Genomic DNA, 288358 nt, shown 5'->3' with positions numbered 1-288358 from the left:
ATAGATTGAGTTCATATCCGAGATAATACTTAGTTAAATGCTCAACAAAGTAGTGTCAGAAATACTGAGGACGCTTTAAGTCAATTACTCAAGTCATTGAATTGTTTTGGGGAATGTCCTTCACTGCAAGTCTCTCAGCATTCAGCTTCAGTTTTGATCATCTTTTTCAGGCCTGAAACATATATGAAAATTTAGCGATTATTTTATGACAAAGCAGGAACCTCACACTCTTCTATAAACTTGTGAAAGTTGGAGTAGTTTGGTAATTTCTCCTCCTCGGTCTCCACCCTTATTTGTAATAAATAAACCAACATAACATTTCAGGCTAAACCGGAAAAAGAGTCAATGAGCAACTCTTGGACTATTTCTTACCCGACCCAAATCTAGAAGTTGAATTCTTTGTCCTTACTAAAGAGATTGCTCAACCTTTTGCCATCATAAGGAAACTCAAATAGAGGAAAGCTACACTTTAGACTGTGGGTGGCTATCCTGTTCATAGGAAAAATTGGCAGCAAGAGTTTTCTTTCTTTTACTCATTAAGACGCCAGATGGCTGCAAAAGATTTTGCATGGGAAGAACTTGTTAATTTAATTAATTTTTAAGACAATAAAGAGAAGGAAATAGCATTGTGTTTATCAGCGTTCCACAGAAGTGCTAACTGCAACATCTACAGGCAGAGGAATACCTGGTCCCAAACTCAGACACGTTATCCCCACCCAAGAATGCAACTAACAATCTTCAGAATCAAAAATGTGCTTTTCTATCTGTAAGCATTTTCCTTTGCCCCTTGTGGGCTACCATGAGTATCTGTGAGACATCCTCCATTTTGGTGTCTAGTGGTCACGAAGTAAATGTAAGTCTTCAGTAGAGAGAAAACTCAAGCTAAGACTCTTTAAGTGAACTGCCTACCACCAAACTATTGCACCTGTTGGGTTTTGCATATTTTCTATTTTTCTTCTTTTAAAATTGATGTTCCTAATTATTTGCCAAAGGGAATTTAACTTCCCCGTGTCCCAACATATGCTTCACTGGATTTCATTCTTCACATACCTGTTTTTAACTGCCATCTGAGGCCCTTGGCAAGCAATATACTACTGAAACTTTCTAATCATTATATTAAATAATAAGTTTTTCAAGACCCTCTGAATGCACATAATTAACACAAGGGTGTAGAAAATAAAAATCATGATAACAGATAAAAAGGTATTATTTAACATGAAGAAAACCTCTTAGAACAAATAACTCGGAGCAGAGACAGTTCACACTGAAGAAGATACCTAGCTAGCGGTAATGCTGGGAAAAGCTTTGGTAAAAGAGGCAAATGCAAATTCAGTGCACATTTACAAGGTTATATGGCTGCAACAGAGGCAAATACAGCTCTGAACTACATATATAGAAAAAGAAATGTTCTTTTCGCTTTTATCTCTTGAAGTTTTCTGTGGTCCTACCTCCCTTGGTCCTTGGAAGTTACTGACAAATTGGAGGGAACTCACAGGAAAGTACATAAATTGTCCAAGGTTTTATAGCAGCTGATTCAAAATGAATGTGTGAACTTCAGACAGGTAAGTGCTAAGTAAAGAGAGAACATAATAGCAACGTACATATATTTCAAAGTCCTAAACACTGAAGTTGTAACAGAATTATTTAAGATGGCAGCAGGAAAGTGAGAATTCAGGCAAAATTAACTGAGAGACCTATTTAAGCACAGGATAGTTTACAAAAGAAAGTAAAGGATCCGAGTATTTAAATGGGGCAGTCTAATGTGTTCAACGTTATTCTTCAGAGAAGGATTTAATTTTTGCAAGGGAATAAATTAGATCACTGGTGTTTAACCATCCTGGCTGGGTAAGCCACATCATCTTTCATCAACATTTGGAGACACATAGGCCTTACCACAAAAGTCTTGGTTCACATGTTCCATTTTTATGTGTGTATAGGTGCAGAGCTCCCAGAAAGCAGCAAAGGTACTGCAAGTCTGTAAATCATCTGAACTGCACATGCATTACTTCCACATACCCGAGTCCTGGATTCATGCTGGTCTTGGAACCAGCACGCTTACCCCACGTACATTACCTAACACAAGTCCACCCAGAAGTCTCTCTGAGTTCTTAGTTGGCTGTCAAAGACAGACATCTGCGAATGGGTTACTTCCACTATTAACAGTTGGACAGATTACTCCTGGTTGCCTTTTTCTTCTCAAGGCAACTTGGGGGTATAAATGCTTTGAGGGCAACCTCAAAAAGACTTTATCCTCCCAGCTGTAATGAGAAGAACATTGCTATTGCTGCAGTAGATCAACTGAAATATTTATTTTTGTTTATACTATCTATCAGATTTACATATATCTCTCAGAAGCCATATCTTGTCAAATCTGTCTGCTAACGAGATCATTGTTGTTTATTTCCTGTATGCTGTCTTTTTTATTCACTACACCAAGAAAAGCAATTGGCAAAGAGCAGACACAACAAAGATAATGCAACAGTAGAGAAGATAACTGTAACTGATAGGCATTATTTACCAATTTACCATAAAAATATTTTAAGTGAAATATGAACTGAAATTTTGTCTTGGAGATAGTTGAAAATAGTCCCTTAAGACAAAGGAGTAAGAGATTGTTTATAAGAGCTGGTTCTCAGCAGAGGTTTTGGGAAGGAAATAAGCATTCTTCACCAGTTGCACAGTATATTGCCTTAGGCAGAGGACAATGATACTAAAACAGTTTGTCTTATTATTCATCTGTGTTCATTTCTGCAGTTGGTTTTGGTGTTGACATGAAAATAAATGAATAACAGAGTATCTAAACAAATGTTTTGTCTAATGGAGATCTTATAAATGACATGCCAGTTACATAAAATGTCAGATTCTCTTCTGTCGCTGTGTTTTGCATCAAAACAAAGTATGTGATTTATGAGGAAAACAATTAAATACAAGAAAAAGAGCATGGAAGGACTCTCCCTAAATTCCACAGAGCTACAAAATGGATTTTATTTTTTTTAATAAGAAATAAAAGTTACTGACAAAAAAAAAATTAACCTCAGAAGGCCCATGGGGATATTAAGAAAATTACACTACTCTGAAAAGAAAGACCTAGTGGAAGCTCCACAAAACACTTATAAAGAGGGATGGCAAAGCAAGAAAATCAAAAAAAAGACGCATACAGTAGATGTAGATTAGATTACCATAATGTAATCCATTAATATTTTGTACAGAAGACTACAATTCCCCCCAAAATATAATTATAAATACAAAAAGTTTCAAAGTGACCAGTATTTCTGTCACCTAACTTACAGATTTCTTATGGTGCCAACAGAAGGAAAGAAAGACTACCAAAAAGAATGATTAAAAGCATCTAAGTGAGGTTTCTGCCCTGAATTCTTCAGTGGAGTCTAGAGAAGGACTTGCAGGGTCACGGATTTGCAATGCCTAGTCCTACGTATCTCTCCTCTTGCTACAGCTAGGAGAGTAAGCACCTGTGTCTTTCCATAAAGCTTCATAATCATCTTGTGGAATAACTTCAAATATTCATCAGACTTGAAGTGGAATGGTACAAATTCCTCCAACAAAGACTTGTTGAGTGTTCTTCCCAGGTCTTCATTTCTGACTGGTCACAAGCTGCTTTTTCTCACCATTGAGTATGAATATTACCAATACTCCCATAATCCTACTCCATCATGACAGCCCATGGTGCAACTTACCCACTGATTAATTACCGCTTCAGAATGCATTTCTAATTCCTCTTGTCTTCTGGGGACTCACGCTTGCCCAGACACACGACTACACTGCACACTGTGTGAGTTACAAAAATTGTCACACAGCTTGGTGCCTATCGTTAGGTCTGAATTCCTTCTGTGAGAACATAAAGGAAATACTTTTTTTTTGACAAAACTGTGACACCTACAGATCTATACATTTTATTCTATCGGTTCCTTTCAGATTATTTAAAGGAAGGGGACAAGAAGACCACCAACGGACCAAGTCAGAAAAACATTCTGGACCAAGTCAGGAAATGCGGATCAGTCACGTCAGTCCTTGAGTCAGTCAAGGATGCTGAAAACTCTTCTTGGGATGAAGCAAGGATTGTTTATCAACACTTTTATTGGAGCACATATCTTAGGTTCCAATGTGACTTGATTTCAAACATCTGACATCAGGGCCCTGATTGGCCTCACTTGGGACTGTCACCCTTACCTCCTGCTGACAGGACCAGGAGCTCCATCTCGGGCCAGTGCCTTCAGTTCCTCTATGAGCTGTGTCATAGATGTCTCCATGCCTGACCATGTACCCTGTTGATTTGGACTCAGACCTGTGGACCCAGTTCCTGGCTTAACCTTGGACCAACCTGGGGATCACCGGGCTGTGTCTGATCCTAGTTACCGTTACCCAACATGATCCTGACCCTGATTCATGCTCCTGGCTTCACCCTGGCCTGCCTTGTCACCAGGTACTTGCATGATGATCTGGACTCTTGGCTGATCCCAGCTGCCATCACTAGGCCTGCCTTGCTGTCTTGCTTGGAGGCAGTGGGACGGGGCTGGCAAGGCCCCTGCCCTGCCCGTGGCTCCCAGCTACCCACCCCTTAGGGAGGAGTTGACCCTCACTTGCATCCTGATACCTCGCCTTGGAAGAGTGATCCAGTCATCCCAGTATAAATGCCTAAATTCCTCTTCGTGCAGGCTCCACTCAAGGTATTAAAAACAAGGCACTCTTTGCACAATAGGTCAACAGTAGCTGTATTGTTCTCCCCCGTGCTCTACACCCTGCTTGCCATACACAGAATTGCCCCCTGTACAGAAAATTCACCCCCATGTTAAACTTGAGGGGGCTTGATGCCTCATCTTCTGCATTTCAAGAGAACTTTCCTCAAGCATATTGTTCAAGACTTTCCTTGTCTACCTTGGAGCTGACTCAATGTACATGCAGGAATTCAAAAGCCACAAGCCCAGAAGGGCAGAGGAGGAGATGACCATCAATCCCCTTGGAAGGGGCACATGTGGGGTCCTAGACCCAGTTCCTCAGAACAAGCATTGCATTAGGCCATCTCTAGATAAAAGAAATGGAAGCAGTTCAGAGATCAGACATTATGTGTGTTCCCTGTTCCACTCATATCCTAATAGCTAGATGAAGGTTGCTTTTGCCTTTTTTCTTTCTTTTCCTAGACATCTGCATTTACAACCACACAGCCAACCAGTTTCAAACATCTTCAACCTCAAGAAGAGGTGAGCTCCCTAAGCAGCACAATGTTATGAAAGAGACTCTCTAGTAACCGGGTAGGGTTTGAATACCTCTGTTCTGTGCAGGGTTAATGCGCTTATTTTAAGACAGATGCTATTTAGAAACTGCAGAAATGAATTTATAATTAATTTATAAGTAGCATGTTAATTTAATAAGCTGAAAAACTGGAGAAAAATTAGTGCAGAAAATGTCTTGCGCATTCTAAATAACACTTTTTAACTCTAAACTGTACTTGCATTCAAAGGCACATGACAAAAATTATACCATGCAAATATAAGGTAGAACCCCTCCACACACCTGTAGAGTCATCTGAAACTGAACCACCTCTCAAAGTAAAAAGAATCTTGAACTAAGAAGGGTATGAATTATAAACTAACGCATTCCCAGTTGTTTTAAAATTCTGTCAAATAAAAGAAGAATTATACCAAATTAAGATGTGGGTAAATTGCTGTCAGTTATACCTACCAATGAGTTATGCCAAAGCAAAACAAAATTTAAAAAGCTGAATTTAGAATTTTTAATCACAAAGTGAAAATATGGATTTGTTTACCTGGGGAAATGAAGGCATATTCTACTATAACTACTGAACAATGACTCTACCGAGGTAGTTTTAAGAAACATAGTGTTTTTATTCTTAAGTAATTTGTAAGAAGATTCCTTTATTCTAGAATCATTTTGACCAAAGGGCTTTAACTAAGTTTCTACTAAGCAGTTGCAAAAGAATACTAACTAGACCTTAGAACAACTGTGGGATTTTGTGTCTACCGGAAAAAAAAAGTCATGGCTGTCTATTCTTACTAAGGAAGAATGTACATTTGCACTGATTTAGGTAGTTTAAATTTCTAATGTTCAATTATGAGACTTCCCTTTGATTGAACTATTTATGGGATCATTGTTAGTCTCATAAACTCTAAGCACATTAAAACCCTGCTCACAATCTGAAAAAAATCTGGATGGAAGAGGCCAGATTTCAAGTTTCCTTTTAATATAAAACTGTTACTTTAGAATTCTATAGAATCAGAATAAATACACCATTGAGCCCTATTGTTTTACGTAATTTGATTTACTAAAAGATCTAATATAAACTTTAAAAAAAAAATCTTAATATTGCTTTTATTTAACTTTAAACTCTGCTTTGAATTCATAGAGCTCCACATTTCTTAAGTTGCAAAGCAAGTAAAAATTAAATAACTTCATAAGAAACATGTTATGGATAATTGCCTAATTAAAATTCCTGAAGCAGTATTGGTGTTTTGTACTGCACTCACCCTAATATTTGCCCATTGCGTATGTGTTTATTAATCTTCTTTTATTTGACTGTGTAGTTTCTCTCCTTTTCTGGGTTATATATTGCGAAAATAATATTGCTAGTTCTCATTTACGTAATCAGAATATACTGTATTCTCTTAATTTGTGCATTTCTCTTCTCTAGCTTGATACGGTTATTAACATTATAGGCCAGAACATGGCATGGTTGGTGAAGTTTTTTCTGAAAGACTGTGTGCTGGTTAGAACTGAAATTACCATTTGTTTCAAAATGTTCCAGGGAATGATTGCCCACTGAGATAATGTAAGTTAAGTAAAGAAAACTTCAAACAGAGTTTAACAATGAAGTTATATCATTTGTATTTAAGGGAAATCTGATGTATTTAATACAGTGCCCTGTGTTGCAGAGTGCAATACTAGTCTTTTTAAAAAAGCTTTTTCTTCCTTTTTTTCTAATAGTACCATAAAAAATCATTGTTACAATTCATCATTCCAAACAGTCAAGGCTAGCATTTTATAGAAGCACAAGTAATTATAAGGAAAGGATATGTTATAGAAATAATAAAACCCCAGTATAAATGTCAAGCTATGTGAAGCAAAAAGCTTTTATTAAAGAACCTCTAGTTCTGACCTAGAGACCCTCAAAATCATTATGATCATCCCTACCTCTGTTAAAATTAAATGGTTCGGTCAAGAAACATATTTTAATACCTTCAGCATAACTTACTTAGAATGCATTCTTGAAAGATCAAATCGTAGCAATGCCAGGGGGATATGTGTACAGAATATCAGCATTTACGAATAGCAACTGCACCCAGTCTGTCTCCTACTTTATTTTGCTCTTCCTTGTGCTTCTGATTCTTTACTTCCAAGAAAAATTTGGAGCAATATTTAGTTTCGTCTTAGTCTAAAAACTATTGAAGCAAATTCACTCTGGATTAACCTTTTTATATACTGTTACTAGAGCAGCCAGAAGGTCCAGCTTCGTCAGCCCAAATATTATGAAATCTTGTAAAAACTACAATAACTGTACAAAAGTCTTAGACAGGAGGTGATAAATTCATGAGCCCAAAAGGCAGAAAACATAAAATAACAGTGAGAGGATTATGAACAGCAATTGCTCAGTGACCATTCATAACTGTTCTGCAAAAAGGCATGCGACCAAAGAAAAAAAAGGGGGATACAAACGTGTATTTGAAGAGAACACAAATGAACACAGTTCTCCGACTACAAAGGATAACTCATTGACAGCTCATTGTAATATACTCTACATGATTTTTCTGCCTTCCAGTGTCAACTCTTCCGCAAAGTATTTTCAGATTTTTTTCTTAGCTATTATTTTAGCTTCACTTGTTTCACAGTAAAAGGCAAGGGAAAAATATTTGCAATATAAGCTATAAAATCTAAGACACACGTAACAGGCAAGTGTCATTCAAACACGATGGAAGATGCTGAATGAGATAGAACCACATGGATAAGTGAATAACTGTGAACTTGTAGTCAATTTTTTGCTAAGCTCCTGGAAAAGCAACACTGTTTAGGAAGTCAGCTGGATGTCAATGAAGCGCACTCTGCTCTGTAATGGATGTAGAAAACTCTAAGGCTAGGATTTTTTGAACAGTGCCTAAAAGGTTCAACAGTTGATGAAATTGATGGGAATTCCATGTCTCATTTTCAGAATTGGATTTGAAAACCGTTACTTTAAGTGCACTTTTCAACTGGAAATATGAAGCATTTCTATGATGGAGAATGAAAGTCTTTCAATGTTCTTCCACAGACCGCCCAGGCACTGACGAGAACATCCTTCGTATTCTTCCCTTCTCTGCATCCACTTCATTCTTCTTCTCCATTCATAGAAACTCTTCTTCAGCATAAACTCCATGTTTTTTCTATTTTCCCCATCTTTTTAACTCTATTGCTTATTGTATTCATTAACAGGTGAACATATATTTTAATTGAACACACATGTATAAAAAATAACATTAAAAAACCTTTTTAAAGTCATATGCAAAAGTGAGAGCATGCCAGAAATAAGCTTGCCACGCAACCTCAACTGATTTATTTGGGCGTATGCATTTTGATACAGGCTTTAATTACACGATCACAAACTTTTTTCCATAGTGGCCCAGCCATTTCAGTGCTCAGATTAGATGGTGTTTACTTAACGAACAGCTGTTCAATATTTACTTCATTGTTCAATACATGGTCACATTGTTCAATGGATGGCCTCGTGCCATCTTTGTTGCACACTATTCAAACCCTTCTCTAAAGACATTTATTAACTTCCCCATGAGTTTTCTCTTATGATGCTCATCAGTGTAGTTTTGAAAGCTTTAAAAATATTAATTATATCCACAATATCCATATGAGATGATGGGTTTCAGGCCCATCCTACAAACGCGGAACTAAAGCAGGGAGGTTACAGTTAATATCCATGAATTTTAAGTTTCCAGTCTGAAATACCTTGGGTTTGATTTGCAGCTCCCATTGACCTAAGTTGCAGCTGGGAGTCCTCAGCACTTCTTCAAATTTCTTTCCACAATCTCAGGCTGGGTACCAAAAAAATGAAGCACATTCTGCTAGCAGAAATGTATGCAAAGTTGGCTTTAAGTTACTTTCCCAGTATCTCAAATCTAGCACTGAGATGGGAAGAGAATTCAACTGTGTAGTCTAGCATCAGCATCTTCATGATAAGGCTCTCGCTTACTGAAATCTCTTGCTTCAGCTTTACGTTCCTTCCCACCACTGCAACAAACGGGTAATGAAGACAACCTTATCTGTCATACACACTCCAGAGAGATAATCTCCATCCTCTCGTTGGGACAGAGATCCTAGAAGTAAAAACATATGGATCTATAACTAAAAGTTGTATCTTGATACATAGGCAAACTTTTAAAGTAGAATTTCCTAATCTTGGATGCCCTGAATTTTCAACCCAAATAATGTCTCGCTTCCCACTTCCAGCTTTCCCTATTATTGACTCTTTGCCCAGGTAATCTCAGTTTCCTCTCTAGTTTCCTCTTTGTTTTCCTTTAGCTCTCCCCTACATCCCTGAGTCCTTGTTGCTCTAGATATGTTGTTTCAGTCCAGCCCTTCTCTTTCTCAAATTCACCTCCTGTTTCTATTGCATCTACTCAGGCAGTTCCTTCTTTTCATGATAGAAGCAGGGTTATAGCTGACAACTGATAATTGTCATAAAGAGCATAATGCAAGACCAGTTCCCTGCTCTCATTTTAGTGTCCATATAAACCAGAAAGTCTGTCTTCGTCTCCATCACGGTGAGCTAGGGCACACTCAGTCACTCGGTGAGGGTTGGTGCCTACCGAGTACAGAAAGATCTAGGGATATTGAGACACCTGAGGATGCTTTGGAATTTTTAGTCCTTAAAACTCAAGGGTTTTTATCTGCATCTTTAATGAAGTACCAAAAAAGTCACCAAAGGCATATCTTTTCTTGCCAAACCAATCCCCTGAATATTTTCATATTTCTTTCCCTAGGTTTAGGAGCACTGGCACATTTCAAAGCACGGATTTCAAGAACGTCAGTGACATGGGCAAAAATACATATTTTTTCCTTGCATCATTCCTAGAAATGGCCGAAGTATTTTGTCTGGAGCTTTCCAGAAAAGTACAGCCTGGGACAGCTACTTGGCACAGAAAACTTCAGTCAAAACAGTTACAGTTTGGCACTATTATAAGTAGACAAAATCAAGGTTTCATAATAGGAAGCATTAGGTAATTTTAATAATAGGCAGTTCTACCACCTATAAAACCTTTAAACATAACAAAATATTATGTGTGTAAACAAATATCAAGAAAAGACCTATTAAAAAGTGTCCCAGTGCAATGAAAAGGAGAAAAAACAAACATGCAAAAATATGAAATATCACATCCTGACCCTGAAAAATAGACACATACACTTCTCCACCTTAACACAGCAAGTGTCTTGAGCTTTCTTCACCTCAGTGCAAAAACAGAAGAACACAAAACATAACTTTAATCTGCCAGGAAAAAAAGAAAAGCAAATATTAAGTTAGAGTCCTTGAGCTTCCTTGCTTCCCTGAACCAAAGCATGGCTAGTCTAGGGCCTAACCTCTGACATTCTTCTGGCTGCTTTAATGTAACACAATGAATCTGCAGATGTATTTTCATTTTCTCTGTGTATTACAATCTGGTGAACCTTCTTTTTTCATATCTCTCTCTCATTTTCCCATTCTGTCAATATCCAAAATTTGAAGAACACCCGATTGCCCTAGATTCCAGTCTCGTGGGCCAGGACTTACCTCAAAACATTAAAATGTCTTTTACTGACTTTTTAACAATTTTATTACAAAACACTGTCCTGGAATGAAACACAGTAGTGATACTGAAGGAATATCAGTTTGGAGTGCTTAAGATGGTTAAAAATCACATTTATTCAATAGTTCCTACCATTTAAAGACAAAGAGGGTTTTATGACTCCCTAATCTGTCTTGCATAACATACTATAAATCTCCCACAATATTTTCTGCATTATTCGTATAATTTTTTTTATTTGCTACAGAACATGATTCAGAATCATATTCACTCTGGATTTAAAATCTTCCTGTAATAGCAAATATATCACATCTTTGGAATGGTGGATTTAGTCATGAAAAGTAGACGATCCAGCACCAGCCCTACGTTGAAAGAAACCCCCCAAAGTCTGTTGTACTGAGTGCAGCAAAGGATTGACTTGAATAAAACTGATCACAGGCTATGCGGATAGTTCAGAATTCATATCAACTAGCACAAAATCCCCGGGATGAAAAGAGTTATCTAAATTAAAGGGTTATACGGAGATATACAATGCAATATAACTTGTAAATATTGCTTCTATTGTTTACCATAATCCTAGGCAGTAAACTCACAGGACCTTGCTGGTTTAAATAAAATGCAAGAAGGAACTGACTGAAGGATACATTTTAATAGCCCTCTGTCAGAGGGAGTTAACACACTTGCACCTCTAACAACAGCATTTTTATTAAATCTTTATTATGTTGTATTAAAAAAAGTCCCCTTAGCCCGCAGGTAGTTGGTTGATGCTGAGTTTTCAAATGAAATATTTATGAAGTTCTTTGTTTAGAAGTTTAATTGTATCTTTAAATGACTTTCATATGTTTATATGCTTTACCCTCCAATATAAATGCCATATGATGCTCTATCATACTGTCCGGAATAGTCATTATGCATTTCACCATCACAACTGTTACATAACAATAAGCAGAAAAAAAGGACAAAAGGATAACTAAGTTAAACCAGATCCTATACATACTTATTTTGTTGGTAACACAGATCGTATCTCCAGGAAAATGTGCTTCTAATCATGTAACATACCATAATACTGTAATACTTTCCATATTTAAACTTTTGGTCAATGTCTGATACTATAAAAGATACTAAGATGTACTCTGTACTGACCTTTCAATTTCTCTGCCATGGGCAGGGGGAAGGAGAAGACTCTTACGGATAAAGAACAGCGGTGGAATGATGAGACCTAAGGTCTAGTCCTTAAATGAAATTCAGGTTTGCTTTTTATAAGGGCTGTAGAGATCCGTCACTCTTATGGTACAACATTTAAAGGAAAAGCATGGGTTAGGACATTTGTTATCTTCCAAAGTAATGGACGACAATTTTGAAATCACCTTCCTGATTTAGGAGTTAAAGGGACATTCTCTAAAGTGAAAGTGTGCTAGGGATCCATGTCACTTCATATGGAAGCGGTGCTGCATTAACTCTGATCCCACTGTCTTCTACAACGCTCTTTGGGTGTTTCCTGTAGAACAGATTTTGGACATCTCCAGGCAGTCTCTGTGGCTAGTCTTCAAGGGGTTTAGGCCAGCTAGATGACATGATAGGAGATCCCAAATAAACCTGTCCAAAGTTTACACATGGAAGACACTCACCCGTCCACCTATGCAGCCCTTTTCTGACCCACAGCCAGGGAGTCATATCATGAAACCATCTCAATTTTCTTGTGAAAAGTGACACCCTTCTCCATGACCTGGACAGGCTGGAGACTCATTCCAGGCAGAAAGCAGAGGAAAGAAAAAGATGAGGCAAACTTAAAGGAATAAAGAAAATTATAGATGCCATAGGTGGGATACTTGCTTTGGTAGTTGTCAGCGGGGATGGTGAAGGATATGATAACTATGTTTTATATTAACAATACATTACTATTATACAATTATAGATCCTAATACAGTATGTTAGCTCACAATGCTACTTAAATACACTTCGCAGACTTTTTTGTTGCTCAAGTACTATGTTACAACCCTTTGAGGGAAGTATCAGTTCACAGCTCATGAAAGACATTAGTTTTGCAAAGCCAGCATAAAACCCCCTGTTGATCCAGAGGACTGTCAGTGTACGACTGAATAACATTCCCTGTCTTTCTAAAATAGCAAATTCTGTCTTGCTAAATTTTTTCTCTTGATGAAAATTTTCATTGTAACAAATGCCCCCTAAAAATCTGTCTGTCCCATAGAAGGAACCTACTACAGTTATTATACTAACAGCCAACATCAGCTGAGAAATAATCTCACTTATCATTTAAGGTAGAAAACAGGATTTTCCTACATAATACATTAGAATAAAGTCTATTTTAAAAAGGAAAAGCTGTGGAAAGTACCTATGAGGACCACTGGTTTCAGAAATGAAGTTAAGGAGCTTTTTTTAAAGCTGCTGCTAGTCTATTGCAAAATCCACCTGCAAGAACTGACAGTTTTGCAAGTTTTTATAAAATTGCTCCGGCACGATGTATGCAGCTTTTCAGTTCCGCATGTTAATTGCATTAGTTGAAAATTAATGGAACTCTTCACATCAAAATGCCTATTTTGGAAAGACAAACTTTAAGCCAGACATGATCAAACCCGGTAACCTTTTATGTCACACCAAAAAAACTAACTGCAAGTTTTTTCAATATTTTATAGTGTGAACACCATTTTCTGCTATGATTTTACACCCAAGTGACAGAAGTATTTACCCAATTTCAGCAACTAGTTAGTTAAATGTATCACACATAAAACAGAGACTTTTCCCTATTTTGTTCTCATACAAAGGCTGGATTTTATTCTAGTCTCATTGATATAATTCTATTTATTTCACAGTCATTGCTTATTAACACCAAGAGGAAGAGAAACAGAGCCATTAAATCTGAGTTTCCTCTTTTTTCCTTGATGCAACCTGATGCTTTTTGGTTTACCATGGAATGGTTGCATGGTGAGACAGATTTGCTTGTGTTTTTAATAATGTGTTCTCTTCAGAGAGAGTCAATATTTGTCCTGCCTAATTTGGCTGGCTTCACTTTAAAAATCATTATCTCTGGTTTAAGAAGATTGGAGATGGTAAAGAACGTGTTCATTAGGACTTGCTACCACTGGGGACATGTGACTGAGAGGAACATCCATTTTCGTCAGAGAGAATTATATTATGCAATTTCTTTTGCGAAGTGAGCAAGTTCTGCCCTAAAACTAAATAAAGCCCTTTACATCCACTGGAATGTCATCCAAGAACGTGACGCTTAAAACCCTTTCAATAATTCTCCGTGTCAGACTTCGTAACCATTTCATCTCAATTTGTTCCTGGGCCAACCCTGTCCAACAGCCATTCCTTGTGTGTATTCATCCCTTTCCGATCCGCTACTCGACAGCAAGTGTGTACCCCTTGCCTCTTTTTTCCTGCACTGAATTAGCTTGGTACTTCCATCTCATCTGATAAGAACTTAATTCCCCTTATTGTGCTGGATTTTTCTGCTTTCTTGAAAATGCTTACCAGAACAGTACACGCTATTCCAGATAAGGTCTTATCAGAGAGCTGTATCAGGACAAATAGCCTATCTTTATGGAAGAACTGTTTTGGAAGGATTTCAATTGAAATTTAATGGAAATGCCATTAAGCTTTGTTTGGCTTTGTAAAAGGTGATACAAAATACTCTGAATCAGTGCAGCTGAAAAAATACAGCCCTCACTGATGCTCACTGAGAAAAAAAGATAATTCCCTTTTGAGAGGACTTGGTTAATTATTTTGCTTATTTGTGACCCAAAATGAAAAGAAAAAGCAAAAAGCGCTGTCATTACTCATTAAGTACACAATTTATCACAGAATACAGTTCTGTCCCTCTGCTTATTAAGCCTCTCCCAGACATTCTTTTGTGTTCTGGGCTTCTGTTAAAGCCTTAAGTAAAACCGATGCTACCTAACTGAATCACTGCAGTCTTCTGCAAACCTCTGAGCTCACTGCTGCTTTCTCACTAGTATACTGAAGCTGATTTAGGATTTTAAATATTTCATGTGCTGCATGAAATGAAAGAACATGATTATTCAGGCATCATATGGGTTACTTTCTTTTTTACTACGAAAAAAAAACCACCTCAACAATTTGTACTAGTTATATTGCATTGTGCTCAGGCTGGACTCTACCCTGCTCATCTCTCCAGTGCAGCCTTCTGTGAGTGAAATATTATACGTGGCATGAAAGGGCGAGCAAACGTACCCCTCGAGAATGAGAAGGATCACTTTGCCTTGCATTTCTTTCTCCTTCTCTGACCGATCTCTCCTTTGAGAAACTCTTGCGGGCATTTAGACAGGCTGTCCAGGGAAGTGGTGGAATCACCATCCCTGGAGATATTTAAAGACGGGTAGACGTGGTGCTCAGGGACATGGTTTAGTGGTGTTTTTGGCAGTGCTAGGTTAATGGTTGGACTCAATGATCTGAAAGGTCCCTTCCAACCTAGACAATTCTATGATTTGCTGGTGCAGTTACAGTCCTCTGCTGCCCCAACGGCGTGTAGGTCTGTCAAAAAGATCCAGGTGGGTTGTGTTGATATTAGCTCAAGAGACAAAGGCTAATTGCCTGGTGATCCTTGGAAGCCATCTGGAGGGAGTCAGCTCCAGCGGTTAGCCAGGAGTGGTGGACAGGAACAGCCCGCAAGTGTTTCTCAAAGGAGAGATCAGTCAGAGGAGTCTGCAGCTGTAGAGCAGGGAGGTGCTCTGTTATTGCTCCTCTTTTTCTTTTTTTTTTTTAAAGTAGATTATTTTTCCTTTAAGTAAATCAGGCTCACCCATGTTAGCCTTTCGGTTCAGCTCTGAGTGTTACATTGGAACTCTATGCTGAAAATAAGGTTGTGATTTTCAAAATGCCTATGGACTTTGGACCGACAGAACTCAAATAAAAGCTGAGATATTTTATGTTGGCATCTTTTGAGTGAATTTCACGGTCTGAATTTGCAGTGAGACCTATGCAATAACTGAACCGCATTCCCATTCCTCTGGAATGCTGCTTCTCCCTTGTACTGCAGAGTAGAAACAGAAGGGAAGGATCAGGCTGTGCTGTATCAGGCAATGGTCTTCTTCATTCTCTTCCTTCTCCCACCTTTTCTCCTTTGCCATTGCAAGAATGAGAGGGAACGTAATCCCAACACCACGTCCGGGGTGGAGCAGTCACAACCCAGTTTTTGCCCATGGTAGACAGGAAAGGTTTAGTGACAAACCATGAAGTCACAGGCCAAGATCATGCCTCTGCACGTGTTCAAGCAGGTTTATGAGCTTTCTTCACCTCAAAGTCCCTGGCCATGCCCTCCTGCCTGCCCCAGGGAAGCCCTGCTCAGCAGCTCAGCTGCAAAAAGCTGCACCGCTCCAACACATCACGCCTGTCAGACTGTATTTCTTCGGGAACAGATTTGCAGGAACAGATGCTGGAATCTAAACCTGAACTAACGCCGAACACTAGAGGTGGTATCAGGTATTGGTGAATTGCTATTAGTAGTAAATAAAATTTAACCAGGTAGCTTGACTTTACGGTGCCTCTGTCTACTGTAAGAACTTTTCCTGGGTGTAGGTGTATGGATGGCACAACGGACTCCCCCACGGCAGGTGACACTAACAGCCAGCAACAGCTATTCAATTTCTAGCTTCTTAACAAAAACGCAATGAACTTTCCTAGTTAAACTTTTACGCTCATTTTTGCAAGCCCCAAACCCCTCCCCTGCCCCCAAAGCCCAAATCTTTTTACCGGGGGTGGAGGGGGAAGAAATAGAGAGGAAGAATATTTTTTTGATGGGCTTGTACAGTTAAAAATCATAAACAGTAAAGAAATCCACGTGCTAAGGTTCCAACAGAAACAGAGACTTGGCTGACTTCTGTAACGTGAACTTTTCATTAATTAAGTGTTTTGAATTTGATTAGAATAAATTAGCCATCTCGTTTGGTCCAGCATTTGCCCCTTTCCAGCCGTTTTAAAAACCATATCCAAGATGATCTGGGATCCTAACCAGAGGAAGGAGAAGGGAGGGAGGAGGAGGGGGAATTGAGGGCAGAAAGATACGCAGGGACCAAACTGAAAAAACAGTTGCCATCTGCCTAGGATTTGCATTTGGATTGTGTATCTGTCTTACCTTGTGAGTGCTGCACTGACAACACTCCCACCTTAATACTGAATTCACATATTTTATGCATGCATTTTTTATTGGAACATAATTATTTTATGAAACTAAGAAACGTCAAATAAACATGGTAACAATTATTGGTGCTTTGTTCCTGCTTTTGTTGGATCTTGGAGAGGCACTTGACAACCCAGACGAGGGCTACTTTGACAGTGTTTGAAGAACCAGTTCAGTTCAGCCATAGGTTGATGTCATCTGCGCTAATCAGAACTCTATCAGTCGATAACTGTATTCATATGTTCCACTAGACTACTCAGATATGCGTGGCAAGCTCCATGGTGGACACGGGCTATTTGACTTTAGCTTTCTTTTTCAGACAATTTATTTTGAAATTATTAATTCAGCTGCGGTGTCACTATAATTTTTCCTTCAAATACAGATTCACCCATTCCTGTTAACACGCGTCGAAGCGTGACCGCCTCGCTTGTTTTGAAACCTTGGAGGAGTTCACTGCTGCAATGCCTTGCAAGGAGAGCGCAGGAGCAGCAGGAACATACCTGTAGCTCAGTTCCCCCTTCAGCTACAGAGAGCCTGAACCCTCAGCCCCCATTCCCTGCTGCCCTGACCAGCCGGTACGCGCCCCGCGCTGTTTGTGCAAGGACGCGAGCGTGTCCGCCTAGGGAGGAAAGGGGGAAGGTGTTGAAATCTGTTCTGTGCCGCAGCCAAGAATTCAAGATTCCTGGGGCCAGACAGACACTTAACCGAGTTCGATTGTGTAATCTGCTGGGCAACCCACCGTCCTGGGAAGCAGAAGCAGAAGCTGCTAATCTGAATTCCCCATCTTCTCCCTCGACTTTGTACTTTAAGTGTAGCTGTGTCTGTTATGCTCCATATTGGATTTAACATTGCCTACGCATCAGGCAGCTCAGGGACCATGCGTTGTTTCCTTGTGTAAAAGCTACGCCTGTATGGCCTTCTGAGGACGTGCTTTCAAAACATGCAGATGCAGCAAAAGGTGCCTTAAAGCACACGCTGCAGCTGAACTGTAGACACTTAAAGATTTTAGCAGAATATTTAGACCCTGTATTCCGGTTATTATTCTTGGATTTAGATGATTCACATCAGTTGTGTTCCGGGCAACTTTGTGTTGTTCTGGATCTCATCTTAGACATCCACAACTTAAGAGACCTTTAGCTCCCGCTGTTAACTCCTGCAGTGCCCCAGTGCTTTTGGTTTTCTACTGAGTTGAGCAGGGAGATGTCTGAACTGAGTCCAGTAGTTCATTACTGTGCCACTTAGGATGTATGTGTTTCTGCTCAGGAATTCAAACACTGGTAGAATAATTGGGCACGCTGAAATATTTCACTTGTCTTTTGATCATCTAGAATATTTTTCCAAGTGCTATATGTAGTTCGAAAAGCAATTTTATGCTAAAACCTGCTGCTTTTTTAATGCAGAAGTGAAAAAGAGAACCTGCAAACAGTTTCCTTTCCAAATACATGGTGAAATGGTGTGTTGTCAGAAATTTGCTATTCAGTTGCATCAGGATCTTAGTCATGGAGTTTTATCACTTGAAGACTCATCTCATGGGAAGCACAAGACCCATGTTAGTAGGGGGAATGTATGCTGAGCAGAAACTGGCAATACCATGTCTGTTGATCCAGGAAGTTGCCAGTTTGGCCCCTCCAATACTGCTGTAATAGTGGCAGTAGAAACAAGGTTTCTTCCAGGTTTCTGACCCAACCATGCCCTTTACCCCTCTGTGTGCACCTGGAGCCTGCAGCCAAAGTCCGTGGTCCCAGGCATTTCAAAGAACAGTTTAGTTTCTATAAAATTATCTAGAGCTACTGTTTCGTATTGCAAAATACATTTCCTTTTGTAACACCATGCCTTTGGCATGGCACGGTCCTAACTACAGCCCTTGTCCTGGCCCAGGGCTTATGTATCAGCAAAGCTCTGTTTTGCTCGGTAGGCCTTATTCTGCTGTATCTCACTTGGAATTTTGTTCGCAAGACAAAGCTCACAACCCCAGTGCTCCACTTATCTGTATTAAGTTACTCGCCCTGTTGCTACACAATGAGGAAACTTGGTATCAGTCAGTTTTAAATGGATTGCTCTACAATTGTAAGAGACCACAAAAGGATTTCTGAATGCTCTGTTTATAATAACAAACAGGAGTTTTGTTTCCACCCCATATTTTCCATGATGTCTACAAAACACTTAGCGCTAGTGAGAATGCTAGAGTGCTGAGATCACTGTTTGTCATCATGACCAAAATTATTTTACAGTTTCCCTGTGCTCCCCATTCCCCTTTAGCTCTCTGCTGTCTCTTGTCTTATAACCAGACTGTAAATTCCTCCAGGTATCTTTTTCTTTGTTTTTACAACACTTAGCACAACAGGATCCCAAATGTTTCAGTAATACTGCAACCAACAATGAAATCTTTGGTGTTCAGTCCAGTGTGTTTTAGTTGCAAATCTGTAAAGATAGGGAAAGAAAAGAATTATCTTTACAGTTCATCTTTTCCACTTCCTTTCAATACCGTTCAGACAGTTTGTACTGCTAGGGCTGGGTTGGCTGTGGGGTCAGTCCAGCAGTACAGTTTTCTCCAGCCAAGTCCTCTGTCTGCTGTACAAAGCTGAGCTCAATGGGCATCGTTATCTGCAATGACACGGGCTACGGCCTCCCCCGCCGCTCTAGTCATGTTTGTATATGTTGGGGTTTTTTCAATTTACTTAATTGAGACTACTACATAATAAATCAACTCAAAGTCATTCCTAAAGACCCTCTTCAGTACCAGAAGTGTCAGATCACACCACCTAAACCGACAAGAAAGCATCCACTAGCTATAAGCAGATTTCTACATGGAGTAGCCTCCCGAGAAGTTAAATGATCCCCTCTCTTCTATTACAGAGGAGATGTCTCACTTTCGAGACATCAAGTGGCCAATGCTTCAGAACAGAGAATCCAGAAAAGACTGAGGTTACACCCGAGGAGGAACAAAAGACATAGGTAGCATCTGTGCAATAGAACACTTCCACTCCCACTGTCTCACTGCTCAGATTGGACACAAAGATTATTGGGAAATGTATTTGGAGGGGCTGCTGTGAAGGAAAAGGAGAAGAAAGCAGGGCTGATGTAATATTTTGGCAATTGGATGAAGAGGTAGGAATGGTTTCTGAAGTCACAATGGAGAAAGTAATGATAATAATCAGAAGAGAATTAAAAAAAAATAAGAAAAATAACATCCATCGTGTAAATATAGACATCAGTGAGCAGGTGCTATTGCCGGTGCTGACAGGTGGGAAGGAAAGCGAGTGGTTGTGCTTTGGTTGATTCTGCTGTAAGGATGAAATGTTTCACCGCACGCATAAAAAACCAAAGTGGGTCAAAGAGAGGGAGATGGCCAAGGAAGAAGGCTCTGCGGTGCTACCCGGAGAGCTGGGAGGCAGAACAGAGGAAGGAAGAGGGGAAAGGGGAAAAGGAGAAGAAGGGAAGGGAAGGGAAGGGAAGGGAAGGGAAGGGAAGGGAAGGGAAGGGAAGGGAAGGGAAGGGAAGGGAAGGGAAGGGAAAGCAGAAAACAGAGAGAGAGAGATGATCAAGCAGCACACCAATCAGTAACATCAGTGGCCTCAGGAACTCACTATTAAAAATCACACCTGTAGATGCAAAGAACTGAAGAAAAAGCTTAAAAAGCTTTTCATTTTAGGTTTGCTTCCATGTATTTAAGTCAGATTTTTTTCTATGTTTTTTCCATATGCCCAAAGTGAGTTTCTTAAATTACTCTGTTTAGAAATAAACACATGGAAACAATAAACATTTAGAACATTAGCTTGCATATTTCCTTAATATATGCATATTTCTCTCCAATTTTCCACATGAAATGAGACTAATTCACTTAAATTTCTTGGGATCCACCCTCTGTCAAAGTTTCCATGATTTCAGAGTTAGCTCAGCAGTTAGTTAATACCTTTGAGAGGTAATACGTAGAGTTGTGGACTTACAAATTTTAAGTCAGCTGCTCAGCTGGCACATAGCAAAATATTTACACTGAATTCAAGTGACCTCTGTCAATTTACACAGATGAGAAATGGCCCATTATTTATTTTTCTTATCATGAAAAAATAAGGAGAATATTATGCATATAGAAGTCACTCCTCCTAAAGTAATACAATCAAGGTTTCCTCAAAGGTTTTTCTACTTTGGGATTATTTTGTGCCTCATTTTTTATATATTCTTGGAAATTTAAATGTGCTGGTTTACATTCCACAGTTATTTGCAAATGTAAAATTAACTCACCTCTGCTCTCGTTCACAGTCTTCCTCTGGATTAATACCGTAAGCAGAATTTTACTCAATATGAGCGTTCCTTCACTACTTTTTTCTTGCATTCCTGGAGCAGAGAACTTGTCCTCAGACCGTTTAACCCTGCTGTCCCAGCAGCGGCAAAAGGAGATGCACATGACAGCGCATGATCTTGGCTACTTCTTGTACTACATTCCCTTCAAAAACTCCTGTACCCCATAGCCATCATAAGAGGGATGCCAGAGAACACATACCTGCCCTTTTAATATCTGCTGATGGACTGTTGTCCATTAATTTGACTAATCCAGTTTTGAACCTGCTGACACTGCCTCCACAACATCCTGGCACGGCACATTTCAGAATTTCATTACCTCTTTTATAAAGAATAACTTTTTCTGGTCGGCTTTCCCTTTTTTTCATTATTATGCCCTGTGACAGTTTAGATTCTGTATAGGTGACTCATGCCAAATTCTCACTGACTACTGTTATGAGTTACCAGACCCAATTCAACCCAGAGAGGCTATGGCTTGTTTTGCTTTTAATATAGTAGTGACAACAAATTCCCTGGCTGGAAGGAAAGCCTGGCCCAGTTTGCAGGAAGGGTAAAAGAGAGAGGATGTAAGCACAGCGACACGCACTCCGGGTACCATGAACAAAGACAACAGGTCATGGGCAGCTGAGGAGATCTCTTAATACATTAAATTATTCTCAAGGACTAGTTTAACATATGGTTGGGATCAAGCAAAGACAAAAAAAAATAAATCCAGAATTTGTGTGTCCCTCCCCTGTCACTTATATTTTCACAGAGTTCTATATGTTACCACTAAAGATTTTATGCCGTTCTAACCCAGTGGTCCCCAACCATTACGAGCTCATATGCCATTAATACTGATTAGAAACAACCTCTGTGTACGCCCTCTTTTGGACTTTCTGTCTGATTTACTTCAAATGTCTTACTGTCCTGCAAGCATGAACAATACCAGAAGACAGCATGAACAGCATGAACAATACCAGAAGACAGAGTCCATCATCTTCCAAAGCATGGCATTAAGATTTCATCTGTTGAATAGCACAGGCCAAATACCTTAGCATGCTGTCATGGAGCCCCAGAGTTTATCAACTGTCAGCTAGAGTTTATCTGTTAGAAAGACTTCCATTATTTATCTATTTGACATGATGTCAAACCCATCGCAGTCCTCACTGCACAACACTCACTGTGAACTGCATCACTGTGAAAATCAAGCTGCATGCTTCCATTTTTTACCTGGTCTTCAAATTCTGTGCTATTGTATTCTTTCATCCCTTTTCTTTGTTACACTGAAGAATGCTGGAATATTAAATATTTTGTTCTCTGTACACACAGATGTGTTTTAATAAATCTGTTAATTTGGTTTATATATCACTGAACTCCTTTGTGCTTGTGAACCATGCTGTTCTGAACCATGCTTTTGCTTCTTCTTAAGTCTTTTAGTTTTATAAAATATGGACATGGGTAATGGACAGAGCATGCCAGAAGTGGCTGTATTAAGTGTAGAAGTTACACGCGTGACAGAAAGACAGAATACTGTCCTCACTTCTGCCCGCTATTAGCCAGTCTCCATGTCACCTAAGGGTGTGCAACTCCACGCTTCAGCTGTCCCCGGGATAGCTCACTGCTTGTTGCTACAGATTCATCGTTATGTATACAACTACTTCAGCGGTGATTTTTCATGTAGGAGATTCCCATTGATGTTTATTTTTAGGCATCCCGTTTATTTTCTTATGCTCCGTTTAAACCAGCATTTTCTTCGTATGATACCTTCTTTTTCTGTGATCAACTGCCAGTGGTCCTCCCATAGAATCTTATCTCTCTTCTCCACCATACCCTTAAAGGTTGTTTCATGTAAAGGCTATAAAAATGTCAACATGGATTAGCTACATTCATATTTTTAATTATCCAATCATTTGTGAAGGACCCGCTTTCAAATGAATGGCTCTGCAATTGCTTCATTCCCTTCACTCATTGCTTTTATTAAAACCGACACGCTGTCCAGCCTCTTTGGCAGCCACGCAGGAGTCGCACCAACAGAAGACAAGGAGCTGACAGACTTTCACCCAGGTGTTTTGACATCACCCCATCATGTACACCTCTTTGGAACACACGGTTATGACTTTCAGGCCTACTGCAGGATAATCAAGTCTGTCAGATGATGCTCTTTTTCCCACTGCTGCCTGTACTCTCATAAACGGATAAAAGATTTGCTCTATTTGAGAATTACTAAGTGAATTTTAAATCGGGCAGATAACAATTTTCTATAACTGAGCTACAGCTGAACTTACGAGAATGATCCCACTCTCGTATGAGGTTTATGACTTTTATTTTATTAGATACCATCGTTAATGTCTCAAAATTTAATATTTCAAAAGTTGCCAAGTCCCAAAGTCAAAAAGGAACACTTGAAACTTTTAATAGGCAAGCTTTTGTATGACAACATACCTACCTACCTACCTAGATATAAGTACAAGTCTGAGGCAGAAAATTCAAAGTAGGAAAAAGTACTCATTTTCGTAAGTATTTGCTGGAACAAATTACATGGCAACAAGATATCTTTTTTTCCTCTTAGTATCTTCTGATCAAGATTCTTCCTGCAACTACAGGTTAACCAACTGCAAGGTATCATATGCAAGAAGGAGTAATTGTTTGAAATTTACCATATATATACTGCATAATAAAATTATATTGAATAATATAACATTATTCTGGCCATGAACTCCGTGAACTTTTTAGGATGTACGTATTGCAGTTGCAGTCTATGATAATAGCAATTCATTTACTTTGAAGTTCACATGTCATTCTTATTCAGTAAATCTCTATTTTCAAATTTTTGGGGAAAATTTTCTATACAAAAATGTTGTACTTCTTGACACAGCCCAATGACGTTCTGCCAAGATGTTAAGGTAAAAAAAAATTTCCAGTTGGGCAGAGGTACATGAAGCATTCTCAGGAGAAAACTTGCTTCTATGAGAGTAAAAGCATTCATTAATTCCACACTTTGACCCTTCTATAAAAATAAAACTTTCCCATTTTTTTCCTAAACTTTCTAAAATCCATTGAATATGCATTTTTTTCTGTAGTCAGATTTATCTAGCTATCTGCCGATTTTCCATCCAGCATGTTTCTCTGCTCGGATTGTTTAACTTCTCAGCTCTTCCTCAGAGAAGCAGGAATGGGAGACCTCGGCTTTCCCTATGGCCTCCAGTGAGGTAGTGGTTTGATGGATAGGATGGAGACGGACAGTAAAGGTAGGTCTACTTTACTGGACGGTCAGATGGAAAACATGACTTCTTTTCCTCTTGCAGCATTCATGTTTCTCCTGTTTGCAGGAATAGGTCCTGTTGGCACTCAACAGGTGTGGTGATATGGAAATAGCAATCCCCTCCTGACCTATTAGTGAAGAAGCGTGTTCCCAACTCTCATCACATTTTAAGCTCCGCAGACCCCAGACTGCAGTGAGGTACAAGACTCCTTGCAATTGCTCCTCCTAGGAGCTTTGGTTTCTTTTGTGAGATGCAGCATTTATTTTATGGATGTCAAGAAGCTGGAGAGGATGGTTTGTTAACAGAGACTTTTTCTAAGATAGGCAAGTTGAATCTCCGCTGAGGAGGAGCGAAGGCTGGATGCAATAAGGGCTGCATTCCTATGTACGTCTCAAGGGAACTGCAAACAATACTCACAAAGGTCTGATAAATTTCAATGAGCAGAGGATCCGGGGCACAGACAATGAATGATTTTTTACCACCTTCCTCCAAATGTATGTCCTGTTCCACAACTACAGACTTGAAATCAAGCCAGACCAGGGGCTGTGAATGTATACGCAATAAGACTTGGTCAGCTCACGCTGCATGAAAGGTATATGTGATGTGCCGTTGCCTTCCCCTCCCAATTCTAGCTGGATGTTTTCTTAATTGTTAGCACGCCACATTTTGTTTTGTTTCTCTTTTGACTATATTTTATAGTTTATTTATAATATATTTTATTGGGAAAATATTCAGACTTTTGCCCTGAAATAGAAGCTGGAAATCAACATGAGATTCGGTGAGGTGAGTCCCTGTTAGCAGGTGATCCCTCCCAGCCCTTTCACATACTCAAAGTAAATGCTGGAGTTGGAGTGGAATTCTTTGTTCCCAGAGGTTCAACACAAAACAGATTTTAATCTACAGTTTGTGCTTTTGCTGGTAACACACATTAAGACACTTGATATCTTAATGAGTTGCCATACTCAAAGTACAGAATGGGGAAAAATAGATTTCAGATGGAAGCTAAGCCCCTTGTAAGCACCCTGAAGCACAACAGCCATTCCGACTGTATGTTTTCCCTTTCAGAGAGGCACACATGCAAACGCATCATTTAGGGCCTCCTCCGAAGCAGTACAAACCTCAGGAACTTCAGCCGTGCCTCTCTGCAGAAAGCATCTTAATGGCCCTATTTCCAGCAGTAATGAAAATGAATCAAGACTTATTCTCTGCCCAACTGACATAGTAGAGCTTTCATCCATACAACTGACCCATCTTACTCCCCAAACCAGGTGGTACCTCTGAACTGCTTTCTGGGAACCACCTCTGGTACAGGCCACCCTTCAGTCTCTGTTCAAGCATCACCTGGAAGACACCTTCTTGGCAGAAGTGAAAAGCACGGGCGGGACTGTGTGCTGACAAACAATATGGATGACCATGCGGCAACGCCTGGATCCACGCCAGCACTGATCATTTTATTAGCAGAGATGGAGCCAAGGTATCTATCTAGCTCTAATTATTTAACGTCAAAGTGTTCAGCAGCCAGGAGAGCCTAGCCTGGGCTACCTTCAGTGCTGCTTTTGGGTGCCTTATCCTCTAACCCTCCAAACAAACATGCTGCAATGAACACATAAGCAATGTCTAGGAAAACGCTCATTTATCAGGATGAGAGGCCAGGGCAGCTGTGCTTCCAGTAGTTTTTGTTGTCATAAGTAAACCCAGCGGAGCTGTATTGGTCAAACTAACAGACCATCCATCCAGTCTGCTGTAGAGAGAAGAGACTGAGCTATCTTTTGTCCCTGGCAGTAATTCTTCCATAGTAATACAATGCAGTTGTATGGGTGCTTTCCAAACACAGTCTACACTATTCTCACAAGCCTGGAGGGCTTTTATTTATCTGTGCACAATGTTTGTTTTTTAATTGGACATTATGGAAACTCTGACAGTAATGTAAAAGATGATTAGCAATAAAACAAAGTATGAACCAATGGCTTCTAAATTTAATAATAGGCTAAATGTCTACATTCAGACATGGTTAATCAAAACCAGTTTGTAAACTTCATTTTATTCAGGTCAGCCAGTCAACAGTACATGTAATGCATACTATAAAACTGATTTAGGGCTTTTGGACACCCAAGCATCTACATAAACCAAGCAAGGATTAACTAGGTCTGTCTACTCATAAATTACAGCACATTGTTTTTAAGTGAACAGGATAAAAAGCAACATGCCGTGAACCATCTACATCATGCTTTTTTCTCCTTTGACCAATTTCCCAGTTACTCTCTCAAATTATCACTCCAGTTCCTCCTTTGTTCATCCCTGTATTGTTTCCATATAACTGTCCAAATCCGCCTGCAAGGCAACTAATCAAAAAAGGCTGAAGCAGAAGAACATTGACCACTTGATAGTTTGCCCAGCTTATTAAAAATATGAGTTTGACATCCTGCAGCATGTTTTAACAATTGGTTCGCAAATTACAGCATGGCTAAATACAATTAAATTCATTCCATTGTACACAATAACTATTTAACATATGCTGTGAATCTTGTACACAGATCAGGACTCTGCAGTGTTTTTCTACAGCTGTTAGTCAAGCCTTGTTGCCTTGTGCTACAGACTCATCAGATCTCATAACATAAACAGGCTTGGGCTGGGTCATAGCTTGGTTGCAATTTTAACAAAACAAAACAAAACAAAAAAACCCTCAAAACCCCTTTCAGATGGTTTTTAGATGCAGCGATGGCCTTCCATAAGGTGATGGCCTTCAATGCTCTGTACTCACTGAAAATCACTACTGGGCTCAGTCACGGCTGTACTTGTAGAGGTGAACCATCCCCAGCAACTGGAGCAGTGCCACGACTCCTTATCTCAAATACCTGACCACGTGCAGAGCTGTAAGCGCTTACCGCTTATTCCAATAGCAGGTTTTGCATAACTTTATAGTACTTTACCTCCCCTTTCAGAGGCTGAACCTGCAAAGGACATATTTTACCCAGCACAATATATGTGATAATATATTGGCTCATGTGAACTAACATGATATAGTATCTGTCCCACAGAAATTACATGCCACTCCATACGCACCAGATCTGAGAAGCACGTGATATACAACTCTCGGGGGATATGAAACACATGTGGGTCTGATTCGCCACTTTGTTATTCCAACTGTACACCGTTGCAACTCTAACGAAGTTACACCCGTGTAAAACTGTTCTACTGAAGTGGAGGATTAAGCCCATATGTCTTTCTATATAAGCCAAATTTATGGGACAAAGTTATTCAGATACATTCAGTAAACTTTTCAGACCTCAGTCCTATACCTGTTTAGTCCTCAGACAGTACTTTTCCCGCTTCAGGAAAAAACTTTACCTTAAAGACAGCAACTGCTGTTTGTTAAAAGGATGTCAGTAATAATCTGAGTTATTAAAAACAACAAAACAAAACAAAACAAAAAGATTGCGAAGATTTGCGATGCACAAAACATTTAAAACAAGACGGCATTTCCTCAAACTCCCTCAGCTATGATTAAACCCCCCTTTCCCTGCCTATATGCATACCTCTTTGCATAATTAAAAGCACGACACATCACCATTTGCAAATTCTTGTGATTTCACTGTGCAACTTTTCAAGTGTTTTTTCTGGCCTCTTTCCAGAAAGTACACCTGCATAGTAGTTTAGCAACATTTTACTGCAATTGAAAATTAACTAATTCTGTTTGATTTGGATTTGTATAAAATTCTGAAAACTATATGTTTATATACTAAGTTGGATACATTTATCCAGCAACAGATAAAGATATTAATAAAACAAATATCAGACTGACTCTCATAAAGTGCTAGGGATCTGTGCTGGTGCTCTGAGAGTACGTGATTAATTTAGTTCAATGGACAAACCAAAAAATTCAGATTAACTCCATATATATTCTTCACAACATTGCACTGTATTCAAAAAGTTGAAATTTCCTTATGGTTGAAGAAAAATTATTCAATCAGCCTAAAGAATCAGGCTTCATTTCCCCCCGCAATTTTGATCGCTGTTTTAATGCTACACAAAAAGTACTGACGTTATGTAATAATTATAATAATAATAAATAATAGTAGTAGCACGGTACTACTACCACTAGTAGTAGTAATAATAATCATAGTAATACTTTATTTGGAAGACATGACAAATAGAGTGGTAACTTTTTCTGCTTTAAACTTATTTATACAATTCACAAAAAATACACTTTCAAGAAGTTTCGGTCACTTAAATGCTACATTTTCCGAAAGAAAAAGCTTTTTCTGAAAAAAAAAGAAAAAAAAATCCATCCCCACTCCCACTATGTTCGATTCCATTGCTACTGAACTCGATTACTTAACGAGCAATTTTTATGTCATATATGTGGTGACTGCAAGATCAGTTTTTTATACCATCTTCTGGGAAGTTTTACTATTAAAAACATTCAGCGATATTGTTCCAGTGTCAACCAAAACCATTCTAAAATAATACAATAAAAAAAAATCCTTATGTATTTTAATTTCAAACACTTATAGCTCAATTCTGACTGTATGTTACAAATTCTTTTCCTCCTGAAAGTGTCTTTGATAAAGGCATCGGTGTATTTGTTTTGTTAAGTATTTAAAAACTATTCTATACCTCACCACTTAAACCTGTAATGTGATTAGATATGGCAATCAATAATTAAACTTTCTGACCGGTTTTATATTTAGTTATTATAAGATTACATATTTATATAGTTATTAACATGGTAACAAAGAAACAGTAGTGACTTCAGTTATTGAAGAGCATAAATAATATCTCGCAGAAATATTATTCATGAAGTAAGTACGTTAGAGCCAGAAGGGCATATCTAAATACCAAAATTTCTATGATATAAATACTTCTCTCTTTTTAAAGAATTATGTCTAGACGCTTCTTCAGGGTGTGATTCCTCTCACCTAATTCTAATACTAACAAATGTTAGGGAGTTGATTCAGTCACTTAAATGTAGGTGTCGTGTACTCAGGTGAAGGTGCTGAACACCTAGGGGGTGAACAGTAGGGGACCCAAGGCACCCACAGGGCTGGTAGCTCTGATGGACCATTTGCAGTCTTCTGGAGCAGCAGCTGGCGGTCAGTCAGGAAACAATTATATTCCCATTATAATCTGAATTTCCAGTTTCAGCAGTACAGTCAGTACTGCCATTCAACTCACCTGGAACACTCAGGGGAGGATTCAGTTACTTAAACGCAGGCATCTGCTGCCATTGGGAAGCATGAGGGTCCTCTGAGATGAGCATCCATCCACTCCATTCTAATAGAGATGTGTAAAATAGGACAGAGAATGTGACCATTCTTCTTCATTGAAAATAAAGAGACTTTCGTAAAGCTGAATTAGATGGTGATCCCTGGGATTCCATTCATTTGCCTACACACAAGTGCCTAGTGTCATTTTAGATTCCCTACTGTGTCTGAGATGACCACATAGTGATGGACATTCTGCAGCCTTCTTCAGGCCTTCTGCAGCAGCAGCTAGGATGCAACGGAATCAAGGTCTTATGGTGGGATCTAGGCGTTAGGAGCCATTTTAGATGCCATTTTAGGTATCTGAAAGTTATGCATGAGACCAACAGGTGTTAAACAGAACCTACAGAAAAGCCACATCTTTCACCAACTGAAAGCCAGGTGGGATCTCACATGTGATGTCTCATGAATCCCACCCATACAGTCTAACACCATTGTTTCATCACTTCTTGGGATTTGATTCAACATCCATTAGCTGGTAGAAACACTTGGATTGTTGGGAGGAGCTCTGCTGTATGGGAATTTACTTAACATAATTGACCAGCGAATCAATTTCACCTCCTCCTTAGTCTCCTTTATGCTCTCTCTGGGATCATTCCTGTTTCTAGCATAGCTTTCACACAGCTTTCTGGAGGATGACTGGTCACTTCACGTGCGCTGCTGTTTCCCAGAATATCAGTCTCAGTAGATGATATTTTGCAGTACTGTGTTCTCATGGACAAGATCTTACAACTAATGCTGCTAGAAATGCACAGTTTTTGTGTAGGTTCACCTCTAAATCCTGTAAACACCAAGTCCAGGATTTGGGTTTTTTTCCCTACATTTCTGAGGCTTCAACATTTTTTTACATAAGACGATTAAGCACCATTCCAAGCCTCAAATGTTACAGAAATGGGTAAAGATGGCAAATCTTTGGGCTAAACCCAGCTAGGAAAACAGAAGGAAATATTATGACAAAATTCTTGTATATCTGAATATGTATCTAACATCTGAATCAAAATAATTTCTACTTAAAGGAGAATTACATTACAGGTGCCTCTAATAATACTGCATACAGCAAGAGACATCGCAAAATACAAAAGCCTCCGTGATGCTTTGGAAATGCATGCAAATTTAAATGAGATAAAAACCAGACATCTTTTAATCCTTCTTCAAGCTTTGTCCCATCTTTTCTTCCTGTTCACAACATGACTCAGAGGGGCAGATCCTCACCCGATATAAAACAGTCAGGCCAGCTTTATCAAAGCCAAAGAAGTTACAGTCACACCAAAGGAAAATCTGGCATGGTGCACCTAAACTGCAGATAGAACATTAACTGTGAATAATTGTGAGTGCTGTAGATGTTTCCTTCCTACGCATGGTTATGTCTTTACCTGAATATCTTTCTGCTTTTTATTATTAGGCTTAAATAGGACATCAAAGGTTATTTTTTTAAAATCTGCATGGAAAAACGTCGCTCATTTCCATACCATTCTCTAAACTTCTCCTTCTTACTTTAATATGCTTCTGAGGACTTCAAAACATCTTACTGTCCGCAGTAGAAGAAACATCTGTTGAAGTCATACATAGTTTATTGGCTGGAATCAGTGATAAAAGACAGCATAGAGACTCACCAAAACATTTCATTGCTATCAATGTAAACCAAAATATTACAAAAAGCAAGCGTCTTTTTGTGTTTGGTTTTTTTTTTTTTTTTTTTAATAAGAGAAACGTGGTGGAAATTTTGCAAGCCAAATAGACAAGAAAAACTGTGACTTTAATTCATCAAGCCTCACATGACTGGATTTTGTATCCCAGCCAGCTAAGGCCTAACCGCGCTACAAAAAATGGTTTTTAATTAGCTAAGAAAGAGAAACAATTTATGGACAATGATACTTCTCTCCACAGAATTTCCTGTTTAGAGGAATTGCTTTCCACACTACAATTGATTTTTGCTCTTTCTACCTACTGATCTGTTTTACCACTTGCCTTCTGCAGCCTGAAATTAATTACTGCTTCTTTTTTTTTTTGCATAAAACACCAACAAGGCCCCAACATCGCATTTCAGATCTCAGCCAGCCTCCTAGGAGGTGAGGTGGGAAGTACATGCAGTGAATTTAGCACTGGCATATTTTTTTTATCCTTTTTATTAGTCTTCTCCAATTAATCACCTCTCTGCATCAGGCAGAGAGAATTCGAGAATGATGCCCGCCTGGCAAGCTTACTGAAACCCCACTGTCTTACTGGCATGAGAATACACAGGCAAATCATTTGGATAACGCCTCTGGTAATGAGGAGGAAGAACTGCAAGATGGTACGTCTGAAGTTTCGTTTCCCAAGTTACACTTCTTGTGTGGGAGCAAGGACTGATACTTAGCAAGTGTGATCCCCTTTGGATATTTTGGCAATTTGATACACTTGTCTATTCAATTTCCATCTACTCGCAGGTCTTCAAGGAGGTTCTAGTTCTAGTGCTTTTGCTCAATTACTCTTTACTCGTTTGTATTTTGATATTCCATTTCCTTTTGAATGGTACCTTACATGTTTTTTGCTTTACCTGTTTTTTTTTCTGCCTTACACCCTAGAAAATTAAAATCTGCCTGTTTTCTCATTATATAGTTTAGTCTTTTCCTTTGGCAGATTCCACTTTCCATCACCTTCCTTACTCGTGAGCACAATTTGATGTGATTCACCTTTTCTCCCTCCTGATTCCTACCTTTCTTCCTTTCCTCTTAGCACTACTTATTAAATTTTATTTTCCTTCATGTTAACTTTTGTCTAGTTTATTTTATTTTCCATTTCCTTCTCTGGCTTTTTTTGAGGCTCTCCGTTGTACCTCAATCTCCATTGTACACACACATTAGCATTAGAGAGCGTGGAATAAGGCAACAAATGCAATGAAGCCTACTGGTCAAAGCACTGGGGATCCGGTTGTCTCTTGCATTTCTTTTCTGCATTTTTCTCCAGCTTGGTGATCGTTTTGTTCCTCAATGTCCTTCACACTTTTCCAATAGCATCAGTTGTTTTTGCTTGAGGTAAGCACTGTTTATTCAACAAAAAATGTTTTGCTTCTGCATATACAATTGTGGAAAAGGCGCAACTATTAACTATGGATGAACAGATAGGTTTTGCCTTTTTGTGCCAGATTTCTTAATTCCAAGGTTCAGAGGTTTATGACTTGTTTCTTGTAGTTCCAGATCTGCGGTCAGGATGCCCTAGCATTCAGTTGGAAGGATCTATGGCTTCTTTAAATATTTTTTGCATTTTGCTATTTCAGACAACTCTGTAACACTTATGTCAAGCATCAATATCTTAATAAACGCACAGTAGCCATGAAGATCTTCTTCATAACCTTTTTTCTAAAGCAGGTAAGCATTCTTTCTCCTTCAAGGAAGCTGCAGAATATCAGAAAGATATGAAATACAGAAGGATAAGGCAGTGTAAATGATTCAGAGCAGAATCTTTACAAAATATAGTTTAGCAAGGTAAGAAGTAATAAGTTATAGATATCTACAAAGCAAAAAGTAGAATCTGTAGTAAACAGTCCTTGCTACTTGCTTCTACTCTGAAAAGTTTGTTTATGCACTTGGCTGTTTCTAGAGATGTTAGAAACAGCACAGAGCTGTTCTGTTTCTACACCTGAGTTTCTAATCTCTTCCCATAATTGTGGAAAAGAAAAAAAAGTCTTAGGATACTACTGGTTTAAACATAACAAGATTATGTTTCTCTGCAAAGATGCACACTTTAATGGATCTTGGGTTTTAAGATGCTCATCGATACTTACAGATTATGTGATGAGCAGAAGCTCCGAGATACTATCAAGATTCACGGAGTCAGAGAATGGAGCTGTATTGTAACTTAACAACGAGATTTTTAAAGTCACACTATTGTTTTTCCTTTTCTAAAAAATGTAGTAAAGCTTGGCATAACAAGCAGTACGCCATATTTTCCAGTGTAACATCTTGTTGAATTTCTGTAGATGACCTACCTAGAGCTCTACTAACTAAACTGAGCAGCCACACAAACTTGTTTCTATAACCTTAGTCTTGTATATTGTAAGTTCCTGAGAATACAGACCTACTATATTTGTGTCTGTTATAGTGATTATCAAGCCCATGAGCAATCGCAAATAGATTGGGTCAGCATTCAAGAGGTAATCTAAAGCAACCCCCCCACTGGCTGCTGCAACAGAGAGATATATTTTTGCTGAAGAAACCAAATCCTGAAGGGACTGTATGAAGGTAACAATAAAGGGAGAAGTTATCGTGAAATGCCAATATATAATTAAACGCCACATTATTTAAAAAAAAACCAAACAAACACAGGATCATTTCACCAGTGCTAAAGAGATCTGAGAATATAAACTAAGTAATTTTTGGCTGCTGGTTATTACCACTTGACATTTTTTCTATAGCCTGTGTAAAATGGAAAGGTAGTCTTAGCCACCTCCTTAGGACTGCAGGCCATAACAATTCTTTTTGTGCTAAATATTCTTTCCATAGGAACTAAAGGTTCCATAGGAACTAAAGGGAATCTTAGATACCCAGTTCACATGCAGTTGCATAAATACTGACATATATTCAAGTTTAGACTCTAAATTATGGAGGATTAATCCTACCCTTCATGTTATTCCCCAGCATTTATGTCGCACAGAAAAGATGCTGGTTTTTAATGCTAGAACGTTAGCTATTGCTATGTCAGGTACTAGTTTGCAAGCTCTTAGTATTGAAGGCTGTTGCCTAAACTTAAAACCCTGAGATGGCCTGGAGTATCTGAAACACCCACGTGGCACCGGCAGATGCAGCTTAGGAGCGAGAGGAGATCCATGCCTTTCTGAGGTGTCAATCTGAGGCCACGTGGGGATCTCAACTGGCATGCTGGAGCAACGGAACTGCACCACAAGCATGATTAGTTCACTGCTGGGAGTGTCTCTTCAAGATCAGAGACGATGCACAGTAACAAGGCGACGCCTATTGAAGTTTTTGATGCATTTCATAGAATCATAGAATCATAGAATGGTTAAAGAAGGGACCTTAAAGATCACCTAGTTCCAACCCCTCTGCCATGGGCAGGGACGCCTCCCAGTAGACCAGGCTGCTCAAAGCCCCATCCAGCCTGGCCTTGAACACTTCCAGGGATGGGGCATCCACAGCTTCCCTGGGCAACCTGTGCCAGTGTCTCACCTTTCTTCCTAATATCTAATCTAAATCTACCCTCTTCCAGTTTGAAGCCATTACCCCTCGTCCTATCACTACATGCCCTTGTAAAAAGTCCCTCTGCAGCTTTCTTCTAGGCCCCCTTCAGATACTGCTATAAGGTCTGCCTGGAGCCTTCTCTTCTCCAGGCCTAACAGCCCCAACTCTCTCAGCCTATTTTCATAGGAGAGGTGCTCCAGCGCTCTGATCATCTTCGTGGCCCTCTTCTGGACCCACTTTCATTTACTGTATAAAAAGACAACTGGAACATTTCTGTTCCGCTGGCAGTGTATTGGCCTCTGTGAGATTTACACTCCCTGAGAAAACAGAGGGGAAAAGACAAGCATAGTTGCCAGGCATCTCAAAGTTGAATAAAAAGTAGGCTATAATAGGAAGGAATATTTGCATCCTTTGAGTTTGAGATGTGTTAAAACAGTCAAAATAGTGAACAGATTGTATCAAAGGCTGCTTTCTTAAATTTGTTTCCTTAATTATTCTCAGTAGTTTTGGTCAAATAGTGTGTGTATTTTTCAAGTAAGTGCAGCTGATCTTCGGGGTTTGCAGCCCCTTTATAGCTGGTAGCCTCCACTAACTCTCTGGTTATATAGACCTAAAATGCCAACTATCATTAAAAGGTATATTATTTTTATTACAGAATGATGGAAGTGGACTCTCATGGAAGTTTCCGTGAGATATACTGCAAAAATAAACAGTTCAGAAAAAGTAAGATAAAACTTCCAGAATTTTCAGATCATTCATCTAACAAGCTCCATACGTATGTCAAAATATGATGAGAAAGTTGGCAGATAATAATATGGCAAGGCACTCTGTTATGTTTAGTTGCATCACACAATGCTTGTTCAAAGAATTAATAGTAACAGTTGCTGTGTTTGATCCGGAGCAGGTAGCCAAAAGGAAGATTCGCTTATGTTATGCTCTTAAGCTAAAGTCTCCCCATATTTAAATTGTTTCAATTATTTACATTATTAAAATTAATAAATTATTGACTCTGCTTGGGTCAGAATTATGTCTTTGTTCATGAGGATTTATTATCGGTGTTTCCCTGATTACTGATGGTTGCCTGTAACAACTGAACCATCATAGGTAGTTATTTCTGCATTTAAACAAGTTAACAATTCCAGTGCTTTATACGATACTGTGCAACAAACTACTAATAATGCTTGAGGGTAGGAAGGCTCTACAGAGGGACCTGGACAGGCTGGATCCATGGGCCAAGGCCAACTGTATGAGGTTTAATAAGGCCAAGTACCGGGTCCTGCATTTCGGTCACAACAACCCCAAGCAGCGCTACAGGCTTGGGGAAGAGTGGCTGGAAAGCTGCCCAGCAGAAAAGGACCTGGGGGTGGTGGTGGATGGCCAGTTTAACATGAGCCAGCAGTGTGCCCAGGTGGCCAAGAAGGCCAACAGCATTCTGGCCTGTATCAGAAATAGCGTGGCCAGCAGGAGCAGGGAAGTGATGGTGCCTCTGTACTCGGCACTGGTGAGGCCTCACCTCGAGTGCTGTGTTCAGTTCTGGGCCCCTCTGGACAAGAGGGACATTGAAGTGCTGGAGCGTGTCCAAAGGAGAGCTACCAGGCTGGTGAGGGGTCTGGAGACCAGGGCATATGAGGAGAGGCTGAGGGAGCTGGGCGTGTTTAGCTTGGAGAAGTGGAGGCTGAGGGGAGACCTCATTGCCCTCTACAACTCCCTGAAAGGAGGTTGGAGAGAGGTGGGTGTTGGCCTCTTCTCCCAGGTGAATAATGACAGGACCAGAGGAAATGGTCTGAAGTTGCGTCAGGGGAGGTTTAGATTAGATATTAGGAAGAATTCCTTTACTGAAAGAGTGGTCAGGCCCTGGAACAGCCTGCCCAGGGAGGGGGTTGAGTCACCATCCCTAGAGGTGTTTAAGAAACGTCTAGATGTGACACTTCAGGGCATGCTCTAGTGGCAGGGATTGTAGGTTGTTTGGTTGGACTTGATGATCTTAAGGGTCCTTTCCAACCATGAAGATTCTATGATTCTATGATTCTATAATAATATTTGGCTTTTCTGGTAACCACTGAATTCAGGGAAGTCAAAGAACTATAGATAATATTATTTTTGGCTTCTCAGTGGACATTTACTTCAAGTTCATATAAGGTGCACTAATTAAGTGATAAAGGCTTATCTATCTAAGTGCCTCAATATTCATTAATCTCACAAGTAAGCGCTGTAATATTCAGAGCTGAATAAATGCAGGGCAATACAGGATACACATAATTCACTGAGTTTACTTCTCTGCTTTGGTCAGTCTGCATCAGCTTTAAAGGCTATCCTGAACTGATCAGCCATGTTATCAGGATTATTTGCTTTCTGGTAATGTCAAAGAGATCAATGAGGACTGAAACCCCATTACGGCAGGCACTGAGCCTCTTTTCCTTTAATAGCTGATCTCTGCAGCAGTGCTTCCAGACTTCAAAGGCAAGAATCATCCAACTCTTCTTGTAAAATAGGCCAACGTCTACCCAGAGAGTGCAAAAACATGTGTAAAATTGGATACAAACTGACAAGGTCTTCAGATGTACTGTAGGTAGTGAAAGAACTCTAAAAACATGAAATACGTGACTGAGGCTGGAGCCTGTAAAATCACTGCGGTTTTGCCAACATAACATTCTCCTACAGACTTGGAAACACACAAGAAATTTAAACATTACAGAAAAAAGCTGAGAGAAAATGAACCAAAAAAAATCAGGATTTTATGCACTTTATAGTGAATTATATTTTTATGATCAATCCAACTGATAAATTTCCAAGATTATACAATGAAAGGGTTCCTACTTAATTTGAGTACTTAATTAGCCAATGTGGTGGGCTGACCCTGGCCAGCAGCCAGATACCCACCCTCCCACCCACTCTCTTGCTCCCCTCTCCCGTGGGATGGGGAGAAAGAAGAAGGAAGGTGAGAAGACTCGTGGACTGAGATAACGACAGTTTAACAGGGAAAACAAAAGTTGCACATGCAAGCAAAGCAAAATAAGGAATTAATTCACTACTTCCTATTGGCCAGCAGATGTCCAGCCTCTTCCTGAAAGCAAGGCCTCTGCCCATGCAATGGTTAATTGGGAAGACAAACGCCATAACTCTGAACATCCTCCCTTCTTCCTTCTTTCCCCCAGCTTTTCTTGCTGAGCACAGTGTCACATGGCATGGGATATCCCTTTGGTGAGTGGTGGTCAGCTGTCCTAGCTGTGTCCTCCTGCCAACCTCTTGCCCTCTCCCAGCCTATCCACTGGCAGTAGGGATGTGGGGGGGGGAAAGCCTTGACGCTGTGTAAGCACTGTTCAGCAAGAGCCAAACACTGGTGTGTTACCAACACTGTGACAGCCACAAATCCAAAGCACAGCACCACACAGGGTGCTGGGATGAAAATTAATTCCATCCCAAGCAGACCCAGTCCAGCCAAACCAAAAAGAAATTAGTATTTGTCTGAGTGGCTGGATAGTAAATACATAATAAAGACTAATTCAAGTATAACTGGATTAATGAATTGTGGAAGGAAGGATCTAGAAAAGTCACCAACTACCAGTAAACAAGGACTTAATTGAGGATTCCATTGTCCAACACCACATGCTGCAAGCGCTTCAGTGACCCCACAAGAAGGAAGGAGAGAAGAAAGTAAAGTGTTTCATGAAGGTGAAGGATCTCATCACCATGCAATAATATACAACTGGCAATTACACCCATTCTGTGAGGAGAAAAAAGGGGGCTGTAATGCAAGAAGGGTAATTAGAACAACTCTAATAAACATTTTCTTGAAAACATTGCAATATGAATAGTACGTGCAAATTCTTCCTTATGATGAAAAGGAATTATCAAGCCAGCAATCAGACAAATTATTTCAAAGTTCTTCCAGTTTTGAGCAATTTCCATAGATCTAGGCACACTCCCTGCTTTTCACACTGTTTTACGAGAGAAAGTGGTGATTTTCTTTACATTAGCGTTTCCCACAGACCCAACCACAAGTGAGCTCACTCGCCCACTTGTGCAAATGGAAGTGGGATTGCAAGCCTGGCGTTTTACGCAAAAAAGTTTTGGAACCCTCCTTTGGCCTGGAATCCATTCAAGTGTCGCAGAGGACAAAACTTTTGCCATTAAAAAAAAAAAACACCAAAAAACACCCAAAATCATCTTTTCTTTTGACGCACTGCTCTGTACCTCGGCTCATTCTCTTCAAGAACTTGGCTTACCCTGTTGTCAATGCAGATTAAGTTTGGTCACTGTTTTGGACTTCTTGCTATGCACAAGAAGTTTTCTCACTATTTTTTGTATACTCTTCCAAGAATTAATCTGGCAGGGTGCTGACCATTCTGGCCTGATCCAGAAAAACACTTAAGCCTGTCTTTAAGCACCAGAGTAGTTCTAACCAGATTGAGCTCATAATACTATTGTTTTACAAGATGTTGAAATATCTGTTTACTCATTAAAGTCTGAATATTAAGATTCAAGATTGCTCGTTATATCCATTACAGATGTTTTCTCCTCATAAATGACAATCAAAATTTCATTTGTTTGATGTTTATATCTTTGTTCAGTTCTCTACTCTATTGGATAACTCACAGTGAAAAATTCCAGGCTCTTCTTGAACAATTTATTGTTCTTTTCTCTTTCTTCATTATTATTAATGGGAAATTCCAAACTTTGCAGATAAGATTTATATAGTCTTTCAAATGGGTCAGAACAAGACAATATCAGAAATGCTTAAAAAGCCTGTTTTGCAATTTATGGCTTTATTAAAAAAAAACCAAAAGCTTCAACTCCTTTAAAAAGTATAAAATTGCCAAAACCTCTGAGACTGATGCACCACAAAGGAATCTGTCTTGCAAACGTTTATGTGCCCAATTAATTTTAAGCACATGAGTAGCACACCACATTGTATACTTTCATTAATGACCTAGATAATAGGAGACAGAACATGACTATTACGCTTTTAGATGACACCGTGAGAGGAGAATTAACAATGTCATGTCGTAAAAAAAAGTTAGGCTTTATATTTGCTGCATAATAATAGATTTATTTCCGCTTTTAAAGGGATTTTTCTGCTTTTAGTTTTAAATTAAATGTAATTAAATTGGGGACCATAATGATCTTTCAACATGAAAAACCTCAGATTGAATATTTCCAAATAGCTCAGCACTGCATTTAGCACAAATCTATTAATCTGAGAAGTCTTGCCCAGCTCTAATCTGCAATGCCTATTATTTCTTGCAGCAAAAGAGTTACCTCTACATCCTTATTCTCCCTCAGGATCAAAGCCTGTAGGGTCCTGACTGATACAAGAGATGACAGCAATAAAGTCTTTCTGCCTTTTGCAAGACTTTTCTGACTATTTCTCCGCATTCAGGATTATTCATGTTTATTCATAATTTCTCATCTAGAAATTAAGTTGCTGTTTCTCAACAGAATACCACTTTCAAGTACAAGTTCCATATCATGAAGTCATCTCACACCATTTGAGGCTTAACGGCTGGAAGAACACCCTGAGTAACCCCATCCAGTCACTTGTTGACAGAGGTTGAATATCACAAATTCCTTCCACAAACTTTTTAAAATCCATAACAGAAGGGGTAAATTTAGTTGCCCTTGCAGGCTGTTTTCTATTCTTGACTCTTGCAAAGGCCATGGGTCTCTTTGCAATGCCCAACCTAAGTTAGTCACGGCTTCTTTATATCCATTTCTCCTTATGCTGTTCTTTAGTTTAACTAGCTCTTTTCCCTCTCTGGTAGTCACATTCTTGATATAGCTAGAGATAACAATTATGCCCTTTTCCAAACAATCTATTTAGATGCTCCCGTAATTCATCATCTTCTCATCGTGCTGATTTTTCTTAAACACACATGACTCAAACTGCACAGTGTATCAAGCAAGTCAAGCATTTTCTTTCTCCTGTGACATTCTGATTCTCCGTGTCTTGGTATACTTCTCAGCTTTGTGTCAGTGGATTTTGTTAGAAGTGTACATATATTTCTTCTGTACTCATGAATATTTTTTGCCTTGGAGAGTCCATTTAGTCAAGGGAAAATTCATTCAATCATTATTTTTTCTGAGTCCTCGAGCTTAATTTTGTCTCTGGAAGGAATTGAAGGTAGTGGCTTCTGGATACAAAACCCAATGTGATTTTGGTCATATAAAACTGATAGATATTACCGCTCTTTATAAACCATTATAACAGTCCAGCTTACTTGCATGGGTCAACATTAGAGCATACAGATTAAAACACTAAAGTCTATCAATAGTATGGTAGCCTCAGTGATATTTTATGTTCTAGGATCCTTCAGCTTTTTTAATCACTTTTGGGACAAGGTATGACTTTTCATAAGACTTTGCTCAAGATTTTTCTCAAGCTTTTGGCTGTGCCTTTTTGAAAAGATGAGTGTTCATATTTCAGCAGAACTACAATAAATTTTAATAACCTTAATATCTAATATCTTAGTATCAATCTTCTCAGTGTCACCCAGTGACAGGATAAGAAGCATTGAAACACAAGAAATTCCATTTCAGAAAAAGAAAAAACTTTTTTTCTGACTGTGAAGTTGATGCAACACTGGAATGGGTTGTCCAGAAAATTTGCAGAGTCTCCATCCCTGTAGATGTTCAAACTCCAACTGGACGCAAACCCCTGTGCAAGTGGATCTAATTGACCCTACTTTGAGGGTCAACCTCCAGAGATCTCTGACAACCTCAGCCGTACTGTGGGTTAATGATTCTATGAAACTTGACTCTTCTTTGACGATGTTCAGGTCCACTCAACAAGGACGTGGACAACTGTCTTCCAAAAACTACAGCAGTAGAACATTTGGTCATCTTACAAATTGAAGCCACTCTAACAATAAAGGTAGATAGGAAACCCAACAGCAAAGAGTAAAGGTCATTCTGCTGGGATTGTAGATGCTGACCCTAGGACTGTTTATATGTTTATGTCAGACAGTCACTGGATAACATAAAACCAGTTTCTGTATTTCTTAGCAGTCAATATTGAGTAAACTGCAAACTCGGGCTTCCTCTCCTTCCAGCCACTGTTAACTTCCTCGTTCACAGGTGTACAATGTTTTAGCTTCACCAACAGAGATAAGGTATGAATCATCTTACTTCTTCCTTCTCTCTTGGTGGCTAGCATACTTCTCTCTTCCTTCTTGGTGGTTAGCATACTTTCTTAGACTGTGAGATAACTTTCCAGTCCCTCCAATCCTATCTCTTAGGTAAATACCTTAACTGTGAAACTTCTGTATCAAAGACATTGCTGCTGCTCCACTGGCTGATGCATAGGGCCTTAAAATCTGAGTGCTGACTAAGGAAGTCTTAATTCGACCATGACTAGATGTTTAATATCATAGCCAAGTGCTCTTGAGCTTTGTTCTGAGCGATAAGCATAAAAGCTTATAAATCAGTTAAGGGGTTTTTAAATCATTCTTTACTGAACTTATATAATACAGCAAAGAAACTAAGAGTTCAAACACCAGTCATAAGTAAATGATATAGGAAATATGTGTATATATAATTATAGTTTGTGTCCCGTAAAGATAATCTTTGTTATGCAACACTGAAAACAAATATAGAATCAAAACCACAAAAAATGGGAAAGAATGGGCAGAAAGGAAAAGAAAACAAGTGAGATTAATGTAATCTGCAGTATATTATTCTGCTATCTGATACTCAACCTGAGAGTGTGTTCTGTAACACTGAGCTATGACTCGACTGATCTGATCGGAATAAATTGGTCAGTCAGTCAGTTTGTGAAAACCAAAAAGCGTAGCCATAACCGGTCTTATATATTCAACTTATTTACTCTGATCAGGTCTTGTTCTGTACAAAGCTTCTCACCTCTGGTAGCAAATGTTAACATTGCATCATAAGATAGTATAATAATAATAAAGGATATTATTTTGATCATATTTCCATCGTACACTTAATATTCTTTACAAACGGGAAAGTAAAATAAAAAGAAAAATCAATTTCCCAATTACTATTTTGTAGGTGTCACTAATCTTCTTGTAGCACAACATTTTACAGAAAATATTTATCTTTTTCAGTTGTTAACTTTTCTTTACTCAAGAATATTTGTCAAAATGTGTCTGGCTAATGTCACAAGACCAAGGGTATCAGTTTTCAAAAGTGCTGTGCTGTACAGGCCTGCCAGCTTATTTGGAAACAACTCAACAATGTCTTATAGGGCAGAGTTTAACAGCGACAAAAACCTTAACCTAAAAGTGCTATGTCACCTTTGAAAATAGGACTAAACTCACTTGGCTGGTACCACTAGAGCCCTTGGTGGATTTTTTTTTACATTGCAAAACTATAGTGCAGATACTGAATTCTGTGGTTGATAGGACTGTTATTCTGCTGGAGAAACAGTGAAAATTCACAGGTTCCAATACAACTGTCTCATCTAAATAGTATCATCATGACATACTCTCTTGAGTACCTAAAATATTTTTCTCTGTGTGCAAGGCTTTTCACCACTTACTTCCAAGTAACCTTTCACACTATGCTCAGGTTTTGAGGGAAGACTCTATGCCTTTGTCTGGAAACTGAAGCTTTGATGACAAAAACATGCGTCTTTATTATAAATATAAGGAGCCAGAATCAGCTGCATACACATAAACTGCTCAGGTTATTTTAGATGAAGCAGGATTTACACTTACAAGCACGTAGATGCTGCTTGAGTAAAGCACCTTTTTTCCCTACACTACGCCAGCCTAATGGAGATGTCTCGGATATTGTAAAGCATCTCAAATAACGATGTACACATATGTAGGCAACAGAAAGGAGCCTAAGCGATGGGATTCAGATCCAGACATCTGAACTTAGATGTCTACCACATAAAGTATCTACAAGTGAGCTATATGTTTTAGCTCCTATTATAACCGGTGGAGATCTACTCAATACAATCACTGCAGCCTGGAGTGCTCTCACCTTACAGTAGACATCTAGTTCCTTATGTACAGGCTGCATTTACAATGCCCAGGGTGTTCATCCGGCTCCAGCCACCTCCCCAGAAGGTGAAGAAGCTCCTACAGATCCTGCATCACATCTGCCATAAGACGCAGTTGTCTCGAATGCCCAAGGGCACCTCAAGTGGCAGTAGACACTTAAGTGAGGACAGTTGAATCAAGTCCATATATTTTGTTACTTACCTAGGTCATACATAGATACCTATATTGTAGACATCTTCATCCAGATGCCTGCATCTGAATCTGACTCTAAATCCCAACAGGGGTGTTGACTTGGCATCTAATATTAAGCATAAATTTCCATAACTAGAAAGAAAGTATTTTCCAAACCAGCTTATTAACCAGAAGTCTACTACAAAAAGCTTAAAGAAAGCCAGTGGTAAAATCCCTAGATTTTTATTATATACTTAGAAGTAGATACTTAGAAGCTTTGCAAAAACCCATGCTGCACATCTATGCACTTTGGTACTTACATATTAAGTGATGACATCAAATGACATAATACGTGAGAGTCTGCAAGCGCAGGACTCCAAAAAATCTTCTGTATTCTTCTGAATAAAATGAATTTTACAGTAAAATAAATACCTTGGCAGGAGTAGAGGATTTTGGTGAAATACTTCAGAATTTGTAAGCAATATTGACATGATGACTGCACAGTACCACTACAATATGGTGCAATTACATGCAAAATGGGTTTTGTGCATCTTGGTCGTTATATTAAATGGGCACATTTTCTCTTAGATTGATTTAGCATATTTTTTAAAAATCGTTAATGGTTTCTTATAGTACATCAAATTATCCCAGGAAATGCATGGTCACGTTTGGAAGCATGAAATCTATTTTGCAAAATTGCTTTCACATTTTAAGAAAAGATTTCATTTTACTTATTGTGTTTTAGAGCAATTAATCGCAGTAAGAAGAAATTTGTGATTCTTCTTCACATGTCAGTGGCTGGCCACGGTTTTAGTTTTTAAAGCAGAAAAGCTCTAATTAAGAAACAACTGTGCACCTCTAAATGATGGATAAAAGCTAGCAGGAAAACTGAAAAGGCAGCCTACTGGGTTTTTTGGATTTTTCTTGGTAGATTTCTTTGAGGATTTTTCATTTTGGAAGTTCATCACTTAATCTTTTTTTTCAGCGTACATACTTTAAACAAAATCACCATGATTTTCAACAGTCTATTTATTGTGCTACACATCACAATTAGTAATTTAGAAAAATTAACAGTTTCTCTAGAACACATTATCAAAGAACATGTATAAGTCTTATTTACCAGAAGGATTTTTTCTCCCACAAAATCCACTGATGCACATCCAAGAAACCCCTGGATAGAGCCTGCTGAAGATCTTTTGCACTTCATGTATAAGACTACTCAATTCAAATAATGTGTGCGATGCCGAACCTAAAAGGCATTAATGCCAGAAACAACAACTGCACTATATCAAGCCCAGGAAAAAGTAATGGGACTAGAAAGGGAGATTTTCCAAAAATCAGAGTTTTTATTTCATCTGTAATATCGTTGATAAATGGAAACGCTACCATGCAAAATTTCAGCACTTTTTTGGCCGGAAAGGCACTCATGCTAATATAATGAGTCTGGATTACAGAGGTTTGCCAAGCTTAGATCATGTATAGATTAATAATGATGTCTTTTAATGTCTTAATGATCTCTTAATGAAATACATTTATAATGCTACAATTTGGTGAGGACTCACTAAACATTTTTCATATCAGAACACGATGTTCAAAGCCAGGTTCTTAATAATAATTAACACATGTACTGCGCTTTTTCTCTTCAAAGTGCTCTAGGAACATTAGTAATTAGTTAAAAACTCATGTGCTGAGTGTACACTATCTGTTTAGGCTCTAAGAGGCCCACAACAATCAAACTGGAGCTAGCCAGGAAAGTCCAAGCAGAAAATAGTAATTTCTTCTGTGTTCTGAAGAATTTTAGATCAAGGCAGGAAAGACATGTCACAAGTTAAATTAAATGCAGGTGGCGGCCACTTCATACAAATACTATTAAACAAATAATATAAACATGGACTACACTCTAAAAAATGTATACAGAATATTAAGCCCTAATATTTTCTTTTCTAAAAGAAGTGAAAGAGAAGGCAACCTCTGAAACAGAAGACTCCCCCAGACCATCTGAAACTTCTTATTTTGCTAATTTCTGTTCTCAGCATCCAAAGTGAGGATTTTAGCATAAGCAATCTGAGGCTTGCGGTGATGAATCAAAACTTGCTAATACTCAGTATTGGCAAGCTATAAGAAAACCCTATATAAATCATACCCACTTGCTCCTGTGGCTGTTACCTGGCAGCACAGGGGTTAATTGACCAAATAAGAGATTGCAGCTGGCTCATTTGCTAGGGTTCATCATCTGCCAGACAAGTACAGATAGGAAAAGAAATCAGAGATCAGTTGTAGCCAAGCAAGACTCGTTTTGTGTACTCAGAAAACATGGTAGCTTGGGAAGAGAGGCTTCCCTTCTCAGGTTTACCACGTCCCCCAAACCAGGCAAAAATTTATGCTGAGAAATTCCCTTCCATGCTAGAATAAAAGAATTGTTTTGCACCATTGTATTGCTTTGGATGGAAGAATTAACTAACTCATGATAACATTAATTGAGAGACTTTGTTCTATATTTGGGAATATTAAAGAATTTTGATTTCCACAAATATTTCAAATACATCTTTGAAAACTCATGCAGGAAGCTAGCTGTATTTACAAATCTGGATTTTCTGTTCAAGCTAGATTTTAAGGTTTGAATACCTAATGCAACCAATGTGCTTTTTTTCTAAGTACAGACAACAGCAATTCCTACATTCACAGGGATATTGTGAAGATAAACATATAAAATATTCATCAGTAATAGGGTTATGTGCTTAAAATAAATCTGTACCTAGATTTAGTCAGCTGAAGTTGTGAAAGATTTGGTTATCTGCTCATGATCTCAGTCTCAAGGAGAGAAAAAAAAATCTGAAGTGTTTGTATTTAATTGAATTTGAATTTCAGCAGTGTTAATTTTTATCACTTCTAATTTTCTTTGTCATTTTTCAGCAATGTAAGATTTAAAATACACAAGAGATACTGCCAGCTTAATTAATATGAAGCCCTATGAAAAAATTCTAATAGTAAAGCCAATATGTTTTAGCAAAACAGGTTTTTTTTTATTTAATTTGAGAAAGGAAGAAGTTGGGGGAGTAGAGAATTTGGCGATCAAAAGAATGGCAAGAGATATTCAAACACTAAAGAACTGGTTGTAACAAAGGAAACACCTTTAGTAAAGGGCAGAAGCTGAAAGACTGATTATTTACACATTGCACTCTCTTGGACTTCTTCCAGCCATATACTGGAATTTCATTTTATCTTATGTTAATTTTTTGGCAAATGGCAGCATGATGCTTGTGAGGTCTTCAGAAATATGACCCCGAAAAAGCTGATGGCAAATTCTTGAACACACTTGTTTTATTTAAATCATACAGACAGCACAGGAGAAATACAAAGTAAGGGAAGACGGTTGAAAAATGCAGAGTGAGGCTATGGGATCTCAAGCTGCTGACTTCTGAGTCTGAAGAAAGAGGTGACCAATTTCCATTCTTTTTTTTGGAAGCCGCAGTGTGGCCAAGTTTCATGGAGCAAGCCTTGCCCTACGTAGCCACCTCCCTCCTGCCTGCTGAAGAGTCAGTCTACCCAGTAAGGCAAGTGATTCTGATAGATCTCTGAAACCTAAGGCAGGAAATTCCTTTCAGCACAGCTTTCAGCAATGAAACAGACTGTCAAAACATCTTCCCAGAGGATTGCAGGGCTCCTGCCCAGGAATTAGCAGAGAAAGTTCGGCCCTTACATTAGTACAATACCCCCCAGCTCCACTTCAGCCATAACAAGGGCAGCTTTAACATACATTTATGCTGAGGCTAGTTAACACTTTCAAGCTCAGTGCAGGAATGTCACTTTTGTAATATAGGCTATTAAGAACTTCTAAAAATACATCAAATGTAAGAAAATGCTTCTTCTTGTCTAAAGTACAATCTAGTGCATGTCCTTCCCAGCTTGTAAATGGAGTTGTTTTCTTAATGAAATACGCAATCTTTCTTATTTATGTCCCATGTCTTACATAATTTTATTAAAGACCTTTTTATAGTCCTCCCAAAAATCCCCAGCCAATCATATGCCATCACATTCTGCATGTACAGGTGTCAGAGGAGGTATGCATATATGTGTCTTCTGCCCTCTTTCAGCCATAGTAAGGTGGTGAACTTACTGGCCATTGGAAATGTTGTTAATTATAGAGGCTTTTTTAATTCAGTTGATAACATGGTGCTACTCACTGGAATTCACTCAATGATGGCTGCCTGCCAGGATAGGATTTGGTTCCATAAACATACATGGAAGTGCCAGCCATGATGTCGTAGTGTATGTTGCTGTGTCCTGAGATGTTCGGACACCAGCTGCCAGACCACAAAGTGCCTGATAGGTCCTGTCTCATCTGTGCCAGACTCCTGCAGATGTCTTAGATGCACAAGAACACCTCAAAAAAGCACTAGATGCCAAGGTTTAGATGCCAGCTGAATCCAGTTACCAATGACTATACAAATAGAATGAACAGCGTAACTGCCACAACGGCAAAACAGCTGAGAGCTCAGTAGCTGTGGTAACAGCCCAACCCCAGCTCTGTGCTACTTCAAAAAATCATTGTCTTGAAAATAGCACCCCCCCCCAAGAAAAAAACCAAAACCAAAACCCAACAGGTTCCCCAAGACTATAATGGAATATAACTGTAGAACATTACAGAGTATCACTGAAATAGAATTGTTTGGTTTTATTACCATAATATGCTTTGTAACTTAACAGGAGTTTCTTGACAGTCATATGCTAGTGAGCCGCAGAGTAAAATTTGTATCATTTGCTATATTTTTTGTATTTTTAAATAGGTAAGTATCCCAGGGAAACAAACAAACAAAGATCACAACCCCTGTCCTCGTCCCCTCCCTTTCTCCAAATTACGGAGTAAATGCACCTGCCTTGGACCCGAAGGATAAAATCAATAGAAACTGGAGAGATGTGTCTGTCTGTAAGCCAGAAGGAAACGCTGCCATCTTTTAGAAACTTGTCAGGGAAAAAGTGGAGTAACGTTACAGAAAGATAGAGCCTTGCTGGAAAGTCAGTGCCCAGACAGCGTTCTGGAGGGAGGCATATGGGAAAAGCTTCTCCACTATTGCTAAATGACAGAAAATATAAATCAGCCCAAATGAGATTCCCTTCTTCTGTACAGGGGAAAAAGATACCCTGTGAAGTCAGAAACAAAGGGACAAGGAAAAGGCAGAAGAATTTACCCAGGAATAACAGATGAGTCATTCTAGGTGCTTTCATTCAAACTGTAAGGAAATCTGAAGCACTGCATATTGGGAAACTGACAGAAGCCACCGCAAAATATCAACAACTGTATTGGGTTTGGGTGGCAAGGTTTTGGTAGCAGGGGGGCTACAGAGGTGGCTTCTGTAAGAAGCTGCTTGAAGCTTCCCCTATGTCTGATAGAGCCAATGCCAGCTGGCTTCAAGATGGACCCGCAGCTGGCCAAGGCCAAGCCCATCAGCGATGGTGGTAGCACCTCTGGGATAACATATTTAAGAAGGGGAAAAAAACCTGTGCAACTCTGGCAATTGCAGCCAGAGAGAGGAGGGAGAATGTGTGAAAGCAATAACTCTGCGGACACCAAGGTCGGTGAAGAAGGAGGCGGAGGCAATGATGCTCCAGGCGCTGGAGAAGAGATTCCCCTGCAGCCCACGGTGAAGACCGTGATGAGGCAGGCTGTCCCCCGTGGAGGTGAACAGTGGAGCAGATATCCACCTGCAGCCCATGGAGGACCCCACGGTGGAGCAGGTGGATGCCTGAAGGAGGCTGTGACCCTGTGGGAAGCCGTGCTGGAGCAGGCTCCTGGCAGGACTTGTGGACCCAAGAAAAGGAGCCCACACTGAAGCAGGTTTGCTGGCAGGACTTGTGACTCCATGGAGGACCCATGCTGGAGCAGTCTGTTCCTGAAGGACTGCACCATGTGGAAGGGACCCACACTGGAGCAGTTTGTGAATAACTGCAGCCTGTGGGAAGGACTCATGCTGGAGAAGTGCATGGAGGACTGTCTCCTGTGGGAGGGACCCCACACTGCAGCAGGGGAAGAGTGTGAGAAGTGAGAAATCCTCCTGAGGAGGAAGGCGCAGCAGAGACAACATGTGAGGAACTGACCACAGCCCCCATTCCCCATCCCCCTGCACCATTTGGGGCAAGGAAGTAGAGAAATTGGGAGTGAGGTTGAGCCTGGGAAGAAGTGGGGGGGAGGAAGGCATTTTAAGATTTGTTTTTATTTCTCATTATCCTACTTTGATTTGATTGGTAATAAATTAAACTAATTTCCTCAAGTCAAGTCTGTTTTGCCCATGACAGTAATTGGTGAATGATCTCCCAGTCCTTATCTCAACCCAAAAGCCTTTTCTTGTTTCTTTCCCTTGTCCTGCTGAGGAGGGCGAGTGATAGAGCGGCTTTGGTGTCCAGCCAGGGTCAGCCCACCACAACAACCAAGAGCCAGAACTAGACAATGGATAAGCTTCATTTTGAAGAACTGGCTGGGAATTTCAGGAGGGCAAGTTCATAATCTCTGCAAAATGAGGCTCAAATGCAAGGAGCTTTGCTTTAGACAGGATAGAGTCAGACGAGAGATTGTAGAAATGGATCAGAGCGGGTGTCAACACAGGAGACATCATAGCACAAATCTGCCACCAGCTCCCTTGTTGAGAGCACCTCTGTAAAGCTTTTGACACAGTTTCCCATAACATTCTCATAGACAAACTGAAGAAGTGCAGGCTAGATAAATACTGGCTGAACTGCTGGGTTCAAAGGGCTGTGATCACTGGCATGAAGTTCAGTTGAAGGCCAGTCACTAATAGTGCACCCAGGGGTCGATACTGGGACCAACACAGTTTAACCTCTGCATTCATGACCCAGACGACAGGGCAGACTGCACCCTCAGCAAAACTGAAAGGAGTGGAGGTGGACGTGCTGCCATTCCGAGGAACCTCAACGGGTTGCAGAGATGGGCATAGAAGAACCTCATGCAGTTCCACAAAGGAAAAAAAAATATGAAGTCCTGCACAGGGAAAAGGAATAACCCCAAACACCCATGCAGGCTGGGGACCAACTACTTGGAAAGCAGTTTTGCAGAGAACGACCTGGGAGTCCTGGTGACAATAAGCTGACTGTAAGCCAGCAACGCACCCTTGCAGCAAGGAAGGCCAACAGTACCCTGGGCTCTGTCAGGAAAAGCATCACCAGCAAGTTGAGAGCAGGGATCCTTCTCTTCTACCCAGCAGTGGTGAGGCCACATTTGGAGTGCTGTGCCCAGTGATGGGCTCCCCAGTGCAAGAGAGACATGGACTTACTTCGGCTAGTCTAGCAAAGGGCCAGAAAGAAGACTGAGGGATAGAAGCATCTGACCTACAAGGGAAGGCTGCAAGAGCTGAGACTGTTCAGCCTGGAGAAGAGAAACCTCAGGGGGGATCGTATCAACGGGTGTAACTATCTGATGTGGGGGAGTAAAGAAGATGGAGCCAGATTCGTCCCAGTGGTGCCCAGTGATGTGACAAGAGAAAATGGGCACAAAGAGAAACACAGGAAATTCAATTAAAAAAACCCAAACAAACCAACCAACTTTTTTACTGTGAGACTGGTGAAACACTGGAAGAGGTTGCTCAGAAAACTCGTAGCATCTCCATTCTTGGAGAGATTCAAAACCCAACTGGTCACAAAACCCTGAGCGACCTGCTACAGCTGACCCTGCTTTGAGCGGGGGGGGGTTGTCCTAGACTATCTTCAGAGGTCCCTTCCAACGTCATCCATCCTGTGAGTCTGTGAATCTAGAAGTGTAGTTTAAAAGTGCAGATGAAAATGGTGAAAAATAAACATTTTGTTTTGTCTGTCCCATGCTTTACTTTAAGAGTAAAATTGTATCTACCTAACTACACTTGTCCGGGTACTCTATTCCCCATTTGTGCAAAACTCAGGAGCAGACAGGTTGTCCTAACTTTATTTTGATGTCTAAAACTCATGTTTATTTTGGAACTACATCTCTTTCCAAAATTACACAACGAAGTAGAAAATCAGTCACCTACTCCACCCTATAAAGTTCTGCACCAATATAATGGTGGCAGGGAAGGGCGAACGAAGATTATAAGATGTCACTAAATTAAAAGGCTGTGGTCAAAGTATTAGCAACAGGACACAGTTTTAGAATATGAAGAATATTGCATTATCATCAAAGATGCAGACACAACATATATAGTTTTTTAGGGGATTTAATGTAGCTAAACTTGGGCAAAAGCTGTTGTAAAAGAGAAAAATTTCATATATTTAAAATGGCTGAAGCAGAAAGAATTTTCATTTACTATCTGCTGAGGGACTAAAACCAAAACATTACCACAGCAGGTCTTTGCTGCATATTGACCTCAAAGGAAAAGTAGTTGGTCACATCAATAACAAGAATGAAAAAGTGTAGAAAGGTGTTTGGAAAGCTCAACACTTTCTAGTGGTTTAGATTTCACTGTCTCCCTCTAACTCTGCATATGGGTCTATGATTGCTTAGTGGTAGACCATGTTCAGGTAATCATAAATAACAGTTGAGAATAAAACTCACTATTTTGCAGAGGCTAAGCAGAAAAGTGATTCATGGGCCTTAGGCAATGGTTAGGGATAGAACTGACATTTTGCAACAGACTGAATTCTACACCTGAGCTGAAACCTGCACCCTCTGAAACACCAGAAAATCTCTGATGAAGACTCTTGGCCAAACCCTGGTGTGATTTACGACTTACAGTTCTCATGGTCAGTTTTAGATAGCAACAGGGGAAGGCAAGGGAAAAAAACCAACAAATTATTTGACTAGTTCTCAAATGTACTTATAAATGGAATTTACTTTCATGAAATTCAATGTTTTATTTCATATTACAGTTTGCAGCTATTAAATATGAGGCAGTTGCTGTGTGAGTTGTTCCAGTACACACAGCTGCATTAACAGCTAACTACAAATACATTTTACACTGGTGGGTACTTTCAAGAACCAAATGTCTCTTCAGGAAGTTTTACCAGCAACTTTTTTTCATGTATTTACGCACTTTCAGCTAATTCTGTATGTTACTTTCCACATATATGCACTTTTTTTTCTGTCTCTGCTGCCTGAAAACTAATTTCCACTCATCCGTGGGGCAAAATTAACAAAGACATTACCATCTGTTCCTCGACAGGATTTGCTATCATATAACTGTTGACATGTAAAGGGTATTTTATATTTTGATTGGACATTAATTGTGCTTTCTTTGGATTAAGAATTTTAAACCAAACTATGAAAATAGCCTTAAATATATAGGTCATAGCAATTATTGTGTTATTTACATTACTAAACAAGTACGCAGCAGATGGCCTCCAGGGCCCTAGCCAGAAGAACCTATCTCCTGCAGATTTATTTGGTGCTTGGAGATAGTACCAACTAACTTCTCAAACCTGTTTGAATGCCATTGTGCCTCTCATTTGTTGCCAGCAAAAATATTCCAGGCTTGTTTGTTTCAACACCAATATTTCTCAAGGCCTTCCTGGTACCTGGCTATATAAAATGTTCATACTTGGGCCTTGTCAGAGGCCATGCCCCTGCAGTTAAATGAAATAGCACCAGGCACCCTTAACTAGTCAAATGGCCATGGTATGGCCACATTGACATTTCTTAGTACTTGGCCCAAGCCCCGGGTGGTACCACTGTGGCCATTAGGCATAATTGTTATATTGTGTAGGGTTTTTTTTTTCATTAATAAATGCTGAAAAATGCAAAGACTGTACTGCAGCCCTCCACTGTGATTTCTCCATTCCACTGTGATTTCTCCAACTTAGGTTGTATGCAGCGTGGGAGCATATGATGTTTGAGAGTGCAAAGCCAGCTAGGACAGCTTTGGAAGACCATGTGAGGTGGACAACACCACGTTTGGCGCAGTCTTGTCCATGCTGCCTACTGAGCATGGCTTCTGGTGCAAGCCTGTACCCTGAACTGTGCCCAGGATTGTTCACAAGAGTGTTCACAGGCCCAAAACAGGTTAGTACTTAACCTGGACAATCAGTGGTACGGCACTGGAGGACGCTCACTGGTCCTGTTTTACATCACAGTAAAAACATAACCACGGAAATCATGTGAAATACTCAGGAATATCTGACCTTATAAAGCACTACCCAAGCTTTCATGACATAAATTCCTATCCCTGAGTTAAACTGGCCCTTAAACGTACTTATTCTGTTCCACCTTGATCTATCAAAATTTTTATGCATGTGAGCTGCTTTAAGCTCACTGTTTTCAAGGGGGCTGTTTGTATAAGCAAAATCTACGCATGCTCAGAAGCTCTGGGACCATTGCTTTATGTGAGACCATTCACATGCTCCAAGTTTTGTGTTTGCTGTACTCCAACTTTATATACTTAAAAAAAAATCACATGAGAGCAATACTATATATACAATATATAAAAATATACAACCTCCAATTAACTTCCATTTCCAAATGCCTGCAGTTAGCTTATTTAGTCTTATAAGACAGGAATACATACTAAAATATTATTGCTGCCATTTACAACATGAACATACTCAAATGCATACCACAAGGTCTGCATGTGCCCACACAGAAGGGCACAATGAGCCAATCAATAGTATGTCAAGTCCATTTTTTTCCATAGAGATGTGGAATAACAACCTTTTCTTACTTAAAGTTTCTCTTTCTTACATCTTCTTTCACCTGCAAAGCCAGCTTAGTCCTTGGAAGACCTTTACTCATTTGCAATGTCTGTTTCAGTTGTTTTGGGAACTGACAATGCAACTACTTTTTGAAACATTTCACTGTCTCTTGGACATCACTTCTAACTCATCACGTAAAAATACACGTAAAAATACTGCTATGCAGTAAAAAAAAATAATTCGAAAAGAACAAATGATTTATTTACGTAATTATGAAAATTCTCTTCAGACAAAATGAGTATGCACACAATAACTGAACTGTTCAGTGTTGAAATCTACTTCCATGAGAAATCTAAATCTTTATATCAACCATGTATATTTTTTAATTCTTAATATCTTGGTTATATAGAGGTTTGTGATATTTAATTCTGAGGGAGTGAATAGTTCCACTGAGAATCTATTCAGGATCCAAATGTTGAGATCTATTGTTTGCCTTCCCTGTGCAGTCAAATATCTCCATTAGTGCAGTGTGTGTTTACAGAATAGGACACATAGGTTAAAAAAAAAAAAAAAAAGGAAGAAAACAGGATTGTATATAAATAAAAAATTGTAATGGAAGCTGGACATGAAGATGCAGGGAAACCCCTTTTTTTCCTCCCATTGATTAAACACGTAATTTAAAATATTAGTGACACTGCAGACCTATGGACTTCTTCAAAGAGAATTATATCAGTGTCCTGTGACAGATCCTATTTATCATTATTGTAACTCTACCTTTAGCAAACTGTCTCCAAAAATTTTATGCTTTAGCAACATGAAGACTCATGTTTTAACTGTAAAATAATCACCGAATTATTTTATCTTGACCATAGGTTACCCTTTTGGCATCGCCTTTCCCTCTGTCACCTGTAATTCATTACATTTTTTCCTGTGAGTCCATCAAAGAGGAGTCACACAGACCAGAAACACCTTTCTATTGCGTTCAAAGCACCAGACAATAGAAGAAACAAAGAGCTGGAGAGTAAAGGCATTTATATAATTTAGTGACTATTAAAGATGACTAGTTTTCATATTTACAGATAATCTACTGAAAATAATAACTACTTAGGTGTGTCTTATTGATACATATGTATGAATTCATAGAATCATAGAATCATAGAATGGTTTTGGTCAGAAGGGACCTTAAAGATCATCTAGTTCCAACCCCCCTGCCATGGGCAGGGACACCTCCCACTAGACCAGGCTGCTCAAAGCCCCATCCAGCCTGGCCTTGAACACTTTCCGGGATGGGGCAGCCACAACTTCCCTGGGCAACCTGTGCCAGTGCCTCACCACCCCCATAGTGAAAAATTTCTTCCTAATCTCTAATCTAAATCTACCCTCTTCCAGTTTGAAGCCATTACCCCTTGTCCTATCACTACATGCCCTTGTAAAAAGTCCCTCTCCAGCTTTCTTATAGGCACCCTTCAGATACTGGAAGTACAGTAGCAGAAAGCTGCTAAAAGGTCTCCCTGGAGCCTTCTCTTCTCCAGCTGAACAATCCCAACCCTCTCAGCCTGTCTTCATAGCAGAGGTGCTCCAGACCTCTGATCATCTTCGTGACTCTCTGGACTCGCTCCAACAGGTCCATGACCTACTTATGTTGGGGGGTCCAGAGCTGACACAGTACTCCAGGTGGGGTCTCACGAGAGCAGAGTAGAGGGGGGGAATCACCGCCCTCAACCTGCTGGCTACGCTTCTTTTGATGCAGCCCAGGATACGGTTGCCTTTCTGGGCTGCAAGCGCACATGTATTCATATATACTGTCCCACTTTACTGCTAAGCTTATAAATTATACAGTCAGAAATTGGGAAAAATTTGTGATCTGTTGAAAATACATTCTCTGGACTGAATGACAATGAATCTTTGAAGAAATATTTGAACACTGAAAAGATTCTAAATCTTTGATTTCTACCTCACATAGAAATTTAGCTAAAGAAATACAATCATAAATTGGAGAACTGATGATTTTAAGGGGTTAAGGAGAGTTTTCCCCTTATGTGAGGATACAAGTGATGAAAACACGTATCTAAAAATCAATTCTGGAGATGAAAGGAATGACTGCCCAATGTCACAGCTGAGTACACAGTGGCTACGCAAGTGATGAGCTGAGATGGTGGGCTATTAAACAAAACATGTTGCCCTCAAAACACCCTGCTTTATTGACTTACATTCCGCCACTACATCACTGAGTCTTTAGCATAGACACTGGTTTGATTAACCTCTATTTTCATTACTTGTTTACTACATTAAAGCACCCAGATCAACTACAAGTCTGTAATCCATAAAGTTAGTTGTAAATTCACAAAGAATACCTACCAAAAAAAGCACATTACAAACATCAAGACGGAAAACAAATCAACAAATAGCTAGCTTATACTGAATTATTATTAGTAGTAGTACTATTCCTATTAAAATATTGGTGCATATGGGCAATGTCTTGATCAATGCAAATGCACCACAGAACCCTGTCTGAACAAAGCACACATGAGATGCTTTAAGTCACCCCTCTGTGGATCACGCCCAGTGAGAGTTGTTCATGCAGTCCCTTCCCTGAGGAAAACCACTGTAAAAATTCATGCTGATCAGCAATTTTATGGTCTCACACAATTAAAAGTCACTGAGAACTAGCCCTCTAAGAAACATACACCAACCACACATAAAATCATGGCTTATACTTTTCCTGTGAGGACAACTACCAGTTTTCTCAACTATTAAAAAAAACCTAAGAAAATAAGCCCAGCCAAGTTACAACGCAGCCACTGAAAACCAGAATATTGGCCTGATCATACTGCGGTGACCATTCCAACCCCCTCCTCCCACTTTCTGTCATCTGCCCTCATCACAATTAGCAATCAGATCACAAATTGCTGAGCAAAAGCCTAATGTTGATCCTCTTGCAGGGAAGAAGGTGATGCCAGCAACCTTGGAATTTACATCTAACCATTGTGATTTAGGCTGCTGTTATTAACATTTTTAAGTGGGGAACCTGAATGTCAGAACATTTAAATGATTTCTTCAGGAACAGAAATTCATGTGTAAAATCCAGGACAAAACTGAGGAATTCTGATTCCTTTGAGCATCCATTCAGAACAGACCAGGGAAAACTGCCTCACTTTTCCACAAAGTGAAAGAAAGTATTTTTTGTGACTTCACTGCAGGAACTTACCAACTCCACTTCATATCAAATGTAATACACACAGTCATTGTTTTGATATTCACCCAGAAGCTTACCTGCTGCTGACAATTAAGTTTTATAAACAGTTTAATAAAATAGTGTAGTCTGATCAACAGTACCTCAGGCATCTTTTGATATTTTAAACACACATTAGGCAAACTGAGTTCTGGAATAAGAAATAACCTGCAGGACTTGACATGAATTTCAGGAAAAAAAGCAATGTTCATTGCAAATAGGAACATGAAAACTGTATCAGATCAGGCCAACAGTCCATTCTGTCTTTGATAGTACCCAGCAGTAGGTGCCGAGGAAAGGGCAAGCACATTGGGCTACTTCCCTGGTACAACGTCCAGAAGACTGATGGCCTTCGGGCATCACTGAGCCTTTAAGCAGCATCTTCACATGTAATAGCCCCTGATGGATTTGCCTTCCATAAATCTGCTTTATCTTTTTGCAAACCACTGTAAACTTTTAGGAATCTGTGACATTTCCAATGGAGTTTATGACTACATTAAAATACTTTTTTTTGTTTTGAAACTGCTGCCTATTAGCTTAATTTGCTTTCCACAGGTTTTGCATTAGAAATTACAATGAGGAATCACTGTCCATTCAACTCAGTTTCGCAAAGCATTGTATAGGCTTTTGTCGTTATTTCCCCAACATCCTTGTCCTATGAGCTTGTCTTCCGACTTCCATTTTATTTAGTGCTCCCTATGTGGAAGTATTTCAGACTTGTGAAAACCTTTGTCACACCTTTCTTTATCTTTTGCAGCTTTACTGTACCCTTTCTGAGAGGTGGGAACTGCCAGACTTGGCAGTCGCCATCCAAGCAGTGAGCACATCACCGTCACACAGAGTGAGAATTACGGCACCGATTTCCAAATGGTTACTAAATGTTACTTGATTTTGACCACTGGAAGCACAAAGCACTGAGATTTCACAAAGCATCTGTTGTGACTCCAAGGTCTTGCTCACAAACGGGAATCATTTGTTGAGAGCCTATTATTCCATCTAAACACTCAGTTTCTTCTCGTATGTCAACACGTCTATCATTTTACTGCTCTCAAAGGAATTCGAAGGTCCTTCTGAAACCTGAAAATGATTTTTACTAACCTGAATTAACTCAGTACGAACAACAGATTTTACTACTCCACTATCCATCCCTTTTTCCAGACTATTTATGACTTTGTTTAACAGTACTGATCTTCACACAAATTCCTGTACAACCCCACCTGTTCGCCAATCCATTGAAGAAGATGGTAATTGATTCCTACCTTTTCTTTCCTATCTTTTCATTGGGTATCCATCCATCTGAAGGTTGTAACCTTTCTCTTGACTGATGAGTGTTCTAAGAACCTTTGATGAAAGCTCTTGCCCAAATGCCTTTTGGAAATCCAAGTTCATCGATCTGGCTTGCCTTGGCCAGGTGTGACCACTTGGCTCCTCCAAAGACTCCCACAGGTTTCTGAGGCACAATGTCCCTCCATAAAAGATGATACTGGTGGTTCTCTGGTGCATCATATTTATTCCTGTTCCACTCGCTCTTGTCTTTGTTATTCTTCCCACTGATTTGATGAACATGCACGTTGACCTTAGGGGCTCCTCTTGGAGCCATTCAGGTTTTGGCTACAGGCGGCACCCCCCCAGTCCCCCAACACCGTGGTTACATGGTACGCTCAGCAGCCCTAATCCCTCTGTAACTCCTGGATAAACACCATCTGATCTTGCCAATTTCCTATGATTTATTTGCTTATTACCTTCTACCCTAACTTCAACTGGAAACACCTCCTCCAACGCTTTTCTCCAAAAAGCAGCATTTCAGCATGAAAACCTCCCTAAGGCCTTCTTTGACAACCAGGGGGTTTAGTTTTTTCATTACAGCCTCATCTTCCCTGAGCTCCCCTCACACCGCAACGAGCGGACATTCAGACTCCATGGCAGGATGCTGGTGGGTTGGGACAGGATTTACTGCTACTTTTTCTGTCTTTTGCGAGCTGATCCTCAAAATCTTTTTTTTTTTTTTTTTTTGAGGGGAGACTGCTTTACCTTGGTGTTACACTCCAGCTGCCCAGGTCCAGTTTCCTCCTTTAGATGCAACTTCAAACTCCCTGAAGGATGAGTCTGTGATTCTGCTACCCCTTTCTCTGCCTTTTTTTAAGCACCCCACCTCATTTTGCTCCTGCGAAAATACCGATTTTTTTTCTTTCTTTGCCAGAATTCCCAAAGAAACTCTGAGATTTGGGCAAGCGTGAATGACAGAAATGGAAGGAAACTCCCAAAACGTGCGTCTCTGAGGAACTTGGCTCTTGCTCCCGCCTTTCCCTACCGGGCGATGGGCCTCCTCCGGGCGGCCCCACCGGCCACCGGTCCGTCGGGAACGGCCTCCCTGTCGCCCCAGGGTAGACGGCCGCCGGCGGGGGAGGCGCTGCTCGGGGCGGCGGCCGGCCTGAGGGAAGGGGCGGCCATTCCCCGGCCACCGCCCTCAGGGAGCGGGGCGGCGGGAGGCGGGGCTGCCCTCAGCCCACCCCGCGCGGTCCCGGCGGAAGGAGCGGCCTCACCGGCTGCTTCCGCCCGGTTTAGGCAGACGCCGCCGCCGCCGCCGCCGCGCTGGGTGTCGGGGAGCCTGCGAAGGGGGAAGGTACGTGCCTCAGCGATGGCGGCGGCGGTCGCTCCGCTGTCCGCCCCGCCGCCTTGGGGCGCCATGTGGGGCGGGGGCAGCGCGGACCGGGCTGCGCTCCCGCCGAGGGCGGGTGGCGGGGCCGGCCGGGCCCCTCACGGTGTGCCGGGCGGGCCTTCCCCTCCTTTCCCTCCCCTCCCTTTCCTCCCTTCCCTCCCTTCCCTTCTCTCCCCGTGCCCGGCGGGCGGTGTCGGGTCCGAGACGGCCGTGCTCCTCGGGCCTCGCCGCTCCCTGAGGGGCGGCAGCCGGCGGCGGGGCTGAGGGGGGCGCCTGGCTGGGCCGTGAGGGGAGGGGGTGTGTGTGCCTGTGTGCCCCGGGCCTCATACAACGGCCGTGGAGAAATCAGGTTTATACCTCATACACTCGTGTTCCATGTTGGCGATTTCTAGGCGTAAGGTTAAGGATGGAGTAACACATCCCACGCAGTAAGCAACGCTTCGTACCTGCTCCCTTGACTTGTTTTTCCTTGGGTTGGGAGGAGGCTTGAGGAAAAAAGACCTTAAGCAGCGTCTCCTTGTCTAAAAAACAACTGCGATGATACTACTTGTGGTGTTTTTGCTATATGTCAGTAGTTGTTCCTGTGAAGCATCACTTGGAGCTGACTGATGCTCATTATCTAAGCAGCAAGTTATAAAACAGGTAGGAAGAAAAAGTCCATGGTCTGAAGGGTCTATAAATGAAGAAAATAAGGTAGTGAATGCTTATAAGTTAAAAGTGAGGTGAGATTTGTAAGTAGAAAGCAGCATGTTTTAATAGAGGAACTAATTGGTTTGGAAAAGCCGAGAGTCTGGCAGGCGTACACAGCCCGCCTTCAGGAACCCTCTGTCTGTCAGTTTTGCTCTTCGTGCTGATCCCCGAGTATCACCGCTGTTAGTAAATGCAGGCTTGAAGGCAGCTGCTAGGAAAGAGAAAAAAAATGCCTGTGCCAGACAGGAGGTGAGCAGCCGGTTCAGGACGCAGTGTGAACGGTGATATGGAAATGAAATGATGATAACGATGAGGCACTATTGAGTCATGACAGTTGTCACGGGCTTTCTCACCGGTAACTTTTTCATTGTGTTTGCAAAAATGATGAAACGGCTTCTTTTCGTGCAACTTAAGTATAATATCAAAGCCTTATCATCAGAAGACTTGAACGGCTTGAATGATGCAGACCCTGATTTTTTTAAGGTGCAGTATACTCCTAGCCCTCTGGGATTTTATGATAGCCAATTAAGGTCTGAGAGTCCATCTGCATGGACCTGTTGCAGAATCTGGATATGAATTTGTATTTTATGTGTCTCAGAGACTAGAAGCCTTCAATTATTAATTAGGATTATGGCAGTTTCCTATTTTCTTGCGGCGCTTGCTTATGATGTCAGTGAGGGAAGTGGTCACACGTTTACTGGGTAAGCGACAGCACTAGCATTTAATATTTTCCATCATGGAAAGCTACTAGAAGGATTGTGTAAGATCAGTTGAAGTCAGTGATCTTTCAAGAATCTTTGACACTACCTTAAGCAGATGCTTGTGAAAGAGGCAAGCATTTTTCTTTACCTCGTCCTGCTATGTAAGTATCTATCTACTCTGCCTGCAACAAAGTGCAGCCCAGGAGCTTTCTGGAACAGATGTACTGAAGACTTAAAGCTCCGCAGTAGATTTCTTCTCTACCAACTCCTCCCTGCCTTGCATCCGTGTGGAGCTCTAGTGTTCACAATATCCAGCCTCAAGTAGTTCAGTGCGTCAAAGGTACACTATCTCAGGAGGCACCTCTGTTGGTTTTGAATATGCTTTCTGCTACTTCTGTTTTGTATTTCCTACTTTGTAAATTAGATGAGACACTGATGGGTTATTACCTATTTATCTGCCTCATGTGAGTCACAGAGGCAAATACAATAGATTGTGTATGGGTAATGGTAAATCAGAATTTCCAATATGACTGCCAAGCCAAAGAATTTAACAGTATATTTGACAAGATTCACTCTAAAGCTTCCTCATAGCACTGTTCTTACTGTTTGGTTTTGTTTTTGGTTTTTTTTGATAGCTTTGATTTCTTTTAAATTACATTTTTGCCATCATTATAATGAGGGCACCTGGGCTGGAAAAAGGGGTAGTCCCCATTTTGGATAATGTCTAGGTTATACTTACCACGTATTAGGAGCTGAATTTCAAGGTTTAAGCCTTAGTGATGCTGTACATTGGTACAGATAACACGCATGCAGGATATGAAGGACAGGTAGATTTTGCTTATTTAAATCAGGCATGTTCTTAATAGAAATGTGTTGTGATATTTTGTCTAGCGAGGTTTTGTCTGCTTTTGACAAACCAGTGTGTAATACCGAATTTTCAGTAAAATGTTTGACTAAATTTCATTCCAGCTTACACTTTGAACGATAACATTTAGTTGTCCAGTAAGGTTTGTGAACAGGTTACTCTGGGGGAAGTCAGTCATTCTGATGAAAGAATGTTCATAATAGGAAACAAATGTGTAATATGAAAGGTCTGAGCTTAAAAGAGTCTTAAGCTTAAACAAATTCAAGTTTTTACATAGAAATACTAGCCTGAGTACATAGCCAAAAGAGTGAAATGAAGGAGAGAACTGTTGATTTACCTAGCTAAGATTGCCCAATCACCTAATGCAGCTGTGCATTGGGTGGTAGGTGCCTTGTTATCATATGTTAGGTAATCCTGATGTGCCAGAACAATGTCTAAATAGAGATATTACAACTCCAAATATGGCAGGATTTCTTTCATCAGTATCCTCATTTCTTTCCTCAGTCTCCTTCCTTCTTCCTACTGCTGCTGGTAACTGTGCTGTTCTTCTGGTACTTTCCTTTTTACTTCTCATCTCCTGCTTCTGTTTAGATCCTGTTCCTGTTGTCCTTTGTTTAGATAGATTCTTTACTCAAATTTCTCGTTGTTTTTTTTTTTTTTTTAAACCTAATAGAAAAAAAACTAATAGAAAAAAATAGAAAAAAAAAATAGAAAATTCTTGTGGAAATCCAACCCCCCCAAATTTTACCTCTCAAAAGAAATTGTAGCACTAATTGTAAATAAAAATAGTATCAGATGATAACTGGATTACTATTTGCACCTATGATGAACACAGGCTTTGTTTATGTATGTATTTGTATGTTAGCATGTGTTGTCAGGGTTTGGCAGGATTGTTTTGATGGGAGGAGCTGGGTCCCTGCGCACAATAGTGGTACTTCAAGGGTTATCCTCCTTTTGAGGAGCAAGCTAGCAATGTTTCCAGCATGGACTTGGATCCTCTTGTTACTAGAACTGTAGGTCTGTATATTGGAGCACTGATGTGCACGTCTTCCAGCAGCACTGTTTCTGGGAGAAACCTTTTGGCTACTGCAGCACTTTCTCCAGCCTGACTGTTCAACTCCCTGTCCCATCCCCCCTGATCAGCAGAGTGATGAACATCACCATTGCTTCTTTCTGGGAAGGGCTTGGACTCCAGGCCTCATATTAATAGTATAGACAATTATATTACTGTAGTGACTCAGAAAGGGATCTAATACTATCTGGTATTATTCTTTGTAGTCTCTGGTTTATGTCTGCTGTTTGATTCTCCTGTTTGATTTCCCTTGTCTTTTACACAGAGCTGCATACAGTCTATTTGTTTTCATGTTTCTGCTTCCAGTGCCTTCCTAGCCTGTTTAGGTTAGTAAATGAGTATCGGAATGTACACCTGCTGCAGTAAATATAAGAAGGAAGTGGTAAGCAGCAGACACAGGTTAGTGATTACTGGAGAATGCTGTTGTAACCAGTAAGTTGGTCTACTGTAAATAAATGCTATTTTGACTAATCCTTTTATATCCTTATTAGAAAGCTAGAGAGCTAAGTTGAAAGTGAGATAAACAGTTGATGTAAGAACACATATAAGTCGAAATAATAAAATGTGAAGAAAAGAAAAAAAAATGAATTCAGAGCATATGTTAGGAGAACAGCTAATGTGGAAATATGGAACAAACATATAGAAATAAGAGATAGTTCATTAGGGAGATTCATGCTGAACAGCACAGTGAAAGATGAAGGAAGTTAAATCAAGGACAGCATGATGCTAATTGGATTGGTGTATGGTGTTTTTTTTTTTTTTTTTTGCTTTGATAGCTACTTCTTGCTAGTATTTATTATGCTCTTTGAGCTTTCCTTTACTTAACAAGAACAAAGAAAGAATAGTGCTCTCCATTGAGTAGTGAATCTTATTCTGATAGGAGGTAGAAAAGGAGTTATTTAACATAAGATGAAACAGCAACTGCTTTTTACTGCTTTTGCCTGTCAATACAGCTCCTGAAAGATGGAAGTTTCTGCAAATGTTCAAGTGATTAACTTTTGGGTGCGGTGGTTTAAATACACAAATAGGTTACTGTTACTTTAAATTCTTGCATTTTTGTGTTTCACTGAATGTTGTCCGGATTACCTGCATGACTTAAATGGTTGTCCAAGAGAATTGTAGGGCTTGTAGGGTTTTTGATGTAGTAGAAAAAAATAAGAATATAGAACGCATGGTTGCAGAGCCAAATAGTTCTTTGACTGTTTTTTTCTTTTGAAAAGGTGCAAAGTTCTTGTTTTCCCTAGATATAGTAGGGATCAAAGGTCAAAGAAGCATCATCTTTGTTTAGTGAGCAAGCATTTTTTCAAAACCCTTAGGCCACAAGCAAAACTTTTTGCATGTGCATGTTTTCTCTCTCTCAAACGCGTTTTCAGTTTCTTCTTGTGCATGTGTCCTTGATTATCTGTTCTTTCACTTTTTTGTAGTCTTTCTGCTATTTCTCACTCTTCTATTGAAGCAATACCCCATGAAAGGCTGTGTCGACTCTTCTTGCACATAAGTCACATACCTGTTCAATTTTGAACATGCTCTGTCTTGGGTGGTGATATGTACCGAAGTTTGAAGGCCACTGATGTTTCTTTTCTCTGTATCCAGACATAAGCATGATGGGTTCTTATTCATGAAGTATAACATTCCTACCTCTAACTTCAGAAAGATTTTAGCCCAGTGTGTAATCATGGTGTTACATTTCAATTTTGCCCGGTAGATCCCAAAATACTGATGTTAGACATAATCCACGTTCAAATAAACAATTAAAAAAATTGCGTATTTTGCAGACTTTACTGTATTTGTAGCAATTTTCTCATGGTATCCATTCCAAACCACGATTTATTTCCCTTTGATTTTCTAATGTAGAATTTTTGCTTTTTGCTTGATTTTCCTGCAGGCAGCTGTGAAAGTTCATTTACAAGAATCTCTTGATGTGAGTCTGCTGTTTCTGTGAAATTTGCTGGTCAGAGGAGACCTGGCATAGTTTTCTCCCTGGAAACCTTCTTTACCATGAAGATGATGTACTTCAGCAGCAGCTTTTTATATTCTCACGTAGAAATTCCACCTTTACTTGACTGAGGCTTTACTAACATTGCAGCCTAATCTCAGAACATATATTTAAAGTGTATTTATTATACCCACCTGCTATTCATGCTCACCACCTTCTCTTTATTTATCTGTCAGATTTCAGTTTTAAACTCCCTGAGATTTTCCTTTAGGTCTAATACTTTAATGCAGTATTTGGAGGGAAAGCTGTCTGAAAGCTACTTCATGTGTCCCGTAGATCTTAATACTATGTGCAAAGGAACAACTGTTTCTTCCCTTGGGGCTAAAATGTTTCCTGAGATCCCACTTTCTGTTCTGAAAAACACGCCATATTACACCAAATTAAACCATTATGTTTGTTTTCATGCGAACTATCACCACTTCCTCGACTGCACTTGTTTCTTTAAGTGATGAATTTCTTGCTTGCTTCTTTTCAGGCTTGCATATTAACTGGAAAATGGTGGAGTTGCTAGGAGTATGTAAAGTAAAGTATTACTTTAATGTGATCTGTGGGATTCCCCACCTTAATTATGCTTATGAAGTTACTTTAAAAAAAAAAAAACAACAAACCCTCACAGTCTTTTGGGATAATTTTTATGTTGGTAGCTCTGAACTGTTCACAAACTATTTGTGATGCTTTAGCTCCTTTGAAAAAGTGAAAGTTACCACCTGGGTGTGATTAAATAGATTGACAGGACATGATATGTAGGACCTCTTCCACAATGCTGAAATGTGTTCAATAAAACATTTAGAATTTCATGTGTGTGGTTTTTTTTTTTTTCTTTTGGATCCATTTATAGTTGCTGGTATTGTATGAAGCCGCAGGGGATCCTCAGCCACACCAGGGTGACTTCTGGGCTTTTTCTTCTGCTTGCTATGACTCCAGTGCTACATGTTTCTAACTGGGTGTTAAAAGTTGCAATGGCAAATGGAGGATCTCTTCATCTACCTAATAATAAGGGATGTGGACTCTGCTATTTGAGTGCTGGGCAAGCATAACTGGGTTTTTGAGACCCTTGTGAAAGGAGCGTCAGCACAAGCAGAAACTGAGGTCTGTGATAGCCAAAGCGGAAAGAGAGACAAGACATAAAACTTAGTGTTTTGTTGCCAGAACTGCAATGAAACATCAGATCTGCTTGCCGACTATGTTGAGTGCTGTAGGCCAACAGTTGATGCTTTCAAGCTTGTGACTGCTTTCATAAACATTGCCACTGTGCCTGATTCCCTTGGAAGCCTTTCATTTGCTGTTTCATCTTCTTGCAAGTAGTGTGGAAATCAAGATCAAGAGTGCTGTAATAGTTCTATTATGATAATTAACAAGAGCTCCATTTATTTATTTATTAATTTGTCAGTCATTAGGGCATGCTGAACTCTTTAAAGCCAAAACTCTCAGTGGGTTGTTAAGATTGGTTAAAAGTTATGGTTGGCCTTCCTAATCTGTTTCCCCAGGGTTTTGACCACCCTCTCTGTTGAATAAGTTTGTACCAGACCAATGTAGACTTTATCATTGTGGGATCTGAAAATGTTTTTTGATTTCTTGATTCCTTACCCCTGAAACTCTTCCAAGTTGTTCATACCAGAGCAAAGCACCTTGTTAGAACAAGGTTGATGAGGGATCCAGCCATTCCTGATTTGAATCCACAAAATCTGGACCTTTCCAAGCTAACACTTTTTTTGATTTGCGAGTGCTCTGCTGCTTTGCTGAAAAGCTGTCTCAATAACTGATTTTATAATGTTTGACACTGACAAGGGGCCACTTGTCCAGTACAAAATTGATACCCATAAGTTATTTTCCCAGCTTCCCTTCCACCAGGACAGTACGTGCTTTCTTGGTGACTGCTACAAGGTTATTAGCGGTAATGAAATCTAAATTTAGTGATGATACTGTAGGTCCAAGTCTTAAAACTAAGTTTCTTCCTACTTAGGTCTATGCACAGTCTCCTGTATGGTGTCTTTGTACAAGGTTCAGAAATGAAAACTGATTCCCACTTTCGTTCTGCACTTCAGCTTTTTATCATTACAGCTCTAAGCATGAGTAAGCTGTACCCCATTTCTATGCATTTCCACAGATATTTTTGCACGGTCATCAGTGAAATTCTCCTAGCTTTTTTTTTTTTTTTGCTTGAGGGAGGGGCATGGGGGGAATGACACAGGAACAAAACAAATTGAAGGCATCAGATTGCTAGGTCATTGAATGATCCCTGAAAATAAGGCTGCCTCATTTCTTCAGTTGTTTTAGACAAAAACAGCCTGCTGCTCTGAACTGCCTTAGGTAAAGATGGTTGAGTTTTATTGGGATATTTTCTATAACTACATTTCTTTATTTGAAGTGTCCATAGTGTTAACTTTTTAGTTTTGCTCCCTTTTACAAATAACACCTAAGAGTTTTTATTTACTAATTCAGAACTAAGGTGAAAGGGGCTAGTGGGTCCTTGCCATCATACGACTTTGACAGAGAATTGTACTGTAAAGTACAATGAAGAAATGTTTCAGTTTTATGTGCTACTGGCTGCTGCTGCTGCTTTTCTTGTACAGAACTGGTCAAGATTTGTGACTGATGTCACAACAGCTTACAAAGTCTTTGGCCTACGTTTGGTGTTTTTCTGTAGAAAATCTGGCATCCAGTGTTTGTCTGTAGTTTGTCCAAAGAAATCCTTGATGAGATCTAGGCATCCTGTGTTCCCCCCCTCTTCCCCTTGTTCATCGTTGCAGGTTTCCTACCAGGTCGGTCAGTCTGTCCCTTCTGCTTCTAGTTCTCAGCTATGAGCATGTTCGTTCCAGTCTGCAAATCAAGGAGCTTACGTCAGGTCGGGATGATTCTCTTCTGGGGATAATGGTGCAGAAATTGTTAGAGCCTTAGCATAGCAGGCAGCTGAAGGAATCTTGCTTTCTGTTTTTCCAGTTATTCTTTTGCATTGTGATACTGAATTCAGTCACATAAGCTCACCAGTTAGGGCAGCGTTTCTTTTTTATTTAGGCCAGTACAGATAATCCATGAAATACATCTACTTCAGTTTCCTATGGTTCGTGAAGCTTTTCCTTAGAATTTGTGTGCTCTAGGCTGCTCAGCCTCTGGGTAGTTATCGACTTGACCCTCCTACATTTCCCTGTGCCTTTCTTGATCTGGTGGGGTAAATAAAACTAGGCGCAGTATTGCAGTTATGTCTTCGTGAGACTGTTGAATAGAGGGGAAGGGTAACTTCCCTCAAACTGCTGGCTACGCTTCTTGAATTTCGGTCTGGTTCATAGATTGCCTTACTGTGCGGAGATTGCATTGTTGTCTTTCAGTTTGGCATCCATCATGACAAACATATCTTTTTCAGCAGGGCTGCTACTCAGCCAGTTATTTCTGAGCTGCTTCTGAAACATGGTGTTCCACTCCAGGTGTGGATCTTTGTGCTTTCCACTGCTGAGCATCATGAGGGATTTGTTGGCCCAGTCCTTAAGGTTCTCAAGGAAACAGCTCTCTGAATTAGAGCTCTGCTCTGGCTGTAACCACTAACCCAGATGATTTAGCATTGCTTGCATTTTTTGTCTCATCGTCTCCAGCTTTCTGATGAAAGGCTCCAGTATTGACCCAAGATTACTTGACTTGTTTGACATTCAGCTGTCAGCCAGTAGTTGACTATCTTTTAAGCTTGTTCAGTTAGTTTTCAAACTGTGTGAGTCAGTTTATTCAGCCTGTGTTTCCTTAGCATGGAAAGGAGAATGCAGTGGGCAACAGTGCCAAAAGTCTTGATAAGGCAGTGTGCATTACATCTACCTCTTTTCTTTCATCCTTGTAGCTAGGTATTTTATCATTGAAGGCAGTGGCATTGTTTAAACATGATTTGCCATTGGGAAATTGGTTTCCTATTCTGGATTAACGCCTTTTCCTTTATGTGATTAGAAGAATACGTGCTCCTGTGATTTTTTTCTGAGGATTCAGCTAAGCCACATCAGCCTATAGTGCCTTGGGTGCTCCTCCTTACCTTTCTTGATTGAAAATGGCTATGATTTTCGACAATTTTTTTTCCTGGCTTCCCCCCACCACCAACCGTGAAGAGCTTCCCTGATTTACCGTGATTCTGTGAAAAGCAGCAGCCTGCAATTGCATCAGCCATTTCTTTTGGCACTTCCCAGGTGTATCTATTCCAGTCTCATGAATTTACATACAGCCAACTTCTGTAGGTCTTCCCTGAGCTGTAGTCCAGCTCCTTTCTCAGAAAGAGCTAAGTAGGTCAGGTTGCTGGAAGCATTGTCCAGTCAAGCATGAATATCGCCAAGGTTAGAGTTTCTCTGGGCAACTTCTTCCATTTTTTAATAATCCTCAGTGTGTGTGTGGGGAAACCTCTTTGTCATTAGAATTTCCTTCATTGCAACTTTTGACTGTTTGTTGGTCCTTGTCCTTTGGACATACATCACATGCTTCAGCATTCATATCATCTAATTGATTCTCTCCAGTATATTGATATCTTCCTTGTACTGAGGAGCCCAAAACTGGACACAGTACTCCAGATGCAGTCTCTCCAATGCCAAACAGAGGAAGATAATCACGTCCCACAACTTGCTGGCTACTCTTGCTAATGCAGCCTCTAGTGTTCTTGGTCTTCGTGGTTGCAAGGACACACTACTGACTCATTTTTTACTTGTTATCCACTAGTGTCTTTTTTGCAAAGCCACTTCCTAGCCCTCCAGCCCCAGCCTGTGTTGCTGCATTGGGTTTCTGAATTCTAGATACAGGACTTTCCATTTGCCTTTGGATTTCATGTGGTTCCCATTTTTCCAGCCTGTCAAGGTCCATTTGGATAGTAGCCCTGCCCTCCAGTGTTTCAGTTGCTGTGTCTTCCTTGCCCTCTCAATCTGGTATGATGTACAAACCTGCCGAGAGTACATACTGTCCCGTTGCCCTGGTATTTAATGAAGACATTGAACAGTATTGGCCCAATACTGGTCTTTGAAGGACACTGCAGCTAAGTTAATGGTTTGGGATTTTTTCGTGTTGTGGGTTGGGTTTTTTTTTTTGCATGTGTGTTTTATTTTTTCTTTTTCATCTTCTCTTTTTTTTTTTTTCCCCCAAGAGCTCCTCATAGTCTGCTCAGTCCACATCTCACTAGCTTAGCTACAAGAATACCGTGGGAAACAGTGTAGAAAGCCTTGCTCAAGTTATGTTAAACAGCATCTAGTGTTCTCCCCTCATCCACTGAGCCATTCATCTCATCACAGAAGGCAATGAGGTTATTCGAGCATGATGTGCCCTCATCAAATCTATGCAGGGTGTGCTCCCTGTTGCTTTCATGTGCTCAGGTACAAATTTGGGGGATTTTCTTTGATAGCTTTCTGAGAACTGAGACGAGGCTGACTGACCGGTAGCTCCCTGCACACTTCATCTTTAACATGTGCATGATGGTTGCCTTTTTGCGGTTTTCAGGCACTTCCCCCAGTCACGGTGACGTATCAAAAAGGGCAGAGTGTGGCCTCACAGTAACTCTGGCGATGGGCACCCTGGGTTGTATTTCTTACAGCTTTGTGGAATCCCGTATGTCAAATCTGCTTAAGTGCTCCTTCTCCTTTACTTTGGTTCCACCACTGTTTTGTGCATCTTACCTTTGCCCCTGTGATTTGCTATTGCATCTCTCTAGCATCGCTCTTCAGATCGGGTACACCAACCTGTTTGTCCTGTTTTATGATTGGGTAGTTTGTAGGCCATATCTCAGTCACTTACTCTGGTTATATTATGCGGTGCTAGACTGAGTTTGTGCCAGTTCTTCCATTAAACACTATTTTGGGTGCAGATCACAAATTTTGTTATTCCCAAGTTATCTTTCAAATAAAACGACAAGTCCCAGTAATAGTGTAGGAAGGAGCAGTTAATACGCCATCAGGGCAGTTGCATAAATAATAAAGCACAATATGTGCAAAGGAAACTTAGTTTTACTATCAGCATTTTACTTTGGAGTCAGTTGAACCAAAGATGAATATGAAGAGACTTAGTTGTGTGGCAGAAGTAATCTGCTCCTTGTGGATAATTCTGTTTCCAAATGTTCTTATCTGAAACAAAGACAGTAGGTCATTGCCAGATCAGTGGCAAGACACCTAAATATATGTGTTTGTTTGTAAGTGCAAGTGTATGTCTAAGTTCTCATTATAGGTTTTGCCAACTCGGGGATGATTTGCCTCATCCGGAGGCAGAAGCCTAGTGGCTGGTGCCATGGTTGTTCACTAGTCAGTCCGTGTACTGTCACTTAGATCTTTGTGTCCTGTAATAGGAGTTTGCGTTCAGGTAGGCACCTACATTAAGGGTATGTTAATCTAGTGCTAAAGCCCTAAGCTGTAAATCAAAGCCCATGTTTATGTATTCTAGCAGAAGGTTTGTTATTGGATTAAGTGTTGTTGACAGAAGCTGCCTTTCTTGTAATATTTTTCCATGTATGTTTAGAGAGTTTACAGACAGGGGATGGAGAGGAAGAGGAAAACATTGCATGGGATGTAATAAGGCCTGATCTCTTACATAGAGCAAGAGAAAGAAATGTAACTATTACTTTCTTCTGTGATGACTCATATGAAACTCCCACCGGTCAAGTTTGTGGGTCTGTCTTCTCCGTAGCTTTCTGGTGCCCTCTCCGCAAGCTGACTGGGCTGGTAGGAGTCTCATCTCTCGAGACGTCTGCCCATTAAATGTGTTTGGAAATTGATAGGCCATCTTAAGGTATTTCTAGGGGAAACACAGGCAATTCATGCCAAAGATAGATGCCTATAATGAAATTACTGTTCTTCCAAGCTTCATTTATGGAGAAGGAAGGAGATCCAGAGGTATTTTACTGATTTAATCTTAAAGCAGGTCTGAACAGTATCCTGGGAATATATCCACTCCCTTTTCTCTGTTTTTCTCGTCAACCCATTTCTATTAGTAAAGGCCATAAAGTTGCAAATTAAAAACCCAACCATAAATAAATAAAAATCCCTCAGATGTTACATAGTGCTAGTCCTAGGAAGCCTTTTAGGATTGTCTCAGATGGGAAGTGTTTCAGAAAACCTTTTCTTCTCTAATGTGCAGTCTTACTTTCAGGTACTGCAACACTGTGCATATTATAAGTTAAGATAAGTTAAAAACTGGATAAAAACTACTACAAGAGTCTGTGTGAGCCTGAAAAGCCTACCACTCCAGTCCAAAATGTGTTGCTGAGCTTCCTTTTTTCATTGCTTAATTTATGACCTTTTGTTGCAAGTGCTGCTTGTGAATGGAGAGTTGTCAGTGGGATTTCCATTTGGAATTGCTCAGTGAAATCAATTCAAAATGAAATTTTACAACTGATTTTATTGGTTCATGATCGGAAACATTGTATAAAACCTACTTTGTTGGGTAAGGACTTGCAGCTTTTGCTTTTTGGATCGTAAACACCTCAGAAATCGGATGACAAACTTAATGTTTACTTTGGTTGCTGATGTAACTGGGTTTCTCTGTCAGAGCTGCTCTTGACTTCTTTCAGCTTTGAATAATGAAGAAATGAAAGCAGGAATAATGCATTGCAAAATATACCTTATTGTATTTTGACAATATTCACTTCAATTACTTATGTTCCAGTCACTGTAAGTTAAAGATGATAACACGGCGAATAATGAATGAGTAAAGATGTCTCCTTTGGCATTAAATGAACTTTTTCTGGGGCTGAAGGAGGGAGGTGGGAAAATAAAACTTCATCCAGAGAATTGTGCTGTAATTGGAAGCGTTAAACAACACTTCTCCCTACAGAAGCGTTTTATTTTTGCATTATACTAGATTTTTTCCAGATACTTCTTGCTAGTCCAAAATAGAGCATTATCTGTCTCTTCTGCATTGCCTGTTATTTTAACTTGATGTGACAGCTTCATTCAGATCTGTTCCTTTCAAATTGTGTAGCACTGAGAATTTTCCAGTGACTATTTGTGAAGGTAGTGCTCCCACCTCATGGTCCTGCAAATTTTGTAGATTTTAGGCTTTAGTTTACATGTTTAAAACTTCTTAAACTGATTAGGAAGTAGGATTTGGGTCCTCGTACTCAGAAATGAATGCTCCTTTTTCGCTAAACAAAAGCATTTGAAAGGCCTAATGTTATCCTTAACTAGATGCTTCTGATGTTTTAAAGATCATGGTAGTAGGCAACAACACACAGTTTTACTGTAATGTTACTTTTTTTTTTTGTTGGATCTTTTTTTATCATCTTCTCATTTTGTGTGAATTATTTGTCCTAATTCCATGTGCTGATGTATCACTGGTATATAAGTTATACATGAAATAGTGGCTTTCGAACTCAGGAAAGATCATTTTCTTGAATAACATTAAAGGTGGTTGCCCCTTTTGCTTGTTAATTTCCAGATGAGGCTTATCTAAAATGTTTTCCTTGGCTGCATGTGAAGTCCTTGAGAGTTGCTTTTGAGAATTGGTGGCCTATAATCTTGGGATTTTTTGCTTGCTGTCTCGTTATACTTTTTTCTTTGCATAACGTATTTCAGTCAACTTTCAGGGTGTACTAGGTAGAGACAACAAAGACTAATCTTTTAGATTAGTCATTAGACTTAATCTTTTTTTTTTCCCCTTGTGTGTGACTTGAATTACGATTTAATTAAATTGGAAACAGTTAAGTGGGCAGCCTTCTCCGTTATAGACAGTCATGTATTGGATAAAGAATGCGTAGTCATTCGTGTACTGATTTAGCCAAGTTTTTCAACTCTATTTAAGCCAGATCTGTTGCTTCAGAAGCCTGAAATGTGGTTCTTATAAGATTTGAAATATTTCGTAGAGCTCAAATAGCCCTTGAAGTTGATACAGCTTTGTGGACTTACCAAGCACCAGTCTCTGTTCCAAGTGATGCACGTGTGTGACTGTACTCCAACAAGGACAGGCTTCTGACTCTGCGTTTGGTAGATAGGTTTTGCACCTGTAGTTGCAAATAGTAAATGGTTATTTTGGCAGATGCTTGTGTATGTCTTTGTTCATCTTGATGACATTTTAATTTGTAAGTAGTCACTTGATGAAGTGGCTTTTTTACTGAAGGAAAGATATGGGAGTTTGGTCAATCAGCCAGTTCCAAAGTGCTAGCCTATTAGGACATAATGATTTCAGACGTGATAAATACCTGAACTGATGAGCATGCCTTGTTTATTTGGCAGCATGCTGTTTTATTTCCCATTGCTGCATTCAGATGATGAAATAATTTAAGGAAAGTTATAAAGGTGAGCATAAATATTTGCCTGAACTGATCAAATCTTGATTAGCTTTAACTGACAAAGACTCCTCCTTTAATCCTTTGAAAATTTCTGGAGAAGTAAGTTATGCTGCACTGAAAATGAGGAGCCCAGCTAGTGCTGGAAGGCAACGTAGTAATTAGCGTGTTCCTTTTGGTGTCTGGTATTTTCTTTTGGGGTTTTTTTTTTTTGTTGGTTTTTTTTTTGTTGGTTGTTTTTAAGTGATGCCGTGTTCCCATAGTTGAAGCACACAGATCTTGCGAAGGCATTTGTGCAGTAGTTCTGTTTCTTTGGTATTTTTTCTTTTGTTTGCATCAAATAGGTTTCAGCTGAATCTTTTCAGTGGATATTGTGGATAAGAAATTTAAAATTATTTGCTTTCAAGGTAGAATAGATCTTATTGTCCAATTCACCATCATATATTTCTGTGACAAAAACTGATATACACTGTCTGTCATATAGTAGTAATATGTATGGACTTCTATGACCTATTTGAACATCAAATACTGAATTGGGCCTCTGTTTACTGGAGATGACAGCTGTTTGGGGAGTTTGGGGTTTTTTTTCCAATTATTCTATGGGAAGGTATAATAGCAAAGAGACAGCTATGTAAATATTTGCTGATCTGTTATAACTGTATCTTATTCTGTCTAACAGCAAACATGAGGTCGGCGTCAGAAGAGCCAGTCCCATTACATGAAGAATTTATTTACTGTTGCGGAGCTGCTACCCATGTCTTAAAGTGTGGGCCCTGGAAGGACCTCTCCAAAGATGAAAGTAAAAATCTACCCAGGCTCTTATTCATGATTATTCCTGGTAAGAGTTTTTTTGTTTAAGTCTAGAAGTGCGATGATTGGAAAGGGTATGTTAAATTGCAAAAATCTAACTAGATGTGGTAGAATTTGGCCCATGCATATGGCCAAAAAATCAGTAGTATTGCAATGGTGACATTTCTTTGTTATATTTGTTATCTGTATTCGTAACGGTGCCATAAGGTAAAACTGAGAAATTGGGATATCTCACTCATTTACTCTGTGGTGGTGGTTTGGTGACAATATTGCGTTTTTTATGCTCACTTTCCATTTATTTCTTGCATGTTAAAGTGGTACTGCGATGTCAGCTGTGTGCTAACTGAAAGGTGCAAGTTACGATATTTGAGGGAAAACTCTGGATACAGTAGGGTTTTTTTAAGTTCTTTTTTTCATAGTAGATGTTTTTTAACTTATCTTTTTGCACATCAATTTTTATGGTAAGCCTCTTGAACTCAATGAGAATTCTATAGTTCTGAGTTATATCTAAATCTGGTCATTTTAAAATGCAAGCTTTAAATTTTCATTTAGCATACGTTAAAATTAATGGAGAAGTACTAAATTATTTGAAGTCTGACAGTGAACTGTAGGAGTTCTGCCATTAGCAAAAGTAGCTTGAGCCCTCTCAAGCACAGATATTGGGACTCTTTCACTGACTTAAGAGTTTGCAGATTTCTAATACTTCCTATAGTTTATTTGAATGTTTTGGATACTATTGTTACTTCCCCAAAATCAGTGATACAAATAATGTCTCTTCTGATTATCCACATCTTTGGCTTACTGTTTCTGTTAGAGCATACTCTGTTGCTGTTTATGTACCAGTGTGTGGGTTGGTCCTTAATGGTGAAAGAGAGCATACTATTTTTGTGGTTCCTTTTTTTATTTTTTTTAAATTTTTTTTTTTTTTGCAAGGTTTTGGAACCCTCGTAGAATATTTTATGTTAGTTTCTCTGGGCACAATGATTTTATGCCCTTGCCTCCTGGAGTTAATAATAGTGTAATTTCTAACCCAGTGACAGTGAAGTTTAAATTCTTTCTGTAACTGAAAAGAAGAAATAAACCTCCTATGATTACATCTTGCTACTGTTTCGTGGGAACAATTTTTTAAGCCAGATACTGCATAGTGTAACTCTTTAGTAAAAGACTATCTGTATGGATCTACATCGTCAAACAGTTTTCCAGAGGTACAAGAACGATTTGATGCTTTTCAATTACTGCTTTCTTCCAGTTAAGGCATTTCTGGAAGTCTTAAGTGAACAGCAAAGTGTTTCTTTTTCACCCAAGTTCTGGAGCTTTCACCTGTCTTGAGGTTGTGACACCCTTGTGTTTGAGTTGGTATTAGAGCCTGTAACTAGGGTAAATCTGTAAAGCTAACTTACATCAGTAGAAAGATTTATAGGGGAAGAGCAAAAAGTCAAACATTAGCATCCAAGGCAAGGTAGTTCTGCAAGGCATGTAAGTTATTCTGCTCAAAATATACCGAGTGGCACAGACTTTATGCTCTCTGTATTCATGAAAGGAAAATTTTTGTGCAAGAAAATGTAGTGGCAGGGCTACATGGAGCTTATTTCCTGCGGAACAGTTCTGTGAAGACTCCTTAATAACATCTTACATTAAGTAGATAGGTAACCAGAAATAGACATCCGTGAAATATTCAGAGTGCTTCTGTCATGGTCTGCAAGCTTTTGCAGGCAGCTGATTTATGGTTTTGCTCTTATTTCAGAATTACCTTGGTAACAAGCAGGAAGTTCTCTCACTGAGAAAACAATTAAAAATCACAGCAACCACAATAATGCTATTTTCATTTTAGATACCCTAATTCAATAGTGAATCAAGTTACCCAAGCTCCTTGCTGTAGCTGGCAGGGAGCTGACTAGGACCTGGCATAACATAATGCAGTTTTGCTTCTCATAAATCAAATGTCTTTTTCCTCCTGGTATATACCTCATTTTTAGCCTTCAAGGGAAATGCTGTCTGCCAACACAAAAAACACAGCCTTAGGAGAGATCCGGACATTTGGGTCATCTGGCAATGTGTTCGTGTACCTAAACAGTTAGGATTAGATAGCATTCCCCTCATGCTTTTGTAACTTCCTGTGTATGAAATGCGGAGCCCTTCTGGAGTCCAGCAATTTTCACACTTGAAAGGCATGTATCCTTAGTTGAGATTCTTTATGGAATGAAATAGAAGGGCAAAAGGATAGCTTGATACAGGTCAAGGAAAGAAATAGCCAGACAAGGGCGACTCTCACTCAGAAAGGAGAGGAGGCACAGCGGAGTGTGCAGTGATCTGAACTGAACGTGGTTAGTCCTACAGCATGTGATACATCGTTCTGCACATTAAACTGCTCTGGTACATACTTTTCCAGTCTTGATGAAATTCATGCATACGCTTTTGTTTATAGGTAATCAAACAAAATGGGGCTGGGAGGTGCATATAGAAGAGAAAGACGGTAAAATTCTCAGCTTCTGCTGGAATCTAATTGTTGCAAGAGATTTGAGGAGAAAATCCTGTATACTTATTTTATATTTTTTTTTAGTCAAATTTGTTTGTAATGGGGAGGATTTCTCTCTGGTCTGACATAGCTTCCTCCCCCTTCCCCCTTTTTTAAAAAAAATTGACTCCAAAACATTCTTCTACTCTGAAACTGATGGCAAAATTCCCATTGACTTTAAATGAGGCAGGATTCTGCCTCCTGAGGACTGATCGTCCGCTGTGTTTGAAGCAGCTGGAATACAGAATGTGCAGCAGAGTTCAATCTCATTTAACTACAACAAGCTAATGTTTTTATTAATGGCAGACTGTGTAAACTTATCATTTGAATAAAGTTTTGCTATATTAGTTGAAATATTTAATGTATACTTTTTTTGTTCCGCAACATTTTCTCCTTGTGTAAGCAAAACCTCTGTATAAGAGTAATAATGTGTTTACTGTAGTAATTAGTGTGTAAAAGGCCCACATTTTCTGCAGTCCAAAATATACGCATACACTTGTTTGCCTTTCTTAATGTAAATTATTTCCTATTAAAATCTATGAGATTTACTCATGAGAGTAAAATTAAATGTGTACTATTGAAGGATCAGGCCCATGGTTTTCTGGAAATGTAGGCGTTATGGAAAGGACAGGAATTACGTTTTTTTTCCTCTTGTGTCATAAAGGTCTATTTTCCTTTTTGCAGTGTTTGTTTAGTGTAAAATTAGCAGTGAAGTATAAACTCTACTATAGCAATATTTAACATTGCTTGGGTTCATTGAAAACCAGGATCCACAAAGTGTAATGGAATATTTTTTTTTTACTGTTTTAAGAGTATCTGTCTATTTGTGTCTGTGTATTTATGAAACATTTAACTTTGTAAATAAATACAGTACAAATTTTAAAACCGCCGTGCTGTTTAGCTCATGAAGTTTTGCTGCTCATCAAATTTTTCTTGCATCTCATTGCAAGAGTGCATTGCGATACCTTATTTCTAGGCTTCGGAATTTTTGTTACCATTGCTGTAAACTAGGCAACTTTTTTATTTGTGGTCTTTTACAGGGGAAGCTTAGTTCATGGTTGATGATGTGTAATGTAAATAATATTTTTTTGTGGTAAAGCATGCTACAGAGGTTTCGTTCATTAATTAATACACAGAAATAATTTCAGAATTCCGTTCTTTGTCACGCATGCAGAGTAGTCCCTACGCTTGCCGAGTTTCTTCATCTGCCTGCTTGCAGTTGGATTGCTGCTGGGTTATTGGATCATCTTCTTGTTTTACTTACTTTTTACTTACTTGTAAAGGCTGTACTTGCTTACTTTTACTTGTTTTACTTACTTACACCAACAGGACTGTTGTCACTTGCAGACTACTTAACTGTTTTTCAGCAGTGAAAATAGTGCAAACAATTTGCCTGGATTATGACAAGCCTTTAATGTGTTCTCCATTGAAGTGAGGCTTCCTGTTAGCTTTAAAGTCTTTGAAGTTCTGTTTTTTATTGTAATGTAGGGACTCTGAAAAGCTTTCAGTAAATCAGCTGGCTTTGTCTTCACCTGCTGTTTTGAACAGTCATCACCCTCAACATTTGCATAAGAAAAGTCACTATATAATAATACTTTACTCTAAAACTAATTGTATAGCCCTGAAGCTTACTTCTGTTGTATTTTGGGTTTTTGGCTCCCACTAAACCAGTTTTTTGTTTGTTTGTTTGTTTTTTTTTAAGTTGTTAATCATTCCCCCTGCTTAGCAGTCACTGGAATGAATAGTTCTTCAGAGGTCTACTGTCACCACTGAGACCAAGGGCTTTCCTTAATAATAAAAGAATCTATTTCCTCATTTTACAAACTGTGTAAAGCATGTTTACTCCAATTCTCTTCAATTTCGTTCTAGAATGTGCTTTGATACAAAATTTATGTGATTAAATGTGCTTGTTGGTATGTAATCTGTATGTTATAACCATTTGTCTACAAGAACTGCATTGGATCCAGTGAGAACTCACAATATTGACAGATTAGGTTGTAGTATGTAGCTTCTGTCAACCTTGGCCAGAATGTAATCCTGTATGTGAATCTTAGTACTTAATGTGTGACTAAATCAATAAAAAGAAGATAGATCCAAACTGTTTATGTGAAGCAAAATTTGATTTTGGAGTAGAGACCACCGAGTTACTCAAAGAAGATACTTCCATCCTCTCATGCTACTTTTTAAGTCAGCAGCGGGTGTCTCCTCCCCCAGGGCACAGTAGTGTTCACTGTTTGCCTTTGTAATACAACTGGAGGAATGGGGAACGCTGCTGGCAATAGGCAGCCAGGTTAAGAGGAAAGATGACTTTTTACCTCCTGGGCAAGGGGACCTCTGGCTTCTGGCTCATGCTCTGTTCCATAGGCTTTGTGCTCACTGTCACTGAATGAGCTCCAGCAACAATTCTATGAATGAAGTCGAGAACCTGTTCTACCTGAATACATTAGGCAGTGAAAGCTGCTTTTTCCTCTTTCTGGTTTTGTGGTTTGGTTGTTTTTTTGATGGAATAGTGACAGAGCATCAGCAGTAGGAAAAAATGACTGTCCAGCCTCACCTCATCTCGTACCTCTGCAGTTTTGTCACTGTCAGCCTTGTTATGAGAGCTCTCCTGTGGTGTGGTTTCTTTTGGTTTTTTTGGTGGTTTTTTTTTTTGGTGGGTGGGGGTTGTTTGTTTTGTTTTTGTGGTTTTTTTCTGGTTCTGGCTGGGTCCATGTCACCTAGTTCAGAAATGAACTCTAAGGCCCAATTTCATCCAGCCGAATATTAAACACCTAATTAAGATGCTAAAGTAAGGAACATAAATTCCCAGGTATTTTGTATAATCAGTAGCTAGAGATGGGCACTGCCATGAGTATTTCTGCCTACTGAGATGTTAGGTTGTCCTGAGATGTTGTGAAGTCTCAAGCTGTGGAGATAATCAAGACTTGACTGGGTGCAAACCTGGGCAACCTGCTCTAGCTGACCCTGTGTGGTCAGGGGCTGAGCTAGGAGATCTCAGGTGATCCCTTCTGACTTCAATGATCCTGCAAATGTGACCCAGAGGCTGGCCATCCAGGCTTCTTGTCCAGGTGTGGATCCTGATTGGGATTGATTTTTGGGGTACCTTTTGAAAAAGGTAGTAAAGATAAGTATATGGATAATCTTAGACAAATACTTGATTAGAACTAGCCATTCATTCAAGACCTGTAATTTAAGGTGCTCTCTCTTTGCCTTCACAGCTGTACTGCATAGTAAGTGCCTTAACACTGAAATTGGATTTGTTGAGTGTTAGGAACCAAACAGAATTAAAAACTGGTAAGGAATGAAGTATGGTACTTAAACAGCATAGAAAGAGTATGCCAGAAGAGGGAGCTGTTTTAAAGATTAGAAAAAAATACAGTGTTTTTTGGAAAGCTTATTGCTGTAATAGCCACCTGTACCATGTACTAGTATGCTATGAATGCTTAGGTAAGAACTGACTGTTTCTCTACTGTATGTGTATCACAAAAAAAAATAGTAGTTTTATAAGACTACTCATGTGACATTGATTATGTTGGCTGTTGAGGTTCATAAAAATACCTTTTATTTGCATTAGGAGGAGTGAAATAAAGGAAGTCCAGTTAGAGCAGAGAATATAAGGATTGGAGAGCTGTGGCTTCTGTTCCCAGCCTTTCCACTGGGTTGCTTTTCAATAGATGGCCAGTCATCCTCACAAATTGTGTACTAAACCACCAGACAAATCTTCATTCACGTATGCAAAATTTATATGATCTATCACCCAAGTATCTAAACTAGCATTCAGTTACAACCAGCTAACAGTGAGTAAATAAGTTAACAATAAAAGCACAGCTTCATAGAGTGAGACAACAAATACTTCCTCTCCTGGCATGTTTAAATCATTGACCAACTCCATGGGCAGCTCCGCTTTTACTGATTGTGTGGATTTCTTGTACAGGGCATATACCATCTTCTGATGTACAGCAGTAAATACCCAAAGGACATTAAGGAAAATATCTAATCTCATTTAAGTACTTCAAGTCTTTATTAAAGGAATAATTCATTTAACTTTGGAATTCAGTGGTTTGATTTAAGTAATACTTTTAGATGCAATGAGAATTTTTAGATGAAAGTCATAGAGTGTAACTGCACTGGTGCTAACATTGAAACAAGCTACATAGGACTCCTGTTTACACACTAACTTGGGCTTTATTTTGCTTAGTCCTGTATCAGAGAGTTTTGATGACCTAAAGGTGAGGCTGAAAAGCTGTTTCCTATGTGGATGTATATTTTCCATCATATTAACACCATGCTTCATGTATTTGTCTCTACTAGTGTAAGATAAAAGAAGTTGCACGGGTTCTATTACTTTTGCTTATTTTGAGCATACCTTCCCAAGTAGAGCAGTGCTGCTATTGTCCATCCTCAGCTGAAGCAACAGAGCGGAGAAGAAGGGAAATTTAGGTGTTAAAAAATGGAGATGATATTATTTAACACACTTGGTCCAGGGAATCAACTTAAGAATCTTGTTTGGTTGGAGTCTTGGCTCCCTTGACAAGGCACGTGGAGGATGACACAGCTCAGAATGGCATCTAGTCCAGCTGGCACACTTGAGTCACATGTGGCTAATCAGCAGGAACCAAAAAAGTCTCAATTTTGCATCTAAAGTTCTGTCCTGAGATACATGTTTATATCCAAACAGCTGAGGAGGTTTCCCTCTCTGTGTGTACACAGATACTCCATTTATTTATTTGAGAAAGGTTCCTCTCTTACATGTTAGCTTAGCAGCAGCCTTCATCTCTTCTGTGGTATTTGCACTGTTTGAAATTAGTCCTGAAGATAATATACTCTGCTCAAGTATTCACTGTAGAACATCATGCCCGAGTGCAAGTTAGCCAGGAGAGAATGGCAGTGAAGCTGCAGCCCTTTGATGGAGAGAGGAAGAGAAACACTATGCTTTTTTTATCATGGCTTCTCCTGCACAACTACAGCGTAGGATGTGAAGCAACCCCTTGATGCTTTGAATGTATTACTTGCCTGCTGGGCTGCTCCTCAGGCTGCCTTTGGGAAAGCTAGCTGGTGTTCCTAAAATTTTCAAGAGCGTCTTTCCCTGTATCCCACCTGTCTGTGTTATGACCTTATGTGATCAACATCATGTAATCAGAGTCTTACTGGAAAGTCTCTGCCATTCCTTGCTTTATTTTTAAGCAGGTGAGACTGTGTTAGGATTTGGGCAGCGTGTAAGGAGGCTGGGGGGCAGGACTGGGCTGTTCATAGAGCTCTTGCCTTCAGGTAGCTTTTAGAACCATCAAGTAAGAAATAAAGCAGACATTGCTGAGTTTAAAGTAGTACGGAAGTTAGAAACTGTTTGTAGAGTGTATGTTAAGACCCACCAGGCACTGGAAGTCTAAGATCTTAGTGCTTGAAGCACTTAGAAAATTTGCTAAGGCCATTATTTCACAATCCAAAATGTTTGTCAACAATACTGGCAAAAGGTATTCCTGTTCCCACCACACTGTGCCACTCCACCCCTCGGTTATGCCAGAACAATAGTTTGAGAGATCATGCTGTGAGTTAAATAAATACATACATTTATTTCTGGGGTCTTTTTAAAGCTGGAACAGTTCCCTGTTTGGGTTCACAGCGTGGCCCCATAGAGTTGTGCCAGTGTAATTCAGGGGCTGGTGAGCCATGGCAGGGGGGTGGGAATGACAGTCAGGGGAGAAGGTGGGAGTTCCTTCAGCTGGACTTGCTGCTGAACTTCCTGTTGTTAAGTTATGGTGTCAGTCCACAACACGCAGCACATACATATATGTGGGTTCACACGGAACCTGCTCAGGCTTGAGACTGATCTGGAAGCAGTTGGTACCCCACCAGTCACACCAGGTGGTAGCGATTCGCTGAGAATGCCTCTCCCTTGAGACTTCAGCTCTTGTTTACAGCGCAGCTCCAGAGGAAGCTGCTAACTCTTTATATTTGACCCTGAATTCTCAGATTTTGACATGGAAAAGTTGTGTTTTACATTGCTTTGAAATTTTTATTTTTTTTTCCGAATAAAAAAAATGACAGTAGAAGAGGAGAGCAGATAAGGTAGGAGAGCACAGCTTTCTATTTCAGTGAAACACAGCAGAACGCTTCCGATTCCTGTTGGAACAGAGGAGGGCCACGAAGGTGATCAGAGGGCTGGAGCACCTCTCCTATAAAGACAGGCTGAGATAGTTGGGGCTTTTCAGCCTGGAGAAGAGAAGGCTTCAGGAAGACCTTATAGTGGCCTTCCAGTACCTAAAGGGGGCCTACAGGAAAGATGGGGAGGGACTCTATTAGGGAGCGTAGCGATAGGATGAGGGGTAACGATTTTAAACTGAAAGAGTGGGGACTTAGATTAGATATTAGGAAGAAGTTCTTTGCTGTGAGGGTGGCAAGACACTGGAACAGGTTGCCCAGGGAAGTTGTGGATGCCCCATCCCTGGAAGTGTTCAAGGCCAGGTTGGATGGGGCTTTGAGCAGCCTGGTCTAGCAGGAGGTGTCCCTGCCCGTGGCAGGGGGGTTGGAACTAGATGATCTTTAAGGTCCCTTCCAACACAACCCATTCTATGATTCACATGCTTGCGTGGGATATGTATTATACATGACCACGTTTTTTAAGGTTGCTGCTGAGCAGGAGCAAAAGCACATGACACACACACCCTGCCCCAACCCCCCCCCCCCGAACCCTATCTTCCCTATGCTTTTCAAGCCACTTCTTCCAACTTTCCTAGACAGTTCTTTATCTCTAGTGTGAATATTCATGGCTTAATTATGAGATCAGTCTTATTTTCATCTGAGCACGTATTTTCTCAAATGGCAATGCATATAAGGTACTGTTAACTGGTGGAGTTCTTAGTGGTTGGTAATGCTTTAATTTTCATGCATAGATTTGCATTGTTTATTATTTCTCATAAAGTGGGAATAATGAAATTTGAGTCAAGTGCTTGAGGACTTGTCAATGGGATGTGCTGTCTTGACTCATACCACAGTTCTTTGAGGGCTCTCCCCTTTATTTCACTGAGCCCAATGGTTTTACCACTTGAGAAAATTATTCTTAGAGGATAACGCTGGTTTGTATCTACCTGTCTGATTTTACTTCTTACCCCAATGAAATGTCAAATCCATCAGTCATTTTTCCCTGAATCTTTCTGAGAGGTAGAGGGCTCAAAGTGATTAAAAATAAAATAATGAGGAGTTTGGATAGAAGACACACATGCTGGTAGGGTACCCCCTGCAGGAAAGCTCTAAGTGTGTTGTATCCCATATTAGATATTAGAAAACTCAGTTCTTAGGACACTGTGCTCCAATATTTTTGCTGCTTATGGACTACTTGTTTGTGACTAATATTTTAAGATACGCTGACAGTTGTTGTGCTTTGTTTACTGGGTCAGCCCACCAGCTTCCATTGTCTTTAGAAAAGAAAAAAAAAATCATTAAAAATAAAAACTTCCTCATGCAAAGAGCAGCCTGTACGTCAGATCTAGGCTTGAAATATGCCACTTTGTTGAATTTCCCAGTGCTCCAGAAGTACCTCTGGTGGGGGCTTGGCACATTTGAGCTGGTTAAGTTTGAGGAGGCAAAGCAATGACAGGATGGTTGAACATCCAGCTGTGCTTGACAGCATTTCCCTCCGCTAAATCTGGGTGGCAGATGTGACTTACTGAAGTGACTTACTGAAATGTCTCAATCCGCAGCCTTCTCTTGGTGTCCTCTCCCTGCTAATGAGGTGTTGTTTTCAGCACGGATCCGTCCTGCCCGTCTGTGTGTAGCATAATCAGGAGAGGAAGCGATCCTTCTCCTACAGCATGCAAAGGCTTGTGTTGTCCATAGTTATGGAAAAGTTGTGTTCTAGGGTATTTTGCTTGATTTAACCATTTTAAAAAGGATCTGTTTCTTTTCACATGATCTCTGAGGCGGAAGAGAAGAAGAAATTACCTACTGAAGGACCTGTCTATGAAGGAAATCCAGTGTCTTCGCGTGCATCCTGTACAAATAATGCAATTAAATTGTTTAAAGTTACAGCACCAGTGTATAATGTACTTTCTTTCTGGCAGCTGCTGCCAGAAGTACCTGAACTGATACGGATTTGCCTTGATATTAAATATTTTGACCTAATTATATCTGAAAATAATAAAAAATAAGTATCTCCTTTCAGATTTTATTTAACACGTGGCCTCATTTCTGTCCCAATAGTAACTCCTATGGATCATTGAATCTATATTAGAAATAAATTTGACCCATTATGTTCAATATCTATGGAAAATAGTAGAGCCAAAAATTCAGTAAGTCATAGGTCTTGGTCTTGTTTTTCTGTTACAGGCATGATGGAAGATTTTGATCACTGTCCTGATTTCCATTTTTGAAAACAATTCTTGCTCATTCTTGATGGATTTAAAAACTCCCATAGGAATGAATAAATATGTAGTAACATACTTACATAGTGCCTTCCACCATTAAGTTTTAGATCTTTTTTATCTCTTATCTCAGCCTTCTCTTAAGAGGCAGAACCTTTTCACAATAGGTCCTAAATGGCTAAACATTTGTGTTTGTGACGTACCTTGTGTTTATGAACGAGGAAATTGTTCGCTTGAAGTGTTTGGGTTGAAGTCTTCATGGAGCAGCTACTCAGGACCAGGACTAATATCCTAACTGCACAGCCTTTTGCCTCTGTTAGAGATACACTGATGTCAATGCAACAATTTTTTTCCTAAGGTTGTGGATTGGTAAATCTTGGTTTATCCATATGCAGAACAGTTTGGTTCTTTGTCTTGCATTTCTGAAGACTGATAACAAATGCATAATTCGTTTGCAAAATTACCAGAGCATATTAATTTCAAATATTACACTCCCTTGACAGTCTTGAATACATAAAAATTGCAGAAACACGTTTTCAGTCTTTTTTCTGAAATTAGCTGTCTTTGTATTCCACATTGCTATTTTTTGTTTCCTGTCAGTCTTTATTCTAAAAATTGTCTTAAAAGCAAAAAACAAACCCCAAAACCTAATAGCCCCAAAGCCTCCAAATCTGTGCCTTTCTTTTTCATAACTCTGACTAACGATACAGCGTAGAGTGATCTGTAATACAGATTTGAAAATGCACTTTCTGGTGCCTTTTGAATGTATTGTTTGCTTCTTCCTTGTATACTATTAAAAAGTGATCAAATCTGCAGAGCTGTTTATCTGCACGAAACAAATAATTTGTGGTTATCTTGGGGTTGAATTGTTTGTTTTTCGTGTCTTTGTCTTTTTCCTGCTGGTGTTGTCTCATCAGGGTTGTTGTTATTCAGTTGTGTTGCATAGGCTTGCTTGTGAACCCATTTGACACCAAGTCTCATGTTCCTCTTCTGCACACTTCCTTTGTTCTCCCCCGTTCTTTCAGAAGGAGGTTTGTTTTCTGCTGCTCCAATTCTGCTTCAGCCCCTGAAGCCGACTGAAAAATTCCCGCTGGGAGTTCTCGGCCCTCTGCAGAGCTCACTGCAGCCTCTCTGCCAGCGTCGGTTGTAGTACAGATTGGATCAGAGAGACCAACCGCATCTGGGGTGTTAAAAGTAGTTAAATTAGTAGTTAAATCTGTCTTCATCTGCGTAAGCAGATGCTTAAGAGAGTCTGTATGTTTAGGTGTGTACCAGGAAACCCAGTTAGGTGTGTTAATTTTTCATGTACTGTGGAGAAAACAGAACAATTTTTTTTCTTTAATTTTAAGCACTAGAAAATTCTGGTTTCTACCTTTAAAAAATGTAGTGAAAAATTCACTATTCCATTATGAACTCCGTTTTTTTCAGTTTTATATCTCAATCTTAACTCCCTTCCAAGAACCATTAGTTTAGAGGCATATTAAAAAAAAAAATAAAATGAAGGCTTTTTTGTATTTGTGTGCCTATCTTACCTGGTTGAGACATTAGAGGTAACTATTCAAACACATCTGTGGACTTTATAACCCTTGCGATATCACTTAATCACAAAGTCCAGTAGGTTTGCAGTGGGCAAAATCAGGATTTCAGACTTTGTATCTTACATGTCTGGATAGACGCGGTTAATCATTCGTATGAGAAAACAGGCAAGTACTGTCACAATTTCTAGCTGGGAATTTTTATTCACAGGCTTCAGGCACAATTGTCACTTGGGCAAAAGCAGCTGTGTTAGGTTAATTCAGGTTTATCAGGCTGTCCATGGGATTTCTTTAGAGGTAAATGAATCCACATTTGTCCTAAAGGTAGAACAGTGTTAGAGAACAGCAGGCAAGCTTATTTGCTCTGCAAAACGCGTATAAAGAATGCCTATTATAACATCCTATATGTAAGTTTTATAGCTGTTTTAAGCTAAAAACTGTGTGTGTATATATATATCTCAGGGAAAAATGTGAAATGTTCTTGAAAAACCTCTCTAATAAGCTGTGTTACAGGCACCTGGCTGAATCCTTCTGAGATTTCCTATTTTCACAATCCAAGCAAATATATTAAGGTGCTTTCTAGCCAAATTCATGATTCCAGAGTCAGAGAGGATCAAACAGAGTTTTCACATGTGTTTCTGCATAACGTCCTTGTAATTGTTTGCTCTTTGGCTGATGCTGCTCCCCTGGTGTATGGACTATAAAGAGAATGCTGCACGAAGAATGCCAGTCCCCTAGACGTGCAAACAGGTGAAAGCTTAATTGACGTGACTTTATGATGATCATTCAACTGTTATTTGACATGTTTTATTTGAAATCCCTTGACCCTGCGCGTCAGAGAAACCTGTGTGTTTCCGTTTAAGGCCTGATCATCAGCCACGGTGTCAGTTCTGCAGTTTTCTCCCAAGTGTGAGAACACCATTGTGTTTTTTACATGCTCCATTTAAATCCTTATGACATCTGCGTGGGCTGCTTTCCATTCATTAACATCGGGGAGTTGCATCTTCTTCCATGGTGGCTGGTCAGACGCCAAAGGCAGATTAAGTTTCCCTGAGCGAAGAACTTGTCATTTAGGCTCTTCGAGCTGGAGCTGGGACCTTTGGCAGCTCTGTGAAGAGGCAGTGAGAATCATTGCCACAAAAATGATTTTTGTGTGGTCCTGCTGTGCACCCCTGGATTTCAAATTTGATTTATGGCTGCTCATTTTTTTTTAAAAAAAACACAACAGCCTGCATTTGGTTTTGTTGCAGGAGATTATCATGTAAATACTGTGGCATACATACTTAATTCTAAAACTGTGGATTATTTCTAAAATTAAACTCATGGTAATTGCTGGCATGTTTTCCAGTTCCTCAAAGTTCTCTGTAAACCCACTCTTGGCTGTGTATTTCCCTTCTTCTATTCATGTAGCTGCCTTTATTCTTTATAGTCCTGCTGAGGTCCCAGAGCAGACAGAAGGCAACTGCTAGAGAAGTGCATGAAGCTGAATGCCAGCTCCTGCTCCCACAGATGGTCAGACTTCTGGAGACATGGCTGAAAACACCGGGGAACGTCTCACAGGACAGTGCACAGAACCCAAAAGCTTGTTTCAAAACAAGGTGCAAGAAACCTCATCGCTGTTTGGGATGATTTAGCTACACATAAATTTTGTCTCCTTCACTCATCACCACTCTTGGCGTTTATTATAGGCTGCTTAAATAAATCCTTTTCAATTTAGATATCTCTTCCAGAACTGCTAAGAATTATTTTCACTTTGAGTTCTAGTCTCAATTTCATTTGAATAAGCTGTCTATATTTTTGACCTACCCCTTTCTGGAAAGAAGGCTTTTGCCTATATGTTTTGGTGTATATTTTTGTTTCTAACCTGAAACATTTTGCTGTTGTGGTTTACGTTGTACATTCCTCAGTATGTCTGGGAATTATTTTTGCACAGGGTTTTCTAATGCTAGTGCTCTCTTAATTATAGTTTCCATTAATATTTTCTGTTGAAGAAGAATTCAAAATGCTCAACAATTTGTAAGCCACAAAAGCTGTCATTGCTTGTGGGGAGTAGCTATGGTCTGTGACTTTTTAAATGAGCGTTGTATGTTTATTGTTTTGCATTTGTAATTAAGCAATTTGATTGAATTGCGTTGATGGCTGCACTGAGTTTATGATACTGTAACTGAGTTTAAACTTCCTGAGTTTGGGTAACATCTTTTTTGTAAGTGTAGCATCTCAAATATGTATTTCATTTTAAGACAGGCCAAGTTTGACTTTATGTCACTTTGTATAGGAAATCATGTGAAATCAGGATAAAAGTTGTTCTTTGTCAGTGATACCCTGGGGCAGATAGGTAGTTTGTACAAATTGTTCCCTCTCCACTGCTAGCTGTCTTCATAAGAAGGAAGTGGTTAGCTTTTAAAATTTTTATTTGATGGAAAAAGCATGGTTGAAAGTGAAAGGCAGGCAAATGCATATTTATCAATAAGTTTCATGTTTTTAAATATGTGGGTGATTAACGAGTAGTAGTTCCTGTTCTTGAAAGCCTGTATCTACAGTATATGTATGTGGAGAATATTTACCTCCTAATATAGTTCGAAGTCCCACCTCTGCACATTCAGTCGTTCTGTACTGTTTTGCTTTAGCTGTGGGTGGAACAGATCGGAAAATGAAGAAGTGGATTCCTGTCTTCAAATTAAAGATGGGAAGACTTTGGACTTAATGTAGAATAGCTGGGTGAAATGCCGTACACTATGGAGAAGAACAGAGAAGGTGCCAGGAGTCCTTTGGTTATTGAAACTGATTGGTACACCAAATAAAGTGGCCCCATCGTGTTCCAATTCATTGTGCAAATTGTCCATTTGACATATTCTTCCCATGAAATGCTTAGAAATCTTTTGCAAATTAAGCTAATATGCAGTGTATTGTAGTTTTGTGTCTTTTTCTGTTATGGTCACCATTTACAGCTATTGTTTAAAAGTTTTCTGAAACAACATAAACACTGTTGAAAATTAAGCACAGTTGAAAGTAACTGCTCGAGATGTGCTTCTTGGTTCAGATGACTGCAATTTGAGATTTGCTGGCATGCACGAATGATTCAGGTGCCCGGAGGTGTCTGAGGATTGATGTGGTATTCAAATAACTGGAGTAACCTTCAAATCATGGAGGTTAACATTGCATTTACTTATGGTTTCCATTTTTCGACGCTTAGATGCTGAGTGAAAGAACATAGGCAGTTTTGGTGTGATGTACTGGGAAATCCTTAAAATACACAAAAGAGCACGGCGTTGCCTGGGTGACTCTGTGATGAACCTAGCTATAAAATATCTCTATATGTCTATACAAAATATCTATATATATCTATATAAAATATCTATAAAATAAAAGTTTCATTGAACAATATTTCAACTGTAGTAGATGAGCCCAAAATATTGTTGATCGCAGACTGTTGTGCATATTAAGCCCCAGTTATTTCCATTAGCTGTTACTGTAACTGTTGTACGAAAAAAAATCTTTATCCATTCAGGTTTTTTGTTTGGTCCCCTTAAAGTATTTTGACAGATAGTAGCTAAAGTAAAAACATATAAAATGGCTGAATTTGCAGAGACGCAAGTTTGAGCTTTATTAGGAGATAAACGTTCTCCACTTATTGTAGATGCAAGCTTTCAAGAACAGGGACTATTAATCAGCATTTACTTAAGTCAGTGCAAATCTGGAATAACTCCATTGACATTGCAAGTTCAATAAGGAATAAATTTATTGCTGCTTCACACGTGGCGATTTCTCTGTAGAAATCTTTGCTGTTAAAATCGTTGCTGATTTTCCTTAACATTTGTGCCAGTGGTTCTCATTCATACCCCTTCAAGGCATTGTAAAGTCTCAGTAGCAGTTCTAACAGCTGACCCCTCAGAATGGCTTTTACCACGAGCAGATGTTATCAAGAGTGGGGAAAGGGGCTTTCCTTTTCATTTATGGATCTTCTCTTCTACCTGCCTAAAATCCACACCCCGTTTGTCACATGCTAAAAATCCCCTTTCCCTCAAAAAAGTGTTAGAGTGCCTTGAGTTTTGTACGGTCTTTGATACAAAACTTCACTGATCATAAGCTGTTCTTACTTCACTGCTCTTCAGCTGATGACTGAACCCGGGTTCACCTGGCTGATGATGGGAAAGAGCACCAAAATGTGGACAACAGCTGTTGCCATTCCTTCTCCTTTCCTTGTTTTGCGTTATTAAATAAGAGAGTTAATTGAAACTGATATTCAGAAAGATGTAAAGACAAAAGGCTGTCTTTGAGATTAACTTGGTGATTCCTTGATCTCGGCATGACCATTTGTACTACAAATGATACACTTTATTTTGGATTGCTGCTACTTTCATCTTCAACCTTGCTGAAAGACAGGTTTCCTCTATGCAACGTCAATCCAAGGAGCTTGACAGATAACGGCTGTATTTTATTTTATTGTCTCTGGGGCCCTGTATATGATATATTTTTGATGTATGAAAATGAAAAAGATGAAAATGGCATTGGGGGTGTGGGAGGGGTTGAAACATACAGCTGCGGTACAGTTGTGGGGATGTGTGACCCCTATGAATTTTAAATTTTTTTTCTGGAAATCAGTTTGCAAAAATTTGATGATGCATTCTTGAGTCTGTATATACAACAGCTGTTGTTCTTGAGTCTGTATGTACAACGGTATCTAACGTCAGGCTTACAAAGAGATGCTTAGAAACATGAAGTAACTGATATTCTTTTTTTTTTTTCATTTCCAAATCCATGTACTTCAGTAAAAATAATACTGTTTTAAGATCAGGAATTTTATTAAGGTTTAAAAACTATTGGAGACACTTACATATGAGAGAGAAATGAAGCATGTGCAATATGTTAGCTAGAGTGGAAGGTTTCCGGGCTCTGCCCGTGTATCACCACTGGTGTGAGCAGCAGCAGCAGCTCCTACTTGCGTGTCTGTGCTGGAGGTGGCTATGGGTACCTGGCGCACGGCTGCTCTGCGGCGAGTGGGCTGTGTTTGGCAAGCACTGGACTGACCTTTTGGGAGAGCAATGAACTTGTTACCTGAAGAGCAAAAGGGTTGAAGTAAAAGATGACGAAATGAAAACGCCCACTATAGAAAGGGCAGAAGTGGAATAAACCTACTTTTTACCTCCATGCACCATTTCTACAAGTACTAATTTGATTACTTCTCTGTCCTCTCGAGAGGCATGGAAGAGGACAGAGAGCATATGAAGATGCAAGCGGAAAAATTTAATTTAGTCCAATAAGTTTAAAATAAAATAATTTTCTCTTTTAGGATCAGTAAAGACCTTTGTATTGTCAGGATCATATCTATTCTGAAGTGGTAACACTGATATTTTCTGGAGGGCAGACGTATGGATCAAGTGATATATACTGCTGTGGCTGTGATATTTTTATAAAATCTGGTGGTTTTTTGTATTTGCCCAATTTTCCTGTGTCTGTAACATGATGGGATAGATAAGGAAGCTGCTTGACCTTTAATGTCAAAGGAGATTTTTCTCTTGTGTTGGGCTTCAATTTCAGCTTCTGCAATTTCAAATTAATTCAGTAAAATGCTTCTTGTGGGTGCCATTGATCAATGGAATTAAACCAGTTCCCTGAAATTGGGAAAATAAAAATTGGAAACGTACTAGAGAAAAGAAATTAACAAATTTCTGTGTAATGCTGTTAAGTTTACTTTGAAGCAGATTGCTTGCTGATGAAAGGTTAATATTGACTGTGCTTGTATGTTTTGTTTTTTGGCAGGTAACCCTGGACTGGCAGGTTATTACAGGACCTTTATACAGGCCTTATATTGTGGACTAAATCAGCAGTATCCTGTTTGGGTTGTGAGCCATGCTGGACATTGTAAGCCTCCTAGTGGCATGGAAATGATAGAAGGTACAAAACTGTAACTTGTACATGCAAATATTTATATCCCACCTGATTTTACTAGCAGAATTTGTGCCTATTAAAAACAGCACGACGTGGTTTTTAAATGTCTCCATTATACTTCCGCAGAACAGTTGTATGAGAAGAGAAGTTACTGAGGAAAATAGTCTTTTTAGGTAAATTAGATTTGCCAGTCAAATAGGTGCTATTGAGAGAATAAGAGAGTTTGCTGATTGCAGTCTTTAGAGACAAGTTATAGAAAAGAAGGTCTAGAATGTGTTTTTGTTGAGTAGATTAGAAAAGTACATATTTCAATGAAATGTCCAATTCAGAGATCGAGTACTTGAGAGGCTAAATTATCTCTGAATTTAAAAATAGTTGTACTGAATGAGCGAAATTCCAGGGAGCAAGTATATGTTTCTGAGATGGGGGTATGGGGCGTTTGCAGGGTTGAGGTTGCTCATTTGTCTGTGAAAAGTCTTTTGACTTGCAAATCACCAGCAAGACATGGCAGCCAACTCTAAGTAGATATTCTTAATGTGCAGCATCATAAGATGGGGGAACCAATAGCGAATCCTGTCCTGAAAACTGCTTAGTGTCAGAAGACCTCTGGACTTGGTCAAGCTGCAGTGATGTAGCAGTAAATCAGTGCAATTCCATAGGACCCAAAGGTTCAGCAATGGGAAGCAACGTGAAAATTCTGAAGAAGAAACTGTTTTAGCTGTTTAGCATAACTTTTCCTCACTATCCTTTGCACCCGAGCTTTTAAGCATTTTTATTGGTTTATTTAATCTCAGGTTTGAAACTGAAACCTTTATTTCTTTGGTAAAATTCTTTCCAGTCATCGTCTTTGAATGTCAAACTAAAAAATGCTAGTAATTGCCTCTCATAGGTAAGAAATCCCTAGGTTTGTGATTTCTGGTACAGTGTTAATCATGGGATACAGGTAGAAGTCTGGCAACTAAAGGAGCTGAGTTTATTGCAGAGAACATTTGTAGGTCTGATAATCTGTAAGTGTGCATTTAGTGAAGAGTCTTTGACAGTGAGAGGTGTGTTTGGTGGCTCGAGATGGCAGAGCTAGTTGAAATGCAGAGGTTTTTAGATGGGGCCAGCAGGGATGTTGAACGACTGTCCCACTTCCACTGTGACGGGCCCTGTGCTGGTAAGGAAAGTGTAAATCTGTGGGAAGGAGAGCATCCAGTAGGAAAAAGGGAGCTGATATCTAAGTTGAAACCAAACCTCCAGCTGACTTCACTGTGTCCTTTTGCACTGACAATGCTCCTGTGAGAGGGGGGATTTTCAAGAATGTGGTAGTTTGTTAAGATGGACAGGTCGGAAGTGAAATACCATAAGGACTGGTGCTGTGTCAAATTTTATTCAATGTATTCACCCATGACCTGCAGAATGGGAGTAAACAGGGAAATTTCTCAGTTTGTGCATTGTACTTCATAGCATTTAATTACTGGGAAGATATTAGTTGTCAGAGAACTACAGAAGTATCTTACAAAATGTAATTAGTGGACAAAAAGATGGTAGACAAGTGCCAGGGTAGATAAATATGAGTTAATACATCTGACAAAAAAGATCTCCTTTAACAGTGCCTGGGTGATCCTGAACTTGGAATTAATTTTTAAAACTCAGGAAAGATACTGGCATCATCACTGACAGTTCTCTAATATTATCTCTCATTGCACAGCAGCGAACAAAATTTAAGTCAACAAAATGTGGGACGTAACCAGTGTTACAGACAAGGCAAGAGACATTGGTTTATTACTGTACTTATCCGTAGTGGACCTGCATCTTGAATATTAGAGTGCAGTTCTGGTGGGCATCTCAGGGTCAACATTTCAAGAGTGAAGTTGGTGAGTGTATGGAGAAAGGCAACTAAAACAACAGGGAGGAAGCACCTTCCTTGTTATGAGAGGTTATATGTCTCTGGTTTGTGGAGCAGAATGCTTCTCAGGAGCGTGACTGAGGTTTCCAAAATCATGACAGTAAATACAGAATAAAATCACTTAATGGTACTAGCAGATTTAAAACAGACAAAAGAAAGTATTCTTTATGCGACAGGTAAAAAATTTAGGGAACTAGCAGCCAAAGCGCTGTACTGTGGACAAATTATATTAGTAGACTTAAAGTGATAAAACAGCTTCAGAGACAACTGGTCCATAAATGGTTGCTGAGAGAGCCAGCTTCTTTGTTGTGCAGGTGCACTGCTGTCCTTGCTTTGGACACTGAGGTCCTTGCTTTGGACGCTGGCCTTCTCTACACTTCTGCGCTGCTTCTGGTCCCAATACCATCTTGTGGCAGGGTTGTGAGCCTGAGGGATTCACCGCAGGGAGAAGGGGTACGGCAAGTGGCCAGACTTGGTTTCTCACTGAATAGCATCTATTCTTGCCGCTGCTGAGCTTGGGGGACTCACTTTCCTGACCCAATAAGGTGTTTTGTGTGTTCTCAGTATCATGTGCCAGGATTTGTACTTACTGCTGCACTTACTGTAGCACCATGGAGCTAAGAAAAGCATAGAAAGCCACTGATGGATCGTTTAAAAAATAATGAAGAGACATTTATGAGATTGTTTTCATATTTATTTTATTAGGAGCACAGGAACAGGAAGCTCACGTCCTGTCATTAGTATACATTTAGACAGTATTCCAGAATATTCCATAGGGAGCCTTTTTCAACGTAGTAATCTAAGGAAGCCCTGAAAAGTTTAGTGACCTTTCTATATAATGGTGTTACTGCAGTTGCCATGGGTAATACGCTGTGCTTTGCAGGAGCTTTGAATGTAACGAAAGAAATATGGTTGATTTGATAGAAACTCAAGGGAAGGCACAAAGTGGTTGGAAGGCCTTATATTTTGCCATTTTATGACAATGTAAGTTGTCTGCAGTGGGAGAAGAGATTTGGGATAATTCTCCCTCATCCTTACGATGCAAAACATATTAAAAGCAACTTTTAGTTATTGGAAGCTGATTCCCTTTCTTTTATTTATTTATTGCCAAAAATGTAATTTTCATTAATTAAAGGTGTCATCAAAATCACTAAACAAAAAAATTGAGCACCTTTGCAGTTTCCCAGGTGACTGACTGAAAGGAAAAAAGTGTCATGGATTCGTTGCTGATGTCCTGCTCCTGTATCCCACAGGAGTTCTTAATTGATGTTTTGTGGCATTATAGCAAAAAAAACCCCAGAACTCCAAGGACCAGCATGCATAGGGACGGATAATTTTGTTCTCTGCAGCTCTTCATTGCCTTCTAGGTTCTGGATTTCTAAGGCAAAGTTCCTGTGTCAAGGACCACTATATAGGATTGTGAAAACCATGTCAAGTATTACTATGCAGCATAAAACTAGGAAAAGGGCATATTTTGGCAAAGAACTAGGCATGGAACTTTGTAAAAATTCCGTGTATTCTTTTGTGCTTCTGATGGGCATTTCATAATTCTTCGTTTGAAATAGCCCCCTGCAAATCCTCTGAGGAAGTTCGGTATTTCTTGATAAGAAGGATGAGGGCATAAATTGACAAAGACAACATTTCAGTCTCTGACACCACTGATTCTTGAGGTTTTTCTGGTTGGAGTCTAGCACATGAAAAAAAAGGAGGGGGGGGAAGCTACTGTGAAAGACAAATTCATACTGATTCATTAGAACAAGCTTTTTGATCAGGCACTCCTATCAATAAATAATTTGTGTCAGTAAACAATTTTTCAGCATGCACCCTCAATGTATCTTTTTGTAATGAATACAAATTGCATACATGTGTTACTGAATTTCTGATGTTTTCTTCCTGCGCCCCTATGTGCGTGCACCTCACTTTGGAGACCACAGATTTAGAGTGTGAAAGTATGTAAATAGTACACTTAACATGTAAATGGTGCTGCCTGTAAAGTAATAAAGGGTTAAAAACGAAAGAAACTGTTGGAATAATGTGCTTGGTTACATTTAGATCAAGTAGATTTTGAAACTCTCAGAAAGACAAAAGCAAGGTTTCCAACAGCAGCCATCAATCAGAGACTACTTCCTAATTTACTGGAGGCATGTCACAGAGTGATGTGAGAACCAAACAAAACTGCACCTTTCATTTTTCCTTCTGTTTGATATCCTCTATTCAGAGAGCTCTTGCAAGCTGTGCTGCACAGAGACACGCAACATTAATTGAACTTTTCATTGCCGTAATTCTGTTCTAGCAATCAATCCACGGTGCAAAAAGATTTGAAACTTATTTTTACTCAGTGAATGCAAAAAGTTATACCTCAATTTCAACTTCTTTATCCTCTTCCTTAGCTTTTAAAAAAGCAGTTGTTTTGAATGCTGCTGTGACTGTAAAACAGGCCAACATCAGTCCCTAGCTATACGCAAAATTACAAAAAGGAGAGTGGTTTTCTAGCTCTCGATTATTTTGTTTAAAACTGGCATAATCTATATGCTTTGTAAATGTTCATACAATCTTAAAAGTTAGGTTTTTTTCTTTTCAGTGCCTGATAATGAGACTTTACTCGTAGTTTTCCTAATGATTAAGCTGTTAATGCCTCTTGAACAGATGCTACCTACGAACAGGTTCTTTCATAGTACCAAAACCTCTGCCTACTTACTCACTCACTCTGATAGTTTACTACGCCAAATATATTATGATTGTATTTTAAGTCTTTTTAAGGTGCAGGTATTTGCACATCATTTGGTTAATTTCTACGTTATAAAAGACATGTTCATAAGAAAGGAAAAATGTATACAAACAGATCATAATTAAGATGGGGCATTTCTTTCCTTAAAAGTAAAAGTAATAGGCAGGTATACCCACAGGTGATTTATTCTTTTAAGTTCTGTAGCTTCTTTTAGTGCGTCACTCCATTGAAGCATTTGCGTTACACTTCTTTTGAGATTTCTGATCTGATAAGATATTCTTCTACATCTAACCAAGTCACTTATTAGGTGTTGTGAGGGTTTATTTTAAGTGGAACTTATTGTTTCCTATATGAACGTGTTAGAAGTATGCTACAGCTCCATGCCCTTGCTCTCAAAACAGAGGCTACAGCCTGATGTAAGTTAGAATTTTCCTGGGGATTAAATGGGTGGTCTTCTGACTTAGTTGCACGGCAGGTCATGGTTTCGTGGTATATAGCCATCACTGAATGTTTCATTTTATAAGTAGTGAAATTGGAAGAACATAAATTGTGTTGCATTGCTCTCTCTTAAACATATGATTTCCTTTAAACAGGAACAGAAACCAGTTTAAGGAAAGAATGAAAAAGTACTTCGGTGCTTTTAAAAGAAATTAAATCATTCAACAATATTACCTTTAAATTCTTTGTAAACTTCTTGATTTAAAAAAAAAAACAACCAACCCAGGTAAAATTACTCTCAAAATGCCAGTATAGCTACTCAGCTTGTGGGGGTCAGCGTTATAATACATTATGAATTGTGGAGACTTTATATTATGAAATCCAGTTGAGTAGAAATGCTTGAGTCCTGCAGAAGGACTAAAGACCCATGTTTAGGAGTAGCACCTCTGATGGCAGCGAATAGTAGCCAGTTGGAAGCTTTGCAACAGCCTTTCAACTCCTTTGGATAGGAATCAAACTGCTAGTTAAAACTAACACATATCAATGCACAAATCCTGAAATTATTCATTGCTAATTCTACACGCATTGCTAGTTCAAGTGCCGTGTTATGAATATCCCACTTTAAAATAAGGACGAAAAGTCTCAATCTTGACCAAAATTTCTTTAAAAGCTGTGGAAAATGGAAGATTAGATAGGAAACCCTTGACACTCAGTCCCTCTAATACATCCCTCACCTCCCTTTTTTAGCACCTTGGTTGGCTTTTGCCAGTAAAGGCTGTAGGTGGACATCAGCAGGTGTACATACATAGCCATGTCTTAAAATGGTCTAATTCTGTGGGCATCTGTTGTGGTTTGATAAGAAATCAGAATAGTAGAACACAGCTTTGGTTTTGTTTCTCCTCAGGACCACCAAGATACTTTTCTTTGTAGCAAAGTAAGATTACGAAGAAAAGAAAAATGAAATCGGAATTAAATGATTTATTGATTTTTGGTAATATTCTGTGTATGCCAAGTGCTATATGACGTAGTGTGATTCATATCTTAATTGCTTAGAAAGACATAATTGATGCATTACAATATCATATACCTAATAAATGGCTAGTCATCAGTCATGCCTTAATAATACAGTATTTGGTCTCATGATAAATTCTATTGAAGATAAATCTCTAGAACTTTCTAAACTGTATAGATTAGTATTGAGCTATACACAGCCATAATACAAGTACTTTCTATTGTTTCAGTGAGGCGTGTTTATCCTTTGGAACAGATTGTCTACTGAATTTGCTGTTGTTTTGTTTCTGAATCAATATTAGGTAGCTTCTGAATGACAAGGAAGATTGAGTGACATTCTTAGTAGCCAAGTTACAAGATAAAATTCTTTGATCTTTTATCTCTCATGGACTGTAGAAGGTAATAGTGTGTCCTTAAAATCTGTTAAACTATCCTTAGTTCATTTTCCATGATAAAAAGAGGTAGGTAAGGATTGATTTATAGTCCAACAAAGGAGAGTTTCCATTTCTTTCTGCAGGAAGAGTAGGGCCTTCAGACCATTTTGAAAATGAATTATATCCTTAAGAAGCAATATGGGAAAAAGCACAGAAGTAGTGCAGGGATAATAAATTATCTATGAAGACATTGATTATACGATCCCAAAATGTTAATGTACCACCAGTGTGAAGTGAAATGAAGTTTTGTATCAAAAAAAGAAAATATTTCTGGTGTTACAGGAAAATTTGGAAGCCGTGTGCAGCTTGAATTTATTTGATGTATTGCTTCTTTGCTGTTGTTACAATTCATCTGAATGGAGTTTGCTTTTACAGCCCTCTGCCGTCTAATGAAACTGCAGAATTGACTATGAGTGAGATTCTGCCTCTAGCTAAAGTAATATAAATCTACAAAAAAAAAAAAAAAAAAAGACTGAAATCATTTGGGTAAAACTGAGTTTATACTTCAGCAAGTTAATCGTCTTGTTGATAGCTAGATAGTTGTCCCCAAATGACAGATGTAAGTGTGGGAATGATTAGCAAATATGAGCTGTGAGTTTCTACCATCATGATATGCAGTGCTGGCAGCAAAAAACCTAAAATAGTAGCCTGAGCAAGACAAGGAGCATGGTGTGCTATAATAAGAGGGTTGTGAGTTATTTAGGAGAGTGATTCTCAGCTGTGGTCTGTGGGCCACTGGTAGTTCCCAGGACACTTGCTTGTGGTCCAAGGAGAGCTGGCCGATCAGATGGAGTTGGCTCTCTCACTGGTTTCCACTTGCTAAGTGGAATTAATGGTAGCTAAGAATACTTTTCCAATAACACTTTTTTTGTTTAAGCATTTGCTTGTGATGCCCTTAGAGATGTTGTGCCACTATGAATGTGTGGTGGTGTCGGGGCGTGGGATTGTGGTTTGCGCTGCTGCAAACAGGAGAGGAGGAGATCATGGAAGTTAGGTGTTCCAAGAAGTGGGCTCCTAAAAATAGGGACTCGTCCTTAGCTAACAGCCTTTGTTCTTCTTGCGTATAATGCCAAAGGAGAGAAGTTACCCAGGCACAGGGAGTCAGTATGCAGTTGGTAATCTTAGATAGCTCGTGACTCGCATTTATTTTAAGGACTACAGTTGCTTTTAGTGGTTGCTGATGTTGGAGGATACCTACACTGCTGGATCAGGTGAATCAGAGCTACTGGCAACCTGTTTGATCAGTACAAAATCACCTCAGTATTGGCGTCTGTAGTGCTTAGAAGGTTTTTGACCAGGGAATCCTATCTAGGCTTCGGCACAGCAGTAGTAATGGTAGGTATTTGGCAACATTCAGGTACACAGTGATAGCAGTGTTTAAAAGGCATTTGCGTCTTGTCTTGTACAAATAAAGGGAGAAAAGCAGAAGGCAGCTGAGCTGGCATCTCACATGCATATTTTAAGCTTATGCATACACACATGTAATTCACATTACACACATTTAATTAACATTAATTTATATTTCAACAATATTTTCTGCTTCCTAGGCATATAGATTAAAATATCTGAGAGTCACTGCAAGATGGATTATCTTTAATATAATTTCTTTACAGGTTTAGTTAGTTATGTTTAAATATTGTAGACTTGGAGAACTCTGTAGTCATGTTTGTGTCCCAGAACACATAGCACTGCTTAATTTTAATGCAGAATTATGTGGCAAGGTGTCTCCCAGTCCAATGGTAGATTAATTAGATACATTAAAAAGAACCAAGTTGTAAGCATGCCATCCAGGTAGAATTAAGCTAGTTTCATATCAAAGTGTCATTTTTTTTAATGTGTAGAGAGGAGAAGTTTCCTGTTTTCGAAGCTGGCCTCGGCACTGATTAATCACATTGGTGTCTGCACATGGTGAGCAGCGAGGGATCCCACATCAGGATCTGGAGAAACTGGATGTTTTCACAGGAGGGGCCGGGAACCGTCAGCTCAGTGCAGTGCAGTCCTGCTGCCCCTCCTGGCACAGCAATTGCTGCCGCCCAGAAATATTATTCCTTCCTTGTCTTTGGAGAAGGCAGCTTAAGGAAGGAAGTGTGGACGTGTATGTAAAAGTTATTATGAGGCATTTAAATCATGAGGTTTTTGTCTTTGCCTGGTAAGATCTGCATTTCACTCTATGGTTTTAGTGTTAGGTGTCTATTTTGAGGAAACAAATGATCATTTCATGTTATGAACCCACTGGAATGTTTTAAATCTAAATGTGTGAAAAGTAAGCAGCCCTAGGGATGCTGCAGTACTCTGTTTACTTCTTTCCTTTGAGCCACATTCTGTTAATTATTCATAAAGGTCCCATAATAGTGCCCATAATTGTGCAAATAGATCTTTTGAGTGAAATCTTGGCATTTGGCATTGACTTTATCAGTTCTTGCTTAATTTTAAGCACGTGTGTAAAAATCTTGTTCCATTCAAAATCAAAACTAAGAAAATAAAATTTTGCCATATGTGAAGGATTTCTAAGTTCCTCTGTTGTTTTCTTTTCTAGCCAACTAAAATGATAAGTTTAACTGCTCATAGCGTCGTACCTTAACAGCCACGTATTTACTTGTGATGATCACTAAGACACTATTAAGCTGATTCTGGTACCACTTAATACATTGCTTTATATTCCATTGATTTTGATGGAGTAGTAACCAATTTTTGTTGATGTCACTAAGAAGAGGATTTTGTCTTTACATTTCTTATAGCTATATGAAAAATAGTTTCTCTGTTTTCTCTATTTCTTTCAAGCTTTTCCACTGACTTTGTCAACATAATACCTGTAGGCATACTACTAAAAAATGTCCATGAATAGCCTTCTAATCCATTCTAGTACTTTATTCAACTAATTCCCTTGTTAAAAGAACCAGAATTTTTCATCCATACCTACAAATAAAGGTAATATAATTCTATTTTTATAGATGTGTTTTAAAGTAACAACTTTCGAAACCTGATACGGTCTTCCGGATCCTTATCCAGAAAAAAAAGATGTTTAAAAAAATATATATAAAAATTGACACTCATCCATTGTAGAGTATAAAGTTTTTGCTGCATTCCAGGAAACTTTGGATGTAGGTTTTGAGATTGTTTATGGATCATTTTCCGCCTTTCACCCCATGACATAGGTATGTTCTCCAGCTGATACCATCACTTCTAATTAGATGCAGGTGCCTGTTAGTGGGGGGAAAAAAAGTATTCAAGAATGTGAACCCTGTGAAAAGGTAACATTTATATTTTTTGGTGTCTTGACTTTAGAAGGCATGTCACAGCTCACCGAGGTGAGCAGTGCTGTGATGTTTCAGAGTAACTTGTTTGAATGTTTACCATACTATTGTAGGGAAAGTAAAAAAGTAAAATAATTTAATAAACAAGATACTGAGATGATTCAGATTATTTTCCCAAGGGAGAACGTTTAGGAATCTTTTAATCCAAGTCAGTTTGAAAGATATATTTGTATCTGCTAACAGAATGAGAACAAGCTCTCCCCATCACAGAGAATAATCCCTTCTGTCTGAAGGTGTACCAAGTCTGGATTTGTTTTGATAGTTAAGTCAAAAAGTTTATTCACTACATAGGTTAGCTGTAGGAAGAAAGCTGATCAATACTTTTATTTATTAATAAGAGTTTCTAGTTCATGATACAGACCTTTGATTTAATTTTGATACCCACAAAGGTTGCAACAGATGGTGCAGTCCTTCATGGGATCAAGCTGGTGTTTAATGGCAGTTTTATTTTTAATTCACAGTGATCTACAGTTGTAAGACTGAGGAACCATCCGCAACTTAATTCCAGATTCTAAAAATAATCAGGTTTGGAACGTGGAGTCTTTCTGTTTGCTTTGGTTTGAGGAGTTTCCCTTTCTTTACGGAGCAACGTAGGCGGTTCAGGGAAATACAGGAGCCTGTCAGGCAGACTATGCAGGAAGAAGTGACCGCAAATGGCGTCATTCTTAGATAATCAGCATCATTAATGAATTACTTTTACCTGTAGTGCATCTACTTAAATCTCTCAGCAAGATCCGAGTAAGGGCTTGCGCACTTGGAGAAATGATACAGCGTTGTGGACTCAGGTTGAATGAGGGGGTCTCATTGCTGCTTGCTGGATGAAGGGGTTTTTCTTTTTTCCTCCTTTAGATACTGCACGGGACTATTTTTCTTTAAGTTAAACATATTCTTATCTTTCTAAAGGTTGAATTTTATGTTTTGTGCATTAATACGTTTATTAAAATAATCTAATTTACTGCAGCTATCAAATTACTGGTGTGGTTAGGTGACAACTTAGTTGCCAAATTAATTCCCATTGGGTTAAATGTTATAGCAGACTACTAAAATTCCCCGAGGATTGCCATTGTACTGTCATTTTTTTTCAGAACAGAACTGCACTGACTTCTCCACTAGTGCTTACATGATTTGGAGGAAGAAGTTTTCTCCTGCAATTAATCATGAAGAGACCAATTTCAGTACTTCTGAATGCACTTTGGTATATATTAAACTCTACATGATCATATTTGGATCTCTTCATGTGTAGAGTGCGGGTCAAATTCAGTTGCTGTCCTTTTATATAAATTATACTATAAAGCCACAGGCAGTTTCAAAGACTTTGTAATGAGCTATGGCTTCGACATGTGCTATTGTAAATGAATGAGAAAATCAACTTTTGCCTGATGGTGACCCTACCACTACTTGTGGGTCACAGGTGAATTGCTTTGCTTTCTGTGTAGCACATCTCACCTGTGTAAAAATGACGACCAAAAAAAAAAATCCCTTATTCATCTATAATGACAGATCAGCTTTGTAGCAGTGGCACTTTAGTCTCTATTTCAGCTATAATGCAAAACTCCAGGAAAAATAACGTCATCGCAGTATCTTTGGCGCGTTGCCATAGTTGCTGCGCTGAGCAGTTCAGCTGGGCAACCAAGAATGAAACCTTCAGCGTTTTCTTCAGGAAGGTTAAAAAGGAAACTGCTATCTTCGTAATAGGGAATAAATCTGCCAATTAATTTTTAAGTAGTGTAACAGAACACTGGAGAAGAGCAGATTTAAATCATAATTTGAAGCGGTCAATTTGACAAAAATGTGTTTCATCCCCAAAGATACAAAATTTGCGCTATACAGCACATACAGACGGTTATTTAAAGCATCACCAACTGATAAGGAAACCTGCTATATTTAAAGAAAGTACAAGGCGAAATTCTATTTCCTCTCCTCAGTTTTGCCACTGATTTTAATAAATTCAGGCTTTTACATATGTTGTTTTGTCCAATTCTCTTTCGCCTTATGCCGTGCCAAGTAATGCCAAGTTCCTTACTCAAAATCGTGTCCTTTTCAGATGACGGCAGAAAGAGTAACTCAGTGGAGATGCTCTGACATCCAGGGGATCAATGCCGGGAGTTGCTGAGCCACAGCTGGTTCCCTCTGCTGTCAGCATGGGCTCCTTCTGCAAAGAGGAGCCCAAACAGAGCCTGACAAGGCTTTTCAAGACAGGTAGCGATTAGAAGCATTGATTGAGTGCTGGGAGGTAGCACGGCATTGCCAAATATTTTGCATACGTTTTGTGTTACAGCCCCCAGCGCTGGTAGCATGGGGTCATGTTCTCTGCTGGAGTAAACTGACGTAGCTCTTTGCCGTCACCAGCGTGGCACCGGTTTGCAACATCAGGGAATCTAAGATAATAATTTTGAAAACTTCTTATAATCCATCAGTTTTGAAGGATGCAGATGAAAGATGGGGAAATGTTATGTTTGCCACAGTGGGTCATTTACTACTTAAAATAAAAAGGATGCCTGACAGTATTGTTAAATAATTTGGATCTGTTTACTGCAGGTAGTTATTCTAGATATTAAATTTAACATTTCCATGGGCAAATGAAGACAGAAACCTACACTTTCCTTTATACTTCTGTTAAAATAGTATCATCCAAGGTGAATATACACAAGAGCGAAGAAAAATGGCTAAGTTATACTGAATGCCATCCATACGCCGTTAGAGTAGCTAGGGAAGGACGGAATGTCTTAGTGTTATTTTAGCATTACTCTAAAGATAGGTGTTATTTTAGTATTATTCTGAAGAGTCATACTTATTTGACCATTTCAGTCTTGGTCTACATCACAGTTCTAAATAAAATTTTGGGATGGATTTTCAAGAGAAATCGGGACTGGCCTAACAAATTAGAAGTTTTAGCTTGGATTCAGTAAAAGCGCCGAGCACTTCAGAAAATGTCACCCGTTGATCTGTCGAGTCGCTGTGAAGTACAAATTCTCCGTTGTTACTTGTGCTGCTCTATAACTTGTGCCCCTGCAGGTATACTCTCAGCTGCTTGCTTTTTCCCCTTTCCCCCTCTTAGCGTTGTGGTGTGCTCCTTGTCATTTTTCTCCTGCTTTTAAAATTAATACTTTGTATTCCTTGTCTGTGGAATAACATGGGTTGTCTTCCTTGGCCAGCTGTCTGTCTTTGCTACAAACTTCGGCTCTCCCTTGTTTGCTCTCAGTCCCTCTTTCACTATTTGTATCTGTTTAAACTTCCCAAAGTTTTGAAGTGCTGTTTTCAATAGGTGTGACTGTTAGACTTGCCTACTGCAGCGCAGCACCTCATTCATCATACACTGACAGAATCAGTTCCTGTGAAGTGATATTCATCCATTTTCGTTCCCTTCAATACTCATACGATTGCCTCTGTCCTTTCTTTATCTCCTATGCTATATCTGCCCCATCTTGGCGGTGGGTAGAGCATCATCATTTTGTTTTTCTTCCGTTATTAAACTGTACAAACACAAGTTGTTGTTGAAGTATGCTACTTACTGAAGTTACTTTTAGCTGCTTCATCCAGTAAGAAAGCTCTACGCCTTTCAAGACTAAATTTTCACCATGTTGAATGGGAAGATGTTAGATCTGGACAAAAATGAGAACGTCTTGATACTGATAAGCTTTTCAGTAAAGAATTACCTTAAGGAACAATATATTTTGTGTGCGTTATTCCTGAAGAGGCTCGTATGTCACATGCCTGGGGCTGGTGGTGCAAGATAACTCAAATACCAGTGAAGCGCATTTGCCCTTGCAAAACTGTGTCATGCTATTTCAGACCATACATGAAATGAGTATTCATAAGGGAAGCACACAAGGTAGACATTTGCAGGAGTACCACCAGCAGCATTCCCCTGGAGAAGCTGGCGAATCACGGCATAGACAAGTGTACTCTTCGCTGGGTAAAAAACTGGCTGGGTGGCCATGCCCAGAGAGTTGTGATTAGTGGGGTGAAATCCTCTTGGCGGCCGGTCACCAGTGGTGTCCCTCAGGGCTCAGTTTTGGGGCCAGTTTTGTTTAATATCTTTATCAATGATCTGGATGAGGGGATTGAGCGCACCCTCAGTAAGTTTGCAGATGACACCAAACTAGGTGGGAGCGTTGATCTGCTTGAGGGTAGGGAGGCTCTACAGAGGGATCTGGACAGGCTGAATCAATGGGCCAAGGCCAACTGTATGAGGTTTAATAAGACCAAGTGCCGGGTCCTGCATTTCGGTCACAACAACCCCAAGCAGCGCTACAGGCTTGGGGAAGAGTGGCTGGAAAGCTGCCCAGCAGAAAAGGACCTGGGGGTGCTGGTGGACGGCCAGCTTAACATGAGCCAGCAGTGTGCCCAGGTGGCCAAGAAGGCCAACAGCATTCTGGCTTGCATCAGGAATAGCGTGGCCAGCAGGAGCAGGGAAGTGATGGTGCCTCTGTACTCGGCACTGGTGAGGCCTCACCTCGAGTGCTGTGTTCAGTTCTGGGCCCCTCTGGACAAGAGGGACATTGAAGTGCTGGAGCGTGTCCAGAGGAGAGCTACCAGGCTGGTGAGGGGTCTGGAGACCAGGGCATATGAGGAGAGGCTGAGGGAGCTGGGCAGGTTTAGCTTGGAGAAGAGGAGGCTGAGGGGAGACCTCATTGCCCTCTACAACTCCCTGAAAGGAAGTTGGAGAGAGGTGGGTGTTGGCCTCTTCTCCCAGGTGAATAATGACAGGACCAGAGGAAATGGTCTGAAGTTGCAGCAGGGGAGGTTTAGATTAGATATTAGGAAGAATTCCTTTACTGAACGAGTGGTCAGGCACTGGAACAGCCTGCCCAGGGAGGTGGTTGAGTCACCATCCCTAGAGGTATTGAAGAAACGTCTAGATGTGGCGCTTCAGGGCATGCTTTAGTGGCAGAGATTGTAGGTTGGTTGGTTGGACTCGGTGATCTTAAGGGTCCTTCCCAACCATGAAGATTCTGTGATTCTGTGTTGGAATGACCTTACTTGAGTTTTACAACAAAGTTGGCTACATGAGCATGGCATTACAGGTCTTTTTCTTCAAAATAAAAGCGGTCCTTAATAGTCCAAGCAGTGTGCTGCCATCAAAGATGCAGCCTAGAAGTGAAAAAAGTATGAGACTAAAAAAGTCACAATGAGTCTTATACTTGTTCCTGTATCAAGATACGTTTTACCTAACAGTCTTCCTCAGCAAGGAAGTCCCTTCCAGTTTTGTTTGTGGGGGCAAGTGAAGAAGGGAATTCACAGAGCCTTTCACTTGGCTTCAGCCTGTCCAGAAAACCATAAATGTGACATGAACAATTGGCTTCCCATAGGCTCAGACCTCTTTGCGTTTGCTCCTTTAGATCACTTTGTGATGGAAATGTAGATCTGCTCCTATACAGTGATGGTTCTCTAACCCCTGCCCTGCCAAGTCTTTTTGTTTTGTTTTACTTTTTAAAAAAAAAATAAAATATATGGTATTGAGAATTCTTATAACTTCCACTTTCACTTAGTCAGCTTACTGCCTGTAAAATGGAGTCATTCAAATGCAGAAATCTTTTCCATCTATGTTATGTAAAACACCCATGTTAGATGTATGCACATTAAAGTGATTCTGGAGGCATAGATTGATGTAGAACTGCATGATAAAACACCATTTAATGGTGTTTGCCTTGCCAAAATTGGAGACAATCAACAAAATTTTACTTCCAAGTTTGTAGTGTTATCTCGTCATACCTTGTTAATAGTTACTCTGATCAGCTTGAGGGAAGCGGGCCTGGGAATGCAAAATAAAAAGAGTTGTCTCTCAGATATGTTAATTTGATAAGTTCAGTGTGCTCCTATATGCTTTTAATAAAAATATAGGGTTTAGTATTTGTCATGTTTATTAGTTCATTCTGTCAGACTATGCTTGTACTAATTTAATTATAGGACAGCTTCCTTTGAAAAACAGATTAGGTGTTAAACAAGCGTCTCAGCAATAGGTATGTACATAGCAAAGGTAATCAGTAGTTCAATTTGTAAATTAAGGTCTTGTTATTTTTCTAATAAGGAAAATAATACATATGACCACTTCAGTATGTTGAGTAAATGGTAATTTATTTGTGGAGGATACCTTTACAGAAAGTAATTGCTCCAATAAACACTAATGAGTGGTGTGTTTATCTTAAAAGTTGCATGAACAGTTCCTGAGGGTACTAGGGCCAGATTAAGGTCTAAGGGTTAATCTAAAACACAATGCTTTAAGACCTGGTTCCTGGTGTCAGGAGGAGTTCTTCGGTATTTATTGAACATTCTTTCACGGTTTTCGTCCCAATCCTTTGGCATTTCATCGCTTGCTGATACAAATTATCCAGGGTTCAATAATCAAATGAAAGATTGGGTGAAGCATCCAGGCTTTAAGCTGTATGTCTTTGGGAATATATTTTCTAACACATTTGCCTATACTACACCCACAAACCTGAAATCTCAGTTTTTAAGCTTACAGTTGTATTTAAACATTTTCAGATGGCATCATTCAATTGTAAGGAATTATTGTGTTTTGCTAGAAGGATAAAAACAATGAAATGATTTATTTAATTTCCGGAATTATACTTCTGACTATGCACGCCAGTTTAACAGGTAATCCTTCTAAGTAATTTAGTTGTAGGGTTGCCTGTCGCTACATGAAGGTGAAGATAAAACTTTCCACGGGTTGCTCCATCCAAACAGTAGTTACTCAGTCACAACTGCTGCTTCTCCCAACAGCATTTGTATGTATTTGTAGTGGAAAAAGGAGGTGGGGCATAAAGTCTGAAAGACTTGGCCCTATATGTTGGTCACAGTTATGGTATTTGATGGAGATGCAGTGGACTCTCCTCACTGTTAACATTAAGCAGTAGGGTGATGTGTCACACAGCTGAAATGAGCAGCATCTTCAGAGGAAGAGGTGAATCCCAGGGAAGCAGTGGAATCGCCATCCCTGGAGGTATTTAAAAGACAGGTGGATGTGGTGCTGAGGGACATGGCTTAGTGGTGGTTTTGACAGTGTTAGGTTGATGGACTCAATGATCTTAAAGGGCCTTTCCAACCTAGACAGTTCTATGATTCTATGATTATAATCTTTTTCCGGTACCCTGGTTCAGTCTCCAGATACTTACTTGTCCTTATCCTGTAAAAGGTCCAGTTCTGAAAATTCTTGACCTCAAGAGTTTATATGGGTGGTTCATTAGAGTTTCTCCTTAGATATCCTGGTACTACCTCCTAGAGTAAATGACGCAGGGAAGAAGAAGATTCAGTGCAGGTAGGGCATTGGGTTTTACATCCCTTTCCTTCCTCCCAAGTCACCTTTTCACACAGTTCCTTACTTGTTCATGAGTAATTTGGAAGCCTCATGTATGAGCAGATCCTGGGACAGACTTTAAAGTCACTCCATGACAAGTGGACAAGTGTCCATATGTATTGAGCTGAAATGTTCAGTCACCTGGTGTGACCAGGGTAGTTGGGAGTTCAGATGTGCAAACATTCCCTTGTGAGACTAGGGAAGTACAAAAGCATGCAGAAATGACATACACAAATGTGAGCGTACTGTTAGAAAATCTGGCCTTCAGTATCTTTTTGAGTCATCCAGTAAAAAGGAGTCTATGATGTTTGGAGACTTCTTAATGAAAGGCTAAATTTTATGACTCTACAATCTTAAGTCCACTCATATAACTGATATGCTTGCTTTTGCTGCCTAAGAATTTCCCTTGCATACACAGCAGAAAAACAAACAAACACAGTTCTCTGCTATTTCCCTGAAAACCAAAGTCCTTTTTCCTAGCAAGATTAACTTGTCAACTAATCTTAGAGCAAACACTTTATTTTAATCTATCATTGTTTTCTGACTGTGGGTTTAGCAGAGGTCATAAAAAGAGATTCATTAAAGTGATGGCGCATTTGTTTTTCCGAAAGTACATCAGAAGATTAATGCTTTGCCAAAGAAAATAAAGAAATACAGTATTTCTTTTAATACACTTTTAATGCACAAAGCTAAATAAAGTCTTAAAATCACATGCTTTGGCCCAGATGGGGTGTTTGCAGCATAAGGTACAAGTCGTATAATTTCTACTATCCGAAAACTTTCCTTCAGCCATACCGTTTATCCCACACCTGAGGAGAAGTAACTCTGGTCCCTTCTCTGATGTAGAGCCATCGGTGAGCTGACTGCCAGTGTGCTTGTGCAAATCTGTTTGCTTATATAAAGAACCCATTCAAGCTTCTCCACCCAAGAAATTCATGTTGCTTTTGGATAATCCCTGGGCGATTTTATTCTGTAAAATAAATAAATAAGTCTTCCAAACCTGTGATGCAGCCCAGCTCTCACATATTTTGGACTATTAGAAGTGTAGCATTTGTGTTGGGGAAACATGAACTGACACAAGGCATGGGCAATTTTATATTTGTCCAGAAATAAAATAGGATGTGTATTTCCATATAGGGTTAACTGACGTTGAAGTTTCACTTGACAAGAGCGCAGGGTCAGTTGGTGATGAGGAGAGTTTTGTGTGTGGATCGCCAGACCCCACACTGCACGCCCATCCTCCAGTGTGGCTTCTCTAGGAGTGGTGCCAACGTGATTTGGTTTGGCAGCGAACCAGTATTTCAGAAGAAAAGGAAAAGTTGTATTAAACAGCTGAAACAATTCTCCGGGGTCAGCATTGGCTGTCAGGGCTCGCTTTCGGTCTAAGAGAGGTTGTATGTGTATGTAACGTCGGCCAGTAGAGGTGGGAATCTGAGCATCCTTGCGCTGCGTGGTGCTGAGCAGGGCTGCGCAGAGGATGCTTTGGCCCAGTGCAGTAGAATGGGTCTCGGTGATCATCATCAATCATAACTAACCCATCCGATTAAAAATCGCTTCGGCAAGCTTTGCTTTCCCCTGCTCCCTTAAGGAAACACCAGTGCACAGGCTTGAGCTAAGTATGCTCAAGTCCTAAACTCAAGTCTGGGCAAATGTGAGGAGGAAAAAACCCGAATTTTCACTCTGCTCTTAATCTCCCCCCGTAGTCTTCCTTGGAATCCTTGCTTTGGCAACAAAACTGGTTGTGAATAGACACACCTCTGCTGAAATCAGTAATAGCTATGAATATGTTGCTATTTATTAGGTAACTAAATATTAAATTAGACATCTAATGTCTTAATAAGTAAAATAATTAACTGTATTTGTCTAACATAGTTATCTACCTTAACTTGGAAAATGTTGAGACTGGGATAGACTGTCTTTACTATATTGTTTATTAATTGCAATGCAGCGGTGTTCAGCTGCAGATATTGATATACATCTCTTGTAGCAGATATTGAATTTGTGTAGCGAAAAGCGGACATTAACATCATGAGATTGAACAATACAAAGAAAATTTTGCTTTGTTTCTTGCTTGTTTTCTGGGGTCTTGTGAGCCATGAGAAGTTCTCTAGAAGAGTTATACACCTACTTTACCTCTTTTGCCTTGCTCTAACCTGGAAATAATCTAAAATTATTGTAAAATCACTTATTTTCAAGAATTAAAGCTATGAATGGAATGTCAAACATTAAGACATGCTGATAAATCACTGGAGATGGCAGTGCCTCAGTAAAACAGTATGGAAATGATAGCAAATGTTTACAAGGGAAAATTGACCTGCTCAACCCAAACCATGGTAATATACGTATATTCGGTATAACATACACTTTCACTTCTTGCTGTATCCAGTGGACCATCATATTTCTAGTATTCTGTGTTTTATGTGTGTTATATATGCCCTTAATTAGATGTGTGATGTAGACAGCCCACTCCTGCATGAGGTTAAGCTGCTGTGTAAATAAATAAAATGTAGGAAAGACAGCTTTTGCTAAAAACAGAAACTAAATTTAAAAACAATGGTTTGGCCTTAGGCTTTTATTTAGGGTTTTGGAAAACGGAACAACCTCTTGGTTTTCCATTATTTGTAGAAAGTCTAATAAGCAAAACATTACTTCTCATCCACTTCTACATTCCTTGAGTGTGCTTCAGTAAACCCTTTTTTCATTTAGAGTAAACTACTATAAATTATGCTGGGATATGATCATTAGTAGTTTTAGTAGGAATATTAGTTTAACTGAAGAACTGCTTTGTTGTGACCTCTGTGGTAGTAGTTTAAGCTAAGAAAAAAAGACATCAGAACACATTCTTGAGCAATTATTTTGCTTCAAAAGGTTATGTTTCACATAGATGACCAAAAAGGCAATATAGTGACAGCTCACTTAGGCTACCAATTAATACTATCATTGTCACAACCCCAATAACTTCACTACAGTAGTGTTAGTAATTTGTAGCCTTTGAGGTTACTGACCAATTGCCATCAAATTTACCACATGCATGTTAAAAAAAAAACAGTCAGCCGTTATAGTTTGATGAACTATGTTCACAGGCGGAGGGAGGAAGGCTTCTGTTATGACTTTCTCCAAGCAGGCGCAAAACCAACTACATCTGCAGTGGATCTACGCTGCTCTTCCTTGAACTGTAGGTTTTGAACGCCCTTCAGTCTCTTCAGTGTATGTATCTTTACAGTGTCTCTGCCTGATGGATACTTTTTTCCATATCTATTTTTCACATAGGGATGCAGAGTACATCCAAAGAAACCAAGTGGGAAATTAAACACCTAATACTTGGGCTGCTTAGGGCTGCGTGTGTGCTACCTCTGTTAGCTGCTCCTGAATTGTTAGAGGTGGGTGGTTTTTGCCAAGAACCTACATGCTGTCTGTAGGATCATGGCTCAGTCAGGAGCTGGTCCCCATCATGTGTTTCAGCCTTGCTGCAAGAAGATTTGGCTTATTCCAGGTTAAAGCTGCATTGCAAGTCAACATGCAAGGAGTGTAAGAGATCAGAGGTTTAACTGGAGTATGAAGTTGAACCCTGAGATAATAGCATGGATTTAAGAGATTAAGTGATATTAGTACCAGTACACCTCTTTTAGATAAATTATAGGCATGCGTTCCTTCATGCTTTCTGCCTCTTTTCTTTCATTCTTTTTTTCAGTATTTCTTCTTAGTCTTCTCCATAGAGTAGTCCAGCTTAAACTGGAGTTTTGTAACCTTAACATAGCTTTTAGTTTAGTGGGTAGAGCACTTTTGTAGCAGATGAAAGAGCTGTGAACCCCCTTAGATTGGGGAACGTGAGAGCCGTGTCACCCACCTCATGAGCAAGAGTTAAAGATGCCCAAATTGCTGTAAATTCTTACAGGCACAAGATATCCTTGCCTTGCTTGCCTTGCCGGGAAGCGAGTAATGAAGTCCTTGTCTTAAGTGGTTGCCAAAGCTCCTTTTGAAGGTCCCTGGCAAAACAGGAATAAAATTGATCAATAACTTGATCTTCCTCTTTATGGCTGGATTGATAATGATAAGAACCTGCATAAATAGGGGTAGTTCAAGTGCCAGTGCTCCATGTTGACACAAATGCATTTCATATTTTTCCTCATTCCATGTGACTTTTTTCTACAACTGTATTTTAAGACGGGAGATTTTGAATATCTGAAAGTTCTTAATGCATGATAACACATATGATAGTTTGTTTTGAGTGACAGGATTCATTCCTGGGCAGTATTGCTATTGTAGGTCCTGATCGCCCAGTGTAAAGTTGGATTGATTGAAGCTGATCCAATGCCTTGAGTTTGGTCTTGGTCTGAATGAAGGGGATCACAGTGCTAGACGATGTGCCATGAAGCAACATGTGTTTCCGTATCCTTCCCTGGTTCCCCACCTACACATAAGGCTTCACATCCTGTACATATGATCCGTCAGTCTATATTTACCAGTGGTGGTAACTTAAATTTTTAAGTTTGGTGGTTTTTTTTTTTTAATTAATAAGTTTATTTATTTCAGAGTTTTCCAAAGTGGGGGAAAAAAGAGATACTTGAAATTTCTGTCATTAAAACAAAGGACTTTCTTTCTTTTATGTTTCAGACACAGATATTAAGGAGCTAGAGGATGTTTTTGGACTTAACGGACAAGTAGAGCATAAGCTGAACTTCCTCAAAAAGAACGTATCAAAAGATATAAAGCTGGTACTGATTGCTCATTCTATTGGTTGCTACATCACACTGGAGATGATGAAGCGAGCGTCAGAACTTCAGGTACGTTAACCTTACAGAATGGGAGTTACATTATGAGCAAAGCAGTGCACGTGCTTAGCCTGTGGGTAATGCCATGCCTTTCATGTAGAAACTCTATTCTGCTATACACAAACCTTCAATTCAAATTAAATAAAAACATTAAGGACTAATCCTAATTACATATAATAAAGTAGTTTGATGAAAAATTAAGTTCTGAATCTGAATTTGGACCTTCAAATGTCCTTGTAATATAAATAATTAATGATGGTGATAAATATATTTAGGACTTCCTTGTTGTCTTCTCATCTTTAAATAATTTTTAAACAGATCACTAGATATTTGGCAATTACATTATGTTACTACACCAAACATTTAGACTGGGTATGATTTTAGTAGCAGTTTCTTATCTCAAGGCAAGCAGATTGCTGGCTTTACATGGGGAAATGTATGGAAAAGAATAGTAATATAAATTGTGATGAGTACTGCTATGAAGGACGTTGTTTTAAAAATTTAATACATTATGCATATGTCATTGCTTCTGCAACTCAGTCTTGGTTTGTGTAACTTGATGAGAATGGGAGGTGTTACTGCATGTTCTTGTCTACCTGAAGATTTTTCTTCGTCACCGTGAAGCAATAAGAAGGCTGAGGAAGGACTGTGTCCTTGCAACTCTGGAAATGGCAAACTGTTAGTGCTCAGTAGTAACTCACTCTACTAGCAGATGATGAATGAAGAATATTGAATTTTTATTCTTAAACATTTTCACTCTTGCTAAATCGTTGCCTCTTCCTTTACATTATAAAATCTTCAGTGGAAGGAAGTGCAGTGTTAGCATAAGGTCTGTGTTTAATATACGCATGAGTAGGTTCTTCCACTTCTTCATAATCATTTCCACTGCACATCTTTTTTTTTCCCTTTAAAGGAAACAGCAACTAAAAACGTGAAACACGAGGTTAACCTGATGTATTTCCACAGGCATATTTCACTTTGTGATTATAAACAAGGGCATTTTTTTGAGAGAACTTTTATTACTGTTTTATCTTTTCAAGAGGGAGTGTTCTAGAAAATATCATATGCAGTAATTTGTCCAAAAATATCAACTTCTCTTTGGTCAACATCTGTACAGTCTCTATTACACAAACGACTTTATCTGGTTTCAATTAAAGTATGAATTGTTGAGTAATTTTTTTACACCTGGCTCACTGAATGCTGGCAGCCTGATATTCATCAATGTTTTGAAACGTAGGTATCTCTGGGACACTCTTAGACTGGCTGCATGGTGCACTGTGTGCATGAAGTTGATATATGACAAGCTACATTTAAGATGCATTTAACAATAGAAAATATTTGTGTAAGCCAGAGTGTTGTGCAACCTTTGTCCCTTTGCCAAAAATAAGTTAACCGTTAGGTTTTATAACATATGAAGTGTGATAATAAGAAACTTGTGTTTCCATCTCTCCCTTTATTTTTACTGGAATATTTGATTCCCACAAGATTTTGAGCACATATGTGTATTTTAGTAGCTAGATCGTTTGATTTTATTTTTGTGTAGTTCTTATGTGATATTCTTTTATTACATGAGTTTTGGTTTTGGTCTTAAATTCTCTGCTTTAAGAGCCTTTGATTGCTTACAGTTTATTATTCTGAGCTAGAGGTTAATGTGTTGTATTTATTGTTCAAATAATTCAGTAAATGTTTATATTTGGAGTGTATGTTTAGCGGATTTGATTTTTGTTACCCAATTTAAAGACCTTGGATAATCTAACCAAATATAGACTTGATTGTCTCTCTCGTACAATGATGAGGGAACCTGATGAACTTGAGCTAGCATGGATGAAAAGGGCAAAGTACTATCTTGTTATCTCTCCTTCTTGGGTGCTCTTCAGCTGTCGCTTATGAATGGTACTAATTTCTTGGGCCCTTCTGCTCTGCAGATTAATGGGGTACTTTGTTGTGGTTTTTTTTTTCTTAAACTTTTGTGGAATAATGCTTTCTTAATTCATTAGAAGAGAAATTAAACAGGAATTGCCAGTTTACCCCAGGATAAATTCAGTTTTGGACCCCATCCCTGTTTTCCTATTGACTCTCAAGGAGGCTTCTGTTAAGTTTCTTCAGGAGACCCCTTAACACAAACTTAGGCTTAGGTTGATGCCTTTAATTAAGGCTAATTGGCAGATAAGGGCCATAGAGGTTACTTCCATACTTGTAACTAAGTGGGGCTACTGCACGGGTTTGAGTACTGGGCCAGCTGTGCAATGACATTTTTGGATTAGTCCGTAAGAGGCTTTTTGGCCCAAAGCAGCCAACAACTCCCAGGCAACACCCTGGCATGGTTCTGGGCTTGACAGAGGCCCAGGACCATTCCCAACGGTTAGTCTGGATGCAGACATCCTGGTTTTAGGCAAGGGGAAATTCAACCATGTTGACGCAGACCATCCCATACCATCCTGTTCCATGGCAGGACCAGGGAATAGTTCCTGGCCAGTCTGTTGGCTGGCACTGATGTAACCGTGAATGCTTCCCAGTTGTCATGGTGGGCATCAAATCTTAAAAAGATTTGCCTCTTCATGGGAAGTGGAGCATCCAGAGTTTGTCAGATTGCTAAAAAATTTTGACCCTGGGAGGGAAAAACGTTCATCAGCCTTGCTCTGTGGAGATGGAAAAATGCGATAATGTACAGCTTACTTGATAATTGGTCTTAACCTTATAATCGTCTTCACTCTTCATTAAGCTGGCAGAACTGAAAAATGAAGCTGAGTGACAAAATGATTTTCTCAGTTGTTGGAGCTTGAGCCTAACTCATAAATATGCTACATCCTCCAGGCATTCTCTTCAAAAATACAAATCCTTACTTGGAGGATCTCCTTGTGCTTTGCTGGCAACACTACTGAGTGTTTCCTAACACACTCCATTTGATCATTAATTTTATCAAAAGATTGACACATTGCCTTGCTAATGAAATTCAATCTGTTAGAGCATTAGACTTTCATTTGCAGTGATGCTTTTGAAATGCCAGCACCTTTGTGGTAATAAATTAGCACCTATTAATGAGTGAAACTACCATACAAGATAAGCATTGCTCTTCCTGTAAAACTCATTGAAGAGGAAGAGTTTTAAAACTTCTGAGTATGTATCAGTTTAATCAAATAAACTTTCTGTAATATATAATTCAAACCCATGCATTGCTACTATGTCTCAGTGGTGCCAAAGAATTTTGGGTATTGCTAGAACTTGCTTGATTTCATAAATAGTATCTAACAAAACATAAATTGGAATAGTTGTCTATAAAACAAGTTCATACCTTGGAAACCCTGTCACATCAGTTCTGTGCATGGGATCATGTGCATCTGCCATATCTTTCCTTCACTGTGTTCTCTTCTAAACAGAAATCTTTTGGTCTGTACTTTCAAGAAATCTGATGAGCGTAACAAAATAACATAGTTTGCATTGACAAATTTATACAGTAGCATAACCATATTTTCATCTTTTTTCTTTTGTCTATATACAAATTGCATTCCAGTCTTTCACTTGAGGAGCTACGTCTTGTTCAGGATCTGGTACTGTACGTAGCTTAGATGGTTTTCTTCACTATGTCTTGTTCTTCAGAAATCGGTACTGACTTTCGCCCATCAGGAGGCTGTCCACTAAACAAGCTTTCTTGAGTTAAGCAAACATTTCTTCATTGCTGACTATTCTAAATTATTTTCTGGTGTATAATATGTTGGTGCTATTCATTCCCTTTTATAAATAAATTAAACATGCCTCACAGGAGGTACCGGGCACTTTTTGTTAACCTTTAGAGTTACTGAAACTGGCTATATATCCCTGCTGTTGGTTTTCTGTCTGTTTAGCCTGTTTCTAATCCATATAAAAATGTTTCTATAGCCCGTTACTAGTATTATTAGTGGTCTTGGGGATTGAATGACCTCAATAGGTAGCATTTTGTTGGAGCTTTTGGAATATAGTTATTATAGACGATGCTCCTATATGTACCCGGTAGCTTTATTTCTTTCTTCCTTTTTAAAATTTTCAAAATATTCAGTTAAAAAAGTAAATGAGCTTTCATCTAGATACATTATTGTTGTCACTTCCGATGTTACAAAACGTCAGGAATATATTTTACCATTCTTTTTTAAATGTAGCTGATAATAGATTACTCTTTTGTTCTGTCATTCCAAAGTTTCTTGGACTTTCCGAAGTGCATTGTTAGGAGTGGGGTCTTTTATTACCCTTGGTGCTCCCCTGAATTGCACGCACCTTTGGCATGACATATGTAGTCCTCGTTTTGTGGTTTCATACTTGAACCAAAAGGCCACGCTCCATCTGTTGTGAACAGCTTGCTTGGAAACATTGATGGCCTACAGGTACACAACACAACGGCAGATGTCACGACTCTCTTAGCTTTTTTTTTTTTCTATTGTCTAAAAAACTGCTTCTTTCCAATTACCTGCAGCCCTTTGGAGCACATCTTAGCAGGACCAGATTTCTCTGCACATGACCCTTCTGACAAAGACATTGATTGGGATTTGAAATTTTGGAAACGCTGTTTTCTTTACCATCTCTTGGCCTGGGAGGTGTTTATTTTCAACGTGTGTGAGAAATTACCTGGACGTTTAGAAGTTTGTTTTAAAAGAAGCTTTTAAAAAGGGCAATAGATAGTTTACATTACAATGCGTCTTTGTATGCAACATAAAATGCAATAAATAATTATTCACTTACAGAAGAATAGCAATGTGTGAACGTCTATCCAGAGATACTATTTTGCAGTAAGACAGAATATGAAGTTTAAAGCAAATTAATTGTTCCTGGATAAGGCATGTAAAACATTTTGATCCTAACCCAAATGTCTTTTTCTGATATAGCTTAATCTGTTTTCAAAATAGCTTAAGGTAATGGTTTTGAATGTATTCTAGATTCATTCTGGACAGGAGTGTCCACACATGAAGTTATTCAGGAGTATTTCTATGTTTAGATATTCTTTATTCAGGCTTTAATTTATCAAGTCTCTTGGTCATCATCAGTTCTGTAAGTTATCAAAGCTTTTCCAAAACTGCTGGCAGAGGTAATCCTCTTTTTGAAATACAGTTTCCTGCAGACAGAAGCTTCAAGTAGGTGTGATGAGAATAGTTACTTATGGGAGGGAGGAAGAAATGTGTAAGTTCTTTTGTAATGGTTTAAAATCTCTCACTTGGACAAATATTAGATTCTGTCACTGCTGCCTTTCTGCCTCAAATCAGGTTTGTTCTTTTGTCTCTGATTAACACTTAGTTCCTTTCCGTTGAAGTACTTGGAAAGCTCCCCCGAACTTTAGTGAAAGTAGAATTAGGCCATAAGAGAGAAAAACATGTCAGAATTCCTCTGCTAAGTGATTTATTGTGGTACAGAATTCAGTGCAGTGGCCCTTTACGTTAATAATTTAGTTTCAGTTGTACTGAAAGCTTGATTATGAATTTAGGAAGCACTTTCATAATGTTAGGTAAGAGAGAAGTCGCCATGTTTTTAAATACAGGTATTTCCAAAGAAAACAAAATTCTTTAATATAGAATTACTGGAAATCCACAGGGACAAGAAGATGAAAAAAGGGAGATTTTTTTAATGGTCCAGGAACTGCTAAGCATGTCTGACCTTTGAGATAATAAGGGAATCTTTTCAGCAGCATGAGTGAATGAGGGAAAGACTGTATGAAGGCAACGGCATTTGTTCAGTTCCTGTTTTGCTGTTACTGGAACCTGTGTATGTAATCCGAGACTGGCGGTGTCATCGTTACAGAAAACAACTTCTGAAAGGACACTAATTTAGCAGGTTCTGACTCCTTAGAAGTTATAGTGCGTTTTGGCAGTAGAAAGAAAGTGAAAGATAAACAGGAATATAAATTTTATTTCTATTTTTGAAGGTTTTATTTAATACAATAGCATCTAATTAAAATGTTGATTACCTAAGTTATGTCACAATACTTTAAACAAAATCAGTTTACATAGCTGTTGTCTGGGTACATTGACTTCTGATGATTTCACTGGCGATTATAAAGTTTGAAATTTGCTTAGTGAACAAAAAGTTTTTTACTACCTTGTATACTCTCTTACAAAAGTAAGTTTGTCTCACGTCTTTTGCAGAGTACAGTGAGACTGCATGAAATAGCAAAATAGCCAGAAGATTTCTGAAGAGAGGTGATGTCTTCTCTCACGTAGAGGATTATGCCTTGTATGTGTGTGTGCCAGGGTGCAGTGTAACCAACAGCACAGGAGAAGCGTGAATAAATGTCCTCGGTTTGGGCAGCCTTGTTTTGATTAGTCCTTGCCGACAACTGTTTGCTCTTGGTTCCTTAATGGATTGCAGTGAGGTGGAATATGGATATGTAGTTATGGCTAGCAGGAGGGATCATGATCTGGAGAAACGCTATTTTTATATGAATTTCATGTTACTTGCAGGCTTAAATGATAAAGTGCAAAAAAAAAACCCCATAAAAATTAAAATGTGTGAAAGACTTACGGTAACACAAACCCAGTGACAACATTCGCAAAATTATTATGCAGAAAAAAAAAAAGATGGCTATACTTAGCAGACCTCACAAGGGAATTGGTACACATTTCAAATAAATACGCATCTTGTGAAGGGAACTGCAAATTGCTAGGCCATGATATAAAACTAAACTGAGTCTGATGTATTTTTCTTCTCCTTGAGTCCATCCGTTCCAGATAAATGAACTACATATTAAAAAAACAAGTAAACGGCACTGGGCTGGTATACACCCACCTTCATCCCCCTTTAGGTGTTGAGGGAGCAAAAAAAGACTCTAACACAGTTTTGCACAGATTTAATCATGACTTTTAAGTTCAGCTGCCTTCAGTGAGGCATGCGTGTTAATTTACCTTTATGGATGTTTCAAGTTGGTCACTACATTGGACTATTTCTATGATACAGATATGTTTTTTGACAGTTCTATGAGTTCGTGATAGAGAGCAAGCCTTTGAGAGCATATACAAGGAAGCACAGGTGGTCTGAGTCAGTAATTAGACTGAAATTTGCTTTAGTTGATGTTATACACATTGCAGAGTCTGCATAATCCACCTTGCAACAGATGACAAAGTTCTGACGGGTATGTTCTCTCAGTGACGCCTCAGGCAGTATCAGTAAATCTAGTGGAACAGCCAGTAAAGCCAGCAATAGCAACTTGGTGCATATGCAAACATTATGCAGCTCTCCGTCTCTCTCTTTTTTGGAAAAAACAGGTAACACAAGTGATTTATTAAACCCAACCAAATAAAATAAGTAAGATACTGTATCTTTGAAGCATCAAGGAAGTTTCTACAAAGATTTATGGAGAGATTTATTTTTTTTTAAAGGAAAAATGAAAACAACCTTCATATGAAAACCTAAGACAAACATAAAACCCTCTCTCTTTGGGGTGGGAGGCTGCAAAGCAAAGAGCAATAGAGGGTGAGTTCATAGCAAACAAAGATTTGTTAAGGAGATACTGACTTTTGAGTAAGACACTCATAAAAGGCCACTGGACTGAATTTAAAAGCTCAACAAAACTTCAGAACGCCGTCGGTGAAAGGCTGATAACTGTGGGATGGGGTTGAGAGTATCAGCTCCCCCAAGAGACTGCTAGCAACCATTATTTTCACTGGCTCGATGACAGACTCCCTAATCCTAACGGTCCCAGTCATAGCCTTTTCTACCTCTCCCCACCAAAAAGAAAGCTTTAAAAAATGTAAACTGTAAGAAAAAGCAGTCAACACGCAGACGGGATTTTTTGTGTAAGCCTCACTGGATGCCGCCTTTGTCAATAGGAACAGGCACTGTCTAGCTTGCCGTGTGCTGCGTAGGTCTGCCTGACGTTACTCTTCCCTTCAGGGACAAACAAGCCACCTTTTACTATACAGGACAAAAGAATGTGAAATATCTCAAGGATACAAAAAATTCTAGGAAAGTTAAAATGTCATGAGAAATAAACTGTTGACGGTGATACATCTTCATGTGTAAAAATGCCCGAGGGCAAATTAAATAAAGAGTCAAATTTTTTGTCTTTTTCTTTCACCGGGGAGAGGCGTGCATCTTTCTCCACATTAAGAACGTAATTTTTATCACCAAAAATTGGCTTCAAGCCAAAGTGGCATGAACTATCAATTATCAGCAAATAACTGAACATATCAGGAACTGAAATGTGATCAACAGCTTCAGAATAGTCTCCAGTCATGCTGTGAAGATACCTGGCCATTGTTGCTTTGTGTCTGTCTGGTTTTCTGTTTTCTGCTTCCTTGTCTTAAGCAGATAAATTAGCTTTTAATCATATATTGTGTAGTCTATTACACATGATGCCATCTTCTGACTTGTATGTTGACCAAATATATTGTGGTCAACAGTGTATAACTGCCTGCTAGCTAACAATCCAATTTCCTCTAAAATGAGGTAACAGGATTTATATTTTAAAGTTGTCCCCCCTCGAAAAGGAGCAAGAGCAATATAAAAATTCAGAGAGATTTCCAGAGGGCTCTACGTTATATATCTGTCCAGTCTGCAATCCAGACTTGTTCTTGCTTATAACTGTAAAGTAGCAAGCCAGAAACAATGAAAGGTGAGAGGCAAGTTACTGGCACATGATGATGAAATTCTGGATTTTTTGGCAACACAAAACTTTAGGGTCAGGAACACGTAGGATTTTTGATGTTTCACGTTGGGAAGGATTACCTGTTGAACTGTGCCCCTTTTCAAGATCTTCTTTGCAGTTGAGATCTTAAACTTGTAAACCAAAACCTTGAGTACACCAAGGAAGCGTGAATGGAAGGTTTGGGTTAGGCTTAGGGTCCTTGTCAGCCTACTTGGCCAAAGCTCATGCCTGATCATCTGGTCCAAAGAAAGCTTTCTGAAATTTACCTTGACTTGCATTGCTTTGTTTTATTCTGCTCCCTGGTATTTTCTGCCATGTTTCTGTTACATCGTGTTAGTATGCTGTGGCTCAGCTCACGTTAACGACAGGGAAGCTGTAGTTCCTCGTATTGTCAACACCTGAAAGGGGTGGATCTGAGCCGTGGATTTGCCTGGCTGAGTTCAGTGTCTGACCAAAAAGTGTCAATATATAAATTCAGTTTAGAAAACAAAAAGCTTAAAGATTGCAATATGGCAGTCTTAAGAATAGCAAAAAAAAAGGGATAAATTAAATTAAATTAAATTAAACAAAACTCATTTTTAAATCCACTCTTTTTGAATCTACCAAATATAGAAATATAGACCAAAGACTATAGGCTGTCAGTTCGTCTTCTTATTTGATTCCTAAACGTCTCTCCTAAAAACAGAAATAGAGCTACCAGAAAGACAAGGTAATAAAGCTTTGTGTTGCCTTCTAGAAAAGGCTTTTGAAATATATATATAATTCATTCTTAATACTGCCTTATATGTGTTTAGACAAGAAATAATGCATTTCTGAACAGTGTTGCCATGTGTATACATGGAGTACCGTGTGTAGTTTTTGAAGTGCGTGAAGCAGGTAGATATTACCTGCTCAGTCCTAGAACTTTGTGGGAAATACTAGATTACGTGTAGCTCAGTACTATTCTGAGTCTGGAAAACTTCCAGCCTAGAAATGTTGAAGATCAGATGAGACTGGTAAATAGGAGAGTGATAATTAAAAGCATAAGTGTGAATTTAATTAAAATTGGTGTCTGGTTCAATTAAAAGACAGGCTTGACAAAATCATTAACAGTATATCCGTCAGAACGTAATTACCTAGCATAGGAATACAATTTCTGGTTTAAACATTGATCACATTCTTAAGGGTGATTCAGAGTCAGTAATAACACTGCCTTAAGATTAACTTGCTTAGCTCATAAGCCTGTGATAAGAAGGCCTGAGGAAAAAGGGAAAAATGAATTCCCAAGACTTTCTGAGGAAAATCCTATTTTGTTCATAGCGTTCACTGAAACTTCAACTTCTGTCACCTTCTTTGACGTATTGGCTTTACGGCTCAGTTGAATACAGAAACAATATGAAAATCAAGATTTTGGTCTGTGTGATTGAAAGTAGGAAAACGTAAGAACAATAATTTAGATTTCGAGACACTTGAATTTTTTTAATAATGTTGTGTTTATTTAGCTATTAATGAAACATCTGATGTCTTTTCAGATGTATGTAGTCAGAATTCAAATAAACTTGTAAAAATTATTTTTTTCTAGGAAGTTAAAAGACATTAAAGTAGCCAAATGTACAAACAGAAAAGGAAGAAAAATAAACTGAAAAGCGGAATCTGTGATCATTCATCAAGAATCCAAAGTAAAACATGAAAACGAAGAGGAAATGAAGGACTAAAAATAAAAAGATGGCTAGAATGGTGAATGGCAGAATAACAGGATTTATTAAGTACTGTGGATTTTTACAGATTTGTTCATAAAATCTTGTTATTTTGAATCTTGAAGAATTTGGATTCATATTGTAATAACTAAGTGAAATGATTCTATAAAAATCAGGGAATCATAAACATATAACAAGAAGTGAATTTCAAAAACAATTAGGATTTATAGCCCGTGTTTTCAAAAGAGCTCAACACCCCTTTGAAATCCAAATTTCCCGAAGAACTTTTTATGTTGGGTGGAGAGATGTGAAATTCTGCCTGCAGATGTGCATGCATGGCAGTTGAAAATCACAGACCCGCTCTTTAGAGAGCTGGACCAAGCAATCAAAATTCAGTGTCAAGGTATGTCACACACAGCTTAAATTTGTTTTGTTTTTCTACTGCGATTAACATGCTTTTGCAGAAGACAACAGAGCCAGAAGTCAGCAGTTTTCATGCTAATTTAAAATTGAGTAGAGAAAAAGGGGAAAGCAGTCGATCAGAGCATTAAAGAATTGCTCATGAGAGGAGCGTGTGGAAGGAACACCGTGGAATTTTTGAACATAGGTTTTGCAAACACGCAGTTAAACTTTGACCATGGCTATAACTCTCGTAACCAATATCTGTTCCTAGAAGCTTTATATTAAAATGTAATTTTGCTGGCCATCCTGAGCCCTCAACAAAGAAGTTGAACTGCTTCATCAGCTCTTGCCTTTCATTATATATGATACAGTTAACTCAAGCAGTGAGGAAGGACTTGGCTTGGATCTTCTAGTTAGAAGAGGTTACTTAGAATGGACGATGTTGTAATTAAAAATATTTCCCACTCTGCCATATTGTTAATTCCTTCATTCCCCATGGTCTACAGTGAAGTCTAGGGATGCTTACTTTAGAAGCTAGAGTAGAAAAATGCGTTCCTCCGCATTAGCTTCTGTACTGAGAACGATGTGTCCTGTTTGAAGGGTTTGCTGCAGGAGTGAAAGGAAATGAAAAAAGACACAAAATTTATACAAAACAGTTACAAGGTCTCTGAGCTTAGATTGTACTTTCACTGCATTTAGGACATTGATAATACACTATTGAACGAAGTTCAGATAAATACTGGAATTGTTTTTTCCTATCTTTTCAGTATTTCTTTGATTACTGATTATTTTAGGGGAATTTTGTCCAATGCCACAGTGGATCTTTCAGATACCTGAGGATGCATTAAGCGATTGTAAACCTATGTTTAGAGGATTAAATCACGCCTTAGATTTCTTCTTAAGAATCACCCTCTGTGCTCTTATGACTGTGGTTAACTTCAAAGTTAAGATAAGAGATAATAGAAGTCCACTTCCTTTTCCATTTATTTCAATGTATAAATATTTGAAATGTTTGATTTCTGTTGTTTGGACACAAGTCTACTTAACTGTGACATTTTGGAAAAAAAAGTTATTGAAGATTTTCATGTGGGATTCAGTGTTAGGTATACATTTAAGCGGAAGTCCAGGAACCACAAATGTATTTAATAAACTTGTTACCTTTGGAGTCCTGTAAGAAAGTTCAATTAATGTTAATGAGAGTATGCTTCTAATAACTTTGTTACATTTCTAGTCACTGGAAAATTGTAAGAACATCCCACTTAATTTTGAATTTCAGAATGAAGCATAATTCTGTATAAGGAGTAGAGTTCACTGAGTCCTAATTGTTCTTGAAAACATTAAATTTCTGCTCCTCTATTTTAAAACAGCAGTATGACTACTGTAAGTGTATTTTACTGAAATGAAACTTACAAACCCCGGATCTCAATAAAGATAATTTGAATTGTGGCCTTTAATGGCAGCTGGCAGATTTCAGACTTTTTATCTGGCATTGGCAGTTGAAAAGGTATTCTACAAATTCTTGTTCTCAGTTGCACTAAAACCCTTCCTACCCGATGACCGCTTTTATTTCCATGATAAATTAAATATGATAATTTTGCTCTTTTAGCAGATTCTTGCCTATATTCCATTTGTCATAATAATCAAGGCTAGAAGCAGTCTGTAGTATTGCAGAGGAATTTTGTATTTTTCCCTTGCTTATAGTTCTGAGAAAGTCGACGCAAGGATGGAAAAACGTGCTGACAGAGAATTCCTCGCTCCCTCCTCTCTCTTTCTCTTCTTCTGATACCCTGACAAGACTTTGGGATGTAGGTCTATCTTGAACATCAAATATTCCTTGTTTATTTTCATCTTTTGACAAAAATACAAAGTTTGCCTTTGTGTTCTCATTCTTCTCAGTGTGTACTTCCTAGCTCACTCATCCTTCTGGTCCTCGCTGATATCACAGGTTAAGGCTTCTTCTGCTCTTCTTTCACAGTACATTAAGTAAGCTGCTTAAAATGGCTAAAATGGTAATGGACTGAACTCCTTCCAACATCAAATGTCAGCTCAGCTTTCCTTATCTCTCTATTAACCCTTCTAGCCAAGTAGGGCTGTGGGCTTGGGTTGACTGGGTGCCTTTTTGACTTGAGTGAGTGGTGAAATATACCGCTTCCAAATGTCTGAAGTAGAGCACTTAAAAATAGAAGTCCAAGGATCTCGAGGCACTGATGGAAAATCGTATCCTTCGTTTTTCATCATCAAAATGAGATTATAATTGTAAGGCTGGTTTCTCATTCACCTTGTTCAGTCACTTTTCCTTAAACCGAATGGATTGTCGTTGAGATTTATTGGTAGGTACGGCTGTACATTGATGGCTGTGAAAGCAGTTGGTTCAAGACAACAGAAAATCTGATTCTTCATACTTTCTTTTTGTTGAGCCATCTGTCTACTTTAAGGGCATATCACTGGTTCATCATAAATGGTAGGTGTCCCAGATCATGTCTATAAGGATCACATTTACCAGTCCGTGTACCGTAAGGGTACCTGCAGATGCAATGTGGTGATCTCATGGGAGTGCTACACTGAAAAAAAATAATTCCACCGTGTACTTCCAAAATGAAAACGGAAAGAATTTCTCCTGGAAAGTGGCAGCTGCGTTCTGACATTCATGTAATGGGAGCAACTGAAAGCTTTATGGTGTGTAACTGTGACACTGCATTCCAACATAAGCTTCTCCCTGCCCTTCTTCCAACCAATAAACTATTCTTCCTCTCTTTTCACTCTCACCCCTCCTAATCTTCTTCTGTTTATATGCTTTAATCATAATAGCAACAAATCCATCCCTGCCGGTATTATCACACCGTTGCAAATTTTGGCCGTCTCCTTTGGCACTTCCCTTGTAGATGGAATGATACTGCCCACTTTGATGGGGCTTAATTCTCTATGTAAAATACTGCTCTGTCAATGAATATTTTCTCTATTAAACTATTTTCAGTCCAACAATAAGATACAGATTTTTGGGAGAACAGTTTTCTCATTATTACCTTAACCCATAAAAAGGCTTTTTCTTTTTCTTTTTTTTTTTTTCAAACATTTTGGGCAAGTCTTCAGTTACCCAAATATTTGTAGTGCAGAGTAATTTGCATTTCAGCCCTGTGAGACTTGTAAATGTAACGAACAGTCTGTGTGTTTAATATTTTTTATATTTTTAATAATTCGCAAATAGTTCGGTATGTAGACCTGACCAGTTGAGAAATAGTTTGCACTGTCTGTAGAGAACACTTCTGAGTTCTAGTCTTTTGTATGTTTAGCAGAATTCTGGACTTTGTCTGGAAAAATTCTAGGAGTACTTCTTACTGGAAAATATTTCAAGTAATGTGAAACAACAGATAATTTTTTCCTGTGCTATGACCCACTTGTAAGGTGAGGTATGGATGGTCCCTCTCCTCTTGCCATTAAAAAGGTTTCAACATTGGAAGTCAGGTATTATGGAAGATACTGACAACGTTTTGAAAGGTGTGATTGAAAACGTATTGATTACAACGGGAATTGTCAAAGGTGTCAGTTTACTTCTCAATACAAGAGGTTATTTTGTAACTACCATGATAAGTGTATTACGGCAGCCATGGTCTTCATCTGTCTATCCAAGAATAGATAAGAGAGTCTTGGTCTCTAGAGCTGGGAATGTTCTGTCTTTGGTGAGATCTACATTGACTGTAGACTGTCATATATAATGACTGAAAAATAAATCATTTGATCAGGATTTATTAATGGGGCAGAATTAAGGCCCATTACATTGAGGGAAATTTTGCCACTAGTTTCAACATGAGCAAGATCACACACCCAGCCATACAGCAGGAGGAATCACAGAGGACCAGAAGCATTCAATAGGATATCAGACATGCTGCAGTCTGTATAGGCAATCCACGAGACTCCTGGAGTGCATGGAGGATAACTTCTTATGTTAGGTACTTAAGCGATACTCGACCTGATCATCACCAACACAAGTGAGCTGATCAGTGACATCAAGACTATAGGGTCCTGCACCTGGGCTTGGGGCAATAAAGGATGAAGGGATTGAGAGCAGCCCTGAGGAGAAGGACTTAGGGGTACTGGTGGATGAAAAGCTGGACATGAGCGGACAATGTGCACTCGCAGCTCACATCACAGACTGCATGAAAAGCAGTGTGGCCAGCAGGTCGAGGGAGGTGATTCTGCCCCTCTACCCTGACCTGGTGAGACCCCACCTGGAGTCCTGTGTGCAGCTCTGGAGCCCTCAGCACAGGAAGGACATGGACCCATTGGAGTGCGTCCAGAGGAGGGCCACAAAAATGGTCAGAGGGCTGGAGCACCTTCTGTGGGGACAGGCTGAGAGAGTTGGGGTTGTTCAGTCTGGAGAAGAGAAGGCTCTGGGGAGACCTTACTGTGGCCTTTCAGTACTTAAAGAGGGCCTACAGGAAAGGTGGGGACAAACTTTTTAGCAGGGCCCGTAGCGATAGGACAAGGGATAATGGTTTTAAACTAAAAGAGGCTAGATTTAGACTAGATATAGGGAAGAATTTTTTTATGCTGAGGGTGGTGAAACACTGTCACGGGTTTCCCAGATAGGTGGTAGGTGCCCCATACCTTGAAACATTCAGGGTCAGGTTGGACGGGGCTCTGAGCAACCTGATCTAGTTGAAGATGTCCCTGCTCATTGCAGGAGGTTGGACTAGATGACCATTAAAGGTCCCTTCCAACCCAAACTATTCTATGATTATACGATTAGGGCTCTACTTTTTGGTTACGCTGCTTGTGACGACTGTTGGCAAAGGTAATTTCTTACTCTTAGCAGCTGAAGTTAGATAACTACCAAGATTTCCATGCCTCTCACTTTTTTGCTAATGAAAGATAATTACTGGCTTATTTTCAATCCATTTTAGTTCTTCTGTAATTAAACTCCGTAGAGCAAGTTTTAGTATACTCCTAATAACATTACATGAAGTTAATACTGCAGAAGCCTGATTGTGATTCACATTTTAAAAGGACTTTGTATGTCTGTTCCAATGAGTTTGGATGCAGGATTACAACATATAATGCTCAGAATCAAATTTATGCTCAGTCAGTGGAAAGTGGCCTTAAAGTAGACATAAATTTAGTCACACCTCACCTTGGCGCGAATGACACTCAGGCGTACATACCTAAGGACGTAATCATTGTACCCAGCTCTGTATTTGTCGTTACACTAAAAGCTACAGTTTGAAATACAAGTACATTTAAAAAAACGCTGGTCCTTGAATTTTGTTGCTGTCCAAGTGGAACAGCCAGAAAGCAGTTGAGGCTTGGGGCATTGAAGATGTACTTCAAATAAAAATTGGATAATGTATGTTAAATAAAGAGGGTGCCAGGACATGGGAAAACCTTGTGATCACTGTAGAGTGTTTTAAACAGATGAGAATATTGCCTGCTATTTATATCATCAGGCATAATCTGAAAGAAAATAGTAAAAAAAAAAAAGTTTTCATTCATTTGAAAAATGTGTGTTTTATAGATATTTGAATATAGTGGGTCAAATTCAGATGTTGAAGGAGGTGATGATGAAGGACTAGATGATCTCCAGAGGTCCCTTCCAACCCCTATCATTCTGTCATTCTGTAATTTCTACGATAATATTGGATATATTGAATGTAAGAAACTGTGAGTCAGTATGAGTGATAGATGGACAGACTGGGAGAAAGTATAATTTCTAAGATGGTGTGGAACAGGTACATTAACTTTTATTTTCAAGGCATCCTACTAATTGCTTTTTCTGCTAAATTATTCTCTTTGTACCACATAGAGTAGAAGCAAAGCCGTGGTAGGTACACAGCTGAATTAAGGAGACTCTTGGCTGCTGACAAAAATTGCCCATAGTTGTGTTGGTGTACACAAGGGAGCCCTGACGTTTTCCATCATCTGGGGAGCTGAGTTTTCCTGTTTTCCTGTCATTGAATAGCATCAGCTAAAACTTAACATCTACTTGTATCTTAATCTATTCCTGTCTTCTTTTTCCAGGATAGTGTGTAAAAGTACAGCACAGGTTAGCTGCCTGTCAAGTGCTTCGATATATTAATTTTGCTTCTGCATTTCATTAGTAAGGAATAACTTGGCTATTTGTAACTAGTGTATGTTCTACAGCTAAAAGAATGCCTTTGACTAACTTGTCCCAGAAATGGTGACGTACCTCAGGCAAAGAATATACCAGGGGCAGAGTATGAAAGCAGGATATGCTCCTTAGGTTTTTTTAATAATAATATTTCTCTGATTAAGTCATGAAAAGTAAGGAAAAGATTTGGCATTGTGAATGAGCCTGTAGAGTGGGGAAAGATAAAAATTCAGGTTGTCGTGGCCCATTGTATTACATTTGACTATTTCAAAAGGAAGGTACAAGAAAACTGATGGTTGGGAAAGGATGAACGAACATACACAAAAAAGAAGTTTCCTCTTGAATTTCATTAACTGTTGCTTGGCTTACGTATATTTATGTGCCATTTACAAATAGTGACTTTGTCTAATATCACTGAGGACAGTGTTGTCCATACAACTTTTAATCTTCCCTTTAAAAAAACCCACATCTTAATACGACCTTATATTTTGCAACAGTTAATACCGCAGTAGAGTACTGTGAAGCTGTGAAGATTATGTGCAGCTTCACAAGATGAATATCGTTGTGTCCTGTATCTTTCATTACCCTGTATCTTGAAAGAAGTAAATGCTGCTGAAATGTTTGGAAACAATGCATTTCTGAGGTTTTCAAGAAGATCCCAAATGTTGTTTCTTAGAGAAACTTTCTGTGGAATGTATGAGGAATTATGTATGTATGTATACTGTTTCCTGAAGAATCAATATAGCTGATACTTTACGTGTATGTCCAAATAGAAATAGCTAAAAACATTGGATATGTGGTTGTTTGAATTTGTGTTACCCTGAATCCAGCCTGTTGTTGTCTCCAAAGTTCTCTCTCTCGTAATTCAAAGCGATGGAGACATATCTAAGTTGACCAGCTCCCTTAAGGTCAGTAATAGTCTTGCAGTTTTATGCAGTGAGAAGGGGTCTGCGTGGGTTGTACCTGCGGTCACAGAGAAATGAGAGTGCTCTCTCTCTCACGCACTTTGATAATTTTCATTTTGCCTCGTTTGTTCAAATCCAGAATATGGATGGGATAGAATTGAATTGAATTGAATTGAATTGAATTGAATTGAATTGAATTGAATTGAATAGAATATCCCAATCTATTAGGCTGTACTATCAGTAATTTTAACTATAAAAACATGAAGTTAAGTATGAACAAAGGAGAATATATCAGATGCCAAGAGGCAGAGACATCCCTGACATCAGACAAAGATAAACGGAAAACAGCACTCGAACAGGAAACAGCCCTTGTCACACAGCCAACCTGAGCTTAGGATGTGATGCAACACAATATTAAGGCAATATTGTTTTGTTAAAAGTATGTTATGAATTTCTAGTTGCTTTGCTTTGCAGATCTCTAGAGGAGACATTGATTGGAGCTTGGCTACCCCTTTCCCCTGCCTCAGCTCTTGCTGACTGTGCTCTAGTTTGACCTTGGAGTGACAATCTGGCCAAGGAACAAGAGTGAGAAGGTTGAGAAGACAACCATGTCAGCAGAGCACTTGAAGGAGGCAGCCTCGCCTCTTGTACACATATTGTAAGAATTAAAAGTCTGGGTGTGCAGGAGAGGGACTTAAAATGTTATCTTCATATTCTCTGTACTTACTATTTCTTATACATCTCCCGAGTCATATTTGCACAGATAGAGTTTAAGAAAAGCCTGTTTTTCTCCCTGCATGTGTGGAGTGACAAAGTATACAGTAAAAGGCTAAGGGTCTCCATCAGTGCTGTTGTGAAGGTGGATGACATAGGTCACCATGGGGAGAACTCACACGCATTTTAGTTCGGCATAATATGGTTCAGAGGACAGAAAAGCTTAAGTACTGTCAAGTGCATACAAGGTCATTTCTAGCCAGCTGTGTTCAAGAAAGAGGAATTCAGGCTGAAATAAGTAGAGAGAAAGCCTAGGAAGATAATAGGGAACCTAAATTATGGGAGGATCTCGGGATATCTTGGCTCATTTAACCCTGTTAAACAGAAAATGTGTATATGAGTGCCTTCTATAAACATTACAAGGAGTAAATACAGAGAAAAAATAGAACTGTTATGCAATTATCTGTTATATTATATTAGAATACTTACATAGGATCAGATGACTATAAATAAATTCAGAATTTTGAAACTGGTTTCTGGACCTGAAAATATTAGATCTCAAGTAATCATCCAAATAAGTAACAGCAAGAAAACCGTATTTTTAGTGAATATGAGTGGTTAATGGAAAAGACTGTAAAAAAAGGTAAGAGAGTACCTTTGTTATGATTGCTGTAGGTTGTGCATCATGTATAGTTATATAAATTCATATATTTAAGTTATATATCATAAATGTCATTCATATATATATGCGTGTGAAATTTAATTATTAGTATAAAGTATGTCTTATATTTCGGTACCTTAACTCCAGTTTGTGGGCTTTCCCATAGTTGTCCAAGAAATACTTTTTTCCCTGGCTTGGGGTATATCTTCTGTGGCCTCGATTGCCTTCCTTGGAATCAGTAAAGACTGACCACAAGTAGACGGTGTATACAGCCTTCCCCATAACACTGAAAACTTTGTAGATGGCAACCGGTGTGTCTCGTTCACATGCTCACGATCAAAATCGTCAAAGACTTGAAGTCACAAAGGAGTCCTCCATCGGCACTGATCCCTGTGGTTTGCTTTGGTAGCATTTTCTGTTGGCTGAAAAAAAAAGTCCTTTCCTGGGATTTTTTTAATATTGTAATTTAATGAGTTCCGTATCAGAAAAGGGGGCCCACGCCAGTGGTAGTGCTGTGAGTCTGCCATCTTCTCATCCTGTGCTGGATCGTCGGGGTTTGGGGATTTGGATCTTTTTCCAAAGCATCATAAAATATGTCACTGGGTGCTGACGGATTTCTTATGGCTTGATGGGAAGGAAGTGCAGAATGGTTGTGGACTGGGTTTGATGATCAATCTTGTGCTGGAGTGTTAAAAAGTTTATTTTATTACCAGAATTCTTTGAATTAGAGAGAAGTATTTTTTTCTGTAGCGTTCTGAACTTTGTGTTTTGTTCTGATTTTTTGGAGGAGGGGTAAAAACTTTGCAGATAATGTTTGATTGGTTTTCTCCTGAAAGGATAAGTTTCTTTCCTGGGCATAACCACTCTGCAAAGCTTCTGCCAGCTTGCTGTATAACTGAAACATGCTTTTCTTTTATTTTTTTTTTTTTTATGTGGGAACCATTTACACAAAGGAGGGATAGAAAGATAAAAAACCACAACCACATTTTAAGTCAACACATTTAGTTTTCGTTCTTCCTGGATGATTAGTTTAGTCAGTGTATGTAATATGCTGTAGTCCCAGGACCGTGTAGTGACAGGAGAGAAGTGAATGTGTAAGTAGCATTATCAGGCCTTGTGTTAGCTTTTTTATAGCGTCCTGCCACAATGTTCTGGGTTTGGAAATCGAATGTCTGTCACATCCATGTAATTTCTCTCTCTTGCACCGTTCCTGTTGGGATGGTTCTATAGTTGGGGCCCGATAACTTGGTTCAGCGTAAAACTTGATGTCAACACAGACTTCTGAGACCTGCTTTAACATTTGAATTTTTTCATTTCTTCCCATCACATCTACTTATGTCACTTGTCCCAGCCAAAATATTCCAACTCTAACCATTCTGTGATTATTTTGCATCCTTTGCATTTATAGCCCTTAAAAGTTTGTGGAGTTATGGTTCTCCGCTCCGTTGGCTTTTTGCTCCCACTTTGCCAAGCTATTCATATTCCTTTCTCCAGAAATTTTATCATCCAAGCTCTTCACTAATTTTATGCTGTATTTGTGGCTGGCTTTCGGTTGTACGGAATGCAACCTGCATTGTCTCCCAGGGAGATGGAGCTTCCTCTGGCATTTGCGATGTGTTTCCTCACTATACGTAACATTAACTTGCAGAGCTTCTCTCTCACTTGCTTTCTGCACCGTATCATATTGCAAGCTTGCATGTCATTTGCCGTTCACCATCTCCCATGTGTCCTTTCAGCTGTGTTACTTGCCTGTTTTTTTCCCACTCATTCATCCTTTAGATTGTTTTTCCTGGCCATATTTAAAGATAGTGGTAGCTTCTGAGTTGGTTCTGTGAGATGAATAATTAAGATACCAAATTTAACTAAATAGAACCTCATTGTTATACTCCTTCTTTCCATTTTGGGGTTGGTTTTTTTTTGTTTGGGTTTGGGTTTTTTTTTTCTGTACTTCTGCTTGGAAAAACTGTCTTAAGTATCTTGAAGCAGATACCCAGGTTGGATCTCATAAAGCTGGTTTGGCGTGTACTGAAGCACTACATTCATTGCCAACTGCAATCTAGCTACAGAAGAGAGGTAGTGACCGTCATTATGAAATACCTCTAGCTTCTCTTCTTCTACTGCCTCTCTGTAATTTGAAGACCAGATCTGCAAACAGGGGGGTTCTTATTTTGTTCCATATGATGAAGGTCCTAATTAGAAATGTTAGGTCTTCTGTATCGTTAGTGGGAAGCAGAAGACTCTACTAGAAAGTGAGTTCAGTTCATTTGACGTCTTCTGAGTATCTGTCCGTGACTGAATTCAGTTGAGAGTCTTGTGTGATTTAAGTCTTAAATTACGCACCTCAGTTAAGGGCCAGGAGTGAACTTGGATGAAAGTGAGACAAAATGAGCTCTGAAAAGGGCAAAGGTTTATTCTCATCCATTTCCCCAGCATTTCATGGTGCGATTTCAGCAGCTATCATGAGCATGTATGTATGTAAAGACATGAGGAGTTAGTGACGGGTTGCTCTTTCCTTGCTGAGCATCTGATGAATGATGTCTTGATAACAGAAGGGAGGATCTGCATGTAATTGCCAGGGATGACAAAATCAATTATTAAATCCCTCTGAACAGTTTGAGGTATTTCTGATTGAGGGAGGTAGATACACTAAAACTAGTATCTAAATTATTTTTCTTTATAAAAAAAACCAGGGCCCATCATGTGGCTCTTGACAGCAAGTGGCACAATATAGCTTATATTCCAATAGCGAAACCTCTTCCTTTCCCCGTAGCCCCAAACATCATTGCTTTGCACAGGTCTTCTATTAAGAACAGTTCTTGGTCTGCGCTATTTTCGGTCCTGTGCCCAGAGATTGTCTTGGAACATGGTGGCTGGTTTTGACCAAAATCACGCCAGAGGACATAATAAAAAGTTTTGGTCTTGGAGCCTAGGTCCTAGCCCAGTTTAGTTTACCAGGATGGAGGCTACAATGCAAACTGGAAGCCACAAGTGTAGGTGATAAAAAATTTTCTACTAGTTTCACCTCTTTCTATTTACAGGAGGTATGCAAGGGGAAAAAATCACGTAGGATAGTCAGTAATCAGGGACTCTGATATGATAAAGCTTAGGTTATTTCTGTACTGATACCATAAAACTGTTTGTCGTATTCCTGTTCTGGTCATAGCTCAGCTCTGTGCATATGAGCCTACTTTACTGTGTTTAATTTTGAATTTTCTCTTTTACTGTAGGATGTCGTTAATATTCATGTAACCAGTGTACTGGATGGGGATCTCTAGGTTTTGCTATATTTACTCAGCAAAGACTTAGAAGCGTGTACCTGGGTGGTAGGCGTACGTGTGTGTGTGTGCGTGTGTGTGTACACGTGTGTTGGGCTTGGCATGAGCCCAAGGCAGTACCTAGACCTAATGCCTTAGAGGGAACCACACAGAAGTTGTCATGCAAAATTGGTAAATGGGTCTTATGGACTGCTTGCATGGTTTTACGCTTGGTCCTTAAAAGTACATGTTTACATACTGATGTTTTATATCTTTGGCACTACTGTCTGAATTCACAGGATCAGAGAATCTCAGATGTGTCTGTATAAAAGCAAAAAAAAAATAATCCTGACTTTTTAAATAATGTTCATCTTTAAGCACCTTGCTCTCTGCTGTTATCCTGTTGCATTTTGCTACTGCGCTCTCACCTACATAAAAAAGCTGGCTGGGTCATTGCATGCTTAAGGATGGCAATAAGTAGTTCTGCTCAACTGAACCATAATTTCTTCAGATACTGTCAGAGAAATTCTGCCTGTGAACGTCCGCACATCCTCCACGTGCCTTCACAGCCCTGCACGTGCCCGTTCCCTTGAAGAACTCGATCCCTAGCTGCATCCTCAATATGCCTATGAAAACTCTACCAGAAGGTCCTGTGATCAGGAGTCTTGATCCAATCTGTGCTCAAGCTATGAAAACTCAAATAACCCCTACTAAAGTCGACCTGGCAGACATTGCCGCGATGCTGTTAGTGGCACTCAAAAAGTTTGCCTTTCCTAGGGAATAAGAATTTCTTCTGCCCATCAGAGAAAATGTACATGTATTATTTAGAATTTTAACAGCACGTTCATAGACTAACTGTGCTTTTGTTTGGAAAACAAATTAAGCTCTGCAGGGAGCAAATTATGCTCCTCGTATACAAAGGGTTTAATTTCTTACAAAATTAAAAGAAGAATCCTTATTTCCGTCACTTAGTCTCATAGATTATACGTAACATCATGAGAAATCTGGAGTGAAAGGAACAGAAAAAAATAAATGAATCTGGTGCCAAAGTGAAAATCTGGGCACTAATAAATAGGAAATGTAGAAAATTTAAGTTGAAAGCATGAAATCAAGTGCACGTGCCCCTGCCTCGTAGCAGTTGGGAGCGGGCTTTAGAAGATGGTAACAGAATACTGTCTTGAACTAAGCAGCCACTAATGAACTAAGCCACCATGATGTTCATGCTAAAAAAATGCAAATGTTTTGACAAAATGCTGGTTATTTACATTTTTTTTACCACTTCATTTTACAGAAACAGTGTGGTTACCCAGAAAAGTAAGCTTTGGTTAGAGCAGAAGATTGTGAATTACCAGGCAGTTGTTTTAAATCTTTCTACTTTCACCATGTGTATTTTCATGTGGAGTCATGTAACTTCCTAAATTTCCATTTATTGAGCCATAAAATAAGTATGGTAAGACTCCTCTGTGGGACTTAATTCTTATAAAGCACTTGGAAATTTCCAGTGATAAGATTTTCTATTAACTGTGTTTGAGATCTTTATTCTATTATTGCCCATTTACTATGCCCAAACCTTTGTTGAGGATCACAGGAGATCCGTAAGATAAAATAGAAGAAAGTGCATGCTGTATGTTCTTAATTCACACCAGGAGGGAAATAATTTTTTGTCACTTGTGTTCACTCTTCAGTTCTCTTGCTGCCATGAAATCACGTGGGTTGGTTGATACCGAGCTGTGACAGGCAGCTTGCGGATACAGCAAACCAAATGGCATCTTGAGCAACTGAAGAGGAAATTACTCACGGTTTTAAAATATAATTCTGTATTATATATATATATAATATTGTATTGTGTATTATGCTATGCTATGCTGTGCTGTGCTATGCTATACTATACTATACTATATTATATTATATATAATTCATGACTGAGCAAAGTGAATGGCCAAGTCCAGAAAGTCCCGCTCTGGTGAGAGGAGAGCTCAAGCCCACGCTGTCTGATTTGTCCTGTGTGGTTCGTTTTTTCCTTGGAAATCTGCTTGGCACAGCTGTGGTAATAAAGCAGGGGATACTTCCCTGACCCTCGTTGTTTTGCCTGCAGGTTTCTGCATACTTAGTAAAAGAAATTGTGATTGATGTGGCACTCCATGTCAAGGGTAAACGGTAGATTACCATTAAGTGCATCATTACGTTATCTTTCAAAAATTTACTAGGTTTCACCTGACAGATAATAGCTTTTCCTCTGCCAACACAACAGAGGAAGAGTAAACTAATATATGGGATGAGCCAAAATATATCAAAAGAAGTGTTGCTTTTGACAGAGAAAGAGCTTTTGCATTTCGTAGGGTTTTGAAGGAATTTTACATAAAGCCGCCTCGCTCGTTTTCTTTCCAGCCCTGTGATTTGCCGTCGTGCACGCAGTGATGCTATTGCTGCGGAGCAGGGACGTTGTGGCTGCAGGGTCTGCGGGGCTGTGGCTGCACAACTCTACTTGGCTGCTTCATTGGCCAAAGAGGCCAATGGCATCCTGGGGTGCATCAAGAAGAGTGTGGCCAGCAGGTCAAGGGAGGTCATCCTCCCCCTCTACTCTGCCCTGGTGAGACTGCATCTGGAGCACTGTGTCCAGTTCTGGGCTCCCCAGTTCAAGAAGGACAGGGAACTGCTGGAGAGGGTGCAGCAAAGGGCTACCAAGATGATGAGGGGACTGGAACACCTCTCTTATGAAGAAAGGCTGAGGGATTTGGGTCTTTTCAGTCTGGAAAAAAGACAACTGAGGGGGGATCTTATCAATGCTTATAAATACTTAAAGGGTGGGTGTCAGGAGGATGGGGCCAGGCTCTTTTCAGTGGTGCCCGGGGACAGGACAAGAGGTAATGGGCACAAACTTGAGCGTAGAAAGTTTCACCTAAACATGAGGAGGAACTTCTTTCCTTTGGGGGTGGCAGAGCCCTGGCACAGGCTGCCCAGAGAGGTGGTGGAGTCTCCATCTCTGGAGACATTGCAAACCCACCTGGACGCGTTCCTGTGCCACCTGCTCTGGGTGACCCTGCTGTGGCAGGGGGGTTGGACTAGATGGTCTCCAGAGGTCCCTTCCAACCCTACCATTCTGTGATTCACCAAGCATCGACCAGAACAATGGCTCGGTTATAAAACATAATAGATCGCTGCCTTGCTTCTGCCTGCTGGTTTGATCTCTGGTGTTCCTTGTGGGCTCCGAGTTGCATAACTGGTGCAAAATCTGAGACGTATATTCTTTTTGTTGGTGATTATTATATTACCTGTTTCTGCACCCCCGATGATTAAGAACAGGTTATGCAGCAGGAACAAATACTTTCCGGAACCTTCCCCACTCAAAAGTCAATGTGAGCCTTCAGCGACTGCTGCTTCTGCCATTAAAGCAGAGTGAGCCAGCGGGTTATTTCTGAGGACGTTTTACTTTCTGATGGTGTAGGAGGGATAGTTTCTTCAGTGGGTCAGAGTCTTGTTGTTTTACGATGTTGGTAGAGAGATCTGAACGTGCCCGTGAGGTGTCATGGGCAGGGACGGTCTGTCCGTTGAGGGCCAAGGTAAGGAACTGAGAAAGCCTGGCCGTAATTGATGGATTCAACTACTTGGGGTCTTTTCTGAAACAAATCTTTAAAATGGCTCCTGCTCGCTTCTGTCAGTCAGCGTCTGCCTTTTCATGTCCCACCTGCTTTTCTCTCCCATTTTGTTTCTCATGGCAAAACATCACTGTCTGTGAAGAGCAGGGGGCACAGTGTGACCACTCTCTCCGGGCCCTCCGCTGAGGTCTCTGGGTGGCCTCAGGAAGGGACACACCTGAGGTGCCTTGATTTGTAACCGCCATTTCTTGTGCATAATCAAAACTGCCTGATTTCAAAATTATTGAGCTCCTCTTGTTTGCGTCACAGGAGTTAACAGCTCTGAAAATCATGTCGCTCTTGAATGACTGGTTGTAAGTGACATCCAGTTTGTAAGCATTGTGTTATATCCTCAGTGCCGTCCTTTACCAGTCCCTGTCACAAGTAGTATTACCCGCTCAAACTTCAAATTGTAGCTGGCAAATGTATTTCAACTCTTTCACTAGAAGGCATTAATGGAAAATATTACTTTGGGGGTTTCTTTGGCTTGATCTGATTTGCATACTTTTAGCATTTTTCTAAAGAAGCCATTTAAAGATTTTGCAAAAATCCTTCGCTGGTGCGGTTGAGACTATTAAATTGTGCAGTGATAAACAACAATCTGTTGTAGATTTAATTGTTTGTCTTTTTGTACTTTGTTCTCATATTAATCAAAACAAGAAAAACCTCCAACTGTTCCTGCAAATCCAAAACCATGTTGACGTAACCATTATCCAGTGAAGACTTGAAGGTACTCAGTTGTCACCTTGTCGTCTTGTTTTAGATTAAAAGTTGGATAGAAAGCCCAATGGTACAGGAACATATATGTTCTTTATGTCAGTAGTTTGGAGGAAGCCTTTGTTGTATTCTTTAACATTTATATGAAGCAGGGATATAATCATAGAATCATTGTTTTGGTTGGAAGAGACCTTTAAGATCGTCAACTCCAACCATTAACATAGCACTGCCATGTTACTACTAAACCATGTCCTTCAGCATCACATCTGCCCATCTTCTAAATACCTCCAGGGATGGCGACTCCACCACTTCCCTGGGCAGCCTGTTCCAATGCTTGACAACCCTTTTGGTGAAGAAATTTTTCCTAATATCCAATCTAAACCTCCCCTGGCACAACTTGAGGCCGTTTCCTCTTGTCCTATTGTCTGTTACTTCAGAAAAGAGACTGGCCCTCACCTCTCTCCAACCTCCTTTCAGGTAGTTGTAGAGAGCAATCACATGAAGTGAATTGTACTCATTTAAGGATCCTGCCTGAACAAAGCTCCTTGGTCAATGCCCTGCTTTCCGGGAATGGGCATTTAATATTCTTTGCCTTGAGGGCTCACTTTTCCTATGAATTAAGTAGTTTCTCATCCCTCTGTGTTGTAAATCTACTGTGCAGGTGAAAAGTACCTGAAGCTGATGGACTGATAGCTCTAGACACCAAAGTATATAACCAGTGGCAAAAGTGAAGCTCCAGAAGTCCCCACACCTTCCTACTATGGTGTGCGTTGAAGGAATAAAGGGCAGAACATCCTGAGGGTTCAGGCTGGTTTGTTCTCTGGACACATGCTCAGGCCATGCCCTGTTCATGTTTTCAGTGATACATATAGAATCGTAGAATCATAGAATTGTCTAGGTTGGAAGGGACCTTTCAGGTCATTGAGTCCAACCATCAACCTAGCACTGACAAAACCATAACCAAACCATGTCGCTTAGGCTGCTTGACTAGGGACTAGGAGCTGCCTCGGCACCCACATTGAATTATGTGAAGAGCTTGCAGATAATGATAGCTTTTTGTTGTTAACAAGATCTGAAACTTCTGAGACACTGCATCGTATTATAGTCCCTTGAACCATTCAGGTCTCGAGCCCTGTGTAATTTAAAGAGTTAAAAATTAATGATGAAAGTAGAAGCAGCTGCCTGGTGACTAAGCCAAAGAGCAGCTATGAATTGCACATTGAACTTCAATGTGTGCGTCATCCTAAGTGTTGAAATCTTGCAATTTAATAGCATGTTAAATAAATAACTGTTAAATAAGTTGAATAACAGTTTTACAAATATTGTTTATTGTCACAACAATCAACAGTGACAATTCCAGTATAATGTAAAGAATACATGTACTATTTTTATCAGGTCAACCAAAGCACAGCATGGGGAGGTGATGTGACCCACACAGCTCTCAGTGACTTGTGGGCACAGGGCGTGTTTGCCTTCAGTAGATTCACTGGCCAACTTTCTGAAATCCCCAGATCCGCTCAAGTCTCTGTGACTAGCGTCTCTAGTTGCCCAGCTCTCTGCCTTGCCATGGGCTTAGCCCATAAAAAACACGGGCCTTTGAACTGGGAACAGTTTAAACCAGGTGAATCTGGATTTCTCTCTCTAGATATGTGTAATATTTTTTGTGTTTTGACTGGTTGTTATCACAATAAACTTCTATTGTTAAATATGAGAAGTTTTTCCATAAATAAAGGGTCATTAACCTTTACACATTACTTAACGGTACGTACCGTGGCATTCATAGGTGTGTCAATACCTGGTGCTTACGATAGGCGATGTCCCCCATCTTCAGAATGACTGGTCTTATAATTATTCTGCAAGTTGTAACTTGAATATAGTTTGTGCCCTCTGCTAGATTTCAGCTAGTGTAAATTGCACATAGATAGGGTCCTGACAATTGAAAAGTAAAAAAGAAAATTGAAGAGCATTTGAATCTCATTTATTTCCTTCATTTTACCTGTATATTTCTACTTCACTTATTTCGAGATACAAATACGACATACTTTTTCATGAAAACGTGTGTCATTATAATAAAATATGTTAAATCTGTTGTTTTCACAGTGGTATTGCAAAGAAATGGAACTACATCTTCAGGCGATTCTGCAGGCAAATGCCCATTTCAGAATCCTGGCTCAGGAATCTAGCAATAAACTAAGAAATAGTTGATAAGTGTTTGAAAAAAATACAAGTTTTACATTTCTCTATTATTATCTGCAAAATATTAAAAAAGAAATTCAAGAAAATTATCCTCCACCTTACCACCATCTTTTCAATTTGTGTGCCGATAAAAAATGCAGGAATGCACAGGTCATTGTTACAGCTTTCTTGGTTTGTCCTTTTTCCTCCCAGGTTCAGCAGCCTCCCCAGCGGTTAGCAGAGCACTCCAAGCAACTAATCCTGTATCTATAAACTGTAATGTCAAAGGATTAATGTGTGCCTGGGAACACGGGTCAAATCTGCTTTAGATCACAACAGTTTGAGTTCAGCTCCTAGCTGAAATATCACAAAACTACCATATAATTTTGTACAAGTCGTGCATTCCTCTACTTCAGCTGCTGGTTGCCTTTAATAAAAAGAGGCCCAGGATTGATTTCCCTGAGAATGTATTTTTCTTTGTCTAAAACCAAAGTAGTATCAGCTGGAAAGCAGAAAGATTTCTTAAAATAGTTCTGTAATAGATATAAATAGCACTTTCAAAGTCCACTTTTAAAATAGTGTAGAAAGTACAGGATGGCAAGTTACTGATATTTCCTGAATTTCTTCTGCTTGCACTGTGGAGGACTGGGGAAGTGATTGTCCCCCTGTACTCGTCACTGGTGAGGCCCCACCTCGAGTACTGTGTCCAGTTTTGGGCCCCTCACCACAAAAAAGACACTGAGGTGCTGGAGCGTGTCCAGAGGAGGGCAACGGAGCTGGTGAGGGGTCTGGAGCACAAGTCTTGTGAGGAGCGTCTGAGGGAGCTGGGGGTGTTCAGCCTGGAGAGAAGGAGGCTGAGGGGAGACCTTCTCGCTCTCTACAACTGCCTGAAAGGAGGGTGCAGAGAGGTGGGGGTCGGTCTCTTCTCCCAAGTAACAGGCGATAGGACAAGTGGAAATGGCCTCAAGTTGCTCCACGAGAGGTTTGGACTGGGTATTCGGAAAAAAGTTTACACTGAAAGGGTTGTGAAGCATTGGAACAGGCTGCCCAGGGAAGTGGCTGAGGCGCCATCCCTGGAGGTATTTAAAAGACGGGCAGACATAGTGCTTAGAGATGTGGTTTAGTGATGGTTTTTGTCAGAGTTAGGTTGATGGTTGGACTAGATGATCTGAAAGGTCCCTTCCAACCCAGGCGATTCTGTGATTCTATGATTCTGTGCTACGTTACAGTGCCCAGACCTTGTGAGCGTCTCTGGGTGGCATGCCCTGCCTGCCGCTGGGTAGCTGCTGAGACCAGTGGCGCTGGTCGTCATCAGCTGAGTCTCATTTAACAGCAAAGGCAATTATTTTAAAATATTTTTTACTAAAATATCAATCTAATTTGTGCAATAAGTAGAATATGTGCAGTAAGCAGATGTATATAACTACATCTGTTTTATTTATGTTGAGTCACCAACAAAGCACAGCAATTTATACCTAATTATGTAATATCCAGAATCTCTCTTACTTTGCTTTCTTGGTACTTCCGTTAGGTACTGTAGTCATGTGTCTTTGACGGGTTTTCCTGTAAGAGTTCTTGTAATATGTTTTTACTTTCCAGTAAAAAGTGGCAGGTATCCTTTTATAATATTTGTTTCATCTTAACTTTGAAATGTAATTGAGAGTAAGTCTATCAATTCCCTTTCGGTTAACGTGGGTGGAGTTTTTAAATAATGTCATTCTATTTTAAGGCTACAGTGTATTCTATTATCATAACATAAAATAATTACCAGCTATAGAATATGTCTATCTCAGTATATAAAATCCGATATCGTGCACCACTGTACACATCTTAGTGAAGGGACTGTGTGCTTAGACTCTTGTTCTGACCAGATTTACCTATATTGAACTGCAAATTAAAAACCCCGTGTGTTGTCAAAGTGTGAAGATACTGTCACGGTGGCCGACATCTTTTAATTTGGTTGTTTGGTTTACGTGGAGAAAATAGTTTGCCAGATGAAATAAAAAGCAGTGTAGCTTTGGTGACGTAAAAAGCCCTCCTGGTCTGCAGCGAGGGTTCCTGCCTGCTGCCCTCTGGTGGGGTCACCTCCTCCTGGAGCAAGGGGCTGTGGTCATGCTCCTGGGCCCTTCTTTCAAAACCGATACGCCCAAGCATTTCATAACCACGTTCTTCGTTGCTTCGTCTTTGTCATGGTTTAACCCCAGCCAGCAACTAAGCACCACGCAGCCACTCATGCACTCCCCCCCAGTGTCATGGGAGAGAGAATTGGGATATTAAAAGCGAGAAAACTCATGGGTTGAGATAAAGACAGTGTAATAGGTAAAGCAAAAGCCGTGCACAAGCAAAGCTAAACAAGGAATTCATTCACTGCTTCCCATGGGCAGGCAGAGGTTCAGCCATCTCCAGGAAAGCAGGGCTCCATTATGGGTAAATATTTACTTGGGAAGACAAACACCATCACTCCAAATGTCCCCCCCTTCCTTCTTTTTCCCACAGTTTTTATTGCTGAGCATGGCGTCATATGGTATGGAATATCCCTCTGGTCAGTTGGGGTCAGCTGTCCCAGCTGTGTCCCCTCCAACTCCCTGTGCACCCCCAGCCCACTCACTGGCGGGGTGGTGTGAGGAGCAGAAAAGGCCTTGGCTCAGCAATAACTAAAACATCCCTGTGTTATCGACGCTGTTTTCATCTCAAATCCAAAGCATAGCCCCATACTATGAAGAAAACTAACTCTACCCCAGCCAAAACCAGCACAGTCATTTAAAAAATTTAACATGGGCATGCCGCAAGCCCTGCCAATGTGTCTGAAAGCCAACGCACCTTGAAACCCAATTTCATTTCAAGCGGACACTCATTTATAAATAAAGTCTTCTCGGCTGGGATGTGGTGCTGTAGGACTTTGCTGACAGTGGTTTTCTCGTGGCCTGGCAGGTTCTTCGCTCGGTGCTGCTGTTTCCGACGATAGAGCGCATGGCTCAGTCCCCTCAAGGAAAGCTCATGACCCCTTTGCTGTGCAAACTTCGGTACGTTCTGTACATGCCCGTCTACCTGCTCTCCTTTCTACCAGAGGGAGTCAAAGCCTCCCTGGTGCGGTTTGCTCTGCGAGGAATGAAGACCTGCGATGAATCTTCCATAACAACCTCCGTGAATCTCTTCAGCGTGGACTGCATTGGTGAGTACCTGTTGTTTGTTTCTTTTTCCTTTTGTTACACCAACTTTTGTATCGTTCTCACGTAGTAAATGGTGATGGAGTTTTGTAGGCAGAAGTTTAATACTAAAGCATGAATGAGTTTTGAAGAAGGACAGGTTTAATCTTTTCTCAAATTAAGACCATGGGTACAGGAAAATTTCAAATGAGTCAATTTTAGAAAAAAAGTTGGGGGGAGGGAATAACAAAATATTTTCCCAAAGAATATTTCTTCCCAAATATATTCCCAAAGGATATATTTCTTAAGAAAACCGATCTATACTTCTAACAGTATCTCGTGTGATTAAAACATGGTTTTACAATCTAGTTTATGTTACTTAGGTCTTCTTTTTGCATTTCATTCGGATTAGGTGATGAAAATAAATCAGTAATCATTTTTACAAAGGGTTCTTTGCATCTGTTTTTTAAAGCTATGGTTTAACCAGCTCTGTGGATTTTGTCATCTGAGTAGGAATATTGGTAAATTCAGAAAAGGGCTTTCAGCCTACAAAGACACACAGAAGTTACTTTATGCACAGAAGAATTTCAGCGCCTTTTGGAGCATACGAAGAAAGATTAACGTTCCTCGAGTGCATATTGTATGCATATTTTGCACATTATAGCAGGAGAAACAGCTTTAAGAAAGGGAATAATTTCGGATAAATTAAGTTTAGAATGAAAAACAGAACGTGGATTGTGCTATATTCCAGGTGTTTTGCTAAGTTAGCAGTTGAAAACAATTTGGAATAGAATTGACGTGCTAACACGGTAATAATAGCAAGAAGGAAGTTTTGATTGCGTTAATAGTAGTAAAAACACATTCCTACATTTCCAGTTGTGCTCTGCCTTCTATCAGTTGAATGTTACCTACTAATCTTCCAAACAGATGTGCCAGAGTAACGGTGATTGCAGCAAGGTCCTGTGCCTTTGGCGGCTCTCTGTGGATGTGTTGGTCTGTACTGGAGGCTCGCAGTGGGACTGTGGAGGGGCTGGGAGCGGGATGGCCAGTGGGGGTTCTTACCGCCAAAGCCCCGTTTCTGTTGTACAAACCGGGCGTAACAACAGTCACTCCGCTGCGGCACCCGGTGCCTGACAAAATCAGGCTCCCGGTTGATAATGTAAACTTCTGATGGGGGTCATATTATCTGTTGCTTCAATTCCTATTAATTTATGTCAGTTTTCTGATGAGCGAGGAGAAAGCAACCATGCAGTTATACACGCACTGGGCTTTCAGGCTTCTTCCTTTGATAATTTAGTCTGGGAGAAAGGTATGTGAAGGTCTGTGAGGTCACATCTCCACAAGCCAGGAATCCTTCTCTGGTCCCCACAGATAAACTTTTACCTCTCAAAACAGGTTATCCACATCCAGGGTTGTATTGGAAATGGTCCTTGGCCTGCATTAACCTCCAAAAAAGCATGGCCAGCCATTGTTTGTGCGGGCCCTTTGGCCCAGACCACAGCAGTGGCAGGAATAATTTACCAGAACGGATTTTGTGTGCTGCAGTTGGAGCCTGACTCTCCGAGCTCTTCAGCCCCCAGGGGAAGGAGCCCGGTTGATGCGTGCGTGTCAACCTCTTGTAGTTTTCTGTGTGCACCAGGGTCTGATCTGTCTCCAAGCTGTAAGGTGAATTCAGGCAAGAAACCAGGCTGAAGGCTCTTTCACTCACAGGGTGCGATCTCTGCCTATGCTCAGTTTATTGACTGAATTCATTGTACCAGAATGAAACCCCCTATGAGCCAATGTCTTGTAAAACTTGCATAAATAGGCCTTATTGATGCAACTAGTTCCTTTGGGCTTGTGATATCATCTCTCTTGAGCAGAATTTCCCTTTGGTTTCATCTTTGGAAACTGGCGATGTTTTACAGCCCAGTGACTCAGGACCACATGTGTGGATTAATAATTTTAGGGCTTTCCAGATATTGCCCGTTAACCTTGTCTTGTATTGTTTGCGGACAATAGAAAATGTAACCATTCAGCAAAAATTCGCTAAATCTAGCACGACAAACGAGTCTGTCTTACAGGACTGCTCATCTGTCAGTTACTGAAGCCTCTGAATTTGTGGTGAATGTTTTTCTGATTGATTCCTTGTTCCTTAATAAACTGCTAGATATGGTTCAGAAATGTTCAGCAAATAAAGTTGTTTCTCCTCTCCGGGAAGGTTGCATGTCAACTCATTAAAAATACACATATTGCCTTTGGCATGTACATCTGTTGCATTACTGTAATTGTAATAAAAGCTGTGATTAAGGGCAGAAAAGATGGTAAAAGTTTCCTTAAAACTAATACGTCCGTTAAAACAAACCAACCTGCCAGGGATTTGTTACCACATCCAAAGCTTAGTCACAACAATGTTTTCTCTCCTCTGAAAGGAAATGAGATTTGAAAACTTAATTATAGCGGAACTCTAAGACCGAGTGCCGCTCCCGTTGACGTGGAGAGGGAAAAGCTCCACTCAGTGGCAGCAGAATCGGGCCCTTAGCTGAAAGAGTCAGTGAAGGAAGACTTATGTTACCTCTCTATCCCACTGTTTCAAATTATGTTTGCTCCTGCTTCTTATCCAGACCTGTCTTCCCAGTGTCCGGACTTTATAGTTGACGGTATTGGAAGCCCGAGTCACACAGCAGAAGGCATTGCGATGGCGCTGTGCAGAAGGGTAACATAATATAATGTCTTGTCCCAAAGGGGAAATAGCACAGAAAGAGGAGAGACGGCAGGGACCGTAAAGAAAATGGATTGTAAGGAAGGATGGGAAGACATAGTGTATATATAATTAAGGACCTATTAGAAATAAGCAAAGAGGTCTGAAGGCAGTTTGCCTACCTGGATTAAACTTCTAGCAAAGATACCTTAGGGCAGAAAACAGCACTACATTGAACAAACTAGCATTTGGGTAGTGGTATTCATGAGCCTAGGAGATGAATGGACAGAAAAATTGGACATTAATGACCTTAGTTATCTGAAACATTGTCACTCTGTTTATTCAGGCTAGCAAAACAAGGATACCCCTATCTAGCACAGCGGTGGTTGTTCTACAAATCATGTACAGCCCGGCAGTGCTGGAACACTTTGGCACTCCAGCGCGTTGAAATTTGTAAACATTTCTTCGGTGACAGATGCCAGTAGCAGACTTACAGTGACAGTAAACCATTCTATCTACATGGGACAGGATTTATTGTCCAGCCGTTTGACTGGCAAACTTCCTCCATTTGTTTCTGTAAAATTTCCACAAAAGCACAGACATTACTTAATGGGTAAACACCGCGAGGCTTTTTCGAGAGGCGGGTTCGCGGGTCAGGGGTGAACGTCTGGATGACAGTGAAGATACAGATAAGCACAATAGCAAGAAAAAACCTCCAACTGGCCCAAACGCGGTGCGTCCTTTGTGATCTTGAACCTGTGACTTCCCTGGAGGAATCTCCCTGTTTGTTTAACCTGTTCGGGGAGCAGGGGAGCACGGCGATCTGCGGCAGGGGCAGATCTGCTTTCTGCAATCCAGGTCGGGAAGGAGAGGACTCAGAAACCTAAAATGAGCGTTTTGGCTGGGTTTAGGCTGTCACACAAATGCCGGCTGGAGACAGTAGATTTCCGGTTTATTTTAAGTGTCCAAGAGATGTTGTAAGAAGACAAGAAACCGAGATTAAACTGCAGAGGTTGGATTCGAATTTTCGCTTGTTCCAAGTGTGGAGACATTCAGATATCACGTGGAGTGTTTACATTTCCCGCATTTTACAGAGAAAAAAGGGCTAAGGCAGTTTCAGGCACTCCACTCTTGCGCCCACAGGACTGCGTAGGAAGCGAGAGACCTGACTGAGGTATTGGGGCTTGTCTCCCAGCAGTAGCTACTTCTCTCTGTTCCTTCCTGTTGCTATGAAAATGGAACTTAAGCTTTTACATTGACTAAGTTATTTTAAAATTTTATCTCCAGGGAGCTAACTGGAAAATTTATTTCTGGGTTTAAATTATCCCGACCCTGGGAGTTGTTGTGTCTTGAGATCTGCTTCTATTCCAATCCTTAATCAGAGAGATTTTAAATATGACATTATGGGTCATCTTCATCTGACCACTGTGGACATCATGCTGTCCAAATAGTTGGCATCTAAAGCAGGTCAGGTGAATCACAGCCTCCAGATCACTAATTCTCTATACCGATACCTCTCTCTACTAGATACTTAAAATTAGAGGGGATAAATCCCACTCTGTATCTACCGGCTGTTCGTTTTGCTGCAGACAGCAGAAAACAACGTGATCTGAATTGTCCGTGCAGCCTTTCCCTTGCCGCCAGGACAGGCAGATATCCCATGCTTTGGCTGCATTAGAATTTACAGCTGCTGGTTTCTGGTAAGAGTCCCACTAGAAAACTAGTCCTGTTTCTTTCCTGCTTTCTTTGAAAATTCATTTTACATCTCCACATCCATTCCCTGACAAGTAAATGAGAAATTTTTGGAGAGTTCTTTTTCTGGGACTCGAATGCTGTAGAAATACCCATCTAACTGAAATACCTGGATAAGGGCAGTCCGTGGTGTTGTATTCATGGCAGTCAATAGCCCCTCCACCTACTCTGCTCATAGTTTTCAGAGTTAAAATATAGCATTCAAAGTGTTAGATAAGCAGTTGATAAATGAATTCACCTGAAATGGTGAAATAGGAGTGCTTTGCCTCCTAAAGAGTATTTTTAAAAGCTGTATAACCGCACAGCTAAAATTTAGTTTACTTCTCTTTCTTTGTTTTTAAATTAAAATGGTGTTATTTTCTTGCACTGAAATCAAAATTGAACTAAAAATAACAGAAGATATGATGAGCACCTCTAAATCAAGCATGGAAGGCAGAGGCTTCCATACTGAATGGCGCTAACACTCTCCACTGAGGCATGCAAGGCCGAGGGGCAGTCGCGCATTATATTCTCATCTAGGTTTTATTATTTCAAACACTGTACTAGCACATTTTAAAGAGAACCTGACATTCAAGACAAGCTATTGCCCAGCATCACATAGATGATCGGCAGCAGAACTGTACATAGACCTACATCCCAGGGCAACAGTTGATCTACTCGACCTGCTTAACCATGAGTTTAACCTTAGAAATATATGTGCATATGTTAGTCACGAGCAGCGTCCATAAACCACGTTGGCCAGACGGGCTGACGTGCATGCACTGCATTTTAATTGCATTTTAAGTGCATTATAGACAGAAACTGATACCACAAAGGATTTCAGGGAGCACCTTGCAATGTCACACCCACCTTTTTCATAGTGGGCAGGAGAATAAAAGCTTTTCCTCCCCCCTCACCACTGGGCAACTGTGCAGATCTTTGAAGTTAGACAAGTACATTTTCAAGTTGATTTTCCAGACTGACTGAAGTCAAAGCTCTGGCAGTAAAAAGTGATTCTTTTGTTTCTTCAGATGAATGTAAGTTTTAGATAACTTACGGCTATAATGCAGAAATCATTTCAAGGATATTTTTCTACTTTTATAATTAAATACTTATAGAATTTCAGACATGATAGAATCACAGAATCATAGAATCATAGAATTGCTGAGGTTGGAAGGGACCTCTAAGATCATCGAGTCCAACCTTTAACCTACCCTGACAAAAGCCACTTCTAAACCATGTCCCTAAGTGCCCCATCTACCCTTTTTTTAAACACCTCCAGGGATGGTGAATCCACCACCTCCCTGGGCAGCCTATTCCAATGTTTAATAACCCTTTGAGTGAAAAAATGTTTCCTAATATCCAATCTAAACCTCCCCTGACATAACTTGAACCGGTTTCCTCTCGTCCTATCACTTGTCACCAGGGAGAAGAGGTCAGCCCCCATCTCTCTACAACCTCCTTTCAGGTAGTTGTAGAGGGTGATAAGGTCTCCCCTCAGCCTCCTCTTCTCCAGGCTAAACAACCCCAGCTCCCTCAGTCGTTCTTCATAAGGTTTGTCCTCCAGACCCCTCACTAGCTTTGTAGCCCTTCTCTGGACACGCTCCAACACCTCAATGTCCCTCTTGTAGCGAGGGGCCCAAAACTGATATATAGCTAGACACAATTTCACGGAGAACTGAAAGCGATGACGTGGTACATAAACTACATCTGCATAAAGTAAATAGTGTTACACTTGGACAGTGTAGTGTAGGGTATCACAGGTGAGCAAAAAGGCTGGAGCTCAGCAGGTCTCCTCTCTTCTTCCTGTGTGCGTTCTTTGGCGCCCAGTGGGGCAGAAGGGGGTCAGAATGACACACCAGATGATCTCCCTCCCTCTCCCTAGCATCTAACTAATTAGGATTCAAGAGACGTCATCTTTCCTGAAATCAGGTGACTCTACAGCTACAGCTGTCTCTTACACGATGTTTTTTTCCCTCCGTCTGAATTTCCGCTGCCCGATACCGCCAAGGGCCAGAAGGCTGCTTTAGGGAGCCCGGCGGCGCGACCCGGCGCGCTGAATCTCTGCTTCTGCAGAGTTTCTCGGCAGGCTCCTGTGCGCTGTCACAGTTGAGTCCTATCCACTTCTGACGTTTTAAGTGATGATCGTAAGATGTATTTCTGCAAAGTGTTTAAGAGCGTGTTTCCTTACCTGTGGAAACACAGTAATATTTTATCACCTGCTTCGCAGGAAAAGGGGCCAAAGAATAACAGTCTTTAATATTTTCATGTTTCCTCTGCTACTGTTTATTTTCCTGTGTGATGCCTGACTAAAATGTTTGTTTAACGTAGTCGGACAACTCACCTTACCAAGGCAGCACTTAAGCTGACGGAAAAACCTCACATCTGCTTTATTCTTTCTGTGACTGAACTAAACTTTTCCTTTTTTCGGAGTAGGATGCTCATATTAAATTACTGGAGGAAGGCAATGACTTTTATGTATTTATAGTCCTATTTATTTTTTAAAGTCAATCTGCTTCCTAATTTACCCCATTTCCAAAAGAAAGAAAGATGTTTAACAAGGACTTTTATTACTTGCAAAAGCTTTTACTTTCCTGTGAAAGCCTTGTGAAAATAATAGTAATCATGTGGAAATTTCTCACTGGGTTTATTTCTGTTAATTATTCCTCTTTTTCTTCTTGGGGGGGAAAACCCAACGAAAAAACTCCCATCATAAATATTACTCATGAGGCGTGAATGTTTTGATAGTGGGACTGATGATCATTTCCATGAAATGTGAGGCACAGTTGGGATTCGGTTGGGGAAGGGGAGATTGTTTATTCACCCCTGGTGGAGTTTCGTCCCCAGGGATACGACTTACTCTCACGAACTTGCAGCGAGTCTAGTGATGTGTTGCAAATGGCATGAAAAAGGAAGGGGTAACGTCAACAAAGCAGAAAGGACGTTGAAAATAAGTGTATGCCAGTTAAGTGCTAGCAGCTACAGTTGCTTTGTGTTAGCCAGTGCCAGATAGTCGGCTGCAAATTGGCACTTTGTTTGCCCTGGGCCCAATACAAAGCCCCCTGAATTCAGGGGAAGGATTCCCTTCTGCTTTTTGTCTCAGAGGTGTCTGTCTCAACTCCCCCAAGGAATACCTGAAGTAGAGCTCCTGGCTCTGTTACAACTTGTGTTTACTGGTTGGGAATTTAGCTTGATTCGTCGAACTCTTTCATCACGCAGTCCCAGCAAAGCACTTAAACACCCGCGAAATCCGTACCCATGGGTAAACTATAAGCATTTGTGTCTTGGAATAAGGTTTTTTTGGAAAATGACATTTTCAAAGCTGCTAACTGATGCAATACCTGTCATTCCATGCGCCTAAAGGGGACACTGGTCTGGATGTAATTCCTACTGTCATCTAAAACAATATTGCAGTCAGCTTTGCTGCGGTTTCTTGTCCACCAGCGCTCACCGTCGCCCTTGCCTAATTCTTTAATGTGACTATATTGACAAGGAGAAAAAGCCTACAGAGTCTTCATGGGTCTGGGGAAGGAAATGCTGGCTTATCTTGAGCAAACTCTGGTGCAGGAGATTGCTTACTAGTTAGTGCAGTGGTCAAGTGTATGGTGCAAGGGTCAAGGGTATTTAAAATGAGCTTTATAAACAGTGGTTTATGTTTAATGAAGGGTGCTGTAAAGGTCACCTTTCATACCAATGAAAGCCACTCCACCTGAGAGGAAGTTCACCTTGTTCAAAGGATGGGTGGTCCAGTTACTGAATTTCATCAGGGTTCCTCAAGGAGAGTCAGCGTCAGGTCCCAATTCAGAAAAGTACTTCAACTGGCCTCCATATAGCTACTGACATGCATAAACCCTTGTCTCGAACAGCATATTATTTCCCAGTAGAGCTCAGGCAGGAGCCACGGTGTGGAGATGCTAAATTGCTGCAGACACTGTCCATCCTGGCCACTGAGCACCACCTACAGCAGAGCCTTCTGTGCCACTCGTGCAGGATAAGAGAGCAGACACTTCCCATGACCAAAAATCTGGGCCGTAAAAGAAATGTCATCACCACAGCCATCTGCAAGGGTATGTGAGACCTTAAACTAGAGGTGAATTTCTCCAGCTAAGGGACGGTTCTGCCATTTGAAGATGGTGAGAGTTGTTCCAAAGTAACTCAAGGCAGGATTAAGTCCATAGACATTGCAGTTTCCATCACACACCCCACTTCACCTGCACGTGCTTCATCACACAAAGTAAATGAGTGTTTTTCGCACTCCTCAACAAAGCGTGTATTGTTTGGAAAGCACCTGAGTATAATTGAATAACTTTTTCCTTTTGCCTTCTCAAGCACAGCTGACTGATTTTCTCATATAGTTCTCGTCTTCCTGCAACTTTAATACCAAGCGGATTGGGGAAGTCTGTCGTAACAATTGCAGCTTTTTCTGCCTATTTGTGTCCATCATGGTTATGTATTAAGCAGTATATTTTCATTCTAAATTCAAGTGTAAACTGAAGCAGAACCCCAAGTCAATGTTTACATCTTGTAAACCTGTAAACAACATTTTAGCTAATGTGTGTGTGCAAGTGTGGAGGCACATGTTCCTGCATTAGTCATTCTTGATACTAAGCAGTTCCTTCTGTTTGATGTTTTAAACAATAAGTTATATGATATTTCCAAGATTGCTGTTGGCAATAATTACCGGTAGAAAATATGTTTTCCCCATAGGAAATTACACTGCTGTTTGGTATTATTACTTCTTACCACTGTTTTCTGACACTTTCTGAGGAGTGACAGAGATTGCTTCCTCAAAAGCAAAGGATAAACTGGAAAGGAAACCGGTGTTACACTCCTCTGAAGAACCTTACAATAAGGCGGGCAACTTACCAGGAAAAAAAATGTGACCAGATAGTGGTACATCGCCTGAGGAAAACTTATTTTCAAAAGTTCAATGTACTTTTTGCAGGGCATTTCCATTTGGAGTGGGAATCCAACCTAGAGTTGATTCATCACTTGGCAATTTGAGGAACTTTGCTTTAGATTTAGAGAACGTTTGAAAGAATCATATTATAGCGTGTCAAAGTACAGATGAGCTCTGTTGCACATGAAAATGTCTTCAGCAAGAATTGTTCTATTGAAGGCAAATTGCTTTCTTCTTCTACCTGTAGTTCCTCAGAAGGGTGAGCAAAACTCTGCACGCGTATCTCTCCAACTTGATGTTGAACAGTCATGGATTTAGAAATAGACTGTAAAATCTGTGGAGCAAAAATGATGTTTTTCTTGATGGTTTGAATAGTCTCTGGCACACTGAAGCCAGCCCCTGACTGGGCCCTTTAGCGCTCCCACACAGTACAACTAATTCTTAGTTACAAAAAAGATCCAATCGGGCAGTCATTTAGGACTCTTCCCTTTTGCTACAGTTACCAGCAAATTATCAATTTACTTGTGTATTGTCCAGTTCACCTTTACAGAGGCCAGGAATGGGAATTAAAACTTGCCAGCGTTTTGCACATTTTAAAATATTTCTCAAGCATTTTGTAATACCAAATTATTGTGAAATTATCCTGCTGCCAGGCAGATTTACTAAGGGAGGCGTCAGGGAAGCCTTCTGGGAGGAGACTAAGAGTTTGTGGACGTTCTGTGGGAGTCCCTTGTGTGACAGAAGAAAGCATCATTTCAGGCTTTTCTATGTGCAGTCCTGCCCGTACCTGACAAAATGCGTCCCCAGTCTCTACTGTGGTCCTCAGCCAACACAAACAAGAGTCTAAAGTAATAGCAATAATAGCAATTAAATGGCAAATGGTGAAATAGCGGATGCATTCTGTGAAAAATTTGACAGTAAATGATAGTTTTGTAAGGCAGAGCATCAGAACTGTCCTGGGAAGCTTCAGTGTCGACGTGGAAAAGAAAGATGTATGGAAACAAACTAGAGAGAGTGAGAGACTAATGACAGTGTAATGAGATTGCTTGTTTTTCACAGGGTATAAGACATGGTATTAAAACCACTGTGCTTCCTCAAAAGGATATTTGCAAGTATGCACGAGTGTACAGAGACCGGAGCGCTTTCAGTCAGACCAGTGTCATGGGAGCTTTGGCTTCCTTAACCGTGAAAAGGTGATTAACGTTGAAATGTTTAGTAAAGAAGGCTTGATGATGAGTTTAAGGGGAAAGGTAAAAAATATATTCTGTATCATTGTGAGCAAAAGAGCACTCGTGAAGGATCTAAAATTATGGTAGACAAATCATTGAGAGATCAAAGAAATACTGGTAGGAAGACAGCAGATGAGCTAGATGATGTGCATGTAGTGTAATGTAAATTTGAAAAGTACGGAAAATAGTGTTGCAGGCCTTTATAAATTACCGAAACTATTAGTTAATTGGCTTAACAGACATAGGTGAGATAAATGACAGAACTAGAATATGAGTATGAAGGGACATAACTTGCTCGGGAAAGAAGGGCAGGGAGAAAGGATGATGGAGGGACTTGTCTTTACATCCAGATATTAAAGACAGGAATCCCTGTTGAATATGATGTCCACCAAACCATGACAGACGGATTCAAGAGACTTCTGAGAAATTTCTGAGCCATCCAAGTGCAGTATGGGGTGTGCTGGATGTCTAAAGAGGAAGGAATCTGGCAACGTATAGACTGTTCAGGTAGTTGTCACAATGCATTGTCTAAAGCAGAGAAAGCAATTGGCAGAGAATATATGGCAGTTTGATACAGAGAATTTGAAGGTGAGAGGCTGAATATATTCACAAAAGGGTAACATTTGTGCTAGGACAGAAATACTTAACATGTCTACAACGTAGACATCTATTCACCCACTAATCCCCTTAAAATCCTGGCATAGTCAGTGGAGAGAGATAGGTAACACTTGTCTAATCTATCTAGGTGAACACTTTAGGATGAGATGAATTGTATTCTTTCCACTGACTGTGAAGGGAGAAAAATTAAGCTTTGGATAGCCACATTTAATCAGGGGAATCCCATGAAAGACACCAAAAAATTATGACCTTCAAGGAAAAAAAAAATCAGAGTTTTTTAGACTAAACAAGGGACAACTGAAGGACATGGCAAGAGGTTTCAAGTAAAGGAGAATAATGTAATCCACATGTCCATGGTAGATGAGGTAATGTGTAATGGAGCAGATTGCAACAGAGGTGATTCAGATTAGATTTATTTAATTACAAGACTGGAATTCTAGGCTGAATTTCTTGGGAAGATAATCATTTATCATTTGTGCTGCCTAAGGACAGGGTGAATAAGTATGCACTGAAAATGGCGCAGTATCTTTGATTCTTCTGAAGACAAAAAGACCAGTGGAGATCCCTTCAAGACCTACGGTTTCATACACACTAATTAAAGATGCCAGAGTACCGTCCAGAATTCCGGAACTGTAACGAGGGACAATTTACCACAGTAAGAACCAAACGAAACAGAGGAACAGATGCAACGCAGAATGTTTGAGGAAACCAAAATATAGGCAAAAAAATGTCAGGCATTAGTTAAAAGCAGACTTGAAAGTTCAGAAACCATCTGATCGAATATCTGAATGAATCTGCATTCAGGTTGCACGAAGGAAACAGAAATGTTACAGTAGGACCTGCCAAAGATAGGTTACCTCTAGAAATCAGCTAAATGAGTGTAAGACACGTGGTTGCACTGGAGTATGATCATCCATACTGTTTAATTATTAATGAATTTTCTGGTATGGTTTTAGCCTTCTCCAACTAGCATTCTCCTGATATCAGGCACGATTCAGGATTTAGCACTGCCACGTGCTCTTCCCAATAAGCAGTTTGGGTAGACTGCTTAGACGGGCACAAACTTGAGCATAGGAAGTTCCACCTAAACATGAGGAGGAATTTCTTTACTCTGAGGGTGGCAGAGCCCTGGCACAGGCTGCCCAGAGAGGTGGTGGAGTCTCCGTCTCTGGAGACATTCCAAACCCACCTGGATGCGTTCCTGTGCGACCTGCTCTGGGTGACCCTGCTCTGGCAGGGGGGTTGGACTAGATGATCTCCAGAGGTCCCTTCCAACCCCTACCATTCTGTGATTCTGTAGAGGAAAAATTTAATTCTGTGAAAATTTAATTCTGTGAAAACCAGCCATTCTATTCCGGTTGTCCTGAGGGCCACAAAATAGTTCCTGGCTCCATTTGGTATAATGGTGCAGATATAGCCCATGCTTACACCTGCAAAAGCAGCAACAGTTTGATCGTTGGAAAGCAGTTTGTGAGAAGACAGACTGTGGAAATCTGACTTTCCAGACATAGGTGAGATAAATGACAGAACTAGAATATGAGTATGAAGGGACATAGCTTGCTCGGGAAAGAAGGGCAAGGAGAAAGGATGATGGAGGGACTTGTCTTTACATCCAGATATCAAAGCACAAGCTGAGAAATTTGTATGTCAAAGCAAAAGATGGTGCATTTAAAGTTTGGAGGGGAGTAAGATGGACTAGCAAAGGCATTTTACAAAGGTAGTGATCAGTGAGAAGAGGAAAGGCTATCAAAAGCAAGCCAGTGTGGAAGTATGTTCTTTACAGAGTGCTGTTTATGGAAAAACAGAGCAGATTGTTCTATAATTAATGAGTACTTTATGACGATGTAATTAAAGGCAGACAGTATATCATCATTTTCCAAACCATCAAGCCATGTCTGGAAGAACTATACTATGCTCTTGGTTTAAGAGTAAACCTGTAAGTCTCTCAACATCAGGGAAGGAAAACTAATAAAGAGCTTTGCTCAGACTTTTATGTAAGAAATGGGAACTAAGTAAATAAGTTGTAGCCACTCTTCAGTTTTTTACTTGAATCTAGTAGAATTGTTGTCCAGTACGTGTGACCCTGATAGTACAGTACTAACCTAGCAGGACACTATCTTAGAGATGGTGACAAATATTGATGAAAAATTAGTTCAAAATTGGATGACTGTAAGCATTATTGTACTAACTGAGATATACTGTTGAGTTACACAGGAACTAATATCTGGAAATAGGTCCAAAGTCCATCCTGTCCAGCCTCTCATTTCCAACACAGTCAGAACAAAATGCTTCCACGAAAGGGGCAAAAACTCTGCAATAGAAAAGTCTGCCAGTTAGTAAAGGCGTCGTTCTTAGAGGTAGAGGCTTAAAGACCTGAGGCTTTTGTAGTATTATATAGCTCTAAATTTTCGTTCGTTATAGTTCTCTTAACGAAATAGTTCGTTAAGAGAGTTCTAAATATTCATTGGCTTCCAGTGTCTTTGTTGTCACTTGCTAATTTCTTGGTCCAGAGAGGTTCTTAGTGTAACAGGCTGTATCCTCTGTGCTGTATCATGGTGTAAAATGGATTTCCTTTTACAGGTGCTGGTATTTCTACTTCTTAATATTCCTTGAGTTGGAAAAGATTTTTGAAGAACTAAAGGGATCTCTTCTGGGCCTGGTTGCACTTCAGATTTGGGTTGTTCTAATCATAATGAGCTCTCTTTTATTAAATGCCTCAAACACAGGGGAGGACAGAGACCAGCTGGAAAGTGTTATTTGGCTGAAAAATACAGGAATTAACTAAATGACATTCAACCTGGAAAAATGACACTAATAGAATACATACAAAGAAAAAAAAATGTATCTAAAGCATAGGTTCTCTGTAGGTGGGGAACAGAGTCAAGGGAGGCCAGGAGGGGTGATAAATACTGACAGTGCTGCAGGGTCTCAGAATACCCTATAGAAGTACAGAGAATACCCACAGCCTCCACCACAGTCATAGAATCACAGAATCTTCATGATTGGAAAGGACCTTTGAGATCGTCGAGTCCAACCAAACAACCTACAATCTCTGCCACTAGAGCATGCCCTGAAGTGCCACATCTAGACGTTTCTTAAACACCTCTAGGGATGGTGACTCAACCACCTCCCTGGGCAGGCTGTTCCAGTGCCTGACCACTCTTTCAGTAAAGGAATTCTTCCTAATATCTAATCTAAACCTCCCCCCGCAACTTCAGACCATTTCCTCTGGTCCTGTCATTGTTCACCTGGGAGAAGAGGCCAACACCCACCTCTCTCCAACCTCCTTTCAGGGAGTTGTAGAGGGCAATGAGGTCTCCCCTCAGCCTCCTCTTCTCCAAGCTAAACATGCCCAGCTCCCTCAGCCTCTCCTCATATGCCCTGGTCTCCAGACCCCTCACCAGCCTGGTAGCTCTCCTCTGGACACGCTCCAGCACTTCAATGTCCCTCTTGTCCAGAGGGGCCCAGAACTGAACACAGCACTCGAGGTGAGGCCTCACCAGTGCCGAGTACAGAGGCACCATCACTTCCCTGCTTCTGCTGGCCACGCTATTCCTGATGCAAGCCAGGATGCTGTTGGCCTTCTTGGCCACCTGGGCACACTGCTGGCTCATGTTAAGCTGGCCATCCAGCTTAACATGAGTCACGAGAGGATCACTGGTCCCTTCCAGACTCCTCCAGTTCTAGCTACAGAAACTTTATTCATTTCTCGATGAAAAAAAATCAATACCTTAGTACATGGTGGCCTTAGTAAGACAGCATAAGAAGTCTCTCCACTCTCTCTATTCATCTGCTCAGGGGGTCGGTTGGTCAAACTATGATAAGAGAAGTGTCACCAGATTTGCATTTGGGAAGCGTAATGAAGGTAGGGCTGCAGTCTCCTCTTCCTCTGAGTTTGTCCACTCTGGAAAATCATACAGTATGTTCTTCCAAGGTTAATGCTGTTGAAATTGGGCTGTCTGGACCTTGAAGTGAAAATTTGGCTTCGTGTTTCTCCCTGTACCCATTCCAGAGCATAGCGCCTACTAACTAACAAAATAGAGCAATATTTTGATGTGTGGGACTTAATAAATTTACACCTACAGCCACAATCTTGTTGATAGAGTCAACATAATCTGAAGCCAACAGCAGTAGGGAAATGAAGTGAGCTCGGGTAACCCTTTGTAGTATTATGTTTATTTTAGTCTGATGAACAAGCTATTAAAGAATGTGTGTGTGCATCCATTAAAGTGTCCAGATTGGGGCTATCTTCACAACCACTCATTTTTGTTGGAAAAGGAACTATTCCGATTATTTCCTGAAATTCATTAGCCAGTGAAGTTGAAAAGGTGGGGTTTTTTTGCTTTGTTATTGTCAGTGTTGTTTCATTAGTATGGCATCTCTTTCTGTCCATTCTTTCTGTCACAGTAAATTCATCTCCTTAGCCCAGCAAAGAATACAATATTGTTTTTACGTAATTAAGATACCGACTACAGAGCAAAACCACACGAACGAGATCTATCATGACACCACAACACAGAGTTGATTCTTAAATTAATCAAGGGCATGCATATCTCTCAAAGTTTGTCAGGGTTAAGTCAGAAATACTTAAGCCTCTTTTATATTTTCTGGATATGTGCCCTGTGCGTAAGTGATTTTTTTTAAGATTTCTTTCCACACGGACATAGTTCCAACTCGTCTTGAATTTACACAGACAACATAATGTCACCCCTCCGTTTCTAGTGTGAGTTTACAATTAATCGAGCCCTTATCTAATCTTTTTCTTGCGAATAAGCAAGCAAATGATCGTTGCACGTTCAATATGGAAGCAAGAAGTTTAAAGGCTTGAGGAAAAACACATATTTCAGTCCAAGCACAGGAAATCTCTGTATTGCTTCAAGAATCGAGTATAAAGAGAAGTTTATCTGTCCTGAGTTAGAATCAGGTTTCTTCCCTGAAATTAACACAGCTTTCCAAGTTCCAGTATAGATCTGTTGATATCTGTAGAGTCAACTGACAACATACTGGTTTAGGATATAGCTCTAAAATCCTTAGAAAGGAATAATACTGCGGCTAGACATGTGTTTCTTCAAAAATGGAAAATCTTCTATTTCATACATTATTTGCTTAAGTGCATTGTGGCTATATTTGTTTGAAGTTCAGCTCAATAGATACAGGTATTCATCTGACAACTGGCTAATTGAATTGGTGGCTAAATAACCCTAAGCACTGGAAAGCTTGATTGATTTCAGTCATTATTGTTTGTGGAAACTAATAATTTAGCTGAAGAATATTAAATCCTTGCTGTGACACTTTGGGTTAAAGAGCTACCAATGATATAAAGCACTCTTTTCTTTGCTGGATCCTTGATTTGAGCCCAATCGGGGTTCCCCTATCACAAAACCCCCACAAATAAATCAAACACGTTTTGGCACAGTTTGTCGTCTCTGCTTAGCAAATGTATGAGACTAAACTGACACTGATCCTTAATCACCTTTAATCCATGGAGAGGGAATGATCCTACCAGGGCAGGAAAAAGGTCACTGGCAGGATCATGGGGAGAAACTAAGTTGGCAGTTAATTTCATAAGCCTGACCTGGGAATAAATGAAGGGCTTCCACTTTTGAGGTAATCTGTGTATACAAAAGATCTGCATATCAAAAGTTAGGATATTTTAAGAAGGTATTTATGCATTAAAAGCACGATAAACACAGTATTTGTCTGTTAAAACTTTGATTTCACTTTTCAGCTCTTATCCAGGCATTATTGATTATGATAATTATATAGTTAACAATAGATTTTTTCATTATTAAACTCTGGTGACCTGGTTATGAATTACAAGGGGTATCAGCAACTAGAGATGGAGTAGAATGTAATAAAAATGCTTTAGGGTTCTACAGCCGTCGCCAGGTAAGTTGGCCACTTTCTGTAGGTTTGCAACCACGTTTTCTTCTTCCTTTTTTTTTTTTGAGAGATGCTTTCCTTTTCCCAGTTGCTATGTGAAAAACCCACGTGAAGGAATATTTACAGAGGCCATGGTACTGCAAAGTTTCATGTTATATGCTTCGCTTTCTGTGCTTTGGATTATCCCGCTGACCCAGGCTGACTCATAATATATCAGTCCAGCACATGCATAAGTACAGATTTGAAGGAACGGGATCAGACCATGAAAATTAAGAAAAAAACCCCACTGAAATTGGCTTTAGACTGTTAAACCAGATAAACAAATTGAATAAGCAAAAATATGTTGGCAGGAAAAGCTAAAGAGCTTCTATACGTTCCTTTCCTAGAAATCCTCGGCTGATTCAAGACCAAATCTTTAGGAGCCTGTTTCTTAGGTGGGAATCGAGAGCGCAGAGGCACTGGGCTTTCGCCGTGCAGGCAAAGGATGAGAAAAGAATAAGCTTTGTTCATTTCTTCCAAAGTCTTTTCTGGAGAGGAGTGCAGTTTATGTATCCTCAGTGGATGGAGATGGCTTCTGAGTCAAATCTCTGCGCCTCAGGGTTTATGATTCAGCTCCAGCCTTGATAATACAAACCGTCCATGCCAAGTAAAGTGCGCTCGGGTCGTTGTGCGGGTCTCTGAGCGGAGTTCTGAAGGGCTCGCATTCGTGTCCGTGAGAACTCCCATCTCATTTGGGGGTCTGAATATCCAAGTTACCAAAGGAACCGATGTATTTTGGTGTTGACCTCGTTTACACACCTCATCATAGCTGTGCTGTAGTGGGGTTCTTCAGACGCTTGATGTTTTTGTGATTTATCACAGGTTTAGTTCCTCCTTCAGCAAGCAGGTAGAACTGGCTTGTTTCCAGTACAAAACTGTGTCAACTGCACAACTTTTCGTAAAGCTCATGCAAACACTGCATACGCCTTCATTTTATGATAAGATCAGCTTATTTCAGCTGAACGAAATATCAGTTAGGGATTGAAGGAAGACATACCTAGTTCAAACTATACGGTAGTTCTGATCCTTCAAATATTTACATTATCACTATAAGCATTCCTGTTAAAAGCAAAGAGGCGGCAGATCACGTGCAGAAGTGCCTGTGCGCGCAGAATTCTGCCCTCCGAGCCTTTGGCGTTGGTTTCGCTAAGCCAGTTTAGAGAAAGATTTGAAGCTCAACAAGTCAAATTTTCTCACAGAGACACATCTTGACCTTGGGTACTTACAGTCTACCCCATAGCTCTGTTTTTCATGTATTCTTCGTCAGATAGCTTTGAAGATTTTGTTATTTGCTCTCTGTAAAATGCAGTGTTCGAGGTAGCAGTGGGCAGTTCTAAAGGGACATGTTCAGTTTGGCTCTGTAAATTTCATTATTGTTAAAGAAGTATATTTTTCAAGAACTAATTATGTTTACACAATGCTTTTTCACTTCAAGTATTTTTAAGGCAGTCTACAAAACCCACTTCATTGTCATAGCAGCCTGAAGCTTGTTTTTAAAATGAGGAAGCTGAGACATACAGATTTTGTGACTTGCACAGGGTCTCAGAGGATTTCAATGATAGTTCAGAAAAATTCCAGGCCTCCTGACCTTTCATCCCACATTCAGTCCTATCTTTCACATGTAATGATTTTTCAGAATACTAATTTCGATCTTATTTTGTCTTTACTAAACCCCAGATATTTCTCTCTTCAATGAGGAGTGAGATAGAGCGGTGAACGCCAAACAGATTGAAGCTACACGTTCGCCCTAACTTCAGCACAGGCACCAAGGTCACAACTCCGATACAACTTCCACACATCCCATTATGGGAATTCCCCACTTCTGCGTTTTGAGCCAGGATTCTGCAGACTCCTGTGCTTTCTTTTGCGCAGAGACTCATTCTGCAGATTTCGGTGAGACAGCTTCATCACTTGGGACTGGGGGTCTAGGTTGCATTTTATCTTGTGCTTGAAATCGTGACGATGAAAACCAGTAAATATTTGTCCAGGGCTCTTGGTAATAGTTCTGGGAATCTTCAGAGATTTTCAGCGAAAGCAAGCATTAGCACTTGTTGGAAGTCTTCTCAGAGACTGTAACACCAGGTAGCAAGAACTGACAAGGTGATCTCACAAGACGACCTTTCCCCACGTAGCCTAAAGAAGGATTTTGGAGGCCGTTCATTTTGCATGTCTCAGCTTCTGGTTATGCCCAGTTCGCAGCCTGGTTTTCAGAGCTGCTGAAATGCTCATACTGACAGTCCCTGGGAGCCTTTTGAGATGGCTTTTTAATTACACACAAAAGTGAGTGAATTCTTCTGAGTTACTTCCTTTGAAAAGGCAGCTTGGTATTCCTGAAATAAGGAAACAGAACAACCTTTTTTGAAAAGGAAAGAACTAAATATTCAAAAAATGCCAAGGTTAGTGAGTATAGCATTAGGAAATAGCAGGGAGATTTCTCCCTGAACTTGTGACTTAGCTTTGGAGAAAAACAGCTTTTCTGAAGAACCCCGGTTTGACATTCCACAGCAGCAAGAGAGAAAGTTACTCTTCCTGCTCTATCGTGCTATCTCTTCCAATACAGCTTTACACATAGACATTAAACATCTTACAGTGTAATGTGGATTACAGGGAAACAGCAGATTTAGGATATTTTGACCTTAATAAAGATTTTTACAGTGTCTCCTGTTATATTCTTATAAAAAAAAAGTATGGGAAATATGACATACCTGCAACAACTATTAGACAGATACATGAATGTCAGGAAAATAGGATTCAGGAGGATTTTTGAAACTGGAAAGATGCAGCTAGCAGGGTTTTATAACAGTCTTATCTTCATTCCTTTACTATTCAGTAGTTGTGTGATGGAATACAGTGTGTGTTTACTGAGTTTACAGATAGTACGACGCTAGAATACGCTGCACATTTGCTGGAGAGGGACAGGATCAAAACGACCTTCACAAGCTAAGAGAAGAGGCTGGGGGGCTGGGAGGGAGGAATGCTGTCATTCCGTAAAGAGCCAAGTTGTTCTGTACGTCAATTAAGTACAAGGGTGGTAAGTCATTGCTTAAGCAGCAGTTCTGCAAGAAAAAATCCTGGGAATATCATGGGTCACAAGCTGATGTGGGTTGACATGTCGTGTCGTAGAGCGACAGATGTGATTTTGGTACATGCGAAGAGGTACATGGGCTGAAAGAGCTGCAGCTCAACTGTTGAAAAGAGAGACATTCTCCAGCATAAACTGAAATGCTGCGTCAGTAAAATTCAAGAGAGAGATGAGCCGCCGGACGTATCTAGAGGAAACGAAGCAAGAACGATAGCAGCCCTAGGGAACAGTACCTGAAAGGAGAGATTGTTGGACGTTTAAGTTATCCGGCCTTTGTAGATGTTTGCCCTAAGATTAATTGCATTAGCTGTATTCACAATTAGAGGAGCTCAGGGCAACAGGCTTAGATGTGAATGCGGCAAATACATACGCTTATCAGTTTCCTGTGGCAGTAAGGTTCATAGTTAATTGCATATGACATTAAAAAAGTACTTCCTTTTATTGTTTTGCATTTTTAGTGTATTATGCTGTAAGAGAGGGAAAAATAGTGTATGATGAAGTATCACTGACATAATGGGAACAACACATCCTTAAATGTACTTTGTTTTCACCACCATTCTCAGTTTTGCAGTGTCCCACAGAGGCTGTGACTGTCAGTGTACGACACGGTTCTTCAGGTGTGCTCATGTTATGTGATTTATATGACATTGCAGAATTCTCTATCATCATCCTCCTATTATTTATGTGACATAGTTATGATTTTACTGGAATTTCGAGTAAATGTGCACAGTGAATAACAGCCATCATAGGGGTCTCTGGGTTTCTGATTCCATTCCTTGTATTAATTTAAAAGCTTGCAAGGGAAGAGAATATTGTGTCGTTTTTCCACCTGTATGTTACTTACCGTTTTCTTCAGTTTGAATTTCATTTGCTAGCACGTTGCTATTTTTCTCTCTCCTCTTTAGGTCTCTCTCACATTTTTCACTGCCTGATCCTCACAAACTGACTAGCGTTGTGTCCTTTGCAAATGCTAACAATAAGCTGCTTATCCATTGACAAGACCATTAAGAAATAAGTTGCCCATGACTTTAATATGAAGCTGGGCTATAATCTTAGGCCAGGATTCATCCTACCTCAGTTTAGGCACTTAATTCAAGCTGGGCTGCTAAAGGTCTAAAGGCCTTATCACTGAAAAGACAGTCATCTTGGGAGGTGATTTAACCCACCCCAGAAGTGGTCAAATCAGCAGGTGTGTTCAGTGATGAGTTACAGGTTATAGTAATAATCACTGCTTCCTCAAACGTATTGTGATAAATCTAGACCTTATTCCTTCCTGTGATTAAAACCATCTAATCTAATCTAATCTAATCTAATCCTAATCTTTGTTCCAGAGAATTTCTTAACACGTTACGACCTTTCATTTTACAGCTGTTTAGTTTCAACCAAAGTTTATTGTGTGAAATGTAACAGAGAGCTTTTAGAAGACCAGTAATTTCGGTCATGTGGTTGTGTTTATTGAAATGTTCGAGAAATTATAGATCAGTAAAATGCTATTTTCCTTTGTAAAATCAGTAGCAATTGGACAGTATTTTCTACTCCCCAAACCACTGGACAGGGTGATTCTTACGCAGCAGGATCGTTATCAGCTCAGCAATTCTGTATGTAGGGTTCTTCAAAACTCTTAAATGTACCTGCTGTATATTCTGTGTTCTCCGCTGTTGCTACTTCTCAATACCTCACTACTCAAAGAGAAATCATTGTTACTGCCAGAAAAAGTTTATAGGGAACAGAAACCTCCTGAATGTTTTGAACAAGAAAGGTGCGTGCAAAAAGAAAGGGAAAATCATTTCGCTCCCAGTTATCTTCTGTCGTTATCAAACGTTATCCCAATTATCTTCTTTAGCCACTCCCTTGTCCTGTACAAATTCTGTTGTAGGCCTCTTGTTTCTGATATGCTTAAGGAATATTTTATCGTTTGTTTTTAAATCTTTTAATGTTTGTTCTTGGAAACCTACTTTTGCACTTTGCAATTTCCTCTTACTTAACACCTGCTGAAGTTTAAGTTCCTGTTTATTGGCTTCCCTGGGATCATGTTTCCAAAATTTGAAGGATTTCTGTTTGGTTGAAATAGACTCTTGAACCTTGCCATTCATCCGGTTTAGCTTAATCCTGCCTTCCTGGTTCCCTTTCTTGCACAGCACACAAGCCTTCAGAGACAGTTCCTTCTAAAGCACTGGCATTATTGCATTTGCTGACTTACAGTTTTACTTTTAGGATCTTTACAACTAGTCTAAGTTTACCAAGTGTATGAATTCCACTTTTTTTTATTGCAAAAAAAAACCATCAGCAGCTCACAAATACGAGCAGAACCCACCAAGAACAAGAGGTAGGACAGAGAAACCAGTAAGATGGAAGAAGGGGAGCAGGAGGGTACTTACTCTTCCGACTCTTGCTGTACGACTGAACTGGAGGTGGAGAGCTAAGATGTGTGCCCTTCTGAAAACAAAAGTGTATAATGCATCAGTGATTGGAGGTGAACTGAGAAAAAGACGACCAATGTCAGGGCATGATCTTAACATCGCTGTAGATAGCCAGACTTTCACCAGCTGCACCACAGGATTAGGTGACCGGGTTGCTAGACACAAAACTGCATGGAGGTCCCTCTGCCCAGTCCAATAGGATGGGATGGGCAAATTTGCTGGATTGTCTGTGTGATGTCACATCTGCAACCCTTTCATCTCGTCTAGGAAAGTCAGAACTTGCACTAGCTGCGTTCAACATTTAATTGAAGAAGACAGAGCTCTGTAGGCATAGAACTGAATTGCATCTCCTTTGGCTGGCTCAGAAGTAGATGCTACTTTCTAGGATTTTATTTTTTTTTTAACTCGAGACCACTGGCTTTGTCTTTTAACATTTGATCTCTGGAGCCATCACTCATCTCCCTGGTGGCGTTCTGTTTCCTTAGAGCACTCCTGGAATTCAGCCAACTCCATGTTTTGGTCACCACCAAAGACCTATGTGATTGCCATTTCCTCCCCTATTACACATTGTGAGAATATATTAATCCTGTCTCAGAGCAGAATCAAATCCAACACTGTCATTAACTATTTGTGCACAGAACTTAATTGGTTCAGATTTAAAAGATTGTCAGAGTCTTTCCATTTTGTTCTGTTTTTCAGGAGAGGATTTAGTATTTTAGAATACTTTCAGTCATTATAGGACCTGGAAATTGAAAAGTTTTAAGGTAATTTAGCCATTCAGGGTCTTCCGTTGGTTTTGCAAACTGGTGAGAAAAGAATATTGCCCTTCATTACCACATGTAGGTCTCTGTGATCCAATAAGCGTAGAGGCTTCAGATTGTGAGGACAGGAGACGCTTGGCCATCTTATTAGTGCAGTAAGCTGACTGGACAGTAAAAAAGGGTAAAAGAAGTGCTTGTTTTTTGAATAGTGATACATGCACATTTCTTCAGTACAGCACTGCTGTCAGAAATGGGTAGCCCCTGTCACAACTGTGTAAATCTGAACACCCTTTGGAGGACCTCTCACTGCCTGCAGACATAATGCAACATTGATGGTCACGTAGCAACTCTAGATTCTGCAGTTGAATACCTGAGGTTTATTCTAGCAGCAAAAACTCATAATCTAACAGTTATGTGCTTGTGCAAAGCCACGTTTTAGATTGTGCGCTGAAATTTCTTGCCAAGCTTCCGTAGGTTGTGTTGTAAGAGAAGCCAGGCTAGGTGGACACGGTGTGATCCTTCTGTGTCAAAATGTTTACATTTATGAATATTTAGGCATCCAGGCAAACCGCCCCACTTTTCAGAAGTGCTTCGTTCCCACTGATGTCTAACATACATGGGACCTGCCAGAACTCAACACCTCACAAAATTAGCCTGCTTTTAATTAGGTGTCCAAACGTTGGACTCAATCATTTATGTCTCTGAGACAGTATCTTGCAGACCAACTCACAATAAATTGCACTGAGCCATTTTTAATACTTTACATTCCAGAAAGGTAAGGCTTAGACATTTTGTGTCCAGTCCAGTCCTGTCTGGGTAAGTACCGTCAATATTACGCAGGACTGCAATTTTCAATGATACTTGTATTTGCCATTATTTGTATTATTCGTTATGTTGGATATTTGAATGACTTGCATATTGAAATGCCAATAATACAATAATCTATAGATTAACAATGCCTTTTAGTGTATGCTTTGTATTCAAAAGCTGACTCTCGCAAACACCTCATGGGCAATTTCTCACGTTTATCTTTCTAAAAGTATGTAGTGAAAGCTGGTCATCAAAGTTCCTTCAGTGGTCAGTAGAAAGTCATCACTGTGGGCTGATTCAGAAGTCTGTAAGATAAACGGATAGAGTTATGTTCCGAAGATGTCTTTCCATTAGTTATGGAAGTAATTAATTTACTCTATGTGCCTTTTTAATGGTTCAGTTAGGTGAGATAAATTTTACCCTTTCTGTCAGGGGGATTCTTTTCAGTGGTATTGTCAAGGTGATGACTCTTCTATGTGCCTTATTTTCTTGCAGGGTTGGGCCCGTATTGTTTTTTCTAAAAGACTTGCCGTGTGCTTACATTGTTGCATATTTCTTTTTCTGCAGCCAACATCTTGTATATGGCAAGCCAAGAAATGTTGAAGGTTGTGGAGAGAGACAGTACAACCATAAAGCAAAATTTAAAGAAGGTAACTATTTAATCCTCAGAGTTTTCATGGGAAGCCCACATGCGTGGGGAAATGATACATCCAGTTATATTTGTGCAAAACCAGAATTTCTGCAGGATTGATTCTGATTTTGTGTTAGTGTCCTTCCGTTGACTTTGGCAAACCCATTAAAGGGGTCACCAATCATTAAAGTGTCATTGATCCACACCTTTGTACATGTCGCATTCCCCACTGCCAGATGTGCTGTCCCATCTGGTACATTGTCCTTGGTGGAACAGAAACTGTGTATGTTCTGGCCAAGCCTGAGATGTGGTTCCCAGTGAGACCAGTAGTTACCTGGGTTCTGATCAGACAGGCACATGGCCAGCCAGGACATGAGTGCAGGCTGGTTGACCAAATCCTCTGACTTTGCAGCTGGACGGATCAAGCAGAACATGTACCGTCTGCATTGTGGGGCGTCAATTAATATCCTGGGATTCTGCGGACTTGATTTTTCCATGGTATCAAAACATAATGGAGAGGAGTCAGCAAAATTATTATGGCTCCACAGTTTTAGCCATGCAGCTGCACTGTAAGAGAAAGATCATAGAATCATAGAATGTGTTGGGTTGGAAAGGACGCTGAAAGGTCATCTAGTCCAACCCCCCTGCAGTAAGCAGGGACATCTTCAACTAGATCAGGTTGCTCAGAGCCTCATCAAGCCTTGAATGTCTCCAGGGATGGGGCCTCCACCACCTCTCTGGGCAACCTGTTACAGTGTCTCACCACCCTCATTGTGAAGAACGTCTTCCTAATGTCTAATCTAAACCCACCCTGCTCTAGTTGATAACCATTGCCCCTCGTCCTGTCGCTACATGCCCTTGCAAACAGCCCCTCCCCACCTTTCCTGTAGGCCCCCTTCAGGGACTGGAAGGCTGCTATAAGGTCTCCCCGGAGTCTTCTCTTCTCCAGGCTGAACAACCCCAACCCAAAGATCACAGAATCACAGAATGGTTCAAGTTGGAAGGGACCTTAAAGATCATCTAGTTCCAACCCCCCTGCCATGGGCAGGGACACCTCCCACTAGACCAGGTTACTCAAAGCCCCATCCAGCCTGGCCTTGAACACTTCCAGGGATGGGGCATCCACAGCTTCCCTGCACAGCCTGTTCCAGTGCCTCACCACCCTCACAGTAAAGAATTTCTTCCTAATATCTAATCTAAATCTACCCTCTTTCAGTTTGAGGCCGTTACCCCTCATCCTATACAGAAAGTGAATTCCTTAGAGACTGGAGCTACTGCTATACAAGTAAATAAAGTAATTTAGTGGACCTTTCTCCTGCACTGAACTTTCTTGTCTGTACGGATTTATTATTGAAAGAGATCCTGGTACAGTTTTGATCTGGACCGATAGCATTCTTCCAGTCAATTCCCAGGGACGGTTCAGGGGTTGACACAGGCCAGGAGCTGTTCCTAATTGAAGTTTTGATGTGGTCACCCTGTTTTGGAAGCTGAGGGAATTTAATAGTGTGGCCGTGGTCAGACAATTCCAGATGGCTTATGAGCCAGAAAACTGTCACATTTAATAAACTGCTATTGGTGCAGCCTCTGTGTGGGTAGATAATCAGGGTAACATATTATTCTACTGTGTCCACTTCCTTCCCTCCATTTTTTTTGTATCATCCCTGTCTTTTTGCTGGAAGAATGGTTCCAGCACTTGGCACTGGCAGAGATTTTCCTTGGAGAATGGAATTTTCTAGGACAGATGTCCTAGATCTCTGTAAGATTACTTTGTGCCTTGTAAATAGAAATGGTACAAAGTTCACTTCATAAATCAGTCTTTCTTTTTTTGGCTGAAAATGGATTTATTTTTTACTTATCCCATTTGCCTTCTCTGCACTTTGAAAGGTATGTTCAGATGTTTCAGTTCTAGTTTTTTTTAAAGGAGTTGAAATAGCACACGTGAACAAAAAATGCTACACTGCACTAGGCATGCATGGTTTTTCACATTTTTACTGCAGAGCATTCAAAGTTCTCCTGCACTTCAGAGGGAATTTCAGTGAAGAAACGGAAGGGCTGATCTTGCAGATGGCAAATATTCTCATTGTCTTAAACAAAACTATCCATGGGTTGATCCAAAGCCCAATGAATTCAAGAAAAACGGTTGCTTTTACTGACTGAATCACCTCTCCGAATGTCAGGGAGCTGCGGGGTCTGCGTGCTCCCTGAGGGAAAGGGAGCCATGAGCCGAGGGTGACCCCAGCACAGGCAGTGTCCTCACCGAGCAGGGTTCAGTCCCACAGCACCCAAGCGGAGCGAGGTGACAGGGTCCGTCAACTGTCCCAGACAAGGCAAGGCAATGAACCAGGTCCAGCGTCCCTCCAGAGAATCCAGTCAGGAGCAAAAGGAGACAGGGCCAGAGACAGGACAAGAGACAAGGCTATAACGTGGGTTCAAAGTCCATCAAGAAGACGTGACCAAAGACACCTCTCTTATGAGTAAAGGCTGAGAGACCTGGGTCTGTTTAGCCTGGAGAAGAGAAGACTGAGGGGGGATCTCATCAATGCTTATAGATCTCTAAAGGGTGGGTGTCAAGAGGACGGGGCCAGACTCTTTCGAGTGGTGCCCAGTGACCACTGCCCAGGACAAGGGGTACCGGGCACAAACTGGAAGACAGGAAACTCCATCTCAATATGAGGAAAAACTTCTTTCCTTTGAGGGTGGCAGAGCCCTGGCACAGGCTGCCCAGAGAGGTGGTGGAGTCTCCGTCTCTGGAGACATTCCAAACCCGCCTGGACGTGTTCCTGTGCGACCTGCTCTGGGTGACCCTGCTCTGGCAGGGGGGTTGGACTAGATGGTCTCCAGAGGTCCCTTCCAGCCCCTGCCATTCTGTGATTCTGTGACATGACAGAAGGCAAACTGCAGGGTGGGATCCATCCAGGTGACGTTATGTACAATGTGGGTCTGATGTCAATCCAGGACACAGGGCCAGGGCCAGGGCCAGGGCTGGAGACGGATACACTTACAATGTAGCCAGAGAGGTAGAAACTAAAGGCGAAGGACAGAGATGGAGACCCTGGGTCCCTGCGCAGGGAGGGTGGGTCGGGGTCCCAGGCAGGGCTGGTGGGGCCTGTTGGTGCCCTGAAACTGCGGGTAAGGCTGCAGGTTACCGTGTTAGTCTGGGTACAAAAGTGAAGAGTTTGCAGGGGCAAGACTTCAGGTGCTTTTGGAAATTTTGATCACAAGCACACGTGCTTGAAGTTAAGCATAAAAGCTTCGTTGGATGAGGACGACAGTGGTGACAATCAGCTGCAGCTCCAGTGACTTCAGATGCTTCACGTTACAGAAATGCTTATTTTTTGTACTGAATGAAGGCCCATAGCCAGCAGTAAGAGTTTGCAGGTGTCCTAGTCTGCTTCATCTGTGCTTTTGTTGATTCTGTCAATCTAAGCGCGGCTTTGGCAGGCAGGAGCTTTTTTAAACCTGTGTTGACTTTCTTTTATTGATTCTTCTATGTCCTCATACTTTCAAAGTGGCAAACATACTCAAGAAAACAAAAAGCTGCAGCAAATTCATAAGCAGTTGAGAAACTGAAGAAAAAGCGGCTCTAGAAATGAAGCTAATGCTTCTCTTTTTTCATCTTCTAGTAATTTCTGGGAATATAAGAATTAAGGAAAAAATTTAGAGTTGGCATTATGTTAAATTTGAAGTGTATTGACAATAAAAATGGGCTTAACTTATAAAGGTTGGAAGTTTATAAAAACAGGAGCTATAGCCCAAGTTGCTATAGAACTGGCAAGCTGTCACTTCAAAAAATTTATACTGTTTAGTAGTCGCTGTGATCGTATGCTAAAAGCCAATCTTAACACCTGGCTTTGCCAGCTGCTGTGGAATAGAAAAGTTATTTCTGGATCTCATTTGCATTCTGTGATCTGAAGAAGAAAGAAGAAGAGACGCTAAATTATTCCAATCTTTCCATGCTCAGGTTTAACTATAATTATTACTAGTTAGGGACCAGGAGAAATTTTATCTCCAGACACCAAATTCTTAGTCTGACAATGCTAATTGCTCAGATTTATGTTGAAAGAATGGGAGCTGGAATATTGTTTGGATAATTAAGTGGGGTATTTCACTTACAGTCTTCTAAAGACAGAAGTCGTGCACATTAAATAGCAGTGGAACTGTATGAGGAGGATGGAGACCTGTCTTCTAACAAAGTAGTATATGAGAAAACATTTAAAATATTGGCTCTAAAGCTATTTGTCTGGACCAAGCAGTGCATGAATGTAGGCTTCTTACTGCAATGACACAGGGAGTTGTGATAAATCACAGAATCCAAACAAATAAGGTAGGGGATTTGTTCAGCTTTGACGGTTAATTATCGTTAGCTGACTGTGTCCAAGCCGGCTGAGCTACCTTCTTTCACTGTAACACCACCAGCTCCCTTTCCTAACAGAAACTGGAGGCAAAGATACTCCTGCGCTAGAGGAAGTTTATTGTAATTGTTGCTCAAAAGGAAGTGGGCGTAATTCCGTATTCTTAAAGGATGGATCAGCATTGAGCATCGCAGAGCTTTTACAGCTAGAATAAAAATTAAAGAAGGAAAGGGGAAATGGTTGTGTTGGGCATTCACTAGCATGGCTGTGATGAACAATGATGTTTCCGTATAGAGGCTCTCTACAGCACTTAACTTTTTAAGTCTGCATCATGCCACATTCATTGCTTTATTTTAAGACTTAGCCTTATTGACTCTTTTTCTGTCAAGTGAGCTTATAAACCTGTTGCAATCCAGAAGATACTGCATTAAAGGATAAACCTAGGGTGCTTACAGAAGAAATTTTGTTTAAAAAAATCACCCCTCGGATTTTATATTTATTTGGACATATTTTGTTTGTTACTCCATGTGTAGTACACAGTAGTCCTATATTTAAGTATAGGATCTGCTCCAAAGCCCATCTAAATCAATAGAAGAGCTCCCACAGACTTCAGGAAGTCTTGAATCGGTTTGGCAGTGAACTTTCTGTAGTGGCTCATAATTTCTTAAGACCACAAATCATCTCCTCCAGCAACTGAAAATCACGATTCTTTTGGTTGGCGTGTTAAACCAAAAAAGGTTTGTATGCTCCTCGAGTTCAGTTGTGCCAGTGGTCTGGTGTAGCAGATACATGGATTGCGTAAGGAAAAAAGACAGGAAACATCTGAAATAGAGATGCAAAGATGAAAAAAAAGAAATATCTGTTGTCTGAGAAGAATTCTTTTTAATCAAATGGGAAAAAGTATAAACTGGAAGCTTATGGACGCATGAACCTCTTTGCACTCAGATTGAGGAAGTCTGTATTGCGGGTGGCTTATAACCACCTATATATAGACGCTTAGGTGGGGAAGGAATTCAGTTTTGAAAAAATTAAATGAATGAAGTGTATGTTTACCGTTTCCTGCTTATTTCAATGGTATATTTAAAATTTAAAGTAAGACAAGTTTATATCACTCCAGTAATGCCACAGAAAATGTATTCTCCAAGAGCATCAACTAAACAGAAATAGGCGGAGATTTTGAGTAAAAAATGCAAAAATGAAGTGTTTCCTTTGCACAGAAAAGTGCTAGGTTTTTCTTTTAAAAAAAAAGTCTTTGCTAGAGAAGAATTTTAAAACGGAGCAACCAAGAACTATTTTGACCTCTGAAGCAGCTGTTTTGATGTTGCCCGGTGTTTTTGTTTGCCATCCACAGGGGTTTAGTAATTATTCCCAGTGAGAGGAGCATGATGTGAAGATAAGTAGTTAAAAGAATACTACAAATACTTTGCTTGTCCACAGCCTGAGTGAGTTGCTTGCCTACATTTGTGAAAAACCTTCCAAACACTCTTTCTGAATAGGTGCAAAGTGGTCTCTTGAGCCAAGAACACCTCTTTTTTGGCTGGTCTCACATCCTTTTTGGCTTGCGCTCCCTGGAGGTGCAGAGTTGAAGTTAGGGAAGTTACACATGTGCCTGGGGCATTTGGTGCCTGTGTCATTTAACTACGAGAACAACCTTCTCTTTGAAGCACCCGGAATGCCTGATCAGGGACCAGCAGTTTCTCTCCCCGGTGGAAAAGGATCCCAGTGAGCATTCATAAAATTCAATGTACCACAATACACTTATCTGTGGTATTTCACTTTTTCTCTAGCCGAGCTCCTGCTAACCATTGCTCATGCTGTGTGGTATTCTAATAAAGAAGCGATGACATGAATTTCCAGGGGTTTGGGGATGGATATAAGGTGTGTGCTCCGCACAAGGAGCAAAGACAGCAGGATTTCCCCAGCCTTCTGAAGTATACTTAAGAAGTTACCATCCAACCCTTACTACCCCTGAATCGCTTACCTTCCCTCCCTCTGCCACAGAGCTCAGTGCACGGCGGTCAATAAAATTGCCGTTTACAGCCAGATGCTGATGCTGCTGTTGCAAGAGAAATCCGACTGATTCGTTTAGATAAAGTCCCACTGAATGTAGACAGTGTCAGGCTGATATTCAGAGGGAAATACTGTTTGTAGTAAATATGGTTGGAAGAATCTGACCCGGTAACGGTATTGCTTAAATAGCGGCTTCAGGTCTGTTTGTTTTTATTTTGGTATTTATACAGACTTGACTTCTGAAATATTCATGTTCCTGACACATCTAAATATATACCCTCGAAATGCTTTTAAGTCTTTAAAAGTAACATAGATAGAATAAATCAGTTAATCACCCTGGCTTGTTGATAAATCCTGTGCATCCTTTATAACAGCCCATTTTTACTTTGCAATGAGCTTGACCCTTCCTTATCTGTGAGAAAGTGGAGACAGAAGTGGCCTCATGTGATCTCTTGGGTCTACGTGCAGGGCTGGGGGTAGCATCGCTAACAAACTGCAGCAAAGTTAAAGAGGAGCCCCTTCCCCTTCCTCAGTTTACCAAATTTCCAGTTAACACTGACAAAGGCATGAAAACGGGGAGCCTGCAGCCTGCCCCTTTGGTAGGACACCGTACGTGACGCCAAGGAGAGGAGTAACGCATCTTGAATCACGTGCAAAGTAGCCACTACGTCTGGCTGTGTCGCCGGGTTTGCGTCTTAATTTCTCTGAGACTAAAATGTTTCTCCACACCCCTTCCAGGTAGGGAAGCTAGTTTTGTTTATTGTTTATATTGATTTAACAAAACTGGCTACATTCCTTACATTAAATAAAATCACCCCAAATACTTGAACTACCATTGCACCCTTACTCTAACCCCTACAGGTTAGTATTTAAAAATAGCATCACGTACCCCAGATGGTCAACTGCCTCTTCTCAAAACGGTCCAGCAGCAAAAAGTTTGGCTTTGCACTGTCCTTGGAAAGTTGAGAAATCCCGGTTCTGGTAAAAGAAGCTCAGAAGCAAGTTCCAAAGACCTTGCCATCAAACCAGCTGATCTCAACCACGGCAGGATCACGAGGAGAGAGAGATGGTGTCTCAGAGGACCAGATCCCAAAGCCTTTAGGGCATCCTACGGCAACGGCAGTTCTTTGAATTCTTCCCAGAAACTGATTAGAAAAGCCAAAGTACAACTGAAGCAAGCCCAAGAAAAAAGCATGTCCCAAACCAGTCTGTTCCCATGTCATTTATACTTTTCTTTTGGCAGGATAAGGTGGAGACGCTTCCATAATTCCAGAGAAGCTAAGTCATTTTCTATAAACCTTGATTGAAACTAAAATTTAATTCTGGGCTAATGCCTTTTAAACGAGTTTTCATCCAAAAGCAAATGAAACTATTCGCTGGTTAGTGGGGAGAGATGTCACCCAGAGAGGAGCTGCTGTCTCATCCAGCGAGTGCCTGTGGGAGTGATACTGGTAAAAGTTGATGTGTCGGAGAGCAGGATTGCAGCAAGGACACTGGTACCGTCTTGCTTGCCATTGCACGTGTGCCGCTAGTTTCTGTCCGCAGAGATCAGTCCTTCGCTCTGCCGTCAGCTGGAGCGGTGCCTGCCCATGTAATAAGATCCTAAAGTTGTTATAACACGTACCAAATTCCAGAGAGATAGAGGGAAGACGATTAATGTTTTTTAAGTTTTTGGATTTGTTTTTCATTGTTGACCTATGACAGCTACAGCCGAGGCATACAAGAAATCTCTCTGTAATTTATACTTCTGTGAACTGTCATACATGCTAAAACAAGTGCCAATGGAGTCAACTGCAGGAAATCTTCATTATTTTCTTAGAAACTCTTTAAAATGTAAACATCCTGTTGATAGAAATCTCAGATAGTTCTGATGTTTACTTAGCAGCTGCCATCATTGTGCAGTGTCCGCGTACACATACCATACTACAGGGTACGAGGCTGACAGAGCCCCGTTCTCGTTTCTGTTTTATTTTTCAGAAGCTAAGGCTGAAAGTACTTCCGACCAAATTAATGGTAAAACAGCGTACGAGAACGTTGCTGTTGTTTTAAAACTATTTGAAACTTAGAAAATGCATAACTATTGCAAACACAGCATTGAAATGTTAATACTGGCAGATAACCCACGTCCCCTTTACTCCGCCCTCATTGTCAGGTCCCGAAAGAGGACATGTTTTAGTCACTCATAACAAGCAAGGTATTGCATCAGGGATCATATAAAGTCCTTGTCACGTCCAGCGGTAGTTGCCATTTTCCTTCTGAGTCAGGAATACCTGGAAGTCTCAGCATTCGATATTGCAAAAGAATAAAAAATAATCCTCTCAGCCTCATGGCAGAAAAGTGACAAAGTGCAAATATTGCAAAGCTCAAGCCCAGAAGAAAAACAGAAAGAACCTTCTATTTACTGTTTTGTAAATCTGTTTATTTTTAAGCTAGTCTCATTATTTTGGGGGCCTGACTCACCGTTTTTGAACGCTTGGGTTGGCAGCAGCTTTCCATCGCTGGTACGGTGGTTGTGCTGACTCAGGATGTCTTCACAGCCACGCACAGAAAATATGAAAATATGTACTTTACAGATCCGTGCAAACCATACAGTGCACGCCAGCGTTTCCTGCCATTAATGAAGATCCCATGTGCCTCTGGTTACACATGGTTCGTTAATTATGCCTGCCTCCATGCTGCAATAGCAACGCTCGCGGTGTTAAAATGAAGATGAGAACATGTGGATTTTGAAAACCGTCGTTTAAATATTTCTAAAAAGAATCTGCCTTGATATAATTGGAAAATAGGTAACATCCTAACATCTGAACATTTTGTGGCTGTGTGTGACATAGGCAAAGAGCACAGACATTTTGTCATTCAAAGGGAGACCCTCAATGCCAGAAATGACAGTCAAGTATCTGTCAGGTTTCATAGGCCCTGGACCACCATCTGGATCACTGAGAATTTACACCTTAATTGCAATCCTGCTTTTAGATCTTATTGCATAATCCACTAACAGGGGAGCATTTTGAAAACAATTCTGAATTCTGTTGGCAGTGTGTAATTAACAAAGGTGTAAGTTATAGATTCGTTGGCATGTGCACGTAGACACACACAATGCACACACCAACATCTGCACACGAAAAAAGCAGACAAAATAACTGCAGCATCAAATAAAGTTCCCCACGTCTTCATATTATAGAACTGTTCTTAGTCCGTTATAATGTACCCAAACTTTAATTGCATATAAAATCATAGAATCATAGAATAGTTTGGGTTGGAAGGGACCTTTAAAGGCCATCTAGTCCAACCCCCCTACAATGGGCAGGGACACCTTCAACCTGATCAGGTTGCTCAGAGCCTCGTCCAACCTGACCTTGAATGTTTCCAGAGATGGGGCATCGACCACCTCTCTGGGCAGCCTGGTCCACTGGTTCACCACCCTCAGCATAAAAAATTTCTTCCTTTTATATCTAGTCTAAATCCGCCTTCTTTTAGGTTAAAACCATTACCCCTGGGGTTAAAAGCCCTGCTAAAAAAGTTTGTCCCCATCTTTCCTGTAGGCCCCCTATAAGTATTGAAAGGCCGCAATAAGGTCTCCTCGGAGCCTTCTCTTCTCCAGGCTGAACAACCCCAACTCCCTCAGCCTGTCCTCATAGCAGAGGTGGTCCAGCCTTCTGATCATTTTTGTGGCCCTCCGCTGGACCCATTCCAACAGGTCCATGTCTTTCCTGTGCTGAGGGCTCCAGAGCTGGACGCAGGACTCCAGAGTGGAGTGGACGCTGGTCTCTCCAGAGTGGAGCACAGCGGGAGAATCACCCGCCTCACCCTGCTGGCCACACTGCTTTTGATGCAGCCCAGGATGTGGTTGGTTTTCTGAGCTGCGAGCACACATTGCTGGCTCATGTACAGCTTTTCATGCACCAAGTCCCAAGTTCTTCTCAGCAGGGCTGCTCTCAATCCCGTCATCCCCCAGCCTGTATTGATAATGGGGGGTTGCCCCGACCCAGGTGCAGGACCCTGCACTCAGCCTTGTTGAATCTCATGAGGTTCCATGGGCCCACTTCTTGAGCCCATCCAGGTTCCTCTGGATGGCATCCTGTCCCTCAGGCGTGTCAACCACACCACTCAGCTTGGTGTCAGCTGCAAACTTGCTGAGGGTTCACTCAGTCACACTGCCCATGGGATGAAGATATTAATCAGTACTGGTCCCAGTACAAACCCCGGAGGGACACCACTTGTCACCAATCTCCATCTGGACATTGAGCCGTTGACCACTACTCTCTGGATGCAACCATCCAACCAATTCCTCATCCACCAAACAGTCAACCCATCGAATTTGTATCTCTCTAATTTAGAGAGAAGGATGTTGCAGGGGACCGTGTCAAAGGCCTTACAGAAGTCCATCTGTAAGGCCTCCATATCTCCATCCATAGCTTTTCCCTGCTCCTCCCTGCATCCATAGCTCTTCCCCGGTCCACTAGTGTAGTCACTCCATCATAGAAGGCCACTAGGTTGAGTCAGGCAAGAATTGCCCTTGGTGAAGCCATGCTGGCAGTCTTGAATCACCTCCCTGTCCTCCATGTGAATCATTTAGGTTGGAGAAGACCCTTAAGATCATCAAATCCAACCGTTAGACTAATACTAACAGATATTTGTGTGTGGACACCTGAATCGTGCTTTACGCGTTTAATTCTAGGAGTCTACAGGTGCAGTAGGCATTAGGGGTGCAGATGACCCCATCAGAGTCACTAGAAATCTATTGAAGAAGTCAAGGTGGAATTTGTCCCTTAAACATGGACATCTGGTTTCATTTTGGGCACTGTGGAATATTTCCATCTGGCCTCCAGCTGTTTCGCCAGAAAGCTGTCGGTCCCCTGTAAAATCGGTCATACCTGCCACTTTCATGCAGGTGCCTCAGATATCTAAAGCATCACAAATGGCAGTAGGCACTTAGACAATTGAGTTCTTAGTGGAGCCTGAAGTGCAGCTTCACCCACCCTGCAGTAGACACATGTTGTTTCAGCTGAATAGCTTTCTAAGCACCGATGGCTTTATTGAGTATATCTTTCCTTACAGTGTCGTGGAATTTGGATGCCTGGTACACCTGTAAACACCACAGTACAGTTACCTGCATTTAGATCTTTTTATGCTGAACTGAACCCAACCCTGACACTAGGAACAACTGATAGTTTGAGAGATATTTGAGGAGTAGGGCTGGGAAGAGAGGTTCTAGATTCATAAAAAGTGGAAAATTTCTGGGGGAAAAAGCATCTAGGGTTGGAATTGAGATTCAGAATGGGATGGAGAAACCGGAAGACTAAAATTTCGACTTGTCGTGCAAGAATAAGGGATGGACTTGGCAGGGACTAGAATAAGAAGCAGAAATAGTGGAAGTTGGAAATTACTAGGTAAGGAGAATAGATTTGAAGCAATGAGCCCAAGTGGGGTAGAGCAGTCCTGAGACCAGAAAGGGACAAGACAGAGGAAGTCGTACTTGGAAAGACTGGACAAATGACTGGACAGCAAAGGCAGTAGCTGGTAAATATTCAGCCCTTTTCTGTTTGGAATGGAACCTAAATTTCTAGAATCTTACCATTCTTCTTCTCAGAAGGTGTATTTGACTATATTTGCCTTAAAAACAGGAGCAGCACAATAGAAGAGAATTTGTAGAGATAAATAGTTAAGTGGTGAGGACCTGATGTTTCCAGTGTAGGCATCTCAGAGGGTTGTTACTTCAGGCAACAGCTGCCTCGTCCCATGGACTCAATGTCCATTGGTGACTGGAGCTCACTAAGTGTGATCCTGAAGAGCATCTTTGCTTCAGTTTCAGTTGAAAGGGGTTCGTGCACTACTCCACAGTGAGAACCAAAGCATGCTAAATCTGGACAAACGTGACATTTACTTCAAAAACACAGAATAGATCCAAACTAAATCACCAGTTTCTGTGCCGAACACCCCCAGCGTGACACCCAGCAGGAAACCGTCCCATGTTCCTCCGGCCAGAAGCTGACAGTGCTGCTTCTTTCAATTACACCAGTACCTTAAGGGACAGAGGCCTAAAGCAGCAGATCCAGAGGTGCTAACACTGTTGTAGCTGCCACGTGTGAAATACCTGGGTTTTCCATTACCTCCTTGAGGTCTAGCAGGCTCTGCTGAAACCAGTTGATGTTGCATTACCAAGCATTTCAAAGTTAAGTAGCACAGATCTTAATTCAGATACCTTTTATTTATGCATTAAGAGGTGGTCTATCATTAAATCATTGCTTTTCCTTTTTTTCTGATTCATTAACCAAAAAAGCTGTGTTATGAAGGAGACGGCAGGATGCAGAGCTCCTGCCTCATTTGTGACAGACGCAGTAAAATGCCTGTTGAAAGAAACAGGGAACTATACGAAGTAAAACTGGATAGCTCATGGTAAAGGCACCTAAACTTCACATCCGAGAATGGGCCATTGGTGAAGTCATTAATGTTTTTCATAGGTGGTCACAGTTTGTCCTCGATTTTCTAAGTATCTCATTTAACAGGCAACAGGACAAGAGGAAATGGCCTCAGGTTGTGCCAGGGGAGGTTTAGGTTGGACATTAGGAAAAGTTTCTTCACTGAAAGGGTTATCAAGCCTTGGAAGCGGCTTCCCGGGGAAGCGGTGGAATTGCCATCCCTGGAGGTATTTAGAAGATGTGTAGATGTAGTGCCGAGGGACAGGGTTTAGTGGTAACTTGGCAGTGTTAAGTTAATGGTTGGAGTTGATGATCTTAAAGGTCTCTTCCAACCAAAACGTTTCTATGATTCTATGATTTAAGGCCTTGAAATCTTTTTACAGACAGACGGACAGTGTTTCAGAGCACCCGCAAATGAAGTCCAGGAGTGCTGTCCTTTGAGCATAGTCAATACTGTGTAACGCTGCACACACTGGAAAACCAGCTCTAGGTGTTTCAGACTACACTAAACACACTCAAATTAATGTATGTAGTTTGACATTAATTTCTGTGCTCCCCATCTGCAAAATGGAGATAAAAATGGCCACTAAGGTGTTGCAAAACTAAGTTAATAGATGTGGTACATGCCAGAGGAGTGCACGTAAGAAAATAAATTCCGTCTGTAAACGATGAAATACGTAGTAAATAAATCCTCAGACCACACACAGGATTTAAAAACGAAAAGTACTATCAAATAGCAGCTCATCAGCTGAACGTCATCCTGTCAGTGGGCTGAATGAGTCAAGGATCCTTTGGATCATGCAATGAAAGATTGAACTGTAACGCAAATATACCAGGGGCAAACTAAGAATGCACATAAATCTTTTGTTTAGGCATTTCCAAATCTGTGAGTTCTCAAGTTTACAACCCTACCTGGAGAACAGCCCATTTCTGCAGTTCATGCAGACTAAGCCAAGTATTTTATCCACCTTTGGAAGTGTAAATGACTTTTCATCTTTTTCTAAATGATCCTGTGATGAGACTCTGTGCCCAGCCTATCAAAATATCTAATGATTTCAAGGACTACTCCATTAAACTGGAGTTGCTCCGTTTCTTTTTTTTCTCAGTTTCATAATCTTTATTTCTGTATCTGCTGGTAACGGAGCCCAGGGTTAAACATAATTCGGTCAGATGTTTGGCTTTCAAAAAGCCTGAATGCTGCTGGCCATTTTACGTTGGCTTTTTTGAAGATTTTTTGTTAGCGTGACATCCTGTGATTTATGAATCGAAGGCAAGATCAAAAGAAATTTCCTGCTAAAGCCAATGACATACCTTGTTTCCAGCAATTAGTGAGTGACAAAAGATGTTTGTTAACATGGAATGGTTTATGTTCTATGTTCTACATATCCATAGAAGTACAACTTTGTGTGTCTGTGCAACTGAGATACTGTATTTTGGATACAGCCAATAGTCAGTAACGTCCAAGATTTGGGTACGCTTCAACAAGAGAAAAGCGAGTTAGACAAAAACTTGTAACGTTTTGTGAAATGCAGTCTGGGCTCTTAGCCCACCTCTGCCCCAGTGGGTGCATTTATTTATATTCCACATGGCTACAAAAATGATGGAATTGAAGATTTTTGTGATGAAAGGAAGACTTCTTGTCCCCTAATTTATGTTAGCATTGCTCAATTATTCACTGAAGTACAGAAATTAAATATGAAACAAATGAGAGTAATGGAATTGGGCCAAGCTGTGCGTGTGATACGTTGAGCAATGAACATCCTTCTGGTACCTGCATTCAAACATTTTAGTATAGAATACTCATCATTAATCTTGTTCCTGTATAGTTTTAAATCTGTAGGTTTTTACTCTCTCTCGGACAACCACTCTCCCTTAAATTACTTTTTGGAAACTGAAAAACATTGCTATAGCATGCAAAGTTGAGATGAAAATGGGAGAACGTGATGACTTCAGAAAGAGTGGCACTTGGTGTTTCTAACAGAGAAAAGACATTTCGTGGAATATGGCGTTAGCCTGGAATTTGTGACTTCTGTGTTTAGGTGAGCCCTGTAGCCCCTGCTGCATGGATGTCATTGAGCAAGGTTATTAGGGCAAGATCAAAACAAAATGGACTTTGGTAGAACTTTAGTTCCACATCACAACCCAAAAGAAAACACTCGTCGCTCTCTGGGAGGTGCCTGTGTTCTACATGGGCAGCACTTCACAAAGGTAAAGTTCTCCAAGCAAAAAAAGTTTTGCTTCTGAGAATGACTGTAATTGCCATTATTCGGACATTATCCTGAGTGAATCACCTCCGTTTTACATCTAACACCTGGGTTAAGAAAAATAGGTGCTCCTCCACTTAAGGCCCCAACTGGTCAGGTGCTTTGAGGTCACACCTAACAGATGCCAGTGAGACTGAGCTACTCAAAAATGCAGAAGAGCCTCCTACTTTCTCTTAGTTTATATCCAGAAGAAAGCCGCAATGGGTAGCCCCTTCAGCTGGGACATAGCATCGCGGTTACTGGTAATTTTGCTATTTGACCAAATAGCGAGAAAGCTAACACAGAAACCAGCTAATAGCTAGGGGAAACACAGCAGCTTGCCTGGATAGGGGTGGACTCCATGGACAACTAGATGTTTTGATCCATAAAAACAAATTTCTTAAGACAGCCAGACGTCGATCAGCAGGTATCTGTTTTCAGAGTCAAGCCCATATTGTTCTCCACAATTTTACAGATGAGGAAACTGAGTCGCTGAACATTTAACTGACTTCATCATAATTGCAGGCTTGGAAACAACCAAGAACTACCAATATGCTGTTCCTCACAGTGTATGTTGGGTAATGAAGCATCACTTATTTCCAAATCATTCAGTGCTCTTTTTCCGGATACTGGTTGCCTCATCAGTAACTTCTCACATTAATGATTTGATATGCTTTGATTTCTAGCTGATTTTTTACTACGGGACGGGAGACAGCTGGTGTCCGCAGCACTACTACGATGAGATCAAAATGGATTTTCCAGACGGGGACATTCGGCTTTGTGAGAAAGGGCTCCGCCACGCCTTTGTGCTAGATGCCAGCAAGGAGATGGCTGCCATGATCACAGACTGGCTACAGGATGATCTGACCAAATTATAAATGCGGATTCAGTGATTAACAAGAAAACGATGTAATTATTTTGTGAACGTGTAATTTTTTGTGAGAGAGTCTGTCCTATTTTTTTCTGTTTATTATAGATTATGGCTTGTTTTCTATTGAGATGTTTTAGAGAAAGTTAAAGAGAGACTGGCTGGTCCAAGTTATAGTTTTATTGATTGAATGGTGATGTACCTTCATCCTGTGTCGTCAGGACTCTGCAGGAGTTGACAGAGGGTGGAATATTTATTGTCTGATACTAGATTCACTGGCTACAAGCGTACCTGAGTTACTACCACCCCACTTACCTGCTGGAGAAGTGTCAGGGATGGGTTTGGGGCAGCCCAGCTGGCCTACTTTAGAAAGAAATACCAGGATAAAAATCCCGCTGTGGATGGATGCCGGCAACGGATCTTGATATGCTGCAAAAGGCCTGACCCTCTCCACGCGTCTCATCCGTCCGTGTAACCCTGGTGCATGAAGCCAGAGCAGCTCAAGGCCCCAGGACAGCCCTAACGTTGTCTCCTCCAGGTCAGATGGGGTTGGTGGTCAATCAGAGGTCAGGCTGAGTTCAGGATGAGTACAAGGGAGACGCGTGGATGAGGTGTGCAGTTTCTCCAAGTCTCAGAATTAGGGCGCTGCCGGGACTCCACAGGGTATTAAAAATACCGGTAATAAGGTAACTGTGGCGGCTCAGGGAGGGAATACACATGGAGCTCTTGTCTGGAATATGGCCAAGTGTTCCATTTTTCGATTGACTGTAGAGAAGGTAAAGAGTGCTGGTCAAAAGTGCCACTGTTAAAAGGTTAAAATGGATTGCAGAATCTAGATATAACTACTTATAGGTGGCCTAGATCGTGTAATGAAGTCCATGGGAACAGTGCTTGCTCAGCAACCTTACAGAATTGAACCACTTTTGATGCCTAAATTTCAGTTCTTTGCTCGAAGGACTGAAGAATGAAATTTTCTGCCAAGCCACAAATTAGATAAGTTCACTGTGAGGAAATGGCTATTACTCTGCCGTGTTTGCAGCCGTGAAATGGCATGAAATGTTATTATTGAGAACCAGATCCTTCCTATAGCGCATGGCTGACAACTACACCCGTCCTCGCCTTCGTTCATTCCTCTCCTTCACAGATAGCAAAAAAAAAAGCCTAGGAAAAAACATCCTACCGCTTGTGATAACAGAAGTTCCAAGCGATAGCTAGAAATGAAAATAATGTAAGTAAGGGGAGCAGAGCCAAATGTAACCAGGAAGAGCTTTCTAGCCATGAACCTGGGAAGCAGTCTCGCTGTGGAGTTTGTAGAGACATTTATAAATAAATAAAACACTACAGAATATAGTCAGGGGAAGTCCTGCCCTTGCAAACAGATGAATTTAGATGCTGCACTGGGTACCTAACTCGCATGATTTATTAACAGCTTTAATGTGGTACTAGTGAGAACGGTACTGGAGAATGTTCTCTGTGATGCAGAAAGACCAATTAATTCCTTACTCTTCTTACACGATGATATTCACGCCTTCCACTTTTCTCTAAACCCTCCTGGAATCTTTCACTGATTTTAGAGCAATTTGTACTAGAATTCAGTTTCTGGATATTTTGGACTAGTTTTCAAACCTGCAGACAGACAGTGGATTTAAGTGACCTTCTTTGTACCAGAAACTGGTTCAGCTTTTGAGACTAGCCAGTGGCTTTTCAGATGACACTGCCGCGGAATGAAACAGACACCGATGCTTGAGGCAGAACTGTTGAGACCGCGCTTGCAGCAGCACGGGGCGGAACCAGACGCGTTCGAAGTGAAGGGACTGTCCCCCCGTGCCACCGATTCTGTTTACTGGGGAGTCAGGGGACTTTCCTTCTTTCTACAGGGCCGTGTTCAGTCATGATCAAAACAATTCTCGTGCTCATTTTAGAAATCTCTTGGTGTGTGTGTCCACGTGTGTTTCAGCAGCCCCCAGGCGTTGGCGTGGATTCCTCTTGGAGGGCCTTAGGGCAGATGCTAAATGCGTGTGTTGGCCTCGGTGCTCCCTGGGGCAGAGTGAAGGGGGGAGTGTTCACATACATATATATATATGTACACGTATACATATACATATGCACACGTTTGTATGTTAGCAGCATAAAAAATACAATTCATGTGGTTGTTTGGGTTTACACGTCGTTGTGGTTGAACAAACCCTTTGTTCTTCACGGTGTACGGAATCGGGTCATTGAGCCAGGACTCAGTTTGTAAAAGTTCCGCTGTTGCAGTGGATCTCCTGAGGACAGGAAAAATCTTGCGTTAACCAAAGATGACAAGCAACTATTAACGCCTGGAAACTGAAGCACCTATGAGAAGCAGTTGTTTACAGTGCATTATTCGTATACTTTGTATGAGGAATTAATTTAGCAATACTTGTACTTGACTTGTGTATGCCTTTTATAAAATGTTAATCCGTTATAATAAATCCTACTGACTGCATTAAGACCTAAACCGCGATTAGATCTGGTCAGTGATGACCATACCTACTGCAGGATAATGCCTTACGATTTTCTGAAACGAATTTTCTCTAAGATTATCAGAAGCGTATTGATTCAATTGCTACCTTCCTCCCAGATGCTGTTACCGTAAGGCTGAAAGATCTGAAAATTTGCTACTCTATTCATTGCAAAAAAGCACGGGTCTAGTTTTCACGGCTGTATTTCCTAAGGGGAGCAGATCTCACACAATGAGAATCCAGCTCCTCCGAAGCCCGTAGTGTTCACCGTGACCCCAGGCAAAGAGTGTCAAAAGTGCTTATGGTCCAAGCGTGCCAACTTCCCCTGAGAACACCGCGTGGTCTTGCCTGTTTTAGACTTATTTTAGAATTCTTGGGAAACCTATCGCCAGTTAACTGACTGTGTGCAGTGGCACCTCGGCTCTGTCGTTCACATTTGTGCTTAATCCTCACCACGCGCGTTATCCTGCTCGTTTCAATGACTTTGACTCATGTTCAAGTGTTTTGCTAGATCGATACCTTTTATGAGAAAGTACACAATTCCAATAACAAAAATAAAGACATTTATGGTAAAATGGAACCGGATTCTTTATTTTGATAACTTGTTTAGTCTTGGATCACCTTCTCCATTACTTCGCGCGTACAAAATTTACAAAAATACTTGGCAGACCCCAAATTTCACATGCGATGCAGACATCGGCAAAGCGCAGAGAAAATCAGTGGGTGGTAGGCACCTGCCTCCCTTAAGCATTTTTATCCAGAGCCGCTCCAAAATAATCGATGTTTGTTTCCCCTTGCTCCCTCCCGCTCCATGTTTGCTGCGGTGAGCGTGCGGATCAGGGAGGTTTGTCCCTTCGGGAGGCTCCATGAGTGCTTGCCCGGTGTTCATGGTGAAGAATTTGGAGTTGGACTCCAAGCTAAACAGCGGTTTCTGGACTCAGAGGAGACAGATTGCATACATGAGCCACGACAGATAATCTCTTCTCTGCAGCTGAGGTCATTTATGTATTTATTTTACAGAAAATTGGTTTATACATGCGTCCACTCCCTGTCCCTTTCTTTGGTCTAGCTAATTGCCAGCAAAGACTTTAAACAAGATGTTCAATGGTATCATTAATAAAGTTGCTCAAACTATTACTGGGTTTGGATAAACTCAGTAGACCCAAGGGACTTGTTTTACTGTGTGTCACAGGTCACACGCAGGCTCCCAACTACAATGAGTTCCTGAGGCTCTTCGCTTGCAGGAAAACGTTCTCTTTCCTGGCACGTTTACAAAACAAGAACCCAGAGAGCGTTCGGGAGCGACCAGGAACTACTAAAGCAGGGTGTCTTTCTGGAACAGCTGGTGGGGTTTGGGTACCGGCAGCAGATGGAGCAGCTGCCAGAAGCGAGCGTTGCGCGGGGCGGCCTCATGCCGGGCTTACGAAACGGGCTGACCCCCTTTCGGGGAAGTACTTGCGCTGTGGAAAGTGGTTTGCGGCAGCTAATAAAAATGCAGAATCTCGTTTAAAACATCAGAGTCGCTCTGGATCTGACTGCAGCGTTTGCCGGGCAGACGCTCGAAGGAGATTTTTTTTTTTTGCCAGCTGATTTGAAGCGTTTCACAATGAAAGAGGCAGCAGGGGGTGACCCCCACTCTCCCAGTTTACGGACATCTTTGACAAACTCACCTTAAAGCCCCCAAGCTCTAAAATACGCCGTGCTGCATCTATTAATAGAAATTGTTGTGTATGAAGATGATGTGGCTTGGAATTGGGAAAAACAGGCTTTCCCAGTGTTTTTCCCTAATGGACACCCTTAGAATTTGGTAAGGATCCAGCTGTTCCCATCTAACTTGTGAGAAACAGGAATACCATTTACAGAATATAAATGTTTTGAAGTGCTACCACCACCCGCTCTCATCAGGCAGGGGGTACTGCAACTCATTAGTGTTTATCAGGAAGGAACCTATATTTTCACCCACAAAAAAAAAAAAAAACCTTAGGATTTTAAGCATTGAGAGTGAAATGGAGTGTTTAAGTCCAATTACAGCCCCAGTACAGCCCCAGTGAAGTCAATGGGACTGTACACAGCCCAGGGAGACCCAAGCGATGGATTGACTGAGACTAGGACAACGGAGGTGACAGGACATGAACAAAGAGCTTCCGTACCAAAGTACTGCCCGCAAGACAGGAGTTTCCTTTTATCCTCATATCCCTACCAGTTTGCACCAAAAGAGGCCAGTCCAACACAGCAGGATTCCTGGGCAATTAGCACTTTGTGACTACGAGGATTTAAGTGTTCATAGTAATCAAAGCATGCCCGCCTAGGAGCAGTTACTGAAAACAAGATGAAATTTTCATACTAGAATACGTTGGGATGGCAGTTTTGCCCCACAGCAAACACATGTCCCGGTGATGTCCCCAAGGACCTTCTGAATCGGGCTGCATTACAGAAGACTACATGGGATGGCACACGAGAGGCTTCAGGTAAGTCTCAAGCTGGTGCTACAGCCTGGTCCAAAACCTACTGAAGTTGATGTCTATGTTAAAACAAACTTCACTGGACTTTGGATCAGGTGCTAAAAGGAAAACTGTCCCTCCAACCAAAACAGACCTGGCTCACCAAACTTGCCCCCAAGTCATAAAGCAGTGCTCCCAAAATTAATGTCTAAATTACTTGTCTGATCTAACTTAGGTATCTAAATGTAGGGGTACCAGGTCTCCCTCTGGAGGTCCTGGCGGGCACCAACTAAATTTTACCACATAAGGGATTTAGGCATTTGCTTTAGGGTTAAGTCACTAGGGCCCGAGTCAGACTGTGTCCTGTTTTAGCGATGCTCTGCGTTTTCTACGGCTGTATCAGTGTGTGACCTTGGGCATCTCACCTGTCTTTGCTGTGCCTCTGATTTCTCCCAAATATAAGCTGACCATGACAATACTTGGTTTTCTGAGTGTATATGAGGATTAACTAGTTTTTGCGGTAAATCACATGAGTAGTCTGAAGTTCATAATGTTCATACTATGGACTAAAAACCTGTCTCCACTGAACGCAAACCTACTACTCCCACTGATCTCAGTGAAGACGTGACAGGAACCATTTGCTCTCACCTTTTAATGTCTTGTTGAAAATAACTTGTTAATACTTCCCTGTAAAACTGCATATAAAGTGGACGGGGGGCACGGTGGCAAATGCCATCCTGCACTCCTCCATGGGCCTACCAGGAGAACTTGTGCCAAAAGACCCTCTTCAGCCAACGTGGCTGTAAATGGGCATGTGAGGATGCAGGAGGCTGCCCAAAGGGTGGCTTGTGCCTGGTACATCAGTCCATGTGCCACTGGGAACAGAAATCACCATAGAATCATAGAATCACAGAACCATAGGGTTGGAAGGGACCTCTGGAGATCATCTAGTCCAACCCCCCTGCCACAGCAGGGTCACCCAGAGCAGGTGGCACAGGAACACGTCCAGGCGGGTTTGGAATGTCTCCAGAGACGGAGACTCCACCACCTCTCTGGGCAGCCTGTGCCAGGGCTCTGCCACCCTCAAAGGAAAGAAGTTCCTCCTCATGTTGAGATGGAGCTTCCTATGCTCAAGTTTGTGCCCGTTACCTCTTGTCCTGTCACTGGGCACCACTGAAAAGATCCTGGCCCCATCCTCCTGACACCCACCCTTTCAGTATTTATAAGTGCTTCGCTCCAGCTGAGCCATGTGTTTGTGTGGCTGTGCTCAAGGTGAAGGGACAGCCTAGAAAATACCAGCGTTGTAAGAATTAATTTTTCAGTCCTTCAGGCAAACCTCGCTCGTCAGTTCTCCGTGTGTTTCTCCTGGGTCTTCAAACTTAAGGTTGCTCTGCTGTGACTGAGCAGGTATGTCAGTCACCTGACCTATCAGGTATGTCTTGAAGACTTCTTCTGAGCTTCCAAACGTGCCCTACTCCACACCTGCATGTTCACAGTATCGTATGCGGCAGGGACATAGCAGAGACAGTCTGACCCTGTTACCTCCCCTCGCTGTCCCCAAGGCCCTTTGGTGATGTTCTTTGCAGGAGCACATGCAGCCCCCTCTCCCTCAAACTTCTGACTTTGCAACTGTAATGTCCTACTGAAAGCAGGTGAAAAAAGGTTCTACAGGTATTTGACAGCCCCTCCCAGATTATGCATCACATCCATTCGATGTGATGGATTAAGCTAATCTTGCAGATTCCTTGCTTTCTGGATGTCCCGCAACTTTTAGAGTTCACCTACTAGGAATGCAAAAGGGTTTCATGTCCCAGGGTGCTTTATTTAGCTATTAAAAAAAAAAAAATACTTCAAAAGAGGGAGGGAGGGACGAATGAAAAACAATTTACAATTAAAAGCAATCTTTGGCAAAAAATTTGCTGCAGCAGTAATAGCCTGATCTCTGGAGTACTGGGCGATGTATCACATATACCAGTGGTACCTAACAGGAATGAAACCACCGGATCTGATTTGGGGGAAAATAACTCTCTGCTACATTTTTCCAGGTATTTTTTTCATATCCCAAATATTGAAATTCCACATTTCTTCCTCATTTCCCAAGGGATGCGTTCACCAGACCTAACCAAGTCGGGTTCCTCCCTCACCCCTCCAGAAGAGCGTTGCTTTGGGGTCCCTCCGCGGGGACCACGGGGAGCCGGGCACCTGCAGGGCAGAGTCCTGTGCCCAAGTCAAACCCATCAGGCCGCCTTTGTCTGACCACAGGCATGACGTGGGCAGGGGATATTCTCCTAACTCTCATATTTACCCCCTCAATACGATATTTCTGAGCCTCTAAAACTTTCTATTCAAGCCAATGGAGAGAATCCTCTTTGGCTGGTTGGAGCTGGGATAGCTACAAGTCACGGCAGGTGAACTGTGTTCAGAAACACAAGGAAGAAAAGGGATGTACATTTTGCTGATAAATCCATCACAAACACTTACTATTCTGTCTTTTTTTTTGTTGTTTTTTTTTTTTTCTGAGAAAACACCTGAGGTTGCCAAGGAAGGCAGTGTAAAATGGATGGCTTTCTCATTTTGGTTTTAACATCTTCGGGAGCCCGGGAATTGAAGGTGACTTACGAAGGTTGCTGTGAAATGAGCCATCTGGTTTCGGGACGCAGACACAAGTCTTCAAAATCAAAAAAAAATCTTGCCGAGATCTATTTATCAATAAAATATTTAATAAACTTATCTGTACAAAATATTAAAAAGGTTACTGAAGAGTATACAAGAATACTTATTTAACAAATATATACTGCTATATAATATATTCAAGAAAATATAGATTGCTGTTTACAGTTCATTTACAATCCCATATGTACAATCTATTTAAACTTTAGAATACATACAAACAATGCATTTACACCGTCACTTACAGAGCTATCTTCTTTAGAGATATTTCACACACTCAGACCTGGAAAAGCTGAACAAATACATGGATAGTTTAGAGGCACACACAGGGATACGAGTATTGCTTCAAAAATTATAACTACTAGAGATACGGCTATTGGAAACACGAGTCCTTGTTCATTTTTTGATATTTTCCTTTCTAATCCAAGAAAAGAACATATAAATAAAACCACGACTGACCAGCAGAGAGGCTCGTTGTGTCAAAGGAGCTCTGGGTAGTGTTGACTTCATCAAAAGAGCACACGGTGATGGGACACGCAGTGACTTGGCAACATGGATCATCAGGCAGGGCTGACGTTGCTCCCGCCCGCATCCGAAACGGGGAGCACCGGGAGCGGAGCGGCTCTGTCCCGCACAGACACGCTTTCAGGTCTCGCGAGCGGCATCTCCACCAGCTTTTCCAAAGAGCCGCAGCGCAAGACGGAGCCGGTGACTCCGTGTGGGCAAAGCCAAGCCCCTTACGGCTCCTTGGTTTGTACGAGCTGGATTTGCAAAGGCACTGCGCGAAGGTGGCTTCGGCTGAAGCGCCTGGGAGCGCCGGCTGTTCGGCACCTCAGAAACTATCACCCTTTCTTTTCGGCGCTATTTAAAAGGTTAATTACTCACAGCAGGTGGGATGAATGTAACCAGAGTGACCACCCCTCTCCCTGGCCAAGGAGGGGACGAGCTGCCCCTACAAAGTGCCCCGTCCCCAGCTGATCACCACCTACATGACCACTTAACTCCTCCAGCACCTCCTCAAGGACTAAAGCCTGGCCTCTCCGTGTGCCACCATCCCTTTTCCTGGCCTGTGGTTGTTAGTTCACGGTCTGCTGCTGACGGCTGAGCTCTGGTGAGCCCCTTGGCGCTTGGCAGTGCCTGGCTGGCATGCAGCTACCTGGACGACCAGCATGGAAGCAAGGCAGCACTAAGCTTTGCCTCTTGTTTTTTCCCCTCCTGCTCCCGTCCTCTCTCTTCGCCAAGGCAGGACAGAGGAAATGAATGAAACACCGTGGGGAACGCTACCATCTCCCCCAAAACTGGAATCAAAGCCAACGCCAAAGCTCTGGGGAAGGCCAGGCTTGACCCAGCCTCTAGATCTCATTCCTTTGATGGTGCAGACCTGGGTGGCACCATCGTAGGTTGACACCGTGGCAAAGTGGAGGGCAAGGGAGACCCGAACACTCCCACCTTCCACCAGAAAAGCACTTGAGCGTGTGACCCATCATGAGCGGGTCCTCTCCTCCCACCGGCTTCAACCCACCCCCTCACCGTCCCCTGCCCGAGGGCACAGACTGCGACCCGGCCTCCTGCTGCTGAGACTCAGCCTTTCCTTCCTCGCTCTGCCCCCACCAAACACCACAGCAAGGCTTCACACCCCCCAGCCTGAAAACCCAAAGTATGAGCACAGGTATCAAAGCAGAAAAATGAGCCCACAAAATGTACGAATGAACTAACAAGTGGTGATGACAGAAAAATGAAGAGCAAAACCTGCTGAAAAACCACTGAAAAAATGGCTGGGTTTCTTTTTCAGCCGTTCCTGGGAACGGACCAAGCTTCAGTTTAAGATTTTTCAATACCTATCTCCATGAAATTGCTCTGCTGCCCCACGCTTCCTACCCTAGTCCATTCAGCCAAAAGTTAAACGCGGGGCATCAGCCAGCCTGCGGTGCGCTCCGTCCCACCACCACGTAAATCAGGCTCCTCTCCAACATGGTAAATTCAGGGGGGCTGCTCGAATACCAGTGCCAGCAAAAGGAAAAAGCAGCCGCATGGGCTACACATGCCTTGAGGTGTAAGGCTGCAAAACGTCCTTCAGGATGGAGGGTGGGGTCCTTGGCCGGTGGGTTACCAGGAGTTCCAAATTTTGGTCGTTTTTCAAAGGTCCAGAACACTTGCTGATAGGGCACAACTGATTTTCAGAGACATCTTTGCACATCTCACAACACACTGTAGTGGGAATAGAGAGCCTGAACGCAGCTGGTTTTGCCACGGAAGACATAAACCAGCTTACGACAAAATTCAGAGTGTCGCAAAGACCAGCCAGGTGGAACATCTCGTTCTTTTACCAGCCATTAATGCAAAGGCAGGAGGGGCAGAAAAACTCTCCCCTCACCTGACCATCAGCAACACCCCGTCCATGAGACCGCTACTCCCCAACTCCTCTCCCCGACGTGCTTTTGTGGAGGACACGGTCCCGGTGGTGAGCACAGCACCGCACTCTGCTCCTTCCACCCAGCAGCCCCATTCACACCTCGCGTAACCGTAAAGGGACCCCCGGTGCTGGGGAAGCTGCTCTGACGCCAGTGGTCCACACACGGTCTCTCCATCTGCTGGTCATGGCGGGTTTAAAGAAGAACCATTCCACCCTCAAAGAGCAGGCTCGGTTTTGCCCGTGTGGGTTTTCCTGCCCATTCACCTCCCCAGAGAGTGACGTGAAGAGTGAAAAATTCACACCGCAACTCCGGTTTCACCCAGGACAGGGGACACAGCAAGTGATTTGGTGGAGCTGCCCAACCAAGGTCCATGTGACAGTCCTTCGGTCTGACTGTCCTTCAAACCCAGCGGCACGGCCCCGTTTTGGGCACCAGCCCCTGTGCCATACTCAGACTCTCACTGCCGTCGCCCCACGCAGGTTTTTTCTCCCCGGCACAGCTGCCCCAACACAGACAAGAGAGAAGGCACTTGTATTTCAGGACTCACTACATGCTCCGCAGGAAACCGTGACATTGCCCACCAGGTTTACTCCAGCACGAGTATGAGCTGGTCGGTGGACTGGTGTTTGTGACATATCTGTCACATCAATGTATGCCATGTGTTTTTCGACGGGAATAAATGTAGATGCTGCTACGGCAGACAAGCACGTCAAGCCGAAGCTCATGGCAAAATCCCTGTTAAGTGTGGGCAGCAAAGCCACAGGTCCCACCAGCGCCCCAAGGTGCTCCGCTCCACCTGCCCAGCCGTAGCCCCATGGGACCTGCATCCCCGGGGCGTCCTGAGTGATGCCCCGGCACCTCCCACCTCTTCCCTGCGAGGGGCCACGCTGCCACCAGCGGTGCGTGCGGCTGCTGTGACGTGGGGGCCAGCACGGGCGACTCTCCCCGAACACACACCTCTGGGCTCGTGGAAGCAGGACCCAAAACTGCCGACAGTAAAAGGAGCTGGAACGGGAGGGTGGCCGACAAGGCGCTGTGGGCCTGCCCAGTTTTCTCCAGCAGCAAGAGCTGTGGAATCGAGACGTGAGTTAAAATCCACATGGTACAAACAGACACGGAATGAGCTGGCCCTCGGACTCGAGCAGACGGCTCAAGGCTTGGGGTTTGCTTTTAATGGGAAGCGGTGCCTTTCCAGTCTTTTCCTTACGGGTACGCGAAGCATCAGCAAACAGCCAGAGAGGACACGGCTCCATCGGCCAGTGCTGACCAGAAATAAAGCTGCTGGGACCAACACAGCTGTGCCAGGGCCAAGCTGCCTTTTCCGCATGAAAATCCTTCTCCCTACCAGAGGATAACTCATTTTCCTTCTACCATTGGATGCGAAGCATGATGTAAATTAAAAAAAAAAACAAAAAAAAAGGGGGGGGGGCGATAACAATTATTCCTTAAAAAAAAAAGAAAAAGGATACAATCTCTGTTTCCCGGGAATTATTTCTAGGCCACAGGCACCCCTGGTCATCAGGCAGTTAAACTGGGCATAAAGCCATTTTGCTTCTGACTGTCCCTGCTCTGGGACCCCACCGGACAGGGGGGCTCAGGACACGCAGCGCAGGCAGTGGTTCAAGCACAGGCTTTAGCTTTATAGAGCTCAAGGGGCCCAAGGCAAGACACACCCCCCGCCCCCCCACTCCTGTCCCGATCCTCTGTGCTTCCCTGAATGACAGCCCCAGTGCTTCCCAGTCAAATGGGATCGCTCCACGAGTTTCCCGGCTCCCGTGCAATTACAATCCCATGTATTGGGCAGGGAACCGGTTAAGCACACATACATAGTCCTTTTCAAATGCTTAATATTTCTAGCCTCACTGTAATTATATCCTGCAGATAAAAATGGTGCTGAAGGTCAAACAAATCCTCCAGGAGAGTATACTCTGCATGGAAACTTGTTTTTTTTTAACTGGAAAGGTTGTATAAATACTGCAGATTGAGAACCTATAATTATCCATTAAAATCACTCTGAGCCTACTGAATTCACATTTGTCCACGTTCAACCTCTAGCCTCCTATTTATAATGCTCATATGTGCCCAAAAATCAGCTCGGGCAAGAGGCGACTGATCAGAAATACATTTTTCCTGGGCCGTTTCTGTGGCGTTAGGGGGTGATGCTCCGCGAAGGACCAGCTCCGGGGCTGGGGCTCTGGGCTGGGCCGGGCCACCGCCATCCTGCAGCTGGTTTACTCCTCCGTGCCCCTTGCAGATGCATCCCCGCGTCGCTCCCCAACACGGCCGGGCTGCAGCATCTCGGTCCTGGGAACCACCCTGCCCGGGAAAGGCTTTCCCACCCCATCGGGGGCTCAGCACCTCCGTTTGCAACGGCTCCGACGGCGCCATCCCGAGCCTAATCCCACTGTTTGGGTGCAATCTCTGAATCTGCACGGGGACGGAGAGGCAAGTCCTTGCTGCCAGCATGTGGGGATGAGAGTCCACCCTCATAAGGGACGGCAGGCGGCTTTTGCTCTGGAAATACGCCTCCGGGAGCAGTGACGAATGTGACGGCTGAATGCTGTGGCCAACACACTTGCCCAGGGTGGCAGCAGCGGAGTTACCCACCGAGAGCCCCAGCCCTGCTCCCCTCCAGCCTTGTCCTGCTCATGCACATCCCCCCGGAGCAGCCCCAGGCAGGGACCTGCCCTCCCCTGTCCCCTTTGGCACGCAGAAAGAAGATGCAACGCCATCCTTTGCCCTCCTGTTGTCCTCTGGTGGTTGTTTGTCCAGGAAAGGAACGGATGCTCTCTTAAAAGAGCAGCTGGCATGGCGCTGTCGCCATGGGTGTGAACGCAAAGGGCCACGCCGCCACTGGCCTCACGCCAGGAGGATGAAGTTTGCTCTCCCACCAAACACAGAATCATGGAATCACAGAACAGTTTGGGTTGGAAGGGACCTATAAAGGTCATCTAGTCCAGCCCCCCTGCAATGAGCAGGGACATCTTCAACTACATCAGGTTCCTCAGAGCCCCGTCCGACCTGACCTTGAGTATTTCCAGGGATGGGGCACCTACCACCTCTCTGGGCAACCTGGGCCAGTGTTTCACCACCCTCATTGTAAATAATTTCTTCCTTATATCCAGTCTAAATCCTCCCTCTTTTAGTTTAAAACAATTACCGCTTGTCCTATCGCAACAGGCCTTGCTAAGAAGTTTGTCCCCATCTTTTCTGTAGGCCCCCTTTAAGTCCTGAGAGGTACCTGCAGCCGGGAGAGCCAGGACTGGTTCCCACACGGGCAAAATCATGGATGGCATCGCTGGCAGCAGCATCCTCTGCGCTCTCCCCGAATTCTCCCCCTCCTCGTTTATCGCAGCGATCCAGGCTACGAAACTGCGGCGACTGAGCCACGGCTTTTCTCGCCAGGGCCAGCGAAGCCACCACGGGGCTCAGGGCAGAGCCCCAGCAGCAGCGTCAGGGAAAGCATCACGAGACCCAACCCATCACCCTGCTCTCCATCGGCCATCTCCGGACCCGAGGTGACATCCATCTGTCTGTCTGTCCCCTGCGGCTTGGCTGAACAAGAGCCACAAGAACTGGGGGTCGCTGGCATCGGCATCCCCTCGGACACGGTCCCACAGGAGCAGGTCTCAGGCCACCCACTCGGCCGAGGCTCACAAGAGCCACCAGCCAGTGGGGGGCTGCCAAGGAGCTATATATATGTATATCTTGCCTAGATTTGAACTGCCCACGAACCTCCACCGCAAATATTTGGAGGAAGGGGAGGGGGTAAAAGAAACGAAAACATTGAAAAAAATTGTCTCAGCAGTGAGAAAAACTACCAAGCAACCAACATCGATTGAAAAATTAGGTACTTGGAAAGCTTGGTAACTTTACGGCTGAGGTGGTGTTTCCAGAGCAAGCTGCTCCAAGCACTGCCGGTGCCAACCCCCTTCCCCAAACCGCCTGCGCTAAAGCCAAAGGGCAGAGGAAAGACACAAGCCCTCCTGACCACCTGCTACTTGCCCCTTGGTCCCCCCCAAATGCTGACCATGAGAAAACCCACCAGCATGGACCTCATTCTTCTTCTCCCCCACTAACCTCCATCTCTGACCATCCCCCTGGCTACGGGCACATCGCGCTTAATACACATTTACGTTCACGCTGAGGTAGGGAGCTGGATTTTCCTCCCAGATACGCGGACGTAAAGCCAGAGGAGCTCCACGGGTGTCAAGAGGGTTAACATGAGACTTACGGGTACCACACGTCGCTCCCCTGAGATGCCACCAGGCGCAGCCTGAGGATGCAGAGCCGACCTCAGCGGGGCGAGGGTGGGGCGAGGCTGGGGGGCTTTAGTCCAGTGGATATATCGCCGTTATTGATGTGCACGGCTTACTCCCTGCTGATGTTCTGTTTCCTTGGCGGGAGGGGGCTGTTGGATCCTAAAGGAGACTTTCCTGACCTTTGAAATCATTTGGATCTTGGTAGAGCTCTTTGAGGTGACCCTGGCTCTGCCCTGGCTCAGCTCAGCCCTCCCCAGCAGAACATCCCTGCGATGGAGGACAACTGGCTTTATACAGCAAAAACCCCCATGTTTTCCAGCAGGGATTTATCTCCCCCAAAAGCAAACTACTGTCAGTAATGAGCGCTGATGTTTGCAGGCCAACACCTTGACCGCCGGTAAAAAACAAACCGTCAAAAGCAAAATCTGTGCAAATACATCTCCGGTCTAAGCCAAGCCAGCTACGGAGCCAAAGTTTGGTACCAAATGCCACCGAGGTGCAGCAGAGACACTTCCCAGCATCCAAAACGTGCCTTGGCGCGGGTGCAAGGCTTCTCTGATTTAAAGGCACAATTTACACTCAGCTCCTGAGTTACTAAAATCCGGTAGCCCTTTCAGCAGGGGCCAGAGCGCCCCGTTACACGTTGCAGTCTCCGAGGGTGGCGTTCAGCCGTTTGCATGGGAAATGTCTGCTCCCGGCAGATCCGGGCTCCCTTAACGGAGCGGGGAGAGGCAGGCGCTCTGGGGATGGAGCTCGCTGGGAAATCGGTGCCAAAGGAAGGTAGGGTGGAGCTTAGGGCTTTTATAGAGATTATTTGGAAAAAGAAGAACCCGAGCAAAATGGCTCTTCCCCGGGGAACTCGAGACCTTCGCTTCTCTCCAGACACGCTGGGGACGGCTGTGTGACTCGGGCCCGGTGCCGGGTGCCCAGTGTGCCTTGGAAATGGGGTTTTGTGCTGGAAAGGGAGGGCACCCACTGGCCAGTGGCTCCTGCAGGACATCGGCAAAGGGTGGCAGAGCCCACGCCAGCGCTTCAGACCACGCAGAGCCAGGGCATCCCCAGCTAACACCTCGCAGGGCCCGTCCCCATCTCCATCGCGAGCACGAGCTCTACTTCAGACCCGACTCTTGCTTTAGCCTCCACTTACAGGGACCATCTTTCCCGTCCCCAACGGCACCCACCGATCTCTGCACCACAAACAGGCCTGGACCAAACGGTTTCAACCTCCCATGGCCATGGGTTCTCCACTCCCCGCAATTCCGGGGGATCCCTCGTTTTCCCCCCACAAACCCAGGACAGAGATTTGAAGGCAACCAGAGAAACTCCTTGAACATAAAGAAAAGAGCATTCCCACCTCCCCTTCACCCCACCGTGACAGCTGGAGGGTGATGCTGGCCCGACCCCTCCGTGCTGCAGCCACCACTCTGTCCCCCACCACGTCACCCCCCCGACACCGAGACAATTTTGGCCAGACATTTTCCAAAACCTTTGGGAAAGAAGGTGTCAGCTCAGCTTGGGCAAACCAAGCGATCAGGCAGAGCTCGGAGGATTAGCAGGCATCCCCCAGGGACTCTGCCGGGCTGTGTGGCCCCCCTCCCCGGGACCGGGGGGACAGGCAAGGTACGGAGATGGGGGCAGCTCCGAGCGGGGATCCCGGCCTCCCACCACAGCGCGTCACCCCCCGCTGAGCCCCGGGAAACCCAGCGTGGGTGGTGGGGGTCCTTCTTTCTTTGAGAGGTCCCGGGGGGACAATTTACAGCCTTGCTGTCTGAGGGGGGGGCATCCCCCATCCCTCCTGGGCTCACGGCCAAGGCGTCCCTGGGAAGGCAGGGGACACCTGCTCGGAGCTTGGCTTTTGGAAAGGCACACACCAAAATGTGTATGTGGTGTATATATATATATATTTTATATATATATATTTATATTTCTATATATAAAATGGGGCAGGGCTGCTGGGCGGTGTGGGGCGGGGAGGGGGAGAGCTGCAGAAATTGCTACCTGCAGCCACACGTCTCCACGACCATGTCCTCGTACTGTTTGTAAACCACATTGTTCCCGGAGTCTATGTAGAGGATGCTGATGGGGCTGAGCTTGGAGGGCACGCAGCAGCTCGGGGGGGTGGACTCCGGGTCCATGGAGTTCATCAGGGTCTGGATGATGGCGTGGTTGGTGGGCTCCAGGTGGGAGCGTAGGGGGAAGTCACAGACCCCCTCGCAGTGATACGCCTCGTAATCCAGGGGGGCGATTATCCAGTCGTCCCAGCCCAGCTCCTTGAAGTTCACGTGCAGGGGCTTCCTGCTGCAGCGGGTCTTCGCCTTCTTCCCGTGGCCTCTGCCCCCAGATCGGGCGGCGATGGTGGTCCGTCTCCTCCTCCGCTTGGGGTACGCCTGCTGGCCGGGATCGGGGGGCTCCAGGAAGGGGGGACTGCCCAGGGCCTTGATCTTATCCCGGATCTCCTTGAAGAGGTTCTCCTTCCTCTGGGTGCGGGAGAAGGCCACCAGCAGGGCTCGCTCGTGGGGCTGCGGCCGGGGCTTGCTGAACCCCATCTGCCGGGGGGGCAGGAGCCGCCCCGACTGCTCCGAGACGATCCTCAGCAGGAAGCACAGCAGCTTGCCCGAGAGAGATCTCTCCCTCCGATCTCGCAGGGCTTCCCAGACATCAAACACCTCCCATCTGGAGGAGCCCGCGTCCAAAATGTCCGCAGCCCTGGAGTCCAGCAGCCGGGGCTCCTCGCCGTCCCGGCTTGGGCAGGTGGAGAGGAGAAGGTGGTGGAAGGTGCCTTCGGGGGACAGGGCCAAGCTCCGGTTTTCAGGGAGGGCGCGCAGGATCCGCAGCTCCGCTCCCGTCACCTCCTCCGCCTCGGGCAGGCTGGAGATGTCGAAGAGGTATCGCTGCTCGGGGGCGGACGGGGAGGCATCTGGAAGAGATAAAACAACAAAAAAAAAAGAAAAAAAATTTAAAAAGGACAAAAAAAAAGCACAAAAACTCAGCAAGCTGAAGCCAAGCTCTCGTTACGGAGGCACAAGGGACACAGAGCTAACGGGGGAGATCATCCCCTTGCAGCAAGGCTCGCTGACCATCCCAGCGGGGACACAGCCTGTGCCCTGCGCCCGGGACCGTCACCCTGGCTGGAGGCACCGAAAAAAAAACGGGGAGGAGAAGGCGGAGAGGGAGGGAGGAATCAATTCAAACAAGTGGCTTCTCATCAGCACTCTTCCCCGCGTCCCGAGGTGGCTTCGCCTCCTCCCCCTGGGTGTTTCAGTGCCCCCAGCTGCATCACTATCCTGTTTTGGCACCAAAGCCCCATCTGAACCTGCGCGGCTCAGTCCCATCCCCAATCAGCAGGTTGTCACCGATTTCTTCTGCCCTACGTGTCACACACCCAGCCCCTGCTCCAGCCCCAGCCATGCCAAGTAAAATGCTGTGAAAAATCTCATTTTCCCTCGCAAGCAGGCACAGGCACTCACGTCAGGGAGGCAGCCGCTGTGCCTCGGGGTGTCTGATAGAGGCACTCCCAGAAGCTGAAAGTGAGCCCAGTTTCAATTTGTCACTATTTTTGGTGGATCCAAAGGCCAAACACAGACTTGCGCAGTTTCTGGCCCTGATTAAATACTCAATGAGAATTAAAAAACAAACCAAACAAACAAAAAAACCCAACACCAACAAAAGAAAAAAACAACCAACGGAGGTGGGGTTGGGGAGAAGAGATGAATGAGTTCTGGGAGGGTCATTTTTTTCTTTTCTGGGCACGCTGCAAACATCGCTGCTGTGCCTGAGCCCCCCGACCCGCTGCCGGCAGAGCCCTGCCCGACACCCCCACAGGCAGCCCCCTCCCGTGGGCAGCGCCGCCGGCTGCAGCCTGCAACCTCCGGGGGGGGAAGATTTGTCTCCCCGTCATTTGCTGCTATTATTATTTTTTTTATATATATTCTTTTTTAAAAGCAGATCTAAAATTCCTATGAGGAGCAGACAAGGAGACCCCTTTGAAGGGTTCATCTGGTTTCGTTTTGCTCCGAAACCACCCAGGACCTGTGCGTGGTTTTCCCCCCTGCTCTCCCAAGCCGGGCAGTGCCCACTCTCCCACCGGAGCATCTCCCCCCGCCCCGGTCCCACCGAGCTGCCTCTCCGTTTCCCCACCAGTTTTCAGCAAAAAAATCTCCCCGCAAAGGCTGCCGGCAGGATACGGCCCCCGATGGGTTTGGGGATGGATGGGTTTTGGGGGGGGGGGGGAGGGCTTCGCACCACCAGCCGCCACTTTCCCACCCCGGAGCAGCCGGTGTCACGCATGGGGGCTGCTTTTCAGTTTTTCTTTTCACTTTATTCCACCGTGATTTTATTATTTTTTTATCTCTCCAGCCGAGCGAACTTCCCCGGCAGGGCGTAATGTCTATATAGACGCACACACACACACATATATATATATATATATATATAAAAAACTACATCGTTAAGTGCGTGTATGTGTTGATTTGATTATTATCATTAGATCCGCGGGTATGAAGGGGGCACAAAAGGGGGGAGAGGGAGAAGGGCACCGCGATACCGAGCTCAGCCCGGGGCTCCGGAGTCCGGGGCTGAGCCTCCCCCCACGGGGCACCGCGATGGGCCGGGACGGGGAGGGAGCGCGGCCGCGCTCCCTCCCCGTCCCGGCCCATCGCGGTGCCCCGTGGTGTTTTTCGGGCTGAAAAGGCTCCGGCGGGGTTTCTCCCTCCCGGTCCCGGGGATGCTGAGCGGAGAAGCTGCCCCCAAACTGCGCCGCACGCCCCGCTCCCCGCTGCCGGGCAGCGCATCAGGTGGCGGGGATGGGGGCGGAGGGGTGTCCCCTGCCCGCCCTGTCCCGGCTGGGCTGCACCTCGCAGCCTGTCCCAAACCGCATCCCCAGCCCCGAAAGGCATCCTCGACCCCGATTGCATGTGCCACCGCCATCCCCGACCCCACGCTCAGGCACAGCCCCGTAATTATCTCCATCGGAAACCCTTTTCCTCACCTCCAAGGCACAACCCTGTTGCTATTCCCCTTGCTACCTCACCCCATGCCCACGCACAGCCCCGTCCCCGACCCCTCTCCTCATCCCCGGTCCCATGCTCAAACTCATGCGCAGCTCCATCCCCGTTAAACAACTGTTGCACGGCCCCTACCCCGTTAAGCTGCATCCGCATCCCCATGCGCTACCCCGTCCCACGCAGCCACCCCGTGCTCAGACCAATGTGCAACTCTATTCCCCAAACAACGCACAAGCCCCAGCCCCATGCGCAACCACGCACAACCCCATCCCCAACCCCATCCCAAGCACAAACCCGTGCTCAGACAAATGTGCAAGCTCCATCCCCGCGTACAACCACATCCCTGCACTCTCGATGCAATGCACAGCCCTGTTCTCCATGCCCAAACCCATGCAGAAGCCCCATCCCCAGACCCATGCAGAAGCCCCATCCCCAAACCCCATGCAGAAACCCCATCCCCAAACCCAAACTCATGCGGAAGCCCCATCCCCAAGACCAAACCCATGCAGAAACTTTACCCCCAAGCCCAAATCCATGCAGAAGACTCATCTCCATGCCCAAAACCATGCAGAAGCCTCGTTCCCAAACCCAAGCCCATGCAAAAGCCCCATCCTCGAGCCCAAAACCATGCAAAAGCCCCATCCTCGAGACCAAAACCATACAAAAACCCCATGCCCGAGCCTGAACCCATGCAGAAGCCCCAACCCCAAACCCATGCCGAAGCCTCATCTCCATCCCCAAACCCATGCCCAAGCCCCATCCTCAAGCCCAAACCCATCCCCATCCCTCCCCGCCCGACGGCGGGGTCCCGGCGGAGCGGCCCGTCCCGGCTCCCCTGTCCCACCGCGGGCGTTGCGCTGCGCCGTGCGCCAGGCACTCACCGCTGCGCGCCCGCTCCGCGAAGCCCGTCACCGTGTCGGCGCGGCGGCCGGGGGCGCGGCGGGCGGCCAGGCGCTGGTAGAGGGCCACCATGTAGTGGTGCGGCACCACGGTGCCGTTGCGGAGAGCCCCGTCCCTCCGCGGCGGGGAGGAGAAGGGGGAGGCGGAGGAGGAGGAGGAGGAGGCGGAGGAGGAGGAAGGCGCGGCTGCCGAGGGTCGCTGGGGAGCGGCCGCCGGCGGGCCGCGCACGGCGGCGGCCTCCAGCCCGCGGCGGAGGCGGCAGGCGCCCAGCAGGCAGAGGCAGAGGGCGGCGGCGGCGGCGCGGAGGCGCATGGCGGCGGCCCCGGTGCTCGGCGCTGTGCTGCTGCCGCCGCCGCTCCCCGCCCGCTTTTGAACATCGTCTTCGCCCGCCGCCGCCGCCGCCGTCGTCGCCGCCGCCGCCGCCGCCGCCCGCCGCCGCCGGGGCGCCCCCTGCCGGCCGCCCGCCACACCCCGCCACAAGCACCGCCCGCCACCCGCACCCCGCCCCGCCTCCCCCCCGCAGGTGAGACACCCCCCCGCAATACCCCCAACCCCCGCTTTGCGGGGGGGACACCCCGGCCCCATAGTGGAGGGAGGAAGCGCCACCCCACGGTTTGGACGGGACCCCCCGCCCCATATTGGAAGGGGACGCCCCGCCGGCATTTAGGAGGGGGGAAGACGACCCCCCGCCCCCGGTGTTGGAGGCCCCCCCCGCGGGCACAGGGGCGGGGGGAGCGCGGAGCGACCCGCTGTCGGGCGGCCCCGGGGGGTGCCGGGCTCCGCGCTGCTCCGCGGGGCTCCGCGCCTCCACCAGCCCCGGTAATTCCTGCCCGGGAGACCGACACCGCAGCAAAACAAAGCCCGGCCGCGCTGCGGGGTGATGTTTTCCCTTGCACGGAGGGTTTCCTTGGTAAAATTCAGATGTTTCCTTGGGTCTCGATTAAAATAACAAAGCGGGGTATTTACTAGGATGTTATTTCAAGTCTCTTAAGTCCCTGGTTATGTCTGTTGCGATTTCTCCGCAAATACAAAAACAAGCGCTGCAATGATTTATTTGAAGGAATGTAGGTGTTTCGCCAAAACAAACACGGCTTTTTTTTTTTTTTTTTTTTTTCCCCACCCGCCCCCCCCAAACAATCGCTTCTCACGAGCATTTGTCACTGCGGCCTCTCGGATTTCTTTCTGCTGTTAATTTCGCAGGTGCTTTTGTCGCAATATCGCGAGCGGGTTTCTAATGCCAACCAGCGGATTTGCTCGGTACGTACACACAGCGCGCAGCTCCCGTGACAACGTCCCGAGAAATCCCTGTCCTACAGGGTGCGGGATGCCCGGGTGCGGGATTCCCCGGGCCCGAAGCCATTGGCACGCCTCGCACAGCACCTTGCGCAGCCTTCGCACGGGGCTTACACGGCGTTTGTGTGGCTTGCACGGCGTTTGCACTGTTTGCCATTGGCACCACCCGCCCAGCAGTTAGTGGCCACCGCGAGCCCTCACCCAGCTGGGGCAGGAGGCTCTGCAGGAGGCAGAGGAAGAGCAGGCAGAGGAAGGCTTCTTTAGGTGTTTTTCTTCTGTCAGCCCTTATTAAATTCAGCCTGATGCTGTCCAGACAGTAAAGGTCACTTTAAAAGAGCACCCAACAAGACCTTCCACCTGATGCCTTGTTCTCCCCTGGGCAGGGTGCTGGGACCCCGGTTGGGTGCCCTCACAGCACTGGAGCAGGTGGCAGCACAGCTGAGTGCTCAAGGGCAGCCCTTTCTGAAGATGGGACAGCTAAAAACCCCTGTCCCATCCTGCACCCCTCACTCCCACCTCCACCAGCAGCCCCAGACCCACGGACTGTGCTCCTGATGCCCCCGCTGCAGGGTACAGCAGTTGTCCCCTCCCAGCGCTGCCCAGGGAAAGGTCAGCAGAAGGATGGAGGGATGATGCAATGGGAAGGACTGCTGAGCTTTAGAAAATAGGCAGACAAGTCTATCCATAAACCTCTGGGCTTCTTGCAATGGTTTCTGGAGCCTCCTGCCTGGAGTCCTTTCACACAGCCAGTTTTCATGGGAAACGGTGAAAGGTACAAAAATGGTGAGTGCGGGCTGTGCCCTGGGCCACCCGGGTCTGTACATCTTCCCACAGGTTGGGGTGTGGGTACCTGCCACTTGTGAGGAACCCCAAGCTTTGCCAAATTCCCAGGGACTGGAACTACCACTGCATTTTTTCCATGTATCTTTTAAAAATTAAAATTACATTGGTGCGACAGACAGCCAAGCTGTGCCCTCTGTTTTTTTCTTTCCCCCCAACTTTTTTGCCCCCAGACCAGTCCTCTTCTCAGCCCCCAGTGTGGGCAGCAGGGCCAAATCCCCGCTTGGTGCAAGCCGGCGAAACTGAGCAATAGTGGCATTCCCACCACATCATCTTTGTCCTCATGCACAGCTGTCCCCGTGGGGGAGCCTGCTGGGTGATAACAGCCAGATCCCTGTCCTCACCGTCTGTATGGAGACCCAAACACAGGCATGCACATACCCACAGAACCCCGAGTGACATGAGGCACACATGCCCGCACCAGCTGGCGCACACACACACACACACAGGTACACAGACCCAAGAAGCAAATCCTGCCCGGCCGTGCCGGAGGGGAGATGTGAAATCCCGCAGCCCATCCTCTCAACCACACAGCGTCCATCGAGGTGCAGGAACGCTGAGTTTCCCATCTGTTCTCCATTGCAGCTTCATCTAAACCCTTTTGGGCTTTCTTGAATTTCCATCAGCCCAGCCCAGCCCAGCTGCAGGACCTTCCCAAGCCACCCCAGCCCTGCGCAGCGCCGCGGCAGCTCCTGCCCCCAGCCCTTCCCCGCTCCGAGGACGGGCTCCCTTCTCTCCCACTGCAAACCTTTTGCGCATAATTTCATGCTGGCAAAGAGCCACCTTCTACCAGCCCCCTTCCAAAACCAAATTAGCACGCTGCTGCAGCAGCAGAAATTGGAGAGGAAAGGCTGCAGTTTTATTTTACAACTCAATTAGCGAGTTTATACAGAAAAAACACCCATATAACCAAAGGAGATTTTATGTCCATTCGGCTTCACCAGCAAATAGACTTGTTCCTCTTGAGGGCACTCCCCATTGCGGTGGGTACAGTGATGTGCTTCTGCCCATGGTGGCCCTCAACCAACGTGGTCACCTTGGCTCCAGCCCTGCTCACTTGCTCTGTCTCTCTTTGCTCTTACACTTACAAATCCTCTGCATACCTCCAGCACGGACTGAAAAACACGGTTCTGAGACTGTCCCATCACCCTGTTCACTATTAAAGGAACCAGAAGTCTGCCAGAACCTAAGATGAAGGGCCGTGTTTGCCTCTAATATTTTCCTAAGAAGCTGTCCCAAATTACATGCAGCCAATGGCTGTATGCCCAGGAGGGATCTTGACTTCCGTACCTCAACAGCTCGCACTGTGTCCCACCACAGTCTCCCTCTTCGTTCACCAATAGGCCCTTCCGGGTGGGTTTTTGGCAAGAGGGGGCAGTCAGCTCACTAAGCCTGTTGTTTTTTTTTACCGAGAACATTTTTGTTATGCTGATTCCTTCAGTATCAGGAAGGAGTCGTTCCTGCCTGGCTGACACTTGGGCTTGTCCCCTCCATTGCAGTCTCCCTCCCTCTGCTCCCTCTCTTGGTCTCCAGCACCGCCCTGCCTGCCCTCCTGCGTCGTCCGTGGTGGTTGGGGACCTTTGTGTGTGGAGCATTGATTCACTTCCATGCGTGGGGCTGAGTCCTGGACAGGGTGGACTCTCCTACCATGGCTGCATCATCCTTTGCAACTGTGGGCAAGGTCCCAGCCTGGGACTCTTGCCTGCCAGAGAGGGGCTGCTCTACAGATGCTCTTCAGCAAAGGCAAGAAGCGGGTATTTGATTTAACCAGAACCCCACCGGCTGCAGAAGACCACTTCTCAAAGGAGGAAACTGAGGCAGAAAGGAAACCCTCAAGCAATAACCATGTACCTGGTATAATAGCCATGTTCCCACCGCCCTGCACCTCCACAGATGTTCATCTTTCCTGTCATCGGCACTTTTTAATGGAATAAAAATAAACTGCAGTGACAAACCCCCTCCACGCTTCAAAACTGGAGGTGTTTGTGGCTGTTTCCATTAGCTAAGCCAGCGGCGCCCAATCACGTTTCCAAGTCTTGAGCAAGTTCAGAGTGGTCAGAATATCAATGCCAGTGGTTATTTGGAAGAATATGTTTTCATGTAGTGACCACACAAGAAGCCTCTTGTGGCTTCACTTAACAAATGTCTTCTAGCGAGATGGCTACAAGTGACGGCAAGACCAGCTCAGCAAGTAACCAAGCAACAGCATCATTTTCTTTCCAAATCTTCCAGCAGCTCCTTCCAAAACTTACTTAAACTGAAGCCAAGCTGAATTCTTCCTGATTGTCTACATGGGGGTAGCCAGGGAAGATAAGACAAATCAAGGTACAAAGTCCATGCATGAAACATCAGATGGATTCAAAGACGCCGTAGGGCTGCTTTCCTTCAGGCCCAGAGACTTTACGTCACCGCAATCTGGATGTCTAAAGCTCTGCTTGTCTCACATCAATTTCTATCTGAACACTATACTCTAGTTAGGGGACAGGAGACTTATGGAAACGCTTTGCTAAGAGTTCAGTCCTTCTGGAACCATAAAAGCTTCTTGGATTAGACTTTCCATTCCCCTGGGGGAAAATTGTCCTGTTCAGCATCTGGTCAACAGGGTCTGGCATAAGCCACCTGAAGATAGTAAGTCAAAACACAGTTGAGCACTCAGTCAATTAAAAAAAAAAAAGCCTGTTTGCTTTTTGAGAAGCGCAAGGTCAGCAAATAATTTGTCAGTGCACCAAGCCACAGATGCAGAGCCGGGGCAATGACTCAGCCCAAGTGTCCTTACGGTGGTAGTCTAGGCTAGCGTCTGGTCGGAAGGGGTGGGATTCACCTTCCTTCATTTTGGCTTCTTTCTCAGTCTAACTAATCATCTTCTTCTCATTAATAGTTCCTGGAGGGAGAGCCGTACCTCCAGAAAGTGATTCCTACAGCATTAACCAAAGAGCCCAGCTGAGACAGCTGTTGCAGAGGTTTTGGTCTGCCCATGCAGAAAGACCTCAGCTGCCTCCCCAGCCCTGGCTGTCCATGTGAGGTGTCACCAGGGGAAGTGCTCTCCTCCAGCTCTCCTCAAGCCCTGCTCTGTGCTTCCTTCTTTTTACATATTTCACCCTTTGTCCTCCACTCAATCCCTTTTTCTCTCATCTGTCTCCCAGATTATTTTGTTTCTCCCCAGCTTCTTGTCCTCCAGCTCTCAGCCCCTATGTAAAGGCTTCTCAGAGCTGAGGGCATCAGCCAGCCCCAAAGGGGAGACCTGGCTGGGAGAGCACCTGCCAGCAGGCACCCAAGGGAGCGTAAGAAAGGGAACATTGCACACCGTACTTGACCCCGATCTTTCCAGTTCCCAGCTATTCCCAGGAGACTCGTTCTCCACCCTCTCCCCATCCCTCCCTAGCCAGCGCTGCTCACGGCTGTTGTGTCAGTCTCACTTCTCTGACACTCGAGACAGAGAATTTCTCTGTACCAAAACCAAGTCCTTTGCTCTCTATCCCAGTGCAAAGTCTGACCAGTAACTCCAGTTCTGGCGCACTCCTTTCTGGACGCAGGTGTTCACGGCTATGAACATGGAAGCAAGGTGGGGTTTTTTTTCCCCTTTAGGTTGTCTTCCCATCCTTTGGGATTGTTTATTCCTTGTCAGACAGCTACTTTTGCTCTCTCGTTCACTTCAATGCTCTTAATCCCCTGCTTTTATTTTCTGCTGTAGACCAGCCAAATGGAGCTAAACTCTGAAGTCCTTAAGCTCAAGCCCAAATAGTTCTCCACAGTGATGGGGCTCTGGCAAAGAAAGCCCTTTCCCCAAGAACTGATTTCCTCCCTTTTTGGGAACATCACCTTGAGCAGGAATCAACAGGCGGATGCATCCTACCTAAGTGCAGCTAACAACACAAGGTAGCTGGAGGTATCAACTTTGGTTTCCTTGACAGTAACTCTGGGGACACCAACAAGCCGTGGGAGTCAGCTAAGGCATGCAGAGGGCCAGAGCAGACGTGCCACCCGCTCTGCTCCAGCCCAGTCCTCCTCCCTTAACTCCTCTGTGCCTGTTGCTGTGCTGGACTGTGAGGAGGAGGAGACACAGAGGAAGGTGGGTGCCTGGGTAGGGAAAAGGATGTGGTCCAAAGTTGTGTTTGATTGCAACTTTGCATGGTCTGGCTCACTTCTCTCAAAGACTATGTCTCTCTGACCTTCTTGCCAAGGCAGCATGTCCTTCCGCGACGGATGTGGGTGATTTGGGCTGGGCACCTGGCAGTTAGGAGAGACGCCTCTCACCTGAAAGGCCCTACAGATACAAGCATAGATCATGGGGAAAACTGAGCAGCTCATACACTACTTTTTACCACCACTGTATCATGTGGCCTCCTGTCCAGTTCTGCATTTTAACCCCAAAATTTCTGCTTTCCTTTTCCATCTTGCCTTTTCCATCTTTTTTTTTTTTTTTTTTTTTTGATAGACATTTCATGCCCTGGGCCTCTTTCTCTTTCAGCTGTTGAGTAGCATGAGAAGGTCCGAGGAGAAGAAGCCACCCCGCAGGGCCGTCTCGACCCACCTCAGCAGAGGGGCTGGGTGGCTGCAGGGGGACCCAGCATCAGCAGAAGGCGGAGGGCCGGGGGGTGCCGGGGCTCGCAGGGAGGCATCACTCCCAGGGCAGCAGCACCATCTCCCGGTGAAGGGATTTATAGCAGCAAGGCTCCGTGCAAGGTGTTTTCCGACGCACAGATGACACGGGGAAGGCACTAGCAGTTTGGAAGACTCTGTGCATTCTCTCCCCTTAGGCTGTGAAACATATGTAAAACAACCCAGTACAAGCGTGTACTGTATATAAGAGAAGGAGCTGGAAAATTGGCTGAAAACAGGAATACATTATGCAGGCGCATCCCTTTTTCTTTGTGCCATGCTGTCAGAGGGACTTCTGATCGTGAGTTGCAGGATCAGCTGTTATTTTTCCTGTAGGTGTATCAGGCGAAGCTCCATCTTATTTTGCATTGCCTTGACTCTGTTTCAAAGAGCCCTCGAGTTAATAAAAAGAGCAAATCACCTCTCGCTTAAGGGTCCTTTGCATAGTTTTACTATATAAGTCAGAACAAGGTTTTTGCCTGCGTAACTTTGCCTAGGTAGATGCATTATGAGGAGATATATCATAGAATCATAGAATGGTTTGGGTTGGAAGGGACCTTAAATATCACCTTGTTCCAACCCCCCCACCTGGCCCCTGAATGCAGTGTATTAAATCCTGCAGTCCCTGCACATTTACTTAGTGCTCCCACTAAAGTTAAAGACATGCCTCTGGGCAGTGACAGCTCCATGGACAAATACACCTTACTGGGTGGGATGTCAACTGCCCTATTAGCAATAACCTTGATTTCCTAATACATTATAGTGGCACGTGTTGACAACCCCCTACCTACAGCTCTCCGCAGAGACCGCAAGTTGGTGTGGGCTATGCTGACATCAGTGTTTAGGTAACATGTTTCTGCCTTTTATATTTGATGCAGGCAACGTGCTCGCTCTGCCTTGCCCACTTGCCTGTTCCTACTCACCCGAATGTTCATGTCCAAGTTCAGGCACTTGAAACATCTCAGATGCTTAAGGTGGATTCTGGTGGTACCTGAGACATCCAGACCTCCAGCTGCTGTCTCAGAAAACAGTGGGGCTGTCCTACGCTTTCTGCCTCTTCTGCCAGCACCATGTGGATGTCTTGGGTGCCTCGCAGCCTGCAGAGAGCCTATTTTAGCACCTGAGTAAAGCACATTCCCTTATGAGAAGATCATCAGAATTTAGTAGAAAAAAAATACATACGATACTGAAGAAATCCTTGAAGAGCACACCACTGCGTGGGTCACTTCAGCAGTGTATGTGGGGAGTTCTGCCTATTTCTGTGGTTCACACGTTGATCTCACCAGGTTAGTAAGTCAAAATATGCCATTTTGGGCTCCTCGCTCTGCGTCCAGAAAAAAAGCGCAGCTGAAAATGATTTGCTACGACTGGCTCCTGTATGAAACAAAATGATTGTCCAGCAGGTAGCTGCTGGTTTGCTAACAAGCACTTTGCACTTGGAACAAGGAGGTGTTAAATTCTGCCTCTATCCTTTCTGCAGGGACTCACCCTTCAGCGCGGATTAAGTCTGGGCTGACAGTTTTAATAAGAGCCAAAGGCACCAGGACAGTTAAAGGTCTTCCCGGGCCTTGATGCTTTAGCGGTGTGGAAACTGCAAGTGAACCCAGATCTGAATCTTCTCAGTAGTTTTTTTCCTCTGTACAGTGATGGCTTGTGGATACAGTATTTATAAGACAGGTTGTGAATGTAAAGACTCATCCCATAAGCTCTCCAGATGGACATAGAATCATAGAATGGTTTGGGTTGGAAGGGACCTTAAAGATCACCATTTCCAACCCCCCTGCCATGGGCAGGGACACCTCCCACTAGACCAGGCTGCTCAAAGCCCCATCCAGCCTGGCCTTGGACACTTCCAGGGATGGGGCATCCACAACTTCCCTGGGCAACTTGTTCCAGTGCCTCACCACCCTCACAGTAAAGAATTTCTTCCTGATATCCAATCTAAATCTACCCTCTTTCAGTTTGAAGGCGTTACCCCGTGTCCTATCATTACACTCCCTGATAAAGACTCCCTCCCCATCCTTCCTGTAGCCCCCTTTAGGAACTGGAAGGCCACTGTAAGGTCTCCTCGAAGCCTTCTCTTCTCCAGGCTGAACAAGCCCAACTCCCTCAGCCTGTCCTCATAGCATAAGTGCTCCAGCCCTCTGATCATTTTCGTGGCCCTTTGTGGACCTGTTGGAATGGGTCCATGTCCTTCTTGTGCTGAGGGCTCCAGAGCTGGATACATGATTGTGCAAGTAGAGCTAGCCACTTAGGCTACATTTATACACCTAAATTAAATGTTTGTAGGACCACTCTTTGTCACCAAGGTCAGTTGCTGTGGATCAGACCATGTCCATGTGGCTAAACTCCCTTAGCCTCCAAGGCTGATGGCCATGTAGAAGCTGTCAGTTGAGAAAGGTCCCTGGCTTGTGTTAACAACTGAGCTGCCCCCAGGAACCATTCAGCAGAGTCCTAAGCTGAAAACACACCAGGGATCCTTTTAACAATGTCACAGTGCTGACATTGCTCCCTGGCATTATTTAATTTATTTGTGTAAATAGAGCCCTGGAGACCCTGGAGACCAGGGCAGGGTATAGCAGATGACCTTGTGTGTTGGAAACCTAGCTCATTGTCAAGAGCTTCATTCTTTCAAAAGCTTATTCCAGCAAGGTTGGGGTGAGCTTTAGCTATCCAACAAACAAGGGCTTTTCTTTTGAGCAAAGAAAGGTCTAGACCTTTCGTATTTGGTGGGGAGCTAGGAAGCTGGTAGTAGGAGCAATGAAGAGCACTCCCCTCAAGATGGACTTAAGCCAGTGGGGCCTTGGGACAAGCACACTCCCTCCCATCTTAGCTTTTCCCTCTCTGCAGTAAGAGGTCCCCACCTGCTCTTGCAGGCAGCTTGGGCAAAGGTTACATATAGGTGAATCTCCAGCCTTCCACAGGGTTGGTATGGATGCTCCTAATGGACTCTGGGGATGCACCTGCCGTGCAATCAGTTTTTCCATGAGTCCTGGGTCTCCCTTTCCACTCCCCAGCTCAGCACAGCCCAGACCACCAGGCCAATTCCCCTGAGTGTCTAATGTTTGGGTAGCATTCATCATTCTGGTTTTGTAATTGTAGCTTTGAAGTCTGAGTGACTGATTTCAGCATAGTCATATGAGAAGGGAATGGATAAAGCTGGTTACAGGACCAGCTAGAACAAGGTGGACTCTCAAGAAAACTTTATTTCCATTCTCCTCAGTCTGATTGTCTCTCTCACCAGGTGACGGTTGCTTCTCCTTCCCTTATGGAGAGCTGAAAACTTGGCTCATGAGAAAAATATCCAAACTGTGTGCTACCATTGTAGCATAAATGGCTACATCTATCTCTAGAGCTGTATTTTCCTCTGTGTTTCTGAAGGACAATCATCCATTTCTATGAAATCTCCAATAGCCATGTAGTATCATTTTAGTAGTTACTCTTTGGGAGAAGTGTGATAAGAAAGCATTTAGTTCACTTGACCTACAATATAAATGTGAGATTTGCTGGATATGCATCAGCTGTATCACTCTTTTAGCTCCAGAGACCGTACTGACTAGATTTTCAATTACTGTAAGTATATCTACATATTTAATGCACAAGAGCACCAACACGGTGACATTTGCTTCTAAAGTCATGAATTTCAACCATTTAGGCCTCATTCCATTGCCTACCCATAGACACTGTAAATTGAGATCTACCTACGACCCCCAAACTTAAGAGAGGTGGAATTTTAATTCCAGAGCTGCAGCAGGTCAAGAGCCAGGTTTATCTTTCAGCTGGGATTACCTGTGGTTTCTGCTAGACTATTCCTGACATGTGGCTTATCGTATTACAGGCTAATTGTTTAAAGCAGGGGGGGGAAGCATAAGGCATAAAGAAGAAGAGCTACATAACTCTCCTCCGTTCTCCCCAGAATAACTCCATCCTGACTTTAGGAGGTGTGTAGATTAAAAGGCTGCCTTGACAGGCTATCAACAACCTTACCACGTCGTATAACAAGAGTGAACTTTAAATCTACCATTTTGGCTACCATTGAAACTCACAGAGAAGCCCAGCCCTAGTATAAAATCTCCTAGTAGTTCACATCTGGGTCTTGTAATTGTCATCTGACCAGAGTGATAAAGTGACTGGTCATCTCCCTGGAATCTTGTTACTCTAGTGTAGCCTTTTTCAGTAATTAAATAATATTGTATTTCTCCCAATATGAATCATGAAAAAAAGTTTCATGTTCAGCTTTTAAAATGTGCTTCCATAGCCAATTTATTTTGTTTTTAAATACGTTCCTCTGCCTTGCTTTCTTCCCCCCATTTTATTTACTATACTCTGAGCAGGGCTCTGATTTCTCCTCATCCTGCCATGCTTACAGGCAAAGCCCTCTGCCAGCAATTCAAGAATTGGTGGACAATTCCCCCTGGGTTTATAAACTCACTCTTGTTTGCCTGCTGTCTTGGGGGAGATGAAAAGCAAATCCATGAGCTGCCAAGAATCACAGCCAAGCAGGGATGCAGTGCTGCAGGACCTGATCCCTGCTCGGCGGCCGGGAGACAGACGTGACTCTGGGACGAGTTCATGGGGTCACACATTTTGGCCCCGATGGAGAACCCCTGTGCCCTCATGGGGAACAGAGAGGGATTAAACTATAGGGCTGCAGTCCGTTTGCATCGAGCTGAATGAACAGACCCCAGCCACAAATCACTCAATATTTTAACAGGCTTTGGGAGGTTTTTCTTCCTCACTTTAACCCTTTGTGGGAACTCAGGGCCTGCAGAAGACACCTGGTGGGCAGTCCTCCAGCACAAGAGGCAAAAGGCTACCTGGTGCAAACCTGCTTTTTCCACGCCCCAGCCACAGCTGAAGGGATAGGGAAGGACTGTCCCCTTCACCTCTCAGGTCTGGGGTCTCCGCTACGGCTGCCCTCCAACGCACTCCTCGCTGCCGATGTTTCCCATTGCCCGCTCACCAAACAGGTCAGTACTTTGGCACCAATTTGTTCCCCAAGGTGGCCAGGACCTGCTTGTCAGTTAACTCACAGGCATCAGACCATAAGCTCTGCAGAGGACCTGGCTACCTCACAGGTTTCAGGCCACAAGCTCTGCAGTCACCTGCCGGACCCCGAGCCATCTGAGCTTGTCCAAGTCCTTGCAAAAACCTCTTTCACATGTTTTTTTAGGTCTCCGTAGCAAGGGCCAAGGGAAGAGCTTTTGAGTCATGTCTAGCAAGGGACAGCAAACATGTCTGTGCCCCTTTCTGAGCACTGGGGAGGGGGATGATTGATGCATCTCCATCGCGTCTCCCTGTATTTCCTTGCCTGTCCTGCTCCAGCCCGGTGGATGGAGAATGATCTATTCTCTGGCAGAAAAGCCCTGTACTAGCACAGGGAGAGGACATGGAGGACAGGAGCTGTAGGCTCCTGATTTCTAACCTTTAGCATTTCTTTCTTCTCCTCCTTTTTTATCCCGCTCCCACTTAGAATAGAATCACAGAATCATTTAGGCTGGAAAAGACCCTTAAGATCGTTGAGTCCAACTGTAAACCTAACCCTTGGTCCCCCACAACCCTCTTCGTGTTGAGGCAGGTGGCTGAGAAAACTCCTCCGGCTTATGAGTCCATGAAAGGCTCTTAGTTTAACTATTGGGAGTAAAACTGCATATAAAAAGTAAATACAAACATCAGCCCTAACTGCAAATGTAGTCATATTACTGTCTGGCTTCACCTCTGCAGAAAAATCCCAGTGTAACTGGTCCCTGAGTCAAGTTTTGAGCATGAGCTGAGGGTTCAATGGGAGTTGGTGGGATTGACCGTGCAAGAAAGGAGCTGGGCAGTTGGGTCCCAAAGGGTGAGACACAGCTGGGGATTGCAGTTAGCACCAGCAACCCATCCCTGGTCTATAGGTTGTATTTGAGTGCTCTCTAGTGGGCAGAAAAATTAGTCCAGAGGCAAACACAGCTGATGCTCACCCTCCCTGAGCAGAAGTCACCCTCACCTGGGTGCCTGAGGCATGGGGTCTGCAATATCTACACGCCATGGGGCTGTGCTGAGTGTCTGGGACTGGGGTTTTGGAAGGTAGTCCAAAGCAGGATCATCTTGATCTGTGACCCTGCAGGGCAGAGGTTTGATGCAGGGTCACGGAGGATGCACGCCTCGTCGGATGCCTTTGATAAGAGTTCAGGCATGGAGCACAGGATAACATCCCAACCCCTTCCCCTTTACACGGCCTTTCAGCTCTTCTCGTGTTTAAGGAAACACCTGCAGGACCTGCTCCTGCATGTGCAGTCAGCAGGTAGGAGAGCAGATAAGTACTGTGGAAGGAGAGTAGAAACAATTTTTGGTCCCTAAGAGGGATTTCATTAAGAGGTGGGGAAAGAGAATGATACTGACTCATTTACCAGCCAAGTGCCGAGCTTCCAGGAGCCCTCTTCTCTGAGAGCCCTGCCAGTGCTGGACATAGTTGCTCTGAGGGAAGATAGTTCTTGTTTCATAGCACAAAGTGATAATCCTCTAGATATAGTGGAAACTTAGACTACTTCAATGTGACAAGAAGGTTTTTATGGAAAAAACCGACCTGCTCAGAATGCGGGTCGTAAACTGGTTATGTAGTGGGTGCTCCCAGATCAGCAGAACTGTATTATTGGACTCAAATGTTCAAAAGGTGTCTCAAAATTATGAGATTTATAAGGATACTGTATTGCTGTTGGGGTTAGGTCTCTAAGTTTTCATTTCTGAGAATAGCTCATTACTTTTTCTCTTTATTTCAGTGAAATAATGACAGCTAAAAGATTTTCAGTGAGGGTGATTGTAAAAACTGAAACAGCCACTTGACTCATGAAACAGCTACACCAGCTATAAAGGTTATATGCATCTCTCCTTAAATTCTTTTTTTAAACCTTGCTTCTTTGAGCATAGGCAGTTCCACCTAAACATGAGGAGGAACTTTACTTTGAGGGTGGCAGAGCACTGGAACAGGCTGCCCAGAGAGGTGGTGGAGTCTCCGTCTCTGGAGACATTTAAAATCCACCTGGACGCGTTCCTGTGCGACCTGCTCTGGGTGACCCTGCTCTGGCAGGGGGGTTGGACTAGATGATCTTCAGAGGTCCCTTCCAACCCTATGATTCTACGATTCTGTTTTAAACCCCTGTGTTGTGGGGGCTACTACTTTAGGTTTGCAGGATGATACCATCTGTCAGCTAGAGCTCTTCTTATGGAGACTGACCAATACTCAGATGTGTTGAACACAAATGAAGGTCCTTCCAACCACTTACTGAGCTTAATTACTTGTCTCCCATTCGTTCTTCTCTTTCACTTTCTAGAGGCCTTTGACTGAAATCAGACTGGCCTCCTTTTCTTTGAGCATCTTCTTCCACTTGGAGCAGTCATCTTTGACCTTGCCTCATCTAGTTAGAAACCAGAGAGGCTCCAACAAAGTAAAAAATATGGGATTGTATATGGGCAGTTATGCTATGCAAATTCATTAATAGTTTTGTTACAGAGATGCTGCAGCTATGTATAATTTACGCCACTGAATACCGACTGCATGAATATGTTGATTCAGTTTGTTGAGGGGCCAGAAAGGAAGAAAAAAAAATAAAAATAAACCAAGCAACTTACTAAACCAATCAACACTGGAGAGTTAAAAAGCAGGAAAAAAGCCATCGGTTCCAAAGAAAAGAGCCCTGAGACTTCAGAGAGTTTCTTCCTCTTTCCTTTGCTTATACACAACTGAACTGAGGCAAGGGAGACCCTTGAGGGTGACAGGAACAGCTGAGGGTAACACAAATATTGGTAGGAAATGGTACCTGCATTAGTGATGACTGTTACTGGTATTAGTTCTCAGATTTGCTGCACATCCTCCCATAGGCCTTCCCCTGCACATCTCCAATTGATAATCAGCTACGCTGACGATCAGTGCCGCTGTGCCTGACGGCCTGGGTGCAGGATCTGGCCAGTGCTCATTGACATGCTCTCTTCTGCCAGAAAAAAAGAAAAAAATAATGGGTCCAACGGAAGAAATTTTCTATGTAGCATCCAAAGCAATACGGAAATCAAACTCCAAATATTCTGTGAGGTTGCTTCTGAAAAAGGCTCAGCTGCAGCAGACAGCTCTAACGGCATATTACAGTTTGCTTCTGTTGAGTTTGACTTTTGTGCACCTTTTATGCCGAGATTCACTCAGAAATGCACTCTTCACAGTCACCACCTGATTAAAGACCCTACTCTAAACTCATGGGTAAGTCAGCTGATTCTTTCCATAACTTTAGAGGTCATCAGCACTGAGACATTTGTTTTAGTTTCCAACCACATGATGCTTTGACGACACAGGCTATGGACTTGTAAAAATCCCACATGTGATGAGACTTGCTAAGAAATCAGAGAAATAGGCAGTGCTTGGACTTCTTCACGTGCATACTGACATAGTGCACACAACCTCTCCAGGTCAAAGACAGAGCCTAGTAGCATACTGGGCACAAGCAGACACTTCTATCTGGGGAGAAAAGCCTCAGTTTTTGAAGCATCTTCCCAGGCACTCGGCAGCGTTTGGATGGACACTGCTCAGCGAGTGCCACAAGCACTGCCTCAGCGGGGGCTCACGGCTCAGGGCCTGCTCTATTTTTGCTGTCTCAGGCGGCAAACTGCCAGCTGCTTACTCCTATTACTATCTGAATAAATTGGATTATCCAGGAAGCCAAACAGGGATAAAAATACCATTAGAGAAGTAACTCATTTAGACATATAACTATTTAGGATATACAAATGCTTTCAGGAACTCCAGCCCAGAGCTTTTTAACCCTTCAGAGGCCACATGAGAATGATTCACCTTTCAAAAGTGTTTTCTAGCGGCTTGCAGCACTTCTGGCAATCACAATTCCTGTGCCAGGAACGCTGAAGCCTTGCAGTGGTATTTACACTCTGCTTAACAAAAAGTTTCCAGTGGCAATAGCCAGAGAGAGAAAACAACCAGGGTCTGGGAAGGAACTCCACTTAGGAAGTCTCCCCTTTTTGTTTGTTTTGACTCACGAGTTTCATGCTCCAGACTTCTCGTTTCACCAGAAGCAGCGAAAGACCATTCTATATCTGCCACCTTTGGAGCTCTCTTGATTTTGCCAGACTTCCATCACATCCCCAGCTCGTCCAGCTGTTTCTTTCTGGGATGAAAAGCTTTTATCCATGTACCAGGTCCTCTCTTTTAGGGGGCTGCTCCTCTCTGGGGGCACCCCTGGACCCACTGCGTACCCACTCGGGGTGCAGAGCCTGTTCGGGGGGTGGCTGCACTGATGCAGCATCTGCTTTCTATTGTTTTTCTAATATTCCCCACCATCTCCTTAGTTTTCTGCCGTGATATTGAAGCGTGAGCAGCAGGCGGCAGAAAGCTGTGCCCGGTGCGAAGCTTTTTTTCTCGGTGTTTCCCTGCAGAAGCTCCGCGCAGAGATGCACCGAGAAAGAAGAAGGACCCAGAAGCGAGAAAACGAAGCTGGGCTCGCCGGGCCACCTGTGGGTGCCAGCGGAGGGCAGCAGAGGGAGCAGCTCCTTGCTGCTTTCTTTCCAAAATAAAAAAAACAGTTGGAGCGAACCGAGCAGCCCTGCGGCCGGGGCACTGCGGCTGCCGGCTGCGCTCTTTGCCCGGCGGAGGGCGAGGCGCGGCGGCGGGGGAGGCGCCCGGACGCCGGGCAGCCTTTTAGTGAGGCTCACGGTCTGCGGCAGCATCGTGCCGGCTATTTTAAGGCTATTTCCACCGGGGAGGAGGGCACGCATGTCACCGGGGAGATGTTTTGAATGTTTTCGTCCCATAAAGAGAGAAAGAAGCGGGCGCAGAATGAATTACTGCAGGTTTGGTGCCAAAGCGGCCTCTCGTCGGTGTAGTCGTGGCCGAGTGGTTAAGGCGATGGACTAGAAATCCATTGGGGTCTCCCCGCGCAGGTTCGAATCCTGCCGACTACGGCGTTGCCTTTTTTTTTTCTCCCCTGGCCCGGACGTTTTCTTCCCCTCAGTTCTTCCCAGCCGCCGTTTTGCACCGCAGCCGTCCGCTGGCAAACATCCGGGAGGGCGGCCGCTACCAGCCCGAGGGAAGGAAGGGTGGGAGGCGGGACCCCGTGACGGCCGGACGCGGCCTCTCCGCCCGGGACGGTGCCGATCCGGGGTGGGGCAGCGACGCCGCTTCTCACCGCCATGCAGCACAGCCCGGCACCCGCCGTGCTGGTCACCACCAGGTACCGGGGGAGAAGCGATCCCGCCACCCGCTTCAACTTCGCCTGCCGCTATGGGCGCTGCAGCGGCCTTCCCTTCGCGGGGCCGCGGCCGGCGCCTCGCGGGGAGCCCGGGGCGGGCGCTGAGGGGAGGCCGAGGGACGGCGGGCGCTGAGGGCGATGGCGGATCTGAGGGGAGGCCGAGGCGGGCCGCGTTGGTCTGGCCCTAGGACACTTCAGATAATTCGCGGTTGTGTGAGTTTTTGTGGCATTTCACAGCCGGGAGAGATGACAGTTGTCTCGCCCGTCCTGTGTAACAGCAGCCGTTGGGTCCTTTCCTCCTGTGGTAACTTAGGGCCGTTTCCCTTCCACGTTGCTGGGGACGCGACGTGTGCTCCAGAAACGGCTTTTCCTTGTCAGTAGTTCGAGGTGGCTCGGAAGAATTAAAATTCGCCCTGAAGCGTACACCGGTGTCTTTGAGGCGCGGTATTGGCAGTGCTTTTGGCTGACCCCAAACGCCACCGTGCCCTGCGGCCTGTCCCTCGTGTCCACCAGGCCGCGGGCAGCCTGACTGGGCTTGAAGTTAGGCCAGGGATGGGCAAAATAACCTTACTTTGTTTTCTCACCTTCTTGCAGCCATGCCACAGGTGGGTGCAGAGGTGCTTTTTCCAGTTGCATTAAATTTTTTAAAACCTGTGTTTTTCTAGATGTGGCAAATGAACCCTTAAGAGAAATGCCTCAAGAAAAAATACTTGTGGTAATCTTTATAGAGAAATGATAGCTCTCTCTCTCTTTTTTTATGCCCGTGAGATATCTTGAGACCACATGAAAGCAGTTCCCTATCAGATGTGACATGAGAAACAGAAATGTTGATTCAGCAAGGTCTCGCCTCACACATCTACCTCCTAGGACATAAGTAGCAAGTATTTCAATCACGTTAACTTCACAGCCATTATTTTAATCCTTAAATGTTTGGCTCTATCAGGGCCTGACTTCCTTTGGAGCAGTGGCCTTGAGCCTTCAAACGTATCTGACAGCTCACGTGCATGTTTTGTAGGACTGACTTTCTATTAGGTTTACCCTTGGAAATGGAAATCTAAACACCTGGATTTATTTAACAGTCAATAGACTTTACCACTTGCAAAGTGTCCCACTGATATTGGAATGCTTTCAGTGATAAAACTGCATATCTATATATGTGTGGGATTAAGGCTTTAGCAAAAGAATATATTTTCTAGCTTGTGAGATAAGATAGCTGTATAGTTGTGATCTTTTTCACTCTTTATACATACCGGTTTTGGGAATAGGATTCCTAGTTGCTATAAATAATAATCTGTACACTTGTAGTTAGACTATACCAAGAAATAAAGAAGTTTGCTGGCTAATTTGTGTCGGATATTTTGCCTTCACTTAATGAATAAACTAGTTGTACAAGTTTTTCCTCCTTTTACTATGACCTGGGTCGTCGCAGTTTGGTTCCCTTTGGGCAGAGATTGCTGCTGATAGGGCTGACTTTACCAGGGCAGAAAGTGCATAGTCCACTCTCCTGGCCGCACAGACACCGGTATAAAGTTTCTCTGATCACAGCACTTGCATCCCTTACTTTGCATTCCTGCTTGCAGCGGCTGCTTTCCCTTCTCTCCCATCTTGGCCTTTCAGCACAGAAAGCAGATTAATTAAAATAAAAAACCTCTACCTTATATGCAAATCAAAAGACAGGAATAAAAAATTGTGGCTCTTTTGTGAATTGTGGAAGCTGCTCTGTTCAGCTGACCCTTATATAGTCTCCTTTTCCTCGGTCCCGTGCCGATCCTGCATGATCAGATTGTGCAAGCGCGGTTTTACTGGTTTGAATGGTCTCCTTGTATTCAGGTGAAGTGGTTCATGTTAGGAAAGTTAACTGTGTGCCCAAGTCTCCCCTGAACCATCTGTGTTGTAAACAAAAGCGTAACTTAGAGATACACAAGCTAGATTTAAATAAGGAGTGGAAGCAATAAGCCTGTGTGTCCTGTTTAAACAACCAGCCTTCTCCTGTTTGCTTCTTTTTTAGAGATACTAGTGTAAAAATAATTGTGTTTGATGTGAAAAATGCAATGAAACTATATTCTGTCTTGGGATTTGTAGGTGCTGCTTCTGCTTGAATAACAACAACAGTATTGAATGAATTAAAACACTGGGGGCTGCTTATTTTGAAAGTCAGGCATTCCAAGAACTAGTGTGCGCTTTGAATATTACGCTGTATCTGTCTCAGCCTCCCTGCTGATTTCATTTAGAATAATTTTTATATTTTCAAAAACACAATCCTATTGCTATGGAAGATATAATGGTGGTAGGTTTCCTGTAAGAGATGATAATGAAAGTGATCAGGAGGCCTAAAGTAAACAAACAAAAATGTAGCTATTCCCCTTCCCTCAGTCGCTTTCCATTACAGTCATTTTAGCTGAGGCTTTTAACAATTTTAAAAGCAAAAACCCTGGATGTGTGTTAAGGTCCTTATTAACTTTATGACATTTTTAGAACTCTGATGGAGCAGCTCTTACACTGAAGTTGTTGATATGTCATCTGAGTACATCTGTATGTGGTTGGTGTTTTAAGCTAAATAAGGCCATTCAGGAAGGATGGTGTACTGGTGTTTTTCCCTTTTATTTACATCAGAAGTGAAAAGCCAGTTAATTTGTCATTTATACTCTGTCTGTGGCTATGTTAACAGAAGTAAGTCACTCCAGAGTACCATCCGACAGACCTTTTTGCTGTCATAGCTGCACTTTTGAGTGACTGCACATCTGAAGAGCATTTCCAGCATTTCTAAAAACCTCAGATCCAGCTGATTTTACTGGCAGGTGTCCTTTGAGTCAGCATTTTGGCTGCCACTGAAGGAGGCAATGCTCCAGATAGCAACTGTTGCTTACAGGTTCAACAGACCGCTGTGTGAAAGCCAGGCACCTAGGTATTTATACATAAGCACTATTGATTCTCTGTTTCGAGCCCGACAACATGTAACTGAGAACAAAATTTTGTCTGTTAGTGTAAAGTCAAGTCCTTGGCTGGCAGAAAATGAGGACAGAATCGGAGCAAACAGAATGGCATTTAAAATAGTATAAAATCTTGGCGACGGTAGAGCTGTTTAAGCCTTAATGTTTTAAACATGACTTGCAAAGAGGACTGGGTACAAAATCAGGCCTGTGTCCTTGTTTGTTGCTATCTGATTTATAGACAACTCTCGAGATATTCTCTTTAGAAAGAGAATATCTCGAGATATGGGAGTTCTCTTTTTATTCAGTTTTGTACTGGAGATGCAGAGGTTGCCTTCTTGGAAAAACTCAAATTTCAAAAGAACTGGTCAGGTTTTGACATGGTGAGAGGAGTCTTTTGAAACTTTGTTTGAAACTAGATTGTTTAAACCTCTTTAAACTTTATTTTAAGTTTGTATGCCTTGTGTATCCTTAGGTGAAGGGCATCTGTGTTAATAAATCTAAACTTCCAAAAAAAAAGAGGCAAAATTTCCACAAGACGTCTCTGGAATCTACAGGAAGTCCAGGGAAGATGGCACTTGACATTCCCCATATGGCTAAGGTTAAAAAACAAGAAATATTTAATGAAGATAAAATTATTTTTTTTTAAACAGTTCTTTCTGATTTCATTAAAAAACATTCACTCATACATAGGAAGGATGCACTTAGAGGTATGTTCAGAGAGCATTCAATGCCTTGGATGATAAACTTCTTTCTGATTCTGGCAGGGTGCGTGGTTCCAGCGGCAGCAGAAGTGAGTGTGCTGTGGCTTAGCGTGGGGGTAACTTTGGGGAAAGGATCTCTGATCAGTTTTTTCATTTCCAGTCTATTGAAACAGACTATGTCATTAAATGTACCATTCTCTTGTGCCCCAACAGCAGCTGCTTGGTCTTACTTCTTGATGCCTGAGCCCTATAATATGATCCTGGCATTCCTCTTGCAAAAATGTCCTACATAATTCCTTGTGTAGGAATCCACGGGGAAGGTGATGCAACGGTTCAGTGGATCTGAAGCTGGCAGGAGAAGAAAATGCAGCAGCTCCCTTCTTGCATTTTTCTCCAAGAGGAGCCATGGGTGGCTCTGACTGCTGGCAGCTCTCAGAGGTTACGGCTGTGATTCTTTGTCTACTTCAACTGGTTATGAAAGGACAGGTGGTTTTGTTTCCAGTGGGATTTTCTGTGGGAAAGCTGAGATACTTTAGCTAGTGTACTTTTTATGCTATTTGGCAGCAAGACTGTCAGGCAGTCAAGACCAGAAGGCAGCGCAAAGAGATCATGTACTCCTTTAACTTGCTCAGTCTTGGTAGGTGTTTGTCTAATTTTCCTCAAGGATCTTCATGGATGGAAACTGCGTGGTTGGCCCAGCAGGCGCTCCAGCAACTTCTCTTTGTATTTCAGGCTTTAATCTAGTTCCCTAGTTGTCTCTTCACAAACCTCTCCTTGTCCCTCCACTCCAGCAAGCTCCTTCTTCCTTTCATGGCCCCTTTCTGCTATTGTCTCTGCCATTCCTGGGGATGTCCTAAGGCAAAGGAGAGGCGGACAGGGCTTGGCGTGAATTGTAGTGAACTGAATTGTAGCGAACAGGCCTTTGCTTCAAAACAAGCTGTGATGAGAGATCCTGGGATCTTCTCATCTGCCCTGCTGGGGAGGACAGCATCTTCAGCTCCTGTGAGTGAATGTGAGTTCTGAATGAATCCCCATCTTCTGTTCCCAGAAATGCTATATTCCGGGCGTTTTGTCTGCAGTGGCCACTGGCAGGTGCTTTGAGGTAGAATATAGGAAGCAGGCCAAGTCCAAATTTGTATTGTTGCAGAGTAGGAACAGTGTTGGGGTAGGGTCTGTATGCTGTTCCGCTGAAATGGGAGTCTTTGCACTGACTTTCTTAAGCTTTGAACTGGATCCTTGGAGAGGGTCAATTAGAAGTCTTTTTGCCAATGCCTGAACTCTGCTTGTATTTTCTTCCCTAGGCAAATTCAGAATGCGCACACAGGGCTGGATTTGTCAGTGCCGGAATACCAGGAAATCCGTGGGAAGATGATGTCTGGCCATGTAGAGTATCGTATTGTCGTTGTTACCCGACTGGCTGCCTTCAAATCAGCAAAGCACAAGCCTGAAGATGTAGTTCAATTTATGGTAAATGTTTAATCAGTGCTGTGTTAGTGATCACTTTTTTAATCAGCTTTGATTATTTTAGTCCTGATGTAGCAGATACTTTGTCATCACAGACTCCCTCGGTCGAGGTGCTTGGGAAGACAACACAGTCTGTACCATTTCTCCAACCTGAATATTATACATATATTAATTGAACTTTTTATTCCAGGAACTCAAAGCAACAATGACTATTTGTTGTTGCCTTTAAGGCATTTTGCCTTATGGGTCAACAAATAGAAACCAATTAAGCTTTTTATAAGTCCTGCTACAAAATTAGTTTCTCTCATATATGTATCAGCACTGGGGCTATTAGCATGAAAAAATATATAATAGTTTACTTGAATGGAGAGAGAATCATGTAGGGCAATAAAAGGAATTAACCTTATAGTAGGTTAGCCTTGACCTATTAGCCTTGATCTCGTATTCTTGACATGGTTTTTAAAGTCCTTAGTAAGAGAGTTTGAAAAGGAAGTATCTATATAAAACATTATTGAGTTGGATAGTCTTTTTCATGATACCTGCAGAATAAAGGTTTGAAAATAGCACATGTGATCCATTTCACCCGTTTCAAGTCATGTATAGCATGTGCACGTCCACTTGAGCTGTCTCACCTGGGACTGTCTATTGAGTCGATAGAAAAACGTGCATTTAGGGTACATTTAATTTTATCTGCTTTAGCTGTCTGCTGAATCACTCACAAGAAGCGCATTTCTCTGTCCATTGACTATAAAGGGACTCTAAGGGGATGCACTCCTTAGAGCATTTGCTATTCTAAGATGTTTTGGGGATAAATGTAATGTCGGAGTAATGTGAGCGCGTGGTTACCTGGTAGACCATAAGCCCTAGTGTAAATCACACTCTGTAGAAGATAGCTGATAAATGGATATTTACACAGTCTGATTTGCGGATAAAAACACATCTGTCAATGTTGCGAAGAGGTGCACAGTGAGGAGATCTTATACATTTATTGCACTCTTTATGCTATATATAACTTTATGGTAAAAGCAGCAATGGTGGCATAAGAGTCTGTTCTGTTCTCCCTCCTTGTCCCTGACTGCTTGTTCTCACTTCTGCAGTGTTTCTTTCTGTGTGCCATTGTCACGGGGCTATTCTGTAACATCAGCTGAGGAAGGTCCTGGTGAAAAATGGGTATTTGGGTTTTTTTTATTTAGTACTAATTTACACCTGTTTCTTGAGCCTCTGAGTTACACAGCCCTATGAAAGTTTGTTTTAGGACAGGGGAAGGGCCAGACATGGGCAGATAAGAGAAGGGGATGTGGGATCACTTATTTTCTGCAGCAATGCCTGCTTATATTCCTAATATTTCCATGCTGTTCTGTGCAAGAAAGAACCTGACTAACCCTGAGGTGTTAAACTGGGCTATTGTCATCTAGCCTTTTGCTTCATTTAAGAAAAAGTAGATAAAATCAGCTTGTCTGAAAAGAGGAGAAACAGACTTCCTACTGTGGCCCCTCTGCTTGCTGAGATCGTCTGTTCCCATGTCAACTCTCTCTAGGAGGATTTTTAGTACTTAGTTGCTCTTCTCAAGTGAAATGAACCTTTCTGATTTCTTCTCTGGTCAGACCTCCTGACATTTCATTCTTCATGAAGAAGAAAACTGGTGTAGTCTGACAGGAATAACATTTATCTCACCAGATACATTTTTTTCAGCTAAGTATGATATATCACATAGTTTGGTGTGTGAGAGTAATTTAAAACCGTGTGCTGTGAGGTTGGAGGACGGATGCTTTGCATCGATTCATTCCAGTGAGTCTTTTCTGTATGTATTACTGGAGGAACAGAGAGATTCACCTGTCCTAACTTATCTCTCTGTAAGTTGGATATTTTAATCTGAGTCTGTCCCTGCTTTTATGGTCAACAGGGAGAAGGGGAATGAGGTGACTCATCCTCTGGAAATACCTCTCTTCTTTGACCGTAAAGGGAAAGCATTCCACATTTTAGACAGCTGGGGCAGGGGGCTTCAACTTCCAGGCTAAAATGTTTAAGGCTCAAAGTTGCACACTGACTATATCACCAGAGGTGCCCTGGGATTTTCCACCTAGCCTTCAGAAGGTTGTGGGTCTCCTGCAGGTCTTGTGTGATATTTGCCTGCCCCACACAAGCCTCTTGGATACCCCAAAGCATTTCAGATGACATGAGATGCCTGTCTTTACGCAGAACAACCTGCTCTCTATGATTTAACGTCTGCATTTGCTGCAGATTTCTAAGCTTCTGTCCCAGTCAGTGCAGTACTGTTGAGAAGAATGTAGCTGAGCATCTACAGTGGGGAGGAATCCACTTTGCTTAACATACGTGGCTTGTACCATTTGAGAGACCCTAAGTTATCCTAGATGTCTGCATAGGTAGGGCCGGCAGATGTGACACAGGACATAAAGGCATTGGCACCGTCCTGGAACAGAGCGAGGTGAGATAGTATACGCAATCCGAGGTACCACTAGCTGCCTGTGCTCAGGTAAGTTGAGTTTCAGTCACATCTTGCCAAAAATGTGGTGACTGTATCTGACTGACTGTAGTGACTATCTGACACTTCCTGCATTGAGGCAGTTTTCTTAACGTGGAGGCAAATCCCAACCCTCTGACTGCAAGGTGAGGTGAGCTGCACCCGTAGTGTCAGTATAGTGCCCTGCTCTGCTGGATGTTGTACCTGCACAAACAAGAACCATGACCCTTCCCCAGAGAGTTTGCAGGTGAAGTGTAAGAGAACCAGGCCACTGGGGAACAGCAGAGAAGAAAGAGGTTACACTGGACAGCAGGTCGAACACATCAAATTTTGTATAGCAAGAGGGAGTGAGATGAGACATCTGAATGAGGAAAATGAAACATCTGTGTGCCTGTTCTGCCTTCCCGAGTATGCAAGCAGGATGGGAGAGGGAACTTATTTTTGCTATTGTTGAAATGATCAAATCTGAGGCTGGAGGAAGAAGCCAGTGTCACAGTGCTGAGACGACAGGTAGGTTAGAGAAGACCGGTAGGCATGGTAGGATTTTCTTTGTCTCTGGGTACATTAATCCAATTTTGGCTACCTCAGGAACCAGGTCTGTGTTTGCCTTTTTCTTCCCCCTCCTTCCCATCTTTCTCTCCCTGAAATATTAGCTGAATTGATTTTCCTTGTCTAGCTCTTCCCCTTGTTTGCAGTTGAGGTGACTGCCCTCCACACTCTCACGCCCTAGGTGGCAGCAGCGAAACTGGCTTTCTGCGCGTTAGGCTGTGAGCAACTGCAGGCAGCGGTGTGCTGCAGCTCAGGTGGCTGCTGTGTATCCCCTGGAAAGGACGGTGGGCAGGATAGAAGCGTCCTCTGAACTAACTGTGATCTCTGGGCTGCGATTTAGACCACACAGGATCGAGATATGTTAAGGGCCTGTGTTCAAAACCAGATGAACATCAAAAAGAGATTTCAGATCTGACCCATGGAGTTACTAGCCTTTACTGTGGGTCTAAACAATCCAGAGTTCCCTGTTCACCAGCCTTAATGGGACTATGCAAAATCAGTATTATAGCCTTTCTAATGGAAATGTCTGTGAAGCATTAGCAGAAGACGACATTAGCTTCTGCGATGACTTTCAGATCTAAATTCTTAGAAACTGGAGGGATTTTTTAATTTAAAAAAAGCCATTTGTAAAGTAGGGCAAATGGGTTGTAGAACTGCTTAACCTTGAGGATATATGTGGTAATTGAAGGGAAACCCAGCTGCATTTCTTTCAAAGGTCAGAATATTCTTGCCCTGTTGAAAGAGTGAAATTGGTTTTATCTTTGGTACTGCATCAGAGGTACTGCTGCAAAGGTGATATTTAATTATTGCCTGTAGATCTGCCATTTTACTGTGAGAAGAAGAAAAGGCTTTGTTTATCTTAAGTGCATTTCTTCTAGCCACACCTTACCTGGTTTAGCAATTAACTTCTCTCTTCCCAGCCCTATTAAAAATCCAGGCAGCCTGTAGTGCTTTCTCTTTCTATCTGTGCCCAGTTGAATTGCTTCTTTTTTACAAGTTACTTTTGTTAGTGAAGTTCATTCTTTTTCAAAGCTGAGCAAATAACTACTGGTGTTTTGACAGGCACAGCGCGTTTTTGGGAGGAATTTACTATAGAACTGTCATCCTCATAAAGTGAGGGAGTGTAAGTACGTGGGTGTGTATTCATCTGTGTTTTCATCATTACCTGTTTGCATACGTTGGCCTTCTTTCTGTGGGCCTCAAAATCTGTGTGTTGGGGTTGCTATCTCCTGACCGTACAGGTGTGTTGCAGAGATAAATTTCTTCACATTATAACCTCTCGGATGTGAGGGGGAAAAAACCCAGCCCTGCTCAGTGTAGCAATAGGTGCAGAAGCCATTAAGAATTCACGTTGATTAAAAAGAAATACTAGAGCGCTTGCTCTTCTGCTGGGCAAAACAGGTGGGGAGAACAGCATGTGGTCATGTAATTAAAATCTACCATAATGCATACCCACAAGGTCACCAAGCAACGTTAATTCTGGTATGGCTGGAATTGGGGGTCTACAAAGGAAAGCTTGGTTTGTGCTCTCTGTGAGAAGGGATGCTTTTGATTCCTGAATCCAGAGCTGGTGGTTGTATAGAGGGCAATGCTGCCGTACCTCCATTTTGTGACAGCGTTAAGAAGTGGGCTTTGTAACAAGAAAGTCACAGTAGCCGTAAATATTTCATGTAATACTACAAGATCAAGCGTGCTCTTCACTAACGTGCGTTGGCTGGCCAAAGGGCTTGAGTTAGCTCGCTCTGAGGCCTCCGTTTCATTGAAATCCTTGCAGTAAATATAAAGCATATGAAGACAAGTTTGAGGTCAGAAATGGGGCATTAAAAGGAGCCTAGGGAAAGGAAGCATGAAATCCCATTAATACTGAGTGGGATCAAATTCTCCTACACACATCTGAGAGTCCCAGGCTCGTATCCTACAGGCATTCTGGTGTGTGTACTTTTATGCTTGAGGTTCTCCTGAAGAAGGGGGCAAGGCACATGCATGAGATTTGAGGGATTAGCAGCAAAATTCAGGCTTTCACTTTGAACTTCCCAGTGGTTTTCTTAACCTTCTAGCTATATTTGATCATATTTGACTTACTTATTTGTTCCTGGTGCAAAAAATATTCAAACCCATCCCTGTCTCTCTCTCAGTTCTGTGCTGGATGTTAATTGTTACAGGCAAATAGGGTCTTGACCTGGCAAATATGCACATGCTTTGCTGTATTTGCATGATTAACTCTTTTGAAGTGAAGTAGATTGAGCCTTTGATACTGTGACTTGACAGAACTCCTTGAAGTGCGTGCACTCAGGCTGACTTACAGGTGGTGGGGGTTTAGCTCCACAGTATTCACGGGGCTGAGTTAGAGGTATGGAGGGGGAGAGGATAATTGGAGGATCAAGATCTAGAGGAATTACAGGCAGCAGAAGAAAAATATTTGAATATTAATAAAATGAGTTTTTGTTTTCTTAATAGGAATGATAAAATGCTTTTTAGAGCAGCATTTATTTTTTATCCTGACAATTTTGGGCCATAGGATCCATCAGGTCTTTTCAAAGGGTTGTGAGTGGTAACCAGGAAAAGTAAGATTTAATTTTGTTACATGCTGGTATGCCTTTCTCCTGGAAAATTGTCAGAGGACATCATATTGAAAGGGTCCACAATTGCCACAGCAGAGCAGTGCTTCCTGACTGGAAAGGTGTGAGAATGCGCTGGGTGACATGTGGGACTCGACCTGAGAAAATACACTCTGTGAGACCTGGCCAGCGCTGTGTAAGGCCCCTGCGGTGCCTCTGTGCTGCGGCTTTGGAACAAGGAGAGCCACGTATGTGCCTGCAGCCCAGAAGACCAACCACATCCTCGGCTGCGTCAAAAGCAGCGTGGCCAGCAGGTCGAGGGAGGTGATTCTGCCCCTCTACTCTGCTCTGGTGAGACCCCACCTGGAGTCCTGTGTCCAGCTGTGGAGCCCTCAGCACAGGGACCTGTTGCAGCGGGTCCAGAAGAGACCACAAAGACAATCAGAGAGATGGAGGACAGGCTCCAGGGAGATTTTATTGCAGCCTTTCAATATATAAAAGTGGGCTTATAAGAAAGATGGAGAAAAACTTTTTGCCAGGTTCTGTAGTGACAGGACAAGGGGCAACAGTTTTAAACTGAAAGAAGATAAATTTAGATCAGACATAAAGAAGGAAGTTTCTACAATGAGGGTGGTGAGGCACTGGCACAGGTCGCCCAGGGAAGTTGTGGATGCCCCATCCCTGGAAGTGTTCAAGGCCAGGCTGGATGGGACTTTGAGCAGCCTGGTCTAGTGGGAGGTGTCCCTGCCATGGCAGGGGGGTTGGAAGCAGATGATTACAACCCAAGTTGTTCTGTCATTCTGTGATTCTAAATGGATCAGTCTGAGGTTGGATTCAGCCAGTCTTACTGCTGCATTTCCAGCAGCAAAACCAAGGTAAAGATGAGTGAAGACAAAGAGGATCCAGCGGCAGCCAGGGCTTGAGGCAGAGGGACAGTAGGCAAGGAGCTGCGGACGGCAGGGGCTCGCTGGGGCCAGCTTTGGTCTTAGGTAAGTGAGGAAAGGTTTGGGCTGGAGGTTTAACATCTTGCCTGCGTGGTAGGTTATCCCAGCAGAGGGCATCCCCACACTGCTGGAAATTAGCTGGCGTGGTGCGCTGCGGCCTTTTGGGTAGCGTATTAGTATGCTTTGGGTATAGTGTTATCACACTTTGTGTGCTGTGTCGCATGTTATGGTTGGTGGTGTTCAAAGCCCACGCAGATTCACAAAGGCTCAATTAGCAATAGGATGTGAGGGTGTGCACTTTAGGTTCAATGGTGTAATTAGACATAAATTGAGATTTATGAATAAATTACAGTTTGATAGAGGAGGAATGAAAATTAAGCGGGGAAAGAAATAAGTTCATACGTCTCAGTTCAGTGTTACTTTCTGAGTAACTTAAAGCTGGTTTGGCATAGTCTTGTTGAATGGCTGCTCTCTTGTAATGGTTTCAGACAGTAATTTGTTATCTATTATTGGAATTAGTTAGATGTTAAACATTTTTCACAAATCAGATTTGATTTTTTTTTCTAGGTGGAGGGTAATATTGTTTATTCTTTCGAAAAAGTAGCAGCGAACACCTCACTGCCCTTACATTTGTTCTTACACAGTATTTTTGGGAGGCAATCTGGTATCATACCCTGTTCAGAGTGCTAATGGGACCTAGCAAACTAGAAATGTACAGCAATTCAGAAATTCCAGAATTTCTCTCTTTTTGGGGTATCTTTCAAAGGGTAGATTGTCTTATTCTGGGATCATCTCTTTATTGCCATCACCTTGCCATCAGCTCGGCTGCTGAATCGTATATCAGATCCTGAGAGCAGTGTTCCTCACACTTACCTGTGTTGCTTACAGGAGACAAGTCTAAAATTCTTGGTTTTCATTTCCTTGTCAACTCAGGTTTGGTTTTGTGCTTCATATCTTATAGAGCTGCTTGCTTCTTGTGACTGGACACTGAACCTGTAGTGAACATTGTACAGCTGAAATGCAACTATTTTTCAAATCAGCTAGCTTGGTTGATAATTACTGCAAAAGGCAGGGAAGCATGAAAGCTAAGGCGGTTATTGCTCTTTATACCTACGTCTGATTTAGTAAACTAGTTGAGGCGTGTAGATTAATGTCAGGACCTCGCCTGGAGGGCAGTCAGCACAGTCTTGCTGTGTCCATAGTATGCAACTTTTTACCAGCTGCAGTAGGCATCTACTAGGCATGGCTGCTGCATGGTCTCTGCACCAGGCTAAATTTTGGGCTGAAAAATTAACTGGGAGGAGCGCTAGCTTTCCAGAGTCAAAACTGTGCCAGACTTTGTCAGGTTCCAGTAGACAATATAAAGTTCCTAAAAGACACTCTCAGGTTCCAGTAACTGGGAATATGCCCTGATACTGTTTATTTTGCTAGTATAGATGCAATTTTTGGATTCCGGGTTAATCTATAACTTGCTCCCCTTCTACTTCTGTGCTTTTTGTTGGGTTGATTTTCTTTTATCACGGTGTTGGTGGAAGAACTCTGCCTTCTTCCATCCCAAGATGTGGTGCTGGAGTCTCTCCATCTTTTATGTTGCAGTATTAATTAGGTTTCTCTCCACAAGAGTTCACCAACACGTGTTACAGGAGGATAAGAGCTGGACCCTAGTAGAGGATCTGTGCCATATGCATTCCACTAGCACTAGTTTTGGGGATTTTTTTTTTTAAATCTTAACTCTGTATTCATTGAAACACATTCATAGATAACGGGGCCATGATGAATATATTTTCTGTATAATACCACAGTCACAGAGCATGACAGTCACTCTCCATTGCACATGTAACATCACTTAGAGAGAGTGTTTTCTTTGTGTGTGGTTTTTGTGTGTTGTTTTTTTAAGGTACTGAATTCAAAAGCTCATGTGGCATAGAAGTCACACCATTTCTAACCAGCATTCCTGTGGTTATTGCTTTCCTTTTAATATCTAGAGCCTTATTTCTCCTCAGGCTTCCTGTCTTTGTCTGCAGAAGGAATGACTCCATACACTGTTGGCGTCTTCTCTGTGTATGAGAACTTTGTAGGCCATGGCCAAGTTGTTGGTTTTTATTTTCTCATGGATAAATGGAATAGTCAGGGGTCAGCTGAGGTCTTTGCCCTTCGGTTTCTGTCCTTATGTGCTCTGCAGGGCAGCAAACCTGCCAGTTTTTTAGGCCTTAACAGGCAGAAGGGCACTGAAGTCCACAAGGGCCGAGAAATGTGTCTTCTGGCTAATTGGTGAAAAGATTCAGGCTGCTTTCTCCATCAGATACCTACCTGGCTGGGCTTCTCTTCACTCCTGTCTCTCATTTTTAGTGGACGACGATTTTTGCTGTCAGAGAAAAGCATCTGGAGCAGTGACCTTCCCACTGTTTTATTAGTTGATGAGTCAGACAAAAGGACGGTGGGTATCCGGCAAGGAACTTGAATTCCATTAGGGAGTGGATTTTAATAACAGAATTAGAAGACCAGCAGCAATGCTTGGGGATTCACTGTGTAGATAACAGGCTTTTACTAGGCTATATGTAAAGCTCCTTGGTAATACATGTTTTTCCACTTCAGTTTCGAGGGTTAATGTTTCACTGCTCTTAAACTGCTGCTTTGCTACTCATGTCTCCCCTGTAAAGAAACTCACCCAGGCAGCATGTTTCATTGCAGGTTTCCAAGAAGTACAGCGAGATAGAGGAGCTCTACCAGAGGCTGTCGGCACGATATCCACAGGCTTCCCTTCCACTCTTGCCTAGAAAAGTTCTCTTTGTGGGGGAATCTGACATCTGTGAACGAAGAGCTATGTTCAATGACATCATGAAATTCATCTCAAAAGATGAGGATCTAGCAACGAGTCCTGAGTTACTGGAATTTTTAGGTAATGAAAAGATGTGAGTGTCCCCTCTCCTCTGAATGTGCATGATAAAAGCATTATTAAGTTCTCGACTGAGGTAATCAGAAACTAGAGAATGCCAGAATAAAGGCTGTCACTGAAAATATCCTCTTGTGCATCTACAGTGTTGCACAGTCATGTTTGCTTATGTTTTCTCCTCTTCTCAGTGGACACGCACCTCATTCAGAAGTGTTGATACCACAACGCTTGCTTTGAAGGAATCTATCCCACTGTCTCTGATTTCCCTTAGGCATATAGCTAAGTTGTGATTCAGAACAACTACATTTAGAAGGCTAAATAATCATATATTGTCAGTGGAGAGGTGAACCCTAAAAGGACAGTGCAGGGTCTCTCTTAGTGAGCAACGGTTGCACGTTTTGTCTGGTTTTCATTCCTCATAAAATTGCTAGGCCTTGCAGAAGAGGGTCCTAAAGCAAATTATTGATCTTGAGAAAGATTTGAATAAAAGGCAGATTCTTTATTAGTTAAACCCATTTTCTGGCCTCTTTTTTTTTTTTTATTTTAAATTTTCCTTTAGCTTGATGTCCAGCTCTTGTTGCCTCTTACATATAGTCCCTTTCTTGTGTTCCTTGGGCGTAGCAGGGAGTCATCGAATGAATGGAACAGATGGGCTCCCTGCTCTTAATTCAGCTGAGAGCTGCTGAGCAGGGAATGCTCCAGCCTGGTGCTGTGCAGGATTGTCAGTGTAGCGTTAGTTTTAAGGAAGTGAAGTTGCAAAGTGCTAGCAAGTCACCATGTGTGAACAGCCGAATTTGCAAAAGTGTCAAGTGTGGCCAGATTACAAGTTCTGTGAGACTGGCAGCTTCCTGAAGTCAAGTGGGGCAAAACTGCATAATATTTGCCAAAATTCTTTTGCTAATAAGGTTTGGGATTTTTTTTTCTTTTTTTCCGTGGCAGCGTTCTTCTGAAAGTAGACCCCTTGCACAGAGAATTCAAGAATTCATGTTGATTAACCTTTGCATGTTGATTAACCTAACAATAGCAGACATGTCTACAGCTGAATTAGTCTGGTCTGTCTTTATCCTGTGGACAGATTGGGTGCAATTAATGTGACCTGTTCATTGAAATCTGCCTTAGAATAATATAAGTCTTAGCCTACCAAACCAGGTGGAATTCAGTACATGCACTGCAGATCCTCAAACTAGTTGTGTACGCTTCCCTTAGGGATGCTGGAGACATACATAGCCGATATATTCAGGGATGTTCAAGGAGAATCAACACGGTAAAACACAGGTGACTATGTGGATGAGATAAGCAGCATCGGAACATCCACTGCCTGCCCTGACCAGTACTCTCTTGCCTATAAGAGGAGCGTAAGACCACTTGCTCAATGTAGACACCCACGTTTAGTCAATGAAGTCTGCCCGTGGTGATTTGGCAGATGCAAGCATGAAAAGCTGGGTGAGATGAGTCTCCCATGCCATGTTACTTCAACAGTCAAAAGGATTAAACCATGAATTTTATCCATCACGGTTTTCACTAGCCTATTTTTAGCTAGTCTCGTTATTTTCAATTGCTTTCCTGAATATCCAGAGACTCCACAGCAAAGAATAGTTCTCATTCTCCTGGACTTTGCATATAACAAGTATGGTGAGAAGACTTGGTCAAAGCGCATGTTTCAGTTTGCTGAATTACTCATTTGGATAGATCTTGCATACTGAAGGGAGGCAGAACTTCAGGCTTCATTTTTGAGTGTATATTGAAGAGCTGCTGCGTAAACTTTTTCATGCTGTCCAATGCTCTAATTTTAGTCCAAATGAATTAAATCAGTGACAAAAAGTGGACTTTATCTCAGCTAGCTATGTGAAATTTACCCACCTGTATCTAAGCAGAGTATTTATGACCTCTTTGTAGCCAGTGGAGAGAAATAGGCGCTTCAGAGGGAAACTCCTTCTCTGACAACTTTACTTGGATGGGATGAATCACCATGTGGAAATCCTATTGTTTCTATTGACTACAGAAGGAACATAAATAAGCAGATGAGACGCGCTGCTATGTCTCCGATAAAGTTCATTTCCTCTGTCTTTCTCTACTTACCTACTTTAAATCAGTAAACAGATCAGACGTATAATGACAAATCAGTGGATAGAAGAGACAGTCAGGAATGTTGAAAGAGTTTCACAAAAGCGGATTGTGCCCTTTATTCCCCAAACAAAACCATCAGGAACAGGTGCAAGGTATGAAATAAAACATAGTTGTTATCCTCTGTACTCGGTTTTGCATCCATTACTGTATTTTGCAGGAACAAAATCTACTAGTGCTGTTGATTTCAAGGGTAAAAACATTCCTGATGACAAGGAGAAAGAAGATGAAGAAAATGAGGCATTGGATTTTTTCAAAGAGGAGAAGACACCTGACTTAATCTCACAGCTTTCATCAGTGGAAAATGCCAAAAAGGGGGAGAAAAAAGAAGAGGAAGAGGAGGAAGAAGAGGAAGAAGTTTTAGACCCTCTTGGTATAATGAGGTATGGCTGGTAGTGCCTTTGTTATTTAGTTTTTAGCCTAGTTTTCTAAACAAATAAGGCTGTTCTATGTCACTGTCCCCTCATCCCAACTTTTTATAACATTGACCACTTTCAGCTGAATTTCACAGAGGAGAAGAGGTGCCTCGGTAGAGGGAGGAGACTTTGTAATGCCTCTTTAGTGCACTCCTCAGGAAATCTGAAATTTGAGCAAATCGTGAATGCCTTCATAACAGTCTCTGATACATGAGGGCACTTTACTGGACACTGCAGGGTCCCACCACAAAATACAAAGCCACCAGGGCCCATTGGATGTGCTGCTCTGGAGTACGCTGGTCTTTACAGTGTCTGGAACTGCTACTGATCTCACTTGTGTCTACAAGGAGGTAAAGTTACAGCAGCATAAAGGCCAAAAGAGCCAACATTTCAATCACGATGCTCACAAATAGGCTTTTCTTTCCTTCTTCCCTTATCTGAAGGTGTCACATGCTAAACGCCACTAAGGTGTAAGTAATAACAGCTTTAGAAACAATAACTGAATCAAAGCTTGCTGATGTTAGTATCCGGGTTTGCTTACCCGTGCAATAATTTTCAGACAGGTATTTTCTTCACCTCAAGATGGAATTTCTCACTTAATTCCCCCCCAGATTTCTAACTACTGAGGCCTGGAAGCAAATTTAGTTTCTCAGTGGTTGGAATCATGAGTAGTGACTACTTTTTTTAGGGTGTCTCAGGCTTTAGATGCCCAAGCAGAAAAGGCTTAGCTGTTCTTGATCTTCAGTAAGCACTGACTGACTCAACTGAATTGTTTCAGCCACCCACAGTCACCAGCCACTACTGAACGTTCCTTGTCTTGGACCCAGACAGTGCTTTCAAAATGCTTCCTCATAGCAATAGGCATTAACTGATAGTAACAAGCCAGAGGCTTCTCTTGGTGTTTTCCGATTACCCTGAATCATTTCCAAGGGGATCACTCGCTCCAGGCTCTGAGCCGGAGTCTCCCATACTAAGACGGGTCAACTACAATGACTAATACTGGAAGCGCCATTTGGACTTTGCTCCTGCTACTATAGTCATATGTAATTGTTGATGTCCAGATATCATCCTTTTTACTTGAAGTATTTAATCCTTTACATATAATCAGAAAACTTTAAATATTATTCTTTTGACAAAGCACGTGCTTGATTACTCAGCATCAAAATTATTCTTTTGTTGAAGAAGAGTTTAAAAAAGTTAAATAACTGTTTACAATGAGAAGTTAGATAAAGCAGTACTTCCCACAAAATGGTCCTTAGTTGGTAAGTTTACAAAAGAAGCTGTCCTTTTTTGGATAGGAAAATGATCTATTGGGTTAGCAAACGCAATGTTGTATTTTCCAACTTACAACAAGTATAAGCTGTAAAGAATTTGCTGTGCCAAAACAAGCAAGAAGTTTGCTTTTCTGCTCTGCGCAGTTTGACATAACATTTGAAAGTCTTGATTATTTTGGTCTTTCAGTGCATTGAAGGATGACAAGATCTGGTATTTAATCCTCATTTAGTTTATTGCTTGCATTCCTTTCGAGAACAGAATTCTTACTGAATCGGAATAACTTCGTTTATATAAGAAGTTACCCGCTGGTACAGGGCTGCAGCGTGACATGTTATGCAGTCAGATGTTTTTTCACTCTAAACCAGCAGTTGCCTATCTATAAAAAAAATAATCTCCATATGTATTTGTTATTATTTTTATAAATCTCACATGCACAGTGTGGAGGCAGGAACCTGAAAATGGACATGAGAACCTTGAATTTGATTTTACATTGTTTCTGCTCTCCTGTAACTCACCCTTACTTCCATGGAAGATATTTTCCATTCGCATCAATGGAGATCAAATCAGACATAAGCATCGTATCCCAGCTTTATGCCATCTAGTCATAGGTGTCTAGGTAAGAGGCCAAAGGCAGGAGCTTAGGTGTCAGTGGATGAGCATTTCTTGGGTGCCCGTTTTAGGGTGTCTTCTAAAATGTTAGATGCTTACATGCTTTAAGGAGGGAGGTTTCAGGCCTCACAGTTTTAGTGCTTCAGATGTGCTTGAAGCTAGTTTGGGATGGGGATGAATAAAAAAGGTGATGCAGACTGGATAAATATGTTTAGTAGTAAACCGCTCCCTAATGCATAGTAAATTCAGGTTAAAAAAAATAAAAATCCGTGATCCTTTCCATTGTGAAAAACCTTTGAAAAGATGTAAAGTCAGCACTGAAACAAGCCAGTCCATTCCAAGCAGTATCAGTGGCCAGGGTGCTTTGAGCAGCAGAGCTCTGACCTAAACTGAATCATGTGTTTTGCATAATCTTCCAGGGTTTTTTTCTTTCTGGATGAGGATGAAACTGCTCCAGTAGCAGAGGCCTCCATATGTTGTCAGCACGCTTCATTTGGTAACAACTTTTCCTCCTGGGCCAGGCGGCTGTGACTTGGATTTGGCCCAGCACTGCTGCTGTGCTGCTGAACCACCAGATATCCAGTTAAATGTACTGGCGTTAGGGGTAAAATGCTAAACTAGGGTCTTTTTTTCTGGTTTTGTATTGCTGGTGATCATCCAGGTGGAAGCTCATAGTGGTCTGGTTCCTTTCGCCTGGAGGAGACATGCCAGTGATGCTGATTCCCTTCCTTGCATTCAAGGCTGCGTCTGAGTTGCTCTTTCATGTCTGCTGGGCAACTCAGTTGCCAGTTCTGCTCTTCAGCTTTGCGAGTATGATGACGGTCTACAAACTGTGTGTTACATTAATCTCAGCCCAAAAAGCTTTCTTTCTGCGGTAGCAGGCTGATCTTTTGCCATGTCTGGGATTCTTAGCAACATAAAGACGGGTTTTTTTCTTATCCAAATCAGGGACATTTCAAAAATCATAATACATATTTCCAATGAAGTTTTCAGATTTTTAACACCTCTCCTCTTTTTTTTTTTTTTTCCTTGGGCCTAGTTCTTCCTAGAATAAGAGGTGCTCAAAATTAGGTTACATTTGTGGGGTGCATTGTTGAAATTCATTTGAAATATGTTTTCGAGGGGTATATCTTCTCCTCTTTTCCCGCTGCCCTTCTTGATAGTTTGGGATATTGTTACTTCAGTGTATTGTCACTTGCAGTTACTCTGCAAGTTTTCCTGGACATTTGTAGAAAACCTTTTATCTTTGGACAGAATGTACAGGTCCTGTAAGAACAAGTACTCCTAATACTGAGTAAAATGGTCCTTTGACATCAGCTGTGTAGCAGGGAATGAATGTAGTGTACTCACTTTTGTAGCACTGGCACATTTCTAGCTCTATTTCATTTTTCTTGGCAGTTTAAGTGTACAGTGACTTGTAAGTCACAAGGCTTTCATAGCCAAACTGTTGTTTTTAAAGTTAGCATCTATTTTTTTTCTTTTTCTTTTTTTTCTGGTAAGCCATGATCATTAGAATATCCCTTTGTTAAAATGTTTTAATTCCTTTCTAAGTGGGAAATCAGATATGTGTTTTACTCCATATTGTAGGGACAATATTAAGTACATTTATTTATCTTTGTCTCTGTTGTTCTCTTTAAAGTGAGCACAATACAGCTCTTTATTGCTCTTCTCTAAATCCATCTGTCTCAGCATTTGCGGAAACGTATGTTCAAGCACTCAGTAGGCTGCCATGGTGCTTTGACAATATACCTGGGTTTTTAGAGGTGCAGTATCTTGTAACACTGCGGTCTTTGAAAGGATTTTCCTGGTAAATTACAAAATACTATTGTGTGGCTAGTGACAATTGCAGGGTTTTCTCCAACTCGAATGCCTTCAGGATGAAAGAAGCAAGAATACTAGATCCGAAAGAGGCTAACCCTGTGAAGGGAAAGGCATGGAAGACAGCCACGAGATGGAGGAGCTCTTCACCCGCAGCTAGGATATTCTTGATGATAATTCTGCAATGGAAAAGGGTGTAATTTGCCAGTGGTTTGAGAACAGATTTGCATGGAGTGAAGAGAGACATGTGGAGCGGGAATCCTGAGCAGCATCAATGCTAGTCAGCTCAGCCGTGCGAGGGCATGTTGGCTGAGGCTGACTGGGCCACATCTGGTCCTGTCTATACCCTTACATTCCCCTGTCCTCCAGATCGTGTTTGCTATGTCCGGAATGCCCACTGGAAATGGCTGCTGGCCTGTGCTGCCTCCCGGGCAGTGATTAGGATGGTTTAGGAGAAGGCAAGTTGTCCCATGCCAAGGGAGCACCAGGGACTGTTGAATTGTTGAACTGAGCTTCTGCGCTCAGGCCCAGGGTCTGAAGGAGTTGCTGAAAAAATAGTATGGCCCTGAGCTCCTCTGCCCAACAGGGGTTAGCTTTTTGCCTGCTGCTGTGTTTGCTCCCAGTCTGCCCTAAGGGCTCCTTAGGGTTCTGCTTTCTGTAGGGAATTCAGGCAACTGGTTGGGGATTTTTTTTCTTGATCCAAGCAGGATCAAGTTAGACATTTCTAGCTCTGCATCTTAAAACACTTTAAAAAACACATCACAGTAACTGAATTGGGTTTTGCCTTCTCCCTCTGTGGATGAACTATGAAGTTTTATTGTTTGTAGGTTGAAGCCAAGAGCTTTAGCATCTTTCTCCTCTCACTTTTGTAGTTAAAACAACTGAATTTAGTACTTCTATTCAGTGTACTCCAATAAACTTGAGACAGCAGCTGATTAAAATGGGTCAGAACCAGCTCCTCTGAACAAAGCAGCAACAGTTTTGCAAAAGGAGAGTGACTGCTTCATGGGTTAAAGCATTGCAGCAGCCCTGTGCACGCGTTTCTTCAGCTGCAATTAAATTCTGAGGTCATATTTGCTCACCAGCTTGGGAGAACCCACCTTTTCCTGTGCTTTCCTTTCCTGCCTCCATGAACTCTCCGCAGCCCTTGCAGGTTCCCTCCCTTCCGTCCTTTTTCCTTTGCCTCCCTAAATCTTTCAGTGACAGCATAAACCCTAGGTTTTTCCTGGCAAACTGCATGGAGCCCAGAGGTGGGTATTCCCCAGGCAAGAACTCTTCTGTCTCCTCGTGGGTCCTAGAGAATTTCTGTCTCCACTCTCTACCTTTGCTATTGTTTCAGCGGATTTCCCCTCGTGGCTTCTCCTCATCCAAAATTGTGCCTTCCCAGAGGAATAAAGGCACGTGGGTAGGTGGAAGTTTTGGATCTGTTGTGTTTAAATGCAGATGCAGCTAACTCTTGACAATAGTTAGGAAGGGATGGGGCTGGTGAGGGCTGACCTTTTGGCGGTTTTCCGCCAAAAGTTTTTAAAAGCCTTGTAGCTGGTTGCTCCTGAGGTCAAACTCAACTACCCCTGATGCCAGAGGTTTGCTGTTGCTGGGTTAGTTGGTAAGGAGATTATTAAAGGACTTGGGAGCTTTTCAGGCTGCAGATGAAATAGGCGATGGCTTTGAGCAACAGATTGGCAGGGAAGGAGCAGCCAGGCAGCCATCCTTGGCCTTGCCAGAGCCCCACAGAGCCAGGCTGGCTGCAGGAGGAGGCAGGATGGCACACAAGCCAGCAGTTGTTTCTGGATTGCATCCTAAACCTTCATGTCTCCCAGCCCCCGAGTGGCACTAGAGTTTGAGTCTTGAGCTGTTCACCACAGTGCTCTGTTTCCTTTCCTTTTTTTTTCCCTGTTGTGGCAGAAGAGCCTAGGATGGCCTCAGCCTTTTGTCTTTGGGGGAGAAATGAGTCGCAACATTTGATCTTGTTTCCTCTGCCAGAAACCGTGGGCTGCTGACAATGGCTGACGAGGAGGCAGAAATCAGTTTAAGGGGGGAGTCCTGCATTTAGCATCTTTCCAACTGGTTTTATTGACAAAGTGCCCAGAGCTGTAATAGGTGAGGGCAGTATGCTTGCCTGTGGATTTTCACCTCCAAGGAAGAGAATTTCTGCAGGCTGGAGCGCTGTCACGGCACATCTGCCATCTGCTGGACAGTTGGTCTGGAGCAAACTTGTCAAGATGTGTGTTCAGCTGCTGTGCCTTCTGGTCCTTGGTTGGCAGGGTTGTACTCCTGCCACTCCTCAGGATGCTACTTCTCGGGCATCCTCCTGCTCCTCAGCCACTCATAAATTCACAGCTGCCTTTTGGCCTAGCCAGGTACGTGCATGTCTTCCCCTCTGAATCCAGTAGGATTCATACAGAGCAGTAGTAACACTTTTTTGTCTGTCCTAACCAGTTGAGAGGGAGTGAAGGTGTCAAAACATCAAAGAGAGAAGATACAGGTTTGGTTTTTTTTTAATTAAATTCAGATAGTTAAAACAATGAACAAGAAAAGGAAGAAAGAGCCTTGTTTTCCTAGCAGTGTGTGTATCCGTGCTCACAGCTGTGAAGCCTTCAGAGATTTAAACAGGCAGATCTTTATTTTCTGTCAGTTGTTGAGTCACAAGCTTAGGTTGCAAGGCATGCTCGACCATCACTTTGCCAAGTGACACAAGTATTTGTCGCGATTCCAGTCCAGCTGCTGTCAGATTGGAGACTTGCAAAATCCCAGTAAACAACCCTGTTGGTCTTCTACTGAAACATTTCTGACAGTTTTCTGAAATTTTTCTGAAAACCAAAGGTGTTGTCTGGTGTAGTGTTCTTCCCCATCAAAGAGATGAAAAAGAAGAAAAGGCAGGAAAAAATGCGTATTACCCATCCAGTTAAAGGATAAAACTTTCATAAATTGTCTCCTCCCGACCCTTTTTAGGGTCAGCCTTATAGCCTCTCCTTGGAGATGTTTTAACTGAGTGGCTAGGGAGTAAAGCAGGATGGTAGGGATGCTCTCCTTGCAGGAATTCAGTCTCTCCAGTTTGTCTGTCCTGAACTTGTTTTATGTTCACAGGTGCTTTGTCAGTGTTGTTTTCCCATGCAATGGGCTTTTTTTTCTCTTCTGCCTCCAATCCCGTCTCCTGAGCACAGCTTCCCACATGTTTCTTTACTGCAAAGCTTGCTGTCCCCCCACAGATGGAAGGTTGAGGGTGATTGAAAGAAAACATTGGAAAATGAAACCATGTTTAGCTATTGAATCTCACCGTTCTGCATTGTGTCTTCTGAGTGATTGGTCTTGGAAGATGTTTTCCTTGGGAGAACTCTGCCAAGGCCTAGGTGGCTCCAAGTGGTGGAACTGAGAACCTTTTCTAGCTGTATTTTCCAACCAAAGGAATCGAGTTGGATGTATGAAGGACTCGGCGCGTTTCTCTCATTGCTGCTCCATGGTAGTACTAACTGAATGTAAGCGCACTCAGGAAAACTGAGATTTTCTGGTACTCCTGCGCTTGTAGTTGGCATATGTTACATCCATAAGCATTCCTTCAGGAGAGCGTATTTGACAGATGAATGCAAACCCCCCCTGCTATGTCCACTTCTGGCAATCAGAAAGAACTGTACCTTGGGATCGGAGCTAGGGCACTCGGACTATCAGAGAGGTTTGGAGAGAAGCGGATGCATAATTTACAGCTCTAAAGTTGGCTGCTCTGTGTTTTCTTTTATTCTGGAAATAGTCGCTTCCCTGACCTAAGGAAAACTTGTGAGAGTCCTCCCCTGTGCCAGCATTGTCCTTAAACTTGTGAGAGTCCCTCCCTGTGCCAGCATTGTCCTTATCTGCTTCATAATGCCTGGTCTAGCGTTGGATTTTTGGCCCCATAAGATTATGCAGTCATTATTTCCCCAGGTTTTATGTTGCCTTGGTTAAACTTCAGTGATGAGTTTCTGTCATGTCTGGCTTGAGTGATTCCAGTACATACACAGCTGGAACATGAGGATCCTTTGGGAGGGAGTTTAAGTAATTACTTTAATGCGCTTCATTTTCTTTCTGATTAGAACACTGAATATACTTTAATGGGTTTTATAAATAGGAAATCTGTGTTTATACCATCATCCTAAACCCCAAGGACTACGAATAACTCTATAGTCTGTGTAGTGTTATAGCTGTGCATGCCATCCGGCAGTGTTTTCAAGCAGAACACAAATGTAACTACACCTGGGGTAAAATGCAGTAAGGACTTAATAGCTTAGTGCAACACCTCATTGCAGCATCAGACAGTAAGCAAAGAACGTGTAATTCAACTGGAAATGCAAGGGGAATTGCACTGATGTAAATGTAAAATCCCAGCTTGGAATTTGACCAGCTCACTGAAGCAAATACGTCAGCTTTTAAGAAAGTTGTCACAGGTTTTTTAACGGACCTGGTTCATTGTTTACAATGTATTAAAGCAATAAAATTTACCACACACTTTTCTGTAGATAGAAGAATTGTAGAGCCAAGTAATGTCAGAGAACTGGAATGAAATGCCATCGCCACTAGCTGGCACCAGCTTTCAAATAATTCCCATAGTCCTCTGAGTGAACTCTTAGCTTTTTATTTTCCCATCCTCTTTTAACAGCAAGGCGCGGTCATTTGTAGCAGTGCAGAACTAAACCGTGATGAAGGCGTGCAGAAGCTGCCGTGAGCCATTCTGCAGGCGTGTTAAGTCCTTACTTAGCTGAGAGAGATTCGTAGGAGGTGGGAGATCCTTTAGAAGGGGTACAGGATAAATTTACAGCTACACAGAATCAAAAGTGTCTCTTTTTTTACTTCTGCTTTGGAAGAGGATTGAACATGATGTAATTGGGCAGATTTAAACATGTTTTGTTTCATGGACTTTACAATAATAGGATGACTCAAGTCCTTAATTAGAATAAAAAAAGCATTACCTCATTGATTAGCCTGCTCTTTCCACCAAGGCACGGGAAATCTTTAATCAGCAGGCCCGGGGAACTGCTTGTAGATGAGACAGACTGCTAATGAGGGATGGATTCAGAGCTGCCCTGTTGTTTTTCTGTTCACCAAGTATAACAGAATTGTTTGCTCTAGAAGAAGCTGCCGTGGGGTGAATGTGTGCTCAGTTTAAATTGAGGTGGGAGACTTGCTTTGCCTTTCATCTGATGCTGTCAAGTTCCTAACTAAGCAGACTTAATAAAACTATTGTTCCCTTTTCCCCATAGACCTGCTGCAGAAGTTTCTGTCTTGGTTTCAAAGGATCAAAGAACTGGCTTTTGGAAAACCATTTTTGGAAGTGATCTGTAAAACCTTGACAAAAATGCATGGATTAGACATTTTAACTTCAGGCTGGTACTAATTAACACACCTGGGGATCACATCCTCTTGCTACTGCCCCTTGCGGCAATTGGTGAGAGCTGGAATCATATGAAGTGCCAGCAAAAGGAAAGTGTCCTTAAGGACCGGCACACATCTGGGACTCAGCAGCTCTTTATTCTGTGCTTGAATTTCTCAGGTCCCATCTTAGGTACAGTACTGAAAAGTTAGATCTCACCATTATCCCTTTGGTAAAAGGAATAAAACTGATTTCATAGGTCTGCCTGGGGAAGTTTCCCTTTGCACAGAAATGTGGCATTCAGATTGTTGTTAATGGCAATTGTCCTTAAAGTGAAAGAAATGCTTTCTATTACCTTCCATAAATTTTGGATAAGACTCAAAATCTTTGTTTCCATATTGTCTGAGATGCCCAGTCATGTCCAGATCATAAGGGGTGGTAAGATTTATCATCACAGTGAAATATGCAGCTGTGGTAGGGTGATTTGACTGTGGCTGAACTAGTAAATAAAAACAGACGAGAACTGTAGCCTTGCTCTGTGCCAACTAGGATGAAGTAGCTCCTGTCCAACAGCTAAATCCTTCCGCTCCCCAGAGCAAACTGGCCGCGTCCAAAACAGGAAGGGCCCTGAGCTTGTGCTGATCCCTAAACTATGTCCAGGCATCATTTGGGAAAGCAGTAATTAGCCTGGGACAAATTCATGCCAGGAAGCATGCTAAGAACTTGCAAGACAGACATTGTGTGCCGTTATCTCAGCCCAAGCCCTGACCATGTTTATTTGCTAGTACAGGTGTTGGCTCTTTGTTGTCAACAGGACAGCCTGAAGAAGGTGCACATTGAGGAATCAGAATTGGAGCCGATGGGGTCCTGTAACGAGGGTTTTCTTGGTACAGGCAGTGCTGAGTGTATGTCTGGCACTTAAGGATGCTCTGTGAGTATAAAACACCAAGGACATTTTGCAGCAATATGTGGCTGGTTGCTGTGGCTCCTGTCAGCTGGCACTCCTTTGGGTGACAGTGGGTACAGCTCAGGACCTGGCCCAGGACTGGAGGGGTGCAGCCAGCCTGTTTTGGAGTATAACAGAGTTCAGCCGCGTGGTCGTGAGCCATGGTGTGTCACTTGGCTAGGAAAAGCTCTTGCGTTTTTGCTACTGTAGGCTATTCTCTGAGGTCTGCTCTCTGAACCATCATTTTCTGTAATAGCTGCTACTTATTTGGCACGGTACAGAAACTGGTCAGAGTGGCTTGGATGGAAGTTTTCCAGGCTTCTCTTTGCCTTGCTTTATTGCTTTTTGTCTGTAATAGCATTCAAGGTGTTCTTGAAGGCATCATTAAACAGAAAACACGGTGTCATGCCCTCAAAACCACCTTACAACATTATCTAGACCCGTTTGCTAAAGACATCTCATTTTTCATCTGTGTGATGGGTTATCTGCCAGCATAGGCTGTTGCTGTGTACGATGGTCTTGTCCTGGAAACTTGTTCCCAAGTCATCCATCTTTCTCATCTTGGCTATGAGTGACAGAGCCACGGCCCCAACTGTTCCTGTAATATGAAAAAAGCCAAATGCGTTCCTAAGAGGCTCCTGAGGGCTAACCCTCACTTCCTCCCTCAGGGGCTGTTACAGCAAACCCTGACCTCACTGGAGTTGTTTTTATTTGTTCAGCGGTGCTGCCAAGAGACAAGGGCAGTGCCACACAATGCAGGATGCTCAAACGGGAAGGAGAAGCGTGTGGTCCAGAGCTGCTGGACAAGGTCTCAGGGGAATTCGTTTCAATTCTTCATTTCAAAGACATCCTGCTTAGCCTGCAGACAGCTCACTTCTGGTTTTCAGGACCACGTTTAATTCCCGATCTTTAAAAGAAGAGCGCTGGCATGCCCTGCCACGTAGAGGTGAAGAGAGAGTGAAATCTGAAGGGTTGTGAGGTGTTGGGGGCTATCCAAACGTTGCAATCTGTTGGCAATAAGCAATGTTTTAGTTGCCCTTGGGAGGTGGTGGGAGATGTAATCCAGCCTGTTACCCTGCCTCTCGTGGAGGAACTTGCTTGGTCTGCCAGTCGTTTGCCAGCTTTGGAAGCGCAGCACCATTGCTCACCGAGGGGAGCCATCATGGTGCTGTTGTGCACTACAAGACGGATGCTGCTGATGGGTATTAAGAAAGATGCCAAGGTATCCTTAAACCCTACAGACAAATAGACAACATGGCAAAGGACAGTCTCCTTTCTGCTCCCTGCTTATCTGTTCTTCCTGGGAGGGGCTGGCACCCAGGACCCCTTGCAAGGACTGTTTCCAGAGGGTGACATGGAGAAGACTGCATCAAGTTTGTCTCTGTGCACAGTACTCTGGCAGTATCTCATCAAACTTTGCTCGTTCAGACACCGCCACACGCCTTTGTTCTGTGCCTAAAGCCTGTCATAAGCCCCCTCTGTTTCAGGCTATGACTTTGCAGAGCTCTAGCACAACCCTCACATTATTTCAAGCACTTGGAACTGAAAATCAGATGCAGAATAAATAATGATTCCAGGACACTACACAGAGCAAGGGAAGACCAAGGCCAAGTGTTGTATAGTAGGCCAGAAGCTGCAGATAGGACCTGGGTGGGCAGCATGGGGGAGGCTCGGTGAGGGGCACAGGGCAGCCCCATGAATCAGCACCTGGCATTTTGGCTGTTTGATGTATTATATGTTTACAACCACACTGATCCTGTGGTGTTGGTTCTCTGTCCTAGCCACGTGGCATGTGAAAGGTCTGTAGATCCTGAAATGTCCTGGGTCCGTGTTTTCTGTCTGAAATCACTCTTTCCTCCAACATTGTCACAGACACTGTAACACTAGGGAGTAGAAGCTTAAAACATTCTGCAGTTATTTGTAATTGCTACTCCCCTGCTGTCATCAGCATCATTTCATCACTTTTCCACTAGTCCCTCCCACTGACACAGATTAGTGATCTAATTTCTGCTCCCCCCGTGTATTCAACAAAAGATGCCCCTTACCAAACCTCAGTTAATTTCTCACATCTTTCCAATTTACTAGATGGTTTAATTTCAACAGATTGTCCACTGATGTAAAATGGTGTAACTTTAGTATACTTTGAGTCCATTTAGGGTTTGTGAGTCAGCAGACTGGCCCAAAGGTTACTTGCCCAAGCTCACACCATGAGTCAACAGCAGCTAATGCTGAAAAGAGCTCTCCTTGGGCTAATCAAGCACTATCTGCTTCCCTCTTTTTGTCCCTACAGAGGCCTGAGGTCTCACATTGTCTGGTATTTGAGAGCCTGAGATGTTTGCCAGTGTTTTTACCCACAGTCTGTGTTCCCTGATCCGTTTTCCCTGCTGCATCCCTTGCAGCACGTGGATCTTCAGCGTTTCTAATCCAGCCAGCCCCAAGGGGGACGGCTGGCAGTCGCAGATCATCAGGTAGCTAAGCAGGAGCGAAGAGCAGGGTCTGCAATGAATCAGTTGGGTGGATCTGCAGCCTCACGCCGCTTGTGTCAAGTCATAATTCTCTGGGGATACGAGATGCTAGTTGGAGGTCTCACCGAGGTCATCCACCTGCCGTCTCTGAAGGGTGCTGTGGGAATAGCAAGTGTCGCCCTGGGTGAGCCGAGCTCCGAGAGATTATTCGCCAATAGGAGGGGAATGATTTTGGTTATGATTTCAGAATATTATCATGGCTGTTAAATAACACCAGTGCTGAGCTGGATCTCATGCATGAGCCAGAACACTTGTAAAGACTACTTAGTTCTTTTTCTAGTCAAGTGTTTGTGGATTGCATGCATTTACCAGGTTTCTGCGATTCAGCGCCCGGCCTCGCTGTGCTCCGTAAAGGTCTCACAGTGCTTCCCCGGCTGAGCCCGACCATTCAGCCTGACAGCCGGCTGGTGTGTGCGCCGAGCTCAGTGCCCAGCCCCTGAAATTACTTAGGTTTGCAAAAGCTTGTGTGCTGAGAAGTCAGGCCAGTTAGCGATAGAAACATAAATAGGAATCCAATTTAAAAAAATGCAGAACTATGTCAGCTATTTTTCTGCTTGCAGCAGAAGGAAGCCCCTTGACGGCTGCCGCTGCTGAGCCTCAGAGCCTTGCCTAGGAGGGAGAGTTTTGTGTCTCCGGTGCTCCCTGGTGTGACTGTTCCTGCAGTCTGACCTCCAGCGACGTCGGCAACATCAGAAGTGGAATTGCTTTGTGCAATAGGCATATCCGTGGCCTGGGGAATATTTCACCCAGAGCAATTTTATCTCTACCTCTGTTACAAAAAAAAACCCAAACAATGCAAGAAACCTCTAGGCAGGAAAGCTGAATTTTAATTTTATGGAAGAGGTTTTGATCTCGTGATCAGCAGGAGAGGCAGCAGCCGGAGCACAAGGCTGTGTCTCCAACAGCGGTATCATTTAGCTCAGATAATGTTTCACTGTGTCCTTCTCTGTTTTATTTCCTGTGGAGCCATCTCTGTGTTGCGGTGAGAGGTTTGTTTTACCCACAGCGCAGACAAGAGGAAAAAGTGACCTCTGTGAACAGCAAGATGTGGGGCAGGGAAGGCAGTGGGGAACCGGGCTCAGCCCCATCTTCCCTGCTCGGGCCGTATCACGGAGCAGTGGAGACCCTGCGCTTTTGAAGGGTCTGCCTCTGAGTGCAGATCCCACTTGGCTGCCGCTGGAATCTGCTCACTGCCTTGGTAACTGGCTCTCCTCTGGCTTTTCATAAGCTCTCTGGATGTGGTGTGACAGGTATGTCAGGCAAAATTTTAGACTGGAGCATCATTTGCAGTTTGCTAGAGGTTTTCTGTAGGCTGGGGGTGGGTCTGGGCAGGTACCAGGCAAGAAAGAAGGGCGCCCTTCAGACGGAGGTTTACACGGAGCCTCTGGGACTAGAGAGGCCAGAGGTTTTTTGATGTGAACATCCTCTCTCATTACATTATCTATTTGAGGCTCTTCTGTTCACAGGCAGATAAAAATTAGAGTTAAGCCCACAGTCTGGGTTCTTGTACCTGTTCTGTGGTGAGGAGGGAATTCTCGTGAGGCAGCAGCACAGGGGAAATGGTCTCCTCCTGAAGAGCACAATGTGAGGCCGGGAGGTTGTCAAACATAGGTGGCAGGAGACGCTGCTGGATATGATGGCATTGTTTGCGAGGAGGTAAAGATTAGGTAACACAAAATTAAGCCTTTATAAGTAGATGTGGGATAGTCAGGCTGCCTGTCCTTGAGAGGAGGCACCAAGCGTCTGCAGGTCCTGCTGATTTGACTCTACCGAGGCCTGTAGAGACAAGACAACTTTAAAACTTTCAGTTTTAAACTGAAGGAGGGTAGGTTTAGATTGGACATAAGGAAGAAGTTTTTTAGGATAAGGGTGGTAAACAGGTTGCCTAGAGAAATAGTGGATGCCCCATCATTGGAAGTGTTCAAGGTCAGGTTGGACGGGACTTTGAGCAACCTGATCGAGTGAAAGATGCCCCTGCCCATGACAGGGAGGGTTGGACTGGGTGATCTTCAAAGGTCCCTTCTGACCCAAACCATTCTCTGGCTCTGTGGTTCTATGATTTAGAGGTATGAATGCCCAACACTTCTGAAAATGAGGCATCAACTATTCACACGTTCAGTGCTTTTTCAGAAATTATTCAAATACATCTAACAAGAAGCTACAGGGGAATGTTCTTGTGTGTGTTTGGCTTTTTTCACCATTTCAATGTTGAGGAAACCAGTCGCTTGTCCAAAATGCTTGCTACTTGCATTTGTCACTTTTACTCGTTAGTTGTAAGAATTCTTTACCACAACATTGGATACTTCCAGTGCCATCAGTTCCCTGTGTGTGATGCCTTCTTTTTTTGTGCGTTTGCTCCTGAATCTGTTGAGCATGTGGCAGGTAACACGCTCACAAGCTAGTTCTTTTCACACCCGGTTTGCTTCAGCATGGTTGACTTTGATTGTGAAGCTGCTCAGGACATTTTGTGAAGAATGTCTCATAAAGGGGCATTGTTGGCAGGTTGATTTCATTACAGTTGTCATATTTATATTCTTGTCATGTCGCGCGTTTTATTGTTGAGTTACACTGCATGTAGACATCACTTTACAGGCATGCAACACAGCACTTGCACAAGAATTTGTTGTATTTGGAGCTACAGGCCTGTAACAATTATTAATTAGGGTAAGAGAATGTTGGTTTTTTTCCTTAGAGTATAATTTTTGTAGGGGCAAAACATAAAACTAGGACCTATTCCTGAAAGTAATTCCATTAGTTTGAATAGTGATCTCAAAGGAAATAGATGAAGGAATAATGTCTGGCAGAATTTGTTAAGTCACAACTCTTCGTCCTAATTTTCTCCTGTAAAGCTTCCTTTCTCTGTGAAGATTTTACATTTATTTAAGATTTAGCATGAATTTTATCTTTTGTTGAAAATTGACTGGTAAACATCCGTGTTTATTTTTGGTGGTCAGCAGTTACAGCTGGTTATCATTTTGTGATCAGCTTTGACCTCTTCGCTTTCTCTTGCTTTGCTAACTTTCCGACTGTTACCTCTGTTTAATTTCCTCCTTTTTTTTTTTCCTTACCCTCTCTTCCGCATTTTCCCGCTTTCCCATTGCAGCTTCCTGTTTCTCCTTCAGTTATACCCTGTGGTCTTTTTCAAAAACATAATTTGATCAACAATAGTAATCTTTAGAGTTAAAGCAGAAAAAGGAAAGTCTAGAATAGAAGTCTGGAGGGTAAGAGGTACGTGATGCGGATGGGGGCAGAAGAGGACTGAAGATGACAAGGAGGCCTAATTGTCAGCCTAGAGGATAAGGCAATACTGCAGATTCTGGAGGTGGAGCAAGGAAATGTGTGATACTGGCCAGAAGTTTGGGGAAATGGATTGAGGAGGGATGAAAAGGGGAAATAGGATGATACTGGTCAGACATTGCAAGGACTGGGCGCAGGGAAAATAGAAGGTGCTCCAGAAGAGTGAAGCAGAGCAAAAATCAATGTTTCTCTCCTTTTATCCATTTGACATCAAGTTCTACCAAATGTACAAACAGAGAAAGAGAATTAGGGGCATGATAAAAGCTGGTATACACCAAACCCTGATGCTGCCATCGTCATGCTTGCCTTGTAGCTCTTTTACTAATTCATAGACTGAACAGCAAGACGTTATATTCTCTCCTCCTCATCCCACCAAAGCCATGGAGGAGAACGAAAAAGAGAGCGTTCTGGTTTCATCCCTCCTTGCTTTGAGGTGTCTAAGTGCCTAAATTAATGCAGAGATAGCTCCAGCTCTTTCTCTACGGAGGAGCAGATACCTGCGATGCCGCAGTGAGGTCCCTGTCCACAGGAGCTGGAGCTTCCATAGTTCTGGTTCTGCTTTGGAAGAAAATGGTGGGAAATCTCGGGACTGCTATCTCAATCCTTGGTTAAGATACCATTATTAACCAAGCCTGTAGGCTCATACAAAAGAAAACGGCAGCATGATTCCGGCAAGACTTCAGTAATGAATGCTCTTTTAATTATTTACTGATTATATATGATTACCTGCCTTTCTTTATCTTTAACTAGCATCAAGGCAATGCTCACCAGCCCGCGCTTCTTTGTGCTGTGCTTTTCTAACTTTTCTGATTTCTGAAATAGCTTTATTTTTAGCCCTCTGTAACTTCCCTAAAGTTCTAAAATGTGTTGAGCAGTTACATCCAGGGTGCAGAAAGATGCCTAGCCAGTTTTTTCCAAAACTTGTTAGTGTGTGTTATCTGGTATTGCATATTTGAAAATATGCATCATTAACATGAGTATTAGGATAAGAACTATTTCACTGTTGTCAGAAACCATGAAAGTACCATTCTGCTGCTTTGCAGATGAAACCTAAAATACCAGTGAGCATTTTTGGCTTTTTCACATTGTTATTGGCAACTTTATTATGCCTGTCTTGTTCTGGACCAGTGTCTTTGCTGTGCTTTAATTTAGTCATGATGATATTTTGAAACTCGTCTTTTGTTGTCCTTAACTTGTTTCAGCAAGTCTCACGTTCTGGTTTAGTCTAGAAAATCAAAGGAAAACGATAAAGAGATTTCCTTTATGTTAATTTTCTTTCTTTACAATCTACTCGGTAACCCTTGTTCCCTTGCCAGGCATATGAGTGCCTGTGTGCTTTACTAGTTATTCTGTTGAAAACTTTTTAGGAAATGTTTCTGTGTTATGATTATTGCTAATGAGCTGTATACTAAACAAAAGTTGTCCATCTGTCGTCTTGTCTGTTTTCAAATTGCATTGAAAAAGGATACAATCAGAAAGTTGAAGGACAGATTATAAAAACAGCTTGGCTTCTTTTAGGAAGAACAGGTACTCCTAAGTGTTGAGCCCTTCAGAAAAATCCCTCCACAAAGGCAGGTCCCTAGATGGACGCTGAACTTTTGAAAATGTATTCCTTCAGGCTTTCTTTCCATCTGTTGCTCTGCTGGAACAATAGTCCAAGGCTGGCCTAATCTGGGGGCTGCAGCAGGAGAAACTTTGCCTGCCATTGAATGCTCTTCTTCCAAATGATTTTTAATAGGAGGTTTATTCCGTCTATTATGCATTATCTTATTTTGGGACATGCCAGGGCCATTTAAAACAGTGTAAGTTACTGTGTTGTCCACGAGAAAAAGATTACTGTGTGAGGTGAAATATCCCTGTGGCCAGCACTTGTCACGGTTGCTTAATGCTTAGCAGTCAGGCTGTGTTGAGTTGACGGGCTTAGAATTTCTATTGGGCATCCCTTGCCCAAAGCGGATGAGAATGACCCCTTTTGTCCTGTCTGTTATTGTCAGGCGGCTTTGGAAAATGAGCACTGTTGAATGAAAAGAAAGCAGCAGATGACATTTTGTTTTCTGCATGAGCTAGTGTATAGGTTCTTTGTTTTTCAGAAATGGTTTTCAAGAAGATGTGCAAATATTGCTGCTGTTTTAGCAGTAGTTCTTTTGTTCAAGCCCAAATGTAGATTTGTGGGAGCTGGGGTGTCCATTTATATTAGTGAGCTCTTTCCTTGTAAAATCCCATGAATACCGAAAATATGAATATATATATTCTGAATAAGTCTTTTTTTTATATGACTAACATTCCTTTGCTGGAGCATAATCTTATTTGTATAAAAAAGAGATGGTCATATTTCCAGAATAATAAACTCTCGAAATTTTTGTCAGCGCACTGAGATTACACTTACTCTGAATAATTACACTCACTATTTTAACCCAGTAGCGGGCATGGGTTAGGGACTCCTGACTGTGTAGAGCACAATAGACAAGCACTTTGATTTAAGCCGTGTGTCACCAAGCGTTAGGTCTAGAGATCCAATATTTCAAAATACAGCTACCACACATACAGCTCTGGAAATCTTCTGACTTTGGAGTGCCTTAGTCATCCTTGTTGCTGTTTTCTACAGCTAACCATAAAGCTTTTCTGCATTATTGATGTGCCAGTGAGACACGGATGCTGCCAACCAAGTGACCTACATTGCGTTGGTAAACAATAACATGAGAATTGCTGTTGCAAAATGAGTTAGGTTTGAAAGTATGTGTCTTCTGCATACAGGGTTTTATTGACAATTTCATGGGTGATTTGAGAATCATTTGGGAGCCAGGAGTCTCAGGTGGATTTTCAAGTTTGCCAGCAGCCTGGCTAGGTGGATTTATATTCCCTAAGTTTTGATTGTCCAGTTTTGGTCCATGTCAGTTAGGAGGCGAGTCTTTATCTACAGTCACTTAGGAGACAGTTTGACTACTTTTGGACTCAGAGCAGAAGACAGTAGTTTTACTTGAGTCATTCTCACAGTGCTTTGTCTGGAGAAGTCAGTGAGCTCAACTGGGTAAAATAGGTATGGTTCCAGAAATCTCTGCAGCTGAACAAAGGTTACATCATCTTTTGGGCTGGTTTGGTTTTTGTTAAGATTTTTAAAATTCACTGGAGTGATGTTCCAAGGTTCACTTGTTTCAGCAACGAAGAAACAGCAATGACACGGGTCATCTTCTGCCAGCTGGATGCAGGTAGTTTCAAAACGTCAGGTGCCAAGGTTGTGAGCGTGATGTATAAAGAAGGTGCTAATGAAGTGCAGGCCTTGAGTACAGTAATATTTTGGGACACTAAATGTTCCTTCTGTCTTCCCAAAAACCTCTGCATCCCTGCACCAGCTTACTGCACCTCAGCACATCGTGATGACTGAATTAACTATCCTTGCAGCTTCTCTGCATGCCTACCAGCATGTGGCTTCACGACCAGCTGAGTTGCTGGTCCCCTGCTTATGGGGACGTGGCGGGGATGCAGAGAGAGGCGATGGGAGGGCAGGCAGCCGCACACTCAAGCCAGCCGAAGCCGACTGAGAAACTAGAACCTCAGACAGGCTCTGAAACTTCTTACACTCCCTTTCTCATCCGTTAACCTCTGCTCAGCAGCGCACAGCCTAGGCTGGCACAGCTAAATACAGAACCGTGGGAATCCTGCTTCCCAGTTAGAGACTGACCTCAACAGAGTCCCTGTATGGATATGCTGGAATTACTTGGCAGTCCAACTGTGGCTTCCTTAGAAGGGCAGTGAGGGGAAACAACTTGAAGGCGGAAAAACAACGTCTTCATGTTCCTACTGGTACCAGACAAGCCCTGTGGGTTTGGCCCCATGCCCTGTAGCTGCCAGTGGAGTCCCCTGGCAAAACAGAAGGTGAGCCGGTGTAAGTGGCTAGGTGGTTTGATGGCTAGACTAAACAGAGAGCTATTACCAGGACCTTTCAGTTCAATTAATTTTCTTTTACGTGGCTGTTCTTTATAACACTCTATGATTCTCTTCCCTTTCCCCAGTATTTCCCACCATTCTGATTCTCTTTGCTGCAAATACTTTAGCTAACTGTTAGTAAACTCCTTGTTAACTTCACTGGGGTGGAGAGCTGTTGCTTGGAAATGTATTGGCTCGTGTGTATAGGTACCTGTGGTAAAACAGGCTCTTATGCATCAAGAGAGCTGTTGTAACTCTCTGGATGGACAAGGGATCTTGTCAAAGACTTTTGGCACTCTGCACGTTGGGAAATCCTCATCTATATTGTCATTCACTTTTCAAAGAATACTTTGGAAGGCATGAATTATGCAGATAAAGGTTGCTTCTTCCCCTGTAGATTGGATTTATTTGTGCCTACTAATTCTATTTTTAATCAGTTTTTCATCTCTGAAAGACTCAGTCTTACTGTTCTTCTGTTTCTGTTGTTAAATGTAACGATTCTCATTTTTTACCTCTCCCTTTGACTTATGTTCATTTAAGTGATAGATTTCGTATGACAGTTAATAAAGCAACGAATTTGAGTTTGTGTAGAAATCCTGGGTGAGAGCTGTCTGGCTTATACATACTATAACTTCGGATTTTGTCAGGCTTTAGAAGGCGGCTCTTTTACAAATGCTTCAGTTTGAGGCAGTTCCTTGGAGCTGACCTTTCAAAAGTAACTCAAATTCAGAAGTCACTCGATGCGTATCCATAATGAATATAAACGCGAAAAAAAAGAAAGCCAGGGGAAGTTTCTCCTGTTTTAAAAAGAAGGCTTGTATCATAAATAGTTCAGCAAATTAGTCGCTGGCAACTGCAGATACCTTTAGTATATTGAATAGGGTGTATTTCCAAATAAGGCTGTGTTTAAGTTCTGCGTGGGGCTTGCTCTTAGGCCTCTAAAGTGCAGCATTTCCCATTGCTAAGAGATGAAGTGGTGGTAGCAAGGTAATATCATCCATGAGTTCTATTTTGGTGATAATAAACTTGTGAAAATAACTGGAAGTAACTGGACTCCACTCTTTTGTGTGCAGCTGTAATCGGAAGAGGATTTTACAAGATTCTTTAATGTAGTTGGAATGTATGTGTAATCTTTTGACCTTGTTCTTAGTTTTTGATGACTATGGCATGTTAAGTGCTGATAATTGGGTTTGCTCTAGGCTGAAACCTGACCTGCTCTCTGCAAAGGAGAAGATCCGATCTTCTTTGTAAGAGGTACTCAAAGGGACTTCCTTAGAAATGGCAAGACCATGACTGCTAAGAGTAAAAATCTCTGAAATATGGCAATTTCTTAGGAAGGACATGCTGTCCTAAGGAATACTTTTCTTTCAGTTTAGTTTGAATTGGACTTCTCATCCAAAGATTTTTGTCCTGTTCTCTAGATTTTCTTTTTTATATGCCATCTGGTTTGCCTCGTAACTCAAGCTGCCCTACTGTGGAGCTGCCTTGTAGCTTCAGCTAGTGGAACGTGACTCCTGGGTATGAGAGCGTGAGGCACACGCTTTTCACTTTATTCTTGGAAGGGGATTCAGCTCTCCTTGTTTAAGCGATGTGCAAATGAGGCCTCTAATCCAAACTAGTTTTTAGCTTCCTTCTCCAGCCGAGGGGAGAGGAGGACATCTTCAGAGATTTACTGCATTCAAATATCAGTGTTCAAAATAGATGGGATTAATTGTCCTATGGAGATGTCTGTCTCTTTCCACTGAGTTGAGAAGAAGCCTAAAAATTAACTTTGTCTCACTGTCAAATTTTTAGAAGACTAAATTTAGAGGAAGTTAATCCCATCCTTGGTTCTAGAAAGTACTGAGTGACATTTGTAAATTCTGCAAATAGCAGTCTCTCCAACCAAGTATATTCTAGTCCCTACATGCTTCAGCTTGAAGGTGATGTAGTCTTCGTATCATGTCTTCTTTGGGGAGGATGAGGGGCATGTCTAACACCTTTATGAAAGGAGTATGCAGCAGTCAAAACCAGCAGCAGGCACTGGCGTGGAAATGGAGCCAAAGAGATTTTTAAAAACCTGTCCAAAGGGATCGGTGTGATGGTCCAACCGGCACTTTGTTTTTCAAGCCATCCCTTTTCTGTCTATGACAGTGCTGCTGGAATTGGTCTTCTTCTTATTTTAAGCTTTCTGCATGGGAGGAGTAAAACTGCTTAAAACACATGGGATCAGGTGGTAGTTTGCACAGTACAGCATTGTTAGCCCTGCTCTTCCAGTTCCCGGTGGGTTCCTTGATCGTTCTTAAGGATACAAAACATGACTACAGGTAGAGTGGGTCACACCAACAGTCCCTCCTCAATATCCTGTTCGTGCCAGCAACTAAAAGATGCCAACGCACCTTTCTCTAATCCTTTCCCAGCCTCCATCTATTTTCAGGTTAAGCGACTTTATAGCCACAAATCTTTCTTATTGAATGAAGAATTGCAGCTGATTTTCTTCTCTTGTGTTTTTAGAACTAAAAAAACAAAGAAGGCATCCGTTCCTCCAACCAAGGAAGAGAAGCCCAAATTAACCCTTTTTGAAGAGGAAGTAGATCCAGATGAAGGGCTCTTTGGCCCAGAAAAAGATTTCTCATCAGTTGGTCCCAGGAAGAAGATTAAAGAGAGTAAATCTGTTCTATATGTGCATATACACAGACTGTTTTATGTAACGCATGCGTATAACTGAGCTTTTAAAAGGTAGTGATACAGAGCGTACAGGCTAAATAATGACTTGGGAACATTAAGGCATATCTTCAGCTGAGGCGGAATCGTCTAGAATCATTCGGACAGAATAAATAAGTTCCCATAGCTGTTTACTCTTGACATTTTGGGCTTGGATATTATAGGTCTGCAGGAGCTGGCTGTCCTGCAGTCACTCATGCCACACTAACGAGTAATGTGACCTACTTTTGAGTACAAGAAGAAAGCAGATTTACCAAGTCCTGAGAGTGCAGAGTATCACACTTTGTGGATTGTAAGTCCTTGTAAAAAAAGAATTCTCTACACAATCTTTTTTTTTTTCAGCCCAGTAGCCAGATTTACTGGCTAGTGTTAATGCAGGTATTGTGTTATGTAGCATGATGTAACCACAGCATTTTCTGGTTCCCCTTTCTAGATCTGAAGTTATTTGAAGATCCAGACCTTGGTGGGGTGGTAAGACTGGGTGACTCACTACTGCTGCCAGCTGCCTGTAAGAACAAGGAGTCTGTGCTGAACACGGGTCCTGAGGAGGACACTGAGGAACTGCTCAGGTACACATCTCAAATCTGTCATGTAGGGTGAAGGTGATCTGAGGAGTTATTTAGACCTCAAAAGAGATGAATTTGAGAGCAAACCTTAAATGTTCTGAATGCTAACTGTGAATCAATGCTTGTACTTAAAAATAAAAGGTAAGATAATATGTTGTGGAGCTTAGAAATCAAACGCATTAAAAAGAGAATTAGGAAGACCCTTTGAGAAAAGTAGGGTGCAAGACACTATACTGTGACTCCAAAGAAAGGGTCTTGAAGGCCCAAGGCATGCTGTCTAGTCCCTGTTTTCTAACATGGCAATTCCCCTTTCTGCAAGCAATCCATGGAGAGTGAAAACTGACCTCCATTATGAAAAGTTAGAAACAAAGCCCAGAAACAAAGAGGAATTAATCTTCAGTGAGCTGAAATCAGGGGCTCTTGCCTGTTACCACAAGAGGAATGATTTTCTGCTGGTGGCTCACAGACCTCCGTGCCCACTTTCAGGAGGAATCCTGTGCAGGACTCATTAATCACCCTGCATTTAATTTTTAATCTAACGGAAAGGAGGGCCAGAGCTCAGAGTTACAGGAAGGAATAATGTACTTGCTTTTACACTTACCTGCCCCCTTGTTAGTGTAGCACTGGAACATATCATCACTTAATGTGTTTTATTCATGACATCTCTCCCAGAAGGCTAGTTTCCCTGCACTGATAATGCTCAGGAGATAAAGCAGGGAGCCAATGCCCAGAGAGACCAGCATCACCAGGGAATCTGTGTTGCAGTAAAAAGTCAGATTCATGCTTTCTGGATCTCAGGCTGGCATCTGAATGATGAGGCCAGCCTGCTTCCAGTGCTAATTCTTGCCAGCCAGCTCCTGTTAGGATGTATGATTTCCACAGCAGGTACTAAACCCGGGAGAGAGAATCTGTGTGTGGTTTCAAATCTCTCCTGAAGCAGGTAGTTTTGCAGCTGTTGCTTTCTACACATGCAAAAGTGCAAGCTATCTCAGCAGTAATACCTAAATTAATTTAAACAAAGGTTAAATTGGGTTGAGTGCCATCTCACATTACATCCTGACAGCCCACCTGATGTTTATGGAAGCTGATGAGGCAGGACATGACCTGATTTAGTGCTGTGGTATATTGGGAGTAAACACGTATGTGCTTGCAATATTTTCGTGTGTGCTTTTTCCTCTGCTAGCAATCTCAGCATATAGGGCTTGATCCGGATTGTTCATATGGCTAGAAGCGCCTGTTTCAATGCAGTCCTTGCATTATTATCCACTAGCGGAGAGAGTTTCTCCATCTGTCCTGTTAATATCCTTTGGATTATATGTTTTCTCTTCCTCTGTGGCAAAGAAATGTCTCTGAAGTCTGCTCTGAGACCAAAAGACCGTGCTTTTAGATCAGTTTGGGGTCATCAATGTTAGCGGCATACGCAGATGGTAATGGAAACCCATGGGAAAAGATTCCACTTCTTTTAAATTCGAATAGTTTTCATTTATTCTTGAATTGTCTCAGTGGTTTCAGTAGTTGAGAAGTCATCAAGATCCCACTGGAAATGAATACATGTAACGAAGCAGAAAATCATACCAGCAGTCCAATGGGAAAGTTGCTGCAGGAATCCAGAGGCAACTCCTGGCTGTACAAGAGGTATAGGCAGATAGGTCGGGATTTGTTGACCTGTTCAGGTGCCTAACATCCTCTGAAATCCCCCTGATAAACATAGTTCACAGTGTTATCTGCACAACATACAGAGCTGGTGGACTGAATTGCAAGGTGACTGGGGGTAAAGAAGAAGCTGTTGAAAGGGGGGAAGAGTAGAGGCAGTGCTGGTTTAACCTAGTAGAATGTTTCACCTCTCCTGTGTGTAAATTCCGTGCAGTCACCTGAAATCCTGTAGCTGAGCTTTCTAAAGTGGTAATGAACAGTGCACTTAGTTTTCTGTTTAGCTGGAAGCCTTAGCAGAACTGTCAAGTCTAATGTAGAGGCAACGTTTGAATCATCTCCCAGCTTCCCTTCCCACCTGACTGGTGTTATGTGTTCTTGCGGGGCAGTGCCGCAGACTCTTTTCCATGCAGTGACCCTTTGTAGTGAGAGGAAACGTTCAACGTGAGTTGAACCTTGCAATCTCTCTAGCACAGGGGCTTGAGCATATTTTGAGTCCCAAGAATAAATCTTGCCTTTGCCCTGAAAATGTCAGTCCCTCTCCTGTCTCAAAGGGCACTGAAGAAATCTCTCGCCCTCAGATCAAAGTGGGAGCTGTGACAACCCATTCCTTTAGTGGGCTATGGCTTGGTACCCTACTAGAGGAAAACTGTAGACGTCTTGGTCTGCTATAGCATACAGAAAATTTACCTGGACACATTTTGTCAAGACCTAAGACCGCCCTGAGCTATGATGAGCAGGTCTGTGGAAGGTCCAGAAACCTAGACATGTTCACTGTACGCGGATGGATTAGCTGAATAATGCGGATGTAGTAGCTCTTGACTTACGTAGTGTACGTTTGTGTGTACCACGTGGTCTACTCACATGCATGTGGTAGATCCAACAAGTGTCTGACTTACTGGAAAATGTGCTTTCCAGTGAATCATGGGCAGATAATGTGAGAGCACTGCCTAAGGCAGAGGAAGGCAGAACCTTCTTCTTCCAAAGGGGAAATGGGAAAAAGGTGATGTTCGGAGCAGAACACAGGAGCAACTGAGTCCTTTGTGATCTTTATGGTACCTTTGTGGTTGTAGCAGCAGTAGCACCACAGCACTGTCAGCACAGCAGTGAATCCCCAGCAGTGACTTGTAACTCCTGAGGAAGAGACTGTTATGGAGACAAATGAGTCTGCAAAATGTGCGTGGGCTGTGCTTGTCACAACACGAGGGAGAAGAGAATATGATAAATGTTCTCATTGCAAAGTGAAGACTGTGCTCTCTGTGAATACCTGCTCAAATGAAATGAGAATTGCTATTTTAAGTATAATCACCTACTGTACATTAAGAAGTGTTGAGCTTTGAGAAGAACCAACTGCTTTGTAAGTGTAATGAAAGATTTCTTTTTATGGCAAAATACCATCTCCATTCAAGCAAATAGCTTCCCTCTTCCTGTGCATTGACCAGCCTTTTACTGGTTACTAATTTCTCGGCCTACCAGCAAATATTAAGTGATGGTGATGGAGAAACTAGGTGAGCTACCTCACTAACCACTGGCATTGTAGATACAGGCACTCTTTCCTACCACAAGGGTCTGCCTTAATACATCAGTGAGATGCTTGTAGAGCACTGTGCTGCCTGTCCTTCCAGAACTTGTGAAAAAGAGATAAATTGCTGGGGTAGGAACCAGCAAGGTCAAGTCCCATCATGTTGCCTTCAGGAAAAAAGGATCACATCATACTCTTCCTTCATGGGATGTGCTTTGAGAAAGGGAGGTATAGGTAGCCAAGTCTTTTTGGCTTATTTCTTCACCACAGGGATACAGAGGAACCTAGGCTCCTCTGAGAAGTCCTGGGTTGCATTCCTTTTGACTCTTCCAAGATGCAATGTGACCAACTGCAGTGAGATGAAAGGGTAGCTGATCAACCCTTTCACACATGTTAAAAGAATTATCTTTGGGATTGGGTTTAGGACCAGGCTTCTCTTTTACCGTGTCATTTTCCTGGGTCACGTCATACCATATAAAGATTCCTTCTGGATGCATTCAGCCATCTCCACTCTCAAAACTTCTGATTTCCATTTCAGCTAGAGACAGAAGTCAATTTCTGCAGAAATCAGTATCCTGCAGACTCTCCCATCGTGGATACTCATGCAGTCTCATTTTCTCATCTCCATACACCCAGTGGTCACTGATGTGCAAATTAAGTTTTCATGCAGCAAGACTGCAGTCGACCTCTTCTGCCTCATTAATCTAAATTGTGCCTGCCTGGCGTGATGGATCAGGTTTTTGTGGAAAACCAATGTTAGAATTGATCCTGTGAATGTTGCAGCAGCTCTGTGAGCCCTCAGAATTACATAAATTATCACACATCCTAGCCTGAAATAATTACCGCAGTTGTCTGAGCAGCTTTTTAGGAGAGATTTAATTAACTTCACCTTTGATAATGAATAGGGAGTTGAACTGGAAGGAAGCAGCTGTCAGTATAAAATTTGGCTTTTTCCAGCACCGAGAACAGTGTCAGCAGCAGGATCCCAGTTCTGCTGCCCTGTGATGGTAGACCTGGTGTCTTCTTTCTTAGGGTTGGTGACCTGGTGTCTTCTTTCTAAGACTGCAGGTGTTGAAAGGGACAGTCCAGCACCTTTGTGCTACAGCTACGTCATCCTGCCCATGCCCTTAAAAGATGAATTTTTTCTGTATTTACAGTTTGATCTGTATTTACAGCTGCGAGCTGTGCCATCAGTGATGCAAGTGATGACCCTTTCAGGAGCATTATATTGTTAGAGGCTGAAGCTTTTTGTGAAACTGCATCCTAACAATGGCCATTTCTAAAGACAGTTCAGCCCATACAGCTTCTTGAGCAAGTTCGTTAGCTTCAGGTTTGCCAAGGAACTGTTGCCACCCTTGCAGCAGAAAAAGTTTGTATGTTCTTAATTCAGCAGGCCATTAGCAGATGCTGAATTCAGAGAGCAACACTTACACCTTCAGACTAGCCTGGGGTCATGTGGGACACCACCTCCAGCACTACATCATGAGAAATGCTTTCTTGCTGTCCTGAAGATATGAGAGCAGCACCATAGTTGGGAGAAGACCTTTGAGAAACTCCAGAGGGTTTAAATCTAGATCCTTTGGGCAGAGGGTTGTTTGGGTGATGGGCTGGTGGTAGAAGAGGCTGCAATAACTGAGTTAGAACTTTCCTGACCGCTCTGGGGCAGTTTCCCTTGCTTGTTGTGACCTGACTGTGGGGAGAGAACCTTGATTTGGCTGCAGTGGCTTTCAGTAAACAAATAAATTCTTTGTTTTCCTGCCAGTTTTTGGTGGGGTTTCTTTGCTGGCCAAGAGCACTTTCTGTGATGGTTTTCAAGCATTTATTTTGTTCACTTAATTTTTCCTGTGCTGTATAGGGATGCTGCTTACAAACACTGGAAGAGCTACAAAATAAACTTAGCCAACAGAGTAGAAAGGCTTTTGCCAGACAGGAAACATTAATTCTTGCCCCGCACCTAGGAACATGTATGGGTTGTATAGAATAATGCGGAAAGGTGACCTAGAGTCCTTGTTTCTCCTAGCGTAAAAGAGATGCTTTTGCTAGGCTTGAGAGTCACCAGATTTCAACCGTCTTGCCCCCGGTTACTTGCATTTCTGACAGCCATCTTCAGCTGAGGGGTGAAAGCTGCCTGTTCTCCCCTGCTCCCACTATGCCTTTGCCTGGTGATTGGGGAACTTTCTAGAGAAGCAGGAGACAGAGGTTTGGACTTCTTCAGGCTGGGGAAAAATTGAACTAGCTCTCTGGTTCAGATTGTGCAAATTGAATTGTCTCATTTCCTGGGTGAGTGATCCAGCCCATAGGCTGTTCTCCTCAGAGGGTTTCTTGTGGGCATGTGCATGTAGGAGTTGCCTGTACCGGGTACCAGGAGTTGCCTGTACGAGGAGTTGCCTGTACCGAGTTGCCTGGTACATGGTTGCACCGGGCTGCGTCCATGCTATTAGACTCTCACCAGCTCCAGAATAAGGTGACTGCACGCAGCTGCCTCCTGGGAATGGTCCCTGTCCTGCACCAGCTCCGAGTTGTGCCTGGGAGTTTTTGGAGGAGGGCTAATTTGTCCTCGACCAAAGCTGTGCCAGTGCTGCTTCTAGCATTTCAAGAGTACAGACTCTCATGTTCCAGCATCCAGACAGATTTCCTGGCACTGGTTAAAGTACCAGTATGAATTTACCTGTAATGGATTGCAGGAGCAGGAAGGGAGATACCTCCTACATAGCCCCCTGTGCTTTGCACTCCTGTTGTTAACTCCAGCCTGTATAATTTCCATGGGCCTTGTTAGACATCACACTGTCTCTACTGACCATAGCAGAAGTGATGGTCAACAGATGCTTCGAAGCCTCCTGCCTATTTTTGGGCACAAGTCTTTTCCCAAATCATATATCTGCTATTACACCTCTCCCCAAGGCTTCACTAAGGTATCTCTCAGAATTAACACCAGGCAAAATAAAGACACCAATAATAAGATAGGAAAAGATAAAAGTCTATTCTGCAGGAACTGCTGTGAGTTGCATAACCTATCTTCAAGCATGATCCTTTTGGATACTTTAGCAAATTATGGGAGTCTTTGTCTCTTGCTTTCATTACTGATTCTCCTCATTAGAGCATTCCCAGCAAGCAGAGGTCACTGTCCCCATCATGCTAGATGCCATACACGCACATAGTCATTCCTGTCACAGAGATCTTGTCCAGATAGACAGGACAGAGTTCAGAGAAGTGGCATCTAAAATATTGATGTTCTGATGGCAGCTGCATCCGTCTCCAAGTGAGAACTTGTTTACTCTCTTGAAGTCCACGTGCTAGCAGTCGTATCATAGGGTTTTGTGACAGTCTTTCTTCAGTAAGGGTTTTGATTGCTTTCTGTGTCTGGAAACAAAGAGATTTTCCACCAATAGAGTCTGTGAATCAGCACAACAGTATGGCAGGAATTTTAAACAATGTGGTGCTGCTTTTCCATTACAGAAAAAGAAAGAGACTAATTAGAGAATGATTAATTACATGGATTCTGTGCCTGATTGTCTATAAAAAGATGGGGGATGGGGGTGGGAAGGTTCTTCCTTTAATCTCCTTGTTATTTTAGAATAGTTGCTTGATTTTTTTCTTCCTCCTCCTGGCCTGGAGTTAAATATGGTGGTAGTTATGCGCTGTAACAGTTAATTTGCTTCTCAAGAAATAGAAGTCCTTGTTTCTATCTCTGCCTGAGGCGTTTTGCATTTTACCTCTTTAGTTTTCCAAAGACAGTTGTGTTTCACATGATCAAATGGCAGTGGATCAAACAGTTTGCCTATCACCGCAGCACTGAAAAGCAGGTTTTGAGACAAAGACCACATACTATCTGCTGTGTTCTCTGTAAAAGAACTCTGTCTAACCAAGGTCTTTAAAAAATCCAGGACAAAAAAAAAAGGAGATTTGCATGATCAGCTTCCAGACTTTGAAAAATCATTTCCTGTAGAATTTTTGGCCTAAAAGCACACTACCAAAAAACCCCCACCACCACCCCCAAAAGCCCCCCACAACCTACCGGGCTGCATCTTTTGGGGATATTTTCTGACTGTGCTGAGTGGTTGTGTTGCTGTGGTTAGCACAGAAGTTAATATAGAGCCACACAGGAGTAGAGAATTCAAGCTGTACCATCTGATGAGGTTAATAAGCTGTATTTACTGCTGCCCCTGCTGGGCAGTGCACCTCGTTCAAAATCGTGCTTCCTCCGTATATGACCTGTATGTATATGTATGTATTGTTCATCTGGTTATTATCATTTCTGTTATTTATGACCAAACCTTCATGACATAGACACTGACTCATTCAGTATTTATTTATGCCAAGGAGGGAGGCATCAGATCAGGTAAAGAAAGCTAGGCTTCAGAAATACCAGCTCTAACATGTTTTGTTTATTACACAGCAAAGAGAACAAGAACATGTCTTGGCAATGTGATCACAGGTGTGATATCTCTTGGATATCAGAGTTTGCAGCAAACAAAAATGCCTGGGCTTAAATTAAATTAATTTCTTCTATGGAGATGGAAGAAATACACTGGCAAGGTGTTTTGTAAGTTAGGTGGAATATGTCATCCACAAGGAATCAAGGAAACTAAAAGATATCGGAAATCTTATTATCTAAATAAAAGAGAATATAATTTCCGGAATGACATGGGGCATGAAATTTGAGGTAACAGCAGGAGCTGCCTGTTGGAATACAAAGTCCACAAGATAGAGTTCAAGGTGCAGAGCTCTGAGACAGTGGCCCAGCTCTGTCCCTCAGTTAGTCTGTTTAGGTATTTCCTAGATATTAGTGTTCAGGCAGTTGATTTTATAAGATTAGCCTTGGTTAAAACTGATCCTTTTTAGATTCCCTTTGGGAGTCGCAAGATCATCTGACTTCAGGAATGGCTTTATCTGACCACATATACAGCAGAAAATTCAGGCTAATCCTTGTTCATTTTATGGCCACTTCATGGTGAGCGTAGTTTGTTTCAGCCTGGACAGTGCAGTCATAAGTTCCTCACAGCTTTTAATAATGGCCAGCATAAGAAAGAAACCCTTGAAATTATGCAATTTTTCTTAATAATAGTGGGATCCTTAGCTGAGGGTGCTGGAGCTCTTTAAGTACCTGTGGTTTTAACATTCAAACGATGTGCACTAGGCATGGAGCAGTAGTGTCTCAGATACATTGATTCTTCTGTTGATCATGTTCCCCATGGTCCTGGCCAGTTACCCGGGTAAGACACTTCCCAAATCACGGAAGAGCTCGGCTTTGCTTTAGCTGCCTACTTTATTTTACCTGTCTGCAGAAGGCCCCACCAATTGTTCTGCCGTGTAGTAGGGGCATTTACAGTATCTCTCCTAAGGCTACCAGTGAACCAAGAGAGAAAGGGAGAAATCACAGTCCCATTTAGTCAACGGAAGTTATCCCAGTGGCTTCACAGGGGTCCAGATAACCCCCTCCCCAAGACGGCCTCATTGCCTGGCAGTGAGGAAGATAGGAAATACAAAAGACAAATGAGTGGAAGGACTAAAAAATGCCTGACATGAAATGAGGTGAGACGTGTTTGTGTACCAAGGACTGCCTACTTACGGGGCTTGTAGAAGAACAGACTAAAAAGGCACCTTCCTTCGACTCCCTGTATGGTATCCCGTTCCAGTGAGCGGAGCTGCCAGAGAGCTGCTCCAGCAAACCCCTTCCAGTCATCAAGGACTCAGATGAGGAGCTTCAGAGAATCCTCCCAGAGAGAAACAGCTGTTGTCTGTTCCCTTAGTCACATCTCCATTTGCTCCTTGCCATTTGCCACGAGGTGGTTATGGGTGCTGTGACCAACGGAGAGCATCCAGCCCATCCTCCTGGACGGAGGGACTGTGCCACCTCTTGATGCTGTGGCAGAGACAGAGGGATGGGCTGCACGTGCTGCCGACTTCCTTCTTGTTTAAGAATCACTTAGCAGACTTTCTTATCCTCACAAGTCTTCTAAGAGTGAAATAAGTAAAACTATTTGAAGGGTATTTTAGCACCAAAGAAAATTGCAGTCCCTTTAGAATAACTCCTGCACTTTAATTTTGTCTTCTCGTTCATTTGTAGCTTCCCTGTCGGGCTGCCCTTTGGCTGAGGCAGAGAGAGTTTCACTGCTGGCACTGTTACAGCCTAATGGGCTGATTCGGTTGGTACTGAACTTTGGTAAAAGCAGTTCTTATATCGGTGCTTGTAAACAGTTAAACAGTTAAATAAGTTCACTGCCTAAGATGCTACGGTCGTAGAGTACGTATATCACACTAGAGCCGGGGTTTGGCAAAGAGATACCTACGTATTACAAACCTGCTGTTCCTCTTGATCTTCGGCTCCTCGTCCCCCATGTAAAAGTTCTTGTTTGCACTATGTGTGCTTTAGCTCTCTTGATTTTCTATGCTACAGTTCGGAAGCTGTGTATTTTGTAAGCATCTACGAGATACGCATTTTATCAGGGGCTTCACTTTTGTAGCTGGTCATTACACAGTGGATGATCTGCATGGATTGCTGGTTGGGTTTTGACTGCTAACAATTCGTTATCAATCAAGCCTTTGGGAATTTAACAACTGTGTTTACTCCTTACGGTATTTTGTTTGTCCATTGTGCTCCGAGGACCAAACCAAGAGGCTGTTTTGATTCAGAGCATAAATTACAGTGGCCAAGACTTCTCTAGCTGCGCTAACTTTTATTTTGCCATCTCTGCTATATCTTTTAGAAATGTGTCACAGCCTTCTTTCCCTTTCCTTCACATACTCACTTTCCACAGGCAGCTACCTCTTGGAGTCACAAGACTATGTGTTAAAAGGGCTCTCTCAAAATCTTTTAGCAGCTTTGATGGGAACACACAGCATGCTGTGTCTTTTGATAAGGTCAGACAGTCCAGGTAGAAAAAACACTTAACTGTTTCAGGTTTTTTGGGATATTTCACTGGGAAATGGGTCTATTTCCCAGTGAAATCGTCACCAAAAAAGAGTTGTTGTATATGCTTACAGATTGCAAAACTCCTTCAGTTTCTTGGAATTTAAAGAATTCACATTCTTTAAATGTGAATTTAATATTTTTAAAGCCGTTAGATTTTCCAGTTTCTCATGATTGGGCATGGGGAGGGCTGAGTCTCAGTCCTGGGGGATGGGGATGATGAGGAAGCAGAGCTGAATGTGAAAAATTTTACTATCCCATGAAAATTTCTGAGGTCTTGAGGAAGCAAACCATCCTGTCACAGATCAAAAGCTTTTTTTTTTTCCCAAACCAAGGTCTTTTTAATTTGATAATTGCAAATCACTTCTAATTTAGACATTTGAAAACATGCTGTAAAATTAATTAACTTCCATGGTGAACTGAAAAATCGCATTATTTATTATAAAAAGACAGTTCTTATTTTGGTAACATTGAAAGTGTTATGGAAAGCTTTTCTTAAAAGAGAAATTCATCAAAGTTGATCCTTTCCTGCAGAAAGTCTTATTCTGCAGGAATGCATTTTCTTACAAAACAAAAACCAGTTCAGAAGTTCCCAAAATGTCACTGATGTTTTCTTCTCATTCCAGAGTTGAAGATGATTTAGAGAAACTCTTGAAAGTAATCTCCAAACCAAAACCTAAGGTACCATCAAAACCGCCGTTGCCTCAGAAGCCAGCAGTTGCCCCCAGGAGCACTAATTCATCTCCACTGGCAAAGCCACAGGAAAACAGGATTCAGACAATGAATCAAGTGGACATTCTCCAGTATATCCAGGAAAATGAATCTATCAACAACCAAGAAACAAGTCTTTTTTGAACATACATATTTTTAAAATGTAATGATGCCTTCTCACGTGACAGTAGCAAGAATTGGCCAGATCTCTTTACTGTCACAGTGCTCATTTGTGTACCATCATGTGGTGAGCAGCAAGTCTGACTAGCAGAGGCTCAACATGATGTCTTCAAAACAGTGCGGTTGTGGTATAATGTTGCCTTAGATTTTCAGGGTTTTATAGGGAATGTGGACAAGGACATAGCACTACAGATTGTCTACTACTATTTTAGTATCAACATAGTACAGTTTCGGCCAGTTTATTCCTGATGGAAAATGGTAAGCGTGTTGCGCACACAGCAGTTTTGAGTAGTGTCCAAGAAGAGGTCTGAAGCAGGACAGGATGCTGTTCCTGTCATTTTAGGCAGTGTATTTCAGCTCACTGGAAAGGTCATTTTCCTTTTATTCTGTGCATTTTTGTAGCAGCCCTTTCTTCCCTGACTGGTTTTTCAGTAATTTATAACCAGGAACTGTTAAGTATAGGTAACAGTTCCTCTGTAGTTCAGAGAAACACTGAAATCCCAACGAAGCCTGACAATCTGCTGCCTTTGTTGTTGCGCAAATGCCAACTTGCGAGAGAACGTGTAGGACTGCAAACACTAGACACTATGCATCTCTGGCCCCTGCGGAGAATGGCAACTGACTGAAGATGGCTAAGAGTGCAGCTCCAGACAGATGTGGAGGTTGCAGTGTGTAGGAGGTTTGGATGCTGTAGGACTCTAGTGAACCTACTCAAGACTCACAAGGGCTATTTTTTTCCAGCCAAGTCTTCCTGGGCTTCCACCGTAGTTAGTGAAGAGAAAGAGATTTCTCCAGGAGGTGATTCACTGCAGGTGTCCTAATGGAGGAACTCTGAATTGCTTTCTGGAGTCACTCTCTCTTTCTCCTTCCCTTCTGCCAGAACTCGAAGCCATGGTGGTTAATTCCACTAAGCTAAAAAGAATTTTTTGATAAAACAGTGATCTGTTCATTACTATGGCAATAGTTAAAACAAGGGAGGACAAACTTGGGATTATGCAGAGGAAAAAAATAGGAAGAAAATATACAGAAGAAATTTTAATATGCGGGAACAGGTATCACAGACTACCCACCCTCTTCCCTGGCTCAGGGACTCTGCTTGAACGTGCTGAATTTCCCTCATATGTGGGTTGATAACCTGCTGTCATGGAGAAGGAGATTCCTGAACTGATTCTGCGCATGTTCTATCCAGATGTGAAGACAAGCTTCCCAGAAGGAAAATATTAATATATTTAAGCCATATCATTATCCCCAAATTTGCCTTTTTAATATAGAAAAAAATAAATAGAAAGCATTATATATATTTTTTTAATAATGAAATTATCTCTATTAGTACTACCTTTTTAAGCCAATGGACAATATCATTGCAGGTGGGTTGGACTAGATGATCTTTGAGAGTCCCTTCCAACCCAAGCCATTCTATGATTCTGTGATTCTATGATTAAGATATTTTTGGTTCATGGGACAGATTAAATGTAACCATTGTACAGTATGTTTCAGTACAATAAAACATTTTTCTAACCTGCAGGTGTTACTGTTATTGTTGTTCTCCAGGTTGTACAGTAGCAGCAAATCAGGGTTAAAGGATAGACTCCATATAAGACATGAGGAGCATTACATGGTGTTGAAGTGCATGCTCAGCTAAAACCCTGTGTAAATAAGTACGAAACCAAGAATGGAGCTCGACTCATGCTTCCTTTGAAAGCAGATAAAGGTAAAACTATATATGGGCAAAGGTAGCACCTAATCCTCCCTGTTCTCACAGTGTCCTGGTGCAATTAAGCAGCTTGTTTATCCCATCCTGCAAAAGGGGAACAAAAGCACGGAGGAGAGAATAAATGACTTGCCAAAGAGCTGGCAGAGAATAGCAGGCAGGAGGAATTAATTCAGGACAGCCTTCCTGTTGCACTACCTGGTGTCATGAACAGCCACTGCGTATTTAACGCGCGGTAAAGGAATCTTGATCTCCACTTTATTCAGCGCTATTTGGAGAGGCTGCTTGCATTTCTGAACTTTTGGCCTACAGCCCATCACATGGCCTGAACGCTGCTAACACTACCGTATTGAGGGGCATGGATTTAATGATCAGTAGATTGAGTGCAGATCTTCACCCCTACTGGGGGAATCAGCAAAGGAAAAGGATTAAGATTTCCTGTAGTAAATTAGAGAAATCATAGAAGAACAGAGCTGGCATCGGCCTGGAAAGACCAGTTTGTCCACCATCCTGCCCTAAGCAGAAACATCTGGCCTATGTCCTGCTGGTGGCAGTTCATACTGACCAGGACAAGGTGTTACTGATGTGAGGCTGCAGCTGGAAGAGTAGCCAGATACCAGCACAGGACATGGTGGCTGAACATGGTTAGGCTGGAGAGATACCTGAGCACTGAATTATTCTTGCGGTGACACTAATTATGCCTGTGTTGTCTCTCACAGACATTTTTCTAACCTGTCCTTCAAAGTGCGTCTGGCTGGAGAGCAGCACTGGAGATGTCGTAGCCACCTTGGGTGTGCCATTGCAGTTCATTGCCATCCCATTAGAAATGTTTTCCTACTGTTTGACATAACTGTTCCTTCCTGCAATTTAAGCTCTTTACTTCTAATTCTCATCACCAGAGAATGAGAACAAAGTATATTCCTTTCAGCTTCTCTTCTAGGCTGCCTAACTCTGCCCAGTGAGGGTGGCAGCAAGACAGGTCAGGACATCACTGTGGTACCAGTTTCTCACGACTTGCTGTGCCCTAGATGAATGTTGTCATCTCGCATTGGATTTCTCCCCTGTTTTTAGAAGAATTGCTACATATCCACATACCAATTTACCGGGGGCCATAAAGGATGCCAGCGTCCCACACCCTTTCATTAACCCCACTTGGTGCAGTGACACAACGTGCAGCCTTTGTTCCAGCTGGGACTATGTTTTTCTTTCGCCGTTCCTCATAGCAATGTCATCTGTCTGCCTTCCACCACCTCTAAGAGCTCTGCTCAGAAATGGCTCATGCTTTTGCAAAGCAGTGGGAGGGCAGATGTTATATATTACCGTCATAACCATGGGAACATTCCCAGTAACACCGATGTAACAACAGTATAGCTGTATCCATTTTGAATAGCCAAGGAATACTTTGCTCCCCCCCAGCCCTCCCTAAAATTGTCAAAGTACCTAAACAACACAGGGAAGAGCTGTTAATTGTTTCCTGTGTTATATTTTAAAGATGATTTTAAGGTCAATGTTTTACTTCAGAAAAAATCTATCTTTCCTGACAAGGAACTAACATAAAAGGATCCTTCATAAATCCCAGTGTTACGCGGTTGTTTTACAATGCAAATGTCTAGCTGCAGTAATATTTATAGGCACTTAGAGGTGAGTTACAGTCCTTGAATAAATTATATATAATGAATCATTATTATACAAGAGAAGAATGTCAGACAAATGTAGCCCAGAAAAATTGAACATATCATTTGAAATGACATAGGGAAACCACACAACATACTTCGCATCCTGCCAGACCAGAACTTTCTTTTTTTTTTTTTTTTTCCATACATCACTTCTAATAGCAGCTATTTTATTAGCCTGCTCTTCACAACTCTTGAAATTCAGTTATGGACTCCAATGTAGTTCTTGGCTGACAGGCATCACCTTTCGACATTAGTAATAGCTAGCTCATCAGAAGATTTGAAAAGCAAGAGAGTTATATTTAAACCCTTACAAAAGATGTTTTCTTTAGTGATTAGAACTCATAATAGGTATCTCTATTGCGTTAGAATCCGCTTCTTGTTTTGCATAACCTTCTGCTTGTTACATGGCACAGCACTAATTAACAAATAACACTATGTACGTCATTATTTGTGTCACAGTTAAAATAATGGTTTCACCGAGCTGGGTGTTTCACAGGTGACCTGTGGGTCATCTGCTCAGGTCTGTTCTGTTGCGAAGTTTTTAGGAAAGCTGATTCCCACATAGCATTTAAGGCCTAGTTCTGTCAGTGACAATTTGGGTTGAGTCTAAAAAAATATATTAATTGAAACTGATATTTCTGCTAATATTTGCCAAGATGTTAGCTTCTGCAAAGAGGCAGAGCTTGCTACAGCAGAATACACAAGTCAGCCTGTGATTGAAGATCGTGAAAATCCAGCACGCTGATGGGGCACTGAGGCATTAGCTGGCAAAAGGAGACTGTACCTGACCAGTCCCTGTGGTCATTAGGTTTAATATCGAGTACAAGAAAGCACTGATATATCACTTAAAAATGTGGCTGTCACTAATGTCACCAAGGATTCTTGAATCTTTGTGTGTGTGCGCATCAACCATGTTTCTTATCGATTGATGTGATCGCACATTTGTGAGTTTACAGCTCTGTAAGTCAAGAAGGGAGAGGGGATTTGCTGTGAAGTTTTATCTATATTCTTACTTTTCGTCTCAAGAGCAACAACAGGACTGAATCAAGTCACTCAGGCGCTTTCTGTGTTGCACCCGTTCCTTCCTTGATTCATCTTGAAACCCTTCTGGTCCAGTTTTTCCAGCTCGCACCATATCACTGATCTTCCTTTATAGCCTTCCGCGTACTACTGGTGTTGAATGTCATGCATTGAACCTAATGAAGAATTCAAGTGGAGGGAAATCATGTGCCTGTGTTACTAGAGAACCATCCGTAGGGTACACTGCTTTGAGTAAAAACACTAGCAGTGAGAGGTGATGATGGTAAATTAAATGAATAGTCAAATTAAGCGCCACTGTGGGAGTTCAGAAGTCAATGAAGCTTGCTTAAAAGGATTGATTAGTCATAGATATTTAGGGACTAAGTTTTATTCATACCAGGATGTTATGGGTGCTAAAAATATACATGGGGTGAAGGACACACTGGTTAGACTCATGGAAGAGAAATCTATCAAGGTTTATTAAAGATGCCACTTAGAGCTTGGGAAGTCCTTAAGCTACAAGTTGCTGGAAACAAGAATATTCAACAAGCAAATATTTTCATATTTCCCTATAGTCATCTGCTTTTGGCTGTTGTGAAGAATACTATACTGGACTAACCCAAAACTCACACTGAATGAGTCACGTAGTGAGGGTTTGATGACTGAAAGAACAGAACATCCTCAGGGCTTTATCATCCTGCTTCCCGGCACCCTCCATAAGATCTGCCCACTGGCCTTTTAACAACAAAGCCATTTCTCCTATTTGCTCGTGAGAGGTTCTTAAAGTCAGTGGAAATTTTGGGTTTCAATATATACTTTCTCAGAAGCCACTTTTGACATGTGTGTGTTGTATTTGCAGTGAGCAGTCAAAGTCTTATCGATACCAGAGGAAGATTCCAACTATTCTTGAATGCTCCTCCAGATCCCACCCTTGATGGTAAGATTAGTAGATACTATGATTTGCCGAGGAAGTCAAATGTAGAAGATTTGCCAAGGGTAACTAGGCAACAAATGGCATCATCAAAACACCCGGCAAATTTCAGTGGAATAACCCCTAAATAGACCATCCTTTGCTCTTTTTCAGTGAGGTGCTCAGGATGCTCAGAGTTTGAAGTCATCACCAAAAAGACATAACAGCCCACTGCCCCTGCTGCATTAACAGCCACCGCGGTTTGTTACCCTCAAGTATATTGTTTTTATTATCAAGTACGCAGGAATCACAGTATCAAATTGGGAGGTCTGGAGCTGTTAAAGCCATGGGGAAGCATTGTGGCCAGTGTGTCATCTTAATGCAGGAGTTTCAGTCACCCAGTCAAATCAGGATGATGTGTGAAAACCCTCATTTTATTGGGTTTTGCTAAAAAAAAGCGAGCCAGTCTCTTCTTGAACTCATTACATACTCTCTGAATGCGATTTAGCCATTTTTTTGCCAAAGAAAATGTTTCCATGCCCTTTATGTCACCGAAGGGTTGCTGCCCACAACTGCTGGGGGAGTTGTATGCAGTCCGTCTAATCTGTCAAAATCCCGTGCAGATCATTAGAAGCCTGGTGATGCTGATGCTTGGGAGAGGAGGCAAAGGAATAGGATGTGACACCACTGCTCAAGCCTGATCGACTTGGAGAGCACCACTGAGAGTAGGAGAGACAGGAGAGAATGAAGGCATCTGCCTGATTTACACAGAGCTCCAGAGCCCCTCGCTTCCCGTGAAAGATCGGGGCTGTAGAGCTGCAACAAACAATGCATTTAATTGTTCTTTGGTGAGATAAGGGCCGTGGTTTCTCAAATGAACATAAAAGCAAACAGAATAAAATTACAAAATTCTTGGTCTATTTACTGAGCACTCTTCTTACTTCTCTGCTAACTTCTCTGCTTTTTAAGTTCATCCGGGGAATTTGTGCTCATGTTCGCAAACTTCTCAGACTATTTTGTTGGTAGTAATAATTTAAGGCCACTGATTTGGCCTCAGAGGAGCTCATAGAAATAGTTCAGTTTGGTAATGTCCAAGTATGTTAGGAAGTTCTCACTGTGAACAAAGAATAATTTCTTTACCTCGAATGCTGCGAAGCATAGCTACCCGGTGCTTTCCCCCCTTACGCAATCAAATCTGCAGGCTACGATGATTTGTTTTCCTGCTTATGCCTCCCTGTGTCTTGACCTTTAATAGTTTACATATTTAATCTTGTGTAGAGTCCGTGAAAGGAATTTTTTGTTTCCATAACTGCTGGCTAATTATAGTTGCAATGCCTAAAAAGAAAACCTAATCCTGCATGGAATGACGTGGAGAAATTTGTCTTTATCACGAGAAATGAAAAAGAAAGCTGGGGCTGTCCTCATCAGCGGTTTAGTTTAGCTCAAGGCAGCACTTTCATAGCAAATCTCCTGATCGGCTCCACTTGCCGTGCACTCGTTCCCATCACAGAGCTGCCGTGGAGCAAAAACCGGACACTTGGGTCCAGGGGACCCAACTCCAAGTAGAAATTATGTCCTCCAGATGTGTCCATGTGGGCAGTGGGTACGTGCCACCAGCTGTTTCACTTTGCAAATCCTCTCCTGTTGTGCCGCCTCACTTGCTGATGTCATCAGTGCATGTTTGGTGATAAACTGAGCCCAAAATCCAGCTGACCTCAGCCTGTTTCCACACCTTTGCTGTAAGGGATTGTACTGAGGGAGCAGGGGGGAGGTTCAGGTGTCCCCTGGTCTGGAGTGGATTTCACAATACCCAGTCAGGTACCCTTAATGTAACAGCTCGGTCTCTGCTTATCTGTCTCCGCTCTCTAGGCTGTTAACATTAAGCAAACATTGGCTGAACAAAAGGAACAATGTTGTATTGTGTGGGAGTCGAAGGAGGAGAAAACAAACTCCCATGTCTTCTGCTCCCAAGGAGATGTCCTTATTACTCACTATAAAATCCCTGTTTCTTCTTCTAGGAATCCTATTTCTTTCCAGTTTCAGCAGGGAAGGTAAAGCATGATTTCTTTATCTTCTTTTCTTTTTGCAGGGGAGGTTTAGATTAGATATTAAGAAGAAGTACTTTACTGAAAGGGTGGTCAGGCACTGGAACAGCCTGCCCAGGGAGGTGGTTGAGTCACCATCCCTAGAGGTATTGAAGAAACATCTAGATGTGGCACTTCAGGGCATGCTCTAGTGGCAGGGATTGTAGGTTGTTTGTTTGGGGTGGTTTGTGTTTTTGTGGGGTTTTTTTTTGTTGGTGTGTGTACAGTTGGACTCGATGATCTCAAAGGTCCTTTCCAACCATGAAGATTCTATGATTCTATGATTCTGTGATTCTGCGTGTTTGCTGGAGAAATGGGAGATGGAGGTTCAAAAGTCCAGGAGGCTGAGAAAGGCAAAAGGCCCAGATTTCTGGGTGAGTACTTTAGGCAGTGTACCAGAAAAAAAAAATTTAGAAGAAATAAAAATTTCCTTAAGCAACAAGACAGGAGACTGTCTGTCCCAAGCCTGGCTGAAAAAATAGTGACTGGGGGTCACTATGGGATGCTGTTGCTTCCTCCCCTGTCGGAGGATGTGGTGGCAGGGTGTTGGTACGGCTGTGCCCGGAGGAGCGCTTTCGGCTGAGGCTGACAAGCAACGAGGCTGTTCTCAGCGGCGTTGCACTTGCTAGATGTACCAGCTCCCCTTTTCCCATATTTGCAAGTCTGTGCATGACGACACAGTGTAGTCGTGAGCTGACCCATTTCCTTTTAACGCAGTAATTACCAGATTGACTGCCTTCCCCTTCAAGGTACTGACCTGCAGTGGCTCAGCCGGTAATAACTGTGGAGGAAATCTGTAATGTCTGCATTTACCACAGCTTTTTTAATCCATTTCTGTTGCTATTTCTTTTTTTTTTTTTTACCTTTTTTTTTCCCTTTTTCCTTTTACCATTTTTTTTCCTCTTACCATTTTTTTTCCTCTTTCTTTTTCCCGCTTGACCTGCAGATTTACCAGCTTTGTGAAAGAAAATCATGGTGGTTTTTTGGCCCAGCCATATGATGAGAAAGAGAAAAAATGGGAGTTTAGTGGAAAAAATAAAACCATTTCCCTAGAGCCATGTTTGAATAATGAATCCTATTTAATTCTACCAAAGATCCCCACAGGGAGTTACACAGGGCAGCATTAGAAACCAGTAAGAGATCCCCGGAGATCAGGTATGACCGTCGTCTGCTGTCTCGCTTGCTGTGTAGGCTCTGCTGTGTGGCGGGGACACTTCAAAATGTGCTGGGTGGGAGTGACAAAGTGAGCACGGTGCCATGTCCCTGCCCAGGGCCTGGCATATTCACCTGTGGGCCACTGTCGGAGACCTGCTGCCTGCATTCCTTTTCCTGTAGCTATTTTAATAACAGCCACTTCATGAAAACAACGTTCAGTTATTTTAGACACTTCACTGGAGACTGGGATTTAAGACTTTGGAGTCATTTATAGGCTCTGTATTTCTCACTGTCTGATAAGATGTATGCATACAGTACATATGAAAACATGGAAAAAACAGAGAGGCTTATTAATTTTCCCACAGTTAAACAGGGACTCCGTAGCGGAGCCAGCAAAAGATTTGTCTGGTTTCCTGTCTTGGCCATGAACCTCAAGGCTAAACTAAAAATACAAACAAAACAATCTTGTGGGTTAAGGGATTTTCTGATTTGTTTTCGCTTTTTCATGATGCGCATAAGGATGACCTGAAATATTCTCCCTCTGAAACATTTTTGCCCGCCTTTTCTCTGTTGTGTTAGAAATTCAGGAAGCCAGCGGAAAGTCTGGACAGCCAGTGAACTGGTGACATTGCAACAGATGAAAGGGAGGGAAAACTAGCAATAGGACAGGAAATTTTGGTATTGCGAGTTTTGATTTCTTTTCCAGTTGAATTCCTGTTACATTTTAAAAATGTCTAACAGCGTTTGTGAGAAAAACAATGTTTGTTAGGATCCCTAATGAGTTTTCCCAATACTAAGGGTGTGAGAATCTGGGCTTCCTCCTATTTTTTCCCAATAAAATATATGAAGGAAATGAATGACCTTTAAAAGAGGAAAAGCTTAACTGTTTTCTTTATTATGTCAGCAAAATAGGCCCAAACTGCAAAATTCCTTTAAAAGTCACCTTTATCTTCCCCGTCCAGTCTCCAGTCCCTGAACCGGTCACTACGGACTACTCGGAATCGCTGTGCATAAAACATTTACTGGATTTGTGTCAGAACTTTTTAAAGGGAAACTTTTTTTTTTTAAATCATAGTCAACGTATCACAGCGAACCCCGCAGATGCCTCCAGAGGCATAAAAACTGGAAAGGCACCCGTGTGGCTTTTCCCAGGATTGGTTTCCTAAAAAAATAGGTACCGGATAGAGATATGGGATAGGCCCCATTTTTTTGAGCTTTTGCACACCTTCCCGGAACCAAGGCTGGTCTCTGAACAGAACAGAAAAACACTGCTGCCCCTTCAGCAGGGGCAGGGCTGTAACCATGCCTGAAATGGAAACGGTATCGGCCGCCGCAGAGGCGGAGTTGAGTGTTCTCTTGTTGCAGGCTGAAAGCAATGTCCTGACGACAGTCCTGATACTTGGAAACGCAGTTATGAAAATACTTAAAGCATGATGAAGTGCTGAGTAATGAGCAGCTCTGTAAAAGCGTGACTCGGCGCCTCACAAGAAGGGAAAGCAAGGTCAGTTGGTTTAACGCAGAAGCTCTCAAGTCACTGAAGCGCGGCGGGCTGGCGGCGACGGGGCTTTCTGCCGCCGCTGCACCTTGTTACGTGCGTGTGTCGGGCAGGGGACTTGCAGGGAGAGGGAGAAGTGGGATTTTGGAGTATGAATAAAAGCGTAGTTTGCTGGGATCTGAGTTGTTTCTAATCATGGGAGGCTTCCTGTTGTTCTTTCCTTATTGATTACACATCACAAATGAGACAGTAATCCCACTGTGGAAATGACAGTAATTGGCACCTGGTTAAACCAATAGGAACACAATCGTCATTAGTATTAAGTGGCAAGTTATTCCTGCTGCAGATAAATATGCCTAGCTGTTTCCTTTATAGGACACTGGGTTTGGTTCCTTAAACTTTGCCGGATTTTAATTGTTCGGGATAGCATTTCACATGCTCGGTTATTTGGTTCCAGTTGAGATATTAAGAAAGCTTCAGCTCCAACAGGTTTTCAGATGAAGAAGTTGTAGAAACTTCTCCTTTTAGTCCATATGATTTTTTTGTAAAACTGTGTGGATGACAAGGCTTTATAGTCCCATGTCCTGAAAGAAGGGTTTGGGAATCCACGTAGAAATCACTTGGATGTCAGAGCTGTGCCTTTTGCTTTAGAAACAAATGAATAAAGCCTAAACCTTCCTAAATGTACCTGTATGACAAAAGGAAAAAAGAAAGAAAAAAAAAAGGGGGAAAAAAAAGTAATGTATATACTGCTGGTACTGAAATATTGTGGGCAATTCCATAAATTTTCCTGTGAATGTGGTCTCCCCTGACAGTGCCCATCTGCAGCCAGCCCATGGACACAACATCTCCTTATGGAGGCAGGAGGAGGCTGAGCAAGACTTGCCCTGCAAGTGCATCTCTTGGTTGCCCATATCCAGCTCCAAAGGGGCTGTGGCACCTAGCAAATGATCGGCTTGGAGCTGGGGGAGACCTAAAAGAAAGATTTTGGGGGCCCAGCAGCTGCAGGCCAAGCAGATACTAGACATCCATGTTTAGGCAAGGAACCAAACCTCAAGGGTGGTGTTTCCTATCTCAGAGCCGGCAGCTGAGAACCCTTTTTTAGCCCATGAAAACAACTGGTGTTTCCAGGCTGCTTCATCTGACCTTCATCCAACCTGGCGTGAGATGAAATAACCTCTGGAAGCGCCTGTTTTCCTCTAAAAGGGACCTTGGCCAACTCGCTCAGCTGCAGACTATAGACATCTAAACTTAGGTGAAATGGATCCTGCCCGAGGAGACTTTCTCCCCAAAAGTCATGCTGGGTGTCCCCTGAGCTGTAAGTGGAGGCGGCGGCCGCTGCCGCCTGCCAGCTGCCGGGAGG

General features: G+C 42.3%; 3 protein-coding genes and 1 non-coding gene across 5 annotated transcripts; 3 read left to right on the top strand and 1 right to left on the bottom strand.

The window, feature by feature from the left end:
- The first annotated feature begins 60383 nt into the window (after positions 1-60383).
- On the top strand, positions 60384-191841 carry LDAH (lipid droplet associated hydrolase). Its single transcript, XM_063330554.1, has 7 exons — positions 60384-60535; positions 75795-75953; positions 94093-94227; positions 115952-116121; positions 147885-148125; positions 172820-172902; positions 188594-191841. Exons 2-7 carry the CDS (start codon positions 75800-75802, stop codon positions 188783-188785), a joined length of 975 nt encoding a protein of 324 aa, XP_063186624.1. The 5' UTR covers positions 60384-60535; positions 75795-75799; the 3' UTR covers positions 188786-191841.
- A 13166-nt stretch (positions 191842-205007) lies between these two features.
- GDF7 (growth differentiation factor 7) lies at positions 205008-209309 on the bottom strand. Its single transcript, XM_063331243.1, has 2 exons — positions 208933-209309; positions 205008-205965 (listed from the first exon to the last, which is right to left on the bottom strand). Exons 1-2 carry the CDS (start codon positions 209261-209263, stop codon positions 205043-205045), a joined length of 1254 nt encoding a protein of 417 aa, XP_063187313.1. The 5' UTR covers positions 209264-209309; the 3' UTR covers positions 205008-205042.
- Positions 209310-225358: 16049 nt separating this feature from the next.
- On the top strand, positions 225359-278439 carry HS1BP3 (HCLS1 binding protein 3). 2 transcript variants are annotated; one of them, XM_063330553.1, is made up of 7 exons: positions 225359-225598; positions 230842-231007; positions 240229-240436; positions 242715-242937; positions 265196-265347; positions 265839-265974; positions 276680-278439. In XM_063330553.1, the coding sequence occupies exons 2-7, from the start codon at positions 230909-230911 to the stop codon at positions 276906-276908; spliced, it is 1047 nt and encodes a 348-aa protein (XP_063186623.1). In that variant the 5' UTR covers positions 225359-225598; positions 230842-230908; the 3' UTR covers positions 276909-278439. The 2 variants fall into 2 exon arrangements, with proteins under 2 accessions (XP_063186623.1, XP_063186621.1); XM_063330551.1 differs by lacking the exon at positions 225359-225598 and adding an exon at positions 225689-225888.
- On the top strand, positions 225538-225619 carry TRNAS-AGA (transfer RNA serine (anticodon AGA)). The gene has a single exon. It is a non-coding gene; the product is annotated as a tRNA-Ser (tRNA).
- Positions 278440-288358: the final 9919 nt, after the last annotated feature.

The sequence above is a fragment of the Chroicocephalus ridibundus genome, chromosome 3, assembly GCF_963924245.1.
Source record: "Chroicocephalus ridibundus chromosome 3, bChrRid1.1, whole genome shotgun sequence".
In the NCBI taxonomy this organism is placed as follows: Eukaryota; Metazoa; Chordata; class Aves; order Charadriiformes; family Laridae; genus Chroicocephalus; species Chroicocephalus ridibundus.
This window is presented reverse-complemented; position numbering and strand designations above follow the sequence as displayed.

Coding starts and splice junctions, on each gene's coding strand:
- LDAH (XM_063330554.1), top strand. CDS start 75,800: ATGAGGTCGGCGTCAGAAGAGCCAGTCCCATTACATGAAGAATTTATT. Junction 94,228..115,951: donor TGGCATGGAAATGATAGAAG/GTACAAAACTGT, acceptor TTTATGTTTCAG/ACACAGATATTAAGGAGCTA. Junction 148,126..172,819: donor CTTCAGCGTGGACTGCATTG/GTGAGTACCTGT, acceptor CTTTTTCTGCAG/CCAACATCTTGTATATGGCA.
- GDF7 (XM_063331243.1), bottom strand. CDS start 209,263: ATGCGCCTCCGCGCCGCCGCCGCCGCCCTCTGCCTCTGCCTGCTGGGC. Junction 205,966..208,932: donor CGCGGAGCGGGCGCGCAGCG/GTGAGTGCCTGG, acceptor TATCTCTTCCAG/ATGCCTCCCCGTCCGCCCCC.
- HS1BP3 (XM_063330551.1), top strand. CDS start 225,848: ATGCAGCACAGCCCGGCACCCGCCGTGCTGGTCACCACCAG. Junction 242,938..265,195: donor GACCCTCTTGGTATAATGAG/GTATGGCTGGTA, acceptor TTGTGTTTTTAG/AACTAAAAAAACAAAGAAGG. Junction 265,975..276,679: donor GACACTGAGGAACTGCTCAG/GTACACATCTCA, acceptor TTCTCATTCCAG/AGTTGAAGATGATTTAGAGA.